The sequence below is a fragment of the Bubalus bubalis genome, chromosome 6, assembly GCF_019923935.1.
Source record: "Bubalus bubalis isolate 160015118507 breed Murrah chromosome 6, NDDB_SH_1, whole genome shotgun sequence".
NCBI classification, from domain to species: Eukaryota; Metazoa; Chordata; class Mammalia; order Artiodactyla; family Bovidae; genus Bubalus; species Bubalus bubalis.
In genome coordinates, this window is record NC_059162.1 from 14,023,835 (window position 1) to 14,288,165 (window position 264,331).

At 51.5% G+C, this 264,331-nt stretch overlaps 12 protein-coding genes and 1 long non-coding RNA gene across 36 annotated transcripts; 7 read left to right on the plus strand and 6 right to left on the minus strand.

Annotated features, from left to right (window-relative positions):
- Positions 1-5,077: 5,077 nt before the first annotated feature.
- Positions 5,078-23,518, minus strand: NTRK1 (neurotrophic receptor tyrosine kinase 1). 2 transcript variants are annotated; one of them, XM_006051946.4, is made up of 17 exons: positions 23,249-23,518; positions 19,957-20,031; positions 19,628-19,699; positions 17,969-18,037; positions 17,076-17,221; positions 16,705-16,847; positions 14,071-14,203; positions 12,209-12,535; positions 11,793-11,810; positions 11,572-11,624; positions 11,195-11,297; positions 10,561-10,707; positions 10,114-10,244; positions 9,736-9,908; positions 7,265-7,505; positions 6,749-6,907; positions 5,078-5,471 (listed from the first exon to the last, which is right to left on the minus strand). In XM_006051946.4, the coding sequence occupies exons 1-17, from the start codon at positions 23,458-23,460 to the stop codon at positions 5,286-5,288; spliced, it is 2,388 nt and encodes a 795-aa protein (XP_006052008.2). In that variant the 5' UTR covers positions 23,461-23,518; the 3' UTR covers positions 5,078-5,285. The 2 variants fall into 2 exon arrangements, with proteins under 2 accessions (XP_006052008.2, XP_044800152.1); XM_044944217.2 differs by lacking the exon at positions 11,793-11,810.
- Positions 23,519-25,179: 1,661 nt separating this feature from the next.
- INSRR (insulin receptor related receptor) lies at positions 25,180-42,122 on the plus strand. Its single transcript, XM_025287639.3, has 22 exons — positions 25,180-25,789; positions 29,000-29,551; positions 31,098-31,401; positions 31,496-31,638; positions 31,829-31,973; positions 32,821-33,035; positions 33,325-33,451; positions 35,212-35,450; positions 35,657-35,824; positions 35,917-36,112; positions 36,308-36,349; positions 36,427-36,647; positions 36,904-37,040; positions 37,125-37,287; positions 37,522-37,627; positions 38,335-38,387; positions 38,569-38,798; positions 39,478-39,588; positions 39,718-39,877; positions 40,161-40,290; positions 40,412-40,546; positions 41,028-42,122. The coding sequence occupies exons 1-22, from the start codon at positions 25,705-25,707 to the stop codon at positions 41,269-41,271; spliced, it is 3,906 nt and encodes a 1,301-aa protein (XP_025143424.2). The 5' UTR covers positions 25,180-25,704; the 3' UTR covers positions 41,272-42,122.
- LOC123333967 lies at positions 39,276-69,721 on the minus strand. 2 transcript variants are annotated; one of them, XR_006551595.2, is made up of 6 exons: positions 69,314-69,721; positions 68,057-68,221; positions 62,797-62,867; positions 51,534-51,609; positions 44,381-44,947; positions 39,276-39,619 (listed from the first exon to the last, which is right to left on the minus strand). It is a non-coding gene; the product is annotated as an uncharacterized LOC123333967 (long non-coding RNA). The 2 variants fall into 2 exon arrangements; XR_006551594.2 differs by lacking the exon at positions 62,797-62,867.
- On the plus strand, positions 62,863-72,645 carry SH2D2A (SH2 domain containing 2A). Of its 2 annotated transcripts, none has more exons than XM_006051948.4 (8): positions 62,863-63,000; positions 63,649-63,803; positions 64,558-64,739; positions 65,482-65,571; positions 65,841-66,009; positions 69,244-69,393; positions 69,719-70,027; positions 71,693-72,645. In XM_006051948.4, the coding sequence occupies exons 1-8, from the start codon at positions 62,967-62,969 to the stop codon at positions 71,858-71,860; spliced, it is 1,257 nt and encodes a 418-aa protein (XP_006052010.3). In that variant the 5' UTR covers positions 62,863-62,966; the 3' UTR covers positions 71,861-72,645. The 2 variants fall into 2 exon arrangements, with proteins under 2 accessions (XP_006052010.3, XP_025143425.2); XM_025287640.3 differs by lacking the exon at positions 71,693-72,645 and adding an exon at positions 71,011-71,140.
- A 5,219-nt stretch (positions 72,646-77,864) lies between these two features.
- Positions 77,865-105,347, minus strand: PRCC (proline rich mitotic checkpoint control factor). Its single transcript, XM_025287641.3, has 7 exons — positions 104,590-105,347; positions 88,812-88,859; positions 86,073-86,639; positions 83,744-83,839; positions 81,991-82,134; positions 79,958-80,023; positions 77,865-78,302 (listed from the first exon to the last, which is right to left on the minus strand). Exons 1-7 carry the CDS (start codon positions 105,058-105,060, stop codon positions 78,216-78,218), a joined length of 1,479 nt encoding a protein of 492 aa, XP_025143426.1. The 5' UTR covers positions 105,061-105,347; the 3' UTR covers positions 77,865-78,215.
- A 12,856-nt stretch (positions 105,348-118,203) lies between these two features.
- Positions 118,204-127,736, plus strand: HDGF (heparin binding growth factor). Of its 2 annotated transcripts, none has more exons than XM_006051950.3 (6): positions 118,204-118,338; positions 124,435-124,511; positions 124,647-124,785; positions 125,480-125,665; positions 125,947-126,170; positions 126,362-127,736. In XM_006051950.3, exons 1-6 carry the CDS (start codon positions 118,252-118,254, stop codon positions 126,366-126,368), a joined length of 720 nt encoding a protein of 239 aa, XP_006052012.1. In that variant the 5' UTR covers positions 118,204-118,251; the 3' UTR covers positions 126,369-127,736. The 2 variants fall into 2 exon arrangements, with proteins under 2 accessions (XP_006052012.1, XP_025143432.1); XM_025287647.2 differs by lacking the exon at positions 118,204-118,338 and adding an exon at positions 119,313-119,331.
- A 1,127-nt stretch (positions 127,737-128,863) lies between these two features.
- MRPL24 (mitochondrial ribosomal protein L24) lies at positions 128,864-134,000 on the plus strand. Of its 2 annotated transcripts, none has more exons than XM_006051952.3 (6): positions 128,864-129,011; positions 132,550-132,793; positions 132,874-132,969; positions 133,196-133,299; positions 133,538-133,668; positions 133,763-134,000. In XM_006051952.3, exons 2-6 carry the CDS (start codon positions 132,611-132,613, stop codon positions 133,897-133,899), a joined length of 651 nt encoding a protein of 216 aa, XP_006052014.2. In that variant the 5' UTR covers positions 128,864-129,011; positions 132,550-132,610; the 3' UTR covers positions 133,900-134,000. The 2 variants fall into 2 exon arrangements, with proteins under 2 accessions (XP_006052014.2, XP_006052015.2); XM_006051953.3 differs by having other exon boundaries at positions 128,987-129,071; positions 133,763-133,989.
- Positions 134,001-134,303: 303 nt separating this feature from the next.
- METTL25B (methyltransferase like 25B) lies at positions 134,304-141,542 on the minus strand. 8 transcript variants are annotated; one of them, XM_025287645.2, is made up of 8 exons: positions 141,404-141,527; positions 138,251-138,375; positions 137,907-138,059; positions 137,373-137,435; positions 136,978-137,121; positions 136,044-136,528; positions 135,078-135,262; positions 134,304-134,644 (listed from the first exon to the last, which is right to left on the minus strand). In XM_025287645.2, the coding sequence occupies exons 2-8, from the start codon at positions 138,332-138,334 to the stop codon at positions 134,523-134,525; spliced, it is 1,236 nt and encodes a 411-aa protein (XP_025143430.1). In that variant the 5' UTR covers positions 138,335-138,375; positions 141,404-141,527; the 3' UTR covers positions 134,304-134,522. The 8 variants fall into 8 exon arrangements, with proteins under 8 accessions (XP_025143430.1, XP_025143428.1, XP_006052016.2 ...); XM_025287643.2 differs by having other exon boundaries at positions 140,931-141,520; XM_006051954.3 differs by having other exon boundaries at positions 137,907-138,099; positions 140,931-141,518.
- A 64-nt stretch (positions 141,543-141,606) lies between these two features.
- On the plus strand, positions 141,607-146,822 carry ISG20L2 (interferon stimulated exonuclease gene 20 like 2). Of its 2 annotated transcripts, none has more exons than XM_006051958.3 (4): positions 141,607-141,752; positions 142,346-143,191; positions 145,018-145,218; positions 145,922-146,822. In XM_006051958.3, exons 2-4 carry the CDS (start codon positions 142,460-142,462, stop codon positions 146,033-146,035), a joined length of 1,047 nt encoding a protein of 348 aa, XP_006052020.1. In that variant the 5' UTR covers positions 141,607-141,752; positions 142,346-142,459; the 3' UTR covers positions 146,036-146,822. The 2 variants fall into 2 exon arrangements, with proteins under 2 accessions (XP_006052020.1, XP_006052021.1); XM_006051959.3 differs by having other exon boundaries at positions 141,608-141,752; positions 142,453-143,191.
- A 13,901-nt stretch (positions 146,823-160,723) lies between these two features.
- Positions 160,724-166,234, plus strand: CRABP2 (cellular retinoic acid binding protein 2). The gene is made up of 4 exons (XM_006051960.4): positions 160,724-160,941; positions 164,803-164,981; positions 165,200-165,316; positions 165,783-166,234. Exons 1-4 carry the CDS (start codon positions 160,872-160,874, stop codon positions 165,831-165,833), a joined length of 417 nt encoding a protein of 138 aa, XP_006052022.1. The 5' UTR covers positions 160,724-160,871; the 3' UTR covers positions 165,834-166,234.
- Positions 166,235-198,524: 32,290 nt separating this feature from the next.
- Positions 198,525-207,727, plus strand: NES (nestin). Of its 2 annotated transcripts, XM_044944219.2 has the most exons (5): positions 198,525-199,456; positions 200,515-200,639; positions 202,418-202,491; positions 202,727-204,185; positions 204,372-207,727. In XM_044944219.2, exons 1-5 carry the CDS (start codon positions 198,674-198,676, stop codon positions 207,187-207,189), a joined length of 5,259 nt encoding a protein of 1,752 aa, XP_044800154.2. In that variant the 5' UTR covers positions 198,525-198,673; the 3' UTR covers positions 207,190-207,727. The 2 variants fall into 2 exon arrangements, with proteins under 2 accessions (XP_044800154.2, XP_006052023.4); XM_006051961.4 differs by having other exon boundaries at positions 202,727-207,727.
- An 8,049-nt stretch (positions 207,728-215,776) lies between these two features.
- On the minus strand, positions 215,777-234,131 carry BCAN (brevican). 5 transcript variants are annotated; one of them, XM_044944221.2, is made up of 14 exons: positions 233,457-234,101; positions 229,436-229,545; positions 228,370-228,744; positions 227,911-228,085; positions 227,507-227,634; positions 226,486-226,779; positions 224,166-224,399; positions 222,960-223,607; positions 219,433-219,540; positions 218,482-218,760; positions 217,919-218,001; positions 217,412-217,556; positions 216,628-216,818; positions 215,777-216,301 (listed from the first exon to the last, which is right to left on the minus strand). In XM_044944221.2, the coding sequence occupies exons 2-14, from the start codon at positions 229,524-229,526 to the stop codon at positions 216,194-216,196; spliced, it is 2,859 nt and encodes a 952-aa protein (XP_044800156.1). In that variant the 5' UTR covers positions 229,527-229,545; positions 233,457-234,101; the 3' UTR covers positions 215,777-216,193. The 5 variants fall into 5 exon arrangements, 3 of the variants coding, with proteins under 3 accessions (XP_044800156.1, XP_044800155.1, XP_006052025.1); XM_044944220.2 differs by having other exon boundaries at positions 233,453-234,100; XM_006051963.4 differs by having other exon boundaries at positions 218,602-218,760; positions 233,453-233,908.
- A 12,173-nt stretch (positions 234,132-246,304) lies between these two features.
- On the minus strand, positions 246,305-251,616 carry HAPLN2 (hyaluronan and proteoglycan link protein 2). Of its 6 annotated transcripts, none has more exons than XM_006051965.4 (8): positions 251,461-251,616; positions 250,850-250,911; positions 248,737-248,923; positions 248,550-248,655; positions 247,996-248,349; positions 247,683-247,799; positions 247,357-247,539; positions 246,305-246,934 (listed from the first exon to the last, which is right to left on the minus strand). In XM_006051965.4, the coding sequence occupies exons 3-8, from the start codon at positions 248,779-248,781 to the stop codon at positions 246,654-246,656; spliced, it is 1,086 nt and encodes a 361-aa protein (XP_006052027.3). In that variant the 5' UTR covers positions 248,782-248,923; positions 250,850-250,911; positions 251,461-251,616; the 3' UTR covers positions 246,305-246,653. The 6 variants fall into 6 exon arrangements, with proteins under 6 accessions (XP_006052027.3, XP_006052028.3, XP_025143436.2 ...); XM_006051966.4 differs by having other exon boundaries at positions 250,850-250,908; positions 251,461-251,615; XM_025287651.3 differs by lacking the exon at positions 251,461-251,616 and adding an exon at positions 251,154-251,257.
- Between the last annotated feature and the right edge of the window lie 12,715 nt (positions 251,617-264,331).

Genomic DNA, 264,331 nt, shown 5'->3' on the forward strand with positions numbered 1-264,331 from the left:
ACCACACCCAGCATCACACCAGGAGCGCTCAGTCAGCTGCGTGGAGAGGGGCACATAACGTGTCACAGAACATTCGAGTGTCAACGGAGAAGGCTTTGCCTCAGATGAAAGTGTATGAGCCTCAGGAGAAGGGATGCCAGCCTTCTCTTCCCTCCCTCCCCCTCTCTCTCTTACACACATACGAACACACACACACACACAGACCTTAAAGCAAAGGGTAGTGAGCTGAAACCAAGCCCACATCTACCCCAGCTGTCCAGCCCAGGGCACCAAACCTAACTCCCCTCTCAGCCCTTGCCCCCCAAACTGTGTCTCTGAGTGTCTTCCTTTGAGAAACCCCAGGCAGCCCAGTTCCCACTCAAGGATAAGGGGTGTGGTGGCTTCATGAGATTTTTTTCTGAGCCCCTCCCAACACCCCCGTGAGCCCCGTTATAAGACCAAGTGAGCCTGGAGACTCAACAATCGATATCCCTCAAAGATGAAGATGCTAATAACTTTATCCCCTCTTGTCCTCCAACTCCCACCTACATTAGCTCTGACCACAGGCCCCAGGCAGCTGGGACCTGCAGTGGGCGGGCCTGGAGCTGAGTAACCCCTTCAGATCCAGGTGGGAAGCAGGAGGGCAGACTGCAGAAAGGACTTCCTGACACTCGGGATCAGGAGGCCACAGGGATAACAGATAGAAAGCCTCAGAAGCATGTTTCCCACCCCTGGTTGTATACATTGGAGACTCAACTCAGAGTCTGGGAGGATTCATGACCTCAGAAGCACCCTACAGAGGTGCCAAGGTCTGAGTAATCCCTGAGGGCTGCCCAGAGGAGGTGAGCCAGGAGGGGAGTTCCCACTTGGGAGTTGACGGAGTGGTGAATGGGGGCTGCTCTGGCCTTGCTCTCCATGCAGACCTGGCGCTCATCCTTCACCAGGGCTGGAGACCCACAGCCCATGGTGTTTTAGGGGAAGAGAGAAGCCCCTTCCTCCCTCACACTCTTCACAGCCAGGCTGGATCTCTCTTTAAAGCTGCTGCAGCTGGAGGGGGTGGTTTGGATCAAGGGACAAGAGCTCCTTTTTGGTGAGCACTATCCCCCCAAAAGGCTCCCCAGGTGGTGCCAGTGGTAAAGAACCCACCTGCCAATGTAGGAGACATAAGAGATGCAGGTTCAAGCCTTGGGTCAGGAAGGTCCCCTGGAGAAGGAAATGGCAACCCCCTCCAGTATTCTTGCCTGGAGAATCCCATGGACAGAGAAGCCTGGCGGGCTACAGTCCATAGGGTGGCAAAGAGTCAGACACCACTGAGCGACTGAGCACTCACACATGCACGTCCCCCCAAAACATTCTTCCTGCCAGCCTGGCCTATCACACCCCAAAGACCAGGGCCAACCTGTCACAGGAAAGAGAGAAGGAGGTGGGAAAGGAGGAAGAAGGGTGGGAAAGGGAAGAATGAAAACGGCAAACATTCACACAGCACCTACCACCCATCGGTCAGGCCCCCTTGGAGAGGCTGAACCTCATAATAAGCCTAGGAGATTGGTGCCGTTATCATCTGCATTTTGTAGAGGAGGACACTAAGACACAGAAAGACTGAGTAAATTACTCAGCATCACCCAGCTGGTAGGTGCAGAACCTGGCATTCTGGCAGCAGAGTCTAGAGCTTAACCTTCAGGGAACCAAGCCCTGGAAAAAGAGGAAGGGACCCAGCTGAGTGGAAGGGGAGCTGAAGAGTCCCTTAGTCCAAGGCACGACTAGAGGCAGGGCTCAGAATAAAACACCCTGGGACTCTGGCCCCAATCTGGCTCTCTCTAGCTTTTTTCTGTCTGCCCCGTGCGTGCACCTCTTGTTTCTTTGCGTGGCCCCAGGCTGCCTCTCTGTCTCCTTGGCCCTCTTTGCCCCTGTGAGCTCCACCAGCATCTCTGGCCCTGTCTTATCTCTGTCTCTCCCAGCTCCAGGTCTCTTCTCCCCACTGCCCCAGAGAGAGAAGCTTGAGAGCCGAAGCTGCTCAAACTTTCCATCTTAGGACTGGAGTCCATCAGAGCTGGGGTGGGGGTCAGGGGACAGAGAGCAACGGTTGGGAGTGACTGATGCTTAGAGCCACGGAGTCACCTCACTCCTCCCGGAGGGGAGGCTGAACTGCCTGATGGTTCAGCCTGACTAGACCGAAAGTTGGTCTTTCTGAGTCCTGGCTCCTCCTGGGACTGTCAGCCTTTCTCTCATCAAGCAGGTCACTTTAGGAATTGGGCAGGACAGGTTTTCTCCAGCTGGTACTTAGAGAGTCCTTGGCCTATGGAGTCCGGAATTTTCTCTAGGATCTCTCTTCAACTTGGGGGCTCAAGGGGACCCAGGACAGGACGTTCTCTACCCAGGCTGTCCCAGCACTCTGACTGTACTGTTCCTAGAAACCTAAACAGATGCTCTGCTCTCCTGTCGGGAACCTTGCCCCGGAGGGAGAAGGCAGGAAGGAGGCAGAGGCTGGTTGGGAAAGCTGGAAGCCTTGGATCCCTGGGTTATGTAGAGAGCCCATCCCCCCGCTGGGGGTGCCTGGGGAAAAACGCTGGCTGCCACGCCACTGTTTTCTCCTCTCGGTGGAGGATTTGGCAGAAGCCTCCTTAGAGAAGGGAGTTCTGGGTTCTTTCCTCCATGCTGGGTCTTCTTGTAGGACCCACCAGCTCATCTGATCCTTTGATTCCCAACCGAGACAGCTCTCCCTGAGAGCGAGGGATAGAGCGGGGAACCATGAGAGATGTGGGGGACTCAGATGTCTAATCCCCACAGCCTCAGGTGGCTGTCCCCGGCCCAGGTCCCCATAGGGTCCTCAGGGCCCCATTCCACTGACCCCCCTGTAGGTGCTCGTCTCATCTGGTGCTCAGCCCTTGGTGTGTGTGTGGCAGTGGCAGGGGTGGGCAGTTAATGGACGTGGCACAGTCAGGAGGAGATTAACAGGGGACGGGCAAGTGTCATGTCATGGCGGGTGGAGGGGAGCACCACTGAACACAACGGGATCCAACAGTTGGGGTAGGGGGAGCTGTGTGCCACCCACGTTTGCAGGGACACACGTGACTGTGTGCAGCAGGCAGCTGCACCTGTCAAAGAGCCATCAGCTGGAAGTGAAGGCTCATCAGTGAAGGGGCGGGACTAGGCGGGACTCCCTCCACACCACGCAGGACAAGGCCGCAGACCCCAACTGCCCAAAGGGACCAGAGAGACTGGCTTCACTGGCTTCAGTGCCTGTTCCCAGATCGATAAAAGCTATCCAGTGCCCTCTCCCACACCCTCACAGAAGTTTCCTTTTCTTGTCTTAACCTTGTTCCCAGAACCCCTCGCCCCACCTGCCCAGCTCTCCCTGCAACACCTCCAGCTGTGGTATTAAAAGCCTCTGATGCTCTTACCCTTGGAAACGCTCCACCTGCCCTGGCAGGTCCCTTCTGCTACCTGACCTCCATCCCCTCTGCTTCAGTGATGCTCAGTGCCAGCCAACCCCAGGCCCCCTACGCCTCTACCGGCAGAGTCTCCAAGGCTGGAAGTGTGTCCTACCTCCCTCCCCAGCCTGGAAGAGAGGCTCAAGGGGCAGAGGAGGTGGGGGCGATGGGAGTGTGGATGAGCCAGAAGGCTCCCCCCCCACAGGAGGCTGTGCTATGCTCCAGGACTGCCTGATTCAGCCGCTTGTCCCACTTGTGTCTGCTTATGCCACTGATCTGCACCTCTGTCTCTCCACTTGTGTCCACCCAGCTGTATGTCTCTTTCTCCTTCTCTGTCTGCACCTTCCCTGCAGTCTCTTGGCCTGTCTTCACGTCTACAGGTCTTCTCCCTTTCTTTTTCTGCATGGTCTCTCTCTTCGCACTGTCTCTGGGCTCACCCGTTGGATCTGATCCTCCGACCCTGTCTCTCCCAGCATATTCCAACCTCCTTTCCTCCCAGTCACTTCTGCTTAAGCCCTCCCTCCCCAGGAGTGGTGCCTCACCAGCCCCACCCAGCCCAGGACATGAGAAGAGGGCTTTTGAACTTGGCCTTCAGGGACCAGACCCCCCCATCAATCAACCTGCAGCCTTGGGTTAGACCTCCATTAGCACTAACCAGCCTGGACAAGAGGCAGACACCATCGGGCTAGGCCTCGGGGTGATAAGACCCAGATTGAATCACCGGGTGGGGGGAGCTGGACACCCAGGGACAAGAGACAGCCATGCTGTCGGCCCTGAGGAGCCATGGAGAGCGTGGGTTATTGCAGGAGCTGGGCAGGTGATTGGAAGTGATGGGGCTGGAGTAGGGGGGGGTGAAATTGCTTCTCCCTGCTCCTGGGTGAGGAAGATGGGGACAGGGCTTGGGTCCCGGGGTGGGGGGACCTCGCCCGGCCTCGGAGTTGACAGAAGCCTCAGGCCACTCAGTAAGACCAGTGGTGTTCCAAGGGACAGAGGGGCAGGGAGAGCATGCTCCTCCCTCAGGCAGAATGGAACGGGGAGATGGCCCACCTGGTCCTTAGGAAATAGCCACCTTGCTCAGTCCCTGGCCTCCAGGAACGGACCTCAAAGCACTCAGAGCCAAGAAGCGTGACAAAGCAGAAGGAAGAAGGTGTCCTGCTTCCCTCAGCCACTCCTTTACCCTACTCCTTCCGTGTCCCAGCCACACGTACACACACACACACGTGCACACATGCACCCATGTATGCAAGCTCTCCCCACCTCTCTTTCTTTCTCAACCATTTGTTGTATTGTGTGCTTGCTCTGTTCTGGGAACTCCAATACAAGGAAGACTCACCCCAGCAATGCTTCCATCCTGTCCACCACCCCATCTAACTTCAATCCCTCCCACTGCAGCCTTCCTGAATGAAACACAGAGACAGGCAATTGGGGTCTGAAGGTCTAGGAAACTTGACCCAAGACTCCTTCACTACCATGCAGACATGATGGCCATGGTACTAGGAGGCAAACTACAGCCCCGAGACAGAGGTGACAGCTGCATGCAGGAGGGGTAGGTAGCTGGGGTTCACCAGAGAGGGGGAGGCGCCCAGAGTCATCCCCTTACCTGAGCCCCAATAACCCCCTCCCAGAAGGATGTCATCCCAAGAATTGGCAAGAGACACAACCAAGGGATAATAAATATAATTGCTATGACGGAACCCTGCCTAGAGAAGCAGGAACATCCTGCACTCCCAGACCCCACCTGTCCCCTCCCGCATGCTGAGGGTGAGTTAGATGCTTTGAGATCACCCTGGGGCTGCTGGGAACCATGGCAGTTGCTGAGGGCAGGCTGCAGTACTCCGCATTTGGCTACCCAGCCCCAGGCCCTGGGCCAGCCTCCTAGCCCAGGACATCCAAGTAAACAGGAGGCGCCTGGGCCAGGGCTTGCAGCCGGGCATGCACATCCTTGATGCTGTGGCGTTGTTGGGGCTCCCGCTGCCAGCAGCCCCGCATAATGGCGTAGACCTCCGGTGGGCAGGCACGCGGCCGCTCCAGCTCACGTCCCTGCGTGATGCACTCGATCGCCTGGGGCCACCAGAGGGAGAGAGGAGAGGGCATACTGGGCCAGGGGCAGCAGAGTGAGGCCAGACCCAGCACTGCCTCTGCTTCACTGAGGCTCCCAAGGCAGGTCACACAATATGTCTGGGCCTCGTGGCGCCTAATAGTTTAAAAGGATGCAGTGAAGCCTAAGATTCCTTTTCACTCTGACTCTGAGCAGTGACAGGGATTAGAGCTAGATAGACCCTGTGAAGGCTGGACTAGGGTAGAACTGCATCCCAAAGGGCTGGAATCAGACCCTCAGCAGACTTGCCAGGTGGGTTGAGGAAGGAGAGGGGCCAAGACATTTGCCAAATCCATCAGCTAAGTGTTGAGGGCTGACTGGAAGAAGAGAAGTGTTCTCCAACTCTCAGCTCCAGAGGGCAAAAAGGAAATAGATCAGGGTTGCAGGTAAAGGACTTGAAAAGTGGGTCGCTTGCATTTTAAGGTAGAGGGCAACGCCACTTTTTCCATCTTCTGTAGATACCACTCTGTGGGCACCTAGCTCCTCTGACAAGGACACTGCAGTGGGAACGCTCAAAGTTTGACTCCAGGAAGGACTGCTAGAGAAGCTGACAGATCCAAAGGAGAGAATGTGGCAGGGAGATGGTTGAAGGGCCTGGAGCCTCTTCATCCCCCGCTTCTTCCCTCCCTCCACATTAGAGGACTTGGGTTATGGACGGCACTAATTCCATTCCTTCTCTCAGTGCTTGAGAAAATTAAAATCTATAACCCTCTCCCCCACCCCACTAGCCTCCAGGGAGCAGACTGCATTAGGAGGAGAAATGCAAATTGACAGCTGCGAGCCAAGGAGCGGGTGAGGGGAGCTGCTCTGCGAGAGGGAACACCTGGGGCCTGCTCTGGCTGTGTCCAATCTGGGGGGCAAGGGGAGGTGGGGACTGTCCTTCTTGCAGTCTAACCTCCAGCCTTCCTGCTGCAGGGTCAGGCGCGCCCAGGCTATGTTCCTCTTTCCACGCCTCTCCCTTTCACTCCGATAATGCCTACTAGGTCTACAAAATGCAGCGAGGGATGGTGGTCTGGGCTCCATTTATAAAGTGCTTTGAGGTTCTCCCAGGAGCCGGTTAAAATAGGAGAAGGTGTACAAGAATACAGTTGGGGTGGAGGGAACAGGGCCGGCAGGATGCCGGATGAGTGCCGGCGGCGGTGGGATGAGGGGCAGAAGGGGACAGAATTCCTCAAAACAGGGACCCAAAGGGTCAGGGAAGGGGTGGCCGGCAGGGAGCGAGCTGCGGAGCGGTACTGACCTCGGTGTTGGAGAGCTGGTACCAGGGTTGCTTGCCGTAGGTGAAGATCTCCCAGAGCACCACGCCGAAGCTCCACACGTCGCTCTCGGTGGTGAACTTGCGGTAGAGGATGCTCTCGGGCGGCATCCAGCGAATGGGCAGCATGGTGCGGCCTCCCACCTGCCGGCGGACGCCGCGTCACCTCCAGGGGGCGCCCGCCCCGCGGACAGCCTCTCCCGGCGCAGACCCGCCCCCAGCCCCGTCATTAAAAATAAATAGAAGTGGCTCTCCCTCCCAGGGCTAGGAGCGAGAAACCGATGGTGCCGTGTCCGTCCGGAACAGTGGAGACAGACCCTCCTCCACTGAGGGCCAAGGGAGTAAGTAGGAGGAGGGTTAAAAAACCAGGATCAGAGAGTCTCAGACCCCACACCGCCCGAGGAAGGCGTGGCCAGCAAGGGCATGCCCTCTAGGGGGACGCGGCCACGGCGTGTCTACAGTTTGGAGGCTGGGGGAGGGGTTGGGCTGAAAGACCCTTACGCGATAGTAGTCGGTGCTGTAGATATCCCGGCTCATGCCGAAATCGCCGATCTTAACCACTAGTCCCTGGCCCACCAGGCAGTTGCGTGTGGCCAGGTCCCGATGCACGAAGTGCAGACCTGCCAGGTACACCATTCCCGCAGCGACCTGGCTAGCCACGGCCAGCAGCTGCCCCAGGCCCAGGGGTCCCGGAGCCACGTCCTCCCCGCCAGCCAGCAGCTTGGCATCAGGCCCGTGGGACCTTCGAGAAAGAGTGAGGGAGAAGGGATGGGCTAGGAGGAGAGAACCTCGGGGGAGCCTGAGAGAAGGTGAGGGAGCTGGGGGAAATGGGGGAGGGACTCAGGGAAGGTAGGAAGGAGAGAACAGGAGAAGCAGGTGTCTGGAGGGGCTTGGATGGGGGCCGGCTGGTGTGCCCACCTCCAGAGCATCCCCTAGTGCCCACATTTCCCAAGTGCATGCCTCCCTCTCGGGCAGCCACCTTAAACTCCAACCTCAGCATCTAGCTGCCCGCTGGCTCCTACACCTCTTGCCCAGCTACATGTCTGACTAAAACCCAGCCAAGATGCTCAGCATCCTCCCCCAGGTGTGCCCCTGCCTCATGGAGGTGTGTCCCTCACCCAGGCTGTGAACCTGAAACCCAGGAGTCCTCCATTTCTGCCTCTCACCTTTGCCCTTAGTATTCAGCCATTCCTGTGGGATCTGCCTTCCTTCCCATGGCTTCCAGGATGCCCTCCTCCTCCCCACACCTATCCCTCCAGACCACTCCCCAAATACTCCTTCTTCTGAGGCTGTCTGAGCTGGTGGTTTTGTCAGTATTGCCCTTTTCCTACTGGCCAACTTTCTCCTCATCCATTTATTTCTTTGTTTATTCCAGACATTTGGTAAACATCTCCAGTGTGCCAGGCACCAAAGCTACAGCAGAGGGGAGGATGCAAATAGACGGGTTACAGCAGGGCAGCATGAGGGGCGCCTGGGGGCACTCAGGGTAGGGATGGAAGAAGTCAGGGAAGGCTTCCTAGAGGAAGAGACATCTAAACTGAGACTCAAGCCCTTAGGAAGGGAGGCTGACAAACCACTCGAAGGGATGGGAGACAGGCGTGGGTTATGTGGCTGGGAAAGGAGGCCCAGTGCACCAGGCAGAGATAGAAACCCAGGGGCAAGGAGAAGTAGACAGCCCCTCCTAGGGGAAGTCTTCCAGACTCGTCTAGGAGCGTTCATGAGTTTCCCCTTTGGTTTCCTTATGCTCTGTCTACCATATAAAGCTGCTCTCCCCACATCCTGGGCCCCAGATGGGTCCTCGCTGATATCCGGCCCCTAGCAGGGAGCCCACACCATGTCTGGTGAGCAAGGGGAAGGGCTTCTCTCTGGCCTCCTCTTGACCTGGATTCCTCTGAGCCAATCCACCTCCACACACAACCTCGGATCTGACCTCACCTCCCTCCTGCTCCACATCCTCCCCGGGCTCCTCCCCATCCTTAAGATAAGCTCCGACTCTGGGGTCTTTTCCAGCTGAATTCTACAGCCTGGCTACGTGAATGACCCAGCACTCTCAGTGGGGATGTTTAGAGACCAAATCACAACCATCAACTGTACAAAGACACTCATCCAGAACCACAGTCCCCTGTTGTCCCTCTTACTGGTGAGGAAACTGAGGCCAGAGAGGGGAACTACTTGGCAAGGAAGGCTCAGTTAACAAGTCGCAGTTGATCCCAAACCCTGGCCCTTTCTGCTCCATCCTGCTCCGACTTCGGGGGCTGGGCCAGGGGAACGGGGGGGTCCACCTCATCAGAGAAGAGTTCAGCAAATGGAACACGTGACCATCACACATCTGGATCATTTGTTACCTGTGTGCCTTTGGGCAAGTCACTGAACCTCTCTATGCCTCATCTGAGAAATGGGTACATTTCTAGAAGTTTTAAGTTATTAAACCTATCAGAGTTGTTCTGTCTCAAGCCAAAGAAAGGAAATTTGGGGGAATTTTCCTCAAGTATAAATTACCATATATCCTAGGTAACTATGAAAAATAAATATCCATTTAGATTATTACAGATACATAGGTATAAGCACATATAGTCATAAATGAATTGTAAAATATGTAACATAGCGCCTGGAACATGGCAAGCGCCTGATAAATGTTTGTCATTGCTGTTCTCATCATGATCCACACTGCCCCCTCCTATGGACACGGCTTCTGTGTGCCACACACAGATGCACACACATTCTCCACAAAGCCCAGCCATCCTGCAGCCTCAGCTCGTGGCTTCCGCTACTGCAGTCTCCCTGACACTGTCACTCTGCCCTCCACACGGACTCTCCCCACATCCACACATCTGCCTCAGAGCTCCTTGGGGACCGGAGCTGTGCCTTCCTTCTCCTTCCTGGTGTTCTCCCCAAGTTCAGGGTGTGCTTGTAGGGAAGGGAGGACAGCCATGGGCCGGGGGCCAGAGCCAGGGCCGGGCGGACCCTCGTACCGGAGGAAGCGATTGAGGTCACCGTGCCGCATGTATTCAAAGACCATGAGCAGCGGGCGGCCCTCAGTGCAGACGCCGAAGAAGCGCACGATGTGCTGGTGCTGAAGCATGGTGAGCAGCTCGGCCTCGCGCTGGAAGTCCTGCCGGGCGCTTTCAGACACCTCCTTCAGCGCCTGGATGGTAGGGTCGGATATCCCTGGATGCAGGCCCAGTCTTGACCATCTCACATCCCAGCTGGCCCAGCATCCACCCCCAAGTCGTGAACTAGGCCAGGTCCCAGCCTCTCCCCTCTCCCCTGTCTTGAGCACCCTGTCTTGGCATGACAGTGCTCTGGGAGGTGGGCCCTGGACCAGCAATACTTCGTGGCCAGGGTCTTACCTTGACGGCCACCAGCATCTTGTCCTTCTCAGGCAGCAAGTTGTGGCACTCGGCAAGGAAGACCTTCCCAAAGGCACCCTCACCCAGCTCCCACTTGAGCACGATATCTCGGCGCTTGATGTGATGAACACCTGGGAGTGGGGGCTTGCAGGATCAGCCAAGATCCCCAGTCTTGGAAGAGGGACGGGACAGGGGCAAAGACAGGACTGTCCCGCAGGGTTGTGCTTGGCACAGGGGGCGCCCGGCAAGACAGAGGGTCACACTGAAAGTGAGCCTTCACCAGGTCCCATGACGTGATGGGGACCTGGGTGGTGGGGGGCTGGGAGGAAAGGTTTGTTCAGGCCTGGGGTGGGCAAAGGCAATGACACCCAGGAACCTCTTCACATGCACACACATGTACAAACACACGCACACAGGCTCGCCCCCACCCTCGACCCAGCCCCTCACAGGCATCACTGAAGTATTGTGGGTTCTCAATGATGTGGCCTTGGAGTCCAGAGCCTTTGCCCTCGGTGGGAGACAAGGAGCTGCCACCCAGAGTCATGAAATGCAAGGACATGGCCAATCCATCCTCCGGAGCCAGCACAGCGGGGCCTGGGAAGGACACAGTCACGTGGAGGGGTCACAGCCCAAGCACACACCCTGGCTCCTGCCAGGCTGCAGGGTGCCAGGTGACCCCACCTCCTAACTTGCACGGGAAGAACTGAGGAGCTAGGAGGCAAGACAGTCGCAGGGGGAAGGGGAGGCACTCCAGCCATTCTCTGTCTGGCTCCTGTCCAATCCCAGGCCCCGTGGGCCACCAGAGAACTCCCCCACTGCCCCCCCGCAGAGCTCAGACCTCCCAGATCCACTTAGTGTTTGACTACAATCCAGCCACCAATTAGCAGCTGCTACTTCTGAAACTACCCTGGCTTCAGCACCGACACACTCACACTCACGAGTCCTCATATATCCCAAACACCCACTCTCTTGAACCCCATGTGTGCCCAGGCCCCCACACAGAGGACAGAGTCGGGAAGAACCAGGAGGAAATAAAGCCAGGAAGACAGACTGACGGCCCCTCCGCAGCCCCTCTACTCACGGTTGATCCCAAACTTGTTCCTGTGTCCACATTTGTTGAGCACAAGAAATGTTGTAGAAAGGAAGAGGCAGGCAAAAACGGCCAGGCCCACGGCCATCGAGACCTGGGGGTATGGGGTGGTTGGATCTAGGGGTCATCCTGAACCCTCAGAGCTCCCCACTAGTCAACCACTTCTCCATTCTGCATAGATGCCCAGAGCCAGGCCCCCGCACCTGCCTTCTCCTCCCCTGGCCCCCGAGTCACGGCTGTGAAGGTGTTGATGGAGCTCAGGCCAGACTCTGCTGCTCTCTGTGCTCTGACTGGAATGACATACAGAGGAGCCTCCAGCCCAGCTTCCTGTCCTAAGTCCTGAACAAGCTTCCACTTCCCATGCTTACCCCAAAAGGAGTCTCATCCTTCTCCACTGGGTCTCCGGAAGTGCTGTTGGTGTCTGTGGGGACACAGGGTAGAAAGGCTTTGTCACAGGTTGTATCTCCTCCACAGACTCCCCATCCTGGCCCCGGCTGAACCCTCAAGGGTTAACTGTGCCCCCTGCCCCAGCGGCAGCTCCCAGCTCCAGGGACCACACAGAACCTGCCCTCCGGCATGGGCTACTCACCCACTGGCGAGAAGGAGACTGCAGCAGGAGGGAGGAGAGAGAGCAATCACATGGAGGAAAAGAGCAGGGAGTCCCCTTCCCCCTCTGGACTCATCCCTTCCTGGGTGGGAGTGGGAGGGGGAGGCGGAGCTGCTCCAGCTGGGCCAGGGATGCCCTGGTTCATGGCTCTCTCTTCAGCCAGCCCTAGTGAATGGAATAACTCGCTACAGGACTCTTAGGGCTGGGGAAGGCTGGGGCAAGGAAGCCAGCACAGAGCTGGACACCAGAACTCCAGGCTACTTTCTGTCCGGGACCAGGCCCTCCAACTTCCAGGGTCAAGATCACAGTGGGAAGTGGGCCAGGCCTCCCCGGACACCTGGATCTGCACCCGGTTGGGGCCCAGGGGGTGGGAGCAGGGTTCAGGGTGGCCCTCGCACCAGGAATGGGGTCCTCAGGGTTGAATTCGAAAGGGTTGTCCATGAAAGCGGCCATGACCCAAGCGGCAGCCTGGCCCAAGGGGTTGGTTGCCAGCAGCGTGTAGTTGCCGTTGTTGACGTGGGTGGGCTGGTTGAGGCGCAGGCAGCCGTGGCGCATCGTCTCGTTGGCTGCCAGCTCCAGGAACTCGGTGAAGATGAAGGAGGTCTCGTTGAGCACAGAGCCGTTGAAGAGCCAGCGCAGAGAGGGCGCCGGCTGCCCGTCCACCGAGAAGGGGATGCACCAGTGGTGCTGCTCCACGGCGGCCTGCAGATGCACGCTGGCCGGGACTGCGGGCCGGAGAGGGTGACAGGGAGAGTCAGCAGGCGTCCCGGGGAGGCTGAGCGTGGACAGTCAAAAGGGGCAAGCCTAAGAGAAACAGGTCAGCGGGCTCCAAGAAATTCACAAGGAGAGATGTTTTGAAGAAAGCTGACAGTAAGTCTTAAATAAAGTCAGGCAGCAGGTGTATACATTCAGAAGCTTAAAGAATTTAAGCGGTGGGTTTAAAGTAAATAAGTAACAGTCCTAGAGAAGTAGGGTTCCAGCTCATAGAAATTAGACATGGAGTCTTTCGGATGAGGGAATCCAGAAAAATTTAGTGTAGTCAAGCTTAAGGGGATCTGGAAGGGGCCTAAAAGATCAAACAAGCAAATATATATATATATAATTTTTAAACTTTTTGGAAAAAGATATGGGTTTGAAATAGACCCAACCTGAAAGAAGTAAAAGACCTTCAATAATAGAAAAAAGTATATATATATACATATATATGTATGTGTGTGTGTATACACACACACACACACGGGGTTCTCAGTGGACAAGAACTGGGTGAAGCACACTACTGCTAAAGAATCCACCTGCCAATGCAGGAGACGTAAGAGACGCAGGTTCGATCCCTGGGTTGGGAAGTTCCCCCGGAGAAGGAAATGGCAACCCACTCCAGTATTCTTGCCTGGAAAATCCCATGGACAGAGGAGCATACATATACCCAATTGACACTGGAATTCCAGCCAGCATTCATGCAGCAGCATACTATTCAGCAGTGGAATGAATGAACTAATTGTTACTCTAGTTAACATAAACGAATCTTACAAATATAATGTAGAGCAGAAGAAATTAGACACAAAATAATATATGAGGTATGATTCCATTTATATAATGTACAGGATCAGACAAAACTCAACCATGCTGATAGGGAAGCATATGTATGTAAAATTATTTTTAAAAGCAAGGAGATGATTGTCACAAAAGTCAGAATGGGGTGGAGGAGAAGGATGGGGTTCTGAATAGTGAGAAAGGGGTGTCTTCTGAAGTGTCTGTAAGCCGAATTATTGTTTAAAGTGTATATGTTTTATGTACATATCTATGTAAAGTATGTTTCCCAAGAAAAGAAGAAAAAATTATACCATGTAGAAGATTTTAAATAATTTGTTGGCAGACCTAGAGAAATTAGACAGTGAGCCTAAAGAGAAACTTGCATGGAGAATTTCTTCTTTTAAAACTAGGAAGTAGGGCAAAAGTCCTACAGAGGAATGAACATGAAGAAATACAAGGGAGCAGAGAGAATGGATGTCGCTGGTGTTGAGGGCTTCAGTAGCAAGACTTGGGCAGGGGGTCAAAAAGAAATCCTTCTCCATCCCTCTGGCCTTGACGAGCCCCCAGGACATCCCTCAAAGGATCAGTTCATGGGAATCTGGAAAGAGCTGGGAGGGAGCAGCTGTGGACACACGTACATCCCATCCCTTTCCTGCAGCCCCCGACCCTCACATCCTCTTTTCCGGGAAGCAGGGATGGGGTGGGCACAGAAGCAGTCACTGGCACTCACAGGAGACGTTGACTTGGACGGAGACTTCAGCCCGGCCCACATCATTCTCCGCCCAGCACGTCACATTCTTCCTATTGAGGTCACTGGTGACATTGGCCAGGGTCAGCCCCAAGGACGGCAGACTCCCAGATTCCTGGGTCAGAGCAAAGAGGGGAAAATCAAGAAGAGCTTCAGCTGGCTTGGGGCTGGAGGCAGCTGGGCAGGGGGGTGGAGGGGGGCAGAGCTGATGTCTTTGGGGAACCCCTCTGGCTCCAGGTGGAAAAGAGAGGGAGGGACGGGAAGGGAAGAGGTGTGGGAGAAAATATGGCAGAGGATGGCCCTCCTTCAGAGCCTGTTTACACCTTCTCCTGGATCACTGATTTAATGATCTGAAAAATCCAGAACACAACCAATAACCTCAAAATAGGCGCAAAGTCTCCCAAACCATAAAACCACCCATCTGAACAGCTGAATACAAGTCACAAATCCCAAGTATAGAAATGTACACAACCAATTGGAAAACCAGCTAGGACCTCACCACCTACTCATTCTTGTTTAACACATAATTCTAAGAAATTTAGTCTCAGCCCAAGGTAGATCAGAAACAAAGAGATGGTGCTGATAACGCAGCAGCAGTTAGGAGCAACAGTAGAACCATGATGAATACCTTTGGCAGATGGAAAAAGAGAGTGAAGTTAGAGAGAAGCTAAGTGACTTGGTTCTGAATCATCATCGAAAGACTGACTCAGATTCAGATTCTCTTCCTGAGACACCACGGAGGTTATATGGCCCTAAGACAATTTTTTAATCTTGCTGAACAAAGATTTTCTTATTTTGTAAACTGAGGAGGTAGACAAAATGATCTTTTGACATTTTTAGAAAGCTATTTTCATAAAATGATGAACATAAATGAAGTAGTGGGCAAATCTGATTTTTCTGGAAATTTCGTGAATGTGGAATCCCTTGAATAAATGCCAGGGAAGGTGAACTTTCTCTGGGCTTCGACTGGAATATGTGAGTTCACATATTCCAGAAGAGCTATCCAGCCTCTTGTGCAAGCCCTGAGTTCCAGCCACTTGAAGGGGAAGCCCTGCCTAAGCTTCTCTCAGCTGTTCCAGCTCCTCCAAGTCACTCTAGAATATGGTATCCCATGAACTCTTCCCTTTGAGCTGTTCCGCCACTCTCCTGATGGTGACTTGATGGGGACCAGCCTCCCCTCCCCTCTATTTAAGCTACGGGATGGCTTTTCTACAGAAAGTCTCTAGAAGACAGAAGTGAAGCTCCCAAAGAGAACAGCAAAAATCTGGAATTTCTCCAAATGTATAGCTTATCAAAGGTCTCTCCACTGAAGGTCATGGCTTCTGCCTTGCCTGCTGTTTCATTACTCAACCTTAGAGGCTCTGATCTATGGGAAGGTGGGACCACTCGGTGGCCAGCGGTCCCCCTACCGTGTCTAGACCTCCTGCTCAGGACTCCAGTGGTTCCTCCTTCAGTGTTGTCCCAGGTTGTTGTCGTTTAGCTGCTATATTTGACTCTTTGAGACCCCATGGACTGTAGCCCACCAGGCCCCCTCTGTCCGTGGGATTTCTCAGGCAAGAGTACTGGAGGAGGTTGTCATTCCATTCTCCAGGGGATCTTCTAGACCCAGGGATTGAATCTGCGTCTCCTGCTTGGCAGGCGGATTCTTTACCACTGAGCCATTTGGGAAGCCCAAGGGACCACCAGCAATTCTGGGGTTGATTCCCTTTCCAGAGCGAGGGCCTCCAAACTAGACCCCACACCCTGCTTTCACTGGCCCGACTCCTTCCAGGGCCTGGACTCTGTGTGTCCACCCACGCGTGGCCAGCTTTTGGGTGGGCACAGACAGATGTCGACCCCTGCTGTCCTTGTCCATGAAACCTCCTGAGTCAGTTATGGCTACTCTTGGCTGCCTGTTGCCAGCCTAAGGACAAAGGGCAGGATCTAGGAAGATGCCCAAACTGGATAAGAGAGCTAGAGGCCAGCAAGTGCCCAGAGGCAGGGAGAACATCTGAAGGCCATCATGTCCATCTCCTCAGCTGACAGATAAGAAAACCAAACTGCAGTCGGATTGGGGGATTTTTCCAAAAGTCACTCCAAGAATTAATTAGTGAGAGAGCTGAAACCAGAACTGTGCCTCCCTTACTAATACGCTCATCACACACCCAAAAGGATGCTGCTTCTGGATTCTCTAGAAAATGACTGGAAGGCCCTGAAGAACTGGCCTGGGCACAGGACCACAAATGTTGTTCCCTCTCCGTGGTCCTCAGTGTCCTTATCTAGAAAGGTGGATTGGAGAGCTGGTGTGTTGGGTTCCCCGGGTCAGCTCCAATATGGGAGGGCTCTGTGACCCTCTCTCTTTGCAGCCAGCATATCTTCCCAGAGTGGGGACCTACATTATAGCTGATCAGTGGAGCCTGGGGTCCCTGCTGGACCAAGGTCTGCCCTGAGGGCATGTGGTGTGCCTATAGCTACCCAACAGCACAAGCCTGAGTCCCAAGGGTCTAAACCATCTTGGTCCATCTCTCACCCTTTATGGGCTTCTTATTTGCTATCTCTCTTTCCCTGTCTTCGTTCCCTGTGCTCGGGTGCATCAGGAGGGGGGCGTGGGGGCGGGGACGATGGAGAGCTTCTCACCATCACTGTGGCTGACCCCTCCAGCTCCGCGAGGATCCAGCCAGCCTGCTCCAAGCCCTGCCCCTCCACCTGGCACTGCAGCAACACGTCGGCCCCCACATCCACGGAGGCATTGGACATCTGGATCTTCAGCGTGGGCTCACCTGGTGCCCGAGGGGTGTTAGAGCCGGGAGAGGGCTCCAAATCCTGCCTGGGGACACTGATCCTCCCTCCGCCCTCCCCAGTGACCCTGCCCCTGCCCCTCAACCTTCAGTTTCTCCCAGCTCTCTGCCCCAGTCCCCCCTTCAGGGCTCGTCCCCCGAGCCCTGCCCAATGCCCTCCCCCCAGGGGTGCCCTCTTTCCCAGCCCCTCACACCACCTGCAGCACCTACCGCAGCTGGCGTTGGACATGAGGGCAAGGGGCCCCTGCCCCGGACACTGCAGCTTCTGTTCCCGCACTCCTCCCCGCCCCTCCTCCTCCCAGCGCTGCAGCCAGAGCAGGGCACAGGAACAGTGCAGGGGGTTCCCCGACAGGACTCTGGTGGGTGTGGGGGAAGAGAGAGAGTCGGGGGGAAGGGCAGATGTGAAGGAAGTTCTACAGCAGGAGGGAGTGCAGTTAGATAGCGGGGTGGACTGTCTAGAGGTGAAGGAGTGGGGACATGGGAGAAGTTCCTCTCATGGACCCCTTTCACGAGACATTGAAAGAAACAGAATGCCAAAAATCAAAGACAGCCAGCTACAGGCTATTCAGAATTGCCCCACCCGGGCTCCCCAGAGTGGCAAGCCAGGTGAGGGCTCCGAGTAGGGTGGCAAGGAGGGAAGGGCACTCACTGCTTTCTGGAGTGACACCCAAAGGCCTTAGGTGCCCACCAAACACATCCCACTGCTGTCCACCCACCCCACGAGCTTGGTGTGCTAGGAATGTGGGCAGATATGCCCTTGTGCACAGGCCCAGAGAACCGTGCCAGCCCCTGGCCCTGAGAACACATAGCTCTCCACGCCTCCCCCCCACCCCAAATGTCCCCAGGGCAATAATCCCCTCAGTGGCTGCAGGGAGCCATAGCCTCTGCTTTGATGGGAGTGGGGAGGGCGGTGGTTCACAGACGTGCATGTGGACAGCCAAGCATGCCATCCCCACAGAGAACCCCCTACCCCCCCCATCGCAACAGTTCCATACAGACACAGTGACATACCTTCACAGAGACGTACAGGCACTCGAGGGCCCGCACAGAACACACACACTCACACACTTGCTGCCCTTGCCCCTGGAAGCTCCCACACTCACAGTTCCTGTAAGGAGAGGCCCTGGACCGTTTTCCAGGACAGAGTCTCCAGAGCGTTGAAGGAGAGATTCCTGCAGGAGTTGAGACAGAGCAGACAGACCCCTTGAGTGACCCGACCTCGGTCTGACCCAGAGTGAGTGAGGGGAGGAGCCAGGAGGAAGTTGACATCTGGCTCCCCCACCCCGGCCCTGGCAACTACAAGTAGCCCATGGGCGAGGCATTGGGGTGGGGGTCTGGGTAGGCTCTTTGAGTCCCATCTTCTCCCTGGGACAACAAGGGTTAACCCCACTTAACCCCCTCCCAGACCCCAGGGAGGAGGGGGTCTGAAGTAACAGCCGCTCCCCCTCCCCCACTCTTGGCCCCAGCTGGCAAAGTGCTGAGGCCCCAGCTGGGGGCAGGGGCTCCATCTGTGCTCCCACTGAGCCCAGGACAGGGCCAGCGAGGAGGGGAGGATGGGCTCCCATCTCGCTTGCCCTCTGCCGGATGCCTCGGAACTCAGAGTCCTTCCTCAGGTCCCCTCCCCACGCCTCCTTCCTTCCCCTCCTCAAGGACTAAGGAAAGGGACCGCAGGCCCCCAGCCCCCAGTTGCAGAGACAGAGAAAATGAGTTTTTCGGCGAGGGGCCGGCTCCAGGACTCTGGAGCTGCCACACCTGCGACCTTCTGCTTCTGAGGGGCCTGCCCTGACCTTTCTCCTTGCCTAGCTGTCTTTTGGTTTGTGGGGGCTGAGTTGGAAAGTAGCCACTACACAGGGATCATCAGCAAGACCCATTTTAGTGCCAGGCAGAGCTGACTGTCCTTCTGTCCTGCCGCTTACAGTTATATGACCTCAGCCCAGAAACTTATCCTAGCTGATTCTCTGAATCCTCATCTCCAAAATGGGGATGACGCTACCTCTCTCACCAGGCTAATGGTGAAGATTCACTGACAATAAATATTGTGAGGTGTCAGAGTAAGCATTTTTAACTGAAGCCCCCACACCTAGTAAGGGAGGTAACATCACCTTATCCTTTCGTTAAATCACAGGACACAACAGAGAGTTTAGAGTCCCCGCACAACTGCGTGAGTCAGAGGCTCCCACCACACTTCCCATCTCGCCAGCTGCCCCAGGTGCGAAGGAGGAGCTGAACTCCTACCCTCAGGAGGCCAGGGGATGGTTTACCAGGGACTCTAAGGGTCTTGCCTTTGGAGGTCTCTCTCGCCCATGCCCTCTTCTCTACAAAAGGGATGCCTGTGACTCCCAGAGGAGTGTGCCAAGTGACTGATCTGATCTCCCAGCACCCAAGACATCCCAGAGATCAGGAAATGGTTGGGAGACAGAGTCCCGGTCAGAACCCAGGGTCCCGCTCCTGATCCTTGCCCCCTTTGGACTGCGTGTGTCTGAACCCCGGGAAGAAAACCGAGGCAGGCACCATGAAAAGTGTCCTGCAGCATGAAGCATGGAAGCGAGACAGCAAGAAGGACCTTCTAGTTGGCAGGGGCGAGAGCTGAGAGGATCACCATCCCTGAAGTGGATGAGAAAAAGGCCCAGGAGAGTGGGTGGGATGACTCTCCTAACCAGACTGGGGCCGTCCTCAGAACAGTGCCCTGGGGAGGGCCAAGCCCATTAGCCGCCCAAGCCTAGGTGTCTCCCAGCCCGCCCTGCCCAGCCCCGGTCACTCACAGTCGACTGAGCCGCGGAGTGTAATGGAAGGCATTTGGCGCCACAGAACGGAGACCGCTCTTCACGATGGTGCTGGGGAGGGCACAGAGGGGTCAACACTGAGGGGAGCAGTTACCTGGGCCCCTGCTCTCCACCCATGCCCGCCCCCCAGTCTCTAGTGCTGAGCCAAACACTTCCTCGGCAACCCTGGATCCCTGAGGCCACCAAGCTCTCTGGCCAGCCAGCGCCTCAGTCCTCAGCCACCCCAGTCCACCCAGGCCCCTCGCGCCCTTGGTCCTAGCACCCTCCCTGACCCTCTGGTCTCCCAGGCCCTGTGCGGAGCCCCTCACAGTTTCCTCAGCTCCCCCAGGCCCCTCAGGTCACTGAGCTTCAGCTGCTGCAGATGCTGCTGGTTCTCGATGTAGCTGTGGGGAGAGAGGATGGGAATCACAGAGGCCCAGGCCCACACTCGAGTCCCCACACTCACCTGCCTCCCTCCCTCCCTCCCACATGCACCCACAGGCATCCAGTCACACAGAGACCTGTTTACATGTGTAACCATGAACAGGCAGGCCCACACACCCATCCACATACGCACAGAGACCCTCACACAGTCACACAGTCCCATGCCTGCATCCTCACACTATCACACATGCAAGCACACACACAGAGATGTGTAAAGATATACACAGAGACGCACCTCCTCACATACACCAGCATATGCATGTGTGTCCCCATGTACACGCTTACACTCTCCCATATAGACACACATAGACACATAGCTCATGCATGCACACACATGTACATGCATGTGAGAATGTGTGGGCATTACTCGCATGCACAGACACACATGAGTCCATTCGCAGCCTGGCGTCCTGCTTTTAAACACAGAGCCTCTCCTGCACATGCTCAACAATGGGGGGTCATGCTCAAACACTCGCTTCCATGAGGGGCCTAGCTCATCACTGCCACTGCCCCACCCAGCACAAAGGAAGGCCTGGGGCCATGAAAATACGCGCTCCCAAACACACCCGCTCAGAGACCACTGTCTGGGCTCACCCATACTACTGGGCATGCGTTTGAGAGCACGCACACACACACACACACCCACACACACATGCCACCCTCTCCCCCTCAAAGCCACTGGCCCCTCCCCACACTCAAGTGTAAACCCCTCCATTCTCCAGCCCCCCCCACCCTGGCATCTTTCAGCAAAGCAAGTGACAGGCATACAGGCTGTCAGTCAAGGACCCCTTGAGCCCCTTCCTGCCCCAGGAGGGACCCAGCAAGGAGAAAGGGGCCATGAGAGAAAGGAGTCAGAGTTGGGAACGGGAAGAGGCATCGACTGGCTGTCTCACGCAGTGAGAGAGCAATGGGAAGGCTGGAGGGGCAGGGGATGTGCAGAAAAACAAAGAGATAGCGAAACAGAGACACCTAGGAAGAGGAACTGACAGGAAGAGACTGGCAGAGAGACAGAGACAGACAAGGAGAAAGACAGATAAGAAAAGGGAGACAGAGAGATAAGCACAGAGAGCCAGAGAAAGCAAGATAGGGGGCAGAGAAAGAAAGAAGTAAAAGCAGGCATGCAGGGCTGGGGGATTTCTGCTGCCCTGGGGCCCTGTCCAGCTTCTGGATCTCACACGCCAGGGAGTTCCTGAGAAGTCAGCTGCCCTTGCAGGGGCACGTCATGTCCCCCCCCAACGCCCCCCACCCCTGCCGCACACACACAGGGGCTCCTGACTCACTGCCTGTTCTCAGAACTCTCTCCCTCTACCCTGTTCTTCCTAGCCTTTGGAAACCAGGGCCAGCCCGAATGACCATCCCCCGCACATACACACACTGCCAGCCCTTCCCAGACTTGGCCCCTGCAGGACACCCAGGTGTCAGGTCATCAGTCCCCTGAGGTCTAGGGAGTAAATTCCAGTGACTCTGAGAGTTGGTCCCTATCCTACCCACTCACCCCCCAGCTCCTGCCAAGAGAGTGTAGAGGTGTAGGGACCTCAGGAGGGGGTGAGGGACCCGGGGAGGGAGTGAGAAGGTAGGGTGGCCGAGTATGTGCAAACTGTCAGGCAGCGTGCTCAAAGCTGCCTCATTCGTTTGGATTCATAATCAATCTGTCTATTCGAGTCCATTATCTCCTCGTTAGCTCTGCGGGTGAAGGAGGAGGAGGGGACCTTGCAGATGGAGGCAGGGGTTAGACTGCTGCCCCACCCAGAGGGACAGCTCCACTCACACCCTGCATGGCTTCCAGCCCCCAGCCCCCACCTGTCCACACTCCCCACTCCCACTTCCCCCCTGCTGGACCCACTAGGGGCTTGAAAGGGAATCAGGAAAAGAGTGCTGATGGGGAACATACAAGAGCCTAGACACTGCTTTGCAGACCCAGAGTGACAAATGCACAGGACTGGGGGTGGCAGACTGGACTTCAGGCCTCCCTCCCATCATGCAGAAACCTAGGTCCAGACCAAGACAAGGCCATCTCTCCTCCTGGCCTCCCTAGGGCCATTAGGGAGCGAGATTGAGTACCTTCCCGTTAATTACCACAAGATACCCGAGTAACTCAGTGCCAATTATCGTAGGCTGCTCAAGTCACTTCCAGACATTGATGGCCCCTGCCACAGATAACTTTCAGGCTATTACTGCATGAGGCCAGGGTTCCTTGCCCACTGTCTAACCCCAGGCCTAATAGGAGGAGGATATTCTAGCAGGTCCTTTCTTCTTCTAGAAGTCTTGCTGGCCCCACCAGCCACATAGAATACTCAAGTATTTTCCAGACACCATCATATGATGCTTGAGTATCTCTAAGCCAATTATTATAGAATACCCCCATAGGTTTCACCAGTTGCTAAAAAGTACTTGAGTATTTTGTAACCAATTAATGCAGGATGAGTATTTTGTAACCAATTAATGCAGGATGAGTACTGCAAATGTTGGCGATTCCTCCCCGTTTCAGGTCAGGAAGGGAGGAGAATCTCTCAGCAAGGGCAGTCTCCCTATCCAAAGTAGAGAGAAAAGGGTGGTGAAGGAGATGGGGATGGAGAGAGGGGAGCTTGGAGGGGCTCTCATTTCCTGCCTCCAAATCAAGCCGTGGTGGGGAGGAGAGATGGTGGAAATCGGGAGAGGAGAGCTCAACCACCAAGCTATGGCCCCTCAGCGCCTCCCACCTATTTCAGTTCAATTTCCAATTCAAGAGAGAAGAGCTGACTTTGCCTGGTCATGACAAGGAAGGGGGTAAGGGCAGATTTATCCCTGGGAAAGGAAAATGGTAAGGGTACCAAACTGGGGGTGGGGAGTGTTCTCTGCAGATAACCACCTCCTGTATAGGGCAGAGGGTGGGCTCCTGGCTGAGCTCCAGAAAGCGATTTCTAGAAGGCTGGACTCTCTCGGATCTGGTCCACAGAGAGCCCCCTCTTCCTCTCCTCGAAGCTAGCACCTAAGCTGCCCTGAGCCCAGCATCCAGGCAGTAACTGCGGAGGCTGTCAAGGCAGCAGAGGAAAACCAAGGCACAGCCGAGACTTAGCGTGTTATCGGTCTCCCGCCGCACCCGCCCCTCCTGATCTAGCACGCAAGCGGTGAGTCCGCGCCCACGGGGCACGGCTATGCCCGCCTGTCCCCGCGCCCTCTGGCTCGCCAGACACTCACAGCTCCGTCAGGTTCTCGGCGCCTGGCAGGTGGAGGAGGTTATCCAGGGCCCCCGGCCGGGAGCAGCGTAGCCCCGAAGGGCCGTGGGGGCAGCAGACATCGGGGCAGGATGCAGCGCCCGCAGATGCCAGCATCAACCAGGCCAGCAGGCTTCCCGGCCCCGTAGCCCGGAGGTGCCCGCCAGGTTGCCCGCCCCGTCCGCCTCGCAGCATCGCGACGGCGCCCGCCTCGCCGCGGCCGGGCAGCCGTCTGTGCGCTTGCAGCAGCGGCTGCCGGGCCTCCCCCGACATGTGCGCTGGGCGGTGTTAAAGACCAGCCGCCAGGAAAGGGCGGAGCCAGAGGCCCCCGCCCGACCTCGCCCCGCCCCTTCTGTCTCCAACCCCGCCCTCTCCTCTTCTAAGTCGCGAACTCTGCCCCAACCCTCTTCCGAGGCCCCCTGCGCCAGCCTACTCCCCCAAGGTCCCAGCTCCAGTAGATGCGGAGGGGCAGCCTCAGAAAGCCTCAGAGGTGTCTGCTGGGAATGGGGAGACTGGGAAGTTGATACATTATTTTTCCCAGCCTAAAGCCGCTGCATTTAGCGGGGAGGGGAGATGACTGAGCTTGGAAACGGTGGTAGCCCAGGTCACCCTAGCCAGCCCCCGGCCTCAGATCTCACTACGCATTGTGCGCGTACCTGAGGAAGTGTGCATGTCACTTGGGATAAATTAGGGGAAATACTCCCTAAACCCTAGAAAGAAATGGGGAGGGACTCCCAAGAAACCAAACGCAGGAGCTGGAGAAGGAAAAACAGAAGAGACAGAAAGGGATGGTGTCGCCCCCGAACAGCCGGAGAATGGAAACTCGGGAACGGAGACGCCGATTTCCAGGAGAGACCACAGGGTGGCGCTGGCAGCCCGCGCGCAAGGTGTGAGCTCCGCCGGAGTTGAGTGGGTGGGGGCGCGGTCTGCAGTCCCCCACTGGGCTGCGCCTGGCGACCCAGCGTCAGCCACTGACCCGGGCCAGCCAGCACTGGCCCTCGGGCAGGGTACGGCCAAGCTGGGCTGGGCAGGCATCGATCGCCGCTCTGACAAGAGCATCGATTTCTGCGCGGAGAAATTAATAGATCTTCTCTTAGCTCCTCGGACTCGGGAGCCGCCCGCGGGCGGAGCTGGGGACACGTCGGTCCAGGGAGGCCATGCACCCGCAAAGCCCCTGGTCCCCAGCACCAGCTAGAGGACGGGTCCCAGCCCCTCCACCCCGCGGGCCTCATGCCTGGGAAAGGGGAAGGAAGAGGGGTCCTGGCGGAGGGACTCTAAAGGAACCCACGAAGGAAGCCCTCCAAGGGGAGAGTTTTCCCCACCAGGGCCCCGGAACACATCTCCCCACCAGTTCCCCAAGACAGAGACAGAGACCGACCCACCGAGCAGCCCGAATTCAGGAAGGTGACGAGACAGAGGCGGAGCCCACGGGGTGATTGCCCTTTCCACGATTTTGGTTGGAACCAAGGGACTTAACTGGGACAGAGCCTTGCGCCAAAAGCCTCCTAAGGAGGCTGCTAGGGCCTCGGAGAAGCGAAGGGCTTGGCTATTCCGGAGACGGGTCGTATAACCGCCAGGTTTCAGGCTTAGTTAGTTAGCCCGCAGGTGTCAAGGCAGAGGGTGGCAGAACTCAGAACCACCCATTCCCCGGGGGTGGGGGCTGCTTCCTGCCGCTCGGGCTAGCCGTGCTCCCCACCTGGGAGAAGTCCTCAGGGGCGGGGGTGGAGGGACCCACCACAGCTGCAGCGGGGCTGGGGGGAGCTCTGTTCTAGGGCTACCATCCCCCGGTATTTTGGCCTTATTTCCCCAACAGACCTGTCCACCCTTGAGTTGTCAGGCTAAATATTTTGGCTTGGCGGGAGAGGTGGAGAGAGCCGAGAGGTCCCAGTAAACCAATCCGTTGGGTCCGGGGCGGGGAAGCGGGAGCTGGGCGCGGCCCCTGCGTGCCGCCCTGGAAGATACCGCGGCAGCGCGGCCAGCTGGCGCTGGGGAACCGAGCGTGCCCGGAGAGATCCGGGGAGTCTCTTCCCAGAGAGTCCCGCGCGCCCCGGGACCCCCAACTGCTGTCCTCTGCCCCCCCGCCCTCGGGGTTGACCAGGCCTCTGGCACTGTTTTTTGCTCAGCGCCCTGTGTGATTTTTTTCCCCTGGAAGCTTGAGTCTCCCCGTTGCTGTCTGCATCTCCGTCCTCGTCTCTCTGTCTCCGGGTGCACACTGAGTCTCTGGCTCCAGCGGCCTGTCACTGTCTGTGTCTCTGTGGCTCTCATTACTTCGTTTCTGTCTCCTGCCATCTCTATGCAGGATTCTTTGTGGTTCTGCCCTTTCCCTTCCCTTTCCCTCTGAAGCCTGCGTCTCTGTGTCCCTTAGGCCTCGTCAGACCCTTCTACTCCCTGGAGCCATCTGGAGAGGAGCCAGGACTGGGCACAGACAGGACCAGGACAATGGCACTGCCCGGTCTGTGGCCATGGGTAGCCTGCCTGCTTGCAATCCTCCTCTCCTTGGGATTTGGCCTGGACACGAGAGAGGGTGAGTCCCCAGCCCTGTCTCCTGGAGCCCCATCTCCCTCCTAGCAGACTGGGAAGCCAAACACTGAATTTCCACCCAGAACGCGTCTATTTCCCTACTGGGACATGAAGACTGGGGGTAGCTCTCAGAAGGACTTCCCACCAGGGAAAGCAGTCAGTTTCCCACATTAATGGTGTTTTCCTCTCCATTCCCTGGGGAATGAGAAGGACCTTGAAACAGAAGGATGGATAGATGCCCTCCATTTCTGCTTATGAAACAGTGATCCTAGTAAAGCCCAAATGAGAACCAAGGTGGGGGGAGGGGTAGTCTTAGAGGTCATTTCCAGAACCGCTAAATGGGAAAGAGGGCCAGGATGGGAAGGAGCTGAGAACTAGGCACCATTAAGTAACTGAACCCACTGTGCAGACGGGAAACTGAAGCTCAGAGACCTGAAAGGGCAAGCTAGACTGTGTCCTGAACTCCTGCCTCTGGGTCCTGTCCTGTGTCCCCCACTTTGAGGGCCTATCCATCGGGCTAGGGGGCTGCTTTAAATTAGTCCCCAGGCTAAACACTGTGTAGTTTTGGAGGATGGGACCACGTAGACGAAGTGGCTCTCCTGGGGGTACTGGGGACTTGGCAGAGAGAGGAAAAAATGCTGAGAGTGGAAGATTCAGAGGCAGAAGGGGTAAGAGATGTTCTTCTCCCCAAATCTCAGTCTCCCTTCCAGTCTCCATTCCAGACTGAGGGAGCTCAGGAATCCAGTGCTCTGTGCCTCAGGGGTCATGTGATGCCCTCAGACTGGGGGCTTCCAGGGCAGAGCAGAGTCTCCCCTTCCTGTAGAGACAGAGGGGTGACGTGAATGGGTTGGGGTACGGAGTCCCCAGAGGCACTGCCTGCAAGGCATAGCCCCACCGCCTGCACCCCTCCCCTCCTCCACTGCTGCACCAGGACAGGGCATAGCAGATGCCAGCCAGGAGCACAGTTGTCAGGACAGGAGCACGCCCCTGGGGTGTGGGGGAGGGAGGTGTTTGGTCAGGGGACCCAGATGTCTGGTTCCCAGTGCAGCTCTGCACAGGGCTGTATCTGGAGGGGAGGCAGGCAGGGGTTAACCTGTGAAGGTCGGTAGATTTGTTTTTCCAAATGACTCCCATCAGGGGAGCCCTAGAGAGGCCAGGGCATGATGGGAAGTGGCATGTGGGCTCCTGAAAGAACCCCCCATCTGCCTGCAGAGCCTGATTGGCCTTTGCCTAGAGGGACCAGAAGTGTTTTCTCTTTGTGTGTGTGCATGTGTGCCTGCAAGTGCTCAGACACACACAGTTGCTGTTAGAGCTAAGCACAGAGGCCATTAATGACGACAGGGAGAAGGTATGAAGTAAGCCCCAGTGAGCCAGCCTAGCCTGCCCACCCCCTTTAAAACATCAGGGGATGGGCCTGGGTACCTAAGATGCCTGCTGTGTTGCTTGAGGACTGGGTAGGAGTGGAGGGAGTGGACGCTGGAGACGTTAGCAGGACTCGACTAGCAAACCAAAAGATTCAGACCCGAATCTTCTGAGTGAGGACCATGGAAACTATCCTTGGGAGAAGGGAGTGCAGGAGCCAGGTAAGCAACCTATTAGGGGAACCATTCTAGGTGACTTGGGGAAAGAAAGGAAAATGGGGCCAGGGTCCTGGGGCCCGAAAAATCCAGACACACCCAGTTCCCTGAGGGAGGAATAGACTTGGGGTCCAGATGCCACCGATTCAACTCACAACCCCCGAGTGCCCAGTGCTTCCTGCCCTGAACTGGGCACCATGGTGATTGACAAGGGCCCCAACCACAGGAGAGTCCCTCCTTGGAAGTGGTGACAGAGAGATAGAAAGCAATGTTGCGGCAATACCCCAGGTGTTCTGGTGTGAGTGCTGGACTGAGTGCAGCAGAGCCTGAAGGGGACGTGATTAACTCAGGGTCAGAGGGTCAGGGAAGGGGGGCTTGACCTGAGGCTTTCAGGACAAGAACTGAGGGGTTAACAGGCCAAGGAACTTTTCTAAGGTACTAGTGGGGCCCAGTTTATCAACGTCCTGGAATGTCAGGCTGAAGAATTTAAACTTGAACTTTTGACAATGGGGAGCCATGGAATGATCCTTCGAGAGTAAACAGATGCTGGGACCAAGGTTCTAGCTTCCTTAGGCCTGGGAGAGAAGGGGAGTATATGAAGCTCAGACTATTGCTTCTCAGTCGCAGAATTCATTCATTCATTCCTTCATCAAATATTTACTGAGCACCAATTTTGTGCCAAGCACCATATCAGGCACCAAGGACACAGCAATGAATTACATGATGATCCCTGCCCTTCTAAAGCTTACAATAAACAAAATAAAGAAGTAAATTGTATATTAGCCAGTGTTAAGCATTTGAAGGAAAACTAAGTAGGAAAGGGAGTAGGAGGTAATAGGGTGATCAGAGAAGTCCTCACTGAGAAAGTGACATCTGAGCAAAGACTTCAAAGAGGTGAAGCGCCATGGAGAGGGAAGAGTGTTCTAGCCAGAGGGAACAGAAGGTGCAAAGACCCCAAGGCAGGAGCTTGGCAGGCTTGTTTGAGAAACCACAAGACAGCCGGTGTCTCTGAAGAAAAGAGAAAAAGGGGATAAAGTGGGAGAAGTGCAGAGGCCATGTAGGCTGTGGTAAGGACTTCAGCTTTTCATCAGTGAGATGGAGGCCGCTGGGGTGCTGTGAGTGGTAGAGGAGTGTGATCCAACTTGTGTGGTGTGTTTCCACTCTGGCTGTGGAGTGGAGGATAGAAGGGAGAGGGGAAGAGGGCGGAAGTGAGGAGACCATTTAGGAAGCTATTACTGTAAAGTCAGGAGAAGACAATGGTGAAAGCGGTGAAGGTGGTTCTGGGTATATTTTAAAGGTGGAGCTCACAGGGTGTGGGGGTTAGAGAAGGAAAGGAATGATGGAGGCTTTCGCTTTGCAGTCTGACTGCAAGAAGGAAGTTGCAGTCAACTGAGAAGGGGACGTGAGTTTGGGAGGGAAGGTCACTTTTGCCCAGGTGGGCTCCTCTGGTGGGGATCCTGTAAGCTGCGGATGAAGCCTCTGAGGCCCAGAGAGGAGGTTCCCCCCACACCCACAGCAGAGCCTGACTCTGCCTTAATGTCCTCTCCCAGTGTGGTTCCCTCCTCCCCAGCTGCCAGGGCAGGATGGGGTGCTTGGCCCAAGCTGTACTGATGGCTACCCGCCGCTTGTACCCGCAGTGTGCCCCAGCCTGGACATCCGCTCAGAGGTGGCAGAGCTGCGGCGGCTGGAGAACTGCAGCGTGGTGGAGGGCCACCTGCAGATCCTGCTCATGTTCACAGCCACCGGCGAGGACTTCCGTGGCCTCAGCTTCCCACGCCTCACCCAGGTCACCGACTACCTGCTGCTCTTCCGGGTCTATGGCCTGGAGAGCTTGCGTGACCTCTTCCCCAACCTGGCAGTCATCCGCGGTGCCCGACTCTTCCTGGGCTACGCGCTGGTCATCTTCGAGATGCCACACATGCGGGATGTGGGCCTGCCAGCGCTGGGGGCCGTGCTGCGTGGGGCTGTGCGTGTGGAGAAGAACCAGGAGCTCTGCCATCTCTCCACCATTGACTGGGGCCTGCTGCAGCCTTCACCCGGTGCCAACCACATTGTGGGCAACAAGCTGGGCGAGGAGTGTGCCGATGTGTGCCCAGGCCTGCTGGGCGCCACTGGTGAGCCCTGTGTCAGGACCACCTTCAGCGGGCACACCGACTACAGGTGCTGGACCTCCAGTCACTGCCAGAAAGGTGGGCACTGGCACAGAATAGGGCCAGGGAGCGCAGGGAGGGCAGAGGCAGACGGCACTGGGCACCCATAAGATGGTATGTGTCAGTACTTTGCTGACACTATTTAACTCTCATTCATCCTATGTCTTTATTCCCATTTTGCAGATGAGGAAACTGAGGTTCAGAAAAGCTAAATAACTGACGCAGCATCAAGTAGTCAAGGGGTAGGCACAAGACAGTGTCAGGTAGTCATGGAGACAGTAAAAGAAAGTATAAGTTGAATACGGGGGAGAAGAGTAGCGTGAATGGATACGAGGCAGCTGCACAAGATGCAGAATGAGGCAGAGGTCAAGAGCAAAGCCGACTGTCCTGGGTTCGAATCTCAGCTTTACTACTTAGTGGCGATGTTCGTTTGGCCTCTCGGTGCCTCGATTTCCTCATTTGTAAAATGATCGTAGCACTGTGACGAGGAGCGAACTGCTCTGTAAAACATTGCAACAGTGCCTGGACCATGGTAACTGGTTCTGTGTCTGGTGCAAACGGCCCCAGTACAGGCTGGCAGTACTGAAGTGGGGAGGTTGGGAGCTGGGCGGAAGAAGAAAGGAGGAGGAGGCAGATGAAGAACAGGACAGGAGAGGACAAATATGTGATGTGGGACCTTTTTCAGGAGGTAAGGTGCCTGGAGGGGAAGCAGAAGGAAAGGGTGGAGAAAAGGAGGGGTGGAATAAGGCGGGGATGGTTGGAGGAGGAGGTGAAGGTTGTGGAGCAGGGAGAGGAACCTTGAGAGGTTGGAAGCAGATCTGGGGTCCCCAAGCTGGGGTTCCTTCCATGCAGCCCCTGGAGGTCAGCTCTCTTCACCCCAGTGCCTCAGCATCAGGGCAGAAGAGTAACCAGATCCCTGCTATATCTGCTGTGCCCCCACCCTGAAGTCTCCCTGTTGGCTGTAAACACAGCTGCTTCATGTCCTCTCTCGTGTATAGTGTCAACATGCCCTGGCTGACCCCTGCCACACGCATCACTCCCACAGACACATCCAGCTGCCACTGTGCAAAGGAGCCAGGCTCCTGGCACCCAGCCCCAACCCCTCCACATCTGCTTGGGGCTACCTTCCACCCAGGGCAGAGACTGAAGAGGGAGGAGGGATGGGCAGAGGCCTGGATCGAATGACCAGGGGTGGCCCCTTCTCCCACATACTCCCAGGTCCACCTTGCCCTAGTCCTCACTCCTCAAGAGAAGCTGGCTGGTTCACCTTGGCCCCATGCCCAGCGATGATCTGGGCACCAGGCCTAGACAGGACAGCAGGCTGGGGAGCAGGAGCCCTGATGGACAAGGTCACTGCTTGGTCCTGAGTTCCAGTACCCCTGACTAGGCACTGTGGGAGGTGGGGAGTCACAGAGAGTGGCCATGGTCCGTATCTTCAAGAGCCCCCATCTGGGGAGGAGTTGGCAAGCAGTGTCATCTGAATTGGACGGATCTGGGTGCAGACCAAGAGTGTTAGCCCTCGGGGAGAGGACGGGGCAGGACCAAGGAGCTGCAGGTAAGGTCTAACGCAGCACTCTGCCCGCAGTGTGCCCCTGTCCCCAGGGGCTGGCCTGCACGGTCAGGGGCGAGTGCTGCCACGCCGAGTGCCTGGGAGGCTGCAGCCGGCCGGAAGACCCCCGTGCCTGCGTCGCCTGCCGCCACCTCTACTTCCAGGGCGCCTGCCACCGGGCCTGCCCGCCAGGCACCTACCAGCATGAGTCCTGGCGCTGCGTCACAGCAGAGCGCTGTGCCAGCCTGCGCTCTGTGCCTGGCCGTGCCTCCACCTTCGGCATCCACCAGGGTAGTTGTCTGGCCCAGTGCCCTCCAGGCTTCACCCGTAATGACAGCAGGTGAGTGTCGGGTGGGTGGGGGGCACCCTTGGAGCAGTGAGGAGGCCCACACTGGTCCAGGACTCATGCCACATCCTCTGCTTGCCCCTACTAGCATATTCTGCCACAAATGCGAGGGGCTGTGCCCCAAAGAGTGCAAAGTGGGCACCAAGACCATCGACTCTGTCCAGGCAGCACAGGATCTGGTGGGCTGCACCCACGTGGAAGGGAGCCTCATCCTCAACCTCCGTCAAGGCTGTTAGTGCCTTCCAGAGCCACACCCTTCCTCCTGGCCACACCCCTTACAATGACCCAGCTAAAGCACCACTTTCCATCATCCTGGGTCCCTGCCCTGAGGGTCCCCTTCCCTGGGCCCCCAGCCAGCTCCCCAACAATGGACCCATCACTTTCCTTGCCCCGGCTCCAGTCCTGTCTTCCCCATCCCCAGATAACCTGGAGCTGGAGCTGCAGCGAAGCCTGGGACTGGTAGAGACCATCACTGGCTTCCTCAAAATCAAGCACTCCTTTGCCCTCGTGTCCCTAGGCTTTTTCAAGAATCTCAAACTTATCCGGGGGGACACCATGGTGGATGGGTAAGGGATCAGAAATAGTTTCCTCTATCATATCTCCTCCCCAACATTCCCCAAACTGTAGTCAAGTGTGCGGGAACCAGCTCTGCTACTTACTAACTATGTGCCTCTGGGTAGGTTAACTTCTCTGGTCCTCAACTTTCTCATCTGTAAAATGGGGTTAACATAACACTACTTATTTCTTAGGGCTGTTGAGAATATTACTGAAGCTGTTATGTATAAAGCACTTAAAACAGTGCCTGAAACAAAATATATACAATTACATAAAACTGTATTTACATATCACCCTATATGGATTGCCTATAATTGTCATCTGATCCTCTTAGCTGCAGAGCAAACTCCCTGGGTTTGAAACCCGTTCCTACCTCTACCAGTCGAAGCTTACCCTTAATGTAGCCAGGATTTTTCAAAATAATGTTTTAAATTATCATCCAGCCAAGTGGTTTCTCGCGTACCTCCCAGGGTGTCCCCACTCCAGCTGGAAAGGCACAGCCCCAGGCTGAGTCTCACTCCTCCCTGTGTCCCCAAAGCCAGGACAGAGCCTGGCAGAGAGCAGGTGCTCAGTTAATGTGAGATGCAGGAAGGAGGAAGGTGGAAAAACTGTTGGCCCCATTTCACTGATGAGAAAAACACAGAATGTGGGTGCCTTGCTGGACGTCACACTCCTGGTCAGTGGCACAGAGTGGGTGTGTACTAATGCCCCACGTGTACCAGTGTGGGTGGGCTGCTGTGTGCCCCTCCTTCCCTGTGCCCCCAGTGCAGACCCTTCAGGAAGAGCCCATAAGACACGCCCTTCCTCATCCCTTGCCCCCACCTGCCGTGCAGAGCAAGGTCCCCTGGCCTCCCCCAGGAACTACACCTTGTACGTGCTGGATAACCAGAACCTACAGCAGCTGGGTTCCTGGGTGGCTGCAGGGCTTACCATTCCTGTGGGCAAGATATATTTCGCCTTCAACCCACGCCTCTGCTTGGAGCACATCTACCGCTTGGAGGAAGTGACTGGCACTAAAGGACGGCAAAACAAGGCTGAGATCAACCCCCGCACCAACGGAGACCGCGCTGCCTGTAAGGCCCGACACCCCGAGCCCTGGCACCTTGGCAGTGAGAGAGGGGACCCCGAGGAATACCCAGACACACACACACACACACACACACACACACACACACACTAGAACACACCAGACACGCTCCCGAGTGGAGGGGAGGCTTGAAGGGAACGATGGGATAAGTTCTCTTCAGAGGCCACGTTAGGGGCAGGATGCAGCGGGGTCAGGGTGAGGGCTTGGGAGTAGGCGGCTCAAGCAGGTGCTCTCAACGTGGTCAAAAGCAGGTGTTCGCCTTTTACCCCACCCAGGCCAGACTCGCACTCTGCGCTTTGTGTCCAACGTGACGGAGGCCAATCGCATCTTGCTGCGATGGGAGCGCTATGAACCGCTTGAGGCTCGCGACCTACTCAGCTTCATCGTGTACTACAAGGAGTCGTGAGTGGCGGGGGCGGGGCTACAGAGGGTGGGGCCAGAGCGGGGCGGGGTCAGTGGGTGGGTTAGGTCGGGGCGGGGCCAGAGCGGGGTTGGGGGTCAGAGCCTGACCAGGCCAATTTGTTGACCACACGTAGGTGAGGGCAGAGCCCTGCGGGGCTGTGGAAAGCCAGAAAGCCAAGAACCCCGAGTCTCACTCCCTTGTAGGGCTCACGTCTGGCTCTCCTCTCACCTTCTTCATCCCTCCGTGCCTCAGTTTTATCTCACCCAGTGATGAAGAGAGGGCAGTCAGGATTTCTGAATGCCCAGGAGAGGCGCCCTGCTGGGAAGACTTGGATAATTAAAGCTCAATTCACTATGCTAATGTTTTGTACTGACCACATGCTCCTGCCCCAGCAGCGGTTTGGGAAGTACCCACTAATTTGGCCAGTTTTATCCACATCTTTGCCAGCATTTCATTAAAGCCTGAGGAAGGGCGGTAGCAGGGACAACCAAGAACCAACTGCTCTTTTCTTTGGAGAGAATGTACCGACCATAGCAGGATGGATAGTGGTCAGACCACAGGAAGGACTTCTCCAAAAGCATTGCTAGAATAAAAAATAGAAATCTTTAGAAGAGAGAGATGGAGTGAAGAGTACTGTCACCCTTTATGGTAAATGGAAGATGGGAGCTACCTGGATTGGACTAATTTCCTGTGAATTAAAATGGAGAGATCTTAGTTGCTTACTAGCACAGGGCCTAAGGGAACCCAGGTGGCACAGTGGTAAAGAATCCGCCTGCCACACAGGAGACACTTGCCTGGAAAAGTCCATGGACAGAGGAGCCTAGTGGGCTACAGTCCACAGTCCATGGGGCCACAGAGTCAGAACATAGCTGAGCAACTTAGTACACACACACGCACAGAGTGGGGGAGAGAAATCTACTCACAGGGCCAAGGCTCTTCTAGGCCTCAGTAGAAGATGAAGGACTTTAGCATGACGAACTGGACAGTTTGTTAAAAGCAGATTCCTGAGCCACACCCCCATAGATTCTGATTCCATTAGTCCTGGGCAGGGCCTGTAAATCTGCATTTCTAACAATCTCCCAGGTAATGCTGAATCTTCTGGTCCACATATTGAGGAGTGCTAACATGGACCGCAATGTAAACCCACCGCCCTCTGGCTTGTGCAGCTCACATTCTGCATGGCTATACATGGCTGTCTTTGGACTCAAAGAGCAGACAGTCTTAAAGGTTTTTCAGGAAACTCCCCTGGCATCTGCCTTGCAGTGTGGCTATGGCTGTGCTCCCTTAGAGATATATACTGTGGGGTGTGTGCGTGCATGCATGCATGTGTGTGTGTGTTAGTCACTCAGTCACGTCTGACTCTTTGCAACCCCATGGACTATAGCCTGCCAGGTTTCTCTGTCCATAGAAATCTCCAGGCAACAACACTAGAGAGGATAGCCATTCCTTTCTCCAGGAGATCTTCCCAACCCAGGGATGGAACCCAGGTCTCCCACACTGCAGGAGAATTCTTACTGTCTGAGCCACCAGGGAAGCCCTATATACTGTGGATCATGGCTCAGTTTCAGCTCTGAGCAGATCCACTCAGTGAGTGAGTCATGCCAACAGGGCACCTGCCCCAAAGGGCAGACCCACATCTGCTTCTGAATGCCCCTGCACACCCCGGGAGAAGAAGGACAGTGGCAGACTTGGAGTGGCTCCGAGAAGAGGGGGCAGGGCTAAATGAGTCGCCCCTCAACTCCAGGGATGGCTTGTTCAGCCCATTCCAGAATGCCACAGAGTACGTAGGTCCAGATGCCTGTGGGGCCCAGAGCTGGAACCTACTGGATGTGGAGCTGCCCCTCAGCCGCACCCAGGAGCCGGGGGTGACCCTAGCCCCGCTCAAGCCCTGGACACAGTATGCTGTGTTTGTACGGGCCATCACACTGACCACAGCGGAGGACAGCCCCCACCAAGGAGCCCAAAGCCCCATCGTCTACCTCCGAACCTTACCTGCAGGTAGGCTGAAGCCTTTGGAGGGGGTGGGAGCTAGATGCCTGGACCCTACTGAGAACGGAAGAACACCGGAAATAGAGAAGCTGGGTCACTGAACACCTGGCCTACAGAGGCTGGGAGGCCGGACCTCAGAAAGAAGGGCCCATTACCAGACAGTATTTAAAAGGGGGATCTGCAGTCCCTCAGGTGTACCCTCCTCCCACCCTCAGCGCCCACAGTGCCCCAGGATGTCATCTCCACGTCCAATTCCTCCTCCCACCTGCTGGTGCGCTGGAAGCCACCGACCCAGCGCAACGGAAACATCACCTACTACCTGGTGCTGTGGCAACGTCTGGCAGAGGACAGCGACCTCTACCTCAATGACTACTGCCACCGCGGTGCGCAGGGAGGAGGCGCGGGCCGGAGGGGTTGGGGTCTCGGGCTGCGGGCGCGGCCAGGCTAACTACTTCCTTGCCTGTCGCCCCTCCAGGCTTGCGGCTGCCCACCAGCAACAACGACCCCCGCTTTGACGGAGAAGACGGGGAACTCGAGGCCGACAGGGAGCCTGGCTGCTGCCCTTGCCAGCACCCACCTCCTGGGCAGGTCCTACCACCGCTGGAGGCACAGGAGGCGTCGTTCCAGAAGAAGTTTGAAAACTTTCTACACAACGCCATCACCATTCCCAAGTGCGTCTCGGCGCGAGAAAGCCAGGCGGGAGTCCAGGGTGCTGATGGGCGGGGTTTGTGAGGAGAGGGGCGGGGTGGGGAGGGGTTGTGGGCGGAGCCTGAGGTTGTGGGTGGGTTAGGAGGCGGTGCGCCCCTGCAGAGAGCACTGGGGCGCGTTCCAGGCGAGCCTGACAGGGCCCTCTCTGGTCTTCCCAGATCCCCTTGGAAGGTGACATCCATCAATAAGAGCCCTCAAAGGTGAGCGGGGACGGAGCAGGGGCCGAGAAGCGCGGTTCCCGAGGCGGGGCCATGGCTCTGACTTGCACCCTCTCTAGGGACTCAGGGAGGAGCCGACGGGCAGCCGAGGCCCTCCGGCTTGGGGGAAACAGCTCGGATTTCAAGATCCAAGAGGACAAAGTGCCCCGGGAGCGAGCGGTGCTGAGTGGCCTGCGCCACTTCACAGAGTACCGGATCGACATCCATGCCTGCAACCACGCGGCGCACACCGTGGGCTGCAGCGCGGCCACCTTCGTCTTTGCGCGCACCATGCCCCACAGTAGGTGACCCTCCCCCAGCTCTACCCTGCCCACACACCGACCCCAAGGACCCTATCTAATTAGTGCTCTAACTAGCCAGTTTGACAACCACCCACCTCCCTGCCCCCTCCAACCTCAGGGCCTCTCCTTGCTCACTCCTGCCAGTCCCCATAATCCCAGAGTTTCCTTGAACCTCCCAGTTTAGCCCCCTTGCGTTTGAACATGAAGGCGAGAAGAAATAATTGTAGTCGGGTTGCCTGATGGCCTCTCCTGCAGGAGAGGCTGATGGTATCCCAGGAAAAGTGGCCTGGGAGGCAGCCAGCAAGAGCAGTGTTCTCCTGCGCTGGCTTGAGCCACTGGACCCCAACGGACTCATTCTCAAGTATGAAATCAAGTACCGCCGCCTGGGAGAGGTAGGCACCCCTGGAGACACCCTAACCTAGCCCGGGTCTGCCCCTCCATCCTCTTCCCAGCCAGCTATTCTGTGCTGCCCTCAGGAAGCCACAGTGCTGTGTGTGTCCCGCCTGCGATATGCCAAATTTGGGGGTGTCCACCTGGCCCTGCTGCCTCCTGGAAACTACTCTGCCAGAGTTCGGGCAACCTCACTGGCTGGCAACGGCTCCTGGACAGACAGTGTCGCTTTCTACATCCCTGGCCCGGGTATGCAGGCCTCTGTCTCAGACCTGTATTCCCAAACAGCCCCACCTGGGCCCCCACCCACATCTCCCATTGTGGAAACCTCAGGCCCCTCCACCTTCCACCCCATCCGCCCCGTATCCTCATCTCCCACTGTGTCCTTGACCCCCTGACTTCACCATCTTTTTACAATTACTATTGTTTTTTCTTTTTTCTGACTTCTCCATCTTTGACCCTCTGCTGTCTTCTGGCCACCAGAGGAGGAAGACTCTGGGGGGCTGCACGTCCTTCTCACCGTCACCCCTGCGGGGCTCATGCTGCTCATCATTCTTGCTGTCCTTGGTTTCTTCTACAGCAAGAAGAGGTGATGACGAGTCCCACTGATTCCCAACACCCTTCTTCTCTGAGCCCTCATCATAACATCAGTGCAATCAGATGGTAATAGATGAGACAGCAAAAAGGACTTCCTTAGAAACAGTAACTCTTCCCCTGGGGGCACTGACATACCTGGAGAAAAGAGACATGCTTTTTAGTTAGGGTGACTAACTTGTCCATGTTTGCCAGGGGCTTTCCCGATTTTAGTAGTAACAGTCCTATATTCTGGGAAACCCCTCAGTCTGGGCATCCTGGGACTGTTGATCACCACACTCTCAGACGGGCAGCCGAGGCCCTCCTGAGAGCTAATGAAACTGGTCTGATCATAGCAGAGAAAGAAGCAGGAAATCTCAGGATGTGTCCTGGACTTCTTGATGTCAGATCCCTCTGGACCTAAATATGACAGGGAACTGAGGACAGGACTTTGATTAGCTGGTTCTGAGGACTAGCTGAGGAAACCAGAGCCTCGCTACTTTTGTCCTCCCTATTCCCAGCCTGTCAGACCCCAGATCCCAGGACTAGGACCAAGACTAGCTTGGGAAGTCCTTGGGGTTTCCCAGGGGTCACCCTGACCAGAGCTAAGATAGGATCAGTAACTTCCTTCCTCCTTGGAATACCCCTCTTCCTGTCCTCTGACATGGCTCCTTCCTGCCCGAGGACCCTTCCAGGCTGACCCCCCCTCACCTCCCATTGCAGAAACAGCACCCTGTATGCCTCTGTGAATCCGGAATACTTCAGCGCCTCTCACAGTAGGTCTGGGGGTGGCTGGACAGGTGGTGTGGGGAAGGGAGACCGGAGGGGAGAAGAGACAGACTTCCAGGCCATCTCGGAGAAGGCAGCCTTGGAACCCGAGCCCTTCAGAAGGAAGAGGGTGGGTGGAGGTGTGGCAGAGAGCAGTGTCTTTGCTTGTGACCCCCCACTTCCTCTCAGTGTACATCCCCGATGAGTGGGAGGTGCCTCGGGAGCAGATCTCCATAATCCGAGAACTGGGCCAGGGCTCTTTCGGGATGGTATACGAGGGGCTGGCACAAGGACTGGAGGTTGGAGAGGAGCCCACGCCGGTGGCCCTGAAGACCGTGAATGAGCTGGCCAGCCCACGAGAACGCATTGAGTTCCTCAAGGAAGCCTCTGTCATGAAGGCATTCAAGTGTCACCATGTGGTAAGGAAGGGTCAAGTCCAATGTCAAGGTCAGAATTAGGATGAAGGTCATGTGGTTAGAGGGGAAAGATCAGAGATGACGTCAGGGCACCATCAAGTCCAGGACTGGGACTGTGGTTAGGATCCTAACTGGATTAAAAGTCATAGTAGGGCTATAACAGGATCATGGCTAGGGCTGAGATCAGTCATGGTTGAAGGTCAAATCTGAGTGTTCAGAGCATTATTAGGAGGGTGACTGGAATCAAGGTCAAATTGAGCCAATCATGAAGACTGAGATGATAGATACAATTAAGGTCATGGATTACAGAGACTTCCCTAGTGGTCCAGTGGCTGAGATTCCATGCTGTCAATGCAGGGGGCCCAGGTTCGATCCCTAGTCAAGTAACTAGATCCCAGATGCCACAACTAAAGATCCTGTGTACCATCAACTTAAAAAAAAAAAAAAAAATCCCATGTGCCACAACTAAGACCCAGCAGCAACCAAATAAATATATTTTATTTTAAAAAGGTCATGGGTTGGGGTCAAGGTCATTGTTAGGTCAAGATGAGGGTTATGGTCATGGCTAGGGTTAGGAGGGTTGTTGTCTGAGTCAGGTTGTGGTCACAGCAGAACAAGGTTTTGGCCAAGTGGGTCAAAGGGAGCTGAGTAGACCCGCAACGAGGCTCTTTCTCCATGCCAGGTACGTCTCCTGGGCGTGGTGTCTCAGGGCCAGCCAACTCTGGTCATCATGGAGTTAATGACCCGAGGGGATCTCAAGAGCCATCTTCGATCTCTGCGGCCCGAGGCAGAGGTGGGGACCAGGAAGCTTCTGGGTGGAGGAGCTGGGGAATTAGAAAGGACTTGGGCAGTTGAAGGCATAATCCTTGTGCAGGAGGCCAGCCTCAAGTTCCTGCTTCACCAGCCCGTCTCTTGGTTCTAGAACAATCCTGGGCTCCCACAGCCAGCACTGGGAGATATGATCCAGATGGCTGGTGAGATTGCGGATGGTATGGCCTACCTTGCTGCCAACAAGTTTGTGCATCGAGACCTAGCGGCCCGGAACTGCATGGTGTCCCAGGACTTCACTGTCAAGATTGGGGGTACAGAGGGGGCCAGGCAGGTGGGGCAGCGTGGGTAGAGAGACTCCCCCAGCAAGGCAGGAGAAGACCCAGGCCTGTCCCTGATCGCCCCCTGACCTGGATCTCCGTCTCCCCATCTGAGGATAGCAGAATTTGGATGGGATGATCTCTGAGGTCCTTGGAGCCCTTACAGTCCAGGATTCCTGGAAACTGTGGAGGTGGAGGGGGTTGGGAGAGGTACTCCTGGGGCAGGAGCTGCTGACTGACTCTGCTGCCCCACACCCCGTCCACCCTCCCTTTCCAGACTTCGGGATGACTCGAGATGTGTATGAGACAGACTACTACCGCAAGGGCGGGAAGGGGCTGCTGCCCGTGCGCTGGATGGCCCCTGAGTCCCTCAAAGATGGAATCTTCACCACCCACTCTGACGTCTGGTGGGGCCTGGCTGGAGCGGGGGGCTCAGGGGTGTGGAGGCAGGGTCTGGGATGCACCCCCTAGGGTGTGCTGAGCTGCATGAAGCATGCGGGGCTCAGGCCCTCCTCCCTGTCCTCCCAGGTCCTTTGGCGTGGTGCTCTGGGAGATCGTGACCCTGGCTGAACAACCCTACCAGGGCCTATCCAATGAGCAGGTGCTCAAGTTCGTTGTGGACGGTGGAGTCCTGGAAGAGCTGGAGAGCTGTCCAGTTCAGCTGTGAGTCACCCCAGCTTAGCCCTGCCTCAGCCCTGCCCTCTGCCAACATCTGCCCTACCCCTGGGAGTCTCTGAGGCTTCTACTTACACTGATCCCCAGCTCTGAGCCCTCCAACTCGAAATCCCCACTGCAACCCCCATTTACTCCCCTGTGACCCGAGCTCAGTCGGTAAAGAATCCGTCTGCAGTGCAGGAGACCTAGGTTCGATCCCTGGATTGGGAAGATCCCCTGGAGAAGGGCATGGCAACCCGCTCCAGTATTCTTGACTGGAGAATCCCATGGACAGAGGAGCCTGGCGGGCTACAGTTCATAGGGTCACAAAGAGTCGGACACGACTGAGCAACCAAGCACAGCACAGACCTGAGCAGACATACTCCCCCCATGACCCACTCCATGACCCCCTCCATCACACTCATTGGCCCTCTCAGTGCAGGAGGCAGGAGGCGTGCACCCCTCTGACACTGCCCCCTGCCTCCACCAGGCAGGAGCTGATGCAGCGCTGCTGGCAGCAGAACCCGCGCCTGCGCCCCACCTTTACCCACATCCTGGACAGCATACAGGAGGAGCTGAGGCCCTCCTTCCGCCTCCTCTCCTTCTATCACAGCCCAGAATGCCGGGGAGCCCGGGCCTCCCTGCTGCCCACCGATGCAGAGCCTGACTCCCCCCAAACCCCAAAAGAGGCCTCCTCAGACTTCAGCCCCCAGAATGGGGGTCCAGGACATTGAGGGGCACCCCATTCCCTGGCTGATTGGCCTCCCACAGACAGAGAGGAAAGGACCTCCCACGGACAGAGAGGAAGGGACCTGAGCTTTGCAGCCATGAGAGGCTGAGACGTTCACACCCCAGCCCCATGCTGAGACAGCCGAAGGAGACAGAGCAGAGCGGGACAGGCTGGGGGGTGACAGGGAGAACACAGCTGAGTCGTGGTAGGAAAGATTTTCTCAGGAATCTGAGTTCTCCATGAGAAAGTAAACAAGGCCACAGCGGGAGTGGAGATTAGACAGTGGACAAGACGCTCTGAGTGAGAGAGCCTACTCAGACTAGAAAGAGAGGCCGATCTGCTCTGAAGGCAGGGTCTGGGGACCCCACCGGCGATTTTGGAGCTCCTGTGGACATCCAGGGCCATCAACACGCTAGAAACCAGATGAGCCACCAGACTCGGGCCTGGAAGCCTCTCTGCCCGAGTTTGGGATGCTGGGGCTGAGCGTCCAGATGGCTGCTCTTGGTACCGCTGTGTCTCGCCGCCTCCCCTGCTCCACGCCATAGCGCATGTGGGGACAACGCAGGGACCTGGCTGAGTGGCTCCCCAGCCTGGCCTCGGGGCCTGCCTCTCCCCTTCCTCTCCTTTGCCTCACCCAGGGACCCCAAGCTTGGTGCTCCCCCTTCCTCTTCTCCAGGGCCTTCCCTCGGTGCAGATGCACCCCTTCTCCCAGGCCCTTCCCCTCCACCCCGCTCCTGCCCTGGGATTATTAAGGCCTTAAGAGCCTTGCTTCCTCCCTGCCCTGACTCCTGCCCCCACCCCCGCCTCTCATGGGAAGACTGGAGAAGGCACAATAAAGGCCGAGGTCTGTCTGTACCCTGGTCCCGGGCAGCCCATTATCTCTCCATCTATATGGTCTTAACACTGGATGAACTTCCTCCCTCCCTCCTTGGGGACTTGAGGTGGTGACCCTGAGGCGGTGACACAGGATAAATACACTGCTGTCAAACACCACCTCCATGAGGACCTGAGCAGCCAGGGTTGCCATGGCAGTGAAGCAGGACAATCCTGCTATTATCTGCGGCTCAGGCGGCCAGAAGTGGTTGAGCCCGGCAGGGGAACCTTTGTATCCGGCCTCCCAGCCTCACCAACCCGTCCCCCACACCTCATCTTTAGGTCATCTCTCGCTGTTTCCACTGGATAGACATTTCCTGGGGTCTCCCAGGACAGACGTGAGGCGGGCAGAATGTGGGATGGGGGAGGAGGGGTCTTGATGACATTACCAGTCCCGGCTGGATGCCCCCCTGCCAGGGCAGGGAACACGTCAGAGCAGAGTCTATGTGTCTGGCGCCCTACTGTTATGCCATCCCATGAGCAGAGACACCCTGGAGGCATGTTAAAGGAACACTTGGGAGTTGGTTTCCAGGCTCTTATGCCAGTGCCATCAGGGCATCTGAAGGGGAGGAGTTGCAGATGAATGACTTAAAACCTTGCTGAAGGGAGTGGCAGCAAAAGGGACTGGGCCTGACTCAAGGCTTTTTAGAATCCTGTACCAGTGTTTCCTGCATCCGGGTCCCTGGGGCCAGAGCTCCCATGCTACACACACAGCAGGTCTAGGGAGATTTATACTTCTAAGCGCTTGCTCACTCCAGCAGCTGTCCTGCAAACCACAGCTCCTTAAGGCATGACTGGAGTGGGTATGAGTTTGTGCAAGGCCATCTCTATATAACAACCACAACTCACGCGCACCACCATCCTGACATGGGCAGCAAGGACCTCTCATCCCACCACACCCCTGCCCGGCCTGTTATTGGTGACTAAGGCAACAGTGACCCCTAATGGTTGCTGGCAGAATTACAGCTTAGGAAGAAAAGAGGGGGGAAGGTTGTTCTCTCCTCCCCTGAGATGCTGGTCTCAGAGAGGCCACTATCGAGTACAAGGTAGGAGAGACTCCACACAAGAATGCTGGATCCGAGACCTGCACACCTACACAGATCACACCGGTTACCCCGCACTTGCACAGGCCCAGAGAGGGCAGCACTGGCGTCCAGCTCTCTCCCCACTACCGGAGTCCCCTCACCTCCACAGGACGGAGCGTGGCCTGCTCAGGAAGTGCTGGCCATCTGAATGGGGAGGGGTTTAAAGAAGGGATTGGGAACTGAAGAAAAGAGGGCTTCAGAAAAAAAGTGTCTGTGCTTTACCTCCAAAGATAAGTAGCTGGTGACTGACCCAAAAGAATGTTTGGGAGAAGGATGCAGGGGATACTGGAAGACAAACTCTACTGCCATCTGTACCCTAGGAAGGAAATGGATGTATATTGTAAATAACTAGACTCCAATAAAATTTAAAAAAAAAAAACTGGATGTAATAAGGTAGCAAGAAAGATGGCAGTTAGATTTCAGAAGGGACTTCCCAACTATACAGAGAAGCTTTGCGGGGGAGGAAGTGTCTCCTCTCTCGGAGACAGCTAGAGACAGACAATAGGCTGACTTGGCGAGGGAGAGTGAAGACGCATGCCGCAGAAGCAGAAAGATGAATGCAGCAACTAAAAGTGTCCAGAGACACCCTTGATTTTCTCCTCTCCCCCAGACTCAGACAGAACTTCAGTAAAAATCACCTGCCACTGGCTGGGAAGGGAAGAGAATGGAGTGGAGATAGATTAGCATAAAAGAATGAAATGTTTGGGACCTCCCTGGTGGTCTAGGGGTTAAGAATCTGCCTTGCAATGCAGGGGGTGCGGGTTCAGTCCCTGGTCCAGGAACGGAGATCCCACATGCCGTGGAGTAACTAACCCCAAGTGTTGCAACAGGAGAGCCTGTGCTCTGCAGTGACAGATCCGGCAGGCCGCAACTAAGACCTAACACAGGCAAATAAGTGAAGGTGAAGTCGCTCCGTCGAGTCCGACTCTTTGCGACCCCATGGACTGTAGCCTACCAGGCTCCTCCGTCCATGGGGTTTTCCAGGCAAGAGTACTGGAGTGGGCTGCCATTTCCTTCTCCAGGGGATCTTCCCAACCCAGGGATCAAACCCGGGTCTCCTGCATTGCCGACAGACGCCTTACCATCTGAGCCACCAGGGAAGCCCTCAAATAAATAAATAAATATCTGGAAAAGAATCCCATGTTTACCACCTACCCCTTTGGAACTGTTCTTATGTCCTCGTGAAAAGTCCCTCACTTGAGCAAAGGGATGCTGGAGGCTCTGGGTCTCGTGTTCCACCTGCTCCAAGCTCAGGATCGACTGATGCATCTTCATGGGGTAGGAGATAGGCGCCTTCTACAGTGAGGGACCCAGAGGCCTGGGCTAGGAGGTCTGAGATCAAGTGGCCGAGGGTCAGGAGGGCCGTGCCACTGGATCAGGCCTAGGTGGGGGCAGGACAAGTTGGGTTACAGTTCCTCTTCCTCTAGGCTCTGGACATAGAGCAGTAGACTGCAGCCAGGGTGGCTGCTGGGCGTCACCACAGAGGGGGAAGAGCAGGGTTCGAGGACAGGAGGGTCAGCATCCTGCTCCTGCTCCCAGGCCAGCCCCAAACCAGATGCTCCCTCCAAGTCCTGGGAACTTGGATGGCAGGGCACCGGGTCTTAGCTTCCCAGCCAGGGGGCAAATCTGGAGTAGAAACTTGAAGCTTCCGCTCAGCCTAGTGTCAGCAATGCTGTGGAAGCCCCTCCCCTGGTCCAGCGGTTGTCTGTCTTCCTCTCCAACCTTCAGTTGTGACAAAGGACAGGGGAGATGTTAGTCACAGCCATTGCCCCACAGCAAGAGGCTTACAGCCAGAGGCTTCAAAGCACAACCCCTCGGGCCATCAGCACCCACCCCCAGGGCAGAAGGGGGAGTTTGGGAGGGTCCTCTCATCCTGTAAGGCTGATGGGCAGTGTGCTGGCACCTCCTGCCAACTCTTGATCTTGGCCCGGGAGTTAGAGGGTTTGAACACCCGGGGCTTCTCCTGGTCACCTTCCATGAACGGGAGCCCCTCTGGATCACTCAGCTAAAGACACTACCAGTGAGTGGACACTCGGGTGGTATTATCTGTCCCCAGAGAACAAGGGAAGTGATACTGAATGCATGCCGAATCGGGAATCCGGGCTGCTGGGCTGGGATGGAGTCAGAAGGGAGGGCACTTGGTGAGCCCAGGGACATAACAGCAGGAGTTTGAGATCAAGTGCTCAGGCACCCCTGATGCTGGCTGAAGGAAGGCACTTCAAAGAGGCCACAGAGCTGCGAGCTGTGATGTGCTTGCTGTGGAAAGGAGGCCTGAGGGCCAATGGGCAGGCATTCCCAGTGGGTGTGCTCAGGGCTGGTGTGCTTATCCAGCCCGGATATCTGGGTCACCAAACTCAGGGGCACCTGCCCTTCTCCACAGCCAGGAGATGAGGCCCCTGCCCAGGATGGTCTTGGACTGAGCAGACCAGGAGCTTCTCTTCCCATCTTCAGTCCTGCTACAGAGGGGAGAAAGGAGAGATGCTGGGCTGGGGCGGTGGGGGGGGGGGGTGGTCAGTGTGGGGGTGGGCAGAGGGAGGTACTCCCAGGATAAAGATGTCAACTGAAATCCTAGGACAGAGAAGGGGGCACAAAATTCCTTCCTGCCTCTCTCCCCACCTCCATCCCCAGTGGCTGCAGCTCTCAAACCCCAGAGCCATGGTCAGATGTCGGGCAGAGGGGGAGCAGGAAAGGATGAGGGTGCTGGGGAGGGAATGAGGGGAGAGAGCCAGGCCAAGGCAGGGGGTGTGGGAGAGGAGACCCGGGCGACAGGGAGACAGGCGTCAGAACCTCTCCACACACAAGCACTGGAGGCTCCGCAGACCCTCCACCCTTCGGCTCTCTGTGAGTCTGCCCCCATCTTCCCCACTCATAAGCAACAACAGGGAAACTTGGTGTTTAGTCGTATCTGGAGGTGAGGGGGGGGTCACATCCTGAGGGAGCAGAGGGGGCCACCTGGGTTCCCGCCCTCTCAGGTGGGGTCAAGTTGGTCCTCAAGCAGCACTGGACAGAAGGAGGGAAGTGGGCAGCGGTGCAGGGGGGGAGAAAAGGGAAGGGTGACCAGGGTGGCGGCAGGGAAGACATTCTGAGACTATGCAGGAAGATTCTCAAGCGAACGAGACAGAGGTCCCTTCTTCTCTGAGGGGCAGAGAAAGGAGAGAGGGTGACCAGAAGGACAGAGATTGACAGCTGGGTCAGGCAGAAAGACAGAGAGATAGAGGGGTCTAGCCAGCATGCATCTCCACAGATGGCAACTGGAAATTGACTCCTGCCCAAAGCAGGAAGGATACAGGTAGGGCTATAGAGAAACTTCTGGGGAGCAGGGGGAGGGGGAGGCCCAGGTGCCAAGGAGGCAGAGGTGGCCCCTTTTGGAAGCATAATTACATAAGGGAGAGATCTCCCTTAGGAAGGCCAAGGGCTGAAATAAGATAATGGATGCCAAGTGCTTTGTAAGCTATAGAGCACTATACGAATGATTTTTGCTGTCATCTAACTGTGATATCATTTAAAAGATGCTGCAGACGTTCATTTAGTGCCATGGAAAGATGGCCGTGATGCACTGAAGAATGGCAAGAGGAGGTTTCACATAATATAAATGCGATTTTTTGCATTTACATGTACAAACCCAGAGAAGCATCTGGAAGCGTAAACATTCGTCTGGGAGGTGAGGTTATGTGTGATTTATACCTTCTTTTTGCTTATCTGTATTTTCTCTTTATGTTTCTTAAAGAACATACATAATTTATGTCATGAAAAACAAGCAGTTTGCTTTGAAAGGAATGAGACTTCCTCCAACTTGGGCTCAGGAAGGGTAAAGTCCCTGGCTCTGTCCTCTCCCAGCCTGGTTGGGTACTTCAGGGTCTGACCCATACATATTCTCCAAGAACATTTTTCCTCCATGCTGTAGGCTGGGCTGAAGTCAGTTTTCATGAATTTAGGACTGGCAGTTTGCTTTCATAACCTCACGATGTTTCCGGCTGGGAAGATATAAAACAGGGGGAGGTCGAGGAAGCAGAGATTCCCAGCAACTCTGGGCCCACCTGAAGGGAGGCCCACAGCCCTCTGCTTATGGTGTCTTTAGGGCCACCTCCCCCACCCACCTCCACCGGATCAGCCTTTACTTACAGTGGCTTCCCGGTGGTGGCAGCCTGGGTTCCCACACCCCCTCATTCCTCAGCCCTGCCCACGTACCACGGTAATGCCCGAACATGGCTTCCTTTTGTATCCCTTCCCCTGCCCTCGGCCAGCCTCTCCTCCCTGTCAGAGTGTGGACCATCACAGCCCTGGAGTCCTCCTCCACACACACATTTTTCCCCGTTGGACTCTCACCTCCTCTCTTTCCCAGCCTCACAATATCCTCCTCCCTCCTGTGAATCCCTCCCCCAGAGCTACTCAGAATACTATCTAACATCGAAATACTATCTAACATCGATAATTTCTTCTGCTGGCAGAGCTTTCGGTTTCCAAAGTGTATGGAAAATCCACTTTAGAGAGGATGGCATCAGTGATCTGACAGGCAGAATGACTTGTCTAAGACCACACAGTCAGCTTCTGGAAACCCAGCCCCTTCCACCGCCCACCATGCCTCCAGGGCTGAGAGGAAAGTGATTTGTCCTCCCTCGTCCTTCCATCCAGGCTTATCTCAAATCTTCCCTGGCATGTCAGCCTTCCATTTCTAGCTGCAACTTGCCTTTCCAGCATCATGATCCGTCCCAACCTAAAATAAAGTCCAACTTCCGATCAGTCTAGACCCTTCCCTATCCCCCAGCTTGCACCATGCTGCCATGGCACTCTACTGGGACTTGCGTCTGCATCTGCCCCACCCCCTTCCCCATGTTTGGCCTCTGAGGCCCCCTTATCACACCCTTTCTGAACTCCACATCATCCACAGGGCACCGGATACAGGCTGCCATACATAGCCACAGTGTTATGTCAGGACTCCCCTTAGGAAAACTGAAACCTCACAGGTATTGAACATAAGGGATTGGCTTTACTGGTGTGGGAGGACTGAAGAGCAAGAAGGGAACAGTAAGTAACACGGAGCAAACAGCAGAAGGAAGTTCCCACCCCTGGCTTGGGAGAACAAGTGGGTGAGGTTGGGGTTGTCAGAGGCTAGAATCTCAGGGAAGGGATCCCTCTGGAGGTGGAATTCAGATCTTGGAGGAAGTAATGCTGCCCAGTTGGTGCTGAACCAACATTGAAAGGAAGCAAATGGAAGAAGCAAGTCCTCCCCTCTCTCCTTGTACCCAACCTCCCTGTTGGCAAAACCTAATAAGAACCCACTGGAAAATATGCTCTGCAAAATATAGTTTGTAGAGTCAGGCCGAGCCTCGCAGAGCAGAGTGTAGCAGGGAGGCATTAGAACTGAGAGACGATAGGTAAGTGACCAGCACCCATGAAGGCCATTATTTATTATGGTTATTATAACTAACATGTACTGAGCACTTTCTGCATATCTATACCTGACATGCACTCTAACATAAAGAATAATCTGGTAGGCTCCACTGTATCACTGACATTGGACAAATGAGGGAGCTGAGTCTTCCGAAAGTTAAATAACTTGTTCAAAGACCTACAACTGATAAATGATGAGTTGGGATTCAAAGTCAGATCCACCCACACTTAAAAAAAAGATCTCTATCTTTATTTCCCGAAGATGCCCTAAACATCTTTTTTTTTTTTTTTTTTTTTTTTGGCCACACTGCTCAGCACGCAGGATCTTCCTCTACCAGGGATCAAACTCATGCCCCCTGCAGTGGAAGCAACCACTGCACCACCAAGGAAGTCCCCTCCACACTTGCCCACATCATTCTGTTGTCTACAGGGTGCCCACACTGGGCTAAGAGGGCTCTGGAGAGGGGTGGGCATAAGTCCTCGTGAGCGGGATGGCAGATTGGACATCAGTCTGACTGCAGCACCAAGCCCCCCCAGAGCATACTGTGTGTGCCGAACCTCTGCTCACAGTAGGGCCTGCTCTGAGTGAAGGAGCCACGTGTGTGCTCAGTCACTCAGTCGTGTCTGACTCTTTGGAGTCCTATGGACTGTAGCCCCACAGGCTCCTCTGCCCATGGGATTCTCCAGGCAAGAATACTGGAGCGGGTTGCCATGCCCTCCTCCAAGCGATCTTCCTGACCCAGGGATCAAACCCACGTCTTTTATGTCTCCTGCACTTGCAGGCAGGTTCTGTACCACTAGCATCACCCAGGAAGCCCACAAAGGTGGACAAAAGCCAGGCCCTGCCCTTGCACAGGGCACTGTCTCCCGGGCAGGAAGGCATGCAGACAGATCACTGAAGTGCACCATGGCAGCCCCACAGAGCTGTGCAAGAACCAGGGCTCTGCGAGCCCCGTAAGCGACGCTCAGATCTCATCATTTCCCTGCTGAGAGTCCCCCAGGGGCTCCCCAGAGCCAACCAGCAAAGACAAAGCTCCCAGGCAGGCTGATCTCTCAAGCTCTCTGCCCCTCACAGCCATGCCATCCCCAGAGGGCCCTGCAGCTCTAAGCCTCTGTATCTTCACTTACTTTGCTCCTTCAACCCAGAATCTCCTCCACTCTCCCCACCCTCCGTTTCCTGTGTATCCTGAGGATCACCTGCTCACCCTTTAAACCAGCTCTTTCAACTACCAATGCCTCTCTGAAGCCTTCTTGACTTCCTTCCCCCATGCATCCTTATCCTGGGCAAAATGGACCACTCCTTCCTACATCCCCCAAATCTCTGGCTTCTAGTTTAGCTCCTGTCACTCTGAATTATCTGAGTTTGTTTACCCATGCATCTCCCCTGCCCTCGTGTCTTATTTATCTTTGTAGCCCTTGAAACTATCACACACTCCAGCACATAATACATTTCTAATAGATGCTCCATGAAACCATGATAACAAACCAGCCAGGGGCGGAGAATGCAGAGAGGAAAACATACTGCCTTTGGAGCCAGACCTGAACTGAATCTTAGCTAAACATACTTACTAGCTTGCTTGAGCAAGTTATTAGTAATTTACTGCACCCGGCCTTTGTCAAGTGCAAGGTCCACTGCACTCTCACAGCACGATGCTCAGCACCTGCAGGGATCTCTGCCTTCCCCTTCAGGTGGTCGTGGGTGAGGTTCAGGCCACGTGTGAGGGCCTTGGCCCCAAGGGCTGCACCAGGGAGTATGCAGGTCTGACTGCCGTAACACCTTCCCAGCCAGAGTATACACTCTGGATATGCTGGAAGAGAGAGACTGTGAACCCTAACTCTCCCAGGCCTCCCAGACCTTAAGTTCCAGTCCCCAGTGTCTATGAGATCCCAAACTCCGCTGAACATCTTCCTGTGCTGACCTTCAACCCTCGCTGGTGCCTTTGGCAGCCCCCAGCTTCACAGGTCCCTCATCATGTCTGGAGCTTTCTCTGGTGGTCTGGGGTCCCTGGATATAACCAGGATCCTCTACACTGCTCCACCGCTCTCCCTTCCCGAATACCTCCAAGTAGTCCTGGGGCCTGTCTGTCACCAAGAACCCTCTCTGCTGGCTCTCCAGACTCCCCAGGTCCCTCCTCTCCGATCCTCTCCATCTCCGCCAAGCTCTAACCCTGCACCATCTGGCCGCGCGGCCAGCCGGCTGGCACAGGGGCTCGAGCTGCTGCAGGATTCCTTCCGCTGCCCTGCCATCACCGCTGCCCTACCAGCTCTTTCCTTTGCCGGGTTGAAATTCGCTTTAACAGCACATTCAGCCTGAGCAGACTTCTGGCAGCACAGACGTTCCCCAAGTACCCACAGCAGGGGAGAGAAGCGGAAGAGAATTGGGGAGGACAAACTGATCTGACCTGGTGTGCTCCTCACAGGGCCCCAGGTCTTTGCCCAGGACCTGGTAGCCCTCCCCACCCAAGACTTCTTATCAAGGTCCAGCCCAGATGCCCCACATTGCTCTCTCCCCTGGGACTCCCTCTGTCACTCCAGCCAGAAGAGAGCTCTCTCATCTGAGGTCTTGGAGGATGCACATGGCTCTGGGCTTGACTGCTTCTCCTCTGTGGTCCTAGCCACCTTAGAACCCTTATCTCCTTGAGGGGAGATATTTGGTGTATGGTTTGATATTTGGTGTATGGACTGAATTGGGCCCCCTCAAAACTCATATGTTGTAGTCCTACCCACAATGTGACTATATTTGCAGACAGAGTCTTGAAAGAAGTCATTAAGGTCAAAGGAGGTCATAAGGGTGAAGCCCTAATCCAACAGGACTAGTGTCCTCGGAAGAAGACACACCAGAGACACCTCCCACCCCCACTTCCCCATGTGAGCCCAGAGGAAAGGCCGTGCGAAGGCATGGCGAAAAGACAGTCACCTGCAAGCCAGGAAGAGGAACCTCACCAGAAACCGACGCTGCTGGCACCTTGATCTTGGACTTCCAGCCTCCAGAACTGTGAAAAAATAAATTTGCATTGTTTATGCTGCCCAGTCTGTGGTTTTTGTTATGGCAGCTTAAGCAGGTTAATACCTCCAGGAACTCAGGGAAAGGGTTCTAGGAAGGGAACATCAACAGGCAAGCCATCCCACACATGCCCATGAGCCCTTCCTGTCATCAGTTCAGCTGCTCACAGGAGGGCAGAGGGACCAGCCCCAGTTGCTAGGAGCCCAGCCAGAGGGAGGACCTGAGGCTGCCCCTACACCCCAGCCTTGAGGAGGCTGTGGTTAAATGTCCCCATCACGGGGCTAGGAACTTATAGAAAAGAAGGGGACAGAAGACCTGAGCTCCTCCGACAAACCAGCAGACCCTTTGCTGGGCTCAGCACCCATCTGCAGATGGAATCCCCAAACCACCTTTCCAGAGAAGTGTGCTTCCCCCAAGTTTTGGACCAGGCAACTGAGGCTTGGAGAGATCAAGCAACTCACCCAGGTTGACCTTGGCACAACGATGGAGGGGGATGAAAAGTCACAGCCTCAGAGAGGCTAAGGCTCTTCCAAGCACATCCACCTGATGATATAGTGAGGAACACGTGGGATTTCAACGACAGACCTGGAACCCCGTCTGTGTTTTTGTGAGGAGTCCACTGTTTCTGAGTTTAAGAGAATTCTTCCCCTGCCAGAGCTGCTGGCCTGGGCCCAGGCCTCCAGACAAAGAGAGTGAGTAATTCCATTTTAAAGGTGAAAAATGCTTCCGTTGCAATTATCACACAGTGTATCAAAGCAGTGGGCATGGTTTCCAGAAACAGAGGGAGGGGGTGGCTACTGTGCCCGCAGAGTGATCAGAGCAGAGCCCTGGCATCGGTGGGGCTGTGCCAACCCTGCCCCCCTCCCAGCCTGGTGACCAACTAAACAGCAGGTTTGGAGAAGATGGCGATCAGGTGTTTGACTATTGAAAATCAGACTTGAGGGTCTTCTGTTTGATTCTTCTCAGATACAAAAGGAGACGACTGATGTGAGGGGAGGGTAAGGGGTAGATACTTAATGCCAAGCAGTGCGCATTCTCATAGTGCTCCCCTATGTGGGGGGGGAAGGGGGGCATGTGGTGTGTGAGAGACAGAGGCCCTCCCTAGGGTCCTCCTTGTCCAAAAGGCAGAATACCAGGATTGTGGAATTTTCTGCTGAATCTCTGCAGCAACTGGGCCAGGTTAGACTGAATTATGGGCTGGAGAGACCATGGCAGAGCCCCCGTCACTCCTTTCTGCCTTTTGACTTTGTTTCCATCTCCCCCAACACCTTTCAGGCCTGCTCTGCCCCACTCCAGGCCTGGGCCAGCCCTCCCTGCTTCCCAAGGAAAGAATATTAGGGGAGAGGCACTTCCCTGGTGCTCCAGTGGTTAAAAGCCCACTGCCAATGCAGGGGACATGGATTTGATCCCTAGTCTGGGAAGATCCCACACCCTCCAGAGCAGCTAAGCCTGTGAACCACAACTACTGAGCCCAGACTCTAGAGCCCGGGAGCCGCAACTACTGAGCCCCCATGGAGCCCATGCGCTGCAGCCAGAGAAGCTACAGTAACAAGAAGCCAGCGCGCAGCAACCGGGGAGCAGCTCTGCTCGCCACGACTACAGAAAGCCGGCACAGTGACGAAGACCCAGTGCAGCCAAAAATAAGTAAGTCAATGAAATTACCAAAAAATGCTTACGACAAAAAATACATAAAAAGAATATTACGGGAGGTTGTAACTGAGCCAGTGATTATGTGGCTGGTGTGGGAAAGGCCTGCCAGGGAGCTGTGCTGGCCCCACCTGCAGAGGGCTCTCAGGAGAGGTCAGCAGCCCATAGACAGGCAGCTGCTTCAGCGGCCCGGCCCTGTGACAGTCTCAAGGTCCCGGGTCTTTGCACTCTTGCTCGGCCTGCTTGGGACACCTTCTCTAGACCTTGAAGGGCTATTCCTTCCCACCTGGTCTGTGGGTTACCGTGTCTGTCACGTCCTGGGAAGCAGCCTTCCACAGCAACTTCTGTGAGTGTTAGTCACTCACTCGTGTCTGACTCTTTGTGATCTCATGGACTGTAGCCCGCCAGGCTCCTTTGTGTAGGAGAATTATCCCAGCAAGAATCCTGGAGTGGGTTGCCATTCCCTTCTCCAGGGGATCTTCCCGACCCAAGGATCGAACCCAGGTCTCACACACTGCATGCAGCTTCTTTACCATTTGAGCCACCAGGGAAGCCACGTCTACTGTATATCTAAAACCCTGCACTACCATCTTATTATTGTCTCGTGATCTGAAATTATCTCTCTGGTTTGCTACAGACTTCCTCTCCTCTCCCCTCAGGAGAATGCAGGCTCCCGGAGGGCAAGGGCTGTGCACTTCTTGCTGCTGCATTTCCATTACCTAGGCTCCCTAACACATCCTGGGAGAGTTCAGCTCTGTTGAACTGGCCAACTGGATGAATCTCCACTTCTTATTATTACCCTATTGATAAAATAAATAAAACAATGGAACCCGAATACAACAGCCTTTTCCAGTCCATGAAGCCTTGCATGAGTCACAGCACATTTTCTGCATTCAGTGGCTTAGTCTGGGTTATCCCTGTTTTACATGTGAGGCAACTGAGGCCCAGGGAGCCTGCGGATTTGCCCCAGGTCACAGGGCTGGAAGGTGGTGGAATGGGGGCTCCAACAGACCCAACTTCTATTCTCCTTCCACAGCACCCTAGTCTCCTCTTCCTCTGACACGCTCACCCACACAGGCACAGGTGTCCAGGGAGAAGAAAAGTCTGCACCGTGACAGAGGCAGTCCTGCGATTGTTTGCAAGGAGACAGACACGTGTGGGACTGCAGGAGAGTGGCCTATGAAGGGAACGATTGCACAGTGAGGAGGTAGGGAGGTGCCAATATGAGCCACCTCTGCCCAGAAGGGCTTTTCTTTAAACTGAATTATAGTTGATTTACGATGTTGTGATAGTTGTTAGTTTCTGGTGTGCAGCAAAGGATTTGGTCCCTCTCCTGCCTCTCTCTATATATATACAATTTTTTAATGGACTGTCTTTTATTAATTTACCATTAAATAGCTTTCAGTTAACACAAGAACATAGAGGTAACATTACAATTGCATTGTTATAAACTTAAAAGGCTTACGTATTTGTTTCATTACCAGGGAAATATACTGGAACTAGGTTCCCCACAGATGATGCTAGACAGCTACTAGTCCTTTTATTTTGGTCTTATTAATAGAAATATAACTTAATGAGATCGTAAGCATAGGCCTCTTCATAGTTTCATAGGAGTCAGAAGTTTTGCTTTCGATACTAAATAATATCTGGAAAACATGCTCACTTTAGTGTTTTTTTGAGAAGTTCTAAGAACTGGCCCAGATTCGTGTGATAGTCATTCTTTAAGCTGTAGTCACTGTGGGCCTTGAGGAATAACTCTTCCAAAGAATGGAAAAGGCACATGTATATTTTCTTTTTATACTTCTTCCATATAGTTTATTACAGGATATTGAGTAGAGTTCCCTGTGCCATACCGTAAGCGCTTGTTGGTAATCTACTTTATATATGCTGCTGCTAAGTCACTTCAGTCATGTCCAACTCTGTGCGACCCCATAGATGGCAGCCCACCAGGCTCCCCCATCCCTGGGATTCTCCAGGTGAGAACACTGGAGTGGGTTGCCATTTCCTTCTCCAATGCATGAAAGTGAAAAGTGAAAATGAAGTTGCTCAGTCGTGTCCAACCCTCAGCGACCCCATGGACTGCAGCCCACCAGGCTCCTCCGTCCATGGGATTTTCCAGGCAAGAGTACTGGACTGGGGTGCCATTGCCTTCTCCTACTTTATATATAGTTGTGTGTATCTGTTAATCCCAAACTCCTAATTTATCCCCTCACCTCCTTTCCCCTTTGGAAAGCCATAAGCTTGTTTTCTGTCTGTGAGTCTGTTTCTCTTTTCTAAATATGTTTATTGGTATCATATCTTAGATTCTACATATAAGTTCTATCATATAGTATTTGTCTTCCTCTTTCTGACTTACTTTACTTAGTATGATGATCTGTAGGTTCACCCATGTTGCTGTAAATGGCATTATTTCATTCTTTTTATGGTTGAGTAGTATTCTATTGTGTATATATGTATATACCACATTTTCTTTATCCATTCACCTGCCAATGGACATTTAGGTCACTTCCATGTCTTGGGTATTGTAAATAATGCTGCTTTGAACATTGAGGTACATGTATCTCTTTCAATTAGTTTTCGCTTTCTTCAGGTATATGCCCAGGAGTGGGATTGCTGGATCATATGGTAATTCTATTTGTAGTTTCTTAAGGAATCTCCTCACTGTTTTCCACAGCAGTTGCACCAATTTACTCTCCCACCAACAGTGTGGGAGGTTTCTCTTTTCACCACACCTCTTCCCGCATTTGTTGTTTGTGGCCTTTTTTTGGTAGCTTTTTAATGATGGTCATTCTGAGCAGCGTGAGGTGGCACCACATTCCGTTTCTTTATGGCTGCACTGGGTTTTCGTTGCTGCACACAGGCTTTCTCTCATTACACGGAGCAGGGCGTTACTCTCCAGTTGCAGTGCCTGAGCTTCTCCTTGCCGTGGCTTATCTTGTTGCAGGGCATGGGCTCTAGGGTGTGCCCGCTTCAGTGGCTGGTGGCGTGCAGGTTCCGTAGCCGTGGCTCTTTGGCTCTATAGCGCAGGCTCAGTAGCTGTGGTACACAGGTTTAGTCCCCTCGTGGCACGTGGAATCTTCCTCAAGCAATGATCAGACTAGTGTCCCCTGCATTGGCAGGCAGATTCTTAACCCCTGGACCACCAGGGAAGTCCTCATTGTAGTTTTGATTTGCCTTTCTCTAATAATTAGAGATATTGAGCATCTTTCCATGTATGGAAGGGTTCTTTTTAATTCTCTAAAAGCGAATTCTCCTTGTAAAAATGTTCTCAGCATGTTAATATGTGTTATTGACTAGCTCTGACAGAACAGCATTTTTCCAGGCACTGAGAATGCAAATAAATAAGAGAAGATTTCCACCTTGGAGTGGAAAAGAATGAAGAAAAGAAACTTGGAAACCTGTCTCTTCTGCCATTGACTCATTGTTTCTTTTTTTTTTTTTCTCTCCTACCCAATTGTGTAGGGATCTTTTTCTCATAGCTTTTGTTAGATAAGAGATCTTCTGCCAGCTTTCAACTGGTATTCTGTAAGAATTGTTCCACATGAAGATGTAATCTCTATGTGTTTTTTGGGGGAGGTGAACCCCACATCCTTCTACTCGGCCATCTTGATCTCTACCTGATTCATTGTTGACTTGAGGAAGTCAGACGCTCTTTCAGCCCACTATACTATATTAAAAAGTCAGGAATGGATCTAATTTACTAGTGTCAATATGAATATTACATTTGCAAAAGGCCTCATAACTTTCAAAAAATTGTAAATATAATTATTATGTATATTACACTATAGAGGAAGTTTTTTTCACAGCTTCATAAGAACGAGAAACAACTTTACTAGGCCTGGTTCATTACAAATTCATGTACTAATTCTGTAGTGAAACTTCGATTTAGAAACCCAGCCAGACACATGCAGACCCATGGGGAAAAGGGGCTGTTGAGGCAGTGTTCACAGTCTCTCATTCTTAGCATGCTTCTTGGTTACTTGCTGGTTTGCAATAAGCAGTAAGAGGGATTAAAAGGTTAATATGCCATGGGTGCTTCTCTTCACCCAGACATGAGCTCCAAAAGAATAGGTTGTTGAGTTTTTATTTACTTTTGCATGCCTAGCCCCTAGCATGTTTGGTATACGGTAGGCAAGAGAATATGTGTTGACTAAATAGATACAGCAAGAGTAACTATAAAGTCAAATCTTTGGTCCTGTAGACGCCTAGAATGGTTCAGAGAAAAGGCATCATGTGAAATCTGAAATATCACCACTCCTTTCCATAGCATCGTGGGAGCGTGTCATGATCACTCGTGATGTCAGCCAAGTGCATTCTGCTGGATGAAAAACTGCATTCAAAGACACTGTGGTTCTGCAAATGAGTCCATGTTTTGAGCTGAAATTGCAGCAAAGCATAGGTTACTAAAAGGGTAGAGTTTTTGACTGGTAGTTAGGAAAGTTTCCTGGACTCTGGTTTCTTACAGCTTGAATATTCTGGTCTTCACAGGGAAATTTCATAGTGGGCCCTTTGGTTCTAGTGAGAGTTAAAGGCTTAAAAAGTCAGCTCTTTTTCCGCTCCCCTGGGGTATCTTTAACATGAAATCATTCAATGGGAAAGCAGAGAGGCAGGGCCCACTCATCCGTGTGGGGTGATGTCCCTAACTCCCTGGCACCTGTATTGGCTAGTAGTTGAGGTCCCAAGCCAGATCACCTGGTTCTAATGCCCACTTCCTGACCACGTGACCTTGGGCAAGTCACTTAACCTTCCTAAGTCTCAGATTCCCTGTCTGTGAAGGAAGATGATCAGAACATCTGCTTTGTGGGTCTGTATTAAAGCTATGCGAGTCCACGCCTGTAAAGCACTTAGCACAGTGCTTGCTCACGGCAAACACTCAAGACGTGGTGACTCTAATAGCCCTCCCCACCCATGTGCCTAGAGGTCCCAAGTTGGAAGCTCTCGTTGTGTGACTGAAGCTAAGTCTCTTGACCTTGATCTCAGTTTTCTCACCTGTAAAATGGTGCCAGGTAATTCTCAAATAAGACAAATCCTGCCCTTGACAGTTTGTATCAAATAAGTGATTATATAAGGTAATGGTGGGTCAATGGTAAGGTCTGGACTCAGGGCAGGATGATAAACACACATGCACACACACCAGCTTTGCTCCCTGAATGCAGATGGTAGGAAAGAAAGATGTGTGTATAATCCAGTTTGTATTATCCTTGCTATATTGGACACAGATCTCTTCAGAGTCCCTCCATTACTACCTTCTTCCCAAAAACCCTGGTCTGGAACTTGCTATAAAGGACAAGATGTTGTTCCTTATACTTTCTAGCACCAAGATAGAGACACAGGGACTTCCCTGGTGATCCAGTGGCTAAGACTCTGTGCTCCCTATACCAGGGACCCAGGTTTGATCCCTGGTCAGGGAACTAGATTCCACATGCCACAACTAAGAGTTTGCATGCTATAACTAAAAAAAGATCCCAAAAAACTCCTGCATGCTGCAACTAAGAGCTGGCACAGCCAAATAAATAAATAATTTTTTTTAAAAAAAGAAAGAGAAGGAGACAGCATTTATTTGGCTTCTTTGGATTTGTTGTGATGTGACCCAGAAGGCTGCCAGTTTCAAGTGAGTCCCAGAGCAAGACAGGCCCCTGCAGCAGGTCCAGGCTATAAATAACCTGTCCCACCTCTTGGGCCTTAGGATCCAGCCTGGGCAATAGTGCCAGAAGTCCCTGTGGTGGATAAGGATGCTGAGCGGAAAGCTCTGATGGGGAACTGCAGCACATACCCAGGGGTTCTGGAACAAAGTCATGCCCTCTATGACAAAGAATTACAGCTGAAAAACAGCTGTTGGTTCGATATTGGGCCTTACTAGAGACTGAGTGCCTGACCAATGGGCACCGAGTGACCATTCAACCTGAACTGCCTATTCATAAAGCTGAATGATATCTGACCCATGAGTCCTAAAGCTGGACAGGCAAAACAACTAATCCATTTGGCAATGGGCATGATACCTCTGGACCAGGCTTGAACTGGTAAACTGTATGAGCATGTGGTCCAAGACCGCCAATTTCCTGCCTCTATGGCTACTGCTTCTTCTTGAACCTCATCTATGACCTCATGCATGCATGTTAAATTGCCTCAGTCGTGTCCGACTCTGTGCGACCCTATGGACTGGAGCCTGCCAGGCTCCAGTCCATGGGATTCCCCAGGCATGGATACTGGAGTGGGTTGCCATGCCCTCCTCCAGGGGATCTTCCCAACCCAGGGATCGAACTGGTGTCTCTTACATCTACCTGCATTAGTAGGCATGTTCTTTACCACTAGCGCCACCCGGGAAGCCCTTGTGACCACACAGGGGTTCCCTTGTAACCAGCTGACAGATGTGCCAGGATGACCAGTTGGCACTAGCAGCATCAGTATGGTCTCACACAGAGTGTCCCTGACGAAGAGTGCTAAAGGGAAATCCTCCCAAGGGTCAGAGCTGCAACATACATCAGTCGTCCACTTTGTGTATAGGGAAAGATGGTCCAGAGTAAGAATGGGCATGGACTACTAGGGAGTGGCAAATGACTTGGTTAGTTGGTCAGGAATATCTGGAACAACTCTGAGTACTTCCATGACTGGTGATGGGGCTTCCCAGGTGGCTCAGTGATAAAGAATCCACCTGCCAACGCAAGAGATACAGGAAATGACGGTTCAATCCCTGGATCAGGAAGAGCCCCTGGAGGAGCAAACGGCAACCCATTCCAGTATTCTTGCCTGGAGAAGTCCACGGATAGAGGATCCTGGCAGGCTGCAGTCCATGAGGTCGCAAAGAGCTGGATACGACTGAGTGACTAAGCATGCGCACACACCTAGTGATGCCTGTTACTGAATAGCTATACCAACCAACAAGGGCAGGGCCACTAGGGCATCTACACCTTTGGGGAATGAAGGTCTGAATCACCCCACCAGAAAACAATCCAGACCAGATGAAACGCTAAGTGAAGGTGAGGGCATCTAGAAGGAGTAGCAGAGGAGGGAGATAATGACTGTCAAGCAGAGTTTTTGGATTAGTCACAGCCATGAGGATTGTAGCTTTTTTCATGAATCCTCTCACGTCAGTCTTTGAGAAAGACACCCTTGACCTCCACCTGGAAGGGGGCTATGTGATTGATTGTAGCTTCCTTCTTGGAGAGTAAGGATGTCTCTATTTGTGCAGAACAAACATAAGCCCTATCTGGGGAGTATAAGATCTGTACATAATGAGAAGGCACGAGGGGTAGACTGTGTGGGACCCAAAAATCACACACATCCTTAGATTCTGTTCATTGACTCCTTGGCTGCCTGCCTCCCAAACCCCTTCCACTTTTATCAGAGCCCTTTTTTGTGACCTGAGCTGACAGGAGTCCAAGCTGAAGTCCTAGGATTGCATGGTCTTTACACCTCACTTGTTGAACCTATCTCCTGAGTCACCCCTCCATTTCTGGTTAATATGAAACACCACACCATGGACCATGGATCTGGCTTCCAGAGTGGATACCAAGGGACAGGGCACGAGGTCTCTAAGTTCCTGTGAGATCATCTTGACCAACAGGAAGTGGGAAGCATGAGCAAAAATAAGTTCCTCCTCCTTTCTCCCCTCTGTGGGTTACTCTGTGTGTGTGTGTGTGTGTGTTAGTTGATCAGAAGTGTCTAACTCTCTGAGACCCCATGGACTGCAGCCCACCAGGCTCCTCTGTCCATGGAATTCTGCAGGCAAGAATACTGGAGTGGGTTCCCATTCCTTTCTCCAGAGGATCTTCCTCACCCGGGGTTACTCTAAGAGGGGGTTTCATCTTGTGCCCTGTCTGGAGAAAGTCCTCAAGTGAAAATGCTTGTCAAGCAGGCGGATGTTTCTCTTTTCAGCTCATTTTGAGGATCTTATCTCAAGACGTCAAGAGGACGGAAATGATTTGCCAACAGGTTCCTAAGGGAGATCGGGGTGGCTTAGTGGTATGGGCTGGCACTATGAGAGCCCACCTCAGAGGCTCCTAATCTAGCCATGTGTGTACGTGTGTGTGTGTGTGTATACAGGGTTGGGACATCAGAAGAGGGGACTGAGCTGAGCTGTGGAGGATGAGCAGGGTTGAAGAAGTTGGGGAAAGGTATTTGTAGAAGAAGGACGAGCACGTTCAACTTCATGGAAGAAGGAAATGCGGTGGAGCAGTGGCTGTGTGGTTGGAGCGGAAGCTGGCTCAGGGGCTGCCTGCTAAGGTTTACCTAGCTGGAGGGTGCCAGACCCAGAGTGCATGCTGCCTTGCACCCAAGAAGGACTCTGGAGTCCTGATTTAGCCTGCAGAGCTACTTCCCTAGCACCTCTGAGAAGTAAAGATGACCCCCAGCATCACTGCTGGCCCAGTCACACCCACACTCCAAGGCCTTGCCTCCTCCTGAGCTGCCTGATCCCTCTTCCCTTCCTTTAAAACCACTGCCTTCGGGAATTTCCTGGCATCCCAGTGGCTGAGACTCTAAGCTCCCAATGCAGGAGGCTCCGGTTCCATCCTGGCCAGTCACCTAGATCCCACATGCCGCTACAAAGAGTTTGCATGCCCCAACTCAAGACCCCATGTGCCGCAACAAAGACGATCCCGCATGCTATAGCTGAGACCTGGTGCAGCCAAATGAATAAATATTAAAACAGAACAAAACAAAAAAACCTGTTGCCTTAGCCTTGATCCCATCCTTTTTCTGGGACTCTCAGCACCAAGAACAGTGCCTGGCACATAGTCACGGACTGTTGGCCTAAATCACGGTGAAGTTAGTCAAAGAAGATCTAGTTTTTAGTCTCAGTTCTGCCACGAACACCTGAGACACTGAAAGACCCAAGCCAAGGCACGTAACTTCTCTGAGCTTCAGTTTACCCATCTGGAAAATGGAGATAATGTTCCCCCATCTCCCCTTCATTAGTGAGGATCATAAGACAGAAACGGGACTGGTCCTCTAGGGTGGCAGGAGATGCAAGCCCACTGCAGATCAAGACATCAGCCTGGGAGTCATCAATAACAACTGCTGATAGTTTTGCTGTTGATAATGACCTGCTTACTTGAAGGAAATCCCCTCTCCCTTTCTCCAGGATGGTTGGTCTTGTCCTAACCCAGTTCCATGACCTGCCTGAAGATGAAGCCAGGCTTCCTCCTCCATACCCCCTTGTCTCACAGGTTTCCTAAGACCTCAGAAGGTCCTTCAAAAGTCTGACCCACATTCTTCCTGTTGCAGCTCTGCCCCCTCCCCTCCTCATGTAAGAGCAAAGTCCTGCTTATGAATCTTCAACGAGTCTGAAGCCCCATCACATTATAAGGCTTATTCTTCTGAAGTTGATGTTCCCACTGCCGCTGCTAATACAGAGAGAGAGAGAAGAGAGACAGTGAGGAAGGGAAGCCCCAGTCTGGAGTGAGGGTGTGGAGAAAGAATCAGGAGTGATGGAGATAAGACAGCAGCATACCCAGACACACAACGACACAAACACCACACCACCACCACCTCCAGCGCCTGGCTTCCGGGGGAGGGACAACTGTCTTACGGCTTTCCATGACGCGAGTCCTCCGCGAGGGCTAGGGCTGTGGGTGAGGCGACATTTCCTGCCCCAGGGGGCTGGGGTGAGAGGAGAGATGAGTTGCTGAGTATGCACACCTTTTGAAAGCCCATACACACACACCCTGCTCCAGGGGCTCCTTTCTCAGGCTGCCCCCCATGGAGTTCCCCCTGGCCCAGATATGCCCCCAAGGTAAGTGTGAAGTTGGAGAACGTGGTGGGAGGGAACCTCAAGACCCCCACGACCCCTCTCTCCTCCCCTCTGGGCCTAAGCTCCCACCTCAGAGGTGAGGGGCCACACCCTGGCCACACGCCTTGCCACACTCTGGCAAGGCTGACTGGCAGGAGGCCCACAGCTCCTGCTCCTCCACCTCGGGTGCCACTTCCACGCAGCCCTGAGGATAAAGGGGACACAGTCTGCTGAGAGCTTCTTCGACAGGAGAGAGGAGGAAGCAGGAGAATGAAGTGGGATGGGAGGCAGAGGACCCTGGGCCAGAAGAGGGGCCTGCACTGAAGCGATCTGCCTCCATTCCCGGATTCCGGAACTGCTGGGCCAGCTGGCTTCCCTGCGGTCCTCCCTGGGCCCAATTTCCCGGACAAGCGCCTCTGTCACCTCAGCCCTCTAGGCCTCCTGGGCTCCTTACTCCTCCTCCCTGAGAAACAATCTCCGCATCCCTCCTGCATTTCTCCTGCTGTCATGACTGTACCTATCCTTCAGGTCCCCGATGATTGGACTGCCAGGGCCGTGGGGGAAATGGAGGGCCTGAGCCTGAGCCTGGGAGAGTGGTGGGCGGCAGAGAGAGACGCAGGCCCTGACTGAGAAACCTCTCTGTGCTAACAGGGAGCCGAGAAGCCCCGGCCATAACCTTCAGCACCTTCCAGCCCCTGGACTTGAACCGCAGGAGCTGCCAGGGCCCGGGCTTGCTTCTGGGACCACGACTCCAGGCCCCTGAGGAAGTCTGGCCCAGCCCCAGGGGCCCAGCTGGCCAGGCTGTGGTGAGTGGAAATCTGCGGGGTGCAGCTCCCTCCTCTACTCCTGCCCTCCCCTGGGGGTGGGCTTGCAGGTGGACAGAGACCAAAGCAGGAATGAGCAGGGGCTGCCGCCATGGCCAGGGGCCCAGAGGAAGGGCAAGGAGATGAGGAGCACCTCCTCCAGTTGCTGAATGGCCCACTTGCTTCTCCTCTGTCCCTGGGAAGCGCAGGGTGAGTCCACAAGTGATGGGTACAGTGGACTCCAGAAGTAGGCATCTACAGCTCTGTCCATTGCCTTCATTTGCCCATCCTCATCTCAGTCCTCCTCACCCATCCGGTCAGTAGGAAACCCTCCCTGTGAACTAGCTCGGTCCCTCCTACTGTATGTAGGGTGAGCCCTTTCTCGTTCTGGCCTCTGGCGCTCCCTTCACCCCTCAGGCCAGGGAATGCTTTCTGTCCATCTGGAAGGCCCCAGTCCCATTTAAGCACAGTTTAACAGCTCACTGCTACTGGAATAAAGACCCACAGGACCCAGAGGGAAGTGGAAGGAAATTCCCTGGAAACAAAAACAGCTTGAGCTAAACAAATCAGACGTTGGGAAGGACTTTCTGGGAAACGATACCCTAAAAGAGGCAACTGGAACGGGGACAGGGAGCTTTCTCCACAAGTCGAAGAGCAAGTAGGTGTAAGGATAAGGAGGCAGCAGCTGCCTTAGAGTCAGAGGAAGGGCTACTGATCACGGCCACCTCTCCCCTCCTTGAACTCTTCTCTCATGCAGGCACCTCTCCAGGCCCCAGGAGCTGCCTGCAATCCGAAGGATGTTGGGAAGGAGGAGGTGCCAAGGGAAGAAGCTCTGTTCCTACAGGCCGAGACTCGGGCTTGGTTCCAGAAGACCCAGGCCCATGAGTTCCTACAGCACGGGGCGGCCCCCATCTGGTTCCACGGTTTCATCACCCGGAGGTGAGTCACAGAGGAAGAAACAGGCCTCAGAGCGGGGCAGGGGCCAGTCCTGGGTCCTGCCGTCAATCAGGAGTAGATTGAGGCTACAAGCCAGGCTATGACTCCTGGAGGTTCTGAGGCTACTTGCTTAGACAGCTCTCCTGGGGAAGACCACCGAAGAGGCACAAGCCCAAAGCCCCTACCCTGCGCCTCCACTTTCCTCCTGTCTCTAAGGCTTCTAGTGCTCATTCTCCTCCTCGGCCTCCGTCTCTCTCCCTCCATGTCTCCCTCCATCTTTACCTCGGGCTTTCTCCAGCCCTCTCCTCTGTCTTCCCTCCCTTGCAGTTCCTCCCTTCTCCTCCACTTCTCAGCTTCACTTCTCCTGTATCTATCTCTATGCTTACCTCCTCCATGCAACTTGTGACTTCTGAAGTCTAGAAATCTAATACCATCCCCGTTGCTGCTGCCACAGTGCTGACCCCCTGAACTCCCCACTCCAGGCTGCCCTTCCAGGATGGGGCCAGGAGGAGGATGCAGGGCTGGGAGGTCTCCTGAGTGGAACCCCTGGTCCGTGTCCACGCCCAGTCCCTGCAGAGGGAGTACTGGAGTACGGTGACCACATCCTCTCTCTCCCGCCTCCACCCTTCTCTGTCCACTTAAGCAGGCTTGGTTGGGCGTAGGGGTCCCCTGTGAGAGCCGGGGAGACAGGAGGTGAGGCTGGAAAAGTCTGAGCAGCCCTCCGTGTCTTCTCCATCATCCTCAGAGAGGCCGAGAGGCTGCTGGAGACTAAGCCTCAGGGATGCTACTTGGTGCGTTTCAGCGAGAGCGCCGTGACCTTTGTGCTGACTTACAGGTGAGGGGCGGGCACTGCGCGGGGGTGTGGGAGTGGGAGGCAACAAGGAGGCGGGACTTTGGGCTAATCAGGGGGCGGGACTTGGTGCTGAAGAACGCGTGAGGGGCAGAACTTCATGATGACCCCCAGCAGGGGTGGAGGGGTCTAAGCCCAGGCCCCAGGCTACTAAGGATGGGAGACCCGCGCATTCCGGAGGATAGAGATCACGCCTCGTGCTGGTGTCCTGGCCAGAAAGAGGGAGCAGATCTAATCCTGCCTGGTGTCTCCAGGAGCCGGACTTGCTGCCGCCACTTCCTGTTGGCCCAGCTAGGGGACGGGCGCCACGTGGTGCTGGGCGAGGACAGCGCCCACGCGCGGCTGCAGGATCTACTGCTGCACTACACTGCGTGCCCGCTCAGCCCGTACGGGGAGACGCTCACCGAACCCCTCGCCCGCCAGGTACGCCATCCCCACCCCTGGCCCTGACACCGACCCTGACCCCGGGGACTAAGGCCAGGCCCCCGCCCCCTCACCCCAGGCAGAACTCAGGCCGCAGGACCTCGCCAGGCACTTTCCTATTCCCACGGAGGACGCAGACATCCCTTTTCCACACATCTCCGCTGGTTGCCTTTCCAGAAATATGCGTGCTGGTGGAGGGGTCCTTGAGAAACCAGCTCAGTCACACGAAGACTGAAGGGACTGGGAGTGGTCAGCTAGGCCCAGAAGTCATTTGTTTTTGTGGTTTTATTTTGGCCTTGCTGCCCGGTTTGTGAGATCTTGGTTCCCAGACCAGGGATTGAAGTCTGCAGTGAAAGCGCCAAGTCCTAACCACTGGACAACCAGGGAATTCCCGGGGCCATTTGTTTTTTAAATTAAGAGATATTTACTGAGACAAGGCAGATGGGTGTCAAACCCACAAAACTTACTTAACAGCGGCAAAGACAAATAATAGGAATCAAGTGTGAGAATGTGATGAGAGAGGAAATGCAGAGTGGGGTGCCATTGGGCTCGCATGGTGGGGAGCCATGTCAGAGAGTGCCTCCCCCAGGACGTTCAGGCAGTTCTGAGGGCCCACTCTGTGCCAGGCATTGGTCTGGACACTGGGAAATAGCGCCAAACAAAATTGACCCAAATGTCTCTACCTTCATGGAGCTTTCAGTCTAGTGCCAGGAGACAGACAATGAATGTGTAATACAGATGACAAGCAGAGAACACAGAAACGAGGAGTGACGGAGTTGGGGTTATTTTACACAGGGACTTTAGGGAAAGCTACTCTGGTAAGGGGACATTTGAACAGAGGTCTGACTAAAGTGAGGGGAAAAGGCATGCAGATAACTAGAGAAAAACATTCTCGGTAGATGGCACAGCAGGTGCAAAGGCCCTAAGGTAGAAGGATCCTTGATGTGTGTGAATAAGAGTAACAGCACTGAGGAAGCTAGCATGAACAGAGAGGTAGAAAATGAAATTACAGGGGTGAAGGGCTGCCCGGTGGACTCTTGTATGATTTGGGATTTTATTCTACATGAGATGCACTGGGCAGTTACAAGCTAAAGAGTGACATGATCTGGAATGACATGATCTGGAAGTTTGGGAGGGGCATAGATAATCAGATGGAGGCCACTACAATACTCCAGGAGAGAAGACAGCAGCCTGGACCATGTTGGTAGAGGTGAAGGGGTGTGGAGGTGGAACACTGGGTCTGTTTGGAAGGTGGACCTAAGAGGGTTTTTGCAGGATTGAGTGAGGGATGTTGAAAGATGGAGTTGTATTGACTGAGATGAGGAAGGCTACAAGAAGACTAAGTCTGGGAGAGATGGGAGATCATGAGTTAGTTCAGTTTTGACATTCATGGTTTGAGACATTCATTCAGTATCCAAATGGAGATGTCAGTTATGCAATTGCAATAGATGGACTGGGATTTGAGGACAGAAGTCTAGTTTGGAAATCAACATTTGGGAGCCATCAGTATGTAGATGGATTGATTCTAAAGCCTTCAGGAGGAATGAAATCTCAGGAATGAGCATAGATGGAAAAGAAAAGATACCAAGTCTCCAGCATTGAGAGTTTGCAGAAATGAGGGGGAACCTACAAAGAAAAACCACAAAGAAAATTGAGAAGGAGCAGCCAGAGAGAAAGGAGAAGAACCAGGAGTGTGATGCTCTAGACACCAAGCAAAGAAAATCCATCAGGGAAGAGCAGATGCCAGAGGGTCTAGAATTAACCATTGGATTTGGCCAACAGAAGGTCATTGTTGACCTGGGCAAGAATAGTCTCCTGAAGCTTGGTTGGAATCCGTTCAAAGAAGTTGGTAAGGGACTGTGCCTAGCAATAACTATTGCGTGGAATTTTGTGAGGAATAAGCAGAGACCTGAAGATTCCTAAGCAGTGGGAACAGGATGTAGGAAAGACTGGTGGTCAGGGGAGCCAGCTGGAGTTGTGAGAACCGAAGGCACAACTGTCAGAGACCAAGCTCTATGACCAGCCCTCAGAGGGTCTTGTCACTCACATTCTCTGGAGTTTGGGCTTTATCCTGGAGCAACGGGCAGCCATGGAAGGATTGCTAGAGGAACTTCTGCAGGTTCATTCTGCTCACGGAGTGGAGAATGGGTTGGCAGGGCAAGATGATGCAGGAGGAGGTGATGGACTTAGGAGGCCTGAACGGGATCAGCAGCTGTGGGCAGGGAGAACGTGGGCAGACGTGAAGATATTTAGGCAGTAGAAGGAGCAGGGCTTGTGCTCCATAAGATGTGGGGAGGAAGGGAGGGAGGTGTCCGGGTTGACTCCTAAGGTGCTGCGGTTTCAGCAGCAGGGTAGAGCTGCTTTTTTTTGGCTGTGCCAGGTCTTAGTTGCAACATGTCAGATCTAGTTCCCCGAATTAAACCCAGGTCTCCTGCATTGGGAGCGCAGAGTCTTAGCCACTGGACCACCAGGGAAGTCCCAGAGGGCTACATTCATAAAGGGAATGCTAAGACCTCTTAGGGGGTTAGGGCAGGGAAAAAGAATTCTGATTTGAATCCATGCAGTAAGCGCCTGAACACCGTCAGATGGAGACACGCACTTGGCAGATTGCAGAAAAATGAGAAAAGCCCTATGGGCTGAGCCTCCCAAAACTATCACACGTGTGGAGAACATTCGTGAACCCAGTGATAAATGCTGAGCTAAAAGCACACCTAACGTGGGAAGGAACCCTATATGGCTCATCTCCCCTGAGGCAGTGTCTCTGTCCCTAAAATCTAGCTGTTAGCTGTGTAATGTACTCCTCTTGCAGCTGCAGAAGTAAACATGGGCACGGAAGTCTTGGAGATCTATCCCCAAGCTGAAAAATTTTAGGCTAAAGACTTGTAAAGTCTGGTTGCAGTTTTACAACCAAATGGTGACTGGTCTGGGCCTGTGTTCCAGATGAAGTTACCTTAAATGCTAAATATCACCTGTGATCAGAGCAATTGTCCAACCTCCCAGTCTCCTTGCCATCTCCATGCCCTCTGCCTCACTCAGAAACCCAGCACCACCCAAATTTCCCTGCTGCACCCCCACCCCGACATTCTCCACATGGACCAGATTATTTTGCCCTCCTTGGATCACCTGTCCACTCCCACCAGCCATCCCTCCGGCACCACATCCCCAAGGGCTCTTTCTTCTCTCCACCCGCCCCCACCCTGTTCTCCCCTCTTCCCTCCCCCCCTACCCCCGCAGACTCCTGAGCCCGCAGGACTGTCCCTAAGGACCGAAGAATCAGACTCTGGAAGCAAAAGCCAGGACTCACCGTTTCAGTATAGCCCGATTCTCAAAAAGGAACGAAGTATAGCCCTCACGCAGAGAGATGGAGCTGGGGAGCCAAAGCAGGTATGTGACCCAAAGCGCTGGGAGAGAAGGCGGGGCCTGAGGGAGGGGCGGAGCCGGGGGACGAAAAGGAGGGCGCGGCCTGTGTGAGGGGGCGGGGCCAGTGGGGTAAGAAGACGGTCTGCAGGGGGCGGAGGTTCAGCCTGGGTTCCAGCGACCCACTCTCTGCCTTGGCATCACTGACTCAGTGGACATGAGTTTCACCAAACTCTGGGAGATAGTGAAGGACAGGGAAGCCTGGCGTGCTGCAGTCCACGGGGTCGCAAAGAGTCAGTTGCGACTGAGCGACTAAACAACAATTCTCCTCCCTGCTCGCCTTCTCTCCTAGCCCTCCCAGTCGCCCAGGCCCAAGCCGCCCATCCCCGCCAAACCTCAGCTGCAGCCCGAAGTCTACACAAGCCCTGCTCCGAGACCCCGCCCAGCCCTGCCGCCCAAGCCCTCCAACCCCATCTACAACGAACCTGATGAACCCATCGACTTCTACGCCATGGGCCGTGGCAGCCCTGGGGAAGCTCCCAGCAACATTTATGCCGAGGTGGAGGTGAGGCAGCCTGATTCAAGGAGTGAGGACCCGCAGTGCATCCTCAGGCATGAAGTCCTACGGAAATGCCAGTCCAGGCCTGTCCTAGGCAGCCAGGTAAATGGGGGTGCAGGGAAAAGTGAGACCCCTAAGGAAGACTTTCTGAAAGCTAGATTGAGAGGGTGGAGACCGTGTTCAGACTGGATGTCTAGGTCAGGGTGAATGAAGGTCAGAGATGGGAAGAACAGAGTATTGATACTGCCAACAACCCTCTTCCAGGCCCCTCTGTATTTAGAGTTACTGAGACCTGCCTCCCCTGTGTCAAGTCCCCACCCTCTCCACTTCTCAGAGAAAGCAGAGGGCCCTGCAGGTCCCCTCAGCCTTCGCCCACCTGCTCCTGTGTCCCTCTCACCAGGCTGGCCCTCTTCAGAACCCACTGAGATTGACCCCACCCTATGGCAGGAATCTTGGCCTCCACCTTGCCTCTCCTCCCCAGTCTGAACTTGGGCCTGTCTCATTCTGGCCCCCTCCCCTCAGCCTTGAGGGCCCTGCCTTCCTTAAGAAGAGCACCTGAAGATGAGCTCAGGGGAGGGGGTGCCTGCATGTCCCCTCCTGCACATGCCCCCTCTCCTGCAATCCTCACACCTGCCTGGTCTTCTCACTGATCAAGTGAGATCTTGTTTATTTAGACTGCAGCTCCCACCCAGTCCCTCTGCCTCTGCCCCCTTCTTCCATTCCCCGCCCCAATGCTGGCACCTCAGGCTCCCCCTCAGCCCTTGTGATTGCTCACACTTATCCACACCCCTGACTGCCGTCCTAGAGCTGATGTCAGCAATCTACGTCTCTATGTGAATTTCTCTCCAGGCTTCTGCTCAGCTCCCCAACATCCCACAGCCTTCTGGACTCAGCACAGCCAAGTATCCTCACCTGACTCCCCTGATTGTTCCCTCCTGTGTTCCCTCTCCCAGTTGGTATCTCATCCAACTATTCAAGCCAGGTTCACAGGGCTGCCTTGACATCTCCCTGCTCTTCACCCTCACTCCCCTATAAGTACTGATTCCTGCTGGGTCTTTTCCTAAATATATTTTTCCTTTCCTCAGTTTTAGCTCCCATCATATCTCATCAGGACTTTCCAAGAGCTTCTTATGTGATCTCCTGGCCAACAATCTTGCCACTTCTGATCCACTGCCCCAAGAAAGTCAGAATGGTCTTTCTAAAACAGCTACCAGGCCCACAAAGCTCTCCATAATCAGGTGGGGTGGGGAGCCAACCCCTTGGTCTTACTACCAGCTGCACCATCCACCCTGAACTGGTCACATTTCTCCAAACTCACCAAGTGGTTTCAAACCTTCCAAGGTTTTACACACGCCATTCCCTTTGCCTATAGCTACTTCCTACAAACATACCTTCCTACTGCCCAGCAACCTTCTAATCCTCCTCCAGCTTGCCCACCCTTCCCCACTTCTGCAAAGACTTCCCATGACCTCACCACAGAAGCTTTCTACATACCTGTCACATCATTGATTGTTGATACCCGTACCCCCCTCCCCCAGCAGAGTATTAGCTCCCTGAGGGCAGGGATGGGACTTGTTCATCTCGTTTCCAGAGCACCAGGCACAGTGCCTGACAAAGAGCAGGTGCTCAGGAAATGTTTGTTGAATGGATGAGAGAGGTTTAGACCTCCTCTTTGCAGGCCAATTTCTGTTAAGATCAAAGGCTGCAGGTTAAGTCTAGGAGGCAGAAGGTAGAGGGTATGACCCGGGACCATCCTTCTCTCCACAGAATCCAGGTGGCCAACAACTACATTCTGAGAACTCCGTGGCTGAACACGGCCCTACTGTGCCCCACCAGCCCCTACCCCGCTGGGGGCACACTCTCCCCCACAACCTTGCTAGACAAGTGCTTCAGGACAGAGGACAGGCGTGGCTCCCCCTGGGGCCTCCTCAGTAGCTGGTCTGAGCTGGGGAAGGATAACTTGGAACAGCGGGTCCAGAGACCTTCACACACACCCAGCCATCCTTCTCAGGAAATGTAAATGGAACAAACTGTAGGTGATCAAAGCTGGAAAGGACCTCAGCCATCATCTATTGCAAAGACGGCGAAAAAGTGTCACCTTGGATGCCAACTCCAATCCATTGATTGTGGCTGCCTAGAGCACTGCTTTGGAAAGGATGCTAAGGTCATATCTGAACTCAGCAGAAAAGAACGCCATGATTGATTAGTGATGTCTGCCATGGGTGAGAGAAGAGGCGCAGCACCTCCTTTGCCTTTACTGATCAAGTCCAACTCCAGCTTTGTTTTTAGAAACAAACCCAGAGAGGGATGGTGGCTTAGTCAAGGTCAAGGACTAGAACCCAGGCTTCCTGATTCTTCTGTTTAGTGCTCTTTTCTGTACCCCACTCTACTAACTCTTCTCCATGGGAAATGTCTGAGATTTCCTCAGATAAGAAATCTGGCTGCTTTCCAGAGTTCTGCTGCATGGGGGCCTTGGGTGCTGGTTCCCTTCCTCCAGATCCCAGCTTAGCCCTGTTCCCCTAACTGGTCTGGGCCCACACAAAGAAACCTGGAGGCAGGAGGAGCAAATGTGGGGTCTGCTTCCTTTCAGGGACACACCCTCTGGTTCCCTCCCAAGAATCTCCAAGAATCCAGTGGCTCAGTGCTTGCCTCTAAGGAAGAGGGCTAGGAGGGCCCTGCTGCATCCCACTACCCTGGTTTCCCCTCCTGGAGTCTGATTTCCTTGGCCCTCAAGCCTTTGAGTCTGGGCCCTGGTCCAATGCTGCTGCTGTCTGAGGAATGGTTTGGCGAGAACAGATGTTAGGACTTGTTTGTTGATTCTTGTCTGGCTAATAAATCATCACCAACCACCTCCCCCAACAGGGATTCAAGTACTCCAGGCTCCTTCTGTTCTGACTCTCTTATATTGTGGAAGGCAAGTTGTCAAATGGCCATCGCAATGGGGGGAGAACGGCCGGTGGTTGAAAGATACCTGGGCAAGGGTCACAGATCTACGGGCTGGGGGTGGGAAGACACCAAGGCAAGGGACACAGACTGCTCTCTGAAAAGTATTCCTTCCCTAACCTGGGTGGGCTAGGCAGCTAGCCAGGGGCAGAGGGGTGACTACATCGCCTGGGGGCTGCCAGGCAAGAAAGAGGGGCAGGGAGGGGAGTGGTTGAAAGGTAGCCCCCGCACCTCCTTCCTCAACCCCCCTGCCAAGCACAGGACTGGAAGGGGGAGGGGGCATTCTTAACCTTTGTGTGTGAGCCCCTTAGAAGGATAGGGGGCCCCTTTGCAACGGCTACCCCCTCTTGGGCTTAGGCCTCCCCCATTCCTCTTATGAGGCTTCCTCTTCTCTCCCAGACCCACTTCAGGGCCTCTTGCCCCTGTGGCCAAGCTCCATACTCTAAGCTTCAACCACCTAGAAGAATCTGTCTTGGGTTCTCTTTTTGTCTCAGATGGGGGACTCTCTGAGGCAGGGCTGTGTCTGCCCCTGGATCACCCTGAGGACTCAGAGCAGAGACTGCCCCCCACCCCCACCCCGGGAACTACTCACAAGGCTTCTGGTACTCCTGTGGTCCCACCCTGTTCTTACCCTCATTTCTAGGACAGTTCAGTCAAGACGATCAGTGTCCATCAGGGTCTCTCTCCCTCCCAAGGGCCGCTGTGAACTTGCCAGAATCACAGAAGTCCCCCAGACCCCTCCCTGAAGACATATTCCCTAGGTCTAGGTGCTGCCACCACCATGCCACCCCTAGCCTGGGGCAGGGCCGGCCCCAGTGACTAGTGAATTCCCCTCCTTTCCACTCAGTGCTAATCAGCTCAAGGAGAAATACAGTTGCTGAGTCAACAGAGTGGGGTTCCACTTCCTTCTGCCTATAGGTCTAAACTCCCTCCTGAGCAAGAGAAGAGGTGGGAGGGAAAACAGGGTGGGGTGGGGGGGGAAGGTGGGGGGTGTGGAGGGGAGGGGAGCAGATGGCTTTGGGGAGGAGAGGCTGAAAGTGCAAGAAAGGTCTTAGATTAGACTCAGGGAGTCACCTGGTGGCTGATTCCTTGTGGCAGCGGAGGAGGTAGAAAAAGGAGAGGCTTGCTGTATAGCATGAGCCGGGAATCAAAGTCAGCAGATGAGATTTCCTTAGACTTCACGACAGAACAGGATGGGCAGGCTTGGGGAGGGGTCAGGAATGCCTAGTGACACACTCAGTGTCTCTGAAGGAGCAGAGCCTGCTTTAGGAAGAGGTGAGTGCTCCTCTCCACTAGGGGCAGCTCAGCAGCGCCAGAGGGGAGACCCTGACCACCAGCGTTGCCAGGTTTCTGCCCTGCTTTGCTAACACACTGCCCAACCTTTAACAGGGAAGCTTTTTTCTGCACCACTGTTCCCTACATTCCTTTGAAATGGAAGGAATGTCTTATTTGCCTATGGGGCTGCTGTACTGATCAGATGAGACCAGGCAAGCAAGGGGCTTGGCAGAGCAGGACTGTGGGGCTAGAAGAGACTTCGAATCCTTTGTGACTGACTTTTTGGTTCAACCAAATAAGAAAATGAGTTCTAGAGAGGGGAAATGACAGGGAACTGGAGGTAGTCAGGGCGGATCTTGTCATCCCAAGCACTTGCTTCCCCTTACACCGTAGGGCCCCTCCCAGGCCCTAGGATAAGGCCCGGGTCCTCCCCAGGGCTCCAGCCGCAGGCCCAGCCTTGATGACGCAGGCAGTGGAGCCCCCCTTCTCCCCACTCCCCACAGCCATGGGCACCCCCACACCATCCTGCTGATTTCACTCCCTCGGAGGCCCCGGGCTACAGTGAGACCTCAGATGGAGAAGCTGAGTAACATACAGGAAAGGGAGCCTTGCAATTGTGCTGGGCAGGTTACTCTGCCCCAGTAGGGACCACTCGGGCCAGGAAGGGAAGGGCATTTCCCAGCTGACTCAATCTCCCCATGGTTATTCCATCCTGCCAGCCTCCTCTAGACAGGGCTCTCCCGGGCTCAAAACCCTCTTATATCAGAGAGGAGTCTCCTCCCCTGAGCCCCAGATCCCCTTCAGAGCCTGCAGAAGGCCCTGTGGCAAGTGAAGTTTCCAGCTTTGTCCTCTGGTTCCAGTCCCTTGAGCACCATTGCCTCCGCTGTTGCCTTTTTTTTTCCAGCCCTTGTCTCCCTTAAGCTGTCCCCTTTATCAGGTCAGCTCCCTCAGCTAATGTAGTAGACAGTCTCAGTAAGGTGCCCTGTAACTCTGGCTCAGGGGACCAAGGGCAGGGGCAGGGGGCTGAACGATGTTAACCCCCCAACCCTAGCTATCCTAATTCTACAGCATGAACCCACTCAAGGAGGGCTAGGGGCAGTTACCACTTAGGCTCTACCCCTCAGCTACCCCTACTGGACTTAGAACATCTGCCCCACCTGAAATGAAGCTGAGCAGAGGGAGGGGGTACAAAAAAGGTTGGGAGCAGGCAGCAGAGCATTCTACCACCCTGCTGCTGCTAAGTCACTTCAGTCGTGTCTGACTCTGTGCAACCCCATAGATGGCAGCCCACCAGGCTCCCCCGTCCCTGGGATTCTCCAGGCAAGAACACTGGAGTGGGTTGCCATTGCCTTCTCCAATGCATGAAAGTGAAAAGTAAAAGTGAAGTTGCTCAGTCGTGTCCGACTCTTCGTGAACCCATGGACTGCAGCCTACCAGGCTCCTCCATCCATGGGATTTTCCAGGCAAGAGTACTGGAGTGGGGTGCCATCACCTTCTCCATCTACCACCATGCCACCCCTCAAAACTTCAGCCATCCCTTCAAAAGACTGCGGCTTCCTGGTCAGTAAGTTCAGCACCCAGCTGGAACAAAGATGAGGCAGGGTTCCTGCCCAGGGGTCAGAGCATTGGGGTAGGAGCTGAAATGCCCTCTTCTGGGACAGCTGGGCCATCTCCGTGTAGTTCCTAAGTCTGCTCCTTGTGGATCCCAGCTTCCTCAGCTCCGTTGTCCTGGTCAACTTGGGCTTTGCCCCAGGCCCCTCCAACACCTTATTGGGCCATTTGAATCAATTTCTGACTAGCACCTCCACCACCCTTCCCCCCGCCCCAGTCCCTCAGCTGTTGCTGCCATGCCAATTTTAGCCAAGTTATCCCTCTTGCCTCCTTTGGTCTCCCTCATCCCTGTCTTCTCTTTCCTATTTATGATGACTTGAGGTTATTACCTCAGGAAGCCCTCCCAAATAGAGTCTGTCCATTTTCTAACTTTTACTTCTCTTGGTGACCAGGAAATTCCAACCATCAAGTAAAATGTCATCTTATAGTAGGAATAAAAAGTCGCTTGGAACTTCCCTGGTGGTAGGTATTCTGCGCTTCCACTGCAGGGGGCATGGGTTCAATCCCTGGTCGGGGAACTAGGATCCCCCATGCTGCTCTGCAGTTTAAAAAGGTTTACTACTTGTGGAGAACCAGAGGAGATGGGACACAGGAGGATGCTGAAAGATGTCTGGCTTAAATCTGTCCATTCGCAGAAGACACCAGGACTCTCCCTACCCACATGCCTTGCCTCCCAACCCAGAGCACTGCCAGGTCCTTCATGACACAGCCCCTAAAGTGACAAAGTTGAACCACTGAATCCCAGGAGTATGGCAACTTGGGAAGGAGTGTGGCAACCCCATCTACAGAGCCCTGGATACAGGAAGAGCAGCTGACTCCTTGGGACCTCATCCTTTGGGGCCCTGCTGAGCCTACCTCACCACCTCACTTCACTGTGACACCCCAGGGGCGACCTTAGTCCTCAGTGCCTCTGTGGATGGTGGGAGTGGTGGTACCGGCTGAAGGCTCCTTGCTGAAGGCTGGCTGGATGCAGTGACTTGGACAACTCCAGCCTGCGTGTCCCTGTGGGATGCAGGAGCCCTGTCTGGCTCCAATCCGAAGTAGGTCAGATTTCAGATAAGCGGGTGGTTTTCCTGTAAGTGATGAAACCCTCCTCTGTACTTAATGAGAAACAGACTCCTCAACTTACCCCAGCTCACAAGACCTGGTGAGATTCCTCACTTCCTTCTCATCCCCAAGTTCCTACCACACAGTTCAAAACTGCCCCTCGGGTCTCAGTCTTCCTCTCTGTCACCAGGACTGTCAAACACCAATTCCTCCCAGTGTTTTTCCTGTCCAGAACCTGCATCTTCATTCAGTCAGCGTTCCTTGCCTGGAATCCAAGGCCTTTCTTTCCACAGGAGTTTAACACTCCCTTCCTGCGTGAAGTCACTGCAATTAAGCCCTACTGGAGTTCCAAGTCCCCTCAGTGTCTACAGTAGGATGTGCTTGCTGCTTTGTGACCAATATTCAGTATCGTCCATCTCTATCTGAACCGTGCTCTGAGGAGGAGGAATCATGCCACTATCTTGAGGCTCGTGGGCACCTTGGTGCCCTACAGCCAACTCAGGTCCACAGACCCTGTCACCTCCCTTCCTCATCCACCACCCTCCCCCAACCTACCCCATCCGCTCAAGCAAAAAGCTCAGAGTCCCAGTGGAGGCTCCAAGGATATCTGTCTAGCCCCCAATCTCCGTGCAAAGCTTCCAAACCAGTCCAGGCCAATAACAACCAGTAAAAATTTGAGTCATCTTTGGGGACAGGCATTTCATTACTTTTTCATGTCCAACAACTCTTTCACATCCCAGAAACAATCTCCTTGACTTCAAGATACCTGAGATCAGCAATACTTTCCATATTTGGGGTCACAGGCCCCTGTCCCAAACAAAACTGTACATACATTTCCTAGAGTCTTCAGTGGCCAGGACCCCAGTTAAGATGGTCAGCACTCAGAAAAAATACAAAGTAATCACGAGATAGCTCACAACAGTTTGGAGGCTGCTTTACCCAAGGTAAAAACTAAGATCTAAGGACAGGACAACCAAAAAAGTAGCGTCCAAAAAAAAAAAAAAAAAAGAGAGAGAGAGAGAGACCTCACTTAAAAGTAGGAAAAGGTTCAGGGCACGCAGTGTCTGTTGGACTGAATATTTTATTTCAACAGACATCCCTGGTTTAAAAAAAAAAAAAGATGGAGGGAGGGGGGGATATCATCACACCCAACAGGGAGCAAAACTCCCATCCAAGAACTCAGAGCCCCTTCTGAGGCATCACTTGAGTCTTTGCTAGCTCCAAGACAGAAAGGAGCTGAATTTTCTAACTTTTGTTAAGAAAAATCTATCAAATATGTTCATTCTCGCAGAGGCGAGGGCTGGGTCCTCAGGGAGAGAGATCCTGGGCTCAGATCAGCTAGGGTCCCAGAGATGAAGCTGGGGGCCGAGCCAGCTGGGCTGCAGGAGATCCAAAGGCAGTCAGGTCCAGAGCCCTAGAATCCATATTTGGCTTGGGTCTGCCGGCGGCTGAGCTTGTTCTCCGACCAGGTGTTCTTCAGCTCCAGCTCCCGCTCCTTAGCCTGTGCAAGGGAGAGGGGGAAGAGGAGAGTCACACCAAGGCTCTAAGATACGAGCTTCTCTTGCCTCTGTGTGCTTCCCAGTTTAAAGTCTTTCTGCCATCAAAACAATTATGAGGAAAACGTAAATCCCTTGAAGGATTTAATTTTCTTATTCAAGCAGAAGGGGAGGACCCTCAGAAAGCAAAGGAATAGGGTTCAAGCAGAATTTCAAGAATGCTGGTGGACCAGTGGCTAAGACTCCATGCTCTCAATGCAGGAGGCCAGAGTTCAATCCCTGGTCAAGGAACTAGACGCCACATGCTGCAACCAAGAAGCTGCATGCCACAACTAAAACCCTGCATGCACAAGGAAGGCCTGTTGTAGTCAAATACATAAATAAATACTAAAAAAAGAATGCTGGTCCTTCCTCAGCTAGATTTAAAACGGAAATGCTCAAATGGGAAATGGACAAATGAGAACTTGAATTTGGCGTCTGAAAGGAACACAATCCGCTGCCTTGGATACCTAACGAGCCACGTGGGGGAAGACAGCGTTGAAGACCTGGACAGGTCCAAATAGGACACCTACCAACAGTAACTTAGTCTGGAGCTGCTGTGTCGCTGTTGGGTTGAATAAAGTATATATGGCACCCAAGAAATTCACACCACTTTAGAGCACAAATTGAAGCTGAAAAACTGACTGGAAGGTACAAGAATTAATGCTTTCCCCTCCTGACTGTGGCAGCTCCTAGCTCTAGACTGCATTCTGGGAATGTACAAATGCCACCCTAGAAGAGGGGCTCCTCAACCCCACCCCACCTACTCCCCTGGGTGGAGCAGGGTGCTGAGAGTTCGGATTTAAAAAAAGACCCTACAGGGGAACAGCAAGCAAAAAATAATTTAAAAATAAAAATATAAAATTTAAAGACACTACCCTTAAATTCTTTCCCTACAAATAACAAGATAGGGTAAGGGTACAAAGGAGTCCATGAAGAAGAAGGTGAAAATATGGTAAGAACAATGAATGCAAGTTCTGGCACTGAAATCACCAACCAGCATATACACTATCTGAAAATGACCAGGAAAGAGTCTCACTCCTTCTGTACTTTTGACAGCATTTAGTACACTAGATCTCAAAAAGATATTTAATGACACAATAAATATTTGAAAGCTGCCAGGTCCTATCAAATAAATACCAAGAAATATTCCAATTCCAAAAGATATTTTTAGATCATCTGTAAATCTGAATTACTTGCATTGATGTTTCCTGCCACAGAAATGAAGAACACAAAACCAACCTTACCTCCTCATGAGGTGTATGTTCTGCTAAAAGTTGCTGAACCAATTTTTCTTTCATTTTTTAAATTATCAGATGAACTTGATATTTAAAAGAACCTTATAAGAAACCATTTCACACACCCCCCTTATGTTTTAAATACCTGAATGTTCATTTACAGTTTATTCCAAGCACCTGTACTTGAGTCTTACATGAAGTGAGCCTGAGGCAGAGTAGGATAATTCTGAAGGACACATCCCCACCTAGTGCCCATGTGGAGAACTGGGGAGGGTGCCCGCTAGAAGCAGGTGTCTGACAGGCTTCTAGCCAAGATCTCAGCCTTCAAATCCCCAGGTTTACAGGAATCCTGCCTAGCAGGCCAGGGCCATCAGGCCTCTCACCTGATGAATCAGGTACGTAATCTGGTGTTTCCGCCGCTGCTGGCCTGTTGGCTGCTCACCTTTCTTCTGTAAGGGAAGGGAACAATCATTAACACATTGAAAGAAAAGTGGACGTTGCTCACGTGCCCCAATGCGACAAGGATGGGTATTAAGAGAAAAACTACACAGTCCAAATCCTAGGGGGAAGAAGTCAGCTTGGAGCAGTTTTTAAGTCTGTATACTTACAAGATAGTTATTTTTATTAAAGTTATTATGCAAAAATCTCAAGCTCAGAATACTTGCCTACAAGAGTCTGCCAATATCCTCATTAGACTGGAAATACTTTGCGGTCAGGGCTGTCTTCTGTATCTTTGGTAACCCACCACCCTCAGCACCAAGCATGGGGCTCTGCCCACAGTGGACAGCTGACACCAGCTTTACCGCCTGCAGTCCATCTAAAACAGTTTAAAGGTCCAGGAGACCTCCCTCCCTTCTTACCTCCAGCCACCTCCTCTGCCCTTAAGGGCCTCTTCATCTCTGTCCACTTCTCCCCAGTCAGGCCAGATGTCTAGCCTATCTCCTGCCTGCTGCTTACTAAGCTCTCTCCCATCCATCACCTTGGGCTGAAACCCTACTCCCTCATTCTAGTAAGTACCGACAAGCAGCTTCCCTGGAATTAGATTTTCACAATCACCACGCCTCTCTCCAATTCTCAGCCTTCACCGGTAACTGTGCTGAACCCCTACCCCAACTGTGATGTAAATGATTTACTGTCAAAGTCTGTATTGGTCTGGGCTTTCACTCTGCGGTTTTCCTGTCCTCTGCCAGTGCTAGTCTCAGACTAGAAGCTTCCCAATCAGCCCCACCCAACTCCCAAAACTCCTCTCTGGAGCCTCCTCAGCACTTATGTAATCAATTTGCACCATAATCATTTATACTTAAGTGTCCTTAAAACTCTTTTTCTCAACTACACTCTAAACCTGTCAAGGACAGGAACTGCATCCTTCTCCTCTTTTTTTAAAATCTAGCTCAATACAATGAGATGGTGGGGAAAAAAATAAAAGACTTAAACCTGGGAAAAGAGCAGACTCCAATTCCCTGATGCTGTTTAATGTCATTTAATATGACGGTTAAAGATGACAAACAAATCGTCCAGCTCCATTCCTGGTCCACAGTAAGCAGCAACAGCAGCTGTTACTATGTGAGGATGTCTCTCCACCCAGGTAGTGGAGCATGCTCTCCTAAGTGGCTTTTCCGGTAAACAGTGATGAATCTATGCTGATCTAACCACAATCCTTTGCTCTGTCCTGTACGACCGCCAGCATTCAGTTAAAACAAATGGCTGGGGCTCAGATGGCCATCTGTGGCCACAGAACAAAGCAAAGAAAATGGGGGGAGAAGAAGGGCATAAAATGCCCAACCTTGGCCTTGCTGGTGCTGGGCTAGAATCCAGGCTCCCCCACATCTTCCCCCCTGTGGCAGGCTCATCAATGTCCACATTTGCTGTACTCAGCTACTAGGTGAAGAGATGTTCATCATACTGACTGAAGAAAACTAGCACAGAGAAGGTAGGAGTGTGGTGTGGGAACTGTGAGAAATAAAGCATCTGAAAAGACCACAGCTGGGTTCAATAAATAAGAGAAAGAAAGGGGAAAGAAGGGGATGCACACTCAGAACCCAGGACCCCAGGACTTCGGAGGCTCTGTTGTGCCCACACCTCAATGATGTGCTGCACCAGATCCCAACATAACAGGATGGAGAGGGGGTAGGACAGCAGGAAGGAGCCACACATACTGAGACCTTCCCAACTGCAGGACAGGAAATGGCTCCAGCCGTCCAGTTTCAGCAACCAGACTACCATCTAGATAGAGAGCGAAGTGCTGCAAAATTCTGGAAAGTAGGAGCTGTGTCTGGGAGGCTTGGTGTGCACTCCAGTACCAAGGGAAACACGTGTTTGCTAAAGGTGTAGGGACAGTAACAATGAGATGAGGGGTCAGATTCTGCTTTGGGGACTCCCAAGGGGGCCACCCAGTAGACCTTTCTTTCCCACTTACTTTGCTGAATGACTTCATGGTTTTCTCTTCTGTCAATGACTTGGTCATCCACTGCTGGGCCCCACTGAGCTGGTCGTCACCTTTGATCTCCACAAAGTTGATCTCCTCCCTCCCTCGGTTCCTTTTGCCCTGCAGCCGCTTAAACTGGAAAAGGGGGGAGAAATTCAGGAGTTGGGGGTCTGGGTAGGGGATCAGGAGATGTCACCAAGGACCCAGAGTTCATGGAATGATTTTAGGGTTCCCCAATTCCACTGCACCCTTAATTCTCTCTGTGCAGTATGTCCTCTCACCATGCCACCTACCAAGCTGACTGATGCCAGGTGAAAGGCTACTTCTCACAAGCTCTCCTGGCCTCAGGGAAAAGAAGGCCAAAATGTATTCCCAAATGTGAGTGCAGAGATTCACTGGTATGAATTTTACTCAAATTGTGTATAAATTGTATATGCCTAAAAGAACTGCACACTATTTTCAAATTAAGAATTAAAGGTACAAAAACAATTCTAGGATTTCTCTTCTAAAAATCAGTTCTTTTAACATGTCTGTTCTTTCTCATTGGTTCAGTATCACCAAATCATCAGACCACACACCAGATTAGACATTAGAGAAGGTAATTCGAGATGGAGAGAGAGGAAGCCTCAAAAAAGAGCCTGGCAAAATTTCCAGGAGACTGCTACTCTTTCCCCTTCCTCCGAAAGAAAGAAAAAGTATCACACTGTTAAGTCACCAGAAGATGTGCTGAGGAGTGTAGGTGAAGAGGAATTAAATTCAAGAACACTTGGAAATCTGCAGTGAAGCCCAGGTTGTGGTCTGAGCATCAGCAAGGCCTCTCTCTACCCATAAGGAGCTGACTTTTGCCACTGGATAAGTTCCCTGCTGCCTCCTAGGCTTAGAACAAAAAGGGCCTAACTACTGAACTTGTCAAGGAGGACATACACAGGAAAGTGGACGAACACAGGACGAACCACAGGTAGAAGTTTGCAAAGTTTCTGTGAAAAGGTGAGGAGAATGTTATTTTTATAAGAGCTTGCATCCCCTGTTTCTCCAACCCACTCCTGGTAGGCTGTGGCCTCCCTACAGATGGAATACTTTATCTCCTGAACATGCCTGGACAGTTGCAGAACACGAGGTTTTCATCTTCCCTTGTGCCGAGTCGGGAGGGGCTCAGCAACAGGGAATAATACAGTGATGTGAAACACAAGGTTATTTACTGTGGCTGCTGTTCCCTCCCCAAAATTCACTCTCCCCGTCTCTGTCAGTATGATTGAACCCAACATTTTGGCTGGGCATAGTACCACCCAATGAAAAGACTACTGCGTTCTCTTGCAACTAAATACAGCCATATGACAGGTTCTAGTCAGTAAGATAGAAGGAAAAGTATTCTCAGGAACTTTCAGGGAGTCTCCTAAAGGGGGAGGTGACTCTCTGTTTCCACTCTGCTGCCTGGTGTGCAATACTGATGGCAGCGGCCTCAGCTACCTTCTTATTTTATCGAAGGGGCTGGATCTTGACAACTTTTTGAAGCTGCCATACCAGCCTTGGCCTGACTACCTCTGCCTTCTTTTATAAAGAAAAAAGTTAACCTCCCTTACATATGCCATTATTACTTGAAGTTTCTCAATTATATGTTGTCAAACCGAATCCCAAATGAATACAGCTTTTTTGCTTTTTTTAAAAAAAAGAATTTCCTTTAGCTTCAGACTTGAAACCTGGTGTCTAGGGGTCAAAGATGGTCACTTTGGCTTTATTAACTTACTGCTTCGTCATCGATGAAGGACGCATCCGGGGCAATTTCCGGGGGCGGGACCAGAGCCGGGTCCTGTGCGGGGTAGTAGCCACCACTGTAATAATCCTGTAGTCAGGGAGGGAGAAAACACACCAGCTGAGGGCGCAGCGCAGAGAACGCAGAAAACCTCATCCAAGAGGCAGTGGTGATACCCACACCACAGACCCCTCAAGCGGACCAGCCAAAGCACAGATCCTAAGGACCTACCCTACAACTCAAGAACCAGAGTTTTTTCTGATCTACACCATCCAGACAGATGGATTTTTTTTCTAGGGAAGAGATACAAGAAATAAAGACATTCTCTCCTGCTTCAATTCACAGCCTGCTCCCTTGGCTGCTTCCCCAGCATGACTCCTACTGCTGACCCCTACCGTGCCTCAGCCGGGCTCCTCCTGCTCAGAAGACCCCAGGACGCTCCAGTGTGAGCAGAGAGGAGGAGGCGTGAGGCATGCTTCCTGCTCCTCATCCGATCTAGCAGCCCTGGGCACAGGGGACTCCCTCCCCTAGCAGGCAGGGAGGTTGCAGATCTCTGATAAAAATAAACCACCACAAGGGTGGTATGGAATTGACAAAACTGGGAACAAACCAGGTTTGCATTACCAGATTTTCAGTTCAGGAATTGATGATGCCCCTTTAGAGGTGAGCTGGCCAGATGTTGCTGTGGACCATAGAGGAACAGGGGTGAAGGCAAGGGCAAGGCCCCTACTGTGGCCAACTCAGGCAGCTGCAGGGCTGAGAAACTATTTCCTCCCTGCCTGCACTTTTTCCTAATTCTTCCACTTTTGCCCAAAACTCCAAGAAATGCTCCTCTAAGAACATTCATTTTATATATGAAAAATAAGGTTTAATATTAAATCAACATAATACATAAAAAACCAGAATAATTAAAGCATTAATTTTCATTAAAAGTATTGACAAAAAACATACATTTAAATTGAAGGGCCCCCTAGAGTAATTAGAGTGCTTTAATTTGCACTGACTGCCTTCATGGTATCTGTAACTGCACACAAAATCCCAACTGTTATTCACTGGCTGGATATAAACTAGTGGTGTCTTACATTTTTCTCTTTCTTTGCTAACGAGGTCAAAACATTCATCTTCCTCCTCCCAACAACACTGAGGGGAGACACACTGTCCCTGGTCAGTCTACAGGACACAGCAAGGCTTAACGGCAAATAGTTTTCAAAGTCTTTGATCAGAACAGAGAGCCCTCAAAGTCCACCTACCACGGGTCCCTACGCAGGCCTAGATTGTACATAAGAGTAACAATGACACTCAGAGAATCACTGAAGTCTTGAAACCATCGCACACTGGCAGGAAAACTTCCTAAGGCTGCCCGGCCACAGGACGACCCAGCTGCCTCTGATCAACAACCACCGCGGCTGTGAGTCCCCGGACTCCTGCGAGCCCTCTCCATCTAAGCAAGCTCTGACCACTGGAAGTCTGTCTTAAACTACTCACAACCTGGCCTCATTATATTCTCACCCTCTGAAGCCCTGGAGAACAATTTAAACAGCTCTTCCACATAACATTTGAATAAAAGTTCTCATAACCATTTACTGAGCATTTGCTATGTTACCAGTATAACCCTTGTAGCAACCATGAAGTTCTATCATTCTCCCCATCTTAGAGCTGAGAAATCTGAGATTCAGAGGGGCAGATAAGTAATTTGCCCCGACTCACACAGCTTGAGATTCAAAATCTAAGCCCTACTTCCTGTCTCTGCCTAAACTATGGTCCCCCAGTGTCTTCTCTCCAGAGACTGACGTTAGTCCTTTGACTTCTCATGTCTCAGTCAAGGCCTCTCGCCATTCTCCTATTCCCTTTGCATTCAACTCTCCAGACTCCCTCCTCTCCCTCCCCACTTCCTATGTTCTCAGCACTCCCCACCTCCAGAACTCTCCTTGGACTCACTGCTATCTAGTCGTCTATGCCAAAGCTCTCACATCCTCCTCACCCACATGTGCAGAAGCTGCCTGGGATCTCTAGGATTAGAGACTGCTCTTCTTCCACTTTCTCCCTATACCTCTCATCAGCTCCTACAATGACATTCTGTGTTCAGAATAAAGGGGTCAATTGTGTGGTTCAACCTGTCAGGCTTCAAGACTTCAGCAATTTTAGATCAGTATGGTTCAGCATAAAGCCATAATGTTTTGAGACCCGATAAGTAAAACCAAGACACCAGAAGACTCATTAATTCAGCCAAAGTGATGCCAGAGAGGCCGATCACAGGCTCAAAACTCTCCCTGACTGCCAAACTCCAACATTCCCTGGCCTGCCCTCCATCCCGCCTACCCACCTGATAGTAAGCACCAGCGGCATTGGCATCGCCATATGTGGAAAACTGATTGTAGCTGTAGTCATCCCCAGGCTTAGGCATCCAAGGGGCCCCACTTGAGCCTGCTGCCATCTTGAATTCCAAGGGGGCATTGGCTGCATCGTCCTGGAAGGCCGGCTCTGGTTCTGTGCCTGGAGGCAGCTCTTCGGGGACAGTGGGAACGGGGTAAGGGTATGGCTCAACTCCAGGCGGCTCGGCCTTCTCAGGGAGGGAGAAAAAGTTCTCAGGGGCTACTTCCTCATCACTGTCGTCCTCCTCCTGCGTGATCTGCTTCGTCACCTGCAGGGCAGCACTCTTGGCGGCAGCCTTGATAGCTGAGGGCGATGGAGTGGTGGTTGTGGTGCCCACAACGGGGGCAAGAGAAGAGGACTTGGTCTTAGAAGCTTGCCTGGAGGGCTTAGTGTCAGAGGAGCCATCCGAGGGTTTCCGGGAGAAAGCATGGGGCAGGAGCAGCCTGTTAGTCTCTTTCACAGTCAGGTTTTTAGGTTGGGGAAGCAGGGCGGACAAGCCAGCCCCCTCACTGGATCCCTGGTGACCCAAGTTTGGGTAAGGAGGGAAGAAAGGCGGCAAGTGAGGTGTTATGAAACATGCTACTGACATTAAGAACAAGCATTACAGTTACATGCTCCAGCCTAAAATCTTACCAGCCCTGTTCTGTCTGACCTGTGCCCACTAAGGTCATCCAAAGTGGAGTGGACTCCTCCTACCTCAGGCCCTTCTACTGTCCACTTCTCCCAGCTCCTCTACCACAAAACCTTTCCTGATTTTTTTTTTTTTTTTGCTAATATGATACGTTTAGTAAATACATTGTCTTTCTTCTCCAAAAGCCCAGGGCTCTCTCCAGCTTATCAATGAACACCTCTCAATATCTTGAAGGTTCCTCTTAAGCATGGCAACTCCCTGCTTCCTTTGGATTGCCACTCAAAGTCAATAGCAAGGCTCTGTCCTAAAAAGACATTCATACATCCCACCCAAAGTTCCCTCCCCGCCCAAGGAAAGCCCTAGAGATGTGGTATACCCAGCTTGTTTATGCCAGAGTCAAGCATTTAACTTATCAGTTTGTAAGCTAACTGGCTCAGTCCATCCAGAGTTCCGGTTACTCATAAGAATCTTTCGGATTCTGCTTTCTGTAAAACAAGGCCAGCTGGCCTAACTGTAGGGCTGAGGGAGGTACTGGTTTGAAAAAGGAGAATGGAGTTAGTGTCACTTATGGACACTGTGTCACTGTCCTGGAGTAACCATGTACTTCAGCACTCTCGGCCAAGAAATGCCCAGAATGAGTAAACTAGGGCTTCTGAATCAAGCAGTCCAGGCAGAACTGTTCACCCAGAAAATGGGCTCTTCTCCCTGCTGTCTGTGTTCACAGACTTAGGTCATTCCATCCTGGCAGACGCCAAAGGCTCAGGCTCATAAAAACCAGACTGAGATGGAAGATGGAGCACGTACATCCTTCAGGTTCCCTTTGAAGCGTTTGACTTCTCAGCCACATCTGGGATCATGGCTACATCCCTCTGCAGTGCTTGGTCCACACTCTGCCTCATCAGCTTGGAGGTTCTCTATGCACGCATCTCTTCCTACCTTCTGGAAGGCTGCTCTTTACTCCTAGAGTGCGTTCTGAGCCAGAGTCCTCCACCTCTTTAGTTGCCAGTTCACTTCCTCCAGGAAGCCATTCTGACAACAGGCGACAACTGGCTTCATTCAGTCTCAGCAAGTGAGAGTCTTTCATGATTCTTCCTCCATAACCCACTACAGACATGGACACGGCATCACTCTCATCAGTTATCTAACTTCCATGTGACTTTGTCCTTCCAGGACCTCCCAACATGGGATATGACGCCTTAACAGACTCAGGGAAGGGGCAACCTCAGGATCACGTACTTAATCAGGAGACAATGACCTTACAAAGCAAGAGCCACTTTTGCTCTTCCTGAGACATACAATTAACATGAGATCAGAGGGCGTGTAAATCACTGAGTTGTGGAGCTGAACAGGAAGAAACTTCTGGGAGGCAGAATAGAGGCCCTGGGACAGGGGAAACAGGAAATGGCAGCGCGAGCATCTCCCAGCACTGTCTGGTTAAGGACTTCTGGTCTTTATGACAAAGCAGCAGCCGAATGCTGCAGGTAAGAGCATGGACTCTACAGTCAGATCGCCTCAGCCTGACCTCAGCTCTGTCCCCACAAGTTGTCTGACCCTGGGCAAGTTCCTCAAGGTCTCATTCTCCTCATATACAATACAGGAATGACAGTAACACTCTGATTTAGGTACTATTAAAAGGATAAAATCAGTTAAACACTGGTATAGCACTTGGTACTATTTAAGTTTCTTTTCCAAGAAAATGAGACTGGGAGAAGATGGATAATTTTAAAGTTCAGATGTCCCATAATACCATTTTGACCAATCCATTTATTCTACTGTTCCTAAATAATCCTTTTACCTGAAATGTAATAAATCAAACTAAGTTCCAATTCATCTCCCTACCACGCCTGTCCTCTAGGAGAGGCGACGCCAGCACACTAAAGTCAGTGACCAGTGAGGGTAGGGGAGAAAAGCACAAGGTCTGATGTTACCTGGAAAACAAAACTACACTCAAATAGGCAGTCCTCGGTATCAATATCTGCACTTGCTCAAGCTTGATTTGGAAACTTCCCATCTTCCCGAAGCAATATGGGAAGAAATGGCTTCTGTCACAAAGCTTACCTGAAGGACAGTTTTCTTCTTTGTGGGTTCATCTTCCTCAGAATCTGACTAAGAGAAAAAGAAACAAAGTAAGACCTCGCTGTTTAAGGACAATAGGGAAAGCACTCACCTTAAATGAAGCAGATATAAAGGCCTGGACAACAGTGGCTATCATCTTGTCTGGGCCCTTCCTCTGTGTGAGGGATGTGTCTCCCAGGACCAGCCAAACAGCTTCAGAGAATGAGGCAGGCATTGACCTCCCCTGGTCACTCATTCTCAAACCCCCAGACCTATTCCGGAGCCTTTGCATCAATTTTGTCCTTTAAATTAAGACTACTTCCTCTCATTCAGTCTTTGGTGGAAAGAAAAAGCTATACCCATTCTTCTTCCTATAAATCTGTCCCTAGAAGATGAATGGGATTTGGCCCACAATCGCACCCAATCTCAGCTTCACTTCTAAAACCACTTATATAGACTACATAACCACAGGGCCGAGGCACTCCTATGGGATTAAGTGGTGTGTTAACTACTCTTCTATGAGACATTAAAGGTCAAAGCCATTGGAGAAATCCATTCCTCTCCAAGTATGATCTATTGTTTAAGTATGCCAGACAGTCGTTCACGTCCAGGAAGAAGGCAAGTAAATGATGACTGTGAGAATTTGGGGCAAGAAGGGAGGTCCCTCTGTGTTATCCCTCTGATTCATCAGGATTGTTTCTAAAACAAGCTCTCACACTGAAAAATGGCCAAACTTTTAGTTCAACATCAGCTCCTCAGCCATCTTCAACTATCAGAAAGATGCAAGGCATATGAAAAACGAGCTGTAACATTTTATTTTAAAAAATTAATATCCAAACTGAGAACTTTAAAAGTTTTGCATTTGTTGTTAAGACCCTGGTTTGGGGCACCTGTAAATAAAGGTGATTAGGCAGAAATCTAAGATCCTTTCCATCCCCAAGATTTTAAACAAGTCAAATTCTCTGCCTATTTTTTTCAACTGAACCTCATATGTCACAAGTTCCCCACAGCATTCATCTGCTACAAGGACCTTTTGATCATCATTACTCAGAACCTACTGTATGCAAGACACTGTGCCAGGCACTATAGATACGGCTCCAACTGGTGTCCTGTGGCTGGGTTACAGATACTACGATGATATTCATCCACTCAAGCAGCAGGAAAGGACTTGCAGCAGGCAGAGTCCTGGCCCACTGATTTCCAGAGACACAGCCTGGACTACTTTCTCCACTGTGCTTCAAAGAGTTTCTTGTATGCCAAGACATGGAAAAAGTACCAGCCCTCAAGAAACTTGAGTCCAGTAAGAAGAAAGACAAGTACCCAAATAATAGTAATAAAAGCAGTTAAGGATAAGGGCATCAACTGTGACTCCAAAATCTCCTCAAAGAACCGGCCAAGCCTCCACGTGTACTTCTTCCACGTAAGTCCCCCACCTTGTCACTCCTCCTGCAGGTTCCTGGATGACTGCCACCTCTCACTCTCCTGTCAGTCTGCACTCTGCTCCTCCTGACCTGAAACTCTGAAGTCTTGCTAAAGCAGCTCACCTTGCTCTCCTCACTGTGTCCCTGTTATTTATTGTCTGGGGTGGCATCAGGCTAACAATGATTCATCTGCGCTTGCTCTGTAAATGCTGCACTTTTCATGTGCATATATACTTGCCTTACTAGAACTAACACCCAAAAAAGAAGTCCTTTTCATTATGGGGCACTGGAATGCAAACGTAGGAAGTCAAGAGACAGCTGGAGTAACAGGAAAATTTGGCCTTGGAGTACAAAATGAAGCAGGCCAAAGGCTAACAAAGTTTTGCCAAGAGAACACACTGGTCATAGCAAACACCCTCTTCCAACAACACAAGAGAAGACTCTACACATGGACATCACCAGATAGTCAACACCGAAATCAGATTGATTATATTCTTTGCAGCCAAAGATGGAGAAGCTCTATACAGACAGCAAAAACAAGACCGGGAGCTGACTGTGGCTCAGATCATGAACTCCTTATTGCCAAATTCAGACTTAAATTGAAGAAAGTAAGGAAAATCACTGGACCATTCAGGTATGACCTAAATCAAATCCCTTATGATTATACAGGGGAAGTGACAAATAGACTCAATGGATTAGATCTGATAGACAGAGTGCCAGAAGAACTATGGATAGAGGTTCATGACATTGTATAGGAGGCAGTGATCAAGACCATTTCCAAGAAAAAGAAATACAAAAAGGCAAAATGGTTGTCTGAGGAGGCCTTACCAATAGCTGAGAAAAGGAAAGAAGCAAAAGACAGAGAAAAGCAAAGATATACCCATTTGAATGCAGAGTTCCAAAGAATAGCAAGGAGAGAGATAAAGCTTTCTTGGTGATCAATGCAAAGAAATAGAGGAAAGCAATAGAACGGGAATGACTAGAGATCTCTTCAAGAACACTAGAGATACCAAGGGAACATTTCATGCAAAAATGGGCACAATAAAGGACAGAAATGGTATGGACCTAACAGAAACAGAAGATATTAAGAAGAGGTGGCAAGAATACACAGAAGAACTATATAAAAAAGATCTTCATGACTCAGATAACTATGATGGTGTGATCACTCATCTAGAACCAGACATCCTGGAATGCATAGTCAAGTAGGCCTTAGGAAGGCTCACTAGGAACAAAGCTAGTGGAGGTGATGGAATTCCAGTTGAGCTATTTCAAATCCTAAAAGATGATCCTGTTAAAGTGTACTCAATATGCCAGCAAATTTGGAAAACTCAGCAGTGGCCACAGGACTGGAAAAGGTCAGTTTTCATTCCAATCTCAAAGAAAGGCAATGCCAAAGAATGTTCAAACTACTGCACAACTGCACTCATCTCACACGCTAGCAAAGTAATACTCAAACCAAGTAAGGCTTCAACAGTACGTGAATCGAGAACTTCCACATGTTCAAGCTGGATTTAGAAAAGGTAGAGGAACCAGAGATCAAACTGCCAACATCCGCTGGATCATGGAAAAAGCAAGCGAGTTCCAGAAAAACATCTACTTCTGCTTTACTGACTACACCAAAGCCTTTGACTGTGTGGATCACAACAAACTGTGGAAACTTCTTAAAGAGATGGGAATACCAGACCACCTTACCTGCCTCTTGAGAAATCTGTATGTAGGTCAATAAGCAAGTTAGAACTGGACATGGAACAACGGAAAATGAGGCTGGAAAATGAGTACGACAAGATTGTATATTGTCACCCTGCTTGTTTAACTTATATGCAGAGTACATCATGCAAAATGCTGGGCTGGGTGAAGCACAAGCTAGAATCAAGACTGCAGGAAGAAATATCAATAACCTCAGATATGCAGATGACACCACCCTTATGGCAGAAAGTGAAGAGGAACTAAAGTGGAGACTGAAAAAGTTGGCTTAAAACTCAATTCAAAAACCTAAGATCATGGCATCCAGTCCCACCACTTCAAGGCAAACAGATGGGGAAACAATGGCAACAGTGAGAGACTTTATTTTCTTGGGCTCCAAAATCCCTGCAGATGGTGACTGCAGCCATGAAATTGAAAAGACGCTTGCTTCTTGGAAGAAAAGCTATGACCAACCTAGACAGCATTTTAGAAAGCAGAGACATTACTTTGCTGATAAAGGTCCGCCTAGTCAAAGCTATGGTTTTTCTAGTAGTCATGTATGGATGTGAGAGCTGGATCATAAAGAAAGCTGAGTGCCGAAGAACTGATGCTTTTGAACTGTGGTGTTGGAAAAGACTCTTGAAAGAGTTCCTTGGACTGCAAGGAGATCCAACCAGTTCATCTTAAAGGAAATCAGTCCAGAATATTCACTGGAAGAACTGATGCTGAAGCTAAAGCTCCAATGCTTTGGCCACCTGATGCAAAGAAATGACTCCTCAGAAAAGACCCTGATGCTGGGAAAGATTGAAGGCATGAGAAGGGGATGACAGAGGATGAGATGGTTGGATGGCATCACTGACTTGATGGACATGAGTTTGAGCAAGCTCCCTGGCGTGCTGCAGTCCATGGAGTTGCAGAGTCAGACACGACTAAGCGACTGAACTGAACTGATCCGTGAAAATGCAAAAAATGTATACTAACTAAAATTTTTTAACAGAATTCAAGGATTATTATTCTTTCTGGTCTGCCAAGAGGTCAAACACCATCCAAGAAAAGCCTTAAGCCCCAAACACCCAAGCATTTTTGACCTTTTCTCTCTGTTCCAAACTCCACTGCCTCAGGGTTTACTGACCGTTTCCCTTTTCGTTTCTTCCCCCTCACTCCTCCTTCCCTTGTTTTTTGACTATGAAGACTTTCTCCTTTTCAGCAGACCACACAGAACCACCTTACTGTGGGGTACACAAGGCTGTCATGAAGTCCCCAGGCATGTTTAAACTTTAACATCTTAGGCAATATGTCCAATGGAAACAATCTGAAAAGAAAATGTTATCAAGTTTAAGATGATTACATTCATAAAACCGTACAAGCATATTTTTATTTTTCAGATCTGTGACAAACAAAAAGTGGCTACTCTGAAATTGTAAGCAAACTGTCCTATGGCTAATAGAATTGAAGGCCAGATCAGCTGGGGGAAGAAAATTCAATTTTTCCTTAAATGTCACAGACGGTTTCCATTATACTGTCAACCTAAGTTTAAAGCTTAAAAGCACACACACGAAAAACTGTACAAAGATTTTAAGAACACCTTATTAATTCTGGATTTAGAGGACTGCTACGGTTACTCACAATCATCCTTCTCTCTTTGAACATCTTGTACTAATCTACTGAGCCCCATTATAAATCATCTCATGATGGGCACAAATAGGACTCCCTAAAACAGAACACTAAGACCCTCAAAAAATGTGCTGAACCCCTAAGCCCTTCTTAAGACTGTTCATCTTTGAGAGAGGGGCAGAAATAAATCTTTACCTCTTAAAGCTGACTAACAGGGCTCTGAGACATTCAGTAACACACCTGGGCCACAGAGGAAGTCCAGGGCCCTTGGGAGAGCAGGGAAGCAGAATGAGAACCACTCGCCCTCTGATTTAACTTTAGCTAACTAAAGAGGCTGGAAACATGGAACTCACTGGTTCATTATGGAAAAGAGGCTGAGAGGCCACTCAAAGGACTTACGGGCATGTGTGGGCTTGGATGAAAACAGGAAACCAAAGAAAGCTCAGCAAGGAATTATCCAAATACCTCACACACAAAAATAAATTTCAGTTCAGAGTACTATAAAGGAGGAGATGAGTAATCCAAAAACTAAAAGATATGCCATATAACTACCAGTCATGGGGTCAGAGGCTCTCTTAGAGAATTTAAAAGGAAAATTAATTCAGCTTCTATCAGGAACCAAGTGGAGGCAACAGGATCAGCCTAAGCACAGTATTTAATTTAGACACAACAAGAACTTTCTTGATGGTGAAATGTACATGACCATACTGGGGTTTTTTTCCCCTTTATCAAGGTAAAGCATATATAACATAAAATGTATCATTTTAACCATTTATAAACATACAATTCAGTAGCATTAAGCACATTCATAATATTGTATAACCATCACCACTATCTATCTCCAGAACTTCTCCTCATCCCAAACAATAACTGTACCTATTAACAATAACTCCCCATTCCCCAGTAACCTCTATACTACTTTCAATCTCTTCATTTGCCTACTCTAGGTACCTCATACATATGGAATCATATAATGTGTCCTTTTGTGTCGAGCTTATCTTGCTGAGCATGTCTGCAAAGTCCTGAGCATGTCTGCAAAGTCCATCCATATTGTAACATGTATCAGAACTGCATTCCTTTTTAAGGTTGAGTAATATTCCACTGTATGTATATACCACTCTTTGTGTATCCACTCATCTGTTGCTGAAAATGTGGGTACTGCCACCTTTTGGCTACTGTGAACAGTGCTGCTATGAACACTGCTGCTGCTGCTGCTAAGTCGCTCTAGTTGTCTCCGACTCTGTGCGACCCCATAGCCGGCAGCCCACCAGGCTCCGCCGTCCCTGGGATTTTCCAGGCAAGAACACTGGAGTGGGTTGCCATTTCCTTCTCCAATGCGTGAAAATGAAAAGTGAAAGTAGCATACAAGTATTTGTTTGAGTCCTGTTTTCAATTCTTTTCACCTAGGAGTGAAACTGCTGGATCATTCTAATTAACTTTTTGAGAACCCGCCAAACTGTCCTCCACAGGACTATATTAAAAGGTCAACTCCTAGAGTGCTAAAGACCAGCAAAAGGCGATCTAAGTGGGTCTGTGTCATCTGACCCAGAGAGGATGATGATGCTAGAGATACAGGAGCACCCAGGGCTGGAAGAAGTAGGCTGGGCCAGAAAAGGCATTCCCAGGTTTTCGAGACACAAACTGTGTCTCTTAAGAAGGAAGTGCTGTATTTCTTTTTGGCCTCCTAAGAGCCTGCGCCTCAGTGGCCACCACTGTCCTCTCTGTTCCAGCTGCCAAGAGTGACAAGACACACACCGCCCGAGACTGCTGAGCAAGAACGGAAACAGACATTTCCCATTAGGCCAGGCCCAGCGGGATCTGCTCACTCCCCATGGCAGCTCCCTCTTATCTCCCAGGCTCTGGTTCTGACAGACTCCCTTTCCAAAAAGCAATCACTAGTTGCCAGGGCCAGAAGCCAAGAAGGAAATCTGAGCCCAAGCATAGACCACCGCCCCCGCCACCAACCCCCAGGCTCCAAACTCTAATCACTTACACACTCCTCTCTGCTATTATCCAAATTAGCTACATTCATCACCAGTTTTCCCCTTTGGTCTCAAATATGTTCTTAACATCTGCCCGTTCAGTTAGGGCATCATTTTCTCTCCCACTTTTGCACTCCTCATAGTACCACTTTCCTAGTTCTGGTTGCTCAAGACTCTTCTATCTTTTGGTAGGAACTATGATAGAAAATGTGGAAAACTCAGCAGGGGCCACAGGACTGGAAAAGGTCAGTTTTCATTCCAATCCCAAAGAAAGGCAATGCCAAAGAAGGCTCAAACTACCACACAATTGCACTCATCTCACACGCTAGTAAAGTAATGCTCAAAATTCTCCAAGCCAGGCTTCAGCAGTACGTGAACGATGAACTTCCAGATGTTCAAGCTGGTTTTAGAAGAGGCAGAGGAACCAGAGATCAAATTGCCAACATCCGCTGGATCATGGAAAAAGCAAGAGAGTTCCAGAAAAACATCTATTTCTGCTTTATTGACTATGCCAAAGCCTTTGACCGTGTAGATCACAAATGAACTGTGGAAAATTCTGAAAGAGATGGGAATACCAGACCACCTGACCTGCCTCTTGAGAAACCTGTATGCAGGTCAGGAAGCAACAGTTAGCACTGGACATGGAACAACAGACTGGTTCCAAATAGGAAAAGGAGTACATCAAGGCTGTATATTGTCACCCTGCTTATTTAACTTATATGCAGAGTACATCATGAGAAACGCTGGGCTGGAAGAAGCACAAGCTGGAATCAAGATTGCCAGGAGAAATATCAATAACCTCAGATATGCAGATGACACCACCCTTATGGCAGAAAGTGAAGAGGAACTAAAAAACCTCTTGTTGAAAGTGAAAGAGGAGAGTGAAAAAGTTGGCTTAAAGCTCAACAATCAGAAAACGAAGATCATGGCATCTGGTCCCATCACTTCATGGGAAATAGATGGGGAAACAGTGGAAACAGTGGCTGATTTTATTTCTTTGGGCTCCAAAATCACTGCAGATGGTGATTGCGGCCATGAAATTAAAAGACGCTTACTCCTTGGAAGGAAAGTTATGACCAACCTAGACAGCATATTAAAAAGCAAAGACATTACTTTGCCAACAAAGGTCCGTCTAGTCAAGGCTATGGTTTTTCCAGTGGTCATGTATGGATGTGAGAGTTGGACTGTGAAGAAAGCTGAGGGCCGAAGAATTGATGCTTTTGAACTGTGGTGTTGGAGAAGACTCTTGAGAGTCCCTTGGACTGCAAGGAGATCCAACCAGTCAATCCTAAAGGAGGTCAGTCCTGGGTGTTCATTGGAAGGACTGATGCTGAGGTTGAAACTCCAATACTTTGGCCACCTCATGCAAAGAGTTGACCCACTGGGAAAAAAAAAAAAAGATGGGAGGGATTGGGGGCAGGAGGAGAAGAGGACGACAGAGGATGAGATGGCTGGATGGCATCACCGACTCGATAGACATGAGTCTGAGTGAACTCCAGGAGTTGGTGATGGACAGGGAGGCCTGGCGTGCTGCAATTCATGGGGTCGCAAAGAGTCGGACACGACTGAGTGACTGAACTGAACTGATGATAGAAAGGAACACAACACACTGGGAGCAAATACGACTTCTGCTCCTCTCAAACTATGTGATTTTAGCTCTGTTCTCTAAATTCCTATATCCTCACCTGTAAACCAGGGGTAAGGCTTAACTTAGAGAGTCACTGATGTGCCCAGCACAGTGTCAGACGCTGCACAGGTGACCCACAGATGTTGGCGCAATTCGTCTTTCCCTTTCTATCTAGGGCTAAATCCTAGCTAAATTCACCGCAGTCAACTCTTAACAAGTGACCAAAATCAGTGAAATTTCAATTTCACAGCTTCAAATCCTTCACTACCTGGGTAAGCAATTTGAAAGGACGCCTAACACTAATCCAAGTAACTCGGAAATTTCTATTTGTGTTGGAAGGCACATTACATGACAGAAAACCCTTAGAGCAAACGTATTCCTCTAATTTTGCTTTTTTGGTATCCTAATTTTAGAAGTCTGCATCTCCTAAGCCCGCAAAATCAGCGGGCTGATTTTCTTAACCACTGTTCAGAAAAAGAACAGTAAGAAGGGAAAAGGAATGATGATCCCCCACTTTATGGATCATTCCTAATTTTTGACTCGCATAAGTCAAAAGCTGACTGAATTTGATATTGAAACGTACCTGGAGAGAGAATTTCCCATGTTCCCTGACTGTGGCTGATCAATGAGCTGACTCAAATCAAACCAATCATAGTCTCTCTCCCAGAAAACCAGACCAGAACTAAAACTATAGTTCAGTCTGGGCCAATCACTAAAAGGAAGGAATGAAAAACCAAGAAGGTATAGGTGGCCATCTTTCGTCCGCAACAAAAGTTAAGACGTGGAGGAAACTGGTCTGCAGACAAAGAAGAATGAATTAAAGGTGCAAAGAGAAGCTGTGTGGGTCCCTGACAGATCTCCAACTCCTGATTCCAGGCCCTTTCCAGGGTACCTCAGTATATTTATGATGTATTTCCACTTATGCTAGCTTGGAGCAGTTTCTGATACTTGTAACCAATTAAATCTAACTAATCCCCAACCTGCTCTACCCTTGTATTCCCCAAATAAACAGCACCACTACCCTCCCAGCTGCCTGAGCCAAAAGGTCAGCCTTGACCCCTCTCCTTTACCCACGCTGCTACTGCTAAGTCGCTTCAGTCGTGTCCAACTCTGTGTGACCCCATAGATGGCAGCCCATCAGGGTCCCCCGTCCCTGGGATTCTCCAGGCAAGAACACTGGAGTGAGTTGCCATTGCCTTCTTCAATGCATGCAAGTGAAAAGTGAAAGTGAAGTCGCTCAGTCGTGTCCAACTCTTCACAATCCCATGGACTGCAGCCTACCAGGCTCCTCCGTCCATGGGATTTTCCAGGCAAGAGTACTGGAGTGGGGTGCCATTGCCTTCTCTGCCTTCACCCACGACATCCAATCAATTCCCTGGTCTTACCACTTCTCCCTCCAAAAAAGACCTGGAACCTCCGATCCTCTCCATCGCCACCACTCCCTTGTCCAGGCACCATCATCTCACACTGTCTCTACCATTGCTCCCTCCAGATCTTTTGGCACCCTGTGATCTGAGGATTCTTGCTCAGACTTAAGGGCTTTTCACTACCCTAGAATTATGTACAAGGGCCTTGGCATCGTATTCAAGGCCCACTATCATCTGGCCACAATCTCTTTCTCCCTAGCCTCTGCTCTCATCACTGCCCCTGCCCACCAAGCACTGCAGCCATGGTGCCTTACTAAAGCTCCCCGCAAAGTGTTTGCATTCTCTCATCTCTGGGCTTTTGTACATTCCATTCCCTCTGCCTGATGTCCTCCTCTTCATCACCCCTTTCTCTGGCTACCTTCTGCTCACTTGTCGTATCTCTAAAGTGTAGACATCATCTCCTCCTGAAAGCCTCCCCAACCTCTAAAGTTGATTAGTGCCCCAAAGGAGAGCTCCAGTGGCACCAGCTCTATCATGGTCCTCCTGATTTAACCTTGCCTGTCTCCCCCCACATAGACCATCAGCTCCTTTTACAATAGGGTCTATCATGCTCACTACTGTACTCAGCTCCTGGCACAGAGAATCAGCTCAACAGTGAATGAAGGAATGAACCAGAGTTCAGAGTTAACTGATCCTACTTCAGCACCAAATTCTAAAGGAAAATTATTTAAGGAAACCTAATTCATTCACTAGAAAAGCAGAGACATTCCTTTGCCAACAAAGGTCCATCTAGTCAAGGCAATGGTTTTTCCAGTGGTCACGTATGGATGTGAGAGTTGGACTGTGAAGAAAGCTGAGCGCTGAAGAATTGATGCTTTTGAACTGTGGTGCTGGAGAAGACTCTTGAGAGTCCCTTGGACTGCAAAGAGATCTAACCAGTCCATTCTGAAGGAGATCAGTCCTGGGATTTCTTTGGAAGGAATGATGCTCAAGCTGAAACTCCAGTACTTTGGCCACCTCATGCGAAGCGTTGACTCATTGGAAAAGACTCTGATGCTGGGAGGGATTGGGGGCAGGAGGAGAAGGGGTCGGCAGAGGATGAGATGGCTGGATGGCATCACCGACTCGATGGACGTGAGTCTGAGTGAACTCTGGGAGTTGGTGATGGATAGGGAGGCCTGGCATGCTACGATTCATGGGGTCACAAAGAGTCACACACGACTGAGCGACTGAACTGAACTGAACTGAATTCATTCACTCAGATGTTTACTGAAAGCCCAATAAGCACAGGACACAGAGCTTAGAGCCACAGGACCTTAGACCCACAGATATTTCAAAGGCTAAGGTCGCCCTTACCTATTCACCTTAGAACTCTCTTAGGCTACCTTTCCCAGGAATTACATGTTCAGAAAACAAAACACTAACTTGTACAGAACAAAAATGGGAAACTGAACCAGTTAAGGGCTAGGATTTGGTTTTATTCTAATTATCCATCTCACAATTTATCTCAGGAATTTAGCAAATTATACTTATAAAGGAGGGATAGTTAAAAGTCCTCAGAATTTTCCACCACTTCAGCCGGCCTAAATGGAAGATTCTACAGTCTCTACCAGCAACTTTTCCTGATGCTACCTCTGAGGACCTAAAAATGAGTCTTTCAACTGTCACTGTGGAGGGAAGCAAGCTGGCTCAAAGTGCCATCTTCCCCCATATATAGCAATTAGGCTGAAAGGAAATTTGGGAAGAAAACTGTGAAAACAGAATGCCCCCCAAAATGAACCTATTTTCCTCTGTCTTAGGAACTTTCCTTTGTTCCAGGTTAAATCAAGAGCAAACTTAAGTTCCAATGGAGCAAAAGAAGGCTTTTTGGAACCTTAGACTTAGAAATAACAGACTTGGGTAAAAAAGAAGGGGGAAATGATTTGGGAAAAGTTTGGAACAAGGTAGTAAGAGAGATTCTAGAAATACCTTCCATAAAGAATCCATATTCATTTGAATTCATTTACCCAAAATATTTAGATAGTACTCAGTATGTGCCAGGCATTGCTTTAACCAGTAGGAATTCAGCAGTGAAAAAAATAAACAATAAGCCCTATCTTCATGGAGCTTGTATACCAGCAAAAGAGAGAGGCTGATAAAATAAGCAGCATGTGAGAGGGTCAGTATGTCATCTCATACACAGCAAAGGAATGCTCACAATCCTCCAAGCCAGGCTTCAATAGTATGTGAACCGTGAATTCCAGACATGCAAGCTGGATTTAGAAAAGGCAGAGGAACCAGAGATCAAACTGCCAACATCCGCTGGATCATGGAAAAAGCAAGAGAGTTCCAGAAAAACATCTATTTCTGCCTTATTGACTATGCCAAAGCCTTCGACTGTGTGGATCACAACAAACTGTGGAAAATTCTGAAAGAGATGGGAATACCAGACCACCTCACCTGCCTCTTGAGAAACCTGTATGCAGGTCAGGAAGCAACAGTTAGAACTGGACATGGAACAACAGACTGGTTCCAAATAGGAAAAGGAGTACGTCAAGGCTGTATATTGTCACCCTGCTTATTTAACTTATATGCAGAGTACATCATGAGAAACGCTGGGCTGGAGGAAGCACAAGCTGGAATCCAGATTGCCGGGAGAAATATCAGATATGCAGAAAACCTCAGATATGCAGATGACACCACCCTTATGGCAGAAAGTGAAGAGGAACTCAAAAGCCTCTTGATGAAAGTGAGAGGAGAGTGAAAAAGTTGACTTAAAGCTCAACAGTGAGAAAACTAAGATCATGGCATCTGGTCCCATCACTTCATGGGAAATAGATGGGAAAACAGTGGAAACAGTGAGAGACTTTATTTTTTTGGGCTCCAAAATCCCTGCAGATGGTAACTGCAGCCATGAAATTAAAAGACGCTTGCTCCTTGGAAGAAAAGTTATGACCAACCTGCTGCTGCTGCTGCAGCTAAGTTGCTTCAGTCGTGTCCAACTCTGTGCCACCCCATAGACGGTAGCCCACCAGCCTCCCCCGTCCCTGGGATTCTCCAGGCAAGAACACTGGAGTGGGTTGCCATTTCCTTCTCCAATACGTGAAAGTGAAGTCGCTCAGTCGTGTCCGACTCTTATCGACCCCGTGGACAGCAGCCTACCAGGCTCCTCCGTCCATGGGATTTTCCAGGCAAGAGTACTGGAGTGGAGTGCCATTGCCTTCTCCATATGACCAACCTAGACAGCATATTAAAAAGCAGAGACATTATTTTGGCAACAAAAGTTTGTCTAGTCAAAGCTATGGTTTTCCCAGTACTCATGTATGGATGTGAGAGTTGGACTATAAAGAAAGCTGAGTGCCGAAGAATTGATGCTTTTGAACTGTGGCGTTGAAGAAGACTCTTGACAATCCCATGGTCTGCAAGGAGATCCAACCAGTCAATCCTAAAGGAGATCAGTCCTGAATATGCATTGGAAGGACTGATGCTGAAGTGGAAGCTCCAATACTTTGGCCACCTGATGCAAAGAACTGACTCATCTGAAAAAACTCTGATGCTGGGAAAGATTGAAGGTGGGAGAAGGGGATGACAGATGATGAGATGGTTGGATGGCATCGCCAACTCTATGGACATGAGTTTGAGTAGGCTCTGGGAGTTGGTGATGGACAGGGAAGCCTGGCATGCTGCAGACCATAGGGTTGCAAAGAGTCGGACACGACTGAGAACTGAACTGAACTAGATGGTGATAAAGTATCTTAGATGGTGGTGCTATGGAGAAAAATAAAAGAAGTGGGGTGGGGCGGAGTGGGTGACAGGAAGTTACAACTGAAATAGGTCGGCTGGCAAGTCCTCACTGGGAACTTGTCTTTTAAACCCAGATTTGAAAGAGGTGAAGGAGAGAACATTCAGACATCTGTGAGGAAGAGAAAAGAAATAGCCTCCAGGCTGATTTGGAAGTCTGAAGAAAAGCAAGGGCGAAAATCAGCTTCCCTCTGAGGGTTACCAGAAGTGAGCGAGGCATGGACCAACTGACCTTTTAGAAGTGAAAGAATGGGAAGAACTCCAGATAACTCTAAAGTATTACCTGCCCCTAGGATGTTCAAGCTGGTTTTAGAAAAGGCAGAGGAACCAGAGATCAAATTGCCAACATCCGCTGGATCATAGAAAAAGCAAGAGAGTTCCAGAAAAACATCTATTTCTGCTTTATTGACTATGCCAAAGCCTTTGACTGTGTGGATCAAAATAAACTGTGAAAAATTCTGAAAGAGATGGGAATACCAGACCACCTGATCTGCCTCTTGAGAAATTTGTATGCAGGTCAGGAAGCAACAGTTAGCGCTGGACATGGAACAACAGACTGGTTCCAAATAGGAAAAGGAGTTCGTCAAGGCTGTATATTGTCACCCTGCTTATTTAACTTATATGCAGAGTACATCATGAGAAACGCTGGGCTGGAAGAAACACAAGCTGGAATCCAGATTGCCGGGAGAAATATCAATAACCTCAGATATGCAAATGACACCACCCTTATGGCAGAAAGTGAAGAGGAACTCAAAAGCCTCTTGATGAAAGTGAAAGTGGAGACTGAAAAAGTTGGCTTAAAGCTCAACATTCAGAAAACGAAGATCATGGCATCCGGTCCCACCACTTTATGGGAAATAGATGGGGAAACAGTGGAAACAGTGTCAGACTTTATTCTTCTGGGCTCCAAAATCACTACAGATAGTGACTGCAGCCATGAAATTAAAAGACACTTACTCCTTGGAAGGAAAGTTATGACCAACCTAGATAGCATATTCAAAAGCAGAGACATTACTTTGCCAACAAAGGTCCGTCTAGTCAAGGCTATGGTTTTTCCTGTGGTCATGTATGGATGTGAGAGTTGGACTGTGAAGAAAGCTGAGCGCCGAAGAATTGATGCTTTTGAACTGTGGTGCTGGAGAAGACTCTTCAGAGTCCCTTGGACTGCAAAGAGATCCAACCAGTCCATTCTAAAGGAGATCAGCCCTGGGATTTCTTTGGAAGCAATGATGCTCAAGCTGAAACTCCAGTACTTTGGCCACCTCATGAGAAGAGTTGACTCACTGGAAAAGACTCTGATGCTGGGAGGGATTGGGGGCAAGAGGAGAAGGGGACGACAGAGGATGAGATGGCTGGATGGCATCACTGACTCGATGGACATGAGTCTGAGTGAACTCTGGGAGTTGGTGATGGACAGGGAGGCCTGGCGTGCTGCAATTCATGGGGTCGCAAAGAGTCGGACACGACTGAGCGACTGATCTGATCTGATCTGAGGATGTCTCTTCTATCTCCCAAGTTCTCACTCCAAAAAAGGTCTTCAATTTTTCTGATCCAACATTCAGAAAACGACACAAGCTTGGTTGCCTCTTCTATACGTAAATGGTGAAACTGAAGCATAGGCCTGCAGTTCAGCTAAACTCTGCATCTTCACTCTGCCCTTCACCAGGTAAGATCTTACACATTGGACACCTGTTTCTCATCTGTAAAAATTAGAATGTTATCTCTCACAGTTCTGTGGCAATTCAAGGAAAGGGTCAATGCCTGGCAAATAATCTGTACTCAATAAATACTGAATTTCTTCCGTAACTTCGCTCAAAAATAGAATCCAGGATTCCTATCCTTTCTGCTCAGACCCTGATGCTTTTAAGTTCAGAGGCAAAGCAAAAGATTAGTTCTGAATGTTGGCCAAGGGCTCAGGAATTGTCTCCTGTTACCTCTTCTAGTGCCATATTTTATGCTGTTGTGAGTACTTCGGGGGTTTGGGGTAGGCGGGGGGAACCTTCGGTGAAGATGCAACAGAGGGAATGCAATCAGGGATCCCTGGGCCTGGCCTTGTCAGTGTCAGGGGATGGTATAAGGCCTTTCCGCGGGCGGGTCCAGTTTGGAGAAACACGCAAGGACAAATACCCTAACTCCCCAAGCCGACAAACTTCAGCTCGACTAATCGCACAGTACCAGGAATCCAGTGGTCCGGAATCAACGGATGCATTTACAGGAGAGAGTCTCCGAGCCTCCACAAGTCCCTCCCACAGCTGAGCCCATGCCCAAACCCAATGGACAGTGGGGGTGCCCTCTCCGGATACTCACATCCCCTTTATGCAGCTCTGGCGCCGCAATCTTCACCGGCTCTGTCCTCTTCTTTGGCTTCGGAAGCCCCAGGGGGGGCCCGGCACCGCCGATAGGGGGGGGCAGACTGAGGCCAGGGCCTCGGGGCGAGGGCAGCCCCAATCCGAGCCCCTCCCCAACTCCCGCCGCTTCAACCGGGCTCACGCCTGGAGGTGGGGGGAAGCCTCCCAGGCCGAAGGGCAAGGGGGGAGGAGGCTGGAGCCGGGGGTCGCCGGTGGGTGGGGGCAGCAACAGCGGCGGGGGAAAGGCTGGGGCCAGCATCTGGGGGGGCGGAGGCAGCAAGGCCGGACCCTTGGGTGCGGGAAGAGAAGCGAACAAGCCCCCTAAAGTGGGCCCAGGTGTAGGGGCCGCCGCCTCCTCCTCCTCCTCCGGCTCCGGCTCAGCCTCATCCGGCTCACTTTCATCGCTGCTGGCGTAAGCAACCAGCGACATGGCGCCGCCCGCCTTTGGGGCGCCCTTGCCGGCAGACGAGGCCTACTTGAGACCGGGGATGTCCGAAGGCCTAGTGTGCCCCCCCCACTCGGCGAGGAGGGGAACCAAAAAGCCCGCCTTCTCCGTACTCTAGGGCTAGCCCCGGCAGAAGCCCATGTCCATAGTTGATTTCTACCGAATAAGGCTTCCCTCTTCACTTAAGCTCCTAGTCCCGGGCAACTACACACAGCTAATGGCCGCCGAGTCACTCCGCCTCCTCCTCGCCTCACTAACTTAAGAACTACAACTCCCAGAGAAGACTTTGGCCACGGCACCATTCTCCGCCGCAGGGAGCGCGGCGTAAGGCACGGCGGGAGTTGGAGTCAGAGGAAGGATTGACGGGTCCGGAGAAAGACAGGCGCTAAATCCGCCTCTGATACTAGGACTCCTGGGATGAGTAGTTTTGGGTTTGTTTCTTGGTTTGTTTGGTTTTTTTTTTTAGGGGTGGGGGGGGGGGGGGGTGGGGTGGGGGGGGGTTGTCCCCTGACAATTCCTAGATAACTACAAGCCCCATCGGTCACCGCGGTGGTTACGGAGACAGATAGGAAAGCATTTCGGTACTTGAAGTTCTCTAGGGCAGCTGCTTGGGCGCTAAGATTTATGGGAAACGTAGTGCTCTGAAAAGCTGCAAGTAATGTCGGGAATGAAAGGGCGTCTGGGAAGGTGGCGGGGGTTGGGGGAGGGTAGCTTAAAGAGAAAGTAATCTGTAAATGAGGCTGATGAAGTCTCCGAGTCCACTGAAACTCCAAGTTAGAATAAAACACCCCAAGAACAAACAGGGCTCGAGAGACCTGTACGAAATTGGGCTACAAGCCAGAAAGATTCAAGACTTCAAGCCTAATTAAAAACATCTGAGAGCTGAAATAAATGTAACATAAGAAGGTGTAAGTGATCTAGCCTTTACCAAGGTGCACATCCAGGATCACACCTCGCCCTTCCAGCCAGGGTCCTGACCTCACTCGGCAGTGAGACAGAAAGATGGGCAAGGGCCCTGGAAGGCAGAGCTTGGTCAGACCAGATCGGATCAGATCAGTCGCTCAGTCGTGTCCGACTCTTTGCGACCCCATGAATCGCAGCACGCCAGGCCTCCCTGTCCATCACCAACGCCCAGAGTTCACTCAGACTCATGTCCATCGAGTCAGTGATGCCATCCAGCCATCTCATCCTCTGTCGTCCCCTTCTCCTCTTGCCCCCAATCCCTCCCAGCATCAGAGTCTTTTCCAATGAGTCAACTCTTTGCATGAGGTGGCCAAAGTACTGGAGTTTCAGCTTGAGCATCATTGCTTCCAAAGAAATCCCAGGGCTGATCTCCTTTAGAATGGACTGGTTGGATCTCCTTGCAGTCCAGGGGACTCTGAAGAGTCTTCTCCAGCACCACAGTTCAAAAGCATCAATTCTTCGGCGCTCAGCCTTCTTCACAATCCAACTCTCACATCCATACATGACCACAGGAAAAACCATAGCCTTGACTAGACGGACCTTTGTTGGCAAAGTAATGTCTCTGCTTTTGAATATGCTATCTAGGTTGGTCATAACTTTCCTTCCAAGGAGTAAGTGTCTTTTAATTTCATGGCTGCAGTCACCATCAAGTCTGACACTGTTTCCACTGTTTCCCCACCTATTTCACATGAAGTGATGGGACCAGATGCCATGATCTTCGTTTTCTGAATGTTGAGCTTTAAGCCAACTTTTTCACTCTCCACTTTCACCTTCATCAAGAGGCTTTTTAGTTCGTCTTCACTTTCTGCCATAAGGGTGGTGTCATTTGCATATCTGAGGTTATTGATATTTCTCCTGGCAATCTTTTTTTTTTTTTTTTTTTTTTTAGTTCTACCAGTTTATTGCTACCAACCCGTGACCCTCCACCCTCATGCACACATGCTCAGTCATGTAACCCCATGGACTGCAGCCAGCCAGGCTCCTCTGTCCATGGACTTTTCCAGGCAAGAATACTGGAGTGGGTTGCCATTTCCTTCTCCAATCTCCTGGCAATCTTGATTCCAGCTTGTGTTTCTTCCATCCCAGCGTTTCTCATGATGTACTCTGCATACAAGTTAAATAAGCAGGATGACAATATACAGCCTTGACATACTCCTTTTCCTATTTGGAACCAGTCTGTTGTTCCATGTCCAGTTCTAACTTTGCTTCCTGACCTGCATAAAGATTTCTCAAGAGGCAGATCAGGTGGTCTGGTATTTCCATCTCTTTCAGAATTTTCCACAGTTTATTGTGATCCACACAGTCAAAGGCTTTGGCATAGTCAATAAAGCAGAAATAGATGTTTTTCTGGAACTCTCTTGCTTTTTCCATGATCCAGCGGATGTTGGCAATTTGATCTCTGGTTCCTCTGCCTTTTCTAAAACCAGCTTGAACATCAGGAAGTTCACGGTTCACGTATTGCTGAAGCCTGGCTTGGAGAATTTTAAGCATTACTTTACTAGTGTGTGAGATGAGTAGAATTGTGCGGTAGTTTGAGCATTCTTTGGCATTGCCTTTCTTTGGGATTGGAATGAAAACTGACCTTTTCCAGTCCTGTGGCCACTGCTGAATTGTCCAAATTTGCTGGCATATTGAGTGCAGCACTTTCACAGCATCATCTTTCAGGATTTGGAATAGCTCAACTGGAATTTTATCACCTCCACTAGCTTTGTTCATAGTGATGCTTTCTAAGGCCCACTTGACTTCACATTCCAGGATGTCTGGCTCTAGGTCAGTGATCACACCATCGTGATTATCTGGGTCGTGAAGATCTTTTTTGTACAGTTCTTCCGTGTATTCTTGCCATCTCTTCTTAATATCCTCTGCTTCTGTTAGGTCCATACCATTTAAAAGGCAGAGCTTGGTACTTCAGGTTAATCCCTTCAACTCAGCCTAGTGGGGATTGGGGGCCAGCTACATCTCAGTCCCCTTCACAGATTTGAGGCATCCCTTAAGTTCATCCCTATCTGCCTGTCCCCCAGCTATCTATCTGCATATGTCCTTTGTATCTGTCTCTGTGTTTGGTGTTCCTTGTGCCTTTTGGTATGACTTGTTCATTGGTCTCTATGAGTTCCTTTTATATCCACCCATGTTACATGTATCCTTTCCCACCTCTCATGTGTCTGCTCGTGATTCTGCAGCTGTCCTCTGTCCACCGTAATTTCGTGTCCTTTTCTTATATATTCATCTTTGCCCGTTTCTGCTGACTGTGACTGGGTGCCCTCTGTTTGTCAACTATGTGTGTGTCCTTTATATTCTAAACCACCTCTGTGTGGGCTCCATCTCCCTACTGCCAGAGCAGAAGGCTCTGCTGAGCTCAGCCCAGAGAGACTGTTAAGATTTAGGGAGGTGGCTAAAGAGGAAGATGGAAAGGATGACCAAGGTGGGTGATGATGATGGCAACAACAAAGAGGGACAGTGAAAGCCTGAGCATGACTTCTGCATTAGACAAGGCTGCTATGGTCCCCTCCTCCCCACCTTCTCCATGTGTCTAAATCTCACCCTGCCTTCACCAACAAACTCATATGCTGCTTTCTCCATCTGTTTGCTTAAATCTGTCTGCTCCCTGCTCTGGCTCCCCAGAGCATTTTTCTGCCCACCAATTCTTAAACTTTAATGTGCCTAAGATCACTGAAAAACTTTTAAAAATGCAAATTTCTGAATTCTAGCCTAAGAGATTCCTCTTCAGTGGGTGGGGCCCGGAAGTGGAACCCAGAAGTCTGGATTTTTAAGCAACTCCTCTGTTGATTGCAAAGCAGATGTACTAAGGACCACACTGAGAAACTCAACTCTCCAGTGTTACCTTGCACCTGGAATGCTTTGGACACTGCTGCCTTCTAATACCAGCTTTTCCAATCTAGGCTCCCCAACCTACTTTCTGGTGAATTTGGACAGTCACTTCTCTGAGTTTCATTTTCCTCCTCTGAAAAATGCATAGAGTATGACAGGAAAGAGAATGGGAAACTTTCAAAGGGAAATGATTATCCTTATTCCTGGTCAACACATCTTGCTGCCCTGCAGTGAAGAGACACCCCAAAAGGGCAGAGATCTTTTTTTTTAACAAATATTTTCTAAGCAGGGTCCTCTTACTGTAAACATTGATTTCCCTTAATAGGTAGATACCCTGCCCTCAAAAGGTTGTTTTCATGCAAGAAATTGATTAAAGAAATTTGAGGACGAGGATGGGAAGGAGATTTATTTCTCACTGCTTACTCCTTTATACCTTTCGAAATTTTTAACTTGTGCATGTATTCCCTATTCAAAAGTAGTAATTACATTAATAAAGTCTTCCATATGATGCCTTAGAAAAATTCCTTTAATTGAAGTTTTAGTAGAATTTCAGGAGGGAACCAGATTAGGTATGTCTATTCAATTTACCCTCCTGAAATTCTACTGAAACTTCAATTAAAGGAATTTTTCTAAGGCATCATTGACTCAATGGGCATGAGTTTGAGCAAGCTCTGGGAGTTGGTGATGGACAGGGAAGCCTGGCATGCTGCAGTCCATGGGGTCGCAAAGAGTGGGACATGACTGAGCAACTGAACTGAACTGAACTGAAAGATCATTTTGAAAAGATTTGAACCCACAAAGATGGGGACATGACAAGAGGAGAGCACAGTGACATTTTGGAAGGTGGAAAGCATCAGTGGTACTGAGTTGACACATTCAAGAGAGCTGAGAAGCAAGCTGGCCTTGGAGAATGGTGAGACTCAGTCTGAACTACCTGCAGAAACCTCAGAAGGCCCAGGAGTATGGCATCAAGTACCTCCAGAAGGGAAGGGAACAAAAGTGAGAGCTGGTTAAAAGCTGGTTAGCAAATATTACATCCTTGAATCCCCTCCCCCACTTCATACTAAGGGCAGACTGCCTCTCTCCAAACCCAGGCAAAATAAAGGAAGGTTTGGGGGGTTTTGTTTTGTTTGTTTCCCAGAGGAATAAAACAGAGAGGGTTTCTGCTATGAAGAGAACTAGGCACAGTCAAGGGCATGGGTATTTTATAGACATCAAAGAAATTAAAGCAATATGCATATAGAATACTGAGACCCCAGATCTGTTTTTCCCAGAAGGTTGACCAGCAGCCTTTACCCTAAAGGCTAGATACTGGGGGAAATCTCCACAGGAAATGTATTCAGCCCAAGAGGAAAGATCTATGGAATCCCATATCAGAGATTCCCCCTACAAATTTCCCATCCAGAAAACCCCCACACCAAGTTCTCAAATGAGAAGCTCCAACCACATGCCCATAGGTCCAAGATGCCTTTTTAGTCTCTCACTATTTTTTAAGTCCCTCACTCTTAAATATGAGTAGGCACTCTAACATGAATGATAGAGACAAAACAAACAAGTGAAAATAGAGAAACTGCAGGGAGAAGAAAACTTCCAAAATCTATCCTCTTTCTCAGATAAGAGAAAATATTGTATACATGCAACAAGAACAGGATGCCATAAAAAAAGTAACAAGCAGAAAATACAATAGAATTCTTGAGAAATAAAAATACAAGAGCACAGATAAAATTCTCACTAGAAGAGTTGGAAAAGAAAAGTTCAGAAAATCAGAGAACCACCCAGAAGGTGTAATATCTGAACAATAAGAGTTCCCCTACCTCAAAAAAAAGAGGCAAGGAAATATCAAAGGAATAATTACAAAAAACCTCCCAGAACTGAGGGCCAAGCATTTTTTTTTTTTTTTTTTTTTTCTGATTGGAGGGGCCCACCCACTGCTCAGCAGAGTGGTTAAAAATGGATCCACACCAGTATGAAATTTCAGAACACTGAAGACAAAGAGAAGATCTTGAAAGTTCCCAAAGAAAAGAAACAGATCTCTTAAAATGGATCAGGGCAGAATGTAACACAGGTGAAAATGGAACAAGAGTTTCAGAAATCCAAAAGAGGGACTTCTTTAGTGGTCCAGGGGGTAAGAATCCATCTTCCAATACAGGGGATGAGGGTTTGAGCCCTGGTTGGGGAACTAAGATCCCACATGCTGCTCGATTGCAACTAGAGAAAGCCCACACTTTGCACCAAAGATCCAGCACAGCCAAAAAAAAACTTTTTAAGAAAAAAAAGTAAAAAAAATAATCTGAAGGAAAGATTCCAATCTAGAATTCAACACCAAGCCAAACTATCAACCAAGTGGGAGGGTAGAATAAAGACATATTCAAACATATAAGTTCTCCAAATTTTCCATTCTAAGTATTTTTATTCAGGAAGCTACCAGAGGATGTGCTCCATCAAAAAAAAGGGGGGTGGTGGTGATGTTTAACCATGAAAGGGTTTTCTAAACCTAGAGCTTAGAAAATACAGGAGAAGGGTGAAGGAAATCCCCAGGATGCTCAGAAAGGGAGATTCCAGGAGGAAAGTTAGAGACCAGACTACTCACTCCCAGCCACCTGTTCATCTTCAGACCTACCCCTTCTCCCCAACACTCCCCCAGGGCCTGACATGGCACCTGCAAATGCCCTAGGGGTATATGTGGGAATGAATGAAAGAGGCTTCAGGCCCATGGCAATGTGGTGGCAGAAAAGGCCTTTCACTGCCTCCATTGCCATCTGTGCCCACAGAAGCCGTAATCAGCCTCCTCCAGTAGGGCCACAACTGTTACTCTCTCTCCCCCAAGGGGGAGGGGCAGAGGACACACTGGGGCTCAGTCTTATCGTTCCAGAAAAGGGCACTTGGCTCTTCCTCACCCATGCACTCCCCAGGCCTCCCCACTGTCTCAGCGCAATGCCCTTGATGGGAAGGGGCTGAAGAGAGCAGTCAGATGTGATCAGAGCCAGTTATTCTGTCAGCCTGACTCTGGTTCCCTTTAAGTCTCAGGGACCAAGGGCAAAGCAGACAGACCCGGGGGTTGTGGCCATACACAGTGGGGGCTCCTCATTCAACCTTAGATGCCTCTGTCTATAAGTAGCAAGGTTACTTCCAGCAGTATTTGTCACCAAACTCCTGCAAATAATGTCACTGAATGACCTTTGTGTGTGTGCGCTAAGTTGCTTCAGTCGTGTCCGACTCCACGCGACCTCATGGTCAGTAGCCCACCAGGCTCCTTCGTCCATGGGATTCTCCAGGCAAGAATACTGGAGTGGGTTGCCATGCCCTCTTCAGGGGATCTTCCCGACCCAGGGATCGAACCGGTTTCTCTTAGATCTTCTGCATTGGCAGGTGGGTTCATTACCACTAGCGCCGCCACCAAACGACCTTTTTCATCTTGCAAATTGGAAATTGTGAGGATCCTCACTGCTGAAAGAGATGAAATGGTACAGTATTATTCACTACAGTACTGTTGGTATTATCAAAAGAAAGGAAAAAACCTAAACGCCCATCAACAGGGGCTACATACATCATTTCTGACACAGAAATGTCATGAACTATTATGCAGTCATAAAAATGAAGGTGGACTGGCAAGTCTTTGTGGACTGAAATGGAAGGAGTTAAGATATATGTTAAGTAAAAGGTAGTAAAGTGTGGAACAGTATATATGGGATTCTACAATTTACTTAAAGGAAACAGCTCTATACTTGCTTGAAAATTATATACAGAGAATATTACTAGAAGCAGACATATGAAGTTGGTAATTTTTTGATTCTAAGAAGAAAATTGGGGTGGCAGGGGATGGGGAGGGGTAACATGAGATGACTTTTCACTAAATTATCTCTTGACTTTCTAAATTTCGTATCATATGCACATATTAATTCCATATAAAAAATAAGCTGAATTTTAATTTTTTATCTTATTTTTTGGCTTCACTTTTTTTTTTTTAATTAAGCTGAATTTTTTAAATGGCATCTACAACTCATGGGGATCTTGAGGTGTTCTGTTTGACCCATGCCTCTTGGAATGCAGAATCTTAGTTCCCCAACCAGGGATTGCTTCCCTGCAGTGGAAGTGTAGAGTTTTAACAAGTGGATCTCCAGAAAATCCCTCCTTCCTGTTCTATGAAGGCTGAAGTTCTCTCCCCTGAGGGCTAAGGAGTTACTGCCACCATAATTCTTGGAAGAGTGGAGAAGAAAATCCAGGAATGCAGCTGCCAAGACCCTTCCACATGTGGGGTCATACGTCCCTCAGCAGAGACCACTGCAGAACCTTTCTGTGACCTGGCAAGTCTAAGCCCCTCCACATCCATGCTGCCTTCAGATGAAGCTTCTGGAAGTTCACCTCTGCTCATGCGTCTCTCCTACCTAAACCCTTTAATAGCTTCCACTGTCAACCAATTAAATTGAAACTCTGAGGAGTTGGGCCCAGGGATTAGTATTTTTTAATTCTTCAAGTGACGCTAATGTACAGCTCAAGTGGGAAGCCATGGCCTTGGAACAGTGCTGTCCTTGGACTGCTGTGATAATGAAAATGTTCTATATTTGTGTTGTCCGGTACAGCCAGCAATAGCCATATGAGGCCACTGAACACCTAAAGAGTGCCTCATATGACTGAGGAAGGGAACATTTAATTTTAATCAATCAAAGTTTAAATAGATATGTTAGAAGAATAGAGAATGAATAGAGAATAGAGAATGAATCCAATGATTTTCACTTTTGCAAAATAGAATCTAAGAGTTCCCTGGTGGTCTAGTGGTTAGGATCTGGGCTTTCACTGCCATGACCAATTCAATCCCTGGTTGGGACACTGAGATCCTGCAAACTGCATGATGGCCAAAAAAATAAAAATAAACAACAACAAAAAACAGAATTCTTTTTTAAAAATATTTGTATTATTCAAGATATTATAAGTACAGAAGAGTTATACAACATAAGCATTTTTAAGAAAATAGCTAATATAATTTAATATAAATATATTATCAGCTAATATCTGAGATACCTGAATATTCATTGGAAGGACTGATGCTGAAGCTGAAACTCCAATACTTTGGCCACCTGATGGGAAGAACTGACTCACTGGCAAAGACCTTGACCCTGGGAAAGATTAAAGGTGGGAGGAGAAGGGGACGACAGAGGATGAGATGGTTGGATGGCATCACTGACTCAATCGACATGAGTTTGAGTAAACTCCGGGATTTGGTGATGGACAGGGAGGCCTGGCGTGCTGCAGTCCATGGGGTTGCAAAGAGTTGGACACGACTGAGCGACTGAACTGACTGAACTGAATACCTGCGAATTCCCTGGTGGTTCAGCAGTTAGGACTCTGCACTGTCCCTGTTGAGGGCAAGGCTTCAATCCCTGGTCGGGGAACCAAGATCCCCAATTTAAGCACTTATGAATATCAACGTATTAATTGATTTATCAACATCCCCCTTTACAGATGTGAAAACTGAGGCACAGAAAGGTTGAGTAACTTGTGGCAGGTCACGCAGTGAGTGAATGGTGGAGTGGGACTCAAATCCAGGTAAACGGGTTTCCAAGCCCACGTGAACACCCACACCCAGGTAGAAGTGCCAGTTTTACCAGCGCATAAGGCTGGTACCTAGGATCTCACTGCAAAGGAACCCATTTTCTTGAACTAAATATTATTCAAAATCTAAATACAGTGATAAGTGATTTTATCAAGCACTTACCATGTTCCTGGGCTCGATTTAAAGCACTTTAATATACATTAAATTCATTCACTCTTCACCACAACTCCTTTTTACAGACCATTTTACAGAGATGCAAACTGAGACTGGGGACAGTTAAGTCGTTTCCTAAAGAGACAGTGTGTCACATGGTAAAGCAGGTACTCAGACTTTGTTATCTCAGACTCTTTTTTTTAAATCTCAGACTCTTAACCACTCTGACTCATTGTAAAATGCATAAAAGCATGGATTTTTTTTTTTTTTTTTTTTACTTTGGGTGGCACCAGTGAGAAGGGGCAACGGAGGCAGTTTTGAAAACTATTGGTCTAAACTATTCATTTTCCTCTCCTCCATTTTCCAGAAGGCGGTAACCAGGGCCAAGAAGAGGTAATGGGAGCAGGTCACACGGTGTTGAGGGCTGGGACAGAAGCCAAACCCCTCGACTCTCTTTTAGGAGTTAAAGGGAAGGAAACTGACATTTCCTTTGAACCTAATGAGCATGTAAGGTTTTCACTCAGATGATCTCCGTTTCTTTTCACAACTACCCCATAAGGGTAGCTATTTGTATTAGTATTTTTGCAATAGAAGAACATTTTGTTTAGAAATTCTAGTTAAGTCATTTGTTAAAAGCAAATCTCAAACCCAGGTCCCTTGACACTGCAAACACAGTTTCCCCTAGACCACATTACCTTCCTCTAGTATTCTAAGCTTCACAACCCTACTGCTGTGCCAGTTCCTCCTTCTGTCTGACATGGTCAGAAATAAGTCCCCCACCATCTCCCTGACCTTGCCCCTCCAGACTCACTTCAGAACTCTAGAGCCAGATCAGCACCCACAAGTCTTCTCTGCCCTAGGGCCCCAAGTCCACTGACTTCTTTCTTGACGTTCCTCCCACAAAAATGTAGAACCAACACCAGCGTCAAAGGAACCATTTCACGGAGACATCTGTGAACTAGCTCCAAGCTGAGCTAGCCATCTGGGGGCCGTGACCCTGTGTTTCGGACCTTACTAATCAAACGGAGGTTTAAACCAGCAGCAGCACCTGGGGTGATGAAACAGAAATGCAGATGACCCCAAACCTGAGTTAGAATCTGCTTTTTAAGAGGCTCCCCAGGTGATTCATTTGCACATTGAATTCTGCAAAGCACTAAGTTAGACCTGAGTCCCAGGGGATGCAGGCTTACACCCGCCCCTGTAACTGACCCTCTTCAGCTCTTGGCTTGGTTGTTAGAGGCAGCTGTGAATTGGTTGATGATGTTATTGTAAGGAGAACTTGGATATTAAATTGCAACCAAGGCCTGGGAGATTACTGCAACAAAGGGAACTCTGGTTGTTTTATTTCAACCAGCATCTGCATGGTGGGCTGAATAACAGGCCCAAGAGATTTGCTGCAAAATAAGAATTTAGAAGCCTTATTGCCATCTCCACGCAATAAAGTGGAGAAATGGATAGGAGTCTGGCTTGAACTAAATTGGGGTGTGCCAAATTGGAAAATAGTTTAAAAATGCATTGGTTGCACTGAAACAGCATATTTATAATACTGGCTTGGACACTAAAAGGAAACCAACTGTGACACTGGATTTACTGAAATATCTCTAAGAACTTGTGACAAGATTCTCTCCTAATAACAATAAGAACAACAAAGAAAGGTATTAGACTGACAGACTCTGGACTATCACACTGACTGCATTTCAAACTGGAATGCAGGGTAGAGTAAACACTAACTGGGACCTAGCAGCTCTGTTGCAACAAGTTTGGATTTGCTATTGAAACAAATCGACAAGTCTGTGGCGGAGTGCATGCATGAGGACCTTACAGAGTGTCCTGCTGTACCAGCAGCCTGAGCCCTGGAATGCCTGTGGACAGGGCCAGAGGGACTCCTATCACAAGGTTGGATTATGCTGAGAGGCCATACTGTATAAAGGCAAAACTTGTGAGATGCATTGCCATGGACATAAGGACAACCAACTGATATGAAGGACCATAGGAAACAAGCTCAGGCCTTGGCTAGATAAGCAGCCATTCCATGTCTGTGATGTTGGCAGGAAAGTAATGTGATCCCATCTCAAGTTGAGGAAACTGAGGCTCAGGGAGATGTTCAGAGGGTAGCACAATTCTTACTGCTAGTGAACAGCATGATAGGATGTGGCCCTGGACCTGGGCCTTTTGGCTTCATCTTGCAGTTCTTTATCAGGGAGACTCTGCATATGCTTTGAAGTAGGATCAGGAAATTGTGGGAAGAAAAACACATATTTTCTCTCTTCAAACCTAGAATATTTTGTTGCAAAATTTTAAGAATCTAGACAATACTATAACATAAGATCCAAATATCTTATTTCTAAGTTACCACAGGTGTCTGGAATTTCAGCAAATCCAAGACCAATACAGTGACAGCAAATTGTAATTATGGCAAAGTTTTGTTTGGTTTAATGGTAAAACCCGAATTCAAGTTTTGGCTCTATCATTTCTTAATATATAACTTAAGCTGAAATGTAGTCTCTGGAATCCAGCAAAATCACACTCTTGTCCTTTAAGACCCAACTCAAAGTCAACACCTTTGTAAAACCTTCGCAGATTCTCCCAGACTCTCACCTCCACCTGTGCCTTCCCAAGACAGGTAGTGACTTTACGCTACATCGAAGTGGGATTGGGATTTATTGGCATTCTACTGTCTATTCCCACTAGAACGGAGCTCATCTTTGCAGGTTTAGCTGGTAGTGAAGCCCAGATCTCTTTTGCCAGAAAGTACATAAAGAACAGTTCTATCTAATGCACACAGAACGTGGCCACTTTGTGCCACAAGCACTCCGAAATCTCCTTGCTAACAAATTCCACAAAGGCCGTCGTAGGGCGCAATGCCCGGCATTTCAGGGAACACCCCGCTGACTGTAAGCACGTCGAGGCCCAGGCCGAACCTCTGTGTGCTCAGTGGCGCCGTACCTAGCCCTCGCCCCAGCGCCCAGCACGCAGCCACGCACCGGGAACGGAGCTAACATTCACCGATAGGGATGGAGCCGAGGGCAGAGGCACGACGCCTAAACTTCGACACTTGGCTGCGCTGAAGCCGCGGTTGGGAGCGCCCCGTGGGCCCGGGGGAGGGGCGCCAGGCCGCTCCGTCCAGCCGGGCGCCAGCTCCTCCCGGGCGCGCGGGCGGGCCGGCACCCACCGACAGCGGGCACACAAAGCCTACTCGGCTTGCTCGGCGATCGGCTCCTCACGCCTGTGTCGCCGCGCGCCGCCAGGCGGCTCCAGGTTGGGCGACGGGCAGTGGCAGGCACAGGGCGTCAAGAAGCTGCACGCATCAAACCGCCGCGGGAGGGAGCGCGGAGGGGGGAGGAGGAGGAGTGGGAAAAGGAGGAGGGAGGAGTGGGGACCGGGCGGGGGGTGGAGGAAGAGGCCTCGCGCAGCGGAGGGAGCAATTGAATTTCAAACACAAACAACTGCACAAGCGCGCACCCATCGTACCGGAGCGTTGCCCCAGATCCGCGCCCGCCCCGTCCGTGCGGCGCGCGGGCGGAGTCGCCGTGGCAGCGCCGGAGCCCGGGCCGGGGGCCACCATCGAGGCGGGGGCCGCGCGAGGGCCGGAGCGGAGCGGCGCCGCTACCGCCGCACGCGCAAACTTGGGCTCGCGCTTTCCGGCCCGGCGCGGAGCCCGGGGCGCCCGGAGCCCCGCCATGTCGCGATCCAACCGGCAGAAGGAGTACAAATGCGGGGACCTGGTGTTCGCCAAGATGAAGGGCTACCCACACTGGCCGGCCCGGGTGAGCAGCGCGGCCCGCCGCCTCCTATCCACCTCCCGGCTTGGGTTGCATAACACCCGGGAGGGCACGAGCGCTCGGCGCGGAGGGATTGGGAGGGGGGGCGGGGGGCGTCTGAGTCCCCGAGTCTTAGCCAAGCGACTCCAAACCCACCCGCCAGTTATATAATGGTGGAGGCGGGGTGGTGGGGCGGCGGCGGCGGCGGCGGCGGCGAACACCTGGCCACACGGCGTCCGCGCGTAGTGGCGTGTGCGCGGCGTGGGGAACCGAGAGCGCCGGTCACTTTCCGGCCCCCGGCTCCGCGTGCTCAGTTCCGCCCCCAGCCCCCATACTCCCAGCGGTTTCGGGCGCGCTACACGGGCACGGGCCAGTCGTGTAACTCCTCCCACCCCCCCAAGCGCCACCGCTACCCCCCTCAGGGACCCCCTTAGAGACCCCCAGTTTCTTCACTGATTGTTACCCCTGGTTCAAACTCGCCTCTTCCTAGATGAGATGGTTAAGCAGGATCTCAGCCCAGAAAGGGATAAACGGAGGCGGAGTTCGCTTCTACAAAACTTTGGTTTGGGGCATCCGTAAGAGATCTGAAGCTGGGAGGGTCGAGGAATCGTTGTGGGGAGGTGGGGGGCGGAAGAAGAGGGAATCTGCCTGGTTTGGAAATCACCCGCTAGTACCCTTCACTCCTCAACCCCCAAAAATACTGTTTCGTGTGCTGCCAACTCAGACTTGGGGCTGAGGGTGGCAGGGCCCTTGTTGGATTGAGAAGTCCAGTCCAGGCTGCCCTCCCTGTAAGTGGAGGTGGAGGGAACCCGAGTTGCTTCTCCTCCCCATTTCTTAAGCCTCTCCCGCCAGAACGGTCCAGTCTGCCATGTGGTTGATTCAGCCCGCCAATATGAGGCGCCCCACCACCACCTCCGCCCAGCACCTGGCCAGGTGGGAGGGTGGGGCCCAAAAGCCCAGCCTGGAGCATTCATCGTGTTTCCCCTAGAACTGAGACAGGTGAAGTAACAGTATGGGAGGTTGCCAGAGGTCGTTGGAGGAGGTTGGGGGTGTCACAAGGGACAGTGCCTCCGGCAACTTATTTCAAAGATGGTGTAGGGCCTTTGGGTTTGGCCCTCGAGTATAGAGTGAAATCCAAGGGCAGAGAGAAGTAGAGGGAAGGAGTCTTCTGGGCGAGGGGGCCAAGTGTAGAACTGCGTTATTGGCTGTGGGTTGCTCTTTTCCATGTGAGTCTGTGTCTTCAGCTGGGCCAGACCCTGCCCTGAGGAAAGTTGGTCCAGGCCCCCCTGGGTCCTTTTAAGAGTGTGCAGACCAACTTTGGGGCCAGCCTGAGAAAATCCAGGAGATCCTCACTCTGTACCCTCTCCTCAGGAATGTGTCTAATCCCATATGCCTTGAGCTCCTTGTTCCTGGAAACTTCTAGATGTCTGGCCTCTGGAGTGGGAGTGAAGTCTAGAGTGAAGCAGGGCTCTCCCAACTTCCAAGGCCTCCTAGGGGACTTGGGTGGTGGTGGCGGCTGGGGGCAGTGTGAGCAAGCAGCCACGGTCAGCTGTGTGTGTGTATGTCTGTGTGTGGTGTGTGGACACTCATGTACTTTACCCTGCACCTTTGATCCATCTGGCTTCTTGGTTCAGATGCCAAGGTCCTGGTGGGCAGGGCAAGAACTGAACCGAGGTCTCTACTGCTCTTACCTCCTGGGGGTGGAGAAAGCCCAGAGACTGGGGAGGGGGCTCAGCTGGAATGTGGGTTGCAGAGGACCCCTTAGGGCTGCAGAGAGGGGAGGGCCCCATATGGACGCATACTGGCCCATATGAAGAAGACCTTCAGGTTTCTGGTGGCCTTGGGGTAAGGGCAGCACTGGGGCTGGGAATACTGTCTATTTCTTCTTCATCCCGGGCCTCTAGGACAGGGGGCAGTCTGTTGCTCGGTTGAGGGCTGGACCCTTTAGATAAAGTTAGAGTTGGGGGAGGGGGACCAGACTGGATCCCAAAGAGATAGGACCCCACCCTTTGCCTGCGCTCTGGGTCTTGATTATGAAAATTAGAGGGAGTGGTACACCCAAGGTAGTTATGTTCTGAATACATTCTGCTTGAATGCCAAAAGAGCAGACAAATTGGGGTCTCCTTACCATCCTTGGATGCTGTCTTAGTCTATAGAGTGGCAGAGTCTGAAGAGACTCTGGCTCTTCCTGAGATGGAGGAGGAATGGAGGAGCCTTGCTAACTGTTCCATATAATAGGCAACCAGAGCCCTCAGCCATGGTGAAGGCAAATGTGTGGACTTTTCTTCCTTAGGCCCTACTTCTGGGGAGGGTGACTGACTCTGGGTGAGACTGAAACAGCCCAGTGCTTGCAGAGTCCAGCCAGAGGGACCACGTGGTAGGCAAGACCTGCCTGGAAGGACGGTGTGACTCCATCTTAATCTTTTCCTTTCCTCTTCCTTCTGCCTAACTTCCCCGGGGGATCTCCAAGCACTTAACAATTAACCTGCAAGACTCAGGGATTTTTCCCCTTCTGTTCCTTCCTCCTTTCTTCACTTCCTGTTTCACAGTCCCAGAAAACCTGCGCAGCCCAAGGGCCTCACCCATCTTTTCTCTCTCTGCCCCTCCCCCACACCCAGGCACCACCTTTTCTGCCTCTCCAGCTTGCCACACTTTCCTGGCCCCAACTGTCTCCTGCCCCAGATTTTCCGGTTCCTGGGTCAGGTCAGGCCTGGGCCCTGGGTGTGGTGGTCAGAACCCTGGCTGGCAGTCAGTGTGGGCTTAGCCTTTTGGGCTGCCTTCCGGTGTGCTGAGCCAGGCGCCCCTGGGCCTGGATTGGGTATGAGGCTGGGGGAGAGGTGTTTAATTTTCTCTCACCACTCCTCACCTGGGAACTTCAGACCTTAGAAGGTGTCCATGGGCTCTGGCAGGATGGGATTGCCTATGCTCCGGCCTGTCTGAAGGAGCTAGGCAAAGGCAGTAGGCAGGTGTGGGAGTGGAAGAGCCCCAGCCAGGGGGAAGTAACTTGCCAGGATTCCTAAAATGGCTGGGAAGGAGCAGAGCCCCCTCCCCTGTTGGCCAGTGGAGGACGTGCAGTGGGGGGTCTCCAGCACTTCTCTGGCCCCACCCTGACCCACTTAGCCTTGACTCACTTGTTCTGAGTCACAGTCTGGATATAAAGGCACCGCCTGGGAGACACATGTCTGTACTGGGGGCACAGGCCTCCCCTGAGACCTCATATCCTCTATGTTGTCGATGAAGAACCGCCTTTCACTTCCAAATGCAAGATAAGACATTTCCTTTGTGGCTTGAAGGATGAAGGATCCACTGGAGAAGGAATGTCTCCCCTTTTTGGGGTGAGGGGTTGGGAATTCCATTAAGTGAAAAGCACTTGCTCTCCTGGCCCTTCCCCCACAGGTGCCTACTCTCAAGGTCAGATGGGGTGGGGGTGGCATTACCCTTTTGGGGGTAGATGCCCATCTGCCCAGGTCCTTGGCCTCCCTCTTTCCTCTCGACCCACCCTTTATTTTGCTAGAAGTCAGCAGGGTGGGTATATCTGGTGTGTCTCGTTCTATTTTTAATTCCATCCATTCTTTTGTTTCTCCCCCGCCCCTGAGGCTGGGCAGCTGGTGGCCTCCTGGATCCCATCACAGTGTTGAGCCACCTCTCTCTTTGAGTTTGTTTCCCACGGGAAGGAGACTGAAGGTCGGAGCGCTGCTTGCCTGGTCTCAGCTCCTTGAGAGCACCTCTCGCGTGTTTCCTGTTTCTGACTCCTTTGCTCACCCTAGCCCCTTTCCTGGGCCTCAGTTTCTCCCCTTGCATCACATTTCCTACAAGCCTGTTACTGCCTGGCTCAAGTGTGGCACTGAAAACATGGAGCCCAGATGAGTTCCTAACTGGGACCCTTAGATACTCCCCCACCCCCCACCCCCAGTTCTCTTTCCTGATGCACAAAGATCCACCGAAAGAGGCCTAGGAAAGGGCTTCTGCTATTATTGTCTTATGCCTGCCTGTCTCCTGGGATTTCTGAGCCCTGGAGCCTCTCATTTTATTTTTTGTTCCCCCCTCTGAGAGGAGGGTGGGGAACTAGCTGGCAACAGGACCCAGGTGTCCTGGTGGAGGCGGCTCCTCCTCCGCCCACACCCCAGCTCTGGCTTCCTGAGCAGGGCCCGGCCCTCAGCCCTGGCTGGGGTTTCAGGCACAGCCAGGGACCCAGGTGCCAGACTCCAGGCTTGGGGGTGGGGTGTGAGTTAGTGTCCCCTCCTCCCTAATCTGGAGAGAGGGCCTGTGGCGGGGGGGGGGGGGGGGGGGGGAGCAGTCACATTCCTGGTTGCTGAGTGGCCCTGGGGGCGGGGTTGGGTTGTCATGGCGATGGGGATTGAGCTGGGGTGGGGGGACAGCATGCCTTTCCACCCCCTGCTCTCACACCCGTGTCTCTGGGTGGTGGGGAGGGTGCAGTTTGTGCTGGGCGTTCCTGGGGAGGAGGGGCTGGACCTCTGTCCCCAGAGGCCACAGGGCAAGGGGGGAGGTGCTCAGGAGCCTGAAGACTCCATGTCTGGAGCAAGATGCCCCTCAGATTCTTGCCCCCTCCCCTGGGTGTGTGTCAGCTTATTTCCAGCCTCCCTGTCTCCCAGGTCCCTAGTCAGACACACTGTTCTACTCTCTGTGTGTGTTTAATCACTGCTTTGGCCTGTCTCTCTTTCCTATCTGCGCCTGGGGCCCCAGTCAACATGGCCACCTGGCCTCTGTCCGGCGGGAAGCCAGGCCACTGGGGCTGCTGCAAGTGTTGCTGGGAGTTGTAGTTCTCCTCCCCTAACTCAGCTTGGCCTGGGCTTCTAGGGCCTGATCCGGGAGAAGCTGCATCTCACTATTTCCCTGGCCTCAGACCTCTGCTCCTTCTCCATCACAGCGTCCCTCACCCGCTAGGGACATTTGAGGCAGAGAATCAAGTCAGGAGCTGTTTCTGACATCTGGCCCTCTCTAACTTGTCCTGTCATTTTGGGAAAATCACTTTTCTGAGCTTCAGTTTCCTTGTCTGTAAAATGAGAGTGTATGTCATGTGACTTTCAAAAAGAGTTCCCCAAAATTCTTTGGGGGAGCTGCTACTGCTGGGTAATACTAAATAGGCAGCCCCTTGGCCTCACCTCTTCACTTGCAGTCAGAGCAGTCTGTTTCATAGTCATCCAGTGACTCTATTGTGTACCCACTGTGTGCTAGGTGGTGTGCTGGACCTATAAACAGACTTCTCTGATCTTGGGGAAGGTATAGTCAACATAGACATTAATATTGGAATTGTAAAAAGCACTGTGAAGGAGACGTGCTGAGAGTTTTATCTGGGAAACCGATCAGATTGGGAGAGGTGGGGAAGCTTTCTGGAGGAAGTGATGATGGGCCTGAGGTCGGAAGGCTGATCAGGAGTTAGTGAGTATAGAAGACTGAGATCAGTGTGGCTGGAGCAGAGCGCAGAAAGACAGTGTACTGGGAGAAGACGACAATAGCGAACATATATGTGGGATGGACCACATTATGGTCATTTAAGCCTTACAACCCTTGGACTGTGACACTGTCCATTTTACAGATGAGGAAACTGAGGTTTGCCCAAGGTCATACAAATATTAGTGGCAGCACTGGAATTCAGACCTTGACATTATAGATAATGGTGAATGGGTGGTCCCTAGAATCCTGAAAAGCCACTAGCAGGGAGAAAGAATGCTCAGACCCGCACTTGGAAAGGCTACCCCTGGTGGCAGCTTGGAGAATGGGTTGTAGTGAGGCAAGAATGGAGGCTGTGGTTTCAGTGCAGGCAAGAGGCGTGGCAGTGGGTGGACCCGCCAGGGTGATGGCGGAGACATGGAGCCTTGTGGACGGGATCTGTTTAGGGATGCTGTTTGGTTTGTGAAGGAGAGGGAGGATTTCTGCTGGGCTTTTATGTCTGACTTCCTTTGAACGAAGTCCTACTGCTAAAAATGGTTTAGAAACCCCCTTGGTGAACTGCTGGGTCCCTCTCAGTCTGATTTTCCACGTGTGTGCCTTAGAGGTCAGCCCCACAGCACTTGTCCTCTGGCCTCCAGTTCATGACCTTAGGGCTCCAGCTCATGCTCCCTTTCCTCATTTTGCTCTCAGATTGACGAGATGCCGGAGGCTGCCGTGAAATCAACAGCCAACAAATACCAAGTCTTTTTTTTCGGGACCCACGAGACGTGAGTGAGGGGGCAGAAGTGGGAGGGAGGGCCGGCTGGGGGGAAGAGCGGTGGTGCCAGCACCCCTCGCCTGTGGGGCTGCGCAGCTCAGATGCAGTGAGGGGCTCGAGAGCACAGTCTCCCATCTCTCACCAGGGCATTCCTGGGCCCCAAAGACCTCTTCCCTTACGAGGAGTCCAAGGAGAAGTTTGGCAAGCCCAACAAGAGGAAAGGGTTCAGCGAGGGGCTGTGGGAGATCGAGAACAACCCCACCGTCAAGGCTTCTGGCTACCAGGTGAGCTGCCGGCTGCCCCCAGAGACCAACCCCCCAACTTTGGAAAGCAGGTGTGGCCATAGGTGTGATCACACAGGGCCCACCTGTGGTGCTTAGTCTTCATGAACAGGGTGGGGCTCAGAAACCAACACCAGGGCTTTCAGAGTAGGAGCTCATGGGGTGAGGGGTGGGGGGCTTCCTGCAAGAGGGCATGGGGCTCTGGGTGTGCGATGTAGCTGTGGTGAGGGGCCACTTGTTAGACAGTGCCTGGGAGGGGCAAGAACAGGACTGAGGCGGTAAGTGGGGGCAGGCCTTTGGCGGGCCCAGAGTGAATAGAAGATGTGGCCTCAACTCTTTCCACAAAGGCTTCCAGGAGGAGGTGCTCGTGAGCCGGGCAGGATGAGGCGGGAGGGTGGGGGGCGGGGGTTGGCGGGGAAAGGGTCCCAGCTCCCTTTGGGAGAAGTTGACCCGAGGTTTTGCCTCCTGCTCCAGCCCTCCCCCCTCCTGCACAGAGCCCTGCCTGCCCGGCCAGTGGGTTTACCCCGGGGCTAATCCGACAGAGGTGGGTCTCAAATCACTTGTGAGACTGGGCACCTGGGTGGGGGCGGGGGAGAGGCGGGCAAAGGAAGGAGTGAGTGGCCGAGGGAGGGATCTGGGGAGGGGGCCCTGCATGGCAGCCGCTGGTGCCACTCAGCCTCCACTGTCTCCACCGCAGTCCTCCCAGAAAAAGAGCTGTGTGGAAGAGCCCGAACCGGAGCCCGAAGCCACTGAGGGTGATGGCGACAAGAAGGGGAATGCCGAGGGAAGCAGTGATGAGGAAGGGAAGCTAGTCATTGACGAGCCAACCAAGGAGAAGAATGAGAAGGGAGCGCTGAAGAGGAGAGCGGGGGACCTACTGGAGGTAACTGCCCCCTGCCTGGGCTCCCAGAAGCAGGGCTCCTAGTCTTGAGGAGAGAAGTTACTACTTTTTCAGGGAGTGTCCAGTCTGAGAGGCTCAGCCCCTAGTCTTGGCGGGGGGGGGGGGTCTCTCCTGAGAAGATGGGCCGCAGGAGACAGCTGAGCTGGCAGAGGGCTGGAAGAGCGCTGGTCTGCCCAGGAAGGAGCCTCTGGGGAAAGCAGGGGGAGGCGGGCATTCTCCCCGTCCCACCTCAGCTGTGCCTCATCTCTGCCCAACCGCCGCAGGACTCCCCCAAACGCCCCAAGGAAGCAGAAGACCCTGAAGGGGAGGAGAAAGAGGGGGCCACCTTGGAGGGTGAGAGGCCCCTTCCTGTGGAGGCGGAGAAGAACAGTACCCCGTCTGAGCCCGGCTCTGGCCGGGGGCCTCCTCAGGAGGAAGAAGAGGAGGAAGAAGAGGAAGAGGCTGCCAAGGAAGATGCCGAGGCCCTGGGCCTGAGAGATCACGAGAGGTGAGTGAGCCCCCTGCCCCTTGGCAGTTGGGCTGGGAGGGCTGGGCCCTCTGCTGAGAGGAGGAGGAGGGCCTGCAGCAGTCAGCCTCTCGGGAGGCAGGGGGGCTCTCCCAGGAGAACGGCACTGGCTGGGGCCTGGCCAGGCCAAGGCCACACCATTAACCCTTCTCCCCTCCAACCCTCCCCCGCAGCCTGTAGCCACCAATGTTTCAAGAGGAGCCCCCGCCCCGTTCCTGCTGCTGTCTGGGTGCTACTGGGGAAACTGGCCATGGCCTCCAAACTGGGAACCCCTTCCCCACCCCAACCCACTCTCCTTTTCCCACTCACTCTCCCCTTCTGAGCTCAGACCCTGGAGATTGACCCCGATGGGGCAGGCCACGTGGCCCTCACCTCCGTGTCCCCACACACCTGTGACCTGAGTCAGGTCCATGTCTTCTGCTCTGTGGGATGAGCTGAGGCCATTGTGTCCCTCCCTGCCTGGAGTTGTTTCCCAGTGTACTTGTTAGGGCCTGGACTGGCTATTTCCATTTCCTGACACCCCTCGCCCCCTTCCCCGGGCATTCTAGATGTCTAGGTTGGCTGGGATCAGGGCTATGAATGGAAGGGATGGAGAATGAATAGCAGGGTGGGCTTCTGGGGTCTGGGAGGGGCAAACTTCAAATTGGGGTGGGGGGATGGGTAAGAGGATGACATCTCCCTGAGCTCCTGTCCCTTCCTCCCACACCTATTATCCCAGCTGCCTGGATTCAGGGAAAGTGGGACAGCTGGGGTAGGGGGTGGGGGGGGCGCGAGGAGGGGGAGAGGCGCTCCCTTCCATAAATCCTTGATGATTGACAATGCACAATTGTCTCACTTATGCAGACCCCAGGTGTTATGGGAGTTACAGTTTATCATCAAAAGATTTGGGGTCTTCCAAGTTCTTTGGGTCAAGGACCTGAGATCTGAAGGGCTGACTTCACCCAGCTTGGGTGGGAGTGTTGAGGAGTATCCATCCCCTTTTAGGTCTCAGGCCAGAGATGGGATGCCCTGGGGAGACCCTTAGCTACCCTTTTCCCTCTTCTCCCAGTGCTCAAGGCCAGCCTACAGTCACACACGTCACCCAGACATAAAGGAAAAGACACATTTTTTAGGAAATGTTTTTAATAAAAGAAAATTACAAAAAAAAATTTTAAAGAACTCCCCCATCCCTTTGTGTGCCCCCCACTCTTGCCCCCATTTCTGAGGTGCACTGGGAGGCTCCCCTTCTGTTTGGGGCTTGATGACTTTTGTTGTAGTTGGAGCTTTGGTGTTCCTGCTGATGTCATTTCCATCCACATACCCCCCACCTGGTCCACTCAGTGTTGTCACCAGATCCGATTTGTAACCCACTGAGAGGCCAGAGGGAAATAATCGCCCTCTCCCAACCTCTTTCTAGTGGTCTATTTGCCTCTTCGGTTTCTTGTCTCTTTCACCCTTGCCCCTCTCCCTTGGGCTCTGATGAAAAATTGCTGACTGTAGCTTTGGAAGTTTAGCTCTGAAAACCGTAGATGATTTCAGTTCTAGGAAAATAAAACCCATTGATTACTACATTGGATTTTGACTGATTCTTTGGAGGTGTGTTGGTTAACCGATGGTGCAGGGGAGTGGGGAAAGAGACTACAAATGATTTCCAAATTCAGTTCTCAGATTCAGGTAAGGTGTGCCAGCTTCCTCCATTCTCAGTCTGTTGAAATACCTACAATTCCACATAGAATTTCACTCTTAGGAGTCTGGAGATCAAACCAGTCAATCATCAACCCTGAATATTCATTGGAAAAGACCCTGATGCTGGGAAAGATTGAAGGCAAAAGGAAAAGGGCACTGCAGAGTATGAGACGGTCAGGTAGCATAATTGACTCAATGAACGTGTGTTTGAGCAAACTCTGGGAGAAAGTGGAGGATAAAGGATCCTGGGGTGCTACAGTCCATGGGGGTCGCAGAGTCATACATGACTGAGACACTGAACAACAGCGAAATTTCCACATGAGGGCAAAGTCACAGAATACTGCACCTAGTACTCTGGTTCTGCCCAGCCAGTTTAACATAGCTTCCCCCAAGCACCTGGGAAAGTTCTTTTTAAGTATGCACAAGAAGTAGGTTCACAATTGCCAAGAAAGAGAGGGTTGGGTCTGGTTGTAGAAACAACTTGGAGGCTCAAGGGCAAAGCTAGGGATGCCTGCTACCGATAACTGTTGAAGGGTGAGGCGGTCCATAGCATGGAATCCTCTCAATACTCCCGAATTAAGTGGAATTGTTTTATTGCATCCTCTCTGAGGTTTCTTCCAGTCTGACATTTTGTGACTAGTTCATCCACTGGCACCGAAAGGCCAGGTTTTATCCTTTTAGAAAGCCTGTGACACTTTGGTCATCTGCCTTGGCCCCCTCCGGCAGAGAAGGGCGGGCGGGGAGAGTACTGACTGGTCTCACTAGAAGGGAAGGCCCTCTGCCTTGAAGAAGCCGCAATCATGTAGAAAATGGAGCCATGGTCCCTGGTAACTACAATTCCCAGCGGCCTTCACGTAGAGCACGTGCAGGAATGTCCCTGCAACCGCAGCCTATCCGACTTTGCCTTCAACTCCCGACGTGCTTCACGGTGCTCTTACGCTTCCTCGATTTCCTACCCGGTCAGATTTCCTGCTTCCCTCTTGCTTCGTAGCGGCGGACTACAACTCCCAGCATGCAGAGAGGCTAGATTCGTTGTTGAGCGTCCATTGTACAATTAGACTACATTTCCCAGAAATCTGAGTGATTGGGATTGGGCGGGGCGTGGGTCCCACGTGCCTATAGGACCCGCGGAGGCCAGTGGATCAGCGGGAAGCTGAGGTGAGGATTTTGTGAACCAGAGATTTCGGGATCTCTGAGCTGGTCGGGGAGGTGGGAACGGTAAGGTCCTTTGCCCCGGCATGGCTCAATTGCTTCGTCTGGGGTCTCCAAGCATCGGAAGCTCGGAGCGGCTGGGTACTGAAGACCGCTGGGGGCTGATCATTACCCGCACCTAGGATGGGACTGGCGGTGGAAGCAGCCTTTGGAGCTGGGGCCTGAGGGATCACTACCTACACAACAGTTCCCCTAGAGCGTGCAATGGAAGCCCCACTGCGGAAGGTCACCAGCCTCTCCAGGGCTGGTAGAGAAAGAAGAGAAAGATCTAAGGCGGGGGAGCTTCTGGGATCGCCTCTCTGAGCTTCAGATCTAGAACGGCTGAGGTTAAGGGACGTCTTATGGCAATCAACGCAGGAGGCTCAGGTCTTGAGATTCGCGCTGCTACTATCAAGCTGTATGAACTAGGGCAAGTCATCAGCTCTCCGGGCCTTGGTTTCCTCGTCTCTTGTCAACCTCCCCCCAAACAGCAGTGTGATGATCAAATGCCGGGAATAGTAAGGTTCCTAACCGTAGATCTGTCACATAGTAGTGCTCCCTAAGCATTTTTTGATTCTGAATGAACGAACACTGAGGCCCTAAACTTCAGTTCAGTCACTCAGTCGTGTCCAACTCTTTGCGACCCCATGAACCGTAGCACACCAGGCCTCCCTGTCCATCACCAACTCTTGGAGTTTACTCAAACTCATGTCCATCAAGTCGGTTATGCCATCTAACCATTTCATCCCCTGTCGTCCCCTTCTCCTCCTGCCTTCAATCTTTCCCAACATCAGGGTCTTTTCAAATGAGTCAGCTCCTCGCATCAGTTGGCCAAAATATTGGAGTTTCAGCTTCAACATCAGTCCTTCCAGTGAACACCCAGGACTGATTTCCTTTAGGATGCACTGGTTGGATCTCCTTGCAGTCCAAGGGACTCACTCTCAAGAGTCTTCTCCAACACCACAGTTCAAAAGCATCAATTCTTCTGCACTCAGCTTACTTTATAGTGCAACTCTCACATCCATGAGAGTTTTCCCATGACCACTGGAAAAACCATAGCCTTGATTAGACAGACATTTGTTGACAAAGTAATGTCTCTGCTTTTTAATATGCTGTCTAGGTTGGTCATAACTTGCCTTCTAAGGAGTAAGCGTCTTTTCATTTCATGGCTGCAATCACCATCTGCAGTGATTTTGGAGCCCCCCAAAATAAAGTCAGCCACTGTTTCCACTGTTTCCCCATCTAATTGCCATGAAGTGATGGGACCGGATGCCATGATCTTCGTTTTCTGAATGTTGAGCTTTAAGCCAACTTTTTCACTCTCCTCTTTTCACTTTCATCAAGAGGCTCTTTAGTTCTTCACTTTCTGCGATAAGGGTGGTGTCATCTGCATACCTGAGATTATTGATATTTCTCCCAGCAATCTTGATTCTAGCTTGTGCTTCATCCAGCCCAGCGTTTCTCATGATGTACTCTGCATATAAGTTAAATAAGCAGGGTGACAGTATACAGCCTTGATGTACTCCTTTCCCTATTTGGAACCAGTCTGTTGTTCCATGTCCAGTTCTAACTGTTGCTTCCTGACCTGCATACAGGTTTCTCAAGAGGCAGGTGAGGTGGTCTGGTATTCCCATCTCTTTCAGAATTTTCCACAGTTTATTGTGATCCACACAGTCAAAGGCTTTGGCATAGTCAATAAAGCAGAAATAGATGTTTTTCTGGAACTCGCTTGCTTTTTCAGTGATCCAACGAATGTTGGCAGTTTGGTCTCTGGCTCCTCTGCATCTTCTAAAACCAGCCTGAACATCTGGAAGTTCATGGTTCATGTATTGCTGAAGCCTGGCTTGGAGAATTTTGAGCATTACTTTACTAGCGTGTGAGATGAGTGCAGTTGTGTGGTAGTTTGAGCATTCTTTGGCATTGCCTTTCTTTGGGATTGGAATGAAAACTGACCTTTTCCAGTCCTGTGGCCACATCTTCATCCAGCATTAATTAAAAATAGTACTAGGTCTTTTGTTTACCATATTGAGAAGTATAGAGAAGAAAAATGACTCAATATCTCAGTATTCAGATAAACCAGTTGATATATATTTTTAAATGTATGTAGTTAGAAAATGCAAAAGTTATGGAAAGGAACAGCCCTCCCAAACTTCCTCTTCCCCAAAACAAGTACTTCAGTTGGTCCCTGTTTCCTTCTGGTAGATATTTATGCCTATGACAGAATATGTATTTTTAAATTTACCCCGAAAGGATAGTACTATCCACATAATTGTCTTGCTTTGTTAAAATCTTAGAAATAACTTGAATGACAGAAACAGCTCTGTAAAATTTTATGGATAATGGAACTGAGCTCAGAAGACAAGGGTCACAGAATGAGTTGATGGTGGAGCAGAGACTAGATCTCAGGTCCTCTGACTACCCAGTCCAGAGCTTTTAATGTCATCATAGTGAACTTTAATTGTTCTTTGAATTAGGCTTCATTTTTACTGTGGAGCAAGGTTAATGGTACCTCCTTCGTCAGTTGTCCTTGGGGTTAAATGAGATGACACAGGAACGCACTTAGCATGGCCACTGGAAGGTAGCAAGTGCCCGTTGGGTTAATCCATTTTCCTTCAAGAACTGGGAAGCTTAGAGTACATACTTGGTTTGGAATTGTAGGTCTCTGTAATCCTACAGTCTTCCTCTGGATCTTTTTCCTTTAGAAAAGAAACTATCTCAGGGGGAAGTGATTGTTTCCTGATTGAGATTAGGAATTGGAAGTCTTATAGGCCCAGGGGAGTCCGGCAGGCTATGGGGTTGCAAAGAGTTTGGACATGACTGAGCAACTGTGCATGCACATGGGGACATCTTAATTCCAGTTTTTATCTCTGCTGCCTGTTTGTCTTAACCTATAATTGCCTGGTTTTCGGACTTATGCCAGTGTTTTCTTTACATCTTGCTGTTGGTGTATTTATTGAAAGATTTTTTTATTGAGTACCTAATACATGCCAAGGTTTCCCAGGTGGTTCAGTGGTAAAGAATCCACTTGCCAATGCAGGAGACTTGGGTTCAATCCCTGGGTCAGGAAGATCCCCTGGAGAAGGAAATGGCAACCCACTCCAGTATTCCTACCTGGGAAATCCCATGGACAGAAGATCTTGGCTGGCTACAATCCATGGGGTCACAAAAGACCCAGACACAACTGAGCAACTAAACAATACGTGCCAGACCCTACTAGGCTCTTCTAGATTCAGGATGGATCTAGATAACATGGTCCTGGCCTCAATGAACTTTTTTGGACTTTGAAGTGAGGTGTCTGTGGGTTTGAATGCTGATTCTCCCACATAGTAACTTTATGACCGTTGACAAGTCACTTAAATTATCTGAGCCTATATCATCATCTGTAATAATGAAGATAGTATCTTATGAGGATTCAGTAGGATGGAGTCCATTGAGCCATGGAGTAGGTGCTTAAAAAGATGTTTCTTCTCTTGTTTCTTTGCCCTCTTGTTTCTGTCTACCTCAGAGCTGACTAGGAAGATTTCTGGGTCTTTCGCTGGCCAGGGGACTTCTCACAGCTTCCAGCCATGCGGCTCTCTGCTCTGCTGGCCTTGGCATCTAAGGTCACCCTGCCTCCCAACTACCGCTATGGGATGAGCCGCCCAGGCTCATTGGCAGATAAGAAGAAGAACCCTCCAGGGACCAGGCGGCGCCGGGTGGCTGTGGAACCCATCCCTGAGGAAGACTGGCATCTGTTCTGTGGGGACAGGGTGAGAGTTTCAGACAGGTTGGGTGGTGGAGTGCTCCCGGGCAAGGATCGCCTTCCCTGACCCTCGCTATCTTCCCACAGGTAGAGATCCTAGAAGGCAAGGATGCCGGGAAGCAAGGCAAAGTGGTTCAAGTTATCCGGCAGCGAAACTGGGTGGTTGTCGAGGGACTGAATACAGTAAGTAAAGAGTGAGGGTGATGATGCTCAGGAAGCCTGTGCCATCCGTCCCTGTCTATGAAGAGCGGCACAGGGAGGAAGGAGGCTGGCTGAGGGGATGGTGCGACAGCTGAACCTCCGAACCTTTCACTGTTCAGCGTGGACTGAATGCTCTGAGTTGCGGTAGACAAGCCACCTTCACCCCCCTTGGTTTCTGATAGCCACCCTCCCCGCTTCTTTTGGACAGCATTACCGCTATGTTGGCAAGACTGTGGATTTCCGGGGAACCATGGTCCCCAGCGAAGCACCGTTGCTCCACAACCAAGTCAAACTCGTGGATCCTATGGACAGGCAAGCCTAAGGGGCTCTGGTCAGAGGGTTTCCTGCCTTCTGTTGGAAGGTTGTTGACCATATTTATCCAAAGGGAATGGTGGGTTGGATGTGCTGGAAATTGAGAGGGGCCATCTCATGGACATGTCCTGTAGGAAGCCCCAACCCAGGGGTAGCAGAGAAATAAGATGGTGATTTTGGGGCTGGAAGATAGCAGGGAGACCTGCTCCCTGGAGGTCTCACTTCTTCTATCTACTAGGAAATCCACTGAAGTGGAGTGGAGATTCACCGAGGCAGGAGAGCGAGTACGAGTGTCCACAAGATCAGGAAGGATCATCCCAAAACCTGATGTTCCCAGAGCTGATGGCATCGTCCCTGAAACATGGATTGGTGAGGCTGGGTGAGGGGCAGGAACAAAAGTGGGAGTGGGAGTAAGAGATGTTAAGAAGCCCTCCCACCCGTCTTCCTTCCTCTGGTTCAATAGATGGCCCCAAAGACACATCAGTGGAAGATGCTCTAGAAAAAACCTATGTGCCTCGTCTAAAGACATTGGAGGAGGAGGTGATGGAGGCGATGGGGATCCAGGAGACTCGGAGACACAAGAAAGTCTATTGGTATTGAGTCTGGGGGTGCCACTTCTCTCCTCGTCTTAGCCTTGAAGCTTGCGGCAACCTCTTCTTCAGATGCTAATAAAGAGCCTTGGGTCCTCTGTCTTCTGGTAAGACTTGCACCCTGACCCCTGTTTCAGGGGCTGAGGGAGGGAGCATCTGTCCTGATGTTAGGACAAAACCTGGATGGAAGTTAACAACCTTAAGGGGGTCCTCCCACGGGGCAGGGCCTGCAGATTTCTCAGATGGAGGTTGAAGGGAGAGAGCTTCCCCTCACAGAGACCTCTGAATAACAGGGCGCTGCCTGTTAGGAAGACTGCGGGGACTGGGAGTATGAGACCTAAATTAGAACCTCAGCAGAATTCAGTAGGGAGGGTGCTGGTCTGTCCTTTATACCTAATAGAAATGGTAGACAAGTAAAGATTTCAATTTTTTAGTAAATTGAAAATAAACTTCTGCATAATATTATATAACATATACAGGGAGAGAAAGGGTATGACGCTGGTTTGTAGGGAACCCAGATGCCAGGGAGGATGCAGGATGCTGGTTCTCTGGCTGAGGAGGCAAAGACTGCCTCCCAGCGTGGTGCCTGGCAGTTTCAGATGGGGTCTGAGATGCGCCCTTCCCGTGGCTGCGTCAGCTGTCTTCAGTCTCCAGAAGAGAGAAGGCCTCACCCAGAGGTCCTTTGGTGGCCACCAGAACCAGGTTTCTTGGAGAGAGTTCGGGACTGAAGATGGGTAGGAGCTCAGCGTGGAAGCCTGTGAGAAAGGTAGGGCTACTCAGGAGAGAAATGAAACAAACTCGTACCCACTTCCTGCCTGACCTGTAGGCATAGCTCCTCTCCACATAGGAGAGGCCCAAGGGAATCTAAGGAAACCCTGCTTTCCATCAGGAACATGAGTGCCCGAGATGCTGACTTGGGAGGAGGCAAGCCTCAGCACATTGTAGGGATGCTGGCTTAAGATGCACCTCAGGGATGTTTCACCTATCCTATGGTGACAGGCATCCAGATTCAGCAGGAATTTGCATTAACAGCAGCCCCCCCAACCCGTCTGATGCTGAAACAGCTATTGGTCCTAGAATCACCATGGTGATGGGCCAAGTCCCAGCAGGTGTAGGGGCGGGGACCTGAAGGAGACCCCTAGAGCTCTAGCCCCTCTAGCCCTGGGTCCCTGGTGTGGCCCCCCTCACCCTGCTCCTGAAGGTAGAGCAGCCGGTCCAGTAGAATCAGAGTCTCCACCAGTGGGGCCAGCAGCAGGGCCAGGCTGAAGAAGGCCACCACACGGTTCTCCTGGGCCTGGTGAGCTCGAAGGGCAGCCACATTCAGTGGCAGGTGGGGGTCCAGCCCCACCCGCTGTAGCCCCCGCTGCACGTATCTGTTGGGTCAGTCATAGACAGCACTCAGCTTAGAAAGTCACTCCTCCATTCAAACTGTCTGTTTCTAATTCAATTCCAGCTCTGCTTTTCTACCTTAAGGTGCATTTAAAAATATATATATTTATTTGGCTGTGCTGGGTCTTGGTTGTGGCATGTGGGATCTACTTTCCTGACCAGGGATCGAACCTGGGGCCCCTGCATTGGGAGTGCCACTGGAACACCAAAAAAGTCCCTTAAAATGCATTTTTATTTAAAGAGTTTTCTGCCTGTGAACTGTCCATTCAATAGCAAATCAATCCAAAAATTTATTTTTAGACAAACCAATTATTTGGGCTTCCCAGGTGGCGCTAATGGTAAAGAACCCGCCTGCCAATGCAGGAGACTAAGAGATGTGGGGTTCGATCCCTGAGTCAGGAAGATCCCCTGGAGGATGGCATGGCAACCCACTCCAGTATTCTTGCCTGGAGAATCCCATGGACAGGAGCCTGGTGGGCTACAGTCCATAGCGTTGCAACAAGTCAGACACAAGGCGACTTAGCATGTACACATGTCCAATTATTTAGCCATATTTTTATCATTTCAAAAATTTGATAAAAGAGTGACAACTGCCTTTTAAAGAACATTTGAAGCTGTCTCAGAACTCAGTCACTACCCCCTCCCCCAACCCAGCATATCTAGATTTTCTTTAGGTCACGCTAACAAGTCGGGGTGGAAGGGGAATCATACCCCGAGTAGGTGATGCCCCCCATCTCACCCCCCGACCCCGTCCCCCAGCCTCACTCTTCGATCTTGAGCTCGTGGACCCTGGGAATCCCCTGCACGCCTGGCCGCCGGAGCTCAGGCTGGGCACACCGGATGACGGTCTCCAGTGCCGCGCGGTAGCAGTGGGTTCGGAGGCTGGGGCCTGCATTCTGTAGCCGCTCAGCATACTCCTCCAAGGCATGGCAGGCCCCCTCCCGAAGCCTGTAGGGCAGTTCATAGCCGGGCAGCCCAGCCACCCACTGACTCAGTGGGTAACCACCAGGGTCACTCAACTTCATGTAGCAGCAGCCCACTGAAGCCAGAGCCACCACCTCAGGGCAGCAGCAGAAGTGCCTCAGCAAGGCAACACTCAGATCCCCACAGGCGTGGAGGCCCGTCAGCAGCAGGCGGGCCCCACTCTGAGGTGAGGTCTCCAGCGGAAGCAGGAGCTCCTCACACAGGGTCGTGGGGTCTACCCACCTAACCACGTGGTGTGGGGGGTGACGAGGGCCAGTTTGGACCACCTGTGGAGGTAGGACAGAACAAAGGCAGATATGAGGCCTGTTTCCTGTCCATACGCCACCTCAGGCCACAGGAAGGGATCTGTCCTGAGTTCCTTCCCAAGGAGGAAGGTGGGAGAGCAACTGGGACAGAGGAAATGGGATAGATACTGCGTCTGTCATTACTAACTGCAAATCTTTTCATCTCTGAGTACCAGCTTCCTCATTTGTAATGAGGCTGATACCTGATTGGCCACTTTGTACAGGTGTCTGTGAGGAGGATGTATCGGTGTAGAAAGCACTTTTTAACTAGAAAGTGCCTTTAAGATGAGGCTTTGGTGAAGGAAGTAGCAGAAACAGGGACACACCGTCTCGAGCTGAGACACTTAAGAGAGACAATTCAGCCTTGGTGCCTAGTTTCATCCAAGTCAGTCCTGGTCTCATTGTCCTGGCTGCAGGAAGGGCTGGTCTACCTTTGGGTTCCTCTTCTCCTCTTTCTCCAGAGTCTGTAGGAGCTCCTGGTCTAGGCGCTGGGCTCTCTCCACCAGTCTCTGATCCCCTTCAATGCTCTTTACCATCAGCCCCAGCCCCAGGGACATGAAGCGGGAGAGATGGCCCTGGAGTCAAAAGAAGCGGGGTAAAGACAGCCCTGTTCAGGGTCCCCTACATAGTCCCCATCCCTATCTATGGTTTGGACACCTGGGTACCAGGCCCCCAGAGGCTTAAATTCTGCCCAGCTTACTTCCTGAGCTCCTTATTACCTGCCCCTCTGGGCACGTGGCCTGACAACCCGCCTTCTAGTTGTTCTGTCCCCATGACAAAAAAAAAACACAAAAAACAAAAGCAGACTATTATGGGTCTGGCTCACCTGGCCTGAGCCTACATCCACAACCTGGGTGCAGCCTGTGAGGTCACTCAGCTTCTTCACCAACTGAAAGAAGAGGGAACAAAAGCCCCCTGGCCATTGGTCGTTGGTTCCCAGGGCAAACACTCATAAGGAGAGCAGAGGAGCTGAGGATGGCAGAGGAAGACAGGTAGGGGGTGCCATGGAAGAGACAAGAGACATGGAAACCAAAATAGGGTGTGCTGACACCAGGCTCAGGCTACTATCTTTGCTCCTCACAGGACAATGATTCAGCCCCCACAGAACAAAAGCCCTGCTGTGATGCCATCAGCAGACTGTGAAGATTATCAAAACAAGAATAAGACAATGATTCAACTATAGCCACCAGTCAACCCAGCAAAAGGATGAAGATAGGCTTATAGTATACCTGCCAAGGAAGGGACCTTCTAGGGCCTCTGGTCCTGTAGGTGATAAAAGGTGCCCAAACCTTTGTAACCCATAGGCTTAAGGAGTCCCCAAGGCCCCCAGATACTACCTGTACCCCAGCCATCTCCTCACCTCTCCCAGCCTCCGAATCTCATGCTGCTTCTTGGGCCTGACATGTTTCCGGAATGGAGCTGTCAGTCGGGAACTCTGGCTGGGATTCTCCAGGAACTCTGAGGGGGTCTGAAACCCAGGCGTCCGGGTAAAGGCCAGGGCATAGGCTGTGGACTTCAGGGCCAGCAGGGTGAGTGGCCACACCGACCTGTACCTGAGATAGCCCGCCCAGGCCCCCAGTGAATAGTCCCATTGCATCCTGAGTGTGCCAGCTTACAACCCAGGAAGCCCCTGTGAGACTGAGCAATGGCTCCCTGCAGGGCTCAGCTCCGAGTCCCCCAGCACAGGGTCCCTCTTGCCCATACCTGGCCACTTCCCCTTCTCTGGGCATCCCCAGCAGCAGCGTGGCCAGCTGTGGCGGGTTCAGTCCATCCAGTGCTTCCTGCCATGAGCAAGGGAGTGTGCCCCACAGGTTGTCTGTGAAAAATTCCTGCAGGGGAAAGGGAGAAGCAATCAACAGGCTACTTCCCCTCCCATTCTTCCCTACCCACACCACACACGGCCACCAGCTGCGACTAGCAGGAACCTCTCCTCATCGGAGTCACTACTCTGAAGTCTGCTCTAGCCTTCCCCTCCTTCCTGAGCCCAAATTGCATTCTGGACACACTTCTCCTTTTAGCAAAGTCCCTCTTGTTTATATGTGTGTCCGCCACTCAGCTGAACTTAAGGGCATGTGTGGTGGCTTTGCACCTGCCTCCTTAACACAGCAGTGACTAACACACACTATCAGTATGTTACCATCTAGTAACCTACTATTACACGTGCCAGACACCACAGACGCCAGACATTATATATGCCAAAATGTTTGTTTTTATTTTTGGTCATCACATGTGACATGTGGGATCCTAGTTCCCTGACCAAGGGCTGAACCTGGGCTCTCTGCAGTGAAAACGCCAAGTCCTAACCACTGGACCACCAGGGATTCCCTGCCAGAATGTATTTTTATTCATTTATTTGTTAAACACAAATTCTGGAGCTTTGCTTAGGCATCAAGTTCTATCCTAAGCTCAGGGGATACAAACAACAAGACAGACAGACAAGATCCCTGCTCTTGCAGAGTTTACATTTAAAGAAATTATTTCAAGTAACATCAAGAGCTACATAGACAATAAAACACTAATGAGACAGTAACATAATGGAGAGTTTGAGAGTGTACTCTTAGGGTAATACAGCACATGTGCAACACTGCATGCCTTGGTTGCCCAGAGGCAGGGGCGGGGGTAAGTAAAATAGGTGAGGAGGGTCAAAAAGTACAAACCTCCAGTTACAATGTAAATGTCATGGAGATGTATAGTATGGTGACTTTTGTAAATACTACTATATTGTATGTCTGAAAGTTGCTGACAGTAGATCTTAAAAGTTCTCATCGTAAGAAAAAAATTAACTATGTACAGCGATGGATATTAACTGATGCAAGAGATGGTTAGATAGCATCACTGATTCAGTGGACATGAATTCATTCAATGGACATGAATTTGAACAAACTCTGGGAGACAGTGGTGGACAGGAAAGCCTGGTGTGTTGCAGTCCATGGGGTCACACAGAGTCAGACACAACTTAGCTACTGAACAACAATTATTTCATAATATATACAAATAGGAATAATTACATTACACACCTGAAACTAAAATGTTACATGTCAATTCTATCTCAACTTTTAAAAATTCAGGTAGTAGCAAATACAGAATACTTTAATATGCCAGATACTGTCTGAAACATTTTATATATGTTAATGCATTTCATTAATCTGTCCAAGTCAAGAAGCTAGTAAGTAGTACAGCTGGAATATGAAACCAATTCAACCCTAGAGTTTTGCCCTTAACCACCCTACTCAATTGCCTTTCTGTTGAGAAAAAACATTCCAGGAAGATCAGTAAGTGCAAAGGCCCTGATCAAGCCAGTGTAGATGTAGTATAGTGAATGTGGGAGAGAATGAAATGTGATCAGGTTTAAAAGGGAGCTTGTAGGGTTTTATAGGTAATGGTAGTTACCATTACCTATAATTAGGATCCAGGCAAGAATACTGGAGTGGGTTGCCATTTCCTACTCCAGGGGATCTTGTCAACCCAGGAATTGAACCCACATCTCTTGGGTCTCCTGCATTGGCAGACGAATTCTTTACCCCTAGCACCACCTGAGAAATCCCAGAGTACCTAGAAAACAAGAAATGTCACGATCAGATTTACATTCTTAGAACAGTCTGCCTGTTTTGTGAAGAAATGGGTATGGAAGGGAGGAAGCAAATACAGAAATGAGTTAGGAAGTAGTCCAGAAGAGAGGTGATGTTGGCTTGGCCTAGGCTGGTAGCAGTGTTAGTGGAGACATATGGGTGAATTTGGTGTCTATTCTGGAGGCTGAATCAACAGACTTGTTGAAAGAGCTGAATCAAGGATGGCTTCTGGGTTTGGGAAATGAATAATTCCGTGGATGCTGGTGGCATTTATACATCATCTCATTTATTCTTCACAATGATCCTTCAAAATGGGATCCATTTTACAGCTGAGGATCTGGGGCTAGGAGGAATTTTTATGCCTGATGTTAACAGGATAGGGAAGGCGGGATTCTAGTCCGACTCTGTTAACTTCAAAGTTAGAATTGTCCGTTACACGGCAAAACAGGAATTTATTCAAAACCTGAATGAACGAACATGTGTGTTCTTGAAAACACCTCACACGTTCCTGGGATAGTTCAACATTGCCGTAGCAGCATGGCTCAAATGCCCATGCGCTTTATTACTCTGGACACGAGGAGATTAGAAAAACAACCTAGATGCTAGAAATATTAATATTTAGGTCATCAGGAAAAAAAAAAAAAAAGAATCGGGGGTTTTGCCCCAGCTTTAACCCTTTCTTGTACAGACAAAAGACTGAAAAAAAACTATTAGAAAAAAAGATCAGACGCTAACTCTCCAGATTCTCCCCTAGTCGTGGCTAGGTAGCCAATCACACAAGCAGGAGCACCCCACCCACATCCCTGTGGCCTCACGATGATGTAGGCGTCCAGGATGGAACGGTAGAGCGTCACGACCCGGGTGAGGTTCACCGCTAGCTGTCTCCTCTCTTCATGAGAGAGGCGCCGGGCGGAGACCCCGGGCATTCCGGGGCCCAGACGGTGGATCGGGGAGCGAGAAAGCAATGAGGAGAGAACCAGGGTCAGGACCACACGGGTCCGGGACCCGGGCTGGGCTCAACACTTCAGGTGGTCTCAGAAGAAAAAGTGTTCGGAATCCGGTCCCCGATGTTGCCTTTCCGGGATTCCAGGCTGGGGGTGAAGACTTCAGGCGCACTCCTGACGTCACAGGTCGCGACGTCCCACAGCGCCAAGGTGTCTACGTCTGAGACTAGCGGGGCGGGGGTGCTAGCGCAGTGACGCCACAGTGGCGTCGCGCAGTGCCCAGCTCACGAATAGAGGCGGGCCAAGTCCCAGGTCTCGCCTCCAGATCCCGCCCCTTCCCGTACACTTCTCTCCTCTCCGGAAGTGAGGCCGGGGGGTGTCCCGCGCGTTTCAGTTCTCGTTTGTCGCGGCTTCCCCACACCTTCGAGTTGTACCTCCACGGGGCTAGAGGGGCCGGGGAGCGCGTCCCGCCCCCGCCCCCACCCACACCGCCCCCGCCGCCGCCGCTGCTGCCGCTGCCCACACACTCCGAATCCCTGGCCTCGCTTCCGGAGGCAGGGGCCGTGCGGGTACGCGGGCGCCGTCCTCCGGCGCGTTCCAACCCGCGGGCCTGCCGGCCTGGGCACCGCCGACGCGCGCCGATTTCCGCATCCGGCTCTTGGCGCTTCCGGTCTTAGCGGGCCCATCTAGGAGGTAAGTAAGTGAGCGTGCGAGGCTGGCTCCGCGGCGTGGATGGCAGCTGTTCCTTAGACTCGGTTCCTTCCCCCACCAATGTGTGTTGTCAAAGGTCCTTTTGTGGGACAGAGACTTGAGTGAGATGCATGTGGAGATTTCCCCCACCTGGAAACGAGGGAGATGAGTGCCTGAATTTGTATCTCTACTCGTGGGACCCGCGTGGGGATGCTAGGGTAATCCAGAGGTCAACTTTGCCAAACCTGTCACTGCCTTTGAGCATACTTAGACGTTCCCTCCATGGGCAGATGATAGAGTTCACCTATTCTGGCGTTGTAGATCGCAGTTTCAGCTAGTTGGTTTTGCGACCCCCTAAGTTTACAAATGAGACTGAGATCTAGAGAGGGGACATGGCCTTCCTAATACCATACAGCTGGTGAATTGTGGAGCTTTCTAGAATCCAGGCTTCCTGGTTCAGAATGAAGTTCTCCTGTCATTTCACATTATTTGAGGGGTTACTCTGATGTCTTCCCTCTCTCTTAAGTCCTGCAAAGATGGGTCTTATTGACTACCAAGCCTATGGGCTCCGTTATCAGGATCGCTTTCTTCCCTAGGGTATGCTGCAAACCTCCAAATGCTGGTCTGTGGGATTCAGCAGATGAGTCTTCTATCTTCCTCTCATCTGTAAGCTGTTCTTCCCAACTGTTCTCTCACCATCCAGTGTCATCATGTCTACCTTACTCCTCAATCTGGATTTTGGCGAGCCTCCCCCCAAAAAGGCATTAGAGGGAAATGCCAAGCACCGAAAATTTGTCAAGAAGCGGCGACTGTTGGAACGGAAAGGCTTCCTCAATAAGAAGAAGCAACCCCCTAGTAAGGTGCCTAAGTTGCACTCAGAACCTTCAAAGAAAGGGGAAACTCCCAGGGTAGATGGTGCTTGGAAGGCCACTCCCCTTCCAAAGAAGACAACAGCTGCCTCCAGCAGTGGGTCAGAGCAGTCCCTGGACAAGAAAGCTGCAGTGCCTTGGCTGACTCCTGCCCCTTCACAGAAGGCTGGTTCTGTTGTGGCTAAAGTAGATTTGCTGGGGGAGTTCCAGAGCGCCCTACCAAAGATTAAGAGCCACCCAACTCGCCCCCAGAAGAAGGGCTCCCAGAAGAATCCTCCACCCAAGAATGGCCCACAGAACTCCACCCATACACATTCAGAGAATAAATACTCTGGGGCATCCCAGAAGATACCAGGGAAGATGGTGGCAATTGACTGTGAGATGGTGGGTACTGGACCCAAGGGGCATGTCAGTTCCTTGGCTCGATGTAGCATTGTCAACTACGACGGAGATGTGCTTTATGATGAGTACATCCTCCCCCCCTGCCACATTGTGGACTACCGGACCAGATGGAGTGGTATCCGGAAGCAGCACATGGTGAATGCTACACCCTTCAAGATTGCTCGGAACCAGGTAGGAGGCATGAGGGATGGTGGTAGCAGTGAAGCAGATAGGGCGAAGTCCAAATCATTTTTCAGCAAAGGATATCGCTCTGGGAAGGCACCAAAGGATTGTGGAGGGATGGTTGGAGTGGATGGAGTAGCAGATAAAGAAGGCTTTTCTTTCGGGATGAAGAGTGGTAAGAACCTGGAAACTTAAAAATAGCTGGTGTAATAAACTATATTAGATCTGTTTTAGATCCCAAGTGGAATCCTCACCTGGCTAATTGGGACTCTGCTAGAAAAACAGCAACCCGTGATGGACAGAGTAGCAGGCATGAGTGCCAGGGGGAAAGGGCTCAATTTGAGAATACCTTGTAGAGGTGGGGCTAGGGTTGAGAACAGAGAGGTGGAGGGCGCTTCCCAAGCAAGAAGTGGCCTGTGGCAGTGTGAAAAGTTGGTGGATAACTGGAACAGGCAGCCTGCAATGAAGGGGGTAAAAGACACAGGCCTGATATGTTGGGGTTCTCATCTCATTCACTGAACAATCCTAGCCACTGTAAGCTCTATGCTGAAAACTGGAGGCACGCTGAATGAACAGGAAAGGAGGATGAGCTGGTAGAGGGGAAGCGGAAAGGAGCTGCTGGTCTTGGAAGGCCTCCAGAGGGCACCCTTGATCCACTGTGTAATTTCAGCTCCACATTCTTTGTCTTGTCTAGACACACTGTTCCAGTAATTTCTCATATGCCAAAGCAGTAAGTTGGAGGAATTTCATCAGCTAGATTTTAGAAAGAACATGAAGAGTTAAAGAACATCCTGTGCACCCTCAAGTGTGAGCAAAGGCTCGGGAGAGTCAGAAGATTGGGTGGGTCGAAACAGCACGTCCACTTAGCTTTAATGAAGGCTGTGTGTTGAAATTAATGCAAAGTAAAGGTGTTAGTGGTCAGTAAACTGTAGGGGCGACCAAATACCAAGTTGATTAGACTATATCTGGTTTTCATCATAAAAATCAGTGCCCAAGCTGGGGTATGAGACCAAGGTACATTCAAATGAGTCTGTACCCTTCCAAGGGGGTCCCATTGAGAGGCCAGGCATTGATCCCAGGCCTGTTAACTCTTTCGCAGTCTGTTTGGAACCCCATTTTGGTAATGGCCCTCAGAGTTCATGGCATATTCTTTTGACGTCCTCATTGGAAATGAGTCTTTTTCTTTTTTTTTAGGGGGTGGGGCATACCTTGAGGCTTGTGAGATCTTTGTTCTGTAACCAGGGATCAAACCTGGTCCCCCTGGCAGTGAGAGTGCTGAGTCCTAACCACTGGACTGCCAATTCTTAATTCCCAATTTTTAAGTTTTTATAGCTTGTAGGCCCTTTGAGAGTCTGATGAAAGCCATAGATTCCTTCCAAAAAACAAACACAGAAACATACGCATATCAATTTGCATATAATTGGGGGCTTCCATTACCTGCCTGGAGCCCATCTTTACAGTAATTGTCCCAGCCTGTATCTAAGGCCAGCGTAACAATTATCATGGTTAAAGAACTTCAAGTATCAAGCCAGGACTGAACTAGGTAATTACATGAACATCACATTGCGGTAGAAATTAATGTGACGATAAGGAACCACTGGCTAGGTACATCCAAACAGGGTTACACCATGAAAAATGCCTACTTTTACCTCGCGGAGAGGAGATGGATTTCAGGTAAAAGAAAACTTGCAGGAGAAGGCATTTCAAGGATGAGACAGGTGAGCAAGTGGTGAAAAGAGCCTAGGAGGACTTAGAGCTGTGTTGGACTTTTAGAATACAGAGGCTGCATCTGTGAATCGTGCTCCTTACCACCTCCTCTTCCATGTCTGTTTCAGATCTTGAAGATTCTCACAGGGAAGATAGTGGTGGGGCATGCCATCCACAACGACTTCAAAGCCCTTCAGTACGTTCATCCCAAGTCCCTCACCCGAGACACCTCTCATATCCCCCTCCTCAACCGTAAGGCTGACTGCCCAGAGAATGCCACCATGTCTCTGAAGAGTCTCACCAAGAAGCTGTTGAACCGGGACATCCAGGTAGCGTCTCCCCAAAGGCTGCCAGACCCCTGGCTTGGACGGGAAAGGCTCACCTGGTTCCTCTCTCCAGGCTCTGACACTCAGATTCCTCTGATTGTAGAGAAATCCAGGGGGAGATGCTCTGATGGGAAGAACTTTGGGCAGAGAGGTCCATCTCTACTTAGGCATAACAGTTCTTGTTTCCTACCTCCCAGAGTGTTCCACAGGGTACTTGGAAAAGGAAAAAAGCCTAAAAGTGGGACTAAAACCTTAAGTAAGAAAAATGGGAAGCAGGTAGTTGTGGTGGCCTAACTGACCATAAAGTGGTTTCAGGGGCCTCTTATGTATTTCATATGTTTGGCAGTCAAAGAGGGGGTGGTCTGCCTGGCATGAGGGTATAGACACATGTCATACATAGATTAGTTAAGGAACTAGGGAAGATGGAAGACTCAGAAGGTCTGTCTATGATCAGGTCTGTTCTGCTTCTACAGAAGAATGTAGAACAATATGGTGTGTACTTGTTGCCAGAGAAAGGACTGAGGCACACCGTAGTATAGGAGTTGAACCCCTGAAATCAGATGATGAGTGGGGCCCCACCAGAGGTCTGCCTTTGCAGCCCGCTAACTGCACAAGCAGCAGAATCACTGAGGTTGGAGAGAACCAGTTGGGAAGGGAGGAAACGGCCTCCTGTAGCCTCATGCTCTTTTCTTCCTCCCTTGTTCAGGCTGGGAAAAGTGGACATTCCTCAGTGGAAGATGCTCAGGCCACCATGGAGCTGTACAAGTTGGTTGAAGTTGAATGGGAACAGCACCTGGCCCAGAATCCCCCTAAAGACTAGGGGACACTGGCGATGCGCCAGGCGGAAGCAGCAGCACACCCAGGGCGGGGCAGTGGCCATGGACAGCCCCACCAGCGCCGCACCTTGGAAGCCAGGGGCTCTGGGGAGAGGGAGGCTGCACCCCAGGCTTAGCATCCATTGAAATTCACTTCAGGTGTTGTGTGTCTGGTTAACCGTTACTTGGAAGGAGGACGCCTCCATGTCAGAACCCACCCCCAGGCCGTTTACCTCTTAAATGGTGCTAACCGTGTGTCCCAAGGTGCTTTGCTTCTGGGATAGTCTTTTGACTTTCAAAGGGCACGGCAAACTGGGAAACATCTTTTCCCAAACTGCCTTATCACTAGGGTGGCCATGTGTCTCATTATGCCTTTCCTCTCAAGCAATTAACAGCACCCTCTTTCACTCTCAGAAGTATCCTGTTGGATGATAACTTGTATGATCACAATGCATCTCTCAGACTCTGCTTTCTGCCCAGAGTCTACATCTGGTTTGTGTTGGGATATCACCTGTTCTTTCCACCTTGAATTCCGGAGGAGCCATTCCTGGTGAGGTTTACTTCTCCTTAGGGTTATGGGCAGTAGAGGTAAGAGAGTGACTTGGAAATCAATTTTTCTGATTTAGGAAAACAGTCTCCTAAAGTGATAGAGAATTTATTTAATTTAAATCCCACTTGCTAGGTTAAAGAAGAATTTTAAAGTGTTTCAATGAGTTTTAGTCTTTTACTTTGCTAAACCAAGCCTCTGAAAATGTAAATTATTCCCTTGATAAATTTTTTATAAAGGAAAAACAGTTGTGTGGTGTTTTCTTTATAACTTCACATTAAACAGCTTTGCCACAGACTCCTTAGCGCTGTAGTTCTGCTAGGGGGACTGGGTCTCTGGATGACACTGATGGGCCCTGGTTTGCTGGAAGTCATCAGGAAGCGCTGACCAAGCCTTTGTCTGTCGCCTGTGTGCTCTGCTGCCTTCTCAGCCCTACCACAGATCAACAAGCACACCTGAAACGACACTTCAAGCCGCACGAACACCCTCACACAGGGTATGTGACCAGGAGAGTGACTCAGAGGGTGGGCATGTGGGAGGGATGGAGCGGGGGAGAAAGGTGCTCGGTGACGCCAGCCTGGTTGCTCCTGCCAGCTCTTCCTTGGTGGTACACACCCTGATGTTGGGAAAGTGAGTCACAGGTCTGACCTTGTGGCTGGGATCACCGTCTGCGCTCTGTCTTGAGAGAATGCAGACTCCGTGTATACACCGAGACTCATGCCCTCTTGAGTGGCTATTTTGGCTCCAGAGGCCAGAGTCGCAGTTGCGGCTGCCTATAGAAGGGAATTTGCTGCAGCCAAATGAGACCTCGGACGTGGTCTTGCTGCTGTGTCCCGCACTACGGCATCTGCTTGAACAGGCAGCTGTTGAGCTCTGAGCAAGTTGGTTCCTGTTGAACCCAACATAAGCAATGTCCATGACACTTCACGAAGAAGCACTAGGCGCTCTTACACATCTCTAAGTGGGAATAATGTAGGAAGGTCACACCAAAAACGGGTTGCAAGTCTTAAATGAATGTGAGTCTTAATTACATTGCAATCAGGAAACTAGAAGCTAAGTGGAAAATTCTCCTTTGAGTTCAGGTTTTAGGGTACCTGGCTGGGTAATTTATTTTATGAAGTATACTGTTGATTTACAATATTGTTTCTGATGTACAACAAAGTGACTCAGTTATATTTAACAATAATATAGTTTTTTTCATGTTATTTTCCACTGTGATTTATCATACGATGTTGAATATAGTTCCCTGTGCTCTACAGTAGGACCTTGTTCATTCTGTATCTAACAGTTTACAGCTGCTAACCCCACACTCCGATCCATCCCCCCCACCTCCCTCCTTGGCAACCACGCGTCTGTTCTCTGTGCGTCTGTTTCTGTTTCACAGACAAGTTCATTTGTGTCATGTTTTAGATTCCACATGTAAGTGATATCATATGGTATTCGTCTTTCTTTTATTCACTTACTTCACTTAGTATGGTAATCTCTAGTTGCACTTGGCTTTTATGCTCTACTTCACCCCCCAACTCAGGCAACCTCCGTCCAGCATTGGGAAGGGCTAAGTCTCACTTTTGCTCACCAAAAAGAACCTGGAGACCAGAGGACCTTGCAACCATTTTCTTGCCCTTTTCTCATATCATACTTCCTGGTCAGAGCCCAGCTCACCCTGCAGGGTGCCTGGGGATCCCTGTACTTTAATCCCCTTCTTTCTCTGCCCCTTTGTTCTCAAGCTTCATCCAGTTGATGACAGATAAGCCCCATTGCAGATTTCTACCTAAATACCAATCAGCAAGTCCTGGTTTGCCTTAAGTTTGAGGCCCTTTGGAGCATATGCACAACAAAACAAATGTTCTACCGACAATACTCTTTCCATGTCTTGATATTTCCTAATGCTGAGCCCCCTTCTGCAGGTGAGAACGATGAAGGGCAAAAGAGTGTGAGAAGTATATGCTGCCAAACACACTGATCTTTTGAAATGTCATATAGTAAAGTGATTCTTGGGAGGGGAAGTGTATTTTGAAATTTCAGGTCATAGTGCTGCCATTCTCTCTACTCTTAAAAGCCACTGGTTGAGGGAATTCCTTGGGAATCCAGTGGTTAGGACTCCACAATCTCACTGTAGAGGGCCCAGGTTCAATCCCAGGTCAGGGAACTAAGATCCCACAAGCCACGTGGTACAGCCAAAAAAAAAAAAAAACACTGAATCAAGACTCTAACAAGGAGTCATTTGATTCCTGGTTTAACAGATGATTACAGCTGACAGAAGGAAAGATGAACAGTACTGTAATTATGAACTTGCCCCAAGGCACATTAGCCCAAGTCCAAGTTTAGAGACACAGATTCCCATGTGTGCAAGCACACTATGCCAAGGGCATTTATGAATATCCTGCATTACAGTCTGCGTATTGTTCACAAGGCACTTTTCATTTACCCTGTAACTTAGGGCAAGTCCACCAAACAGTTGACAGCAGAACAGCATTTTATTGCTATGTAGATACTAGGCATCAATTTTGATTTTGCTACTTAATCAATTTGTGCTGGTAAATCAGTTTGCTTCTTAGGAACCTCGGTGGTTCTAGCGTTAAAATCCTGGGGTTCTCTTCTAGCTTTGAAGTCTAGCTAATGGTTGCTACCATTAATAATAATAATGGCAGCCATTTGTTGAGTGCTTCTCTGCTTCTCTGAGTCAGGTACTGTGCTGAGTCTTTAGGAGCGTGGTCCTACTCTCCGTAAGGGAGATGGTAGTATTCCAATTGAACAGTTGAGGAAACTGAGGCTGACGAAAAGTGAGACATCTTCCCTAGGCCAAATAGCTGGAAGTTGGCAGTGCTGGCATGCAGACCTGCCAGGTCTGTCTGTCTGGAGCCTCAGCTCTTAACCACTCTCCAACTGGGTTGGTAACACAGCCAGGCAGCATCTGATGAGGTTGGCATCCTGCCACTCAAATGTTTATTATTAAACACTTGCTATGTGCCAGGCATTGTGCTAGGCACACAGAAATGGCATGTGCCCCCAGTTGCTTACAGTAACCTGAAGCAGAGAAACCAGTATATTGATATCAATGCCCTGTGGCAAGCACTGTCTAGGGTCGCCGAAGAATTTAAAATAGGGAAGTGATGTGATCAGATTTCAGTTTTAGGAAGACAATGCTGGCAGCCAAATGGAAGCAGGATTGAGTAGGGCCAGAACATGAGTCCTTCTGTTTGAGTAATCTGATGAGCAGTGATGTAGTCCTGAATTAATGAAGTGGGAAGGTGCATATGAGCATCACAGAGGGGGTAGAATCAATAAGATTTAGAGATCAGAGCAAGGGGATTAAAGGCTGCCTTGGTATTTCTGAACTACAGTGGATAGACAGGAGTGGTGCCACTAACCAAGACAGAGCGTATGGTGGGCAGGAGAGCAGGTTTTTGAGGAAGATGACTTGGGTATTGATTGGGTTGACTTTGAGCTTCTTGAAGATACCCAAGTGTAGATACCCAGCCAGCAGCTGGATGTACCAGACTGGAGTTTAGCAGAGTAAATGAGATCTGGGGCTGGAAACTAAGACCTAAGAGACAAGAGCACAATAGTGAGATAAAAGCCTGGGCTTGGAATGAAGCCTTTATATAAAGACATATAAAGAGCAGGTCAAAATCAGAGTCTCAGGAAGTACCCATCCTTAGAAGCTGCTGGAGGAAGAGAGGTCTGAGAGAGGACCATCAGGTAAGAGGACAGCTAAGGAGACTCCTCCCAGGACGGGGGAGGTAGCATTAACAGCATGGACAGCCAGTCCTCTGAGAGCCAACAAAAGGGTCTGTTTTGTAGCAATTCAGTGCCCTTCATCTGAGCAACGTCTGAGAGGGGCAGCAGCAGCTCAGCCAAGGCAGGCTGGAGAATAAACTGGAGGCGAGGAAGGAGTGGCTGTGGGCTGTTCTTTGTTGGCTCTGAAGGGAAGCAGATGAGGGTTGCTGTGGGAGTGTGAGGCCGGAAGGCGCTAATAGACAAAGCCAGCAGAGCATAACTTGGCTCTCGAAAGGGCAGGTGAATTAAGCTACGGTGGATCCTGAAAGAGTAGAGGGGACAGATGCCAAGCATAGCCTTGGCCAGCAATCAGGATCCCTTGTCTGCTGGGTCAGAAAAAGGAAACGGTGAGGCAGATGGCTGATGGAGATGGTTGGGTTTTGTTTTGTTTTGGGGGGGCTGCTTTTTGGCCACGTGGCAGCTTGTACAGTCCTAGTTCCCTGAGCAGGGATTGAACCCAGGCCCTTGGTGTTAAGAGCGCAGAGTCCTAACCACTTTACTGCAAGGTAATTCTTGGAGCTGGCTTGGGATGTTGGTGGAATAAAGTGATTAGGGTCTGGTGACCTTGCTTGCTCATTAAATTGGAGGCAGAGTGGTCGGCTGAGTATGAGGGGGAAGCTAAGGGACAGAAACTTAGAAAGAATAAAGATAGTGTGGAGCAGCCACCAAGAAGACAGGAGGGTGAGCCGACTGAGAACACAAGGAAGGGCCTCTGAGCAACAGCAGAGCTCCTGACTGAGGTCAGAAAGTGAGTTTGCAGGGCCCCTGCAAACTGCTTGTCACATTTTTCTTCTAGCATCATTCAGCAACCCAAACAGGAAAGCGAAGAGTTTAAATGCTCACAGCTGACAGTGTGTGGTCCCCGAGGCAAGTGCCTAAACCTAGATGGAGACGAGGTTGATGGAGTCTGTGGAGTCAAGGACCTGAGAGGCTGACCTGTTGAGTAAGTGCTGGAAGCCCCCAGGGGGCCACAGGATTTCATATATATATATATAATATATATATTGTGGAGGGAAAAGTTGGGGGGTTGTGCCATGCAGTGTCTGGGGATCTTAGTTCCCTGATTAGGGATGGAACCCATGTGCCCTGCAGTGGAAGCCCAGAGTCTTAACCACTGGACCACCAGGGAATTCCCCAGGACTAGAAACAGGAGGATGGGGAGCTTGAGCTAGATCTTCAGGGACCTGAGGTGGACAGATGCTGCAAACAAGGAGTTGAAGATGCAATAAACACATGCTGTGAGCCTTAATGAGCTGGGTTGGGATTTCTAAGAGGGCAGCTGGGGCATCATGGAGAGTTCTGAACTCTCCCAGCCAGTGAGCGCGGCCTCCGCCACGGCTGTCTCCCTCTCGTTTTCAGACCTGATTTTTATCAGAGTACCTCTTTCATGCACCTATCAGTTCAGTTCAGTCGCTCAGTCTTGTCCGACTCTTTGCAATCCCATGGACTGCAGCACGCCAGGCCTCCCTGTCCATCACCAACTCCCGGAGTTTACCCAAACTCATGTCCATTGAGTCGGTGATGCCATCCAACCATCTCATCCTCTGTCGTCCCCTTCTCCTCCTGCCTTCAATCTTCAAGGACAGTTAAATAAATGATTAAATCAAGAACAAGTGTACGAATGAAAGACATATTTTTTCAGCCTTAGTAGTCATTGATTTTGGCTGAAGTCATTCACTTTTCATCCATTTGTTCAAGAAATATTTACTGAGCACAAACCAGGTGCTGTTGTAGGCCAGTGAAGTCTGCGCAGACCTCCCTTGTAGTGGGGATGATGAGTGATATGAAGAAAAGTAAGGGGATAAGGCAGATATGTGTACATAAGATTCTAGATGGTTTGTTTAGAGAAGGCATTTTTGAGGAAGTGACATTTGAGCAGAACTGAAAGACGTGAAGGAGCAAGTCAAGTAAATATCTGGGGGAAGAATATTCCAGAGAAAGAGATCAGTGCAAAGTCAGGAGTAATGCTTGATATATTTAGGGAGCAGCATGGCTGGAACAGGGGAAGCCAAGGGGAAGGGGGTAGGGGCTGGGGGGTCAGTGAGCAGGGGGAGATATAGGCCCATGATATAGACCCTTGTAGGCCATTGTAAGGACTGGGACTTACTCTCTGCATGAAACGGGCCCCAGTGCAGGGTTTTGAACAATGGTGTGAACTGACTCAGGATTTAAAGGACTCCCCCTGGGTGCTATGACTGGAAGAGAGTGGGAACAGAAAACCAAAGCGGAGGTTCTTGCTGTAATCTAGGCAAGCGATGACAGGAGTTGAGGCCAAGGAGGTGGTAAGTAGCCTTATCTGAAACTGATTAACTTTGCACACATAGATGATCTCTTGTGCAGTTGATGCTGAACAGATGTTTAAACCAAGACTGGCATCTTTGGCCTTTCAACTCTCACCCAAGTTCCTGTACATACTAGCCCACCAGATAGCTCAGGAAGTACACGCACCCTCACCAGTAGGGGACCCAGTGTGTGGTCAGGGGTGGAGGTTTGCCACCGTTTCTGGGTAGATAGTCAGGGTTGCACCATCTCCTTCAGGCAGTGACTAAATGGGTAAGTGACATCTAGTGGCACTGCTGAGCTCAGGGAGGGGTCCCGGTGAGCCCTTGCCACCCCAGCCCCTTGTCTCTTGGAATTGCTGCACAGGTTTTTTTCCTGCTCTGCTTTCTGCCCTCCTACCGCTTCACTGTGCTGACTTTGCTGGTTTTGTTTTTTTCTTTAATATGTGAGGCTCCTAGCCTTATTTAGGGGTACCATCAACTCTGTGCTTTCTTTGAAAGAGTGTATATAATGCATAGGATTTTGAGAGATGTGGGGGTGGAGGGAGAGTCAGAGAAAGAAGATATTTTTAAGAATTTGGCATGGAAAGACAAGCACATCTTAATCCTCTCCCAGGCTTAACCAGATTCCATTCTGAAGTGTTTAAGAGTGAGCTTTGGGATCAGACCCCAGGCAGCGCATAGGAAGTTCTCGCACAGTGGCGGGCTCAGAGCCACTCTTCTCCCAGACCTGGGCACTGAGGGTTGGGCCCTCGCCCGGGACCCTGACCCTCCTGTCCCATTGCAGCACCAGGAACCCAAACTGTCTGGCATCCCCAGACCAGAGGCAGCTTCACCGAAAGGCCGGGTCCTTCACTCCCTTCTATTTTGTGGAATCCTACTCAGTCCCTTCTTTGGAAAGACTCCATGAGATGGATCCAAACCATAACCAAAGGAGGAAGAAGGCAGACTGCCCCTGCCCTCAGAGCTGAGGAGGGCGATGGAGCCCACACCCAGGACCAACGGGAAGTCAGAGGCAGATATCCAACCTTGGCAGCTTGAGACCTCAGGCTGGGGCAGGGATGCTGGGCTGGGCTGGGCTGGCAGAGTGGGTGGGTCTGGGAAGCTTTCCTGAAGGGTGGGAGGGTGGATCTGGGGTCGGATCAAAGAAGCCTGGGCTAGAGCAAGGGTAGAGTGTTCTGTTGCCTTCCTGCTAGGTTAGCCACCCCCATGCCCACTCTCCACTCCAAGGCAGGAACTGCCTCCTCCCAGCTTTGGAATCAATTCCCTGGGACTCCTAGGAACCTAGTACCAGGGGGTCTGGGAGCTCATCAGAGGAGAGACTTGGCCCATGGAGACCACACTGCCCCCAGGCAGGGAGAAAGGCACACCCTGTGTGTCCTTGACTCAGGATGGCACCCTCTCTGTGCCAGCTGCTGCAAGCTCAGATGGAAGGCTAACAAGAAATCCAGATCATCTGGAAACCTGGAAATGTGTAGCCAACAGTCCCAGAGCGCTGGGATTCAAGAGGTGTGAGACCGTGGCGAGGAGGTTGGCAATTGTGAAATCCAGGATCTGCTGGCTCTTTTGACCCCCCAGGGACATGTTCCTGAGGCTCTCCAAGTGCCAAAGCTCCCGTCTGAATGTCTTTCCCAGGTTGGTGGAGAAGACGCAGGCAGGGAGAGATGGGGGCTTCGTCCAGTGTGCGTCCTCAGCCTAGTGAACTGAAATTCACAGGCACTAGCCAGCCCGGTGCCCCCTGGGAATCTGGGCAGGCAGTGGAAGGGGGGTGCTAGTGGATGGGGAGGGGTGAAGGGGTACTGGGTTGAGGGAGGCAGGGGGACTATACAGTCTCTCTTTGACAGCTAACATTTTCCAGAGCTGGCGCCCGCAGGGGAAAGGAAATCAGAGCTTCCCACCTCACACATCTTTTTCCCATTTTGTTCATGCTGCCCAGGGAAAGCCATTAGGGCCAGGTCAGTCTGGGGCCTCCCCTACCCGCCCATGTCTCCAGCCCTACTATAAGGAGGGGTAAGTTGGTGGGGTCACTGGAAGGACAAGGCCCTAGCCTGGTGAAGGGGCCAGACTCTGAACTCTTGCATCCTTTCTTAATTCCCTCCCTGCTCAAGATGGGAGGATGGGGGCAGGGACCAGGAATCTGGGCTCCTGGACCCCACCCTTACTCTGCTCAAATCCCCCTGCAGCTCTGATTCTGTCTCTGGGGAGTCTGGCCCAGTGTCCTGGGCCTGGTCTGCAGCAAGAAGGGCCCTGGGGTTGGGGAAGCTGGTCCTTATCACCCAGCTCCTGGGGTCCCAGCCTCCTCCCTGGAGCCATTAGCACAGCCGGCTTCCATAGGAGCCCAGCTGGGCGCCAAACTACCAGATCTTATCTGGAGACAGCAGCTGCATGTTGGGGGTTAGAAAAGGAGGGAAATGGGAGTGCTAAGGAGCTTTGAAGAGGTGTTCCCCCCGAGCTGGCTGACGTTCCTGAATCTGATCTATCAGTCCCACTTACCCTGCGCCCCAGGGACAGTGGGTCCAATACCCCCTTTCTATCTCCATACAGAACCTTAAAGCATAGGCCTAGGGCCCCCTCAGTCTCTTCTCTGGGATCTCACCCTTCTCTCCCACCACCCCCTACTTCTTTCCTCTTCAGTCTCAGAGTCTGATTATCTGGCCCAGTGCCCACCTTCCGCAGTTCAGGCCAGAGGAGGAATGTAGCCCCAAATCAGCCTGCAGCCCTGTGACTTCTTTCTTCCTCCAAAAACTCCAGATTGTCTCAATGGTCAGAGGGGTTCTGTGGAGCCCTGGCTCTTCTTGCATTTCTCATCCCCAGAGAGTGGGAGAAGAGATATCTGGGAGGGGGCTTGAGCTCCCCAGAAAATGTCTTGGGCTGGACCGCAGGCTGTTCATCTTTTCCCGGGTCTGTTCATCTTTTCACTGTCCCCAGGTACCATGCAAACCCAAGGTCCACTCTGCCAAGCTTATCATAGCTACAGCCTTCTCCCTCCTGCCTCGGGCTGCCAGGGGTTAAGGGGCCAGTGCCAAGAGTGGAAATGGCAAAGGGGTCTGGCCCTAGTCACTGCATCATAAAAGCCAGGAGGAGTTTTACAGCAGGTCACAGGGCTGACTGGCTTCTTCATCCAGCAGTGTTGCCCTGGGGGGATTCCTTCCGGAAGGGGGAAGGGGCCACGGCTGGCCAGAGTCAGGCCCAGGGCCATGGGGGTTCAGATCCGCGCCACACTGAATCCCCGCCTCAGCCTGGAGGTTCTCTTGAGAAGCAAGGAGGCTCTAGAGGAAGGGGGGTCAAATTTGGTGTTTTTCACTGCAGTAGGAGAGAAAGTGAAAGGAAATGGCAACCCACTCCAGTATTCTTGCCTGGAGAATCCCAGGGATGGGGGAGCCTGGTGGGCTTCCGTCTACAGGGTCGCACAGAGTTGGACACGACTGGAGTGACTTAGCAGCAGGCGAGAAAACAGAGCAGGGCCTACATGGGGGAAGGGATTGAGCTACCACGGCAGACTGGCAAGAAGCAGTCTGGGTGGTGGAGGCAGGGTAGAGGAGCAGAAGAACAAAGAGCCCAGGCCTTGTGCAGGGGTTCTCCAGGCTCTTCAATGACTGCCCACACCTCTGCGCCTGCCCCTGAAGAGGCGAACAGAGCCAGGGGCCTCTCTCAGGGGACAGAGATTCGATCTCCGGACACGTCTTCCGCCAGTGCACCCCCAGCTCCTCCTTCCCCCATCCACTGCTCAGCCTGCCCGGCTCAGTGCACCCAGCCCAGCCCTGAGGAGAGCGTTGGCAGATGGAGCTGGGAACCAGGTAGCAGAGCCAAAAACAACAGAGGAGCCGCCTGGCTGCCCGGGTGCCTGCAGATTCCCCTGGTCTAACTGTGATCCCTCCTGTCACAGGCAGCCCCCTCCTCGCATTCTATGCTTCTGACCCCACCTGCCTCCCCCTTTGCCAGGGCCCCAGGGCTGGCTCCGGAGGCCAGGCCGTTGTCATACCCTTCCTTTGAGTCTGGCTGCCCCTTCCCCCATCACTCAGATTCTCTGACCACACCTTCCCTAGTTCCCAGGATCTCTCTCCTGTGCCCAGATGTTCCTGGGAATGAACATCTCTGTTCTACTCTCTGACTCCCAGCTTGCACTTTAGCTTGCTGGAAGCTCTTTTTTTGGTCTTGCATCTATCCTGTTGCAATGGCAATTTCATTTGGGGAGGATCAGAGCCGGGTCTTAACAGATTTGAAAAAGCCTGGGTCCTTAAGCCCAGGGAGACACAAGAACAGAACATTTCCTTCAATGTTGAGGATTAGAGCAGACCTGGAGGCAGGATGCTTAAGTCTATGCTCGGTGCTGCATGGAATCCTGAGGGCTCAGGGAGGCCAGGAGATACAGCTGTCCTGCCCAAGAGAAGGCCCAGCTCCTCTCTTCTACTCTCCCACTTCCCACCCTCTATAGAATTCCTGCTTCCTTCGTGGCCCCTACCCTGTACGGCAGAGACCCAGGTGTCCAGCCCCACCTGGGTTTAATTTCTACATGACTCTCTGCCAACAAACTCTCTGATCCAGCAGATGCAATAACACTGTGCAGGGTGAGGCCCTTCTACAAGTGCTGCATTTGGCTGGGAATCTCCCGGTCCCCGTTGGGGGTGAGGGTGAGGGGTTCACAACACTCCAGCTCTTGCCATCACTCCTCCCCAACTCAGCCTCAAGGGAATGGTGGAGAGAGGTGGGGCAGCCTCCTCTTCCCAAGCCCCCAGACTCCTCAGTTGTGCATACATCTACATCCACTCACACCCATACTCTTGCAACCATTCAGGAGCCTGCCCATCTGCATTGCTTCTGCAAAACCAGCCACTTTCCACATAGCCACACTACAATGGGAACAAAGCTCCAGAATGTTTCTTTCCTAACTCTAGCTTGTCTGTTTCTTCCTCACCCCGATCCTGCCTCTGCTCCCCCACCTCTCACCAATCTGGCACCCCCCCCCAACTTGAGTCTCCAAATTCCTGGGGGAGCCCCAAAAGAGGTATGACCCAGGCTCCTAGAAAGGGGAACACATTGCCCCAGGCAGATTTGCAGCAGATTTGGTAATAATTAAAAGGCCAGCGACACTAGGAAATTCCTTCTCCTTATGGATCCCGGCGGGAAATTAAAGCCAGTTGTTTGTGACTGAGTGACTGATGCTGGTTAAGCTCCTCCCCATCACCTGGTTCCAGGGCTCTAGCCACTGCCCCTTGCCCCTAGGTTCCCCCAGCCTCCTCTGTTAGCCCCCTTTCCCCATCCCCCAGCCCTCTCACCCACTACTCCCCAGCCTCATGTCCCCCAACCCCCTTCCCCTGCATTTTTTCCTAAGTACCCCTTACACATGTGCCTCCATGCTCCTACGGTAACAGGGCTGCTGGAGGCTGAAACGTCCAGCCTGGCTGTTCAGCGCCATGCTCTGGACCCTCTGCCCAAACTCTCTCAGCCAGGGTTGGGGTGCAGGGGCTGGAGCTCAGGCCCAGAGCTGCCAAACCACAAACACTCACATCTGGAAAAAATTCTCTTCCCAGCCCAACTTCCCTTTGTCTTACTTCTGTCTCTTTGGTAATTCTGGCTGCCTGGCCAGTGGGGGGTGGGGGTGGGGTGGGGGGAGTGAGGAAGTGGAGGGAGGGGAGTGGGCCCAGGCTGGCCTGCCTCCACCCCAGGGAGCCCCCACCTCCAGCCCCTCTAGTTCCCTCAGCCAGACCACATCCCTCCTCTGTGCTCCTGTAGATCCAGGCCCCCTTCATCCTGGTGACCATCTTTTGGGTGAGGTTTCTACATCCTTAGTCACAAGCTTTCGGAGGAGAGGGTCAGCCCTGGCCCTTCTTTTTTGCAGTAGGAGAGATGCCTACTGAGGAGGAGACTGGACTCTTCTGGCTGGAGGCTCAAGAAGGCTGGAGCGGAGAGGGACAGGCGACCTGGATGTAAGAGGCAGGGGGCAGTGAGGGGGCAGGAGAGGCAGCAGGAGTCTGGTTTCTGCCCTGTTCCTTCCCCCAGCGTCTCCACATTCCCTTGGCTGGGAGCCTGATTTCACTGTCAAAACCTAATCCCCCTCCTTTTACCTACAGCGAAGCTGCAGCCGAATGATGGGGGAGGAGCAGTGCCTCAACCCCAAGCCCTAAGCACCCACCAGGGACCACCCCTTCCCTCCACCGTCTCTGCTTTTGTCTATCCATCTTCCCAGAGCCCTTCAACCCGCTGCCCCCTCACTTGCAGAAGACCAGGCCAACCCCCACCCCGCTCCCCGCAATTAAAGTCCCCTACACAAAACCTGGAACCCTAAAACCAGGCTGAACCCTCCAGCTCCGTTTTCAGAATTGACATTTTATTAGTTTTTGAGGGGGGTGGGGGGGCGTCAAAAGCCCTTTCTACAGTCTAATCTCCATCCTTCCTGTGCCAGAGTCACCCTAGTTGCATTATCTTCCCCTACACACCCATTATTCAGAGGTTTTCCTCTTTACAGCACAGAGGCTGGACCTCCAGTGTGTTCTCCAGTCTTTGGTAAATCCTCCAGCCCCTTTCCGTTGGCTCTCCTCCACGGGGGTCCTCCCCAACTAAGGCCCCTAACCTCCTAGACTGTTCCAGGGCTCTAAAGGCCCAGAATCTCGCAGAGCTGGTCCTCTGCTCCACCCTTGGCCACGCTGGCAGGGTGGGGCCAGGGCTGGGACCAGATGTGGGGATTTTTCTCCCCGCCTCGGAAGAAGCTGGAAGGAGAGCTCCGGGAGGGTGGAGGGGCTGGGGGTGCGTTAAGGGCATCCGGACCACGTGCACCGATCCGCCGAGGGCAGCGGGGCCGCAGCGTCCCTCAACGCGGAACAGGCCCCCCGGGTTCCGCTCGCTCAGGAGTACCGTATTCCCCACGCCCGACCCCGCTCCTCTGCGGTCGGCGGTCTACGGCCTCCTGGCCTGTCTCCGAAGCTCCCTGCCAGACTTCCATTTCTGTTGGTCTCCCGGCCCTCTCCCTCAGGGTCTCGCCCACTCCCACGTGGGTCTCCGCGTGGAGCCGTGCCCTACCCCTCGCCTTTGATCTCCCACTTCAAAGCCGCTCGCCGAGGGGCGGCCGCTCCTTCCGCCGTTTTACGGCTTAGAATGGTGACACCTGAGACCCTGCTCCTCCCCTTCCCGGGGCACCCAGCCCCCGCTCCCCCGCCCCCACCCCCACCCGGAGATGGCAGCTCGGCGCGCCGGGGGCTCAGCGCTTCTGTCTCCGCCTTTCCTCCCTGCCACATACTGCGACCCCCTCGGGGGTCTGGGGAGCAGAGCGACAGAGAAAGCGCCTTAATAAAGAGCTCGTGTCAAGTGATTGGCTGTGACCTCTGCCCTCCGCAGGCTCGCGCTCATGGCTCCTGTTTAACCCTTCGACGCCCGCCTAATTCTTTAAGAGGAATGAGTCTCCCTACTCCAACTTTCAGCCCATCAGGCACTACTGGAGCCCGAAACCCGGGTGGGGAGTCTCGGGCGGGGGGCGGGGGTGAACCCCCTCCCAGCGTCTTCGAGTTGTTCCAGCAGGGGGTGCCGTTGCCTCACTTAGGTGCCTGGTCCCTGAACCCCAGGACTCCCCAGCCTCTCTCGAGTTCGGAGCGGTCACCCTGAATCCAGCTCCAGCTTCAGCGGAGAGGAGCTCGGCCGCCCCAGCTCCGACTCGCGAGGAGTGGTTCACCATCTGGTGGTGTCGCCGGGTGTCCGGCGCCGAGGAGCAGAGTGCACAGTGTCAGGTTGGGGAGGGATGGGTAACAGGCGAGATGAGACCCTGCGCCTCGGACTGCAGATGTGAGACCCCAGCCTCTGTGCCCCGGACCCGGCGCCCTCTCTTCTCGGTTGAGAACCCAATCCTAGGGCTCGCCCCCCCGTCCGCCTCCTCATCCACCCACTGGCGCGGGAGCCAGCAATCTCCGGCCCCCTCGGCGAATTTTGGACCCGCCCATGGGTCTAGATCCAGAGGCCGTAGTTGGGGTGGGGGTGGGACGGTAATGAAGGGACCGGGCTCCAGGCCCCCACAGGTGGGGAGGGGGGCGGGACGGAAGGCGGGGCCACCTCGTTCTTGGGCAAGGGCGGGTCCGCGAAGGGTATAAAAGCTGTCCGCGCAGGAGCCCAGGCCGGCTTTTGGGTTGTCCTCGGACGTTCCCGGTTTCGAGTCCCGCAAGGCGGCGGAGACATCTCTTTTGAGTAAAAGACTCAGCGTCCAGTGCTCCAGTGGAAAGATCTAAGGGGCCCGCCACTAGCGCCGCCACCATGCCCAACTTCTCTGGTAACTGGAAAATCATCCGATCGGAGAACTTCGAGGATTTGCTCAAAGTGCTGGGTAAGGAGATTTTTGATCGCCGGGGAGAGAAGAGCGGGTGCCGAGGCATCGGAGGTGGGTATGAGAAAGAAAGGGAAGCTGGAACCAAGGCGTGGGAAGCTGGGCGCCTACATCCCCAAGAATAGGGGCCAGACGCCTGGGTCCTGGGGCGCTGGGCCGGAATACCTAAATCCTTCTTTCTCCGGCGGGGCGCCCACCGGAGCCAGCTGCTGCGGTGACTCAGCCTCTGAATCAAGTAGAAACCAGAAGCACGAGGTCGGTATCTCTTGGGGTGGGGCAAGGGGGTTCTCCGCTGTTCAGAAGCTGTACACACTGCGTCCAGGCTGAGTGCCTGGGTCTCTACCCAGCCGAACCCCCCGGAGGCATTCCTGCCTCCTTCCCCTTTGCCCCCTGCAGGTAACCCAATCTCCAGGGGCAGATTCCTTACCTCTTTGCCTCGGGTTCCGCCCACTAGGTGATCCGTCACAGCAGGGCCCCCAGATTCCCTTTTCTTCCCCTTTCAGAACTTTTCCACTGTGCTCCCCCCACCCTCCATCTGTGAGACAAATATTTTCCTACAGCGAGCAACTAGAGTCCTAAAATCGCTCTGGATAATTATCACTTTCTTAGATTTCAACAAATGGCTTCGTGTGAAACCCCAGCCACCCCCTCCTTTTCGGAAAATCCAAGTTCTCCTCTCCATCCCTCCCTCCCTGGAGAGCCCGGGCTGCAGCCCAGCTGGTTAAAGGTGGAAGAAGTTGAACCTACCCAGACTGCCCGTCCCAACTCCTGTGTGCCCTCCGGTGTCTGAGGGGCCGGGGTGGGGCGGGGGAGTGGGGGGCATGGGTAGAGAAAGCCTGGACAGGCTGGGGAGAGGGTTTTGAAGAGAGATGGAGATTAGTCAAGAATTCAGCAACTCGGAAGCCACCTGGAAACCCTGGAGCCCTCCATTTCTGGCCTGAACAGACTCTGGCTGGACTGGGCAGAGGGCACCCTGTGTGGGGCAGGGAGCTGTAGAAATGAGTTAGGAATGAGGAAAGGTCTGGAATGCTGCGAGGAAAGTGAGGATTTCCACACTCTTCTTCACTGTTAGTTCTTCTTGCAATCAGACCGCAGTATTTCTCCGAGTCCTGTCGGCCGTTTTTGCTCTACACTTGTTGAAATGAAAGGAGAAAAGTTTTCCCTTCGGAAAGCCTGGATGCCATTCCTCCCCCATCGTTTCTGGATGATGGCCCCTCTCCCTAGTGAATGAAGCAGTGGCCTGGAGCACCCCCAGGCCCCGGCTGGAGGATTAGATCCCAAGCCCAACCCTGTTGTCTGTCTGTCTTCAGTCTGTTTGTCCTCCCTGTGGGGTCTCTCAGAGCCACGTGCCCTCCCCGGGGCTTGCTGAGGGGACAGATTGAAAACAGACTCGTTAGACAAACACAGTCCTGAATCAGCCAAGGTCAGCTGAGCCTGGCCCCAGCGCCACAGGCACCAGAGGCCACAGGAGGGGTGTCCCCTCTGAACCTAGCCTTGCTTCCGCAGAAACCTCAGTCCCTTCTCACTCCTCTTTACCCTATTCAAGGGTCTCTCTCCTGGGGAGGGATGCTCAGGTATTTGGAGGATACCGGTCCCTTCCCTTGTGGCTCAGCTGATAAAAAATCTGCCTGCAATGCAGAAGACCCCGGTTCAATTCCTGGATCAAGAAGATCCTCTGGAGAAGGGATAGGCTACCCACTCCAGTATTCTTGGGCTTCCCTTGTGGCTCAGCTGGTAAAGAATCCTCCTGCAATTCAGGAGATCTGAGTTCAATCCCTGGGTTGGGAAGATTCCCCTGGAGAAGGGAAAGGCTACCCACTCCAGTATTCTGGCCTGGAGAATTCCATGGACTGTATAGTCCATGGGGTCACAAAGAGTCTGACACAACTGAGCGACTTTCACGTCTAACTCACTTTACTTCTTCGTCCCATCCAATATGATGGTCATGGCACATAGCTTCCCAGGTGGCGCTAGTGGTAAAGAACCCGACTGCCAATGCAAGAGGTGTAAGAGATGTGGGTTCAATCCCTGGGTTGGGAGGATCCCTGGAGGAGGGCATGGCAACCCACTCCAGTGTTCTTGCCTAGAGAATCTTGTGGCCAGAGGAGCCTGTGGGTTTTGATCCATAGGGTCACAAAGAGTTGGACGCGACTGAAGCGACTTAGCACACATGCACAGCACATAGCTAGCTGCTCCTGTTTCTGTAACGGGAAAGCTAATTGTTAGATAGCAGGATGGACTTCCCAGGTAGCACCAGAGAGTGAAGCAGTCTGTTTGTTCAAGGAGTTGGAGCAGGATGTGTTTCTTTTACCAGGTCAATTTGTCTTAGGAACCTCAGTCATTGCTCCCTGGTCCCAAGAGATCAGCAACCAAGAAATGGGCCCCTGGGCTCCTGAGGGACAGGCCTTCCTCCTACTCCCTTCTGCCTGCAGGAGAATGGGTCTGTGCTGGTGCCAAGGGGAAAGGGGATTTGTTTCTCTAGGGATCTGTCTGGAGGAGAGCCGGGGGTCTGGCCCACATCAGGGGAATCTCAGGCCACTCACCTGGCCCAGCCCAGTTTGGCCCCTCATCCTCACCCATTGTTTCCCGGAATGGTTCTGCTCCAGTTCACGGCCGGAGGCCAGGCCAGGAGAAGCGGTGCAGGGCTTGGACCTGGGCCCCGACTAGAGATGCTGCTCTCTCCGGCTACCCCATTCCTTTTAAATAACTAGGGAGAGGAGAGAAGGGGTCTAGTCTGGGAAAGGACAGGGGGACAGTCACAGGGACTCTGAACCCACAGAACCTGAATGAGAAGACCTGGGCCCTGAAGTAGGGTGGGTGATCCTGGAGTCGGGGTACATCACAGGAGGGGAGGGGAGTGTCCCTTTCTGTCCCTTGAGGGGAGAGGGACGTAGACGTCTTCCAGGAGGGCAGGTGAACAGGAGTCTGATGCATGGAACTTTGAGCCCCAATTCTGGCTTTTTCTTTGCCCTCCTTTAATCAGTAAAAACAACAACAATAAGAGTAGCTACCATTTGAAAACTTACAGATGTTCCCAGCACTGTGTGTGCTCCAGCCGAAATACACATTGTCCCATTTGATAGGCTCTTGAGGAAGCTATTGTTTCCATTTTACAATTGAGAAATCTAAGATTCAGAGAGGTTAAGCCATTAGCCCAGGCTCACCCAGCCTGAAAGGGAGGGTGAGCCAGGTGGAAATCATGGCCTAATGGATCTTATTTCACAGCCTGTGGCTTCCCCAGGCTACAGACCATTCTGTAGGGGGACACAGCTGTCACACCCCCTCCCCTGTTGAGAATCCCTGTTCCTTCTCATTCTGGGAGGGACAGAGACTCAGCAAATCAAGGCCACCAGACAGGGGAGGTGAGTAGGCAAAGAGGGAAGTGGCTGCTACTTCAGGACATGAGTAGTGAGGGCTGGCTGAGGAGAGTCTGCCCTGCACATGAGTGGGGGTGTGGACACAGTGACTCTGATGAGCCCACCCCAGCAGATGGTCTCAAGCAAGGTGGACAAAGGACCAAAAGTGAGGTGAATGGAGCCAAGGGGAGCTGTAGCAGGATGAAGGGACCGGGGAGAACTGACTGCAAAGCTGAGACTTGGCAATCCCAGTCCAGGGCTGCTGACTCATCTAGGTGGAAGCTAGAAGCAGAAATCCCAAGGGAGGCACTGCCTCTCAGCCCCTCCTCCCTGAACCCACCAGCCATCAGGGCTGTACCACCTGCCCTCCCTTCAAGGCGCTTTTTGTACACGCAGGAAGCCTCCCTCTCTTCCCAGTCGACTCACAGTTCAGCTTGCTCCTGCCGTCTCCTGGGGAGGGTGTGAGGCAGGTGCCTGGAGTGTCCATCCTCTACCCTCCCTACAGGGGTGAATGTGATGCTGAGGAAGATCGCAGTGGCTGCAGCATCCAAGCCAGCAGTGGAGATCAAACAGGAGGGGGACACTTTCTACATCAAAACCTCCACCACCGTGCGTACCACAGAGATCAACTTCAAGATCGGAGAGGAGTTTGAAGAGCAGACTGTGGATGGGAGACCCTGTAAGGTGCGTGCAAGGATGGGGTCCCTCGGGGTCATGGGATTCATTGCCTGGTGTCTTACCATGACATTTTCCAATCTTTCCCTCGATTCTTTCCTTCAGTTCCAGTAGGGAGAGTCCCTAGGTAGTGTTGGTGGGTAGAAAAGTGGCACTTCCTCTGTCTCTCTGTTGGGCCCCCTTGTCCCGGCTGTGGGCCCAACTCACCTGGCCACCCTCTCGTACAGAGCCTGGTGAAATGGGAGAGCGAGAACAAAATGGTCTGCGAGCAGAGGCTGTTGAAGGGAGAGGGTCCCAAGACCTCCTGGACCAGAGAACTGACCAATGATGGAGAGCTGATCCTGGTAAGGCTTTTTCCTGCTTTTCTCCTAGCTCAGACAGAGCAAGCCCAGTGCTACCTTCAGAGATTTTCCAGGACATTCCACAGTACAGGAAATTTAAGAACAACGGTGGCTGGTCTCTCTGTCTCCTGATGGAGCTGCTGGGGCAGAACTAGGCTGTCTGTGTCCCAGGCAGTACCCTTGTGCAAATGCAAAAGGGTGTCCTTTCCAAATGGAGCAAAAGACTTGCTCTGAAAGGCCCCAGCAGTTCTCTGGGTGGGATCTTCCTGGTTTGGGGAGGGAGACGTAGAATGGATCCTGGGCCTCTATTGTCCTCCATCACATGATGCCCGGGCATTTTGTGAACCGTCCTGAGCCAACAAGTAGGTTTGGACCTGGAGGCCAAGCAGAGTACTTCCAAGCAACCCTCCTGCTCCCAAGCACAGGAACCAGGGGCCTCCCAGGCTAACAATGACTTCTCTCCCTTCAGACCATGACAGCGGATGACATCGTGTGCACCAGAGTCTACGTCCGGGAGTAAGTGGCTGCGGCCCTAGAGCCACCAGAACTGCCACCGGCCCATGCTCCCTGCCTCCTGCCCCACCCCTTCCTCTAGGCTAGCTCTCCCCTCACCCCAGTCACTTCTGGGGGTTCTGGGTTGCCTTCTGCAGGGGCTCTCCTTTTATTGACCCCTCCTCTCCTCCCCATATATCAACACGATGGATGGAGCCCAGATCACCGATTCCAGGATCACTCCCCCCACCCCCACCCCGGTCCTAGCCCCAAACCAGCCCATAGCACCATCTCTCTCCTTTTCTGCAAGGGGACCCGAGGGCGTAAGTAGGAAAGACGGGCCCTCTGTCTTCCACTCTTTGTCCCTGTAGCCCATACGGTGTAGAATATTTATTGGTTAATTTTATTAAAATGTTTTAGGAAACAAAACCTATCTCTGGCTCATTGGGAAGGGGCTGGGTAAGTCACCTGAGTCCAACTTTGCCTCTGAGAGGCAGTGTGAGCGAGTCTGATGTTTCAGCAGCACTGGTGCAAGGTTCACAGGGGGAGGGAACCACCTGGCCTTCACCCTCCTCACACCAGCCCTTCCTTTGCTGCGGAATCCATGACCATCACCTTCACTCCCCCTCCTCCAGCCTCCTTTGTCCCCAGTTCTGGCTTCCAAAGTTACTAAGGCCTCATCCTCTGACTCTCAGCAGGTGCTGAGCAACTGACTCCCACCTTCTCCTGTGATGGTGACGTAGCTCCCTCCTCCTCCTCCGATTGTTCCTTCTCTCTCCTCCAACCGCAATGTGTGGGCGACCCCAGGCCTGGCCTTGGCCTCCCACGTGGCTCCAGATGATTCATCACCGCCCACAGGATGGCCTTGCTCTTGCCCATGTCTCTCTGTGTCTGAGACAAGCCTATCTCTGCCTTGAAATCTCTCACTCTGCCCCGTCTGCCACGTCTGCCCGGTCTCTTGGATCTTCCAAGCCCCTTAGGTCCTCCTCCCACGCACCTCCCTGAGCCTCCACACTCAGTTCTGTGTCTTCCCAAATTCCATCACAATCTCTTTCACACGCCACTGCACTAGACCCTGCTTTCTCATTGCTCACCTGGTTTATTCAGCAGCAGCTCCTAACTGGTTTGCCTATTTGCAATTCACGTTATCACGATGTGATTGGGGCCAAGTGAGCACAAGTGATAAGAGAGGTTCAAATCCTGGTTCTTCCACTTGCTGGTTGTGACTTCAGAAAAGTTACCTGGTTTCCCTGGGCCTCAGTTATCTGGGTCGTTGTTTTTAATTGAAGTATAGTTGATTTTGGCACTGGCAGGCAGATTCTTTACCACTGCGCTAGGGAAGATCCCCTGAAGTAGGAAGTGACAACCCACTCCAGTATTTCTTGCCTGGAAAATTCTGTGGACAGAGGAGCCTGGTGGGCTACAGTTCATGGGGGGGGGGGGTCACAAAGAGTCGTAAATCAACTACGCACACACATGTAGTTGATTTACAATATTATGTTAGTTTCAGGTATATAGCAAAGTGATTTTTTTCAATTCTTTTCCATTACATGCTATTACAAGATAGTGAATATACAGTAAATCCTTGTTTATTTTATATATATTAGTGTGTATTTATTAACATCATTGGAGAAGGAAATGGCAACCCACTCTGGTATTCTTGCCTGGAGAATCCCATGCACAGAAGAGCCTGGTGGGCTACAATCCGTGGGGTCACAAAGAGTCGGAGACTGAGCGACTAACACACATTAATATCATACTCGTAATTTATCCCTCCCCCACCCCTTTCCCCTTTGGTGACCATAAATTTGTTTTCCATGTCTGTGAGTCTATTTCTGTTTTGTAAACAAGTTCGTTTGCTTTTGTCTGCTTGTTGCCACACTTTGTGGCTTACGGATCTTAGTTCCCCAACCAACCAGGGATCTAACTCTGGCCCCCTGCAGTAGAAGTGCCGAGTCCTAACCACTGGACCACCAGGAAATTTCCTATATTACTGTTTAGATTCCACATATAAGTGATATATAATATTTGTCTTTGTCTGGCTTACTTCACTTAGAATGATAATCTCTATCCATCCATGTTGCTGCAAATAATCATACTTCAATTTTTTTTGTGGCTGAGTAATATCCCATGGATGGAGGAGCCTGGTGGGCTGCAGTCCATGGGTCGCTAAGAGTCGGACATGACTGAGCGACTTCACTTTCACTTTTCACTTTCCTGCATTGGAGAAGGAAATGGCAACCCACTCCAGTGTTCTTGCCTGGAGAATCCCAGGGACTGGGGAGCCTGGTGGGCTGCCGTCTATGGGGTCGCACCGAGTTGGACACGACTGAAGCGACTTAGCAGCAGCAGCAGCAATATTCCACATCTTCTTAGGGCAGTTGTCTGTTAATGGGTACTTGGCTTTTTTCCATGTCTTGGCTATTGTAAATAGTGCTGCTCTGAACATAGGGGCAGAGTACATGTATATTTTTGAAATGTGTATATTTTCAAACTAGAGTTTTCATCTTTTCTGGATATATGGGATTGTGGAATCAGTTATTTGGCTTTTTTAAAACACAAAACAATGTAATTGAAAGGCTTGTGTACTGGGACTGGGAAGTTGCAGTCGGGTCTAACTTCAAGTGTGGCTAAATCCAGCGACTCAGACGCGTATGTCAACCTCTCCCTTTGCATCCACATCCTGCTCATCTGTTCCTTTGTGCATTGTTCACCTTCAATCCTGTCACATAGAAATGATCTCTACGTCATAGGAAATGGGTTTCATATGCCTCCGGCTAACATGTTAACAGTATATCCACAAAGAAGCGGGACTCTCTCCCAGAGTCTTTATCTTGAACATCCAGGGATTCAATTTGCTTCTGCTCATACCACATGACCATCCCTTGGCCCCTTGGACTAGTCGCTGTCGTCAGGGCAAGGGGCCCACTGATTGGCCGGGCCCGGACCTCACACCACACCCATGGCCAAGGAACAGGTCTGGCAAGGTGATTAACAATCCCATCAGGATCCCATGGGATGGGAAGGAGCACTTATCCAGGGAAGAGGGCTGCTATGAGTCTTAGGCTTCTAATCTAGAAAACAGCAATTATATATAACATCTACCTCACAAGGATGTTGTAATAGTTAAATAAAATAAATCTCATTAAGTATATAGCACTTAGCAATAGTAAACTCTTGGCATCTCTGATCTATCCTTCACAATGCTGCCAGGGGATGCTTCAAAACATATTGGGGCACTTCCCTGGTGGTCTAGTGGTTAAGAATCCACCCGCCAGTGCAGGGGACATGGCTTCAATCCCTGGCCTAGGAAGATAGAACCCGCAGTGGGGCAACAAAGCTTGTGCATTGTTGTAGCCACGTGTTTCAGAAACAAACTCACTCAGAAGGACGATGCAGAGAGTGGAGTGCAGTTTATTACACCGGCGGGCCCAAGGCAGAGTCTCCTCTTAGCCAAGGACCCCGACCAGTTTTTGTGAAAACCTTATATACCCCAAGTGTACTTGCTCAAACCCACCTCCCCAAATTCCTTGAAACTAGTCTGGCCAAGGTAAAAGAGAGATACGATCAAAGTTAACCCATGATTCATGTATCACAAGACTAGATAAACAGTGGACATTTATCAATAGACCTGTGGTCATATCCCGATAAACATAATGGAATTTACCATGTTGTTCTGTTACAGAGATAATTAGCATATTCTTTTAGGCAACAAAGGAGAGTCCAAGTACAAGTCCTGAGGCTCTTTTATCCGGGGGTCTGGTTTTCCATTGGTATGCCATTTCTACAGACACCAGGCACCAAGTTCAGAGTCCACTGGGAGGGTGACCATGCGTGTAGCCTAATGTTCGCGGTCTGGCCTAAGATGGAGTCCAGCTCCGTCTGTTTCCTTCTTCAGCGCTACTGAACCTGCACTCTAGAGCCTGCGCTCTGCAACAAGGGGAGCTACAGAAAAAAGAGAAGCCAGCACATTGCAACTAGAGTAGCTCCTGCTCTCTGAAACCAGAGAAAGCTTGTGCACAGCAACGAAGACTCAACACACCATAAATAAATAAACTTTAAAAACCCCACTGCCCCCCCCCAACCAAAAAAACATTGAGATGGCCAAAAAGTTCATTTGCGTTTCCTCCAACATTGAACGAACTCTTTGGCCAACCCAATATGTTTTCTGTCAGGCTCCTGATAAAAGGGCTTCCCAGGTGGCACCTGGGGTAAAGAACCCGCCTTCCAATGCAGGAGACGTAAGAGACACAGGTTTGGTTCCTGGATGGGAAAGATCCCCCTGGAGGAGGGCATGGTAGCCCACTCCGGTATTCTTGCTGCAGAATCCCATAGACAGAGAAGCCTGGTGGGCTACAGTCCATAGAGTCACCAAGATCGGACACGACTGACACGACCTGCTTAAAAAACAATAAAACAAGGTACAAAATCCCCTTAGCTGCTGCCCCTCATTTTGTCCAAAATAAAGTCCAAACAGGTATTAGAAGCCTTTCAAGATGTGGCCTCTGTTTTCCTGCGCTGCTCTTTGGGGCAGGCGTCTGCTTCCACCTCCCCTGCACGGAATGCCGCCCTCTCTTCCGGGCTCTTGACACCCAGATGCTTCTTCAAAGCCTAGCACCTCACATAGCCTGAAGGAGCCTCTCGCATCAGTGCTGACACTCAGTGGCCACGCTTCAGAGACTCTGTGTTGGGTGGGGAGCCTCCTCTGTCTACAAGACCAGGGTGCCCCGGGGCCAGGGCCTCCGCTGCAGTCCCGTGAGAGGCCACAGGCTGTGGCTGAGGGCAGAGGGTCAGAACCAGGGGGCAGGGAAACAGAGTCCCCGGGCAAGTGAGGCCCCTCTCTGAGTGTGGGGTGGGGCAGGGGAGGGGCCCTTTCATTTACTCATCCAACTATTTTTTCCTGAGAGTCTCCTGGGTGCTGGGCAGTTCTAGATGCTGAGAACACTGAAATGAATAAAATGGGCAAGATTTCTGCCTTTATGGGGCATGTGGGGGGGTAGGGGGAATAGATCTCAAGTAGGAAAAGATGATTCAAAATAAATGCACCAATAAATATATATAAATGCACCAATAAATATACAATCACCTGTTGTGGTAAGTGCTATGAAGGAGAAGGGGAGAGGAGGAAGAGAGTGCCATAAAGACCTCACTCCAAATGGGAGTGGGTAGAGTGTCAAAAGAGCAGGTGTTTTGGAGGACAAAGCGCTTAGGGATGCCCTGGAGGCCTCAGTCGGGTAGAGCAGAGGAGAAGGTGCTCTAGGCAGAGAGAATCACAGGGTAAAGGCCCTACGGACAGTTCGAGCAGTTCAAGGTCCTATAATTGGAGTGCAGAGCAGCTGGGGGCCATCAGTGACTCGATTATGAAGAGTCTGAAGGACATGAGGGCCACAGTACGTTTTTCTTTTTCTTTTTTTTTGGCCTGAGACTTGCAGCTTGTGGGATCTTAGTTCCTGACCAGGGATTGAACCCCAGCCCTCAGCAGTGAGAACTTGGAGCCCTAACCACTGGACGGCCAGGGAATTCCCAGCATTTCTTATTTTAAGAGCCATGAGAAGTCACTGAAGGATTTTTTTAAAGGGAGTGGCATTCCATTTTTGTTTTAAGGAGCTTCTTCTAGCAGCCAGGTAGATAGATCAGAGAAACAGGGGAGCGAAGGAAAGCCATCAGGAAACTGATGAGATGCTCAGGCAGAAGGTGGAGAGAAATTCGGTGGAGGGTGCAGACTGTGACGCATTAGAAAGGGGGAAGAAAAAGGAAGGTGTCAAGAATGGCTGTCTGGGGACTTCCCTAGTGATCCAGTGGCTAAGACTCTGCACTCCCAAGGCAAGGGTTCAATCCCCGGTCAAGGAACTAGACCCCACTTGCTGCAACCAAGAGTTCCCATGCTGAAACTAAAACCCAGTACACAGCCAAATAAATAATTTCTTTTTTTAAGACACTGCTAAGAAAACACAAGAATGGCTGTCTGGCTTTGGTTGCTGCTTGTGCTGGTTTCAGAAATGGAAAAACGAGGGACTTCTCTGGTAGTACAGTGGATAAGAATCCGCCTGTCAATGCAGGGGTCATGGGTTCGATCCCTGGTACGGGAAGATGCCACATGCCACAGAGCAACTAAGCCTGTGTACCACAAATACTGAAGCCAGTGTGCTCTAGGGCCTGAGAACTGCAGCTGCTGAGCCTGTGTGCCACAGGGGAAGCCACTGTGATGAAAAGCTTGCATACCGAAACGAAGAGCAGCCCCCACTCACCACAACTAGAGAAAGCCCACACAAAGCAACAAAGCCCCCGAGCAGCCAAAAATTATAAGAAGAAGAAATAGAAATTGAATCAGGCTGGGCCTTCTGGATACTAGTTTTGTGCTTGGTTTAATCCAGAAGAGCCCTACCTCGTCAGCCTGAGCCCTTCCTTTATCTTCTTTCTGCATCACCTTCTCCCCTCCCACCCCATCCTTGACTCTGGCTCTGTCTGACCTGCATCCAGTTGCTGGCTCCCCAGCCTACCCATCCCCCCTCAACCTGACTGCTCATTCCCACCCTGGAGAAACCTTTCTTTAAGCCTTTCCTGCACCTTTCCCAGGCCCTTGTGGCTGGAGCTCTGCCTGTCTGTTTGGGGCATCTGCTCTTGTTTCTCTGTCTTGTTTGTCTCTGAATACAGCTGTTGAAAATGGCAGGGAGAAGACACACTTCTTTTTCCCAGATCTCGGAGGGCAGGGACTGGGTCTCCCCCCTCAGAATGGGGGTTCTCTGAAAACAGTAGCTATTTGTCTACCCTGAGACGGGGGCCCCACTTTGGGCGGGCCCTTCCTCCTGGCTCTGCTTCTCCAGCACTTCCCTGCCTGCCAGCCTGAGAGGACAAGGAAGTTACAGCCCTGGACACAGGAGATTGGATCAGGGAGTGGCCACCTCACCCATCTGACCCAGCCCAACCTGTGAGAAAGTCCTTCTAGCTTCCCCTCCCACCCCAAGGCCTCTTGGGCTCCTCTTCCGTTACCTGCCCGTATTACTCAGTGGTGCATTTGAGGGAAAAGGCATAGGAGCCCCCACCTCCTGCCTGTATCCTGAAAATTCTGTGAAATCTCTGTGGGCAGAGTCTTCTTGAGAGTCCAAGCTTCTCAGAGGGGAAGGAGAGGGTGAAACCTCTGAGGCAGGAACAGAGGGGCCTGCCAGGGTCACCAAGCCCCCGCAAGGGTCAGGACAAGCAGAGCCCAAGCGGAAAAGAAGGCAAAGACAAGGGAGGGGGTGTGTGTGATTCTCTCCTGGGGTCGGGGCTGTGCTCAACCCGCAGGGGCACTGATGGGCACTGAGACAGTTTACACCAACATCTCAGGGAAACTGAGGTACACGCACACAGACACACACGCACACACCAAGAAACAGGAGCATAGAGCTGAGAGAAAGGCCTAGAAAGGCCTCAAAACCAAGAGAGGCAGGGCACAGCTGAGACCAGAGAGGAGAAATCTCTGGGGAAGCCAGGGCCCGGGGTGCCACTGAGGCCCCCAGAACCTAAGGGCAGCTCTGTGCCCATGTGTGGCAGGAGGAGCCAAGTTACTCCACATGGGAGGGACTGGCAGAAGTGGGGCCACAGACAGGAAGCCCTGAGAGAGGAGCAGGGAGGAGGGGAGAGAGAGAGAAAGAGAGGGAGAAAGAGGGAGGGAAGGGAGGAGACCAAGGGAGGGGAAGACGGAAGAAGGCAGCGGGCAGGGATAGGAGGAGATCTAGGCTGGAGAGGGCTGAGATACTCAGGAGGAGGGGAAGAGGCTGGGAAGAAAGGGCCCAGGGCTGGGGGTCAGAGGAGAGGAGGCACGCTGGTCAGGGCCTCTGACCCCAGGTCCCAACAAAGGTCTGCATGAGGACCTCCACAGGCACAAGACGGATGGGACTGGGGCCTCCAGGCCCTTTGTGGCGGAGGATTAAAGGGAGCAGGGTCTGAGGAGGGTCCTCCAGAGTCCCCCACCTCTTGTGGGCTCCCCTACCCCTCTCCACAGTGACCTCAGGACCCTTCAAGTGTCAGCGGAAAGGGAGAGACTACTGGGGTGGCAAGGTGGTGGGGGAGGGGGCGGGGAGAGGAGTCCAACCAGGTATTTCGCTTGGCTGGGCCAGTCATACCTGAAAAAGATGAGGGACAGGGTAGCCGGACAGCCAGGGGACCTGGGAAAGTCCTTCGGCCCATCTAGAATCTCCCTGAGCCAAGTAACGAAGCTGGGTCTCCCGCATTGCAGGCAGATTCTTTACCGTCTGAGCCACCAGGGAAGCCCAGAAAGTGAGTCCATCATGTGCAAATAAGATGCAAAAGCGATGCCTCCGGAGGCTCCAGGAGGCGTCTGGAGGTTAAGGCTGCTGCTGTAGTGAAGGTTAAGGGTCCCCGGGTCAGGTCTTCCCACCTCTCCTTCAGACCTGCCGCTGCCCTCCTGACCTCTTGGCTTCTTCCTGTCCTTGTACCCCTTGGCGCTGTCAGTCGAGAAACCAGTTCTGTTCCTGCCCTGGATAAAGATCTCTGGGCTGGGCTCTTCCCAGGCAGAGGTAGAAACCTGCCCGGCTGACAGCACCCCTACTCCTAGCCTGGGCTGTTAAGAGCTCCCCACCCCAGGCCCACCTGAGGTCAGCCTGACCCTTTCCTCACCATCCTTCCCACAGTCCAGCCTTCCTTCCCAGGCCCATACCCACTCAAAGAAAAATTCTCAGAGTAGGAGCTTGTAGGGGGCAGGGTCCCTCCTTTGCCTTCTTTCTTGGGTCTCCCAGGAGCCCTCGGGTTCCTCTCCTCCCATCCACACTCCCTGTTCTGTTCGGGCTGGTGGGGTTTGTCTCTACCCACCCCGCCCCCCCGTCTTCCTCCACGACCCACCCTCTCCCCACTGGACTGACAATAGTTCCCAGACCGCAGGGTCAGCCCCTTGCCCGGTCACCGGCACCAAAGGAGGTAGGGTGAGATAGGGTTGACCCCACTTAACCGCGGCCCCTGGTCTCCTCTTGAGCCATCATTCATGTCCCATGACATTCTTGTCCTTTTCTCATCCCCTGGAGCCGCATGTCCCCACCCCTCCAACTGGAAGGGACTTTAAAAGGTCATCTCCTCCACTCTTATGCCTCCTCATCAAACGTCTGCCTGACCTCTGCCCCTATCCAGCGCTCTAGAAACCCTATTCCTCCTGTCCCAGGCCTCCACAGTTGGCCAGACTCTCTCAGCTTCCCCCAGGGCACTGGCAGGGGAGGGGAAGATCAAAAAGTAGAGAAGGCAGTATTGGCAGCCATCGGGGGGGATCTGGGGACGTCTGGAGGAGCCTGGACTCAGGTCTCAGCTCCCACCCCCACTCCTCGAGGTGAGCAGGTTGCCACCCAGACCAGGCTGGGATTCAAGCTGGTGACTCAAGCTGGAGCGGCCCGACAGCTGCACGGTCCTCAGCGTGAGCCCTCCCTTCCGGCCACCCCGAGGTGGAATCTTAGAAGCTGGGAATTCAAGAAACAGAGAACAGAGTCCCGGAAGGAAGGGCCTTTGGGGATCATGCCTCTCCTTTGTTCAGAAAGAAACCGAGGGCCAGAAAGTGGTGTGGCCCACTTGGAGGGTCACTCAGGCAGCAGGGGAATTGTTGGTCCTGGTAAGAGGGGGATGCCTGATCCCCACAGATGTCAGCTCGACCCCTCCACACCCTCTTTCTCCACAGCTGGGAAGGTGGGTGCTCCAGGGTGGAAAGGTGTTAGGCTTCCCCTATGGCTCTCCTCCATCTCTCACCCAGGAGGGGAACAAGCCTCTGCTCCTTGCTGGGCCTCTCCTCTCCTTCCGGACTGAAGATTACGAGGCCAGGACAGGTGTGGCAGGCCATGAGCCTCAGGTGGGGGATTACGGGCTAAGGTTGCAGCAGGAGCCTAAGGGGAGGGGATCCTTCCTGGGCTCAGCTTAGAGCTGCCCGGGGAGGGACAGTCTCCTTCCCTTGGCCAGGCTCTGGCGTGGGACACTGGAGTTTCCTCAGAGGTCTGATCATCCGGCTCCAATACATCTCATGCCACCCAGGGGGCTGCACCAAAGTGTAAGGAGACCCAAGGGCCAGACGGTCCTCCTGGTGGGTCAACTATGGCACGGGTGTCATCACTGTTTCCACAGATGCTGACAAAGCCAGGGCCCGGGCCCGGCCTTGGGAAGATGGGCGGCATTTATGTCCTTGATAAACATTTATGGAGCATTAGCTATGTGCCGGAGAAGGCAATGGCACCCCACTCTCGTACTCTTGCCTGGAAAATCCCATGGACGGAGGAGCCTGGTAGGCTGCAGTCCTTGGGGTCGCTAAGAGTCAAGACACGACTGAGCGACTTCACTTTGACTTTTCACTTTCATGCATTGGAGAAGGAAATGGCAACCCACTCCAGTGTTCTTGCCTGGAGAATCCCAGGGACAGGGGAGCCTGGTGGGCTACCGTCTATGGGGTCGCACAGAGTCGGACACAACTGAAGTGACTTAGCAGCAGCAGCAGCAGCTATGTGCCAGACCCTGTGCTGAGCAGGGTCAATGCAGTCCTGGATTTTCGACCATCCTCTCATCAACTGAGGAAATATTCTCTGACCTTCCCGTAGGTGCCAAGCACATCATTCTGGCTGCTTGTCCTCAGTTCCCCAGCCAGGATGGAACCCCCACAGCAAACTCTGTGGAACAAGGTGTCACAAGGGAGGGGCCTCTCTTCCCATAGCCAGCCTCTGCCATCCTCAGGCTGCCTGGGCCTCAGCGCCAGCCCCTTTCCTCGAAGCTGTGTCTAGAAGCTAAATCTTGCAGTAAAACTTTCCTGCAATTGTCCTGTCGTCACAGCCCTGACTCAGGAATCAGACGAGGAAACAGAGACAGAAAGGTGAGGTCATCCTTCCAGTAACCTGTTAAGTCAAGAACATGGATCACAACCCAGCTGAGTCCCAGGACTTAACAGAACAGGAGGGAGTCCCCCCTCCCACAGTCCTCTTTGGCTCACTCCTTCTCTTGCCCCATTCCTCCAGGGAAGTCCTTCCTAGAGGCTAACTGGAGTGCCTCCTGCTGTAGCTCCGACTCCTCACTGGGAGCTGGAACCCAGAGGACAGGCTCCTTCCCTCAAGTGGGCTCAGGGACTGGCAAGAGGAGCAGTGTGGGCACTCCCCCGTGGGCACACTTTCTGCACCTCTCGCTTTCTCTCTCTTCCCCACCCTGATCCTCTCCCCTTCCCTCCTCTCTCCTCAGTTCCCGACTCCAGCTCCTGGCTGCGTGCCAGCATTGTTCCTGCCTGGCTCCCCGCTCCCCTCCTCCATCCCTCCCTGCCCCCTCCAGCCAGCCCAAGGGGCACCAGCCTGCCCATTCCCTGCCCCCCGCCCCCCTCCCCGGTAGTCCCAGGCTAGAGGGTGGGGGTGAGATGAGACCTTTCTGGTTCCATCCTCTGCTTCCTCGTTGCTCTGCCCTTCTAGTCCCCACTGATGGCTTCTACTCTGCCATAGAAGCCTGGAGAGCTTGGATTACTCAGGGGCCCTGGTTATTTTTAATGCCCTGGGCTCGGAAGATAAATATACCTCCCCTCCCCACAGCTGCCCGAGACAGACCGACACCTCCTCCAGATTCCCTCCTTCTCCCACCATTTATCCAGTCTCTCAGACTTGATGAATGCCTCCCCCTGACAGTCCCTCTTAGTGGGTCTCCCCACCCTAGACTCCCAGCAGGAAGACAAGTTGACCCCCAAACCCCACAGATGAGGTGGGAGGTGTCCTGGTGTCCTGGCTCCACCTAGTGGCTTCTTGAGACATCACACCCAGCGCGCCCTCAGTAGGCTGCCGCAGGCCTCAGAAAGCCCTGGGAAGGAGGCTCTGGCCAGGAGTCACTCCTTGGCCCCAGCCTCGGCCCTGGGACCCCTCTTCTACTTGGCCAGGGGAGGGGCCGGTGGCCAAGAGCCCACTTCTTCTTCCTCTCCCTTCCCCCACTTCATTTCTGCTTGATCCCACAAGGCAGAAAAGTTCTTCCTGGAATTAATATCCAGGCCTCTTGCTTTGGCTCAAAGAACTGAACTCGGTCAGGGAGTTTCGTGGTGGTCCAGTGGTTAGGACTCAGCGCTTTCACTGCCACAACCTTAGCTCAATCCCTGGTTGGGGAAGTGAGATCCCACAAGCTGCTCAGCTCACCCAGGAAAAAAAAAAGAAAAGAAAAAAAACACAAAAACCCACTGACAATTGTTCCTGGCTGGAACTGCAGCTTTCCAGAGAGGACATGGGGGGCGCCCTGGGGTCAAGACAGATTGTTTTTCATTCTTGCAGTGTTGGAATCCCCAGGGTTGAAGAAGCCACCAAGGTCTTCTAGGACAGAGCCCAGAATGGATCACCCTAGAGTGTCCTGTCCCCCAATAACGGGGCTCACACTCCATCTGGTGGCAACTTCCTCCAGGACAGAAACAAGTCCTATGGTCACCTTTGTCTGGGCTGGCATCTGGGCCCATAGCTTCTACCCATCAGGTCTGGTTCTCATTTCTGGGCCCCCTAAGAAAAGTCTGGGCCCTTTTACCCAAGAGCCCCTCAGCCCCTCACCTACTCCATCAATAAAGAATTACCTTATACACAGAGGCATACCTCTCTATTCCCCTTACATCTCCTCCTTCCTCCCCTGAGGGAACCACTATCCTCTCCTTTTTTATTTAAACCATTATTTTGCCTTTCAAAAATATTTTTACTACATATGTGCATATCTCTAAACAGCACATGGTTTACTGTGCAGGTTTTACTGATGTTTGCTTTTTTCTCTTAACAAGATGTTCGTGAGGTTCATCCACATTTATGCGTTTCCACAGTTGCATTGAATGAACACACCTCACAACTGTGGAACATTTAAAAACCCTGATAGTACCGAGACAACGTGGAGCAATGGGAATTCTGCGCACTGTTGGTGAAGAGTAAGCTAGTATGCCCACTGTAAGAAATGGTGTGGCGGGAATTCCCTGGTGGTCCAGGGTTAACACTCCATGCTTAGTCGGGATCAGACAAGCCTCACTACCAACACAAAACAAAATGAAAATCCACAGATGTGACCGTGTCCAGTGGAGGTGAAGACGTGCCTTCCTTCCCAGCAGCGATTTCCTTCCAGTTGGCTCCCAAGAGAACACTAGGTGGCCCAGCAAAGAGTGTTTGCAGCAGCATGGGGGTAACAACCCAACACCCCTCGGCTTATTCACTCATTTATTCATTTCACAAACATACACTGAACGCCTGTTGAGGATCAGGCGCTTGGACAGACAGGTGACCTCTTTGTGCTCAGGTAGGGTGGGTTATTATTGCCCCCATTTTATAGATGAGGAAGCTGAGAACCAGAGGTTAAGTGTCTCTCCAGGACTCAGGTCTGCCACCAGAGCCTGCACTCTTTTTTACAATTAACTAATTAATTTGTCTGCATTGGGTCTTAGTTACAGAACAAGGAATCTCTCATTACAGTGCATGGATTCTCCAGTGGTGGTGCCTAACCCTAACCCTAGCCTTAACCCTAAAACTTGTGCTGTGTTTACTGAAGCCCACACACTCTCTACTTCTGGCAAGTGGGTTTAGTTGCTCGGGAACATGTGAGATCTTAGTTCCCTGACCAGGGATCCAACCGGCGTCCTCTGCACTGCAAGGCGGCTTCTTAACCACTGAACCACCAGGGAAGTCCACAGAGCCCGTGCTGTTAGCAGTCTTGCCACTCAATGGGTACATTATGGAGTGTCTGTGCCCCCCTTCAGAGGGGTGCCCAGAGCCAAACTCAGCTATGGAATGTGGCCAGACCAACGTGGGTTTAGACAATCAGTCAGCAAACACCGGAGGGGACCTCAGTGCAGGCAGGGCATCGGGTACCACCAAACACAGATGGCACCTTCCGTGTCTGTTCTGGGACTCCAGCTCGGTCCCAACCCTGGCCCCCAATTCCAGCTCCAGTCCAGCCCCAGATGGCTTTCTCTGTCCACTTCTCAAACCGGGTAGGTGGGTTGTGGTAGGGTGAAGACTGGATGACTTTAACCAGGGGAGAGAGGTTTGAGTCTAAAGTTAATCATCTCCCAGCTCCATGTGGCCCAAGGTGGCTCCGAATGAGATGCCAGAAGAAGCATGAGGGATGGTAGAGATGAAAGACTTCCATTTAACACATAGCCAGGACATGGAGACAGCCTGAGTGTCCATCAACAGAGGAAAGGATAAAGAAGATATGGCGTATGCACACACACACACCGGAATATTAATCAGCCATAAAAAGGAACGAAATTTGGTCATTTGTAGAGACGTGGACGGACCTAGAGACTGTCACACAGAGTGAAGTAAGTCAGAAAGAGAAAAACAGGACTTCCCTGGTGGTACCGTGGATAAGAATCCATCTGCCAATGCAGGGGACACAGGTTCCATCTCTGGTCTGAAAAGATTCCACGTGCCTTGGAGCAACTAAGCCCATGTGCCACAGCCACTGAGCCCATGTGCTGCAACTACTGAAGCCCGTGTGCCTAGAGCCTGTGGCCTCCACTAGGCAAGGAGAAGCCACCATAGTGAAAAGCCTGTGCACCGCAACGAAGAGAAGCTCTGGATTGCCGCAACTAGACAAAGCCCTCGTGCAGCAATGAAGACCCAGCGCAACCAATAGGTAAATAATTTTTTAAAAAGAGAAAAACAAGTACCATGTATTAATGCATGTATGTGGAATATGAAAATAAGTTGGTATAGATGATCTTATTTAGAAAGCAGAAATAGAGACACAGACATAGAGAACAAATGGATGCCAAGGGGGAAAGGGGGAGATGGGATGAATTGGGAGATTGGGGTTGACATATATACACTGTCAACTACAAATTGGCACTTGCTATGTACTTTGACAAGGATTAATTCATTGCTTCTGCAGCTGCTGACCTTCACCTTCAACACCCCTGGAACGAGTTCAGGGTAGAGAGCACTCGGGGGGGAGATTGGCATGACAGGTCTTCAGATAGTTAGGTATTTTCAGGAGGTATTTTATGAGTCCAATTGTTGTATCTCCCCATATCCAGAAAAGCACTAAAGTCCTTCACATTGATGACTGTTCCTCATGACCAGCAAAGCTTCACAAGACGAGCAGAAACCTTCTGGAAAAATACGTGATTGATGGTATGTATTCCTTCTTCGCCAGAATCACATATATACTGACATTTCCCTCTCTGCCTCACTGGAGCAGTTTCTCAGAGCTAATCTGAAGTGCTGTCTCCCAGGCTGCAGTCCTCATTCTGCCCCCAATAAAACTTAACTCGCAATTCTCCTGTAGTGCATTTTTAAAAAGTTGACAACACTGTTGATAGTACGTATGAAATAGATAGCTAACGAGAACCTGGGGGCTTCTCTGGTGGCTCAGATGGTAGAGAATCCACCTGCAATGCAGAAGACCTAGGTTCAATCCCTGAATCGGGAAGATCCCTGGAGGAGGGAATGGCTACTCACTCTAGTATTCTTGCCTAGAAAATCCCAGGGACAGAGGAGCCTGGCGGGTCCATAGGATCACAGAGTCGGGCATGACTGAGTGACTAACACTTTCACTTGCAATGAGAACCTGCTGTGTAGCACAGGGAACTCGGTGCTCAGCGGTGCCCTATAATTAAAGGGAAGGAAATGCAAAAAAGAGGGGACATATGTAAATGTTTAGCTGATTCACTTTGTTGTACAGCAGAAACGAACATAACATTGTAAAGCAACTACAATAAAAATTTGAAAAAATACTCATTATGCACTCTAGCCGATGAGATTTTACCATGGAAGCAGTATGGTTGAAGTTTTGTATCAAATTTATTTCATCATGTAAATTAAAAAAAAATAAAGGAATCACAAACTTGTCTGTGAAAAAAAAATAGTCTTCCCCACGTGGTCCTCTCTGATTCATCCTCTGACCCCACGTGCATCCCCCACCCCACTCCCCTGCTCGCATCATCACCTATTTCCCCATAGGGAGGTACAGGCTGAGTCAGAACTCTGAGTTCAATTTCTATTCGTGTGGTCTTGGATAGGTTACTTATGTTCTCTGGATTGTTTCCTTTGTAGGAAATCATGAATGACAATGATAATATTACCGGTCTCATTACCTAGATATTATAATTTTACAAAGAAACCTTGCGCGCGCTCTCAGGATTTCCCCAGGGAATGTAGCTTTTCTTGAGGCAATAGCGCCCCCTGGTGGCTGTGCCCCACTACAGCCCCTTTTCTTAATATTTTGCGGGGGTGGACACCTGAGCTGAGCCCAAGTCAGGCGACTGCTTCTTTGCAAGTTGCTCATCAAACCACAGACCCAGAGATTCAGTAGGGAACAGCTCATCATTCTGTCCTTTATCTTCTCTCCGTGAATGACCTAGTCCATGCCCACAGTCCCCCTTATCCACTCCATTCAGGCATCCTGTTTCTAAATGTGATCCCCAGCCCTGCACATTAAGCATCTCTCCCTGGGCCACCATCCCTCCCTGCCCTAGGGCCACGCCACGTGTATGGGAATCTTCCCTGCCCCTCCTTCCTCTCACATCTAGCTCTTCCTGGAATGGATAGACCCTAAGTATTGGGGGCAGGAGGAGAAGGGGACGACAGAGGCTGAGATGGCTGGATGGCATCACCGACTCGATGGATGTGAGTCTGAATAAACTCCAGGAGTTGGTGATGGACAGGGAGGCCTGGCATGCTGCGATTCATGGGGTCGCGAAGAGTCAGACACGACTGAGCGACTGAACTGAACTGAATTGAAGTATTCTCATACTCTTCCCTCCTCTCTACCCCTAGGTTCCAGTCTCATCACCTCTGACGTGGCAATTGACTCCCCATCGGCCATTAGGTCATGACTGACTGTCTCCTCTCCACCCCATCTGAATTCTATCTTTCTAAGATGCAGAGCTGGTCAGGTTACCATAGGTTAAGTTTAAAACCTTTTCAAGGCTCCTTGCTGCCTGGAGGACAAAGGCCCAAACTTAAACAAGCTGCAATTTCCTTTGTCCCCTCCCCCCAGTTCATCACGTCAGTCAGTCAGTCAGTTCAATCGCTCAGTCGTGTCCGACTCTTTGCGATCCCATGGACTGCAGCACGCCAGGCCTCCCTGTCCATCACCAACTCCTGGAGTTTACTCAAATTCATGTCCATTGAGTCAGTGATGCCATCCAGCCATCTCATCCTCTGTCATCCCCTTCTCCTCCTGCCCTCAATCTTTCCCAGCATCAGGGTCTTTTCCAATGAGTCAGTTCTTCTCATCAGATGGCCGAAGTATTGGGCTTTCAGCTTCAGCATCTGTCCTTCCAATGATTATTCAGGACTGATTTCCTTTAGGATTGACTGGTTGTATCTTCTTGCTGTCCAGGGGACTCTCAAGAGTCTTTTCCAACATCTCAGTTCAAAAGCATCAATTCTTCAGTGCTCAGCTTCCTTTATATTCCAACTCTCAAATCCATACACGACTACTGGAAAAACCACAGCTTTGAATAGACGGACCTTTGTTGGCAAAATAATGTCTCTGCTTTTTAATACGCCATCTACGTTGGTCATAACTTGCCTTCCAAGGAGTAAGCGTCTTTTCATTTCATGGCTGCAATCACCATCTGCAGTGATTTTGGAGCACAAAAAAATAAAGTCTGACACTGTTTCCACTGTTTCCCCATCTATTTCCCATGAAGTGATGGGACTAGATGCCATGATCTTCGTTTTCTGAATGTTGAGCTTTAAGCCAACTTTTTCAGTCTCCTCTTTCACTTTCATCAAGAGCCTCTTTAGTTCCTCTTCACCTTCTGCTATAAGAGTGTTGTCATCTGCACATCTGAGATTATTGATATTTCTCCTGGCAGTCTTGGTTTCAGCTTGTGCTTCTTCCAGCCCAGCATTTTTCATGATGTACTCTGTATATAAGTTAAATAAGCAGGGTGACAGTATACAGCTTTGACGTACTCCTTTCCCAATTTGGAACCAGTTCCAAATCAAGTCTCTCTACCCAATTGCATTCTATGGTTTCCACCTCTGTCTTCCAACATGCCCATTGGCTCCCTGAGGATGGGGCTCCCCCATAGTCATTTTTCTATTCCTTCATAATATTTATTTAGTGCCTCTGGTGCACCTGGCACACAATATGTGTTTTATAAATATTATTTGAATAAATTAATATGGAAACAAAGACCCAAAGACGTGAACTGACTAGTCCAAGGTTGCCTAGAGAGACAAGACTCTTTTTTTTTCCGCTCCATTTTATTTTTTAAATTTTTATTGGAGCAGAGTTGCTTTACAATGTTGTGTTAGTTTCTGCTACAGAACAAAGTGAATCAGTTGTACATATACCTATATCCTCTCGTGTTTAGATTTCTTTCCCTTTTAGGTCACCACATAACATTGAGTAGAGTTCCCTGTGCTATACACTAGGCTCTCATCAGTTATCCATTTTATACGAGTGTGTGTGTGTGTGTGTGTGTGTGTGCTCAGTCGCGTCAGGCTCATTGCGATCCCATGCACTGTAGCCCACCAGGCTCCTCTGTGTATTGAATTTTCCAGGCAAGAATACTGGAGTGGGTTGCCATTTCCTACTCCAGGCGATCATCCCCAACCAGGGATTGAACCCATGTCTCCTGCATTGGCAGGGGGATTCTTTACCGCTGTGCCACCTGGGAAGCCCATTTTATATATTATATATCTCCCCTAGAGAAGGAACTAGCAACCTATGCTAGTATTCTTGCCTGGGAAATCCTGTGGACAGAGGAGTCTGGCGTGTTACAGTCCTTGGAGTCACAAAAGAGTCAGACATGACTTAGCAACTAAATAACAACAGAGTGTATATAAGTCAATTCCAATCTCTGAATTCATCCCACCTTCGCTTCCCACCTTGATATTCATGTTTGTTCTCTACATCTGTGTCTCTAATTTCTGCTTTTCAAATAAGTTCATCTGTACCATTTTTCTAGATTCCACATGTGTTATTAGATGATATTTGCTTTTCTCTTTCTGACTTCACCTGTATGACAGTCTCTAGGCCCATCCATGTCTCAGCAAATGGCACTATTTTGTTCCTTTTCACAACTAAGTGGCATTCCATTGTATATATGTACCACATCTTCTTTATCCATTCCTCTGTTAATGGACATTTAGGTTGCTTCCTTGTCTTGGCTCCTATAAATAGTGCTGCAATAAACATTGGGGTACATAAAAATATTCCTGTATTTGGCCTTAGTTATAGCATGTGGGATCTTAGTTCCCCAACCAGGAATCAAACCCAGGCCCCCTGCACTGGGAGCAGGGGAAGTCTTAGCCACAGGACCACAAGGGAAGTCCCCTAGATGTGTTTTTGAATTATGGTTTTCTCCAGGTATATGCCCAGGAGTGGGATTGCTGGCTCATGTGGTGGTTCTATTTTTAGTGTTGTTTTTTTTTTTTAGTTCTTTTTTTTTTTTTTTTTTTTTTTAAATTTTGGCTGAGGTACTGCGAGCGCACGCCAGTGTTATTTGTTTGCAGCATCCGTCCCTCCCTCCCTCCCCACAGCGCGACTGAACAAGTGAGCCTAAAAAAAAAAAAAAGTGTCCTCCACCGTCCCCTATGTGTCAGGGCGGAAACCAGACACTGAAGAGACCAGCAAACAGAAGAAGCTATAACAGAGGGAAACGCCTTGGAAGCTACAGGCCATAGATTAAAACCCTGTGGTTACTACGGACTACATAGGAAGGGGCCTATAGATCTTGAGAAATATAAGTCAGACCAAGGAACTAGCCAAAAATGAACTGAACCCACAATACTCACAACAAAACCAGAGAAAGACCTAGATATATTTTTACTATTTTTACGATCAATCTTTCTTTCTTTCTTTTTTAATTTTTTTTTAAATTTTAAGTCCTCTATTGTCCTTTAATTTTCACTTTTATAACCTATTACTTTGCAAAAAAAAAAAAGACCCTATTTTTTTTTCTTCTTCAGCAAACTTCATATATATATTTTATAATTTTTTGACCATGTTTTTGTTTTTTTTTTTTTCTTCTTTTCTTTAACATTGTATTTTTGAAATTCCAAACTCTACTCTAGATTTTTAATTTTAGCCTTTTGGTATATGTTATCAATTTTGTACCTATAGTTTTTTTTATAATTTCTGTGACTTTTTTTTTTCTCCTCTGTTTCTTTCTCTTCTTCTTTTATATAACATCGTATATCTGCAATTCCAAACTCTACTCAAGATTTTTAATTTATGCTTTTTGGTATTTGATATCAATTTTGTACCTGTATTTTCTTTATAATTTTTGCGACATTGTTTTTGGTTGGTTTGTTTGTTTTCTCTCTTTCTTTTCCTTCTTCTTTTAACATCATATTTTTGAAATTCCATACTCTACTCTAGATTTTTAATTTTAGCCTTTTGGTATATGTTATCAATTTTGTACCTATAGTTTTTTTTATAATTTCTGTGACTTTTTTTTCCTTTTTTTCCCCTCTGTTTCTTTCTCTTCTTCTTTTATATAACATCGTATATCTGCAATTCCAAACTCTACTCAAGAATTTTAATTTATGCTTTTTGGTATTTGATATCAATTTTTTACCTGTATTTTCTTTATAATTTTTGCGACATTGTTTTTGTTGGTTTGTTTGTTTTCTCTCTTTATTTTTCTTCTTCTTTTTTTTAACATTGTATTTTTGAAATTCCAAACTCTACTCTAGATTTTTAATTTTTGCTTTTTGGTATTAGTTATCAATTTTGTACCTGTAGTTTCTTTATAATTTTCGCGACCTTGTTTGTTTTTCTTTGTTCGTTTTTTCTCTCTTTCTTTTCCTTCTTCATTAACATCGTATTTTTGAAATTCCAAACTCTACTCTAGATTTTTAATTTTTGCTTTTATGTATTTGTTACCAATTCTGTACCTTGAAGAACCCAATCTTCAGGACCCATTTTTCACTAGGAAGCGAGATTACTGGCTTGACTGCTCTCTCCCCTTTGGACTCTCCATTTCCTCCACTAGGTCGCCTGTATCTCCTCCCTAACCCCTCTCTACTCTACCCAACTCTGTGAATTTCTGTGTGTTCCAGATGGTGGAGAACATTTAGGGAACTGATTACTGGCTGGATCTGTCTCCCTCCTTTTCATTTCCCCCTTGTATCCTTCTGGCCACCTCTGTCTCCTTCCTCCTTCTTCTCTTCTCTGTATAACTCCGTGAACATCTCTGAGCGGTCCAGTTGTGGAGTGCGCATAAGGAAGTGACTACTGGCTAGCCCACTCTCTCCACTATTGATTCCACCTCATCTCATTTGGGTCACCTCTAACTCCCTCCTCCCTCTTCTCTTCTCCATGTAACGCTGTGAACCTCTCTGAGTGACCCTCACAGTAGAGAAACTTTTCATCTTTAACGTAGATGTTTTATCACTGGTGCTGTATAGAAGGAGAAGTTTTGAAACTACTGTAAAAATAAGACCGATAACTGGAAGTAGGAGGCTTAAGTCCAAACCCTGACTCCAGGGAGCTCCTGACTCCAAGGAACATTAATTGACAGGAGCTCATCAAACACCTCCATACCGACATTGAAACCAAGCACCACACAAGGGCCAACAAGTTCCAGGGCAAGACATACCAAGCAAATTCTCCAGCAACAAAGGAACACAGCCCTGAGCTTCAAGATACAGGCTGCCCAAAGTCACCCCAAAACCATAGACATCTCATAACTCATTACTGGACATTTCATTACACTCCAGAGAGAAGAAATACAGCTCCATCCACCAGAACATCGACACGAGCTTCCCTAACCAGGAAACCTTGACAAGCCACCTGTACAAACCCACACACAGCGAGGAAACGCAACAATAAAGAGAACTCCACAAACTGCCAGAATACAGAAAGGACACCCCAAACTCAGCAATTTAAACAAGATGAAGAGACAGAGGAATACCCAGCAGATAAAGGAACAGGATAAATGCCCACCAAACCAAACAAAAGAGGAAGAGATAGGGAATCTACCTGATAAAGAATTCCGAATAATGATAGTGAAATTGATCCAAAATCTTGAAATTAAAATGGAATCACAGATAAATAGCCTGGAGGCAAGGATTGAGAAGATGCAAGAAAGGTTTAACAAGGACTTAGATGAAATAAAAAAGAGTCAATATATAATGAATAATGCAATTAGTGAAATTAAAAACACTCTGGAGGCAATAAATAGTAGAATAACAGAGGCAGAAGATAGGATTAGTGAATTAGAAGATAGAATGGTAGAAATAAATGAATCAGAGAGGATAAAAGAAAAACGAATTAAAAGAAATGAGGACAATCTCAGAGACCTCCAGGACAATATTAAACGCTACAACATTCGAATCATAGGGGTCCCAGAAGAAGAAGACAAAAAGAAAGACCATGAGAAAATACTTGAGGAGATAATAGTTGAAAACTTCCCTAAAATGGGGAAGGAAATAATCACCCAAGTCCAAGAAACCCAGAGAGTCCCAAACAGGATAAACCCAAGGCGAAACACCCCAAGACACATATTCATCAAATTAACAAAGATCAAACACAAAGAACAAATATTTTTAGTGTTTTGAGGAAACTCGGTATGTTCTTCATAATGGCTGTGTCAACTTACATTCCCACCAACGGTGTAAGAGGGTTCCCTCTTCTCCACACTCGCTGCAGCATTGTCTGTAGATGTTCTGATGATGCCCATTCCATCCGGTGTGAGCTTCCACCTTACCCTTGTCATAGATTAGGCGAACATGGGTGTGTGGGTTTATCCCTGGGCTTCCCATCATGTTCCACTGATCTCTGTTTCTATTTTTGTGCCAGAACCACAGGAGAGATAAGGCTCTGTGTGCAATGCTTTTCCTGTCCCGCTTGCAGCCCCTCGGTCCCTCCCCCAGCATGGAGGATGGGGAGGCCATCTGGACTGTTGTGGAGACTTAGCGAAAGGAGAAGGGTGCCAAGCCACGCCAGCCCCATCACCCCTCCAGCTGGGAAAGGAGCAAATGAAGAGAGAAGGAACATTTCTGTCTCCCGGCTCTAAGCCTCCCTCATGTGATGGGGAAGAGCAGGATGGAAAGGCAGGGTCCAGCCAGGACCCAAGGCTCTCAGGCCAAAGCCAGACTTCCCCCGAGGGGCCCTGGGCTAGCTCTCTGCTCTGCTGATCACTTTCTCAGCACCAGCTGTCTTTCCCTCTCTGATTCTCCAGATCTCTTGGTACAGAGCTTCCCAAAGTTGTCGTCTCTCTTACCATCTGGTCTCCATCCCACTCACTTCCTTCTTCCCATCTCTTGTTGCCAAAAGACTTATGACTCCTTGCTGATGTTATGCCTGCCACACATGTCCAGCAGGACCCATCTAGTCCTGGAAGTGGAGGGGAAGAGAGAAGGGGGATAGGGGGATAAAAAGGAGGGGCCAAGTTAGGAGGGAGGTGAGAGTGACTTCTTGGGACTTCTCTGGCAGTCCAGTGGTTGAGACTCCACGCGTACAATGCAGCAGGTACAGATTCCACCTCTGGGTGGGAACTAAGATCCCACATGCTGCATGGCCAAAAAAAGAAAAAAATGGGTGACTTCCCACCCCTGCCTTAGCCTCTGCATTAAAAGCAAAGAAGTTGGGAGGTAGGGGAGGTAACAAAATGAACAGCTTTAGATCTTTCTGACCACTGCCTGAAATGACATACTGTTGTGTCTCCCTCTCCTGTCCCTTAAGGACACTTCGGCAGGCCTCCTTCTGAGACTTCCTTCTCTGAAGGAGGGAGGAAGAGACAAGAGTGACTGACATTTATCCAGTGCTACAGCCAGACTCCCTCAGATTCCCTTGGGAGTGGTGATTTCCAAAGCTTGCTGCCCATTGGAGAGCTTCTTACAGAGTCCTCTTGGCACACAGAACCTCACCTGTCCCTCTTGGTGGTCCCTTCTATTCCTACCCACCTCTCTTCAGTGTCTGTATATCTTTTACTCAGTAAGGCCCAGGGAGCAGATGAACCAGGCCCCTGCCCTAAAACACAGCTACCCAGAAGTGGGACCCCAGTGTGCCTCCAGCGGGATGCCCAGTCCTGAGGAGTCATCCCCTTGAAAGGCCTCACTGACTTGCCTCGGTGGGTGTCACCTTCCCCTCTGAGCAGAAGAGGGGAACCCACAGCTGCCCTCCAGGGCTGGCCACCCTGCACTCCAGTCCTGCTGCAAACAGCCTCTTTGCCCTCTGTCTCTCTCTCTCCTGGAGACTGGGACACCGGTAAACCCTTCCATGTGGGTCTGCCAACTTTCATTAGGATACGTATGGTGCTCAGAGCCTGTTATGCTTTAGTTTGAGAATGCACCTTTAATCCTGAGACGTGAGTAGATTCAGAAAGTCTTCATTGGGGACTTCCGTGGTGGTCCAATGGCTAAGACTCTGAGCTCCCAATGAAGGGGGGCCCAGGTTCAATCCCTGGTCAGGGAACTGGATTCCACATCCTGAAACTAGAAGATTCTACATGCTTCTATGAAGACTGAAGATCCTGCGTGCCACAACTAAGACCTAATAAAAAAAAGAGAAAATCTTCATCAAACAGTATTCCAAGTTGGCTTACTAACTGCTCATCTTCCTCTGGGATCAATTCCAACCTGCCAAGTTCCCTCTTAAAATACTGTGTCCAGAACAATATTCCAGATGTGGAGGGCAAAAGGAATGTCATCACTCCTGATCTGGAGCCTCACATCTTCTATTAATTACTTGTATCCTTTTTACTTTTTCAGGTAGCTTCATCATGGTCCCTGGTTCACAATGAGTTTGTGGTCTGCTAAAATCCCCAGGTTTTCTTTACTAGATAGACTTTACTCTTTCCTTATGCTGTTGATTTTTTTTTTGAGATCTAAATCAGATTTTACATTTATCCTAATTAAAATTCATCTGGTTCATTTTTTCTCCTATTCTATCAAAGCCTAACTCCCATTTCCTGAATAATATATAGATTTAATCAATACAGTTTCTGTGATTTCATCCATCTTTATTAAAACTTTGTGATCTACAGGACCAAGGACAGAACCCTGAGGGCCCAGGGAGCCCCTCAGCTTTGTCATAGATGTCTCTGGGGATGGCTACTGAACTGTGTTTTTTGTTTGTTTGTTTAAATTTATTTATTTTAAATTATTATTTTTAAAAATATCTATTTATTTATTTGGCTGTGCCAGGTCTTAGTTAAGGCATGTGGGATCTAGTTCCCTGACCAGGGATCAAACCCGGGACCCCTGCATTGGCATTTTGGAGTCTGAGCCACTGAACCACCACAGAAGTCCCTTAAATTACTTTTTATTCAAGTATAGTTGCTTTGCAATATTGTGTTATTTTCTGCTGTACAGCAAAGTGAACCAGCTATACATACGTCAGATATACATAACCCCTCTTTTTTGGGACTTCCTTCTCATTTAGGTCACCACAGAGCACTGAATAGGGTTCCCTGTTCTGTATAGTAGGCTCTCATTAGTCATCTGTTTTGACGACTACATAGTAGATAGTCTGAATCTGGCAATAAGGAGTTCATGATCTGAACCACAGTCAGCTCCTGGTCTTGTTTTTGTTGACTGTATAGAGCTTCTCCATCTTTGGCTGCAAAGAATATAATCAATCTGATTTTGGTGTTGACCATCTGATGTCCATGCGTAGAGTTTTCTCTTGTGTTGTTGGAAGAGGGTGTTTGCTATGATCAGTGCATTTTCTTGGCAAAACTCTATTAGTCTTTGCCCCACTTCATTCTGTATTCCAAAGCCAAATTTGCCTGTTACTCCAGGTGTTTCTTGACTTCCTACTTTTGCATTCCAGTCCCCTATAATGAAAAGGACATCTTTTTTGCGTGTTAGTTCTAAAAGGTCTTGTAGGTCTTCATAGAACCGTTCAACTTCAGCTTTTTCAGCGTTACTGGTTGGGGCATAGACTTGGATTACTGTGATACTGAATGGTTTGCCTTGGAAACGAACAGAGATCATTCTGTCGTTTTTGAGATTGCATCCAAGTACTGCATTTCGGACTCTTGTTGACCATGATGGCTACTCCATTTCTTCTAAGGGATTCCTGCCCGCAGTAGTAGATATAATGGTCATCTGAGTTAAATTCACCCATTCCAGTCCATTTTAGTTCACTGATTCCGAGAATGTCGATGTTCACTCTTGCCATCTCCTGTTTGACCACTTCCAATTTGCCTTGATTCATGGACCTGACATTCCAGGTTCCTATGCAATATTACTTTTTACAGCATCGGACCTTGCTTCTATCACCAGTCACATCCACAACTGGGTATTGTTTTTGCTTTGGCTCCATCCCTTCATTCTTTCTGGAGTTTCTCCACTGATCTCCAGTAGCATATTGGGCACCTACTGACCTGGGGAGTTCCTCTTTCAGTATCCTATCATTTTGCCTTTTCATACTGTTCATGGGGTTCTCAAGGCAAGAATACTGAAGTGGTTTGCCATTCCCTTCTCCAGTGGACCACATTCTGTCAGACCTCTCCACCATGACCCACCCGTCTTGGGTTGCCCCACGGGCATGGCTTAGTTTCATCGAGTTAGACAAGGCTGTGGTCCTAGTGTGATTAGATTGACTAGTTTTCTGTGATTATGGTTTCAGTGTGTCTGCCCTCTGATGCCCTCTTGCAACACCTACTGTCTTACTTGGGTTTCTCTTACCTTGGACGTGGGGTAAATTCAGACTTAAATTGAAGAAAGTAGGGAAACCCACTAGACCATTCAGGTATGACCTAATCAAATCCCTTATGATTATACAGTGGAAGTGAGAAATAGATTTAAGGGACTAGATTTGATAGATAGAGTGCCTGATGAACTATGGACAGAAGTTCGTGACTTTGTACAGGAGACAGGGATCAAGACCATCCCCAAGGAAAAGAAATGCAAAACAGAAAAATGGCTGTCTGAGGAGGCCTTACAGATAGCTGTGAAAAGAAAAGAAGCGAAAAGCAAAGGAGAAAAGGAAAGATATATGCATCTGAATGCAGAGTTCCAAAGAATAGCAAGGAGAGATAAGAAAGCCTTCCTCAGTGATCAATGCAAAGAAATAGAGGAAAACAACAGAATGGGAAAGACTAGAGATCTCTTCAAGAAAATTAGAGATATCAAGGGAACATTTCATGCAAAGATGGGCTTGATAAAGGACAGAAGTGGTATGGACCTAACAGAAGCAGAAGATATTAAGAAGAGGTGGCAAGAATACACAGAAGAATTGTACAAAAGAGATCTTCATGACCCAGATAATCATGATGTATAATCACTCACCTAGAGCCAGACATCCTGGAATGTGAAGTCAAGTGGGCCTTAGAAAGCATCACTACGAACAAAGCTAGTAGAGGTGATGGAATTCCAGTTGAGCTATTTCAAATCCTAAAAGATGATGCTGTGAAAGTGCTGCACTCAATATGCCAGCAAATTTGGAAAACTCAGCAGTGGTCACAGGACTGGAAAAGGTCAGTTTTCATTCCAATCCCAAAGAAAGGCAATGCCAAAGAATGCTCAAACTACCACACAATCGCACTCATCTCACACACTAGTAAAGTAATTCTCAAAATTCTCCACGCCAGGCTTCAGCAGTACGTGAACCGTGAACTTCCAGATGTTCAAGCTGGTTTTAGAAAAGGCAGAGGAACCAGAGATCAAATTGCCAACATCCGCTGGATCATGGAAAAAGCAAGAGAGTTCCAGAAAAACATCTATTTCTGCTTTATTGACTATGCCAAAGCCTTTGACTGTGTGGATCACAATCAACTGTGGAAAATACTGAAAGAGATGGGAATACCAGACCACCTAATCTGCCTCTTGAGAAACCTGTATGCAGGTCAGGAAGCAACAGTTAGAACTGGACATGGAACAACAGACTGGTTCCAAATAGGAAAGGGAGTATGTCAAGGCTGTATATTGTCACCCTGCTTATTTAACTTCTATGCAGAGTACATCATGAGAAACGCTGGGCTGGAAGAAGCACAAGCTAGAATCAAGATTGCTGGAAGAAATATCAATAACCTCAGATATGCAGATGACACCACCCTTATAGCAGAAAGTGAAGAGGAACTAAAAAGCCTCTTGATAAAAGTGAAAGTGGAGAGTGAAAAAGTTGGCTTAAAGCTCAACATTCAGAAAACGAAGATCATGGCATCTAGTCCCATCACTTCATGGGAAATAGATGGGGAAACAGTGGAAACAGTGTCAGACTTTATTTTTTTGTGCTCCAAAATCACTGCAGATGGTGATTGCAGCCATGAAATTAAAAGACGCTTACTCCTTGGAAGGAACGTTATGGCCAACCTAGATAGCATATTAAAAAGCAAAGACATTACTTTGCCACCCAAGTCTGTCTAGTCAAGGCTATGGTTTTTCCAGTGGTCATGTATGGATGTGAGAGCTGGACTGTGAAGAAAGCTGAGCGCCAAAGAATCAATGCTTTTGAACTATGGTGTTGGAGAAGACTCTTGAGAGTCCCTTGGACTGCAAGGAGATCTAACCAGTCCATTCTGAAGGAGATCAGCCCTGGGATTTCTTTGGAAGGAATGATGCGGAAGCTGAAACTCCAGTAGTTTGACCACCTCATGTGAAGAGTTGACTCATTGGAAAAGACTGTGATGCTGGGAGGGATTGGGGGCAGGAGGAGAAGGGGACGACAGAGGATGGGATGGCTGGATGGCATCACCGACTCGATGGATGTGAGTCTGAGTGAACTCCGGGAGTTGGTGATGGACAGGGAGGCCTGATGCTGCGATTCATGGGGTCGCAAAGAGTCAGACACGACTGAGTGACTGAACTGAACTGAAGTAGTAGATAGTACTGTACGTATGCCAACCCCAACCTCCCAATTCATGCCCGCCCCTTTCCCCCTTTGGTATCCATAAATTTGCTCTCTGTAGCTGTGTGTCTATTTCTGCTTTGCAGATAAGTTCATCTGTATCATTTCTCTAGATTACACATATAAGTGATATTAAACAATATTTGTTTTTCTCTTTCTGACTTACTTCACACAGTATGACAGTCTCTAGATCCTTCCATGTCTCTGCAAATGGCGTAACTTCATTCCTTTTTATGGCTGAGTAATATTCCATTGTATATATGTACCACATCCAGGTCTCCTGCATTGCAGGCAGATTCTTTACCATCTGAGCCACCGGGGAAGCCCTCAACATTCCATTGTATATATGTACCACATCCTCTTTATCCATTCCTCTGTTGATAGACATATAAGTGAAGTGAAGTGAAGTCGCTCAGCCGTGTCTGACTCTTTGCGACCCCAGGGACTGTAGCCTACTAGGCTCCTCCGTCTGTGGGATTTTCCAGGCAAGAATACTGGAGTGGTTTGCCATTGCCTTCTCCGGATAGACATATAGGTTGCTTCCAAGTCCTGGCTATTGTAAACAGTGCTGCAGTGAACACTGGGGTTCATGTATATTTTTAAAATTTTTATTTATTTATTTACTTTTGGGTGGGCTGGGTCTTCACTGCTGCGTGTGGACTTTCTCCTGTTCCAGGGAGCAGGGCCTACTCTTTCTTATGGGCTTCTCACTGGTGGCTTCTCTTGTTGCGGAGTACGGGCTCCAGAGTGTGGTCTCAGTATTTGTGGCTTATTTGCTCTGTGGCATGTGGAATCTTCCCCAACCAGGGATGGAATCCATGTCCCCTGCATTGGCAGGTGGACCACCAGGGAAGTCCCCTCCATGTGTCTTTTTGAATTATGGTTTTCTCCAGGTATAGCCCCAGGAGTGGGATTGCTGGCTGATGTGGGAGTTCTGTTTTTAGGTTTTTGAGGAACCTCCATACTGTTCTCCATAATGGTGGTACCAATTTACATTTCCACCAACAGTGTAAGAGGGTTCCCCTTTCTTCATACTCTCTCCGGCACTTATTTGTTCTGTAGATTTTTTGGTGATGCCCATTCTGACCACTGTGAGGTGATACCTCATGGTAGTTTTGATTTGCGTTTGTCTAATAATTAGTGATGTTGAGCATCTTGTCACGTGTGTTTTTGGCCATGTAGATGTCTTCTTTGGAGAAATATCTATTCACATCTTCCACCCATTTTTTCATCGGGTCATTTGCTTTTGATATTGAGCTGCATGAGCTGTTCGCATATTTTGGAGATTAATCTCTTGTCAGTTGCTTCACTTGCAAATATTTTCTCCCATTCTGAGGGTCTTTTCATTTTGTTTATGGTTTACTGTGCAAAAGCTTTTAGGTTTAATTAGGTCCCATTTGTTCAACTAATGAACTTTGTATCCACTCACTGTAGAATTAGGTAGCCTGTGTGTCCTGGGCCCAGGGACATAAAAAGTGCAGGCAAAGGCCTCACAAAAATCGCAGTAACAGTGCAACCCCGCCTCCCAGCCCCAGGGAAGGAGAAGATACCTGGCCCACCTTGCATCCACTGAGTGTCTCCTGGCCCATGCTGCTGCTGTTGCTGCTAAGTCGCTTCAGTCGTGTCCGACTCTGTGCGACCCCATAGATGGCAGCCCACCAGGCTCCCCCGTCCCTGGGGTTCTCCAGGCAAGAACACTGGAGTGGGTTGCCATTTCCTTCTCCAATGCATGAAAGTGAAGAGTGAAAGTGAAGTCACTCAGTCGTGTCTGACTCTAGCAACCCCATGGATGCAGCCTACCAGGCTCCTCCGTCCATGGGATTTTCCAGGCAAAAGTACTGGAGTGGAGTGCCATTGCCTTCTCTGCTCCTGGCCCATAGAGGGCCTCATTTTCCTCAGCTTCTCATCACATCAAGTAGTAGTTCTCTGTTTAGAACTGGCTGGGTCTTGGTGTCAGCTCCACCAGCTGTGGTTGTGGGACCCACCTTCTCCTGCCTTGGGAAAATCAACATCCCTCTCATCTCCAGCATTTCAGATCATCTCTGGTTCCCAAGACTCCCCAAACTCACAAGAGTGGCTCATGGGAAAGGTATGCTCTAGCTTGATGGCTTTCATGGTGATAGTCCTCAAAAAGGCTTTTTGTACAAAGACCTCCCTGTACCTGATCTTGTTTGATCCTCAGAACAAACACCTGGATATGGATAAATATTAACCTCCTTTATAAAATAGGTGAATTGAGGCTCAGTTGGAGAACCTATGTGATTTGCCTAAGGTCAATCAGCTAGAAAGTGTAAAAGTCAGACCCAGGGCTCTCTGCATGAGACACAGTGCCAAACATCTCGCCTGTGGGTGACAGTGAGGGGCCCAGGAGAGCAAGTCTCCACACCCCTGCCACTCCAATGTCTCCAGGGGACCCCTTCATGGATCCCAGGGATCTCAAGTATCATCTCTCCCTGAATAGCCGAGAAGTGAAAAGGGAAGGAGAGACTCCAAGTCAGCATTCCTGGGCACAACCCTCGGGAGGCCTCAGCCCAAACCAAACGGCAGGATTGGTGAGGTAATGTGGGGGTGGAGATGCCTCAGCCCCCCACACCATGCCGCTGCCCTCTGCATTTCAGTGGACCAGTGAATTCAAACTCCACTTGGCCTAATGGGATAGCCTCCAGGTCATTGATCCTGCTGTACTCCCTTCTCAGAAAACCTTCTCCACCCTCTGTGCTCCCCTGGGTCTCCGTGGACTCCTCAGATGCTAAGTATTATGAGAACCTTATTGGTTACCCTCACCACCGTTGTTGCCCTCCCGTTACCAAATCATGAGCTTCTCCAGGGGTGAAGAGACTGCTGATACAGAGTAGGTTTCGAGCTAAATTGGATGCACATGAGCAGAAATTCCTTCCCCCTTCAAGGAATCTCATTATTCTCCGCTCTCCCCCTCTGATGCTGCTTCCCCTTTACAAGCCCCAAATCCCACCTCCTTCACTACCCAGTTCAAGGACCTCCCCTCTTCCAGAAGCCCTTCCCAGCTACTCCCGCCCTCAGTGAGCTCTTTGTCTCCTGAACTGTGGAGCTCTCAAAGGGATGTTTTGAGGATTCAGTCAGATAACGTAAATAAAATGTTAGAACATGATTTGGCACATTCCAAAGGCTGGATAAATTTGGACGCCTTGTGACTAAGAGATGCCTCTCTGCTTCCTCGTCTTGGCACAGTCTGAGAGCCACCAGGGGGCGCCCTCTGAACAAAAATCCCTGTCACCGAAGACGGGCTGGAGTGTCCTTCCCACTCCCCTCCACCCCACCCCCGATAACTGAGAGTGAGAGTTGGGGTTTCATTACCTAAAAGGTGGGTATATGAACTTCAGGTTATATGAAAGAGGAGTAGAAAGGATGAGGTGAATAATGGAAAGAACACCCTTTTGCCTGCTCCTTCGTTTCCTGATGGAGGCTGAGGAAACGGGGTGTGCGTGCACCGGCGGTGCCTTCCAATAGCACATACTTGGTGCTTTCCAGGCAATGTGTTTTCTGACCTCTGTCTTCAATGCAGCCTTCTTCCAGTATTTCAGGAGGGTGAGTCTTTGCTATTTAGGAAAAACATGGCCACATCTATCCTTTCAGCCGTCCCATGAGAGTTCCATCAGCGCTCCCATTTTATGGATCAAGAAACTGAGTCCGAGAAGAATACAATGAGTGACACTTTCCTTGGATGCCCTGAGTAACAGCCTCGCACCCCCTCGCAGGCCTGAATCCCCTGGCACCCCTTCCACAGGCTCAGTTCTGTGTATAATCTCCTTTTATCTGGGTTGATGACCTTGCCTCACGGCCTCCTTCGACTGAAAGCCACCGCCATCGGATCGGATTTTCCCGGCACGGGTTTTCCCTTGGTTCCGCTCTACAGTATCCCGGGGCGGCAGGGACAGAGGCTGCCGCCGTTGCTCTGAACCCTAAGGGGTTAAGGCCTGTGTCCCGCCCCTTTTCCCGCCAGGCTGGCGGGAGTATGAATAGGCTCGCTCCCACTCCCGACTCCCAGTCGCTCCGGTTGCTCCTCGCCCCGCCCCGTCATTGTCCCCATCCGCGTCTTTTCCCTTCCGTCCCCAAAGCTTTGAGAGCTGCTGGCTTCTCCTGGTGCTCCAAGTCTCTCCACCTTCGGTGGGTCAGACGAGCAGGATGGAGGGCTGCCTGGGGGAGGAATCTTTTCAGATGTGGGAGCTCAACCGGCGCCTGGAGGCCTACCTGGCCCGGGTCAAGGCGCTAGAAGAGCAGAATGAGCTGCTCAGCGCGGAGCTCGGGGGTCTCCGGGCACAGGCCGGAGACACCTCCTGGAGGGCTCGTGCCGACGACGAGCTGGCGGCCCTACGGGCCCTCGTCGACCAGCGCTGGCGGGAGAAGCACGCGGCCGAGGTGGCGCGCGACAACCTGGCAGAAGAGGTGGAGGGCGTGGCGAGTCGGTGCCAGCAGCTGCGGCTGGCCCGGGAGCGGACCGCGGAGGAGGTGGCCCGCAGCCGGCGTGCGGTCGAGGCCGAGAAATGCGCCCAGGCCTGGCTGAGCACCCAGGCTGCGGAGCTGGAGCGCGAGCTGGAGGCTCTGCGAGTGGCGCACGAGGAGGAGCGCGCCGGCCTGAACGCGCAGGCTGCCTGCGCCCCCCGCGGCCCCGCTCCGCCCCGGGGTCCCCCCGCGCCGGCCCCCGAGGTGGAGGAGCTGGCTCAGCGGCTGGGCGAGGCGTGGCGTGGGGCAGTGCGCGGCTACCAGGAACGCGTGGCGCACATGGAGACGTCGCTGGGCCAGGCCCGCGAGCGGCTGGGCCACGCGATGCAGGGCGCCCGCGAGGGTCGCCTGGAGCTGCAGCAACTCCAGGCAGAGCGCAGCGGCCTTCAGGAGCGCAGGGCCGCGCTGGAGCAGAGGCTGGAGGGCCGCTGGCAGGAGCGGCTGCGGACCACTGAGCAGTTCCAGGTGAGGAAGCCGGGGGCGGGGACTGGGCAAGACAAGGCTTCAGGAAGTCCTTTTGGGGTTCAGAGACCTGGGAAGGGGAGTGGGCAGTGGGGGTGGCTGTAGATTTAGGGGCCACTTTTTAGAAAACCATGCCTGGTGCCGCCAGCCTGGACCCTCATAACTCTGTCTAGTGCAGGGTTGGAGGTTCAGAGTCCTCTCAAAGCACACCTCGAAGGGCCGACAGGCCCAAGACGTTGCAGCAGCCTCCTCCCTGTCTGAATGGCACCCTCCCACCCTGATGGCCCCTGGGCGCCTCCCTAGGCTCTGCTATCACTCAGAAGATGCTCAGGATTTGGCCTCTCAGTCTCCAAGTTCTCAACGGCCCTCCTCCCCCTGGCAGGAGAGGTGAGGGGCCCTGGATGAGGGGCCACCAGCCCCTTCTCCCTTGTCAGGGCTCTTCAGCTCCTGAGTACATTCCAGAGGCCTGGGACAGCTGCTCCCCCTCACACTGCGCAGATGTGACCAACAGCTGAGAAAACAGCCTCCTGCCTGGCCCAGACAGACGTCTCACTATCCCCCACTCCCCCTTCAGAGGAGAAAGATTCCAGAACTTGAGAACGTGTGGGAAGTGGAGGGGGCGGGGCCGAGGGTGGGGAGCGGGAGACAGTGGCTGGGACCCTGGCGGTTTGGCTTCCAGTCCTGCAGGCTCCAGGCCTGTTGATTAATCGTTTTTCCTTCTGCTTCCACTTTTCCCCCTTCTCCTCCTCTCTGTAACCCATCTCCTCTCCTCCCTCACCTCCCCCTTCCTGTGGGAGTTGAATTCTGAGCCGCATGTGCTACCATTTAATCAGCATCCTCAGAGGAGGAGCCAGGCCGTGGGATAGGATTGAGAGGGGCCCTTCGCAGAGGCTCCAGAAGGGGGTTTTCTGGGCAGGGAGTGGGGTAGGGGAGGCAGGAATCTGCTCTGCGGAGAAGTTAATCAGGAAGCGAAGCTGCTGCTGCAGCAGCCAAGGGGGGTGGAAGTGAGTGAGGGGGAAGGAGCCCTCCCCTTCACTGACTACCTCTGGGTTGCTCTGCAGCTGGCCGTGGAGGCCCTGGAGCAGGAGAAACAAGGCCTCCAGAGCCAAATCGCCCAGGTCCTGGAAGGTCGGCAGCAGCTGGCACACCTCAAGATGTCCCTCAGCCTGGAGGTGGCCACATACAGGTAGAACCTGACCCTGACCCATGGGGACGCACAGATGCACAAGTCCATGTGGGGGCAGACTCCTCGCCTGAAGGGGCCCAGAGCCACAGGTGGGGTGGGGGCTCTGCCACCACTTGGTCCTGTGACCCTAGGCTGATTCCTTCCACCTAAGCCCACCTGCTCTCCTGTGGGTTCAAGACCGGAGAAGTATCCTGTGCCCAGGAGACCCTCCAAGGAGCGGTGATATAGCTGAGTGGGACAGCCTCGAAGGAGAAGGCTGGACACCTAGAGGTCATCTGCATCCAGAACATTACTCCCAAGGGGCTGAAAAGCCCAGTCCCTGTGTGTGCACACTCAAACCAAGAGGGTGATGTCCTTGAGCAGCCTCAGGAAGGAGGAACCGCAGGTGTGGGCTGGTGGCACCGACTTGCCACCTGACCTGGGCCTCATTCTCCCGGTCTAGAGGATGGGAGATGGGCTAGGTGACAACCAAAGTCCCTTCCATCCTGAATGTCCGGGGGCCTGACTCCTATCAAGCCTTGGTACCCTTGGCCTTGGCCTTGCCCAGCCCATCTACTGACCATACCCTGTTGGCTCAGGAAAGGTTGAGACCAAGGAAGTGCTGCTTCTCTGGCTCTGTGGCCTTGGGCAAACCCACAGTCTCACCTGGGAAACTGATCTGGTTAGCCAAGGCCCCACTGATGGAGCCTGAGGAAAGAAGGGGCTTTGCCATGGTGAAGGATTGCGTACTGCAAGCCCGCAGGGTGGGGCCAGGGCTGGAGAGCCTATGAGGACAATGCCCCGAGAATCCACAGATGAACAAAAGCAGGGGCCCTGGAAAAATCTCAGGAGGGGAGGGGAGGCAGGGCCCAGAGGAGGAAAGTCAGTGAGGCTCCAAGGAAGAGAAGGGAGGGGCTCCACCTCCACAGAGATCAGAGAGCAGCTCGGTGCTGCAGCAGGAAGAACTGAGAAAACGCTAACCAGACTCAGAGATGATGAAGAAGAGCACAGAGCCGGTAGATGTTCGGCATAACTTGTTGAATTGATCGGTCCTCCTTCCCCGCAACTGGTCCCCTCTTTCTTAGTCCCCATGGGACACTAAGGCAGGGGCGTGGACACAAAGACCTTCATTGCCCTGAAAGGCTTGGGATCCAGAGTACTTAGAGATCCCCAGATAAGAGCCTTGACCCCTAGTCAAACCACTGAGGGGAAAGGCCTGGGCAGGCTTAACCTGGGTTTTGAGGCATGAAAAGGATTTGGAGAGAGGGAGCTGAATTCTTTTGTTTTTGTCTGTAACCAGCTCTGGGGGCCCTGGGGGAGGAGGAGGAGGAGGGGGGAGCCTATCCCATGGGAACGGCCTGAGAATTCCCACTTCCCCAGGGAAGCCCCCTCCTCAGACCCTCCAGATGGCGGTGTGGACAAAGGCAGCAATTAGCATGAGAATCGGCCCCCCACCCGGAGGATGAGGTCATAGGCCTGGGATGGGGAGGGGACTAGTCTAAGCGCTGTGTGGGGGTGTGTGTGCACTGTCGACTGTGTGGGAACCGCTTGTGTGTCTGTGAGTCCAGCTGTGTGTTCAAATAAGTGTGTGACTCTGTGTGAGCAAGTGTGTGCTATCTGTGGGTGTGACCATGTGATTTCATTGGCAGAGCCAAGCACAACCCCATTGTGGCTTTTGTGTGATAGTGGTGAAAGTGAGGAGGAGGCCTGCCAGGCGGGGCCTGCGATTTTCCCCTGGCTGGCTGGCCTGCTGGCCTGTGGGCAGAGGGCTGACCCGGCTTTTCTTCCCTCGTCCCCAGGACCCTCCTAGAGGCTGAGAACTCACGGCTGCAGACACCTGCAAGCGGATCCAAGGCTTCCCTCAGCTTTCTGGGTAAGAGGAGGGGCCGGGTTTCCCCCAGAACTTTACCTTTGCTTCCTCTTCATACCCCAGAGCGATTCATTTTCTGAGATGAGAAGCAGGAAAGCCTAATTCTTGACCCCATGGCCCCTAACATCAATGAGCATGCTCTTAGCGCAGCCCAAAAAAGGCAGGAGCAGGGTCAGGGTACTCCTCCCCATCCCAGCTGATCTGTCCTGACACCATTTTCCCCCCTCTGCCTTTCCAGACCCTAAGCTGGAGCTACATTTCCCTGGGACCCCAGAGGGCCGGCGTCCGGGACCTCTGCTTTCTGTCCTGAGCCCTACTCCCCTCTCCTCACCTTTGCCTGGTACCCTTGAAACACCTGTGCCAACCTTTCTGAAGAGCCAGGAATTCCTTCAGGCCCGCACCCCGACCTCAGCCAGCACCCCCATCCCACCCACCCCTCAGGCTCCCTGCCCTGCTGTAGATGCCGAGATCAGAGCCCAGGATGCCCCTGTGTCCCTGCCCCAACCACGAGTTGGGAGGCAACAGGTGCCAGAAGTCATGTGGGCTGAAGCCAAGGTGGCCATCCCTGCCAGCGTCCTGCCGGGACCAGAGGAGCCTGGGGGCCAGCAACAAGAGCCCAGTCCAAGCCAGTCCCCTGAAGATCATGCCTCCCTGGCTCCAGCCCTCAGCCCTGACCACTCCAGTCTAGAGGCCAAAGATGGAGAACCCAGTGCATCTAGAGAGTCCAGCAGATCCCAGGAGGAAGATGAAGGCCAACTCTGGGGGCTGGCAGAGAAAGAAACAGTGGTTGAGGCCAAAGCAGTGAGCAGCTTGCAGCAGGAAACGTGTCAAGAAGAGGCGGGTCTGGATGTGAAAGAAATCCAAGACGCCCAAGGCCCTTTGGAAAAAGAAGCTCTGAACTCTCTGGAAGAAGAGATTCAAAAGCCATCGATTCCACTGGAAAAACAGAGCCATGAGACTATACGATCTCTAGAGAAGGAAAATCTGGAATCTCTGAGGTCTTTGGAAGAAGAAAACTTAGAAACACTAAAAATACTAGAAAAGGAGAATCAAGAATTATTGAAGTCTTTAGAAGGAAAGGAGACGGAGGTAATGAGATCTCTAGAAAAAGAAACTCTAGAACTACTTAAGCCTATAGGAAAAGAGGATCCACAGACATTGCCATCTCTAGGAAAGGAGAATCAAGAAATAATGAGGTCTCTTGAAGTTAATGTAGAGACATTCTTATATCCAGGAAAGGAAAATCAAGAATTAGTGAGGTCTTTAGAAGAGGAGAACACTGAGTTATTGAGAACTCTAGAAAAGGAGAGTCAAGAGCCACTGAGATGTCAAGAAGTAGAGAACCAGGGAACACTGAGACTCCTAGCCAAAGATAATCAGGAGCCACTGAGGTCTCTAGAAGAAGAAGACCAGGAGACGTCAAGACCGCTAGGGGAAGAGAATCACGAATCCCTGCGGGCTCCAGAAGATGAGAATCATGAGGCTTTGAGACCTCTAGAAAGAGACAAACCAGAGTCCCTGAGTTCTTTAGAAGAAGACCAGGATGCAATGAGACCTCCAGAAAGAGAAGACCAGGAGCTGCTGAGGTCTCTAGAAAAAGAAGACCAGGAGCCACTGAGGTCTCTAGAAGAAGACCAGGAGGCAGTGAGACCTCTAGAAGAAGAAAACCAGGAGCCACTGAGGTCTCTAGAAAAAGAAAAAGAGGAGTCACTGAGGTCTCTAGAAGACCAGGAGGCAGTGAGACCTCTAGAAGAAGAAAACCAGGAGCCACTGAGGTCTCTAGAAAAAGAAAAAGAGGAGTCACTGAGGTCTCTAGAAGACCAGGAGGCAGTGAGACCTCTAGAAGAAGAAAACCAGGAGCCGCTGAGGTCTCTAGAAAAAGAAAAACAGGAGGCGATGACACCTCCAGAAGAAGAAAAACAGGAGCCGCTGATGTCTCTAGAAGAAGACCAGGAGGAAATGAGAGCTCTAGAAGAAGACCAGGAGACAGTGAGACCTCTAGAAAAAGAAAAACAGGAGTCACTAAGGTCTCTAGAAGACCAGGAGGCAATGAGACCTCCAGAAGAAGAAAACCAGGAGCCGCTGAGGTCTCTAGAAAAAGAAAAACAGGAGGTGATAAGACCTCCAGAAGAAGAAAAACAGGAATTACTGAGATCTCTAGAAGACCAGGAGGCAATGAGATCTCTAGAAGAAGAAGGCCAGATGACATTGAGCCCTCTAGAAAAAGTGAAACCAGAGACACTAAAGTCTCTTGGAAAAGATCAGGAGATAGTTAGACCTCTTGAAAAAGAGAATCAAGAGTTATTAAGGTCCCTAAATGAAGAGAGTACAGAGGCAGTGAGGTCTTTAGAAACAGAGACTCCAGAACCACTAAAGCCTACAGAAGAGGAAAACCTGGAAATACTGAAACCTCTAGAAAAGGAAAGTCAAGAGACACTGGGGTCTGTGGAAGGGAACCACGAGACACTGAGACCCCCAGAGAAGGAGAATCAAGAGTCACTGGGCTCTCTGGCAGAGTGGAACGTGGAGAATTTGCAGTCTCTTGAGGAGGCCGACAAGGGAAGTCTAAGGCACTTGGAAGAGGAAGAGGACGTGGAGCAGGAAGAGAGTCAGGCGTCACTGAGGCCCCTGGAGGAGCAGGGGCAGGAGCTGCCACTCTCTGCACAGCAGCAGAAGTGGGGAGATGCAATGCAGGGGCACCAAGAACTGGATCAGGAGCGGCCCCCGGGGAGGGCTGGAGTGGACAGTGGGGATGGGGCAGAGCTGGAACTGAAAGAACTGGATAGCTCCCCTGCGGAGGGGGAGGTGGTGGAGCAGGGGCAGCTGCAGCTGACAGCCACAGGTGAGGCCTGGGCCCCAGGTGAGGGGCAGCCAGGCAGCCCTGAGCCCAAAGAGCAGAGGCTCCCAGCTGAGGGCGCCGGAGGGGCAGAAGGCGCTGCGGGCCTCCAGGACCCTGAGGAGCAGCCAGAGAAGGTGGGGGCCCTGGGCCTCCCGGCTGCCCAGGGAATGTCAGAGGTGATGGAGCCCGAGTTGGAAGATGAGGATGTGGCCCCAGGGGGTGGCCGAGCCTCCCCAGAGGTCACCTTGGAGTTAGAGAGGGCCATGGGCAGGTCTGAGGGAGTGGAACGGGGACCCGAGCAGGAGGCAGTAAAGCTGGAGGACCCAGGTGGCCTGGCCAGAGAGGAGGTGATGGAGCCGCCCCTGGGGGAGGAAGGTGTGGCAGCAAAGAAGGTACAGGGCTTGGAAGGGCCCAGAAAGGAGCTGGAGGAGGCAGGCACTCTGGAGCCTGAGGTCTCCACATTGTCCGTGAAGAGCAGAGACCCGCTGGAGACTCCTAGGGACTGGGAGGAGTCAGAATCTGGGGCCCTTGGGAAAACAGAGGAGCCAGTCTCAGCTGAGACCTTGTGGTCTCACGGGGGAAGTGATACCCTCCAGCCCAGGCCCCTGGGGTCAGAGGGAGCTGAGGAGGATGCCAAACCGCTGCTGGGGCCCCCTGGTCTGAGGCCCACTGAGTCCTGCTCGCCCAGCCTAATCCCTGAAGATGCCTCTGGGCCCCAGCCCCTGGCTGAGGGGAACCAAGAAGCCAGCTGGGGGCTGGAGGGCAGGGCTGAGGTCCTGGGAAAGGCAGACGGTGAGCAGGAGGATCTGGGCTCTGGGGGGATCCCTGAGGGCCTCCAGGAGGAAGGGGAGGAGAGCAGAGAAGAGAGCGAGGCGGATGAGCTAGGGGAGACCCTTCCTGACTCCACTCCCCTAGGCCTCTACCTCAGGTCCCCCGCTTCCCCCAAGTGGGACCTACCTGGAGAGCAGAGGCCCTCCCCTCAAGGGGAGCCCGGAAAGGAAGGCTGGGGTCCTGTGGTCCCAGCCTCCAAGAGCCTTGGGGCCCAGCCCTCAGAGGAGGAAGAAGAGGAGGGAGCTGAGGAGAAGGAACGTGGCCATGACTCTGAGCTGTCGGAAGAGTTTGAGGACCTGGGGACTGAGGCTTCTCTCCTTCCCGGGGTTCCCGGGGAGGGGGAAGAACCTCTGAACCAAGTGCCCCAGCTGCTCCTGGAGCCTGCAGCCTGGGATCGTGATGGTGAATCTGATGGATTTGCAGATGAGGAAGAGAGCGGGGAGGAGGGAGAGGAAGAAGATGAAGAAGAGGGGAGGGAGCCAGGGCCAGGGCGCTGGGGGTCAGCGCCCTCTGTGGGCAGCCTCCCCGCCCTGAGTGGCCCTCAGGGAGGTCACCTTCTGGGGTCTGAGACCGTGGGTGTCAGTGTCCCCTGGGACGATGGCCCAAGGGGCGCGGCAGCTGACGCCCCCGTGACTGCCCTGGAGACTGAGTCCCAGAACAGCACTGAAGCCTCAGGCTCAGAGGAAGAGTCTGATGCTGCTCCCCTGGAGACAGAGGACCAGGTCCCTGGCCCTCTGGGGACCCTCAGCGGGGTGGAGGACACCCTTGATGGTGGTGGCCCAGGCCCCAGCCTGAAGGAAGAGCTGGAGCACGTGAATGGGGGCGTGGTGAACGGGCTGGAGCAGTCCGAGGAGGGAGGCCAGGGGAAACCGGGGGCTGCTGGGGGGAACCGAGGGAGCCCCTCAGAGGAGGAGGGGGCTTCCCTGAAGGCCCCATGGGCAGGGGCTCCTCTTCACCTGGGCCAAGGCCAGTTCCTGAAGTTCAGTCAGAGAGAAGGTGATGGAGACTCCTGGTCCTCAGGGGAGGACTAGAGAGAGCTCTCCTACACGGAGGCATTGGGAGGAGGGGCGTCCCCAACCCCCTCCCTGCTCGGGGCAGCACCCTTAACCTGCACTCTCTTGACCTGTGGTTTCTATCCCAGAGGCCCGGCTGGCCAAGGGGAAACGGGTGTGGCAAAGGGGCCCGGTCCAAGCGTGGAATAGCTTGGGAATAGCTGCCAGCCCCCTGGCCTCTGCATAGCGGGGACAGCCTGCCTGCACTGTCCTGTGGGGCTGAAGCCAACTGAACCTGTAGGACTAGCCCCTCCTTTCCACCGCAGCTCCTATCCTCCCATCCCATTAGCTGGAAAAGGCCAGGGCTCAGCGGCCCCTCCAAAGGGAGGGGCTGTGGTGGTCCATGTGCCAGGGCTTACCAGCTCTGCCCTTCCTCCCTGCACCCTCATGAGATGGTTGGCCAGTGGCTAATGAGGGTGGGGGGTGCTCCTGTGTCCTGACCCCCCCATAGACCTGCCATGTGGTGGCCCCGTCTGGCTCATCCCTGCCTGAATAAAGTAATGCCTCCGCCTACAAAGTCTGGACTCTTCCTTCCTTAATTCAGGGGGGCCTCAGGGTTGACGCAGAGGCAGAAGAGCCGGGGTAGAGGGGAGCAGGAGACGCTGGTGTTGGGGAGGGGCTGCCTGCTGGGGAGAGAAGATTCTGGAAGGCCTCATGGTGGAGACAAGCCAGGCAGATGAAGGCTGGGGAGGGCTGGGGGTGCTGCTTGATCGGGGACTGGGGGTGCCAACCCAGGTGACCTTGGCGCCTGCAGAAACCAGGCTTGTCATCATCTCTGCCCACAGTGCTGATTACAGGGATTAGGGCTTGGGGCCACCCCCACCCTCGCATGTCCTCCCTGCCAGCCCCTCAGCGCCGCCAGCATAATAAGCCCCCTTGCCCCCAAACCCAAACAATTGTCTGGCCTTGGTGTCTGCTCAGACTGGCTGGGTCAGAGCCGGGTGAGGGAAGAAGGAGGTCTGTTCTGCCTCAGTCTGGCTGTGTGGCCTCAGGTCAGTGCTCAACTTCTCTGAACCTCAGATTCTGCCACACAAGGACAGACAGACATGGGCCTCCCAGGGCAGAGAGAGCAGGGAGCAGGCTAGGGGAAGCCAGCAGGTTACAGGTTAGATCTTCAGTAGGACCTCCTTGCAAGCGGAAGCAGGAGACAGGGAAGACAAGAAAGTGGAGGTGAGGGGGGATAAACTGAAGCTGTCGGGTGAAACGAAAGAGCAGTGATGGGATATGCTGATGCCTGGGGTTAGATTGGGGGTCCACCCAGCCACAGCAACTTCCCAAGAATACCCCCCTTCCCAGGAGTTCTCTGGGTCCCTGTATAGATCCAGGAGGGACCAGGGGTGCCCAGATTAGGCTGGGCTTGAAGGCCTTGTAGTCAGAATACCCAAATAGAAGCCACTCCCCATCTGAGCTCTGGAGGGAAGAAAAGCAGGCCAGCGACACCTCTAAATACTCTGGGAGGGGGTGGGACAGGAGCTGCCAGATGAACATTCTCTGTTGGAGAGACAATCCCAAGGCCAGAGGCAGGCCCTTTCTTTTCTCGGGCCTCAGGCTGAGGCCAGGGGAAGATAAGAAGATGAAATCTCAACCCCTCTGACTTCAGCTCGTCCTCCCAACAAGGAGGGGGTGGACAGGAGGCCCCCGACAGGACCCCACTGTCTGCTTCTCTACCCACACCTTCTCTGCCTTCTGGGAGTTTCTGTGTTGGTTATCCAGGCCTCCCATTTCACACACACCCTGACCCTTGGGGTCTAGGATGCTGGCGGCCCTCCTGGCCTCCACTCTCCTTCCTGTGCCCATTGCTAACAAGGCCATGTCTGATCTCACCAGGCTGCCAGGCCTGGGGCCAGCACACGCATCCGGGCAAATAAGGCCCCCTTCCTGCTCCTCTGATGGGACAGACGAGCCCTGTACTTGGTCTCCCCAGGCCCTCAGGCACCCCCACTTAGGCGAAGGGCCAAGGACAGAGGCTGAGTCCTTCCCTGTGTCCGGGCCATCCTGCCACCCCCAACACACACACACCAGGGCCCCTAGTCCCCTGCAGAACTACCCAAACTATAGCCATTTCTGCTGACCATCTCTAAGAGGGGGAGGAATGTCAGTTAGAAGTGAGGACTCTCTAAAGGAGGTATGGCAGGGAGATGTGTCCTCTCTGGCAATGGAAGTCTGTGCAGCTGGAGAAATAACGGTTGGACGGAAACAGGGACTGTCAGCTGCTAATGGGGCATGCACTGTGCGCCACGGACCACGCTAGTGTTGGGAGTCCAGGGTTCCTGACCCGGAAAGCTCTGCCTTCTAACGGAACAAGGGCTTCTGAGTGGAAATCATATTTGGAAACGGAGACAGGCAGGAGATTGTGGGAGCAGACAGCAGGCGCCCACCTGATCTGAGCCGGGGGAGGCTGGGAGGAGGTGGTTAGGGAGCCGGAGCTGGCCAGTGTAGGGAGGAGGAGACAAGAGGAGGGGGAGGACAAGCATTCTAGCCAGAGGGAACAGCATGTGCAAAATCCTGGGGCAGGAAAACAAGTTTGGGCATTTGAGGGACAGAACGAAGGCTTGTGTGACCAGAAGGTGGAGAGTGAGGGGTAAAAAGGTTCACAATAAGGCTAAAGAGGAGTTGGGGGCCAGGGGGCTAAGGCCTCCCTAAGCAGCCAGGAAATACGGCTTTCAACCTAAGGGAAATGAGTCTCCTCTGAAGTAGTGAGATGACATGACCAGGTTTGCATGTTAAATAGAACTTGCCGGCTGCTGTGTGAGAGTGGACTGAGGTAGGTAGAAGGGCTTCAGGGTCTTGCCGTGGTCCAGGCAGGGGATGAGGGTAGCAGGGGGACTGGAGAGCAAGCACGGAAGGGAAGCAGAGTCTCAGGACTTGGTGATCCATTGTGGGAGACAGAAAGGTGGCGGCTCAGATGGTAAAGAATCCGCCCGCAATGCAAGAGACCCAGGTTCAATCCCTGGGTCAGGAAGATCCCCTGGAGAAGGAAATGGCAACCCACTCCAGTATTCTTGCCTGGAGAATTCCATGGACAGAGGATCCTGATGGGCTACAGTCCAAGAGGTCACAAAGAGTCAGGCACGACTGAGTGAGTAACACTTCACTTTACTTCTGGCCTAGAGGTCACCCAGAACAGAGCCCCCAGGAACTCCAGCTGGGAGGAGACACTTGGGCAGGAGCCTGAGAAGGAGGACCAGGGGACTGTGGTCCCTCGGAGACGGTGTTGTCTCGAAAGCCCTGGGACAGTGTGGCCTTGGTCTGACACGGTGCCTGGGGGCCCCAGGGTGCTCAGTAACCACAGACTGAATAAATAAGTGAATGAATGAATGACTGTGATGAGGTCAGACAACAGGAAGCCCTCGGGAGGGTGGAGTCCCAGGGGAGGTAACCAGGAGGCAGCTCCCGCCATCCCCCACCCTCCCCAGCACTAGGACAAGTGGGAGGTTATTCTGGGGCCTCCTCTGGGTAAATATAGCCTCTGAACGGGGTGGGGGCAGGGTGGGGGGCCGGAGGTGGCTTCCTCGGTTTGTTTGGGGCACTTCCTTATAAGGCTGTGCGGGCCGAGGCGCCTGGGAGGGTGAGGTCAGGGGCTGAGTTCTCCATTCAGCCCAGCCTGATGCTGTCCCTGCCGCCCTGCCGCCTGCTGCTGCCAGAGTCGCAGAGGAAATCAAAGGCCTGGGCTTTGGGCTCTGGCCAAGGGAGCTCAGAGTGCGGCCTCTTAAAGGGCCCCTTCAGCCTCATGTCTATGCGGGAGCCCAGTCTAGGGTGGGACAGGGGGTCTGTCCAGGGTCCTCTCAGAAAGTGATGCCGGAGGCCTCGGTTTTCCCATCTGCACAATACCGCTCAGACTGGGTCATTCCCTGAGGCTCCATGCAGCTAGGAGACCCCGCAGCCTAACCTCTACCCTTCCCACTGCAGGGTCTACACTTTTTGCTCTGATCTCTCCCTGGTAGCTCAGCTGGTAAAGAATCCATCTGCAATGCAGGAGACCCTGCTTCAGTTCCTGGGTCAGGAAGATCCCCTTGAAGAAGGGAACAGGTACCAACTCCAGTATTCTTGCCTGGAGAATCCCATGGACAGAGGAGCCTTTTGGGCTAGAATCCATGGGGTTGCAAAGAATCAGACACAACTGAGCAACTTTCCCTGGAGACCAAAGACTCAGAGTCCATTCATTGCTCCCAAGGCCCTGGCCCCTTAGCCGCCTCAGCGCCCCACTCTCGGCCCCGCCTTGGGGCGCCAGCTGCTGCCATTTGACCCTGCGCCGTCACAGCCTCTGTCAGGAATGCCGTCCCGTCAGGCAGGCCTGGAGGAATGTGATTTAATTTCAGCTGGAATGTGCCCTCTGCGGCTGCCCCTAGAAAAGGGAGCGAATGGACACTAAGCCCACCTAAGCCCAGGAAACCCAAGAAGGCTCTGGGCTTGGGGACAGGCCCCTGGGTCCCTGTGAGGCCCCCACTCCCATCCCAGAGGGAATGGTAAGTTTCAGGACAGGTGCTGCAGCAGAAGACGTCATGTGAATGCCACTCTACTGGATCAAGGGAGGACCCAGGTACCCGTTCCAAAGTCCTCAGGCCCACTTGGAAAAGACAAAGGGGAGTCTCAAGTGAGCCACCAGGGAAGAGAATTTTTGGCTCAGGGGCAGGAAGAGGGACAGAATGGCCTCAGGTGAGGGCCCGAGGAGTCTGCGATCAGAAGCAAGGGAAACACCGTCCTCTGTTTCCTCTTTGGTGATCCAAAGATTCCACATCCACCTCTCCATCCACCCTGGGGGCTCCTCTCCCTTCTCCCCTCCCTTTCTAACACAGCACCCCCACAGCCAGATCGTATTTCTTTTCCAACATTTGAGAAGTAATAGACTCTGCCTCCTGCTCCCCGACCCTCGCCCCAACGCCACTAACCCAAGGTCTCCAAAGTGGACACCCCTCCTGTAACCTAACTCCTGTTTCTCATGCTGTCACGTCTGGCCCCCCTCTTTCCCCAAAGGGACAGACCCCAGGCCCCAGAGTCCCAGGTCCGAGAGGCCCCTTTGGTCTTCTCCTCTTGCAGTCATAAGCTCCCCTCCCCACAGCCCTTATTCACTCTCCCCACCCCCATGACTCAGCTGTGGCACCAGAAATAAACCGAGGCAGGTGCCAGGGGGCCACTGTCGAGGAACCACCTCCCAGCAGCTGCGGGCTCAACTGCTGACAAGCGGAGCCCAGGGGCCCAGGAGGGGTGGCTGGGAGACTTCAGTTTCAGGGGTGGGGAGATGTCTGGCCCCCTCCTCCATCTTCCCTGCTAAGGAGAGACACCCCCTCGCTGTCAGCCTCACAGACCCCCTCTTCTTCCTGTCTCCCCCTTTCTGCCTCTCCTCATCTTTCACTCTTCCACTTCCTCCCCTCCCTCCTCCCTGGCTGCTTCCCAACTCTTGAATCCTTTGATGTCTCCTGGATTCCCTCTTTTTCTATTGGCCTCATTTCCCTGGAAGTTCTGTGTTGAAAGAGAATTTCGGTTTACCTTGATGGGGATAAAGGTGCAGAAAGACATTCTTGCCAAGGATACTAAGAATCCTAAGATGCCACTTGGGGTCCAAAGAACATGGGCCCAGGGGTGTGGGCTGCTCCTTGGCCCCAGTCCAAAGTGGTCAAACAACAGGCTTCCCTCTGTTAACAGGTTCTAAAGACCTCGAGGAAGAATCATCAGGGAATAAACACAGAGGTCACAAGATCTACCCACTCAGACTGTTGATAAGAGTCTAGAGTTTTTCAGAGGAGAATTTCCTCCCAGAGTTCTCCCTTCTCCCTCTTTGCTTTTCTCTCCTCTCCTTCCCAACCTTTTCTCCTGCTCTGCCTCAGGCTTCCAGTTCTCCCTTCCCAGGAGGAAGCAGGCAGTTTTACAGGAGGCAGACAGGAAGTGAGATCTCAGGAAGGACCTCTAGCCTGGGGAACAGAGGAAGCTTTCCACTGCTGGAAGCCGGGTACCTGGACCCTCACTCCAGGCAGGGTCTGACTGCCACTCCTGGGGAAAGCTCTCCCGCCCACGGGGGTCTGACAGGCTGAGCATTTTTGGAAGTCTTTGGGAGCTACTGTGTCTCAGAAGGCAGCCAGGACAATGGGGCCCTGTCTCTCTCTGCACAGGAGACAGGCTGACAGACAGAGCCTCAGGACTGGGACAAAGGCCCCAGTGAGGTCAGGGCAGGGTGCGGGAGTCGAAGTGGGAGAGTGGGAGAGGAATGGGGAAGGGGGATGTGGGTCAGAGCAGCCTGAGCAAAGCCGGGGACTCTGGTGGATGGAGAACCTCTGGAAAACCCACTTCCCTGGGCTCTCAGGCCCATTCTCAATGCTCAAACCCCTAATCTAGGCTGGGCCTCCTCTCTCCACATAGACCCAGACATCCTCCGACCTCCCTCAACCCCAGGGGAAAGGAAACCCTGTGGGGGACCCCATTTTAGACATGTGGGAAGGTGGCTGGAGCTTAACCACATATCCAGGGGCTTGGTCAGCTGTCTGCTGTGTCCTGGAGGCCGAGGTAGATACAGGTGGGCCACTATTCGAGCTGCCCAAAGAGATGGGGCTGACACTCCATGAGGGGCCAAGTCCCCCTATTCAAGCCAAGAGAGGCCACACACACACTGGTCCAGGGGTTAGTTTCTGTACAGGGTGCTGAGTCATCCCTAGACCAGCTCTCCCTTCCCCAGGAAGCCCAACAAAGCCAGGAGCAGGCTTCCGTTTCCGGCAGCCCTGCCTAAGCAGCTCAGCAGGTGTCAGGGGAAGAAGGGGGAGGATTCTCGCTCCAGCCCTATATCTACCTCTGGAACTCTCTTCATCCACCGATCAGTGATGGTGGATCCCTGCCTACTGCTGTCCTGGAGATTCAGAGAGAAAGCTGATGAAAAGGCTGGGAAACCAAGCCCCCTTCCAGCTCACCACCAGGGTCTCTCGGGGAAATTCAACCTGCTACCTAAACTCTATCTCTGTGAGGATATGTTTCTCAGACAACCTCCCTTAAGAACCCAAGGACAGACACTGCCCCTTCCCCAGCCTTCTTTTCAGACCCCATCTTCAAAGGCCCACTTTGGCCTTGATCCACTTAGAACTCCAGCTTAATGCTCTTGACCTCCCTAACGGTACAGTGCGTGGGCAACTGCAGGGTCATAGAGGGTAAAGCGGGGTTCTGCTCTGGCCCCAGGATCATCTTCCCAGCAGCGCCATAAGGAGCAGCCCCGCTCCCTAGCCACGCTAGGCTGGGTCATGTGGGGAGGGCAGAGGCTGGGGCAGGAAAGCCTGGGGCGAAGAGAGGAATGTGGCGCTTGGTGGCAGGTAGGCCTGGGAGGCCAGGGCTGGCGTCTCAGAGATCAGCTGGCTTGGGGTTTACATACCTGGGGAAGGCCCAGCGAGGCAGGAATGGCCTGGGAGCCCCTAGCTGCCCCAAACAAGCACTTGTCTTTCTCTGTACTCTCTTCTGTCTGGGTCTCTTCATACCGCCCTCTCTAAACCTCTTGCTCCTTTGGGTCTGTCTTCCTGTCCTTCAGCTTTATCAGGTTTTACTGACTTCTACAAAAGGGGATAAGAAATGCCTGCTTGTGTGAATGTGGGGCAACAGTGGGCACAAGCAGAAGTGTGTACACACGACAGTGTGCACACGTGTATTCATGAGTGTGGCCAAGTGTGGGGAACTGCAGCAATAAGATTCATCCCCATCAGGAAGACAGACGGCACCCTGACACACACTTTCACCAGGAGGCACAAGGCACAATTCAGTGCACTGCGATGAGGCACACACACAGCCGGTCATTCTCTTTTCAGTGTTCAGAGAATGACCTCATCATCTCATTCTCCGCTGACTCACAGACCCCAGGGCCAGCTCAGCCTGGCCGGAAGTCCTACCCTCCCCCTGTCCCTAGCCCCGTAGCCAGCCGCCCCGCTTCTCTTCCCAGGGCGCTCCTCAGAAAGACAGATCGCCGGCGCCCCCTGGCGGTACCCTGGGACTCCTACAGGTCGGCTCCACCCACGCACGCGCGCACAGGCACGCTCAGGCCGACTTGCCTGCAGCCGCAGCGCCATCTGCTGGCCACTGCCTATGGGCCTCGCAGGTCATTCCCCAGAGCCCAGCCCGCCGCAGGGCTGGGGAATCTCTTCTCTGTGCTTGTTTCCTTGTTCCTGCATCTCTCCTCCTGCTGGAATAGGCCTGCTTGAAGTGTAACCCCCTTCGTTCCCTTCACGCTCACTCCCCTTGCGAGAACTCCCCTCTAGAACCTCAGAACGGGGACACCAGGCACCCACCTCTCTTCCTCTCTGAACCCTCAGCCCCTTTCTCCCCAGACTGAACTCCAGTCTGCTTTACTGGACACTGGGCACTCCAGCTTCTTCCAAATATCCTTACGCTGTTTCCCAAACCCTGTGTTTCATTCATTCCATAAACACTGGACTATTCTGTGCCATGAACTCATATCCACTGACATCTTGACTTCACTGACCTTCAGAAACTAACAAATACAGAAGGTCTATATCCTGTAAGGCCCGGCCCAACTCCACTTTTTTCTCTCTCTTTCACACACACTCACACACACACACACACACACAGGCATCAGACTTGCTTCGGCTCAAATGCAGCTTTATTTTCTGCTTGTTTTACAGGTACCCCATCCTGCAAACCCATTCTCTTGGGAAACAGAATGAGTGGGCACAGGGGCCTCCAGGGGAATGGAGGGGACAGGATGGCTGGCAAGGAGAGGGCAGTTGAGGCACTTAGAGACCTACTCAAGGCCCTGAGGGAAAAACCTGAGGCCCAGAATAGGAGGGAGAGGGCCTAAGGCAGGACTGGAGACACCCAGATATTGATGTTACAGAAAAAGCCAAACGAATTTTTGGCCAACCCAGTATTTCCCAGAAGCCCCTCCGGGCACTACCATGTGGACTGCAGCTGCACCCCTCTCATGCTGTCACTCCCCGTGGTGGAGAGCATGGGTCTACAGAGGCTTGGTGGCAGAGGGCAGTGCCGGGGGCCTTGCCCCTTAGGGACCTGGAGCGGGATTGGGAGAGGGGTTCAGCCGTGCCTTCCAGTGCCCCACGAGCCTCCTCTGACGTCCTTCGTGGGCCTCTATTGGGTGCAGAGCTCGAGCCTGGGAAAGACACACACTCACCCTCCACCCTTGGGCTCCTTGTCTTTTCTCTTCTCAGAGTCTGCCCTCTCCTGTTCTTGCTCCTTGACCTCTGATCTCATCAAAACACTCTCCCTGGCTCAGCCCTTAAGAGCCCAGACTGTGGCTGCATATTCTCAGACAGCAGCGCTGAAGGGGACCCCAAGAGCATTCAGCCCACCTCCTCTGTGCCCCAGAGAGTGGTAGTGATGATTCCAAGTTTACCTAGCCAGCGATGGGCAGAGCTAGGGCTGGAGCCCAAGGCAATATGGGCTAGTGTCTCCCACCTTTCTCCTCCTGGCACTCACAGGCCTGCGGGGCACACAGGAGATCTGGGGGGGCCCCCAGCGACCATTCTCCTGGCAGCGGATCAGTGGTAGGTTGCGCTGGGTCAGCCCCTCCCGGCACCGGTAACGAAGCACTGTGTCGACTTCATAGCGCAGCCGTGGGCGGCCAAACACTTGAGCCAGGGGCAGCTCTGGTGGGGGCCCACAGGACACTGCAGGGAGAACACAGTCAGGAACTGGGAGCCCGGCTCGAGCCGTCCCCAGAGCTGGGATGGAGGAGGAGAGGAGTAGGCCACGAGCTGGCATACAGAGAGGGGGCGGTGGAAGGGCTTCCCTGCGGGCTCAGGGGCAGCGAACCGCCTGCCCGGGCGGGAGACATGGGCTCCATCCCTCATCCGGGAAGGTCCCAAACGCTGCGGAGCAACTAAGTTCGCCACAACTACTGAGCCTGTGCTCCAGAACCCAGGAGCCGCAAGTACGGAAGCCGGGCGCCAAGAGCCTGTGCTTCGCGACAAGAGAAGCCACCACAGTGCTCCTGCTCTGCCAGTAGAGCGCAGCCCCCTCACCGCAACTGGAGCGCGGCCCGCACAGCGAAGACCCAGCGCGGCCAAAACCAAATACAAGAATAGAACCGTTTAAAAGAGCAGGGGTTCCTAGTGAGCCCGTCTAATTCGTTATCCCGCCCGTGCTCACAGCCTGGGGCACACTTCCGATTCCTCAGTGTAGTTTTGCACTCTCCTCCTGCACACACATCAGTTCCAGGATTCCCTGGCCCCCACCTCTCCTCCCCCTTGCCTGCCCTCACCCAGCCCCATCTTGCAGGTGTAGGACAGGTGGTAGTTGCAGGGAACATCACTCCATTGTCCCTGATCGTGCCACACCATAACCACGCAGTTCTCTCCGGACAGGAAGTAGCTGTCTGGCTGCCCAGGGTTCCAGTTCTCATAGAGCTGGGAGGGCCGGGGGAGGATGCAGGAGGTAGTGAGGAGCTCCAGCACCAGGAGCACGGGGAGGAATGGACCTGGAGGGCTTGAGGAGAAGGGGGTCGAGGAGGGGCACCAAGAGAGGGAAGGCTAGAGGGGTGGGGAGTAGGGGACCCCAAAGGGAAAAAATGTCAGGGGATTTGGGGGTAGGGGTAATGGGAACCAGATGAGAAGAAAAGAGAAGGGGACACAAGGAAGAAGGGCCAGGAAGAGGGAAAGGCACAGGGCCAGGAAAAGGAGACGGAGAGATGGGGGTCACTGGGGGTGGAGGGTAGAAGTGCTTCGAAGAAACGACCTAGAGCACGTGAGGGGCGGTCGGAACCTCTCACCAGGGGGACGCCATCTGACCACAGGAAATCCCCTTCGATGGTCCTGTCGTTGAGCCCGATCCACTGGTACTCCCGGTATCGATCTGGGGAACAACCGCAGAGACGAAAGTGTGCAGTGAGCTTTGCTGCCAGCAGAGGGCGGCCACTCCCCGTCACTGAGCGGTCTGTGGGCGCTCGCGGGCCAAGCCCCTGCAGCCCCAAATCCACGCTTCCCGGTATCATTTCTCCCTCCAACCTCTGCACACGGCAGGAAGGAAGACAGGGGCGTAGGGGTGAAGGAAGAGGGAAAATATCACTAGGGCTAGAAAAGGGAAACTCTGGAAAAAGTAAAAACTTTCAACAGCGCCAGAGTCGGGGAGAGTAGATGGAGGCAGGAGAGCCAGGGAAGTGGGGAGCGATTATAAACGAGCCCCCAAGGAACCACCAGGCTTATGCAGGTGTGTTTTCTGCGTATTTCTCAGCCCTCCCCTACCAGAAGCCCCACTGCCCACGTGTGGAGTGGGAAGGAGGGAGACAGGAAGGAAAAGTGTATGAATGGATGAGGTAAACCAAGTAGTGAGTACCTGAATGAATGTATAAGGGAGTTAATAACACACTCTTTAACTGACTGACTGATGAGTGAGTGAATGTGTGGATGAGAGAACAGGTGGCGAGGGTCGCCTCCCTCCCTGTCCCCAGCCCACTGTTGATGAAGTCCTGTTCCTCCGGCGTGCTGATGCTGGCCAGGTGCGCGCCGTACATCCGGCACTTGTTCTCCGCCTCCTCCCAGCTCCTTCGGGTAGAAAAGTGCTTGTAGCAGGCGCCCTGGAAGGCGTCCCAACCGGGGCTGCAGAAGTGGAGGCCTGGGACACAGAAGGGCAGGCAGCTTAGGGGGGAGGACCCCAGAACTCTGAGAGGCTGGGTCCCCAGACAGGGAGACTGGGCTCCTCCCACCGCCGCAGACCGAGGGGCGGGCCTGAGGGCAGGAGGGCGGCGCCCAAGAGCGAGCGCCCGCTTAGGAGCTGGAGGGGCCTCGTGCAGGGCGGCCCTGATGCCTTTCTTCTCTGCAGCGAGAGACCAGGGTGAAGGCTGGAGTCCCGACCTGGGTCTCCGCCATCCGCCATCCGCAAGAAAAGCCGAACTTTCCTCTCCTCCCAGAATGGAGACTGACAAGTACTGAGTGTGCCTGCCAAATTCCAGGCTCACAGACTCCCCGAGAAAGTCGTTTTTGGTTCCACTTAACAGATAAGGAAATGGAGGGTAGGCCTCAGAGAAGTTATGTGATTTGTCTAAAATGGTAATTCATTATCTGCGTTTCCACTGCAGGAGGCCTGAGTTCATCCCTGGTAGCAAACCGAGATCCCGCCAGGCACGCGGTGTGTCCAAGAGCAAGGACAACAAATGGAGGTTCATTAATGACAGGTCCAAAGGGGAAGTGTCCCCTTCCCCCTCCGCCCCCCTCCCCCAGAACCACTGCACTGTGGCAGGGCCTAGGCTTCAGAGCTCCCCCAACCACAGCCCCTCAACACACTCACCAACATCGCACAGGTCCCCCCCATAGCCAGGCAAACACAGGCAGCGGACCCCCTCCTCCTCCTCCAAGCACGTCCCGCCATTGTGGCAGGGGCTGGGGACACAGTCACCTGAGGGGGAGAGAAGTGAGGTGGGGGGGCAGGGGAGCACAGCTCTGCAGCCAGCCCTCCAGCCCTGACTCCCTTGTCCTGGGGGCTGTCACAGCGTCCTCAGTGTTCTCCCTGAAGCCTGAGTTCTGGGTTTCTCCTCTCCTCACTGTTTCAGCACTGGCTCAGTCCTATGCTGGTCATCGTCATGCCTGCCAGTGTGGGTTCTAACGGGACCAAGGGGATGTGTCCAGGAAAGCTCTCAGGGTATAACTCCACCAAGGGGAAAGCTATCGGGCTGTTAGTCATGCACCCTGGACTCTTACCTAGCTTCTGGCTCTGCTGGGTGACATTGAGATGGTCACTTTGCTTCTCTAGGTCTAGGGTTTAGTTCCCCAGCCCCTGTCATTGCGCCAGGTCTTAGCATGATTCTGGGTAGTCTAGATAGGCTGGGTGGAACTGAAGGAGAGGAGAGTCACCATAGGAACAGTGAGTTGTGACCTGCCCTTTACTGCTTCTGAGATCTGATACTGGGGTGGTCCGGGAGGGAGCTAACCCGGCTCCCCCTGCTGTCCATTGGGCAGAGTCAGGCCCAGAAGCTGCTGGGGGAAGATCCAATGTACTTCCCTCACTCTATGCCCTCTCCTTCCCCACTGCCCCCAACCCATCCCAGGAATGGAGCCCAGTAGCTCCCCCTGTCTTGCAGCACTGTCTCCACAGTGCTCAACTTCTCAACATCATCTAACCTCTTTGCCTCTCCTTCTTATCTCTTCAGATTCTCCCCCCTCACCAGGCTTCCCTTTCCCCCTTCACCTGGGGCCTCCTGAAGGTTCCCCCGGCCTAGAAACCCTTTCAATTCCTTCCTTCTGGTTCCCTCTCCTCCAGGCAGTCTTCTTGGACTAACACACTACCCTGAAGGCCTGCAATCTGTTATCTAGGTCCAGCTCCAGCTGGCTAGGCCATCTGCCTCCTTTTCTGCACTCTCTCTCAGGATGCTGGGTGGCTGCCCCTACACTGGGCCTGGGTGCTGAAGGGGCTGACAAATTCGACTGCTTTCTGTTCCAGAGGACCGGGAGATGATGAGCTCACAGACTGACAGGACAGGTCAGGGTTCTCAGCCCAGCTTGGGGCGGGACCTTCAGACCATGCCATCGACTCTTAGTGGCCAAGGCCAGGGCCCACAATGCTTCACTCTGGCCCGAGATCCCACTGCCTGGTGGGGATCAGAGCAGAGGTGAGGGGAGGAGGAGCTGGAGTTGGTTCAAAGAATTTTTCTGGGATGACCTAGCTGTTCTGGGTAAAATGAATCAGCTGTTCCAGCACCACTCCCCCTGTCATCACCCCTTCTGCCAACAGTTTCTTCCAATCTGGTGTTGCTGCCTCCCAGGGCAAAGCAAGGAGGGGAGGTGTTTTACTTAACTCCTTAAGCACCAGGTCCTACAGAAGGTAGGAGTCCTGAACTCCCTTTCCTTTCCTCATACTTTTCTGCTCCCCCTGTGGTCCTCTCTGCCCAACCCTCCAATCCTGGCGGACAAAGACTCTCAAACTTGGTCTGTGGAGTCCCACCCAAGCCAAAGTTCCCTCTCCCTGGCTGTGAGTGGCAGAACCTGACCAGGAGGGGAGGCTGTGTTGGTGGTGAAGGAACTTCTTAAGACTTTCTGGTATTCCCATCCCCCCACTCCTTTTGGATCAACTATTATACACACTCAGAAAGTTCTCCCTGCCTTCCTGCTGCAATAGCTGGCTGGAGGACCACTCACTCATCCCCTAGGTGGGGTAACTAAGACACCACAGATACTTCCAATGGTGCTCCTCTCCCACCAAAGCCCCTTCCCGCCCAGTGCAGCACTGAACTCCAAGGCCAGCTGGGCAGGGAGCCAGTAGTCAAAATGCATGAGCCCAGGTGTGATGCAGAGACCCTGAGCCCACCCTGGACCGTCTAGAAGAGTGGTCCTGGGACTAGGAGGATCCCAGCCTTCTCCAGACATCTCCATGTGGAAATTCAGCCTTCACTGAATAGGTAGGGCTTCTTGCTCTCAGACCCCAAAACCTAACTCCCCATTCCCCCTCCCTCCACACTTTCCATCTTCCCCAGCTGATCTGTGTCTTCTCCAGCATTAGCAACTTTGAGATCCTTTGGGTTCAGAGAGGGTAAAATAGCGGGTGAGGGTAGTCATTAGCACAGGAGTTAGTGGAGGAGGGAGAGATCATGGGCATGAAAGTGAGATTCTAACCCCCGTGGATGTTTGTGGGAGGGGAACAGGCTCTTGGGGCACCTGGATGCCAGGGAACGGCCTCCACACTAGGATGGGCTCTCTCTGTCAGGACCCTGTGTGTGCGGCTCTAGATGGGAACCAAGAGGCTGGATCAGAAGTGAATACAAAGGGGCATATACACACACATGTGCGCACATGCGCACACACACACACACACACACACGCACACACTCTGGGCTGCAGAGGTTTCTCCCTGTCAGAAGTGAGGGAATGCAACTCACAGCACGCCCACAGACTGACAGACAGACTTCTCTGGGGTAATGTGTAGATGTCAGGAGACAGGAAGGAAGGCAGAGACAAGCCTGAGGAGAGCATGAAGAAACAGCAAGGGGCTGTTAGACCAGTAGGACGGGAAAGGGTGCAGGCTGAAGATGGAAAAGGAAGAGGCACAAAGACACACAAAGACCCAGGGAGAGAGAGAGAGAGAGACAGAGATGGAACCACAAGAAGCACCAAAGAGCTACCCAGCACACAAATCCATGGGATGAAAGGGGCAAACAGCTGGGGGTGGAGACAGAGGGTGCCAGAGTTCTGGTTATAAAGCAGTTTAATAGAGATTTATTTCCAAGGCTTGTTTCCATGAAACAGTTGAAAAAAGTACTTCATAGAAGTAGTTGCTTAAGGCTCTGTGGGGATAAGGGCTCTCCTGGACCCCAAAGGTTGAGGGGTGGGAACGGGACTCCAGGCTTCCCTGATACCAGTGGGAGGCAGCTGAAGGGGGGAGGCATACAGGATGGGGAGGAGGCAGCAGGGGATGGGCCTGGGCCTTGAAGAATGCAAAAGGCTGCGAGGGCACCCACTGAGCAAGGCCTGAGGGTGCTCTGTGGGGCCAGTGAGATGTGAGTCACAGGTAGAGAACTGAGGCTAGGAAAAAGTTCCAGGTGGTTGGTGGTGGGGCTGGGGGTCACAGTGAGGATTTCAGAAACAGGGAGAGGTCACAGGGTGGGAGTCACGGAGTTGGGGGTTATAGGGTGAGAAGTCAGAGAGCTGGGATGGTAGTCACAAAGTGGGGCATCCAGGATTGGAAGCCTGCAGGTGGAGGGGGGTAGGAGAATGAAGGCAAAGGGGCAATGGTGGGTTAAAGGACTATGGGTCAGGTGATCCAGAGCTGCAGGGGGAGGAAGAGGAGGAGGAGAAGAAGGGAGGCTGAGCCTTGGGCAAAGTTACCTGATGAGGGGGCCACGGCCACTCCACCACGGCTGGCACTGTCAGTGGGCAGCACCGGCTGGGCATGCACTGAAGTCCCTGGTGGGACAGTTCTTCTGGAATTCTCTTCAGAGGGGGTCTCCAGATCCCTGGTATCCCCAGGGGCCCGTGTGGCTGGAAGCAGGGAAGGGGCATCCTCGGAGCTTCCTGTCTCCTCACTCTCTCCTCGAGGGGCCCCAAAGAGCTCAGGACCCCCAGTCTCCTCCTCTATCTCTCTTGCCCCAACTGGAGTGGAAGGTGGTGGGGATGCCAGGTTCCCCTCCCTAGGAGTGGGCAGGGTCTTGGTGGGTGGTCCAAGGACCCTTGGAGGCCTGGGAGCCTCTGGCTCATCATAGGGTGGTGGTGATGCACCAGGCTGGAGGGCAGCCCTCACTGGAGGGGATGCCTGGGTGAGTGACTCCTCTGGAACCGGCTCAGTGGGGAGAGGGGCCTCTAGGTCCAGGCTGCTGAGCTCACTGGGCCAGGCCCACAGGGCCTCATCCTCCACCTCCTCCTCTTCTTCTTCCTCTTCTTTCTCTTCTTCACCCCTGTATTTCTCTTCTTGCTCCAACACCTTGCCTTCCTCTTCTGAGGACCCCAGTGGAGGCACAATGGATTGGGTTTCGAATTCTAGGCAAAGCACAGATGATTCAGCACCAGGGACAGCACCCGCCAGAGGACAGGAAGAAGGAAGGGGAAGCTGGGAGAGAAGTGGGGCTGGGGAGGGTGAGCCCTGGGGGAGAGGTAAGAGGCTGCCCTGGGGAGGAACTGTCTTTGCTCTGAACCAGAAGAATTTCAACCAGAGTTGTAATATTAAGGCAACACTTGAGAAGGCTCTGTGAGGTGTCATTAGTCCAGGAAAACCTGGTGGTTGCATCTCCCTCTCCCAGTCTGTTAAAATTCTATTTATTTTGGATAGGTGATGGGGAGGAGGGACCAAAGAAAGGAGATCCTGCCTTCCCAAAGGGCAGCTCCTTAGTCCAAGCATCTCCAGACCTAGCTATTTGGGAGTGGGCTCTGCTGGAAAGGCAAAGGTTGGGACAGGGACAAGGGCGGTGCCTTGCACCACTGTGCTGTTGAGAGGGCAGAGCCACGGTGGGGACAACCCCGGCCTCAGCCCAGGCCGGCCCCTTCTGCCTCTAACTTCTTCCAGGCAAAGACACCCCCAGGATGAGAGATTTGAGTTACCTAGGAGGGTTCTAGGGGCCTCTGCTGGGTCTTCTGGAGTGGAGCTTCCACCACCTCCATCCTCTATAATGGGAATGGAGTAGATGGCTCCTCGGGACTCGCTTTCCACAGCTTCCTGGGGCAGCTTCAGTTCCTCCAGGGTCTCAGTCACTGTGACAATGGCTTCCAGTGCATCAGAGGCCAGGTCAGAGGCTGGGCTGGCTGCCTCAGGGATGGCAGAAGGCTGGGCAGAGTCTGTGGCAGAAGGAAAGTGCCAGTGGGAGGTTAGAGAGGTGGCTCTCCCCCACGGCCCATGCCTGCACGTGAGGGCTCTGGGTTAGACTCAGAGATCATGGAATTCTCTTAATTCTCTCTCATCCTCTCTGTGGAGCACTCATGGGGCCCAGGGAGCACCCCAGGACTTCATCACTCATTCCTCAAGCATTAATCAAGTATCCACTATGTACCATGCCAAGCAATCTCCCGGGCACTGAGGACAGAGTGCAGAGCCAAATAGCATGATTCCTGCCCCTATTATTATATTCTAGATACAGATAAGCAAATAAACATACATTATAACTTTACCATCTAAAGAACAATTCAGCAGAGTAAGGAGATGGGAAGTACTACTTTAGACAGACTGGTAAAGAAAGGCTCAGGAGAGAAGTCATCCCTTGGAGACAGAAGGATGAACAGAATGGCCTCAGCACTGTGGGACCCTGGGTTTGGGGCAAGATGTGAGGGATCCCAGTCATTCCAAGACTTTAGAAATGGATGGGGACAGGCTGCCATCACCACAGGACAGCTGAAGGACAGAGAACAGGAAGGACATTCCACCATCACCACCAGACGATCTCAGTGTTGGGGCAAAAGGGCAAAGGATGAGCAGACCTATCATTTCAGGACCTGCTCTCTTCAAATAACCAGATTTTTAGAATGAACTGACTTGTCCCTGGGGAAGGGAACCAAGAGCAGAAAACCAATGAAGGGAAGGTGGAATTGGGCTAAGAAAAGCCCTGGGGGCTGTCCTTGCTCAGCCAGACAGGACAGGACAGCATGTCCTGCCTGCCTTTGTCACCTGCTCATACCAGACGGAGAAGGCAATGGCAGCCCACTCCAGTACTCTTGCCTGGAGAATCCCATGGACAGAGGAGCCTGTTGGGCTGCCGTCTGTGGGGTCGCACAGAGTCAGACACGACTGACGCGACTCAGCAGCAGCAGCAGCTTACCGACAAGCAAACCTGTGCCTTAGGCTGCTTCTGTCCCCACCTGCTCCCCACTAGGTCATCCTCGTCCCTAGCTCCGTCTCCTGATTCAGTTCCTCTTTCCATTTCGTCCCAGAATAGTGCTTGGCGTATAATTATAATCAGTGTTAGAAGTGCTACTACTGTTATTATAATTATCGTCACCATTATCCATGTTCCAGTAAGCCTATTCGGATGGACCTGTCTTCCTGTGGACTTGACTTCCCTACTCCGCCCAGCCTCAGGCCAAAGCTGTCTGGAGATCAGTCCCAGTGGAAGTAAAGCTTTTCTCCCAGTCTTTCCTCATGCTGGGAGTGAGACATCTTGTCTTCAGTCAGACTCGGGGCTCCCATGGCAGCAGTTGTATCTTCCTCCTTCAGACTAGGGGCTCCCTGAGGGTAAAGACTGTTTCTTCTACCACCATTTCTGCCTCCAGCAGAAATACCAGTATTAGTACAACTAAAGTACCAGTACTACTGAAGGCTCCCAGCTGGGGCAAGGACTCAGATACTCTATGGCAATGCCTCCCTGACTGTCAGTCACCCTTGGCCTGGGCCCTGTGCCTCTCCTCTAGCTCTCAATATAAGATGTGGGCAGGAAGCTGTCTCTACACCCAACTGTCCTTAAGGATCTGCTCCCTGTGAGGGGTAGGGGATTACATCTGTCCATCAGTATTTGGTGTTAAAGAGTTGATAGCTTCAACCTTAAGCTGAAGGCTCTGGAAACCCTGCTGAGGGCTCTGGAGGATATTTGGTTAACTGAAGTGGATCATTCCTTGGATTCAGAGAATGTTGGTCATCTCTGCTCTGTTCATGAGCCGACCAGAGATGGAGACATGATTGGCAGCCCAACAGGGGAGAGGTGGTGTTGCAACCGAAAGAACAGGGCAAGAATTACTGATGTGGGGGCAGTTAAGGCAATGCAGAGAGGTGAGCCCTCCTTAAGGCCACACAGACCAAGTCAGAGGGCACCACCCGCAGCACCAGGAGGCAAATGGCAAAGACCCAGGAGAAACTGGTCAGGGCCGGGGTGGAACTGCAGGGCTCGACTCTGCCTGCCTGAGATTGGTCTCAGCCTCCGCAAGGGAGTGGGCTCACCTCGGAAGCAATAGACGTTGAAGCGGCTGTGCTTGTTGGGGAAGCCAGTCTGGTTGGGGAAGAGGAAGAGAGTCTTGACACCAGGGAGGCCCCCACCACAGCGCTGGCTGGGGGTGACGATGGGGTAGCGCACACTGCCATCAGCCAGCCAGCCAGGGCTGCAGCGGTCCAGGCCACCATCCCAGGCTGCATACAGCTGGCCGGTGGTTGCAATCTTAGCACCCCGCTCCTGGCAGTATGTCCGTGCCTCTTCCAAGGTCAGCTTGTCTGGAGGGGCACCCAGGAACAGCTCTCCTGGGGAGGAAAAAGAGGCTGGGTTACCAGGAAGGTAGCTCCTTCCACCCGGGGCTCCCACAGGGACTCTGGGCTAGCTCCTCTGGGCCTCAGTTTCCTCATCTGTGACATGGAGCCCATCGCCCTACTTCACAGGATCAAAGTCTTGATAGAACCTTAGGATGGATAATACTGCTCAAAGGAACCTGGCCCAACTTCCTCATTCTGCAAGGAAGGAAACTGAGGCTCAAAGATGCTAAAACGTAAAGGGATGTATGGAACCTTCTGGTGGGTCCGATGGTAAAGAATCAGCCTGCAATGCGGGAGACTTGGGTTTGATCCCTGGATCAGGAAGATCCCCTGGAGAAGGGAATGGCTACCCACTCCAGTATTCTTGCTTGGAGAATCCCATGGACAGAGGAGCCCAGTGGTGCATGGGGTTGCAGAGTCGGACACGACTGAGCCACTAACACTGGATATCCACCAAAGAGATGTACAGCAGGTGGCAGCAGAGTCACTCAGTCTCCTATCTCAGCCACCTGTCTGGAGGCTTTGGCCGTGAACCTGTCTCTATGACAAGTGTTTGGACTTGTCTCTATGACCGTGTTTGGAGAGAGGGACACTGTTTCCCTTACTCCTGGCTGCACATTTAAACACAGTATGGTAAGGTCCAGCAGAGGCCCAGGAGGACCTAAGGGCAGCCCTGGAGAGGGGTTTCTTCCCCTGGGAACCTCCCACCCCCAATCACCATTTAGTTCTTCAGCATAACAGTAAACATCATAGAGGTCATCCGGGTCGACCACTCCGTAGTTCCGGACCCCAGGAAAGCCATCCATGTCTCCATAACAGGCCTCTCGTGGCGTCTGGATGGGATACCTGGAGCGGAGGTACAAATGCCTTCACCAGGAGCCGTCCTGTGGTGACCCCCCCGAATCACATTGCTTTCAGTGCAGCCAAGTGTCTTCTCAGCTCTGCAGAAATGCATCCCCGCCAGCACACGGTCCTAACCCGCCCGCCGCAGATCAACTTCATCTCCCACAGGCAGGGAGCCCTATATGGCCCGCCTGTGGCAGCCGGCAGCCCCTGGTAGAACCAGAAGCCATAGCCCCCTCAGAAACAACTAGAAATTCGTGGTCAACAGCCCCAGCCCACCTCACGGTCTGGTCGGACAGCCAGCCAGCGTCACACTGTTCATAGCCCCCGAGGTAGGCGGCATAGAGCTGCTCCGGAGTGGCGATTCGGGCTCCGATGCGGGCACAGGCCTCCTGGGCCCCAGCGAAGGAGAAAGCGTAGCGGGCAGAGCCCTCCCGGTAGAGAAAGACGACCCCTGAGGGGCAGAGAGAACCCTGAGGCGGGATCACCCAGCACACTGACTTCCCCTTACTCTCCTTGTCACTCCCCTGTAGACAAAGGGTAAAGTCCAGATTGTGCTCACTCTACAGCATGAGGGACTTAATTTAGACTGTGGGTAGAATGTTCCTCCGCCTGAAGAAAGAAAGGAGGTAAACTCCTTTTCCAGTTCGGTCTGCGTCTTCTAGGCGTCTGCTTCCGCCCCACACAGTGGGCTCCCCTCCCCCTCTCCGGGAACCCTCTCCATCTCCGACCTCTCACCTTTGACCTTGACCTCCACCGCGTCGCTGCTGTCGTCGATGCCGTGCTGGACCTCGCAGCGGTAAATGCCTGAGTCGTTGGGCCGCAGCTCGCTCAGCACCAGGGAGACGTCGGTGAGTGACGCCGGGTAGGCAGGCAGTGCCACGCGGAACCGGTAGGCCTCGCTCACCTTGACGCGTAGGCCCCGCGCCACTAGCACCTCGGCCTCCCGGCCGCCGGACAGGAAGGTCCACTTAACCCGCGGGGAGCCCTGCGCGGCCCGGCGGCTCGGCGACGGCCGCAGGTAGTGAACGTGGCATGGGATGGTGAGGGCGCCGCCCAGCACGCCCTGCAGCGGCGCGTCGCCCGCGATGCGCACGCGGAAGGCCCTGTCCTCTGTGGACGGGCGGAGCCGGCTGCAACTTCGCGTTGTAGATCTGCCGCGCCCCACCCCGGGGTTTCTAAGCCCCGCCCCAGGATCCCGACGTCCCGCCCTCGGGTTTTCGTAACCCCGCCCCCCGCCCCCCCCACCAGGAACTCAGGGCTCCGGCCGCTGAGTCCTGCAAACTCACCTGTAGGTCCCTCACGCCCACCCCTCAGGGTCGACAGACCCGTCCACAAAGTCTCTCAGCTAGTTTTGCCCCCAGAGCCTCCCAATACCACCCTAGGATTCCTGGGCCCCACTCTGGGTCCTCAAGCCTCACCCCTGGGTCCTGCAACCCTCTTCTCAAAATTTCCCTAGTCTGTTCCCTTCAGAGCCCCTTTCTGGATTTCTTCCAGTTCTATCCCTGTTCAGCCTCGCAGCCCCATTCATAATCCCGGAGGGTCCCCCATCCTCCACCCTAGAGACCGACAGCCTTGTACCTAGTGCCCCACCCCAGCCCTACTCCCCAAATTCCATCACCCTATCAAGGGCCCACAAATCATCCCTGATTTTCAAGTGTCCCTGCATAGGCCCTCCCCCACAGTGCTCCCAATTCCTGGTCCCTCGAGGCTGACAGAGGTTGCTTAGGGCTGGACAAGAGGCTCCTTCCTACCACAGGGGAGATGTAGGAGACAAACGGTGACCCTGAGTGGGGTTACTTACCTGAGCTGTCTCCTTCCAGAGCATCAGCCAAGGCCACAGGGATCCAAGCCAGAACCAGGGTTGCCAGGAGGGGCAGGAACAGTGGGGCCATGCTGCAGGATGAGGAGAGACTGGAGGAGGAAAGATGAGATTAGACCTCAGGATGGACTTCTGACTCCCTACCGGATCCACATGGATCATACATATCCTGACTCCAGGAGCCCACTGTCCCCACCTCACTATTTATTAACACTCCTTCTGATCCCTGTCTCCCCCCAGGGGATTCTTATTCAGAACCAAGACCTGGGTGCTGTCAGCTCACCATGTGACTTCAGGCAAGTTCTTTATTCTCTCATTAAGCCTTTATTTTCTTACTTGTAAAGGAGCACCATTACTACCACTTCACAGGTTGTGATGAGGCTATGTGCTTTGAGAGTGCATTCCATCAAAAAAGAAAAACAACAGAAACAAATAAACCCTGCATACAGTAAGAGCTCAACAAGTGCTTATGGCATATAGCATAATGGCAGATGCTATTATGCTTAGAGTCCCCTCTGTCCCTCCCAGGGCCAGACTTATTTGGACCCTCCTCCTCCCACAATACCCATCCAACTTTTCCTCCCTATACCTTCCGCCCTAGCTTCCTCCAGGAAGACTTCCTAGACTAAACCCAGGCAATGTACAGCTCTCTCCAGTCTAACCCCTCCTTGACCTCCCCCCTCTACACTGCACCATTACTTATAAGGAAACTCTTCTCTTTACCCCCCAGCATCCTCCACCCCCTCCTCCTTGGCTGCCTTCTCCCTCCTTCCCAGCCTTTCCTTTCTGCCTGGCATGGGCTTTCCCACCGGATCTCCTGGCTCAGAAACCAGCTGGGACAAAGCCCCTGTCTCTGCTAGTCTGGACTCCATCCAGCCTCTTCCTCCCCCCACTCCAGCACCAGGCTAAGGGGTATGTGTGAGAATAAATGAGAGGGACCATTTCCCATCTGCCCTTGGCCATCAGAAACTCTGAGAACTCAGACTATTCCTCCGAAGATCTCAAGGCACTTATTACACTCTCATAATGGACGGGTGGGGGTGGGACATTGAGAAAGGGGCTCAGAGAGGGATAGGGTTGAAACTGAGTCCCCAGTGAAACCAAGTCAAGTACCAGGCCAGTGTGCCCCAAGGAGGGAAGGCTGCAGAGCCAACTTCATTTTTAATGGTTGGCCTAGCCTCAAAAGAGCATGGAGTCCCAAACTGCCATGGAATAGGCCAGGGGTGCAGCAGGAGAGATGAAGGTTAGACTATAAGCAAGACTTCCTTGACATCAGGCTTCTTCCCACTGGCTACTCCCCATCTTCCCTGACCAACCAGGCTCTGCCCTTGTGTGTGTATATATATATATCCCATTTCCTTAGCCTGAGCTGATAGGAAATTACCCTCTTCTCCCAGATCCTCCCAAAGATCCCAGATCTTCCTAAGGACGCCTCCCCACCACTGTGATCTCCGTTTCCCCAGTGTGGCTGGGTATCATTTCCTCAGGGTCAGAGGTGGGGGTGGAATGGCAGGAGCCAGATACCCAGAGCCTCTCTTTGACCTTTGAGAGGGAGGAGGTTCTTGTTGGGACCCAATCAGAGGATGCTGGGAGCAGCTCTGGGCATGGGAGCACTTGAGAGGACTGCTTTCTGGGGTTGGAGAGGGGACCATTTGGCATGAATAGTCAGTGCCTGCCGGGTGCTTGGGAGACTGTTTTGCCATGTCTTTGAGCTGTGCCAGGTCCTGAGCTAGGGCCCTCTCTGGCGCCTTCCCTCCCCTCTCCCTGGGCTAGGGCTGGAGCTACTCACAGCTCTTTGACGGGCGGCCCAGAAACCCATATAGTTGGAACCACTCTGGGACCAACACCCTAGAACCTCCTTTCACCCCTGTTACATAGGTGGGGGAATGAGGGGAGAAAGTCTGAAGCTGATGAGGACCTGGATGTGCTGAATCATGGAGGGTATCCCACCCCTACCTCCAGGATTGGGAGTCACTGATTAGCAAGGCCAAGAGGGTGGCCCTGATTGTGCGGTTCTTAGGAGCAGAGAGTTCTGCACACCTCCTACCCCCTCACCAGTCCCACCAAGCTTGGGCCTCAGCCCCTTCCTGGAATAGCTAGAAGTCCTGAGAAAACTTAAGCATCCCCTCTTTTGGTCCCAGACTTAGACTCAGGGATCCAAGCCTCAGTCTCCATCCCACACATCCTCCCACCTCCGTTCCATCTTCTCATCCTCCAGAGCTGGACACACCACTACGTCTCTAACCTCAGGAGCTCAGCACTCTTCCTGTCCCTTCCCCTGATGCCATACCAGTCCTCCACTCCAGTTTCTGGATTTCTGCCCTTGTGTTGAGTTTCCCCAGCTGTTTGGGAAACTTCCCTCATGTTACAACATTACCATTCCTGTCTGACGATGGATGTCTATCCCCTCACAGGCTTCATAAATCCAGTCCACAGAGAATCAAGACCAGGCTGTGTGTGCCCACCATCTCCATGCTGAATGTCCACAGGCTGGCAGCGCAAGGTCTGCCCCATAGGAACTGAGCTCCAGTGCTCAGCAGAGTCAGCAGGGATGCACAGGAGGCCAGAACTTTGGTCACCTCAGGGGGGAAGCTTTCAGCTATCCCCTTGAGGCCATGTAAGGGGCAACAGGAACCTACACAATATCAGTGAGGCCTTAACAGGGCCTACAGGAGTAATTGCAGTCATTGTAAAAAATAGGCCTATTTATTGGAAGCACAACTAATAATATGATTTAGCAACATCGCCAGCTGAGCTATTGTGAAGTATAAAACCTGAAATGTGGGTGATGCTGTTATCAACGGCAAAGTTAGCCATGACAGTACAGGCACTGGTAATACTTGGGGTGGGTCTGTGGGTAACTGTGTCCCTTGATCTCACTGTATTACCTGGAATAGGAATAACACAGATACTAATGGTGCTAATAAAATTGATGGCAAATCCTAGTCCTGTTAGAACCCCGTGGGCTGAGCTATTCTGATAGGAAGGGAGTATGGAAGTACTTGACGGGGAGGGGGGGGTTGGGGGGAAGCGCTTCCCAGCCCAACAGCAGTGCTAGGAAGGAAAACAGGAGTGGTAACTGGAATTCCAGCTGACAGTTTCTGACTGTCTACCTGAGCCAGGCCTCTTAACTAAATGCTTCCCATGTATGCCTGTGTGCGTGCTAAGTTGCATCCAGTCCTATCTGACTCTTTGCGACCCCATGGACTGCAGCCTGCCAGGCTCCTCTGTCCACGGGATTCTCCAGGCAAGAATTTTGGAGTGGGTTGCCATGCCCTCCTCCAGGGGATCTTCCCCACCCAGGGATCGAACCCTTCTCTCTTATGTCTCCTGCATTGGCAGGCGAGTTCTTTACCACTAGTGCCACCTGGGAAGTCTTTTCCGTGTATAACCTCAACTTTAAGAAAAATACTCTTTAGGCATTACATCAATGAGGAATCCGAGGTTCAAGGAGGTCAACTAATTTGCCCAAGGTCACTTAGCAAGTAAGTTGGGATTCCATTTCCAGTGGGCGCCAGGACCACCCAATACAGAGGCTCCTGTTGGCTGTCGCGCGAGCTACTAGGAGGTACCCCTAGGGTGGCCCGCCCCGGCTCCTCCCGCGCTGCTGCCTGCACCGTGGGTACCCAGCGGCGGGGGATGAAGGTCGGAAATCTCGGCAGTGGTGCTGGGACTGGAGCCCGCAGCAGGGAAGACGCGAGAACCCAGAGGGGTGTTCCCATGAGCCCGCGGACTCGAGGGGGCTGCGGGTTAGACTGCAAGCAGCAACGAGGGTGCCAGCAGCAGAGCTGGAGATGGCAGGATTGGCAGCAGGGGCCGTGGGCGCTCCGAGCTGGCCGACAGCGGGCCTCGCCGAGGTGTCAGGGGTCTGTGGGGTGAGTGCGCCGGGGCAGCGGGAGGCAAAGGCTGAGGGGTCGGGGGAGCAGACCACAGGGCAGCCGCCGGGAGCGTCCTTCTCTCTCCCTCCCAGCTGGGAGGCCGGGATGCCGTCACACTCACCTACCGGCAGGCAACTGAGGACCGGGGTGGGGGTGAGGCACCGCGAAGTTTGCCGCCTCCTCTGGGGGTCTCCTCTGGGTCCACGGCTCGGTCCTGCAGCTGCAACCGAGACTGCGGCGGGGACTGCGCGGGCGCGAGGAGAGGCTGGGCCCGCAAGACGCTCGGAAGAGGGCGCCGGGCCGCCGGGCGCGGCACAAAACCCCCTTTCTTTCCCCCCGCCCCCGCCCCGCCCTTCCTCGAAGCCGCCCCTGCCCCCAGGCTGGGAACGCAGGGGGCTCGGGAAGATCACGCGACCCGCTGCCTTCTCTGTATCGGTTCCCGGCGGCGGCAGCCGCGAGAGCAAGGACGAGCGAAGTAGGACATCGTCCTGGGGATGAGAAGCCGAAGACTTGGAGTAGGGAGGGAGGGAGGGAAGGCAGAAGGGGCGGGCAGGGAGCGCTCGCGATCTACAGGATGATGTTGCAGCTGGAGGGATGGAAGTTAGACTGTCGGAGGGACTTCCCGTTTTTCAGGGGGAGAGGAGGAGGGACTCAGCCAGTAGAGAAAGGGATGAAGGGAGAATGGGAGGGAGGCTTTGCTCCTGGAGAGACATCACACGTATAAGTGGGGGAGGGAATCTCTTTTTTGGAGGCAGGATCAGGTGCAAGTGACCTTAACCACCTCCCTGGAGGAAGCTCTGATTGGGTTTTGTATTCCGTGATGCTCCCACTCCCTGCACAGAGGAGGAGCTGACTTTGCAGCTGGAGGGATGGAGGTTAGGCAGCAGATTCATGGGTTAAGGAAAGCAAGTCAGGACCTCTCTAGACATGGAGGAGGGGACATGGCACTGTGAGCGGACATTACTGGTCATGCAAACCAATGTGCAAAATGCAGGCGTTGCTGGGAGCCCAGAGGGCCCCTAGGCCAGAGCTGTCGCTGATGAATGCACAGCCTGGTGCCAGGGGGTGGGCCTTGAGAGCTGCCCAGCGGCTGGGGACTCCTCAGCGCCCAGAATACCAATGACACCCCCTCCACAGCTCCAGAGCCTCTGCCTCCCTCTTCTTTCCCAGGCTCTCTCTCTCCTTCCCTCCTCCCTCCTGGGATTCCAGGCAAAGTCCATGGTACAGACTGCGGGCAGGACAGCCAGAGGCCTGGATTCTCTCCCCTGGATACTAGGGAAGGCATCGAGGATAGATTGTCAGGGGCTTGGATCCCCACAAACTCCAGCAGCACCTCCAAAATATCCCAAGGGAAGTGGGCTGCCTGTAATGGAAATGCAACCTCAAGGCAGGTCCCTTGTCCATCCAAGTCGCTTCTGTATGGGATTCTGGACTGCACTCTATTGGATGCCCCAACTGCCCCACTCATCACCGCCTGGGCTGCCATTCCCTGTGCTGTGGACTCGGCTCCAAAGGTCTTGAGAAACTCACAAAACAAACAAACAAAAAACCCTCAAACAGAAAACTCTCCTCTCCAAATCCTTGAGGACCTAAAAGGTATTATTCTAGCCCTTTCCCAGAGACCCATCTACTGTAAAGACAGGGCAAGAAAACCAGTAGTGGGTTGTAAGGTCCCTCAGTAAGAGACATGCCCCAGGCAGGGATGCAAAACTGATGGGGACAAAGCAAGGTGCCTGGGGAATCTGGGGAGAAAGAAGCCTCAGTTAATCCATTTCATTAAACAGATACCAACTGAATGTCCACTATGGACCAGGCACTGTTTTAGGTCTTGGGAATGCTGTCCCATGTTTTCTAGTGGAGAGGAGGGGATCTGAGAAGGCCTCTGGGGACAGATCTGGGCAGCACCTGGGTAGTCCTGGGACCTCCCTTTGCTCTCCTCAGACCTTGCATCCCCGAGCTGAGAGACAGTCTCAGCACTGGTGCCTGCATCCAGCCTAACCCCCACTCAGGCTCATCTCCACATGGGGCTTGATGGAGCTTGAGCACAGCCAGGCAGAGCCGGGCAACTGAGTGGCTGAAATTCAATCCCGGTGGTGGCTCTCATGTAACCACAATTCTTGCCTCGGGGAAACCTGGCTGTGACCAGACAAGACAGAGAAAGTGACCTTCCTCGCCACCTCCCCTTGTGACTAGAAATGTGGGCACAGGTTTTGGTGCCCTGGAGGAGTCCAACCTCCAGCAGCACCCGGGTCTGGACAAGGGCTGGAACCAGACAGTCTGTTCCAAGAGGCAGAACCCTGGTGGGAGACCAGAGTTGGTGAGAGAACAGTTGCCACCGCTGTACAGATGTTGGCGACAGCAGTGCTGTGGAGCCGCGGGCACTGAGGTCAAGCTCCTGTACCAGCATGTGCAGTGACGAGGCCTCGGAAGGGCCTGTGTTTCTTTGGAACATTTCTTCTTGTGTACAACAGGCTGAATCGTATCTACTGCACTGGGTAATGTCTACTACACTGGGGATGGGTAAGGGAGGCACCATAGCTTAGGCTCAGCAAAATCTAATTGGTTTTTTTTCTTTTTTAATTGAAGTAGTCATTTACAATATTGTGTTAGTTTCAGGTGTACAGCAACAAAATCTAAAATCTAATGATTTTCCTTTACTAGTCATACACACAAACTGTAATCTGCACCAGATCTCCTGGCCAGGAGATCAGAGGGCCACTTCCCTGTGAATGGGGTAGAGGGCTCATTACTTGAGAGAGGAGTCCTTTCCCAGGGGAGGAAATGTGCATCCTCCCAAGACTTTCCATTACTTGCTGATGTGAAAATTCATACCAAAGTCTAACCTTGCCTCTGATCTGGCAATTTTTGATCAGGGACTTTCTTTACTTGCATCTTGACCCCTGGCCATGGGACAACCACCCCACCCCACCCCACCTACTGCCCATTTCTATCCTCTTTCTGAGAAGAGATGAAACCAGGACTTTCCCTTCTAGAACTCAGAAAGGGATCCCCAGGGACTGGCTGGAAGCAAACAGGATCAATGGAAGCAGGAAGTCTGAAAGTCAGTTTTCAGGTAGAACTTTCTGCCCCAGTAACAGGAGGAGCATGTCTCGGATAACCTTAGTATCTTCTGGACGAGGAAACTGAGACCAGAGTGGTGAAGTAACTGTCTAGGGTCACAGGGCATGTACTTGACATGACCAAAATCAAATCTCCTGACTCCCAGGCGCGGGTTCTTGCCAGGGACGGCAGCTGTCTGTCTCAGGGGAGGGAAAATGGGGGAGGTAGAAAGAAGAGAGAAGTAAGTGGGGGGCAGCTCTGTGCCCTCTCCCACATGCAATCCAGCTGGCTGTCTCCCAGCCTCCTGGATCCTGGAGAGTTTTCCAGTCTCTCTGGATGAGAACAATCAATCTCCAGACCACTCCCCCCACCCCCACCCCGCCCATATCCTCCTTCCAGGTCAAAGCTGAGGCCATAACCCAAGTTCAGGAAACAGAATCTCCCCTCTCCTCCCCGAGTTCTAGCATCTCAGCTCCCCGCCATCTCCTGTTAGCCCTGGGCCTTCCTCACTGGACTGCCAATCAGTCACAGTGGCTACTGAGAGAGCTTGTCCTTCCAGCTTCTGGAACACCTGCCCCCACTTTCCCAGACTCGGGGTGGGGGCCCAGGCAGCTTGGTTCCTCTCTGAGGCCCTGCACATTGCACAGGCACCTGGATCCTGTGCCATGGGGACATGGGAGTGGGGCTGAGATGGGGGACGGGCACGGCGCTGAAGGCTGGCACAGCTGTGTTTGGAGAATAGGGGCTTTGATAGCTTCTGAAAAGGGCCAGGAAGCACGGGACCCCAGCCCTAGGGAGGGAGGGCACAGGAATGGGCTCCTGAGGGCTCCTGCAGCTGACTGTGGGTGGGAGGGGAAGTAGGGTGATAGGGAGACAGCGCCGGAACCTGTAAGCTGCCCAGCGCTGTGGGAGAGACCCTGCGACGTGAGCAGGAGCCAACTGTCCCCCCGAGCTGACAGACCCTCGCTTTGAGGGCTGCAAACTCGTGTTCAGAGGAGACCACAGCTGAAGGAACTGGAAGCCTCAACCCTAAGTTCTTCCAAACCTAGTTCTTGAGAAAAAAGTCCATGCCATCTGCAGGTTCCCTGCTGCCCCTCTCCCACCCCCTGATGGGGAAAGACAGCTCACTTTTTCTACTCTGGGGCAGGTAGGTACTCTCTGAGTCTCAGTTTCTTCACTTTTAGAATGGTAATAACACTATTTTATGGTTTTGATGTTGGAACCATATAAATGCTTTATATAATTAGAACAAAAAAATTAAACTGGAAGGAATTAATTTTAAATTAACTTAAATGGAGGAAAAGTGATGCAATCCCTAAAATTTTAAAACAAAATGAAACAAATGCACCTAATTATATATGAAGTTGGAGGTAAACCCACATAGAAGAATTTTCTTTCAAGTGATTATAACACTCAGCATTTTCTATAGATCCCCAGGAACAAAAAGAACCATGGAGATATCTTACTGTTGGCATTATTATTTTGAAAAGTGCTATTTATGGTGATAAAGCAAACAAGTAATTATAGTAATGGTGTTCAGAAATAAGATTTTCAGTGTCAGAAAAGGAAAATTAAGCAAAAACTGCTCATCTTAAAACTGAATTGGAAATAACGGCATGAGCTCATGATTTACATATCTATCTTCTGAGAGAAGTCTCCTGAAAAGGCTTAGAAGCAATGACAAATCAATAACAATGAATACCTCTTATATCCAGACTGTGGTCTCTAAATAGTACTTTTCACGGAAAGGAACTCTTTGGAGAAATTCCAGGTCTGGGGCAGGAGAGCCTGTTATACTTGAGAATAAGGAAGTTATAAGACTCAGGTCAAGTTCATGTGAAAAGGACCCAGCAGCCAACTTGAGAAGATTCCCACTGGCCAAAGATGAAACAACAAGGGCATTAAGCTGAAATGACTGGAAGAGATTGAGACACATGAAAAGAATACAGAGTCTCTGAGTCTATAATGATACTACAAAATAGGGTCACTGGTTCACCTCTGGATAGTGTTCAGACATCAACTCAATTTTGAAAACGAACTGGGTACAGCAGATCCTGTTGGTGGGCCCCATCCGTCTGCCCTTAGCAATCACCTCGATAGGCCAAAGGCTGCTGACCGCCTAAGGGTTAGTTTCGGATGCGCAGGTACGCCTGGCTAAGTGCATCGCAAGTCAGAATGGCCCTGCTAACGGCCCTCTATCAGCGGCAGAGGGCGAGCTGACAGACTGAAACCCAGCCCCTTGCCTCTCAGGAAGGAGCCCTGTGAGGCAAGTTCCTCCCAGAGCTCCCGGCAGCTTTGAGCTTCAGCTGCCCTCGGTCATCACCTGCCCAATTTTATTTACTTAATTATTATTGGATTCCTCCCCTTCCTGTTAAGGTTTCCCTTTCCTATTAAGGTCTGGGAATTTTCAGACCCCTGAGTCCTGAGCACACATGTGTGGGCACAGCTCCAACCCACTGGTGCATTTGTGACTGGGTGTGAGTACATGCAGAGACATGAGAAAGCTGTGTGAGCAGGAGGCCCGGCCCCCACATAACCTGTCTCTGCTGCACCCCTGCCTCTCTCAGCTCACCCTATAACCTTGTGCGGTTTGTCTGTGATTAGAATTCAGAGGAGGAGAAAACCTATGCCTGGTCCATGGCTGGGTCACTGTGACATATTGATGGGAGCTAAACACAGGCTGTCACCACACTGCAGCCCCACCCATGGGTGGCCCTGAAAGACAGTGGTGAGGGAGTATCCTCCCAGGGGGTTGTTTCAAGCAGTACACTGGTCATCTACTTGGCAGGGAGAGAGGTGACTTGAGGGAAGTATATACATGGACTCTCGAGCATGGCAAATGGCTTGTTGGTTGATCAGGCCAGGAGAGGGCAAGACTGGAAGGTTGGAGGTAAGAAAGTCTAGGCAAGAGCCGTAATGGATGGACCTACAGGAGTGGGCATTGTGTCTGATGGCAGTCCCATTTAAGAGCATTCACTGCAGAGGAGACATTGAAGAGCTAGGGGCACAGAGGACTCCAGTGGATAACAGCCAGCCTTTGTCCTCCACCATGCCAGGGCTTGCACAATGGGCCTGTGAATGGAGTAACTGTGGCAATGAATATGGAGACTAGATAAGGGCTCACCAGCATGGGCTCCCTGTCACCAAGGCCGATCTAGCTGCTGCCAGTGCTGGATGTTCAGCCTCTCAGCAGCAGAGACAGATGTTAGCTCAACATGGTACCATCCCTCAAGGACACCAACCAGCCACTGGGGAGCATATTGATTACAACATACCTCTTTCAGTCTGGAGGTGGGGAGCAGCAACTCCTTACTGGGATTAATGCATATTCTGGATATGGCTTTGTTTTCCCTGCCCAAGTACCTTGGCCATCACCAATATCTATATCCAAGGACATAAAGGAAAGGGTTTATCCATATGAGACACCATGTAGTATCACCTCTAACCAAGGGGATCTACTCACAGTGAAGTAAATGTGCCAGTGGGCACAGGATCACAGGGGTCCACTGACCCTACAATATACAACGTCTCTTTGAAACTGCCAACCTAGTGGTACATTAGTGTGGCCTCTTTACAGCATATCTAAATACCAGCTTGGGGAAAACATCCTCTGGCATTGGGGTACTGGCTTTACAACGAAGTATATGTATTTTGAACCAGTGGCCATTACATGGTGCTGTGTCCCAGATAGCTAGAAACCATGGGTACAGGAACCAGGATATGGAGGAAGCAATACCCCCTCACCAGTGACCCACTTAGGGAATTTGTGCCTCCTGTCCCTATCAATTTAGGCTCTGCAGGATTAGCAGTCCTAGTTCCTAGGGCAAGAGATGCAACTACCAGGTGTCACAGGAAGGGAATCACTAAACCTAAGGCTGTAGCAGCTTCCGGGTCAGGTTGGGCACCTCGTGCCAACTGACCAGTAAGCAAAGAAAGAATTCTATTGGCAAAGATGCTTGATCTTGATTATCCCATGTCCAGTGATAATCATGAATAGGCAGTTCCAGCAAGGTTGGCCTGGTAAGGGCATGATAATGAAAGACTGAGGCCTTCGGGAATGAAGGTCAGGGTTTTTCCATTGTTAAAGCCTCATAGACCAACAGAATGAATGGTAGAGGAGGGAGATGTTGAATATTGATTTCAGCCTTGGAACCAAGCTGTTTGTCCCACTAACCCTCCTATTGTAAGACTTTCTTGTTAAAAAATTGTATGACCACACCACAGGGCTTGTAGGATTTTAGTTTTCCTACCAGGGATTGAACCCGGGCCCTAACAATGAAAGCATTGATTCCTAACCACTAGACTGCCAGAAGAATTGCCAATACTCTCTTTAAAGAGTTAGAAATTGTGATCAGCTACCACCTTGAAGAATCAGTGAAAGAGCAAAGTGATCTAGTTAAGGAGACACAAATGGGTCTGAGCAGTGCAAATGGCGGAGCGTGGCTGTGACCCACATCCTTCGCATTCACCCCTGAAGCGGAAGGCTTCTGGGAGAGCATCTGTGACTCTACCTGGCGGTGTCTTCTTCTGGCTGTGGGAGCCTGTCCGTGCTCAGGGCTAGCCAGGAATGCGAAAGGGTTAACGCTCCCAGAAGCAGCCCTCAGCTTTCAGACAGGAAGTTGACCAGTAATACAAGTCCTCTACATACAAATGAGTTCCATTCGGAGAGCACTTCATAAGTCCAATTTGTTCATAAGTCCAACAAAGTTAGCCTAGGTACCCAACTAACACAACTGGCTATATAGTACTGTATTGTAATAGGTTTATAATACTTCACACACTAGTTATATGTACATAAAAAACAAACACAAAAAATAAAGGTAACATTTTTAACTTTATAGGACAGCACCTTGAAAAGTACAGTAGTACAATACAACAGCTGGCATACAGGGGCTGGCATCAAGTGAGCAGGCAAGAGGAATTATTGACTGGAGGAGGGAGAGGAGGTGGGAGATGGTAAAGCTGAAAGATTGTCAGCAACAGGAGACAGAGGACAAGCCACAGTTTCACTCTCACCTGACGTTGATGGCACGGGTTCTGGTTCCTCTACGGTGTCAATTCTATCTACCCTCTTGAAACAACAATCCAGTGAAGAATGTTTGCATTTTTGAAAGCTTACAACTTGAAGGTTCGTATCTGGGGACTTACTGTACTTTAGTTTCTTTGCCCCTCAGGTGGTATTTCCTGAGGCAGGTTCTGCACTGCCTTCCAGAATTCCCGAGCAGGATTCAGCCCCAATTCCTCTGCTGGCTCTATCACAGTTTTTCATCAGCTTTCTCCCTTTTCCTGTCTCCCTTTTTCAGTCTTCAACCAGTGCCCCTTGGCATGACCTCCCAGATAAACTCCTTGCACTCAAAGTCTTGACTCGCATCTACTTGTAGGGAACCCTGTTGTCTTAGTCAGTTCAGGCTGCTAAAACAAATTACCATAGCTGGGGTGGCTGAAATGTCTCACAGTACTGGAGGCCAGCATATCTGGCATCTGGTGAGGGCCTCCTTCCTGGTTTGCAGACAACTGTCTGCTCATTGTATTCTCACATGGTAGAGAGCAGAGAGAGGAAACAAGCTCTCCCAAGTCTCTTCTTCTAAGGGCACTAATCTCATCATGAGGGCTCCATCCTCATGACCTCATTATCTCCCAAAGCTCCCATCTCCAAATACCAGTACATCCAGGATTAGGATTTTAACATAGGAATTTTTAGGAGCAGGGAGACACAAACATTCACTCCATAACACCTATCTAAGACAAATGGAAGAGAATCAAACATTTTAAAATGTTTATTTATTTGGCTGTGCTGGGTCTTTGTTGCAGTGTGCAGGCTCAGCAGTTGAGGCATGTGGTGCGGTGCTAGGGTTTTAGTTGCTCCCATGGCATGTGGGATCTTAGTTCCCTGACCAGGGATTGAACCCACATCCTCTGCGTTGGAAGGCAGATTCTTAACCACTGGACTGCCAGGGAAGTCCTGAGAATCAAACATTAATCCTACCCTCCTGAATGGCTTATCATCTGTCAGGTTAACAAAATAGTCGATAAGGGACATTTTTCTTTATAGACAATTCACAGCTAATAAGTGAAGGAGGAATGGCAAAATTAGAACATCTCCATTTCACTCTCTTAATAAAATAATGGATCTAGAAAGTGATCCTCAGTAGCCATTAGATAAGAAGTTGAGGAGTGTAGTGGGTTAAATGATGGCTACAAAAAGATATGCCCACATCTTAATCCCTGAAAACTGCAAGGGTTAACTTGTTTTGAAAAGGGCCTTTGTGGGTGAAATTCATTACATGAATTCACTCCTGAAATTTGGTTAATGTTTTTGAGAAGGGATCATCCTGGTAAGGCAAATGCAATGACGAGTATCCTAAGGAGAGACAGGAGAGGAGACACAAGCACTTGAAAAGGAGGAAGCAGAGAGTTCAGTGAAAGTGAAAGTCGTTCAGTCGTGTCTGACTCTTTGTGGCCCCATGAGCTATACGGTTCATGGAATTCTCCAGGCCAGAATACTGGAGTGGGTGGCCATGCCCTCCTCCAGGGGACCTTCTCAACCCAGGGATTGAACCCAGGTCTCCCACATTGCAGGCAGATTCTTTACCAGCTGAGCCACCAGGGAAGCCGCGAGATTTCAGTGATGCAGCCAAAAGAGCCCAGGAATGCCACCCGCCCCAAGAAGATAAAAGAGACAAGAAAGAATTCTCAGAGCCTCCAGAGGGAGTGAGACACTGCCAACACCTTTAGTTTGGACTTCTGGCCTCCAGACTGTTGTTAAGAGAACAATTTCTATTGTTTTAAGCCACCAAGTTTGTGGTAGCCTGTTACAGCAGCCATAGGAATTAATACAGTTAAGAACTTTATAATGAATGGATAGACTCACACTACCTGAATTTACTGATCAGTCTTAGCATCATTATTCTAGTGCAACAACCAGACACCATGTGCCTCCTGATGTGACGAAGGAGGAAGTACACAGTTGTTCAGTTGCTACGTCGTGTCTGACTCTTTGCAACACCATGGACTGCAGCACGCCAGTTATCACTTATGAAATATTCCTGGGGAAAAGAGTGAATATAAGCTTAATCAAATTCCAAAATGTAATTACAGGGGGTGGAGGAGTATATTTAATGACACTTCAAGGATACACTCAGCCAGATCCAGAAGGTGGGAAACTCGACAGGAAAGTGACCTAGTTTCATAAACAAGCAAACAAGATGGCATAGAAAAAAAATGAAAGAGGAAGAAGTGTTATGGTTTAAAAGATACTTAACCAAAAAAAATCAAATGCAGTATAGATCCTGGATTGAGCAAATAAACTATAAAGTTATATTTTTAGACATTCAGAAGAAAGTTATTATGAACTAAATATTAGATAAAATTAATGTAATTTTATTGAGGAATATGATAGTAGAATTATGATTTTTAAGTCACTATATATTAGAAATACAAACCAAGTATTTACAGGTGAAATGATAGGCTGTTTAATATTTGCTTTAAAATACTCCAGCAAAAAGCAAACACAGATGAGAGGACTCAAGAGAGAAGAATTTTGAAATCGTCAAGCTGGAAGATGGAGTCGTTTGTTATTCTATTTTCTCTATTTTGTGTATGTTTTAAATTGTCTATAACAAAAAGATAATAGTATTAGCAATATGAAGAGTAGTTGTAAGAATTCATGGTCATATATTTTAATGGGCAAAGAAACAAAGCTTTACAGCAAATGAAAAGCTTCTCCCATGACCATTTCTCATATACTGAAGGAAAAAAGCTATCTTCTTACAGTCTGAGTTGCGAGGCCTCAGATATTGACGTTCTGGGACTCTGACTACATAATAAGCCAGAACTTAGAAACCCAGAAGAGTAAGGGAGTGGGTGACTACTCACTTATGTATGTCCCAGAATTTAGACTGCTCTCCTTGCTGTGCTGGTAGACATGGGTGCTGTTTCTGTTCACCAGGTATTTCTAATTCTTTTAGGCCCCCTTGTGGTGGAGCGGGGCCCTGTGATTAGTTCTGGAGAATACTCGTCTTGTAGACAAGACTGGTGTCCCTGGGACCTGTAGCTTTTAATTGCTTGTATTAAATAAAATAAATTATTTTATTTTTTGTATTAAATAAAAATAAATAAATAAAATTAAATAAAATAAATAAAAGAACCCTCTAGAGCTCTTTTATTTTTTCCTTCTGGTATGGTGATTGATGGCATATGACATGGTGGCTGCTCTGTCAATCTGGATAGATACCTGAATGACTAAAATGAGAAGAGTCCACTTATTGACCATAACGAACATGTGGCCAATTAAGAAATAAATCTTTATGTTTTAAACCACTGAGATTTGGGGGTTGTTTGTTATCAAAGCATAATTTAGCTCATCCTGACTAATCATTGCTGTACAGCAACAAATTCTACGGGCTACCTGGTAAGAACTTGAACAATAATTATTATTGTTATTCTGTTACCATCATTATAACTCATTAATTATTAAAGGCACCACTTACTGAGTGCCTCTTATGTGTATCAGGCATGTACTACCCAGTCCATGCATTGTCTCAATTACTGCTCACAACAAATTCAGGAGGCAGTTATTATTATCCCATGACCAAGATGAGAAAATCAAAGCTTAGGAACTGTCACAAATATTTCATTTGCTATATGCCAATTATTGAAGATGATATTCATTCAATCATTCTTTGTCCCTTATATAAAGTCCCATGGGATCAATGCTCTTTATCAATGATTGCAAGAATCCTCTTGGAAAGCCATTTTACAACAGGGATCAAGCATCATTGAAAACTCATACTCAAAAAAAAGAAAAGAAAAGGAAGTTCTACTCTTTGCTCCAGTCATGATTATTCTCTAGCCCAAGCTTTTTGTGGTACAGATTGCTTGAACAGGGAATTTCCTAACAGCCCAGTAGTTAGGGCTCCCCACTGTTCACTGCCTGGATGGTGGGGGAACTGTGGCATGGCCCAAAAAGAAAAGATGGCTTAAACAGAAATAAGTAAATAAAATATATAATATACATTAAGGAAAATGAATTAATGATATTGGAGTTTGTCTCTTGAGTTACAGGTGTGTTTCTTTTAGCCTGATGTTAAGAGTGTTCCCGGTTCAGTTACCCCTTCTGCCCTGGCAGCCACGGCGGCGGCGAACGCTAAACCAAATGCACAACCCCCTGAAGAATCAGCCCTCTGAGAACCTCATTGAATCCGTTTGCCACCTCCTCTTTCTGAGTTTATTTCCGGTCAGTTGTAACAACGGAGTGACTTTCCTGCCTTTAATAGTAGTCATGCGAACTCTTCTGGGAGACTGGCAGGATACAAACACATTTTGAAATATATTTAGGTCCACCTTCTGTTTGTTCTGCGGTGCCCAGGGGCTAGGCCTGGGGCTTTGGAGCGCTCCTAGCCAGTAACCTTAGGTAGGCGTGTGGCGCCCCCGCGTGGTGCCTGGCACAACATCACACTGAATTCTATCCAAGGCCAGGCTGCCCACGGTGTGTCCAACTCTCCTAAGGCCTTTTGGTGCCCTCTCCTCCTTCCAGTAGCTGGCTCCATCGTAAAGAATCTGCCTGCAGTGCAGAAGAAGCAGGAGACACGGGTTCCATTCCTGGGTCAGGAAGATCCTCTGGAGGAGGAAATGGCAACCCACTCCTGTATTCTTGCCTTGAAAATCCCGTGGACGGAGGAGACTGGCAGGCTACAGATCATGGGGTCGCAAAGAGTCGGACACGATTGAGGCGAATGAGCACAGCACAGCACCTCGAAATCCCGACTCTCTTGTAGCCTCATACCTCAGGGGCAGTAGCCCCTCCTTTTCCTCTGTATTCCGAGGCGCTGGCTCAGCACGCTGGATCCAACGTGATCCCCCTCAACCCCCGCATCCCCAGCCCCACGCCTCGCTGACAGCTTCACCCAACACAAAAAGTCCTCAGGTTATTTTTATTGCCGGATAGAAGTCAGTTAATGCCCCTTGGACGCCTCTCCCGTCACCTAGCCGTGGCTGCGTCGTCTGCTGCGGGGTGGGGGTGGGGCGCGAACCGCCTCGGGTCAGAGGTTCGTAGCTGCGCACTACCACCCGGGGTGCCACCACTTCCCCTCCCCGACGCCGGGCCAGCCGGGATCCTTGGCCCGCAGCCTTCGGTCGAGAAGGCGGGTCAGGAGGAGCTGCTCCTAGTCCGATGGAAGCGGAGGCTCTCGGGAAAGTGGCGAGAGACCCCCGCCACGACTCCCAGGCTTTGTCGCGCGCGCTGGAGGGGGTGCGGTGGGCCCCTATTCGGAGTAGCAGTAGGTCCCATAGTCCGCCTGCTGGGGTCTGGGGAAGCCAAAGCTGCGCACTCCGGGATCCGGGAGACCCCCGCAGCGCGGCCGAGGCGTCATGATGGGGAAGCGCACGCTGCCGTCCGCCAGCCAGCCGCCGTCGCATTGGTCCAGCCCGGAGAACTTCCAGGCGGCATAGAGGTGCCCGACCTTGGCCACCATGGCCCCGCGCCGCCGGCAGGCCGCGTGGGCTTCAGACAGCGTCAGCCGCCCGGGCACGAAGAACACGTGACCTGGGAACCGAAGCAGGTCACCGACTGACCGAGGGCAGGGCCGGCCGGGGCATGGTGGAATTCAGACTCCGAGGGGGCAGAGTCGGGGTGGGGGAGAGGGGCAGGTGTGGATCGGTGGGTCCGAGCCTGGGTAGGAGGAGTGGGAGTATAGAGAATGGGGGTGCAGGTGAGGTTGTAAAAGACAGGCTGGAGGCTGGGTAGGCAGAGCGACGGAGGGGCGAGGCCTTCAAAGGAGTTGGCCTGTAACCTCAAGCCTCTAGCCTTCTACCTTCCCCGCCGCATTCTTGAGGCCCGAGTTCTGGCCCCGCCCCCCGCGCCCCCCCCCCCCCCCCCCCCCATTCTCAGGTCGGATCCTCCTCTGTAGCGTGCAGGACAGGCCCGGGCCGCTCCGAACGCGGAAGATGGCTCGCCCCGCCCCTTACCTGACAGCGCGGAGGTGAAGCAGAAGGCGTCGTAGCGGTCGCGCTTCCGGTCGCGGGGCCCGTAGCTGCGGATCCCGGGCCGACCTCGGCCACCGCAGGGCGCGCGCGCCGTAAGGACAGGGTAACGCACGGAGCCCTCGAGCAGCCAGCCCGCGTTGCACCAGTCCAGACCCTCGGTCCACGCTGGCGGGAGATGGCGGGGGAAGGAAAAGGGGTAGCGGGATCAAACGCGTCACAGGCGGGAGCCAAACCCGGAGTTTGCCTCCCCTGGGGTCCAGGCGACAGCCTGGAGGGAGCCTGGGCGGTACCCGGGCTCGGCCACTCACCCTGGTACAGCTGGGCGTAGGTGGCCAGACGTCCGTCCTGCTCCTCGCACGCCTGCTTCGCCTCGTAGTAATTGAACTGGTACCGGCCCCGGCTGGGCTGGTACGGAAACACCACACCTGGGAGTGGGGGGCAGACAGCCTGGAGAGGGCCGGCAGAAGGAGGGGGGAAGGAAGGGCGGTGCAACCTAGGAGAAAGGGCTGGGGGCTCCGGGAGCAGGGAAGGGGAGAGGCTGGAGAGGAGCCCCGGGAGACCTGAGACGAGACGGCCGAACCACCGCCAGAGAGGAAAGCGGCAGCAACCGAAGGGCCTCACCCTCCAGGCGCAAGGTCAGCGCCACGCTCTCGTCCTCGATGCCGTTGATGAGCTCACAGCGGTACCGGCCCTCGTCTTCCAAGCGCACGCCCGCGATGACCAGGGAGGCGTCCAGCCGATGCCCTCTTCGCATCCTGGCGCGCCCCCCCAGGGGCCCGTAGCCCCGGGCATGCAGTCCGTTGGTGATGAGGATGGGCGTTTCCCGGAGTTCCCCGGGCTCCACTTTGCTCCAGCGCACCTTGTAGCTGGGAGGCGGGGCGCCCAGGACGCAGGGCAGCGTGGTCGTGGCCCCACGACGAGAGTGAATGACCTCGTGGATGGGAGGCAGGAGGTAGTGGGGGCCAGGGTGGGGTGCTGAGCAGAGGGGGCCACAGTGGCAGGAACCCCCTGACCCCCACTGCCCAAGTGCCTGTCCAAAGCCAGCATTCCCCAGACCCCCCCAAACCTCTCTCCATTGCTCACTCAGAAATGACTCAGTCCCTGAGGACCTCCAACAACCCTTCCCACTTTCCCCACCACTGTTCTCCAGATTCTGGGCCGAATTAAGGTCTTACCTTGGCTCCCCAGGGCTCTGTGGAAGGTGGTGAAGGCCCAAGGGAGAAGGAAGTGGCAGAGAGTGTGGAGGCTGATCCTGCCTTGCATGATGGGAGTCAGCCCAGTCTGTGGGGCACAAGGTTGGGCATTCCTTAGCACTCTCCTTCCTCAGAGAAGGCAAATGGCAACCCACTCCAGTACTCTTGCCTGGAAAATCCCATGGGCGGAGGAGCCTGGTAGGCTACAGTCCATGGGGTCGCGAAGAGTAGGACATGACTGAACGACTTCTCTTTCACTTTAGCACTAAGGAAATGGGGTGGGGAGATGATGAACTCCCATCGGGATTCCTCAGAGGAGACTGTTCAGCTGGAAGCCAGGGCAGCAGATAAAGGGGCTGAAATTGTTAGCAAAGGATGGTGATGGGGAAGGGGCAGTGACAAAGTCTCCTCCCCGCCCCCACGCTCCCCCCGACCCAGGACTCCTGGGCTCATCCTTTTTCCTCTCTTGTCCCTTCAGTCAGCAGGTCCTGACTGAGCCTCCTCTACCTATCCATTTTCAGGACAAGCACGACTTCCCAGGTCTTCCCTTCTGGATTGCCATCTCTGGCCTCTATCTTCAGCCAACACCCATTCTCCATCTGAAGCCAGAGTAAATATGATCTTGTCACTCTCCTGCTTAAAGCAGTGACTCCTCGTTGCCAATGAGGATCAAATCCAGTGTCCTAACCCAACTTCCAAGGCTCTCTGTGATCCAGCCTCTCAGGGCACCTCCAGCATTGCCCCCCTACCCCACTCCTCACCACCTGTGCCCTCGGCACTATGCTCCAGACATGTTCTGGCTCCAACACAGTCCGAGTTCACCCTCACCTTCTTCTTACAGGCAATCAGTTTGGGCCTCACCTCCTCTGGGAAACCTTTCCTCTCGCTCCCACTTCATCACACTGCAATGCACTGTGATCTACCACTCTGGCTTTCCTACTGCTCTGGACTCAGAACTTTTCCCCTTAGAAGTATTTCTATTAGCAGCTAAATTAGCAGTGTGAATTTGAAAGTTAAATGCATATGCATATGTAGACTACATCAGTGAGCTTTCCAGTAATTATAAAGTTATAAAGTATGAAATTATAAAGCTACTAAAAATTATTTTGAACACAGTTATTTCAGTAGTTGATTTCCCCCCTTCTTTATCTTATCTATTCTTTATCACCTTGGCCATTTTTTAAAATAATTGGGCTAAAGACCCCTTAACCTAGTTTTATCCCTTTTTAAGATCTGATTCCTCTACTTCCTTTGAACAAGTTGCTTAACCTCTATCTGCGTCAATGTCCTCATCTGTAAAATGCTGGAGACAGTAGCATGCCTACCTCACTGAGTAGTTGTGGAGTTAGATGAAGTAACATACATGAAATGCTTAAATAGGTCCTGATATCTATGGATAAGTGCTATGTACATGCTAGTTGTTATCTGCAACTGCCGGCATAGTTTCTGGCACACAGTCGGTGCTAAATAAATATGTGTGTTAATGAATGAGCTCACATGAAGGACTTTTGGGAAGAAGAGCAGAGACATGGCAAGAGGAAGGAAACTTGGAGGAGGACTCTGAAGGCTAAGGAGCCAAGCTCCATCTTCCTGCAGATGAAGGTCAGAGCTGAGTATGCGGCAGGAGACAGAGGTTAGGTGCAGAAAGGACTTCCCAGTGGTTAAGAAGAAAAGCATCTGCGACAGGGAAGTCAGTGAGAGAACATGTCTCCTGTACAGGACAACCTGGTAAGCACCTGGTTGAGACAGTGGGAACTGGTAAGAGAGAGTGGGAACTGAGATCAGTTGAGGGATCCAGAGTAACCACAGCCAGCACCAACACATGAAAGTTAAATGTGCCTGAAACTGCTCTAAGCACTTTTCAAGTACACTTTTATATTTACTCCCCTTAGCAATCCTATGAGTTGGGAATGGTTATGAATCCCAATTATACATGCTTGAAGGAGCTGCCATGTCAGGATTCTTGAATGAGGTCACACAGCTGTTCAGGGGAGGGATTTGCTGGGACTTGGATCCAGGCTTAACATGAGGTTCAAGCTCTCAGTCACTGGCCTGTATTTCTGTGTCTCAAAGCAGGCGCACACATTCCTTACAGAGAATGAGAGAGTGGCCAACAGCTCCAGTGCCTACTCCCTTTTTCTTTTCACTTATAAAGCTTTATTTAAGAGAAATATTCAAAAATTTTATGGGATACTTTTAGATATAATACAAAATCATTTCTCTGATAATTATTTTATGAACATTCTGATCAATAATATGCTGTAAGATACTTTGACACTGACCTGTTAGAAGTGGGCCTCTTCACAGAGATGGCAGGTGCAGTGATTGGCAGCTTTTGGTCCTGCTGGAGAAAGAGTTTCCAGGTGAAGGAGTTGCCTGGGTCCAGGGAGGTCCAAGCACTTAAGAGCCTCAGGACTTGGGCCCCTGATCAGTGTGGTCTCTCCTTTTCCACCTTTGAGGAAATGCTTCTGCCCTGAGTTCAAAGAAGCCAAGGTACCAGAAACTCCCCCACTCATCATTCCACTAAGCCACGTCAAGTGACTCAGATCCAGCTTTGTGACAGGGCACTGCGTCTGTGGTACTCACTGCCCTGGGCCCAGGGGAAGACACAGCATGAAACGGGAACCCATGAAGAGGGATGGAGTGAAGGAGGCAACCCAGGAATGATTGCCTGAAATGTTGCAGACAGTGGGGTGCCTCGTTTCTTCTAGATGCTCTTGGACCAGAGAAGGGATAGATTGATTGGTGGGTATAAGGATGTTGGACTGCTGGGCAGGGGGATGAATTACAAATGAGGTCCAAAGATCTATGTGTCAAGTTCCAGCTGCCTCTGCTTTTCTATATGATCCTCCTCTAAGCAGCACCCCTCTCCCTCCCCCAACAGAGTCCTCACCTCTGCCCTCCGTCGCCTGGGTGCGCATTGCCTATGGGAAGAGGCTGTCAAGGTGGGAACCAGACTTCCAGGACCTCCAATTGCTTCAAGAAACCTGACCCCTTCTGTCCAGCCCCCTCTGTCTGTCATCTGTCTGTCCTTTCCTTCTCTGTCCCCTCCCCATCGGAAGCACAATTTCCCATTGTCTCCTTCTTTTCCCCTATTGTTGGATAACAGGGGCCCTTTCTTTATCCTCTGGGTAATGGCAACGAAATGTCAACAGCTGGGGATGTGGGATGCAGGACCGGCTGGCACACACCACCGGAAAAAGGGCCCGGGTAGGGGTGGGTTCAGAACAGGAACTGACATCCCCAAGGAGAAGAAAATGGGGAGAGAGAAAGTTGGTGAGAAGGTTGAAATGGGATCTGCCTTAATACTCAAGCTTCAAGTCTCGAAAGAGATTTGGGGTAAGGCCAGGGAGGTGGCTGGGTGCCAAGGAGGGCAGAGTGACTAGTTAGCATTGCAATAGGAGAGGATGGAAATTAGAGAGTAAGGAAAATTTTTCTGTCTCTGGGAAGGACTCAGGAATTTCTGAGGATGGAAGGACTTTGGAAAGCTCTCAGAAAGGTCATTTTATTTGTTCCCTCATTCCCCCTTCCTCCTTCAGCAGATGGATGAAGCTCTCAAGAGAAGGGAGATCCTTAACTTCCCTGAGTAGAGATTCACTTCTCTAAAATTCCCCTTATTAGGAAGTTCTTTCTGAAGTCTAAACTCCTACTAGAGCTTAAGCTCATTTTTAAAACCTATTGAGATAGAATTTACATACAGCAAAGTGCAGATCATAATTGTACAGCTCAATAATTTTGACATGTGTACATACCCTGGAAATACCCAGGCCCAGGTCAAGACATAGAATCTCTCTAACACCCAGAATAGCCCATTTCTTTTTTGTATGCTATCGATGCAAAGGGAGCGCTCTCTCTGTAAATAGCCACTTTGAAAAGGTTCAAGCTTCAAATGGCCTCTTGGCCTTCTTTTTCCTCTGCCACCCAACATCAGTGGCTTCAAATGACTAATCCTACACTTTCAAAACTGGAGGGGACCTTGGGATCATTAGCGTCCTCATTTAATTTCATTGGAAAGTGACTTGTCCAAGACCACACAATGCAGTTGTTGACTCAAGCCTAGAATGTTCTTCTCCAGCTGATTCCTCTTCCATTCCTTTCTTCAACCTTTGGAGTCAGCCCCCCAGCTACAAGGTCTCCCCTGGGGCCATATTTGACAGCATGGTGCCCACCAGGATGATGCTCTTTAGGAACTGGATGGATTGTCTTATCTCATTCCTCCATCTCTTCCTAAACTCTTCCCTCTTCTTCCCAGAGAAAGGGACAGATGAGAAGAGACAAAGAGCTGCCTGTCTCCTCTGCCAGGACACCCTGATCCCGTGCATCTGATTGGCTTCAGCCCAACACAAACAGCCTCCCGCAGAGAGGGAGCATAAAAAGGCCCCACAGCCAGTGGTTGTGCTCCTATTCTCCAGCTCACCTCTTTCTCCCACCGCTTCTGAGTCGTGGTTTGGAAGTCTCTGGTGTATAAATTCGTAAAAGGCTCAGTTGGGCAAGGAGGGAGGGTTAGAACTGTGATAGATGCCAAAGAACCCTTTGAGTATGGAATGAGAAAGGAACAGACCAGGAATAAATATACCCTGAGTAACCAAACTGTGTTTAGTTTGCTCAAGGTCACGCTCATTCTCAGTTCTCCCGAAAGACACTGTGAGATAAGAATGGGGTAAGATTGCTCAGGCTTGAGATGGCATCTTTTCTAGCATCTTCTGAGGACAGGCCTTTGCCATTCTCACTGCTTACCAACCAGGATGAAGTGGAATCATCTGGGATGAGCCTGGAGTTCCAACACCTCTTTTCCTGACACCCCAGGGTCAGCCTCTGCCTTCCAGGCTCATTCAGCTGACCAATTTGCTGGATCTTTGGTGATGGCAAGCAGGGGCCCAGTTTTCTACGGGATTGTTGCATGGAGGACTGGAGGAGTTGGCAAAATGGTACTTCAGGGGGCATAGCAGAGAGGGACCAGGTGTGCCTGGCGGGGCTTCCCTCTCCTCCTAATAGAGTTTACACTCACACCCAACCGCTTGCCCACCTCCCTGTCATCCTGCAGCACTGTCTTCGGCAGACGTTGCAGGGCAGTCTCATGCCCCTTCTCTGGCGGCTCTCACCCTTGTCCTCCTGCCTGGGAGCCCCAGGCCTCCCTTTTTTCCTAACCCAGGCTCAAGCCTCTTATGGGGCTGGATCCTGGCCACACCACAGGATGTTGTGGGGGGTAAACCTGGGGGACGCAGCCTTGTGGAAAGACATGTTTTCCTCTCAGGATTCCTCAGCATACTCTGAACAGTGTTTGTACTGGGGTTAGAGTCAAGGGTGGGAAGGAAGGGGAAGATGTGGTCCCTGCCCTTGCAGGGGACCTGCCAATCTGAAGGGGGCATGAGGCCACGTGGCCTAATGGGAAAAACTCTGGACCATGAATCAGGAATCCTTCTCCAGATGCTGACTTCCTATGAGGCTCTGCCAGCCTCCTGGAGCTTCAGTCTCTGTAACTGTCAAATGGGCACCACACCTGCCCAAAGGGGCTGGCTGGTGTGAGGGTGATGGAGCAGCCTTCTACCAAGTGAAAGGCACGTTATGAATGATGTTCATTGTTTCAACAGTTGGTTCAAGTTAGAAAAGGGTTAGAAAAGGGGAGGACAAGATGGGAAAGAGCTGAGACCCATTAAACCCATTCATCCTTGCACTAGCCACACCCTTCAAGAACGGGGGGCCCCTCGTGGGGCTAGGGTCTGTCTAAACAGTGGGGGTGTCCCTCTCTATATTTCTATCTTACTCTATTTCCGTCTCTGTGGAGAATAGGAAGAGATCACCACCACGCCTCAGATGCCACGTGGAGCCCTGATTGTGCCTCATCTCAGGCTGCCAGCCCTGTTCCCTGTCACTTCAGCCCCTTGATTTTGGGCTTTTGAGAAGCGGACCCCACAAAGCCCACTTCAGTCCTGACCAGAACCTAGAAATTAAAAGTGAAGATGTCCAGAGGGAGCAGCTGGCTGACTCTAAAAGATATTGGAAGATGGCAATGGGGATGTCTTGTCCTCATCTCAACCTGGCAAATGCTCAGGCTTGTCAACCACCTCCATCCTTAAGGTGGGGTGGGCAGGGGTGGGGCCAGAGTAGGGCTTTTCTGAAACCCCTCTTTTCTGAAGGGCTTCAGGATATAGAGAACTGTTTGAGCAACTCAGTAAATGAACTTATGAAGGTCTTGACCTTATGAAGTGCTCAGTCTAGTGAACTAACACCTCTCCTGTGTTAGAGGTGCATGCTCAGTTGCTAAGTTGCGCTTGGCTCTTAGTGACCTCATGGACTGTAGCCTGCCAGGTTCCTCTGTCCTTGGGATTTCCCAGGCAAGAATACTGGAGTGGGTTGCCATTTCTTTCTCCAGCCTCAGAGGTAGATGAGGGTAAAATAAAATGATGGAAAGTGCAGAGAACAACAAAAAATATCTAGAAGCTATTTTCATGGTTACTAAGATTTATATCTTACATATCACTAACCATGTTACCTCGGAGAAGGCAATGGCACCCCACTCCAGTACTTTTGCCTGGAAAATCCTGTGGACGGAGGAGCCTGGTAGGCTGCAGTCCATGGGGTCGCTAGAGTCGGACATGACTGAGCGATTTCCCTTTCACTTTTCACTTTCATGCATTGGAGAAGGAAATGGCAACCCACTCCAGTGTTCTTGCCTGGGGAATCCCAGGGACGGGGGAGCCTGGTGGGCTGCCGTCTATGGGGTCGCACAGAGTTGGACATGACTGAAGCGACTCAGCAGCAGCAGCAACCACGTTACGTACCCGTTCTCTTTGTCACAGTCACTTCGTGGCTATACTCAGGTGGGCCTTCTCTTCTGGCTGTGCTGAGTCTTAGTTGTGCCACTCAGAATCCTCGATCTTCACTGTGACATGCAAGATCTTTCGCTGCAGCATATAGGATCTAGTTCTTGGAGCAGGGATTGAACCTGGGCCCCCTGCATTGGGAGTGAGGAGTCTTAGCCACTGGACCACCAGGAAAGTCCAAGTGGGCCATTTAAATTGTATTTCTGTGGTGCAGCCACTATGGAAAACACTATGGAGATTCCTCAAAAAACTAAAACTAGAGTTGCCAAATGATCCAGCAATCCCACTCCTGGGCAAATATCCAGAGAAAACTATAATTTGAGAATGTTCACTGTAGCACTGTTCACAATAGCCAAGACAAAGAAGCAACCTAAATGTCCATCTACAGATGAACAGATGAAGGTGTGTTACATATATACAATGGAATATTACCCAGCCATAAAAAGAATGAAATAATGCCATTTGCAGCAACATAGATGAACATAGAGATTATCAAACTAAGTGAAGTCAGAAAGCGAAAGACAAATACCATATGTGAAGTCTAAAATACGACACAAATGAACTTATCTATGAAAGAGAAGTAGACTCATGGATATAGAGAATAGATTTGTGGTTGCCAAGGGAAGTCTAAAATACGACACAAATGAACTTATCTATGAAAGAGAAGTAGACTCATGGATATAGAGAATAGATTTGTGGTTGCCAAGGGGGAGGAGGGCTGGGGAGGGAAGGATTGGGAGTTTGGTGTTAGTAGATGCAAACTGTTACATGTAGGACAGATAAACCACAAAGCCCTACTGTGTAGCACAGGGAACTATATTCAACAGCTGGTGATAACCCATAGTGGAAAAGAATATGGTAAAGAATGTACATATATGTGCAACTGAGCCACTTTGCTGTACAGCAGAAATTCATACAACATTGTAAATCAACTCTACTTCAATAAAATACATTTTTTTAAAAATTGTGGTTTTGACCTCTGCGAACGAATTCCTTGAGCTCCCGAGGCCTCATTTTTATCATCCCTTCTCATGCCCCCAGGCCTCAGGCCTGCTCTCTCAAATTCCTGCTTCTGTCCTCCTTCAAGCCAGCCTTGGCAGGATCTAACTCGATTTTGTAGACAGTCTCACTCTCAGTCTCATGTGGCTCAAATTTAAGCCCAGAAGTAAGAAGTTTTGCAGGTATTAATCAACCGTTCTCAGACCCAAATGTGAATAATTTTAAAAAGTTAGGTCCCTGGACTTCCCTGGTGGTTCAGTGGTTAAGAATCTGCCTGCCAATGCAGGGGACACAGGTTTGATCTCTGGTCGGGAAGATCCCACATGCTGCGGGGCACCAAAGTCCATGTGCCCCAACTACGGAGGTTGCGCTCTAGGGCCAGCGAGCTGCAACTACGGGAGCCCCTGCAGTGAGAACCCAGTGCAGTGCAACAAAGAGTAGCCCCCACTCACAACTAAAGAAAGCCTGCATGCAGCAACGAAGCCTCAGCACAGCCAAAAATAAAAAACAAATATACAAAAGCAAGCACCAAATTATTGCTTTACATTCTGTCACTGCCAGATACAAATACTCTCAAAGTATCATTCCCATTTTATGGATGAAGAAATCAATATCTAGAGAAAGTTACTAAATTGTTAGTAAGTAACCCAGGTAGCTCATCTCCAGAGTTAGATGAGTTCTTCCCTTCTGTAGAAGAATAATTCCTCCAAACTTAGAAGAGGTAAAATGAGGATTGCTTCTTTTTGTTTTGTTTTGTTTTGATTATTAGGGCTTCCCAGGTGGTGCTAGTGGTAAAGAACCCTCCTGCCATTTCAGGAGACATAAGAGGCGTGGGTTCGGTTCCTGGATCAGGAAGATCCCCTGGAGGAGGGCATGGCAACCCACTCCAGTATTCTTGCCTGGAGAATACCATGGACAGACGACCTTGGCGGGCACAGTTCATAGGGTTGCCCAGAGTCATTTTGATTATTGGGGTTTTTGTTAGCTTGGGGTTTTTTTGGTGTCGCTCTGGTGGACTGTTTAAAAGCTTGCTTAACACTCAACTGGTTCTCTTGGAGATTGTGACTTTGCTGTTGAAGTGTATTTGATAAATAATCTACAATCAAAAAAGATAAAACATTTACAGTCCTGGATCATAGAAAAAGCAAGAGAGTTCCAGAAAAACATCTATTTCTGCTTTATTGACTATGCCAAAGCCTTTGACTGTGTGGATCACAATAAACTGTGGAAAATTCTGAAAGAGGTGGGAATACCAGACCACCTGATCTGCCTCTTGAGAAATTTGTATGCAGGTCAGGAAGCAACAGTTAGAACTGGACATGGAACAACAGACTGGTTCCAAATAGGAAAAGGGGTTCGTCAAGGCTGTATATCGTCACCCTGTTTATTTAACTTATATGCAGAGTACCTCATGAGAAATGCTGGACTGGAAGAAACACAAACTGGAATCAAAATTTCCGGGAGAAATCTCAATAACCTCAGATATGCAGATGACACCACCCTTATGGCAGAAAGTGAAGAGGAACTCAAAAGCCTCTTGATGAAAGTGAAAGTGGAGAGTGAAAAAGTTGGCTTAAAGCTCAACATTCAGAAAACAAAGATCATGGCATCCGGTCCCATCACTTCATGGGAAATAGATGGGGAAACAGTGGAAACAGTGCCAGACTTTATTTTTCTGGGCTCCAAAATCACTGCAGATGGTGACTGCAGCCATGAAATTAAAAGACACTTACTCCTTGGAAGGAAAGTTATGACCAACCTAGATAGCATATTCAAAAGCAGAGACATTACTTTGCCAAGAAAGGTTCGTCTAGTCAAGGCTATGGTTTTTCCAGTGGTCATGTATGGATGTGAGAGTTGGACTGTGAAGAAGGCTGAGCGCCGAAGAATTGATGCTTTTGAACTATGGTGTTGGAGAAGACTCTTGAGAGTCCCTTGGACTGCAAGGAGATCCAACCAGTCCATTCTGAAGGAGATCAGCCCTGGGATTTCTTTGGAAGGAATGATGCTAAAGCTGAAACTCCAGTACTTTGGCCACCTCATGCAAAGAGTTGACTCATTGGAAAAGACTCTGATGCTGGGAGGGATTGGGGGCAGGAGGAGAAGGGGACGACAGAGGATGAGATGGCTGGATGGCATCACTGACTCGATGGACGTGAGTCTCAGTGAACTCTGGGAGTTGGTGATGGACAGGGAGGCCTGGCGTGCTGCGATTCATGGGGTCGCAAAGAGTCAGACACGACTGAGCGACTGATCTGATCTGATCTGATCTGATAGTTAGTGGTTAGGCTTCCCTGGAGGCTCAGTTGGTAAAGAATTCACCTGCAATGCTGGAGACTTGGGTTTGATCCTTAGGTTGGGAAGATCCCCTGGGGAAGGAAGTGGCAACCCATTCCAGTATGTTTGTCTGTGAAATGCCATGGACAGAGGCGCCTGGCGGGCTACAGTCCATGGGGTCTTAAAAGAGTCAGATAAGACTTAGTGACTAAACCACCACAACCATGGTTAGTGGTTAACTTGCTAAAGTTGCTAAAACAATAGGGTTTTATTGCCCAATAGAGAAATTAACCACAAAGGTATTTTGGTTCTATTGTCCTGGAAAATTGACCAATCATATCTAAATTAGCAGTCTTATTTCAGTATTCCTTTTACTTATTGACTATATAAATTCCCTGTTTCTCAAATGCTCTTCAAAGCAGCTCCTTTGTCTTCTAGTTCCCTCATTAATGAGTTAAGCCAATCTTTAATGTGTGTTAACAAATAACTTAGAGAAATGTGTTTTTCCACTCCTCAGCTTCCCTATACTTCTGGCTGTTTTCCCTCCAACTGCAGATCCACTTGCAGAACCTCTCTGAGGGTAGGCTCCTTTGTGTCACCAGCCTGCAGAGGACCAGCAAAGGCACGAGCAGGAGGTGGCCATTCGCAGCAAGAGTCCTCTGCAGTGCCTCCTTGTAGTCAAGGCTACGAAGGCTGCAGCTCCAGTGGACCACCACTGGTACAGCAACTCGATTTCATTAGCTACATCAGAGACATCATGATGCATCCACTGTGCTTCCTCCAGGAAGTCACCGCCTCCCCCAAATTTGACAGCTTTCTCACATGGCATATAGGAGGCATTCAGAAAATGTTGACTGAGCAGATAGATAAAATTGAGGTCTTCTTTCTTTAATTTCTGCAAGCTTAACCAAAAGGCAGGGCATAATGTTGGAGTTTCACAGGCTCTGGAATTTGAGTATCTGGAGATAAATCTCAGGCAACCCACTAGCTGGATAACATTAGGCACCTTACCTTCTCTTCATTGTTTTCATCGGAAAATGAGGATAACAACATCAATAATTAGAACTGAGCCTGACTCATATTGGAGAAGGAAATGGCAACCCACTCCAGTATTCTTGCCTGGAAAATTCCATGGACAGAGGAGCTTGGTGGGCTCCAGTCCATGGGGTCGCAAAAGAGTTGGATACTACTTAGCGACAAAAATAAACTGAGTCATATAATGCACTCAATATATTTTAGTCCTTAGCTTTGGTAAGGGGAAGAAGTACCAAAGGGAACAGAATCAATCAAAACACAGATACTGATTGATTGATTCTAAGGGATCACCTGATCTTAAGAACACAAATACCATGAACGCATATAAGTCAGTGTTCCGCTTATTTCTATCACCAAGTTCAGTTCAGTTGAGTTCAATCCAGTCGCTCAGTCGTGTCCGACTCTGCGACCCCATGAATCGCAGCACGCCAGGCCTCCCTGTCCATCACCATCTCCTGGAGTTCACCCAAATTCATGTCCATCAAATCGGTGATGCCATCCAGCCATCTCATCCTCTGTCGTCCCCTTCTCCTCTTGCCCCCAATCCCTCCCAGCATCAGAGTCTTTTCCAATGGGTCAACTCTTTGAATGAGGTGGCCGAAGTACTGGAGTTTCAGCTTTAGCATCATTCCTTCCAGTGAACACCCAGGACTGATCTCCTTCAGAATGGACTGGTTGGATCTCCTTGCAGTCCAAGGGACTCTCAAGAGTCTTCTCCAACACCACAGTTCAAAAGCATCAATTCTTCAGCACTCAGCTTTCTTCACAGTCCCACTCTCACATCCATACACCAAAATACAACAAAATTAATGCATGAACAGAATAAAAAAGAATTAAACTACAAACAAAGGAATAAAATGAAAAGCAAAATCCTTCCTTCTTCTTACCTTCTCCTGGAGCAATTAAACTATTGTTAAGCTTCTTCTGTAAATGCCCAGAAAGTTGTAAAGAAACTACAAGAATGCAGATAAATAGAAATATACATCAGGTATATATTCTTTTTAAAATCTATTTGAGATCATATTATACAAACTGTTCCCTACTTTGCTTTTTTTAACCTAATAATATGTTGTGAGCATCTGTTCCTATTAGTGCGTGACATAAAACTTCATTCTTTTCCATGTCTGCATAATATTCCAGCTGTGATCCACACAGTCAAAGGCTCTCTCATCGTAAAGCAGAAGTAGATGTTTTTCCCGAATTCTCTTGCTTTCTTTATGATATAACGAATGCTGGCAATTTGATCTCTAGTTCTTCTGCCTTTTCTAAACCCAGCTTGTACACCTGGAAGTTCTTGGTACAGAATGGTGAAGCCTAGCTTGAAGAATTTTGAACATAATCTTACATGCATGGGAAATGAACACAATTGTATGGTAGTTTGAACATTTGTCGGTGTTGCTTTTCTTTGGGATTGGAATGAAAACATATTTTTCAGTCCTGTGGCCACTGTTGGGTTTTCAAAAATTGTTGACATATTAAGTGCAGCACTTTAACAGCATCAGTTTAAGCATTATTTTGAAATAGCTAAGCTGGAATCCCATCACCCCCACTAGCTTTTTTCATAGTGATGCTTCCTAAGGTCCACTTGACTTCACACTTCAGGATGTCCAGTTGTAGGTAAGTGACCACACCATCATAGTTATCCAGGTCATTAAGACCTTTTTTTTTTTTTTTTTTTTTTTTGTATATTTCTGTGTATTCTTGGCACCTCTTCTTAATTTCTTAATCTCTTCTGGTTCTGTTAGGTCCTTACCATTTCTGTCCTTTATCATATCCATTATTGCATGATATGTGACTGTGTGGATCACAACAAACTGTGGAAAATTCTTAAGATATGGTTTACCAGATAGCCTTACCAGTCTCCTGAGAAATTTATATGCGGATCAAGAAGTAACGGTTTGAACCTTACATGGAACAACGGGCTGGTTTAATATTGGGACAGGAGTACGACAAAGCTGTATATTGTCACCCTGCTTATTTAACTTTTATGCAGAGTACATCATGTGAAATGCTGGGCTGGTTGAATCACAAGCTGGAATCAAGACTGCTGGAAGAAATATCAACAACCACAGAAATGCAGATGATGCCACTCTAATGGAAGAAAGTGAAGAGGAACTAAACAGCCTCTTGATGAGGATAAAAGAGGAGAGTGAAAAAGCTGGTTTAAAACTCAACATTCAAAAAACGAAGATCATGGCATCTGTTCCCATCATTTCATTGCAAAGAGAAGGGGGGAAAGTGGAAGTAGTGACAGATTTCATTTTCTTGAGCCAACATTGATTGCAGCTAACATTGATTGCTAACATTGATTGCAGCCATGAAATTAAGACACTTGCCCCTTGGAAGAAAAGCTATGACAAACCTGGACAGCATATCAAAAAGCAAAGACATTGCTTTGTGACAAAGGTCCGTATAGTCAAAGTTCTGGTTTTCCCAGTTGTCATATACAGATGTGAGAGTTGGACCATAAAGAAGGCTGAGCAATACTTTTGAGTTGTGTGGTGCTGGAGAAGACTCTTGAGAGTCCCTCAGACTGCAAGGAGATCAAACCAATCAATCCTAAGTGAAATCAACCCTGAATATTCATTGGAAGGACTGACACTAAAGCTGAAGCTCCAATACTTTGGCCACCTGATATGAAGAACCAGCTCATTGGAAATGACCCTGATGCTGGGAAAGACTGAGGGCAGGAAAACGGGATGACAGAGGATAAGATGGCTGGATGGCATTACCGACTCGATGGACATGAGTTTGAGTGATCTCCAGGAGTTGGTGATGGACAGGGAGACCTGGCGTGCTGCGATTCATGGGGTCGCAAAGAGTCGGACACGACTGAGCGACTGAACTGAACTATTTTGTACTTTTTTCGTGATTTAATATGCAATACATCACATAGCCAGCAGGTGGCGGGAGAAGGCTGCATTACCCACTGACAGGCCCTGTAGAGCGCTGGACTCCGCCCTCAGCTGGCGTCCTGGGCCCTGATGGAAAATCACCATTTGTTTAAGGCGGAGAACATTCTGAAATGGGAATGCTACAGCAGAGACTTTAAAGTTCTGGGGGCGTCTACCAGACTCAGAGCGCCCTTCAGACTCTTGCTTGCCAAGGCTTAGCTAAGCTTCAGTTCAGAGGGAGAGTTCCAGTTTCTCAGTGTTTTCCTTCTTGATATATGCAGCCGCAGTGTCAAAGGAATGAGGTGTTTCTCTTTTCAGCTCAGTCCTTTTTCCTACCTCTGCTCCCACTCATGTTGGTGTCTTTCATACTTCCCCCGTTCAGAAAATTTTCCATGACATTTTTACTGAAATTTTTCCATTTCATTTTTTAAATATAAAAAGCAACCCAAGTTGGAAGTATCTGCTGTCTTGAAAACTTTAATCCTCTAAACTGACTCTAGAAGTGGCAGCAAGCACTACAGAGGAAAAAGACCTCTTCGGTGGTTCTCCCCTCACCCATTCTCCCCACCCTTGACCACAACCAGCGTGGACAGGCTCTGGGGTGTTCAAGCCCCTTCACAGGGGACACTGAGGCCAGGGAGAGTCAGAGATGAGAAGTATAGGGACGGTGATGCCAGACTCAGAGAAAGGTCTTGATCCAGACTGGAGAGAAGCATGGGACCAAGGAGCAGTGGCAGTGATGATTCAAAGAGAAATAAATGTTTGTTAAGCAGAACACACACTAAACTGCGTCAAAGAACAACCCCCTGTGGCTGAGACCATTCGATTTCCTTTTTCTGTGCCGAATGGCCCTCAGGTTACTGCTAAGTCACTTCAGTCGTGTCCGACTCTGTGCGACCCCTTAGGCGACAGCCCACGAGGCTCCTCCGTCCCTGGGATTCTCCAGGCAAGAACACTGGAGTGGGTTGCCATTTACTTCTCCAATGCATGAAAGTGAAAAGTGAAAGGGAAGTCGCTCAGTCGTGTCCGACTCTTATCGACCCCATGGACTGCAGCCTACCAGGCTCCTCTGTCCATGGGATTTTCCAGGCAAGAGTACTGGAGTGGGGTGCCATTGCCTTCTCATTGCCCTCAGGTTACCTACTTACAAATGGGGAAGATTGTGTACAACATGGGATTAGGCTGAGAATCAAATATATTGATGTTTGTGAAAATATTTCAAACTGTAAACCACTGTTTTAAATGAAATCCACTATTTTTAAATAGCAGAGCACTCTACACAAGAAATTGTATTATTTTTATTGTTATAAATTCCAAATGGTTAATGGAGTAGGAAAATTAGAAACTGCCTAGGCCTGAAGATTAGGAAATACTATCAGCCTAAAGAAAAACTCTAAGAGACAGACAGAAAAATAATATTATGTTAGGGAATTCCCTGGTGGTCCAGTGGTTAGGACTCCTCACTTTCTCTACTGGAGGACTTCTGGTTTCAATCCCTGGTGGGAGAAATAACATCCCGAAAGCCTTGCAGCACAGTCAAAGCGCACACACACACACATTATACTAGATAAACATTGTCAATATTTGTGATACAAACTTTTTAAAAATCCCCATACTGTAGTTGCAACCACAAGTTCTTTTCTCTTCCCTCAATCTTGCAGTTCAGTAATAGAACAAATAAATAAATGAGAAGAGGTAGAGGAAAATGTTATATAAGTTTATGCACCAAAGGTAT

Excerpts from the sequence above, each read along its gene's own strand:
- NTRK1 (XM_006051946.4), bottom strand. The coding sequence starts at position 23,460 with ATGCTGCGAGGCGGACGGGGCGGGCAACCTGGCGGGCACCTCCGGGCT. Across the intron at positions 7,506-9,735 it reads GACCTCAATCGCTTCCTCCG|GTCCCACGGGCCTGATGCCA; the intron begins GTACGAGGGTCC and ends TCTTTCTCGAAG. Across the intron at positions 5,472-6,748 it reads ACCAGCTCTCCAACACCGAG|GCGATCGAGTGCATCACGCA; the intron begins GTCAGTACCGCT and ends TGGTGGCCCCAG.
- INSRR (XM_025287639.3), top strand. The coding sequence starts at position 25,705 with ATGGCACTGCCCGGTCTGTGGCCATGGGTAGCCTGCCTGCTTGCAATC. Across the intron at positions 31,639-31,828 it reads CCTCAACCTCCGTCAAGGCT|ATAACCTGGAGCTGGAGCTG; the intron begins GTTAGTGCCTTC and ends CCCCATCCCCAG. Across the intron at positions 31,974-32,820 it reads GGGGACACCATGGTGGATGG|GAACTACACCTTGTACGTGC; the intron begins GTAAGGGATCAG and ends GGCCTCCCCCAG.
- SH2D2A (XM_006051948.4), top strand. The coding sequence starts at position 62,967 with ATGGAGTTCCCCCTGGCCCAGATATGCCCCCAAG. Across the intron at positions 69,394-69,718 it reads GAGCTGGGGAGCCAAAGCAG|CCCTCCCAGTCGCCCAGGCC; the intron begins GTATGTGACCCA and ends CTTCTCTCCTAG. Across the intron at positions 70,028-71,692 it reads GGCCTGTCCTAGGCAGCCAG|AATCCAGGTGGCCAACAACT; the intron begins GTAAATGGGGGT and ends TTCTCTCCACAG.
- PRCC (XM_025287641.3), bottom strand. The coding sequence starts at position 105,060 with ATGTCGCTGGTTGCTTACGCCAGCAGCGATGAAAGTGAGCCGGATGAG. Across the intron at positions 88,860-104,589 it reads CAGAGCTGCATAAAGGGGAT|TCAGATTCTGAGGAAGATGA; the intron begins GTGAGTATCCGG and ends TTTTTCTCTTAG. Across the intron at positions 80,024-81,990 it reads CCATGAAGTCATTCAGCAAA|AAGAAAGGTGAGCAGCCAAC; the intron begins GTAAGTGGGAAA and ends CTTCCCTTACAG.
- HDGF (XM_006051950.3), top strand. The coding sequence starts at position 118,252 with ATGTCGCGATCCAACCGGCAGAAGGAGTACAAATGCGGGGACCTGGTG. Across the intron at positions 124,512-124,646 it reads TTTTTCGGGACCCACGAGAC|GGCATTCCTGGGCCCCAAAG; the intron begins GTGAGTGAGGGG and ends ATCTCTCACCAG. Across the intron at positions 125,666-125,946 it reads GAGCGGGGGACCTACTGGAG|GACTCCCCCAAACGCCCCAA; the intron begins GTAACTGCCCCC and ends CAACCGCCGCAG.
- MRPL24 (XM_006051952.3), top strand. The coding sequence starts at position 132,611 with ATGCGGCTCTCTGCTCTGCTGGCCTTGGCATCTAAGGTCACCCTGCCT. Across the intron at positions 133,300-133,537 it reads CTCGTGGATCCTATGGACAG|GAAATCCACTGAAGTGGAGT; the intron begins GCAAGCCTAAGG and ends TCTATCTACTAG. Across the intron at positions 133,669-133,762 it reads CGTCCCTGAAACATGGATTG|ATGGCCCCAAAGACACATCA; the intron begins GTGAGGCTGGGT and ends CTGGTTCAATAG.
- METTL25B (XM_006051954.3), bottom strand. The coding sequence starts at position 141,041 with ATGCCCGGGGTCTCCGCCCGGCGCCTCTCTCATGAAGAGAGGAGACAG. Across the intron at positions 138,376-140,930 it reads TCCTGGACGCCTACATCATC|GAATTTTTCACAGACAACCT; the intron begins GTGAGGCCACAG and ends TTTCCCCTGCAG. Across the intron at positions 135,263-136,043 it reads CACGAGCTCAAGATCGAAGA|ATACGTGCAGCGGGGGCTAC; the intron begins GTGAGGCTGGGG and ends CTGACCCAACAG.
- ISG20L2 (XM_006051958.3), top strand. The coding sequence starts at position 142,460 with ATGTCTACCTTACTCCTCAATCTGGATTTTGGCGAGCCTCCCCCCAAA. Across the intron at positions 143,192-145,017 it reads TCAAGATTGCTCGGAACCAG|ATCTTGAAGATTCTCACAGG; the intron begins GTAGGAGGCATG and ends TGTCTGTTTCAG. Across the intron at positions 145,219-145,921 it reads TGTTGAACCGGGACATCCAG|GCTGGGAAAAGTGGACATTC; the intron begins GTAGCGTCTCCC and ends TCCCTTGTTCAG.
- CRABP2 (XM_006051960.4), top strand. The coding sequence starts at position 160,872 with ATGCCCAACTTCTCTGGTAACTGGAAAATCATCCGATCGGAGAACTTC. Across the intron at positions 160,942-164,802 it reads GGATTTGCTCAAAGTGCTGG|GGGTGAATGTGATGCTGAGG; the intron begins GTAAGGAGATTT and ends CCCTCCCTACAG. Across the intron at positions 165,317-165,782 it reads ATGATGGAGAGCTGATCCTG|ACCATGACAGCGGATGACAT; the intron begins GTAAGGCTTTTT and ends CTCTCCCTTCAG.
- NES (XM_006051961.4), top strand. The coding sequence starts at position 198,674 with ATGGAGGGCTGCCTGGGGGAGGAATCTTTTCAGATGTGGGAGCTCAAC. Across the intron at positions 199,457-200,514 it reads GGACCACTGAGCAGTTCCAG|CTGGCCGTGGAGGCCCTGGA; the intron begins GTGAGGAAGCCG and ends GTTGCTCTGCAG. Across the intron at positions 202,492-202,726 it reads GGCTTCCCTCAGCTTTCTGG|ACCCTAAGCTGGAGCTACAT; the intron begins GTAAGAGGAGGG and ends CTGCCTTTCCAG.
- BCAN (XM_044944221.2), bottom strand. The coding sequence starts at position 229,526 with ATGGCCCCACTGTTCCTGCCCCTCCTGGCAACCCTGGTTCTGGCTTGG. Across the intron at positions 226,780-227,506 it reads TTATGCTGAAGAACTAAATG|GAGAGCTGTTCCTGGGTGCC; the intron begins GTGATTGGGGGT and ends TTTCCTCCCCAG. Across the intron at positions 224,400-226,485 it reads CAACGTCTATTGCTTCCGAG|ACTCTGCCCAGCCTTCTGCC; the intron begins GTGAGCCCACTC and ends CTTCTGCCACAG.
- HAPLN2 (XM_006051965.4), bottom strand. The coding sequence starts at position 248,781 with ATGGACTGTAGCCTACCAGGCTCCTCCGCCCATGGGATTTTCCAG. Across the intron at positions 247,800-247,995 it reads GCTGACCTTGCGCCTGGAGG|GTGTGGTGTTTCCGTACCAG; the intron begins GTGAGGCCCTTC and ends CCCCACTCCCAG. Across the intron at positions 247,540-247,682 it reads CTACGCCCAGCTGTACCAGG|CGTGGACCGAGGGTCTGGAC; the intron begins GTGAGTGGCCGA and ends ATCTCCCGCCAG.